This window comes from Heteronotia binoei, chromosome 5, assembly GCF_032191835.1.
Source record: "Heteronotia binoei isolate CCM8104 ecotype False Entrance Well chromosome 5, APGP_CSIRO_Hbin_v1, whole genome shotgun sequence".
Classification (NCBI taxonomy): domain Eukaryota; kingdom Metazoa; phylum Chordata; class Lepidosauria; order Squamata; family Gekkonidae; genus Heteronotia; species Heteronotia binoei.
The window spans coordinates 164,574,120-164,862,477 of record NC_083227.1 but is presented as its reverse complement, the minus strand read 5'-3'; the positions used below and the strand labels follow the sequence as shown (position 1 = coordinate 164,862,477).

Here is a 288,358-nt window from a genome sequence, read left to right as displayed (position 1 = left end):
GAGAAGTGGAAAGTTTATTCAACACCCACAAATGAATAATGGACCATTAAATTCTGAGGCCTTATTATAATGGGGAAAATTACTAATGAATCAAACCCAGTTGAATTCCATAGACAACAGAAATTTCTTACACTGTGGTTTCCAATTATTGAGGCTCAGAGGAGTTATTTAGTTCTCAGAGGAGAGAACTAAAGCCTTCCCTTGACTGGCTGAGGGTGGGAGGAGGACACAGAAAGCCTTCCCCCAATTGGCTGAGGGTTTCTGGGTCTTCCTGGTGAGTATGTAAAAAGAGGAGAAGTGAGCAGAGCCCCTCTGTTTGTTTGGAGCTGCTCTGCTTTCATTTTCCTGTTAGTCTTAAGAAGCTGGTTGAAATACAGCAGATGGTTACATTCAGCTGTTCAGGTGAGTGAATTGCTCCAGTGAGTAAATTGCCCCTGTGAGATCACAAAAGTGTGTGCTTGCAAACTGTGTTTATTTGGTTGCTTTGTGAGAGTTTGTGTGTGTTCACTTTCATGTAATGGAAGTGCCGTCGGCTGCTGGGGGATGAGGAAATGAAGACTGTATTCAGGGGAACGGTGATGTATTTTTATTTGGGCGGTGTTGTGGGAAAAATCAAAGCTGGTTCCCTTATGAAAGCCACCTACGTCAATGTCATTTTACATTGTTAGAAGCACTTGATAACTTATTTGATGCCTATAAGCTTAGCAGAGACTCTAGGTCAGAGATAGAGAGCGAATTCATTTCAGGAGAATTTAGAGTGAAAAAAATTACTTTGGCTGGGAAGATGTTTGCTAGATGGAGATGGGAAAATCCGATACGAGAGAGGTTCTCATAGGATCTCATCCAGATCTTATCTGGGCCTAGCATGAGACATTAGCCAGTGTGAGAGACAATCTGCGTTGCAGCTGGTGAGAAAAGTGTCAGAGTGACCTGGGAAGAGAGATATCTTTCAGAGATAAGTGATAAGTTCTCTGGCTAGAATCTATATAAGCTTCAGAAATTTCCCATAGACTTGCTGGCCTGGATCAGAAGGCTAAGATGCACCTCTGGGCAGGTTAAGCCATGAGATTGGTTAGAGATCTCTAACAAAGATTGGGCTGATAGAATCATAGCTGTTATGCTTAAGCAAACTTAGATTTTAGCAGATATAAAATTGTATGAGATTTGCAAACTGAGAAATAGAGTTTGTAAGCCTAACTACTAAAACTGGAGTGATACTGTATGAGACTATATGTTTTAACTGAGAGCATAATGTGAGCTTGCTATCTGTTTTGCTTTTTCTATATATAGCTTAAGCACACTGTCCTGAGAAAAAACTGGCGTACATAAAGCTTATTGGTTGTTTTGAAAAAGTTTTCTGGATCTCATGTATTAGATCCTGAGAGCATTAGGTTGTTTTGGGGAACAGTAGTAAGAGAAAGTACTTATGAATTATATAAAAAGAAAATTCCCTGACAGGGGGGAATGGGAAAGGCTGGGGGAGAAAGCCCTTTCCAGGCCTATTTTGGCCATTGAGGAAGAACTCATTGGGGCCAGCCCTGACTAGGGCTGCTAGTTCCAGATTGATGGGAAATTCCTGGAGATTTTGTGGTGGAGCCTATAGAAGCCAGACTTTGGGGAGGGGAAAGGCCCCAGCTAAAGATAATGCCATAGAGTCCACCCTCCAAAGTAGTTATTTTCTTCAAGGGGAAAGAGATTTGTTGTCTGGAGTTCTGCTGAAATACCAGATCTTCAGGCTCCATCTGGAGGTTGGCTACCCAAGGCCTGGCAGCATCCTCTGCGTGACTTGATGCCACCTGACTGGGATGACTTAAGTAGGCCTGGCTGCTTGCTCCTGCTCAGAAAATACAAAATGATGATGACAGCGACAACAACATCAAATCCACTGTGATATACTGGCTAACAATATTTAGTAAAACGTTTTTTTTTTTAAAAAAAATCATATAAATCCTTTTAAACACATTCTAAAGAAGTTCAACTTTACATGAGTGCAAAGAAAAATGCATCCAATGAGCACCCATATTCTTCCTCAGGAGCATTTCTATTTTCTTCAAAGTTATCAGCTTCTTATTACAATTTAGTGTTAATACTGGAAGCCAGCCAGGCCTTAACATCTTCTCTAAATCGATGCAAAAGCCTTCTGAATTTGGTTGGCAAAATGCTCTCTGTAACCTCTTTATTAGCTTCAGAATTTCTCATCCTGGAATAAACCATGGTGATTATAGCAAGATATAACACAAAGCTGGATGGAAGTAGATAATTTTTAAAGTTTTCAAATGAATCGTTTTTTAAATATATATATATATTCTTGATTATTCTCAAGAATTTACATCTCAATCCCACTTAAGTGTTTATATTTATACTAAGAGCAAGCCAGTTCTAAACCTCTTCCCTAACCAGATGCAAAAGCCTACTGGACTGGCTAGCCAACTGCTCTCTACATTACAATTATATTAGGAGTAAGACATTCCTAAACCCCTTTTCTAACCAGATGCAAAAGCCTTCTGAATTTTACTGGCAAAATGCTCTCTCCCAAAAGCTTGAAAAGTACCTCTACTTAAAGAAAACTATTCTAGGTAACTCCATGCAGCTGTGCCTTGGCTATCTCTTTCTTAAAGGTACAAGAGACAGTGCTATAGTATAGATTAATAAATGGTGTTCCATTAGATTCTCAGGGAAATAATAAGTTTCTGGTATGATTTTAAAATGTTTTAAAATACTTTTAGAATGTTTTAAATACTTAATTCATGTATCATTGGAGGGGATGGTGCTGCAGTTATTTAGTATATGTAAGAAATAGAGTCCATCTCTTAAAATTATCATATTTAAAGTACATTTAAGTGGAAATATTACATATGGTTTCAGCCCACAATAACTTTGACAGCCGCTGTGATATGACCCAAGTTCCTACTGGGGAGGCTGACTGGATGATTTCAGACCAGTCACAGATTTTCAGCCTAACCTATTTCACAGGGTTGTTTGGATCAAAAGGGGGAGAGGAAAATTATGTAAGCTGCTTTGGTTCCTACGGTGAAAAAAGACTGGGAGAGTGAGAGGAGATGGAAACCTGAAGTCAGAGGGGCAGATAAAGGTAGGTTGATGGTTAGCTGGGAAGAAGAGAGGTTTAAAGAAGATTGGGAACTCAGACAGGTAAAATGCCAGAGACTCCACCCCCAAACCAGCCATTTCCTCCTGGAGAATCATTGTTGCCAATCTCCAGGTGAGGCTTGGAGATCACTCAGAACTACAACTGCTCTCCAGATGGGCAGATATCAGTTCTCATTGAGAAAATAGTACACTCTGAGTCATTATACCCTGCTGAGGTCACCCCCCATGACAGCCAGTGCGACGTGGCAGTTGGCACTTCAGAGCAGGCTCTGCCAGACCCAGCTTCTTGTTGTGGAAGCTGACTGGGTGATTTCAGACCAGTCACACACTTTCAGTCTAACCTGCCTCACAGAATTGTTGTGCAGATGAAAAGGGGGAGGAGGAGAATGACGTACGTTGCTTTGGGTTCCCACTACGAAGAAAGGCTGCACTTTTCATAGAGTCTGCAGGGAGGGGGGAAATGGAAAGCAACCTACCCCCATCTCTTTTCCCCCCATCTCTTCTTTCTCAAGATATGCCCCTGTTCTGATAACCTCCTCCACATTTCCCCACTGACTCCATTTCCCTTCCCTACAGCTGCCTTCTCAACATACCTTTGTAGGGTTGCCAAGTCCAATTCAAGAAATATCTGGGGACTTTGGGGGTGGAGCCAGGAGACCTTAGGGGTGGAGCCAAGATCAAGGCTGTGACAAGCATAATTGAACTCCAAGAGAGTTCTGGCCATCACATTCAAAGGGACAGCACACCTTTTCAATGCCTTCCTTCCATAGGAAGTACTAATGAAGGATAGGGGCACCTTCTTTTGGGGCTCATAGAATTGCACCCCCTAATCCAATCTTTTTGAAACTTGGGGGGAATTTTGGGGAGAGGAACTAGATGCTATACTGAAAATTTGGTGCCTCTACCATAAAAAACAGCCCTCCCAGAGTCCCAGATACCTGCGGATCAATTCTTCATTATTTCCTATGGGAATAAGTCTCTATAGGGAATAACAGAGTTCCCAGCAGACATTTCCCTCCCCTCCGCCCGCTTTCTGACGACCCTGAAGTGGGGGGAGGGCCTCCAAACCGGGGGATCTCCTGCCCCCACCTGGGGATTGGCAACCCTATACCTTTGCCTTCCTCTATCTCCCCCCCCCACCCAGCCATGAAACTCACCCATAGCAAATTTCTAGCACCCATTGTATTTCTCATAATAGGCCTTATTACTAGAATAACAACAGCAATATAGACTTTATTAATTAGATGTTAATCACTCTACCTAGGCAACGTACAGCATACATCATAATAACAATACATAGTTAAAAATCAACATAGCAAATTATAATTCAAATATATAAAAATCACAGATGGCGCCCTATGGGTTTTCGTTTACATTCTGGACTGCCAGAGCATCATGGGAGGAGGAGAGAAACTCACAAAACATCTGGTGGAGTGGGAAAGGGTGCTTGCATGCCAAAGACAAACCATTGCTGTCCTCAACCAAAAGCCTGGTGGAACATCTCTTCCTCACAGGCCCTGCAGAATTTTATAAGATCCCACAGGGCCCTGATGTCAAATGGCAGGGTGTTCTACCAGGGCAGGGCCAGGACCAAAAAGGACCTGGTCCTGGTTGAGGACAGCTGGACTTCCCAAGGGCAGGAATCACCAGAGAGTTGTTAACAACTGAGTGCAATGCACTTCCAGGGACATACTGGAGGAGATGTTCCCACAGGGTTAAAGGGCATATGCTGCAATACAAACTGACCTACTTTCTGCAGGTCCTGCTCGGTATGTTCCTCTCAGAAGTCAGGTAGGTGGTGATGAGGGGCTGCAATGCTTTGACTCTGGAAATCACCTGGCACCTCTCTCTCGGCTTGACTTCGCGAACGAAGATTTAAGAAGGGTGCAGTAGTCCACGTCTGCTGCAGGCTCGCTGGTGGCTGACAAGACCAATGCGGGACAGGCAGATCCGGCCACAGTGGCTGCAGGGAAAAGTCTGATTTGGGGTTGGTGCTGTAGCAGTGCGATGCTTCCTCGATCTCCTTTTGTCCTCAAGACCAGCTATGCGTGTGTTCTCAAAGGAAGAGACAGCCTGGTGGATGGTGTGCCTCCATGCTTTGCGATCTGAGGCTAGGTCAGACCACTGGTGATGGTTGATGCAACAGGTACCAAGGGATTTCTTCAAGGAGTCCTTGTACCTCATCTTTGGTGCCCCTCTATTTCGATGGCCGGTGGAAAGTTTTCCATACAGAGCAATCTTGGGAAGGCGGTGGTTTTCCATCCTAGAAATATGCCCTGCCCAGCGCAGTTGCGTCTTCAACAGCAGTGCTTCGATGCTTGTAACCTCCGCCCTCTTGAGGACTTCAGTGTTGGTCACAAAGTCACTCCAGTGGATGTTGAGGATGGTGTGAAGGCAGCGCTGATGAAAGCGCTCAAGGAGTCGCAGGTGATGACGGTATAAAACCCACGATTTGGAGCCGTAGATGAGGGTTGTCATCACAACCACTTCGTAAACATTGATCTTTGTGCCTTTTTTTAGATGCTTGTTGCTCCACACTCTTTTGTGCAGTCGGCCAAATGCACGGTTTGCCTTTGCCAGCCTGTTGTCAATCTCCTTGTCGATCTTGGCATCTGAGGAGATGATGCACCCCAGGTAGCTGAACTGCTGGACTGTCTTCAGTACTGATTCACCCACAGTGATGCAGGGAGGGTGATAATCTTCCTGGGATGCAGACTGGTGGAGAACTTCTGTCTTCTTCAGACTAACTTCTAGGCCGAATAGCTTGGCAGCCTCTGCAAAGCAGGACGTCATATACTGCAGAGCTGATACCGAGTGGGAGACGAGTGCAGCATCATCAGCAAATAGTAGCTCTCGGATGAGTTTTTCCATTGTCTTGGAGTGAGCCTTTAGTCGCCTCAGGTTGAACAGGCTGCCATCAGTGCGATAGAGGATGTAGACACCATCGTCATCATCTAGATCTACTGCGGCTCTTTGAAGCATCATGCTAAAGAAGATCGTAAAGAGAGTTGGCGTGAGAACGCAGCCTTGCTTTACACCTGTGCCTATTGGGAAGGGCTCTGAGAGGTCGTTGCAGTGTCTGACTTGGCCTCGCTGGTCTTCATGTAGCTGGATGATCATGCTGAGGAACCTTGGGGGACATCCTAAACGTTTCAAGATTTGCCACAGGCCTCTCCTGCTAACGGTATCAAAAGCTTTGGTAAGGTCGACAAAAGTCACATATAGACCCTTGTTCTGTTCCCTGCATTTCTCTTGGAGCTGCCTGATAACAAATGGTGCTCCTATTAGCTCTGAAGCTGCACTGGCTCTCTGGGAGGAGTTCTTCTGCAATGGTGGGCACCAGTCTGTTCAGGAGTATTCTGGCAAGGATTTTGCCTGCTCTGACTTTTCCCCTTTGTTCTTGTGTAGAGTGATGATGATTGCATCGCGAAAGTCCTGTGGTAGTTTGCCTTGTTCCCAGCAGGTGACAAGTACTTTGTGAAGTGCGCTATGTAGTACTGTGCCCCCATGCTTCCAGATCTCTGGTGGGATTCCATCAACTCCCGCTGCCTTGCCACTTTTCAGTTGCTTCCTGGCACCTAAGTTGCTATGTTTTGAGCACCAGGTAAAAGCACTGTTATTTCCCAAGTTCTGGGAATGCTGAAATACATGGAGTCATTTCCGTTGCTTCCCTCACCCAAATGCTGCTATTCTATGTATTCTTCTGGCATATGAGTACTACTATGTTTTTAGACTCATTCTGGCATTTTGTTTTTTTAATGAAAAGGCTGAAATTTGTTATTTGTTTCCGTGTAAGTTTTTTTTTTTTGGTTGGGCTGAGGCTTTTAAATGTTTTTTGTTATTAATTTATGTTTTAATAACCATTACTTTTCAACAGAGAGAACATAGTTTAACTATTCTAAATCAAATAAGTTTAAATAAGCAATCACTAGAAGCGATCTCTCAGTGCATCTAGTCAATATAGACTTCTGCGCTCATTCAGGAAAGGGAGCCCTTAATCCAGTTGATGTCTAATCAAAACATTTAACCTGACATTTTTTGAAAGATTTATGCATTATAAACCATATGTACACATTATATACCATGATCTAAATAGCATAAGTATAGTGTTTTGGCTATAGTGACGTTTGGTCTAATGAACAGATGCATGGGTCACTTCAGGCCATGCATCATCAATGGAATTAGGAACACATTTGTCAAATTAATTACCTCAGAATATGAACCCTGAGGGCTCCACATAGGCTGATGATAGAAAACCCCAAAATGATGTCACTCTGCTCTAGGAATTGCTGGAAACCCTATTGTTTTACTATAGGACTGTGCTCCTATTTTCTTGCACAAAGCTTACAACTCCCCCGCCCCAAAGCTTGGATTTGGTATTTAAGTTTAAGTTTATTTCAATTTATATCCCACCCTTCCCACCGAAATGGCTCAGGGCGGCTCACAGCACATAAAATCTAACATAAAATTATTGAATTTAAAACATTTTACACAGTTAAAACAGTAAAAAACCCCATATAACAGTGGTCTATTAAAACTACACTCAGTTTCCAATGCCAGTTAGTTATAAGCCAGCCGGAAGAGGGCTGTCTTACAGGCCCTGTGGAACTGGGCAACGTCCCGCAGGGCCCTCACCTCTTCCAGCAGCTGGTTCCACCAGAAAGGGGCAGCTACAGAGAAAGCCCTGTCCCTGGTAGATATCAGGCGGGCTTCCTTTGGCCCAGGGATAACAAGCAGATTTTGAGATCCTGATCTCAGTACTCTCTGGGGAACATGTGGGGAGAGACGGTCCCTAAGGTAGACAGGTCCTAGGCCATATAGGGCTTTAAAGGTAATACCAGCACCTTGTACCGAACTCGGTATATTATTGGCAGCCAGTGCAGAATCCGGAGCCCCGGCTGAATGTGCTCCCATCTTGGGAGCCCCAATAACAACCGGGCAGCGGCATTCTGCACTAACTGCAACTTCCGGGTTCGGCACAAGGGCAGCCCCATGTAGAGGGCATTGCAGTAGTCCAAACTCAAGGTGACCGTTGCATGGATCACTGTTGCTAGATCGTCACGCTCCAGGAAAGGGGCCAACTGCCTCGCCCGCCTAAGATGAAAGAATGCGGACTTAGCAGTGGCTGCTATCTGAGCCTCCATCATTAAGGAAGGCTCCAATAGTACCCCCAGGCTCTTGACCTTGTGCGTCGCTGTCAACGGCGCACCATCAAAAACTGGTATTGGTGACACCAATAAATAAATGTTAATCTTGCAGTGCCACAGTGGTACTGAATTCTGCTGGGTGTTCTGTACCTGAACTGGTTTTGTTGGGCTTACAAAGTTCCCCCTCCCCAGCTTGGATTTTTTGTGAGAATGTGCTCTGAGATCATCAGTCCTTTTAAACTTGCATTGCCACGGTAGTACTGAATTTTGCTGGGCACTTTGTTCCGGAACTGGTTGTATTGTGTTTGAAAAAATGTGCCCCCTTCAGTTTGTATTGGAGGGATTCTGTGAATTGACATTAGCCTTCTTCTGCTTGCAGGAGTATGGCTCATGAGTATGGCTCATTAGCCTTCTTCTGCTTGCAGGAGTATGGCTCATGAACAAGCCAGTGACACCAAATTCAAGGGGAAACTTCACCCTCCTTTGCTTTGAAGTTGGATAACATCTTGATTGAATGGAGACAGTCTATCTGGAAACCTATCCATTCACAAATTGCAACAAACTTCCACAAGCAGCTTCAAAGTTTGTGGAATGCTCATGCTGGTTCACCTGTCATGAACTTGGCTTTTGCAAAGCATGAACTAGCCAAAATTCATAAAGAACTTTGGTTTGTGAGCTGGTTTGTGCCTATCACTATGGGCAAATGACAAGCCTGCACCAACTTAACTGCAGCTCTAACCAGCCATTCCCCAAGAAGTGAAGGAAGTCTTCTGCATTGCCAGACATGGAGGAAAGTCTAGCATCCAGTGCTAGACAGATACTTTCTAAAAGATCATGTATGTGATTCTTGTCAATCAGTGATCATACAGTGGCAAACAAAAGGCAATGTCTATTTTAAAAGTGAATATTTTCATTCCATGTTGCTCTCATCCTGAAATAACTATTGACGTGTGTGTGTATACTTCAGCAATATTTGAGATTTCCACCCTCTTTCAATTCAGCTCTAGAAGCAGTACATCACTTTTTTTTTTTCTCAAACTGCTGTGTCATATAACAAATGGTAAACACTCAAGAGTTAAATCATTATACTTTAAAAAATAGGCTAAGGACTGAGGCTATTGCGGATAACCTCATCAGACAGGATTCATGAAAAGGATATACCTTACTAGAATTATTTCTAAGTGCTCTTTGCTGCTCACACTTGAAGGGAAAGTCTCTGCTAATTCTATTACTGTAGCTACTGGAATGGTATTTTTCAAAAGGGATTCAAATTATGGTATTCCAATTATAAACAGCTTTAGGAAGATCTGATTAACTACATTTCAGGCCTTTATGTATTCACATAATTAGAGTGGCCTGTTTAATAATAAGTCTTCAGAAACAACTCCATGCCAAGACTTGCACTTAGCTAAATCAGGGGAAGTGGAAAATTCACTATATATATATAATATTATATATATATAATAGCTTTAATACTCTTTAAAACACCAATAAACTAACTGGAAGAGTAGAAGTGCATCCAGCATGCTGCCAAGAGATTCTGACTTTCACTCTTAAGACTTCTTGAGAGCCAGTGTGGTATAGTTGTTAAGTGTGCAGACTCTTATTTGGGAGAATAACTCCTCCACTTGCAGCTGGCGGAATGACCTTGAGTCAGCCATAGCTCTCACAGAGCTGTCCTTGAAAGGGCAACTTCTGTGAGAGCTCTCAGCCCCACCTACCTCACAGGGTGTCTGTTGTGGGGGAGGAAGACAAAGGAGATTGTAAACCAGGGTTTTGGAGAAAGATTTTCTAATAAACAAAGTTTATTACCTTATTACCTTATGACAAATTAGATTAAATAATAATACTGGGATGTTTGATAAGGGGGCATGCACCGCTGGAGGTCACAAAAGGGGGGGTGGGGTGGAGAAAATGTTATATATGTGTACTAACATTTAAGGACAAATGAAGATATGTTGTTACAATATATTACAATAAATTGGTTTAAACACAAAAAGAGAGAGAGATTGTAAGCTAGGGTTTCCCAAACATTCCCCCCGGTGGCCCGGTTATTTTTACAATTCTCCTTTGTGGCCCACTAAAATTTGTAGGTGGAGCCAGGAGACTTTGGGGGTGGAGTCGGGAGACAGGAAATAATGTACAAACATGCTTAAAACTCTTGCAATGTTTTGTTTAGGAAAGGTAGAAAAATAGTGGGATTTAGGGTTAGGGTTCTCAGCCTGGGAAAACATGAAATGGCAGCCTGGGAAAACATGAAATCGCACGGCATTTCAAGCTTCTCCCCCGCCCCCAGGTCTACTCAGGTTAGCAATGACAAGGAAGGAAGGAAGGAAGGAAGGAAGGAAGGAAGGAAGGAAGGAAGGAAGGAAGGAAGGAAGGAAGGAAGGAAGGAAGGAAGGAAGGAAGGAAGGAAGGAAGGAAGGAGAGAGACAGGGGGAAAGACAGAGAGAGAAAGAGTGAGAGTGAAAGAGAGAGAAAGAAAACAGGGGAAAAGACTGACTGGCAGAAAGAAAAAGAGGAATTTTAAAAGAAAAAATTCTGTCCTTCCACCAGCAGCTGGAGTGCTAGTGGGCAATGGGAATGAGTAATGTGAGATCTCCCTTGCCAAGAAGACAAATAGCGATGGGCACAAGCTGGAAAGGCAGCCTCAGAGCGTGGCAGAGGCACCGCGCTGCCTCTTTCGCTTGCCTGAGACCTGAGTGGATGAAAGAGGCGGCTTGGCCTCGTTCTGAGGCTGCCTTCCCTGTGAGGAAAGACAGCCTCAGAGCAAGGCAGAGGTGCTGTGCCACCTCTTTCACCTATCTGGGAGTGGGTGGAAGAAAGAGAGGGTGCCGCGGTGACCCCCCTCCCCACCATTCAAATACCCCTGCCAATCAGCTGATCAGTGGGGGTCTTTAAATGGGAGGGGGGAAGTGTCAAGCATGGTAGAATTCCAGTGGTAATTGATTGTTTTAGGGTCCTCCATAAAGCTGGCCTGTGAAATATCATGGAGGACCAAGCTCTATTAACTCTGATATTCTTTCCCCCTCCCCCTTCTTGCTTTATTGATTGCAAAGTAGAAGTAGAGAGAAACGAAACTAACTTGAGAAAGAGTAATCAGCACCTTCGCATACATTCCTGTTAGGGAGTGTGGCACATCTGGGGAAAGCAAGGATGGAGTCCTGATAACACTATGAGAATGTAGACATTTATGATAATTTATGTGTGAGAGCGCATCCCTCGCCCCTACCTTTTGGAATCCTTTTGAAGTATGTCTTAAAAGTATTGTATCAATGTATCTTTAGCATCACTCTCAAGAATCTGTTACACAGAAAGTATCGGTCTATCAATAAATGTAGTTTTGTATCAAACCTGACTCGTCATTGAAACCGCATGCTTGACAGGAAGCAGATCAACTGTTTCTGCTACTTCTCCACCTAGTGGGGAGGCGACAGAAGCAGCCTCACCTCCCCTCATTTAAAGACTCCCATGGAGGGTAGGGACTGGGGGTATGTGAGTGGGGTGGCTGCTTAGGGCAGCAAAAATACCAGCACTTCCCCTGCTTCTGGGGGTATACCAGGAGAGGCAGTCCCAAAGGTACTAGGTCCCTGACTATTCATCATCTTAAAGGACAATACCAAGACCTTGAATCTGATGCAGTACTCCACTGGAAGCCAATACAACTCGTGAAGCACAGGATGGATATGTGTTGGGCACAGTGTCCCAGTGAGGACTTGCGCCACTCCATTCTGTACCATTTGAAGTTTCTGAAGTCAGTGTCAAGGGTAAAGTGATTTACAGTAATCCAGTCTGGAGGGGACCATTACATGGATTACAGTGGCTAGATTGGGACAAGATAGGTAGGGGGCCAATAGCCAGACCTGGCACAGTTGAAAAAATGCTAATCTGACAACATTTTTAAGAAGGCATCTAGAGCCAGTTTGGTGTAGTGGTTAAGTGTACGGACTCTTATCTGGGAGAACCGGGTTTGATTCCCCGCTCCTCCACTTGCACCTGCTGGAATGGCCTTGGGGCAGCCATAGCTCTGGCAGAGGTTGTCCTTGAAAGGGCAGCTGCTGTGAGAGCCCTCTCCAGCCCCACCCACCTCACAGGGTGTCTGTTGTGGGGAAGGAAGGGAAAGGAGATTGTGAGCCGCTCTGAGACTCTTTGGAGTGGAGGGCGGGATATAAATCCAATATCTTCATCTACCTCACAGGGTGTCTGTTGTGGGGGAGGAAGGTAAAGGAGATTGTGAGCCGCTCTGAGACTCTTCGGAGTGGAGGGCGGGATATAAATCCAATATCATCATCATCATCATCATCATCATCATCATCAATCATATCCAGAGTCTTGACAGTGGATGCTGGTCTCAAAGGCACACCATCAAGAACAAGGAGTTGGCTCCTCAAGCCAGAATTTCCCCTTCCCAGCTCAGAACTCCATCTTAGAAGGATGTGGCAAAACTGAAACACAAACTACTATAGTTCTCTGTCAGATTTTTTGGGGTGGTATCTGGCTGGCTGCATATCAGCAGATAAAGGATTCAGTTTCAGCCAGTTCTGTTTTAGCCATCCCACCACAGTCTCCAACCTCTTTGCCAGATTTTTTTTTAAAAATAAAAACCCCTTTATTTAGGTTTGGTCAGTACAGGTGGGATAATATTAGAGTCATAGATCAATGTGAATTAACAGGATACAACAGTTCTTAAACTGAGTGACCATGGACACAAAATTCTTAAACATTTGGTCAGCTAAGGAGAACACACAGATGCATGTGGCAACACTGAAACACAGACTATTACAGCCCTCTGTCAGATTTTCTGGGGTAGTATCTGGCCACCTACATATCAGCAGATAAAACTGGATATCATCAGCATATTGTTGACATCCCAGCCCAAACCAGCATACCAGCTGGGCAAGAGGGCCCATATAGATGTTAAATAACATCAGGGAGAGAATTGCCCCTTGAGGAACCCCACATACTCCCAGCACCACCCTCTGTTCCCAACCTTAGAAAAACAAGGTAAGCCACTGTATGACTACCCCCAAACTCCTATGCCAGGAAGACAGTGGGTCGGAAGATAGTGATTGCTTGTGTCAAACTCTGCTTTGAGGTCCAACAACACCAGCAGTGCCAACCTGCCTTGATCCTTCTGTTCGCAGAGCTAATTTGTGAGGATGACCAAGGCTGTCTCTGTCGCGTGGCCAGGGTAGAAGCCAGACTGGAATGGGTTCAGGGCCAATGTGTCATCCAGGAAACTCTGGAGTTGTTCAGCACCCACTCTCTCAATTACCTTGGCCAGGAATAAAAGATTCAAAACTGGGCAATAATTGGAGGGATTCAAAGTTGGCTTTTTAAAGAGTGGTATGACCACAACCTCTTTCAATTTCCCAGGTCTAGAGACAGATTGATAATGTCTAACAGGGGGTCCCATATCCTCTCATCATTGGCTTTCACCAGCCATGATGGACACAGATCTAAGAGGCATGCAGCCTGACAGCACCCAGGATCCTGTCAACATTGGCCCAGGAGAGCCAGCTGGGGCTATCAAAGACTGACTCAAAAGACATTCAAGGGGCCTCCAGTTCATTTACTGTATCAATGTTGGTGGGGAGGTTGCAGCAGAGCGTCAAGACTTTCTTCACAAAAAAGCTTGCAAAGGCCTCACAGCTGATGGCTAAATTCCTAGTACCTTGGGTTCTCTCTGTGAGAAATGTTAACAACCAACCAAATTACCTTAAACAATTGTGATGAATGAGAGTTAGTGGGTGCAATGGAGGCTGTATGGAACTCTTTCTTCACAGCCTTCACTGCCATCTCATAGGATTTCACAAACACCCTATAACAGGAGTGGCCAACGGTAGTTCTCCGGATGTTTTTTGCCTACAACTCCCATCAGCCCCAGCCATTGGCAAAAAACATCTGGAGAGCTACCATATAAGCTGCCCTATAAGATGCTATCGCAGCTTGCAGCTCCATTGAATTCACTACCAAACTAGTCACCTCCCATTTCATCCCCCTGAGTTCTGGAGTATACCAGGAGAGCAGTTGAGACTGGGAGTGAAGAGAATGTTGGGGCAGGGGGGGGGGGCGCAATTCCACTGCATGGCTACCAATTGAGTACCGGATCCATTTCAAGATTTTAGTTCTGACATTTAAAGCCTTACACAGCCTGGGACCAACATATCTATGGGACTGCCTCTCCACATATGTGCCCTGAAGATCACCACAATCCAGCTTTCAACATCTACTGACCATCCCTGACCAGAAGGACGTCCAACTTGCTTCAACCAGGGCCCTGGTCCTGGCATGGTGGAATCAGCTTCCTATAGAGATTCAGGTCCTCACTGAATTACTACCTTTCTGTAGGGTCTTTACAAAAGAGCTGTTCCGCCAGACCTTTGGTTGAGGCAGTGGACGTCCTATTCCATCGGCTGGCCCTTTGCTGTGTTACCACCTCTGCTGTGATGCTATCTTTTATTTCTAACTACTGTTCTAGACCTTCAGTATGTTTAATATGTGCCAGACTTAGCCACCATTTATAAGTTATTTGCAATCCATCAAAATGTATTGTTTATAATGTTTAGTTATATCTTTTCTATCCCTAACCCATATGATATTTTCAATCCCCCCTCCCTCTGTTATTAGACTTACCCCGAAGTTATATATTTAAATCCAAATATAAAGGTATCCCAAACCCATCAAAACACACTGTCTTTTTCTTCTCATTCATATTAAAAGATTGTCCAATGTCTTTTTACGTTCCATTCTAACTCTATATATTTTTTAAATTTCTTCTACTCCTTTTTAAACACTTCCAGATCATAGTCTCTCAAAGTTCTTGTTAATTTATCCATCTCGCTCCACGATAAAACTTTCACAATCCAGTCCCATTTCTCTGGTATTTTTTCATGTTTCCACAGCTGCGCATACAATGTCCTAGCAGCTGAGAGCAGATACCAAATTAAGTCCTATCTTCTTTTGGAAATTTTTCTATTTGTAATCCTAGCAGAAAAGTCTCTGCCACTTTCTTGAAGTCATAACCCAAAATTTTAGAAATTTCTTGTTGTATCATCCGCCAAAAGTTTTTTGCTTTTTCACAGGTCCACCACATATGAAAAAAAGAACCTTCATGGTAACCGTAGGTTATTAATAAATTGTTAAAATACAACATTGGAGGGAGGGGGGATTGAAGTGTCATACGGATTAATATTGAGATAATTAAGAAATAACTATATGATATCAATATGTATAACCATATGATATCAATAAATTGTTAAAACGCAAAATGTATTGTTTATACTGGTCTGGTTTTAAATGTACATTTTAAATTGTTTTTATTATGTTATCTATCCTGAGCCTGTTTCTGGGAAAGGGAAAAATAGAAATTGCTAATAATAATAATAATAATAATAATAATAATAATAATAATAATAATAATAATAATAATAGAGGTGGCAGCATTAGCAGGGATGCTGAAATCCCTCAAGGCTACTAGTCACAGGAACTTCAAAGCTCACTGTCTCCAGCAGTCTCAGTAGGCTGTCTGCTGTGGCAGTAGGCTGTCAGTACACCAGACGGCCAGTCAAACTCTCCTCAGCTACCCACACCAGGCCATCAAAGTCAATATTGGCAATCTTTGGGACAGGGAATTCCCTGAAGGGGAAATCATCTTGGACAAGTGTACTGGATTGAAGCAGTTAGTCTGGGTGAGCAGGGAACAGCTCACTCTGATTGGCTGAACTGTAGCCTTGGATACCAAATGTATCAGTTGCAAGGAGTCTAGCAGTGGGAGAAATCGCCTCACAGTTGAGTTCAGTTTGAGTACTGGAGGAATTTGGTTGAAGATATCAACTGGGAAGGAGCTGAGAACAGCCTGTTGGCCAAGTTCCTTAAGACAGAACTGATTTTTGAATTTCTGTCTGAGAGAGAGAGTTATTTGGAAGAAGGGGCAAAACCAGGCACCTTCTGTGAGGAAATGGAAGCAGAGGAAAACTGAAGACTTTGCTGAGGAGATCTATTAGTACTTCAGGGCAGACCCCTGGTTCAATCAAGAACACAGAAACACACTGGAAGAGAGACTAGGTTCTTGTGACTGAGAAGAAATCCCAAGAGACAGACAGGGACACTAGCTGGATGGAACTGAGACACATAGGATCGAGGGGCTTGTGAGATAGCACTCAAGGGTGTGAGTCCTGAGGTATCACTCTAAGGTCTGCGGTGTGTCTGTATACTAGTGAGAGCGTCTGTGTGGGGGACATTCCTGTTTAGAGTTTGGTTGTTTTATAGATCTCAAACCTGCCAGTTGATCTTTTTATAGTACTTCAGTCAGCCAACATCTCTGGTGATTAGAGACTGTTTGATTAATTGAACTCCTGCCTGCCGACTGATTTGTTAATACTAACCAATAACTATTATTTCACTCTCTTCCTTACCTTTTTGCAAATCAATAAATATACTTTTTGGTTTGAATTTTTAAAACGTCTGATACTTAGTTATTTTCTGACAGGATTTTATATTGTGTGCCTGAGGTGCTGGGAATAGGTGACAGAAAAATTCAGTGGTCACTTTCCCCAAGCTGACCCTGACTGTCCTTCACAACAATATGGCCATCCCCTACCCTTGAGTTTGGAACTGATGGAGGATTGAGAAGCCTAGTAGGGTCAACTCTTTCAAGGCAAGTCTCAGTCATGCATGCCAGATGCATATCATGCACTGCAGAAAGGTTTTGCAGCATTGCGGTCTTATTGTTAATGGACCTGGCATTGCACAACACCAGTGCAGGCTCATAGCTAGGATTTATTGATTTGGGGGGGGCTTGGGAAAAGTTGGGTGGGAAAGACAGCAAAAAGAGGCAAAGACCAGACGGAGCCTCCAACAGTCACACCCACTTCTTCCTTAAATTCTCATAAGAAGAACCAATTTTGTCTCTTAGTGGTGGAAGAAACCAAGATAGTTCTCCTAAAACACTGTTGCTGACTGTTGGCTCATTCATCACCCCCCCCCCCCCACTTTCATATCCAAAATAGTCCTGACTGGGCTCTAGTCCCAACTCCACACCCCTCAGCACTGGGCCGGAAGAAGACTCAAGCTGGGCCAGAAGACGACTCCAGCCAGGCGGTGGGCAGCCACCACTCATGTTGGGGCCCAACATGCTGTGGGGCAAGGAGGAAAAGCCCACTGTTGCTGCAGGGTGAGCTGCACAGTGACAGGGAGCTGTTGTCACGACACAGCCTGGCCATACAAGCCCACCTGGCCAGTGAGTGGGCTCCCAGAACCTGCTGCTGTGGGGCAGCCTAGCCCTGTGAGCCCAGCCAGCAAGGTGAGCACTGAACAATGGCATCAGAGGCAGGCTCCCAGAAGTTGCTGCCACAGCACAGCCCAGCCCTGCGAGCCTGCATAGCCAGTGAGCACTGAACAGTGGCAGTGGGCTCCCAGAAGCTGCTGCTGTGGCACAGCCCAGCCCTGCGAGCCCAGCTGGTCAGAGAGCCCTCGATGGTAGCAGTGGTGGGTGGGCTCCAGGAAGCTCCAGGCAGCAGGTAGGCACCCTGAGTTGGGGGGCCTTGGGTAGAAGTCAGGGGCAGGGCCCCCAGAAGTCCCTCCTGTGGCTATGGGCCTGCACCATTGTCAAAGGAGGTTAATTTTCCTACCTCTCACACTGATGTATCTCGGAATGGGATGAAACTTGGAAGAGGACTGAGCATGGACATACCTCTGTCCCCTTCCCTTCCACAATTTTCTCCCACTGCCATACTCCCCTCTACCTTCAATTACTGGGATTCCCAGCCCATTTTAGGCACTCTCATTATCCATACATCTCAGCTTTCCCTCCCCACACCCATGACCCAGAAGCCTACAAAGGTATTATTATTACAAATTATACAGTTTATGCCGCAGTTTCAAAAATACTAATTATCAGCTAACTAAACATAATCCAAATAATTAAACCTAAAATCTAAACCCCATTGCCTACCTAATAATTGTACACCCAATCCTAAAACTAATGCCTAGTAATTTTTTAAACCAACCTATACCTCCCACACCATTCAAAATTCTAACTCCCTCTCAAAGCACACTAGTACAATTTAACCCTCTATGAACTGCAAGTAATACAACAAACTAATTAAGAAACCTATAAATCGCACTAATGATTTGGGGGTAAGGATCTGCCACCAGTGCATCCCCACACCAAGGATCTCTAGGGTCTAAAGGCCCCCTTGTTTTTCTTCTTCAGAGGTCCTAAGCCACATCTTGGGGTGAGGGATCTTGGCCAGCTATCATTGATCACCATCTAGCCTCCTTGCAGATCATACACATATAGCATTCACCAGGTGTTATCCACCATCTGTTCCCTTGAATTTTAATATGCTGGGCATGCCAAATCTCCATCCAGCACAGATCCATGGTTAAACAGGCCACTACCCGAACCACAAGACAAGGTGTGCTGACCCAAAGAGGAGCGCAGAACAACAAGCAGGGACTACTCGGAGAAACAGCTCAGCCAGCTCAGAGATGGTTAAAATCAGCCAAAATCAAAGGGACACCCAAGGATGCCCAGGATCAGTCAGTACCATCTGATTGTAGCTGAGGCTGCTTGAGCACAGTCGGGAAACCAGCCAAAGCCATCTGAAAGCCAGGGGCTGCACAAGCAGCTTCCTGGTAGCTCCCAATATTCCTGTCAACAGTCCCACAGTTGCCTCAGTGGCCCTTTCTTGCCAAGCACTCCTCAGCAGCCCCCGGTAGGTCATCCACAGTTGGACCTTGCAGTCCTTCAGCAGATCCAATGAGTCTTTGAAAGATGCATCAGTCTTCTCATAGAAACTCTCGGGGCCATGCCAGCTTTCCAGCAGCCACCAGAGCCCCAGCAAAGTCTTCTCAGGACAAAACACAGATCTTCTGGGTGGTCACTGCAGCCTCCAACCAGGTCCAAAAACAGAAGGGCCAGGCCCCAAAATCCACGGGCTCATGCCACTGGGGCTGCCAGGTCTGTGAGGTCCACCACCAGCCGCATTTTGGTAAGTTCTAGCCACAGCTATGAGTGCACAAGCAGGCATGAATTTTAAAGGAGGGAAGGAATCTCCTTTAAAAGTTGGTGTAGCAGCAGAGGAGGCAGACACCCCAGGGGTAATCAGTAGTAAGATCAGAAAACTACTAGTGGGGTTGAAAACCCTAAAATTAAGATGCTAAAAATGACTGTTAAAGAGGAGGGAGCTATACGTTTAGACATTTCATGGCTAGTTTTCATCAAAAAAAAATTTCAAACCAACTTACAAAATGTGACTTAAAAAAAAAAAAAGTCTAATATTTTAGAACCAAAACATTGGCGTCTGGTGTTTTTCACCTTTTCAGCAGGTACTATTTTAATTTCCTCAAGACAATTTGGAAACTTGTACAGTCTTGTATATCTTTAATGCATTAAGTTGCCAAGTAGTGGCAATTGCGTATTCATAATAAAAGTTTTTAATACTTCTTCCCATTTTAGGTTCTGCTGTCCTGCTCATAAATCACCTTCCTGGTGCTATCTGTCACTTGCTTTCGGAAAGGGCTGCAGTAAAATCCCTAACATCCAACCATATTTTCTAGCAAGTGCTGTCAAAAACATAATTGAACTTTTTTTCCACTTATAAGATATGGGAGGGACCAAAACTAAGATATAAGGCATATCCTTTGCTTGCAGAAGGGCCCTAATTCAATCCCTAGCAATTCTAGCAAATAGATCGGCAGGGCTGAGACTTTGGAAGGCTGCTAGCAGTAGCATTACCTAGTTTACAAAGACCAGGACTCTGACTCCGTATAAGATGGCTACATTTTCTTTTAAGAACCCAGGAGATACTATCTTAAAGTTCATTTCCATTTATTTCTCTAATTTCTTCTGTAGAAACAATTTATAACATTCCTACTTAATGTCATTACCCTCTTAGCCAGCCTGCTGAAACAGAAGTAATTTCCATCCATGGAAATTGCTTTCTTAAAGTTATTTAAGGAACCCACGGCTTGTGGGTTGTTGTTTTCTCTCTCTCCATTTTTTCAGCTTGCTAGATCACTTAATAGCAGAGTTACTCAAAGAAACTAGCAAAGCGTTTGATCTCCCATTGGTCTCCACACACGGTCTTGCAAGTTTATTTATATGACAGGATTATACAATCCTGTTTGTAATCCATGTTCCATTCAGGGAAAACTATCCACACACATACATCTTCATGCACTCACCTCTGTTTCAGGTGACTTTTAAAGATACCTCAAAATATACATTTTTGAAGATATTTTTGGCATATACACTGTCTGTGCATGTTGAGTGACTATTGTTATAAATTAGAGCTGGAGACAGACAAGAGGTTTTATAAAAGTGGGACATGTTTGAGAGAAGCATCTCTCCCCATGGAACACAAACACTTCATGTGGGACAGTGCCACCTCTGCTAGAGCAGAGGCGTTGTGCCTACAAAAGGGCAGAGCATACACACAGTACCAAGACGCTGCATCTAAGGCAGCTCTGACTCACAGAAGCTCATTGTTGCTGTTGTTGATGTATGAACATATGGACATATGAAGCTGCCTTATACTGAATCAGACCCTTGGTCCATCAAAGTCAGTATTGTCTTCTCAGACTGGCAGCGGCTCTCCAGGGTCTCAAGCTGAGGTTTTTCACACCTTTTTGCCTGGACCTTTTTTTGGAGATGCCAGGGATTGAACCTGGGACCTTCTGCTTCCCAAGCAGATGCTCTACCACTGAGCCACCATCCCTCCCTAGCCACCATCCCTTTGCATAGTGTTCGGGGCAATTAACAACAATTTATAAAGACATTCTGATAAATATTAGATGACGACGACGATGATGATGACAGACAGGCAGGCAGGCAGACAGACAGATAGATTGATAGATTTATGGATGGATGGATAGATGCTAGATGGATGGAAGATAGGTGGATGGATAGATAGATGGATGGATGGATAGATAGATGATATAGACAGAAAGATGATAGATAGATAGATAGATAGATAGGTAGGAATAAGGCCTGTTGTGAAGAAAAATACAATGGGCTCTAGAAAGAGGCTCTGGGTGAGTGCCCTCCCACCCTTATTGACTTGTCACCTACTCACACAAGTGAAGGCATTCATTCATTCATTCCCCTCACCCTTGATGTCTTCCCAGTCTCCAACTTCCCCCCCCACCCCCCAACCACTTCTTCCTGTCAACTACCCCACACCCTTGGCATGCCACAACTCCCCCCACCCATGACAATCACTCACCCCAGCCTTGCTATCTTTCCACCCACCCACCCACCAAACCATGGCCTTCACTAACCCCCCAACACTTGCTGTCTTCTCACTCCCCCTTGTCTTAGTTTTTAACCTTAGAAATATTTGCCTAAAGTGCTTTGGAATCAAATAGAGTGCCTTGTCTAAAATAATTACTTGAAAACTTGGGCTGGTTTCACACTGTGAAACTGAGACAATTTTATCCTGTTGCAAAAAAAAAATCCGTTTCAGTTTGAACCATTTCTGGGCTATCAGACAGCTCCTGCTGAAGCAGCAGGATCCCAGTAGCTGTCAGTGGTTGCTCATTCACTCTAGCCTGGCTCAACCATAGCCCCAATGCTGAAAGGGTTGTCTTTTTTTTTAAAAAAAAGGCCCCCATGTGTGCGCTCAATTGGAGAAGCACACAAGTGCACCTGAGAGGGGTTAGGGGGGGGGGGGAATCCCACCTTGCTGGAAATGGCTTGGCGTGATCACACAGCTCTTCCACCTATGAGTCGCCCTGGGGCATTCAGACAGCAGCTAATTATGCGACCTACATCCGATTCAGGGGGATGCTACTGGGAAAATCCAGGTAAGTTTTTGATGCGGATAGAAGGCATCTGGAGACGGGGTGAGAATGGGTACAGCTTGGAGGGCAGATGTGCTTGTGTGATCATGCACTTTTAATCCAAATGGGAGGCCGGGCTAGGTCATGGCAAATCTCCTTTGTTGGGGAAAGGAGGACAAGCAGAGTGAAGAGGGGCTGGAGAATCCTTGGACTTAATTATGCAATTAATCCATTGGACCCAGAAAATATACAGGGTGGACATAAAAAACTACTATGATGGCATAGTTTGGTACATGACATTAATATCTGGGGTTGAACATATGAACATATGAAGCTGCCTTATACTGAATCAGACCTTTGGTCCATCAAAATCAGTATTGTCTTCTCAGACTGGCAGCGGCTCTCCAGGGTCTCAAGCGGAGGTTTTTCACACCTGGACCCCTTTTTGGAGATGCCAGGGATTGGACCTGGGACTTTCTGCTTCCCAAGCAGATGCTCTGCCACTGAGCCACCGTCCCTCCCCCCACTGAGGAAGAAATCATCAGAATGAGGGATTATCTAGAATCCTCATGTGGACTAGGACTGCATATTGGACTTCTCATGGACTTGATGGTTTCCATTTGAGAGCTAATGAGTGTGAATTTATAACGAACTTTGTGAATTAATTTCTTTGTTTATTGGACTTTATGTACTCTGCCTGTTGCTTTAATGCTCCATGTTAAGAGGCAATAATATTGTGTAAAAATATAACAAGATTCTGTCATCATTGACATTAATGAAAATTGTTTTTTATTTGTGTGCTATTACAGCTAACAGCGTGTTGACTCCATTTGGTCCTTCATGCTGTAATCCTTAAATATTTTTCACCGGAGGGGTGGCCAGAGTTTTATACCCTCCCTAGAGTGTTATGCAGCCCACTAATTTCTACAGGGAAAAAGTCAGTGCAAAGCAATACAACTTAGTTCATACCAACTTCTCTCCCCTCCCAGACAATAAGCACTTCACACTGGCTCTGAGATGAGAAAGGTGGCCTTGAGAAGGCAACTCCAAACCTCTCCACAGAATAGAAACGTATACTTACAACTGTTACATAGACAGCGCAAAGCAGGCACAGTTCACACTCTCCCATATTTCCAAAACAAAGCAGCACTTCATTGTATAGACACTCAAAATAGCAAGGGCGCTTGACATAGGGGCTCTGAAAGAAGCCCAAGAAGGACCAGGAAACCAGGGTGAAGAATCCAGGGTCCTAGTCTGCTTGTGTTCCCAATAAAGTACATAGACTTTCCACAATGAGAGCTGCATAAATACATAGGGAATTTAAAGAAGAATTTTATATATATTTAACTATTTTAAAATAATTAAAAGCAATTATGAAGGCAGAATGCAAGCAGGGCGTTGGGGGCTTTCCAGTATTTTGCACTGAATGTCACATGTCTGACTATCTGTCCACTGGACAGAAGTCTTGGGTGTGTGCTCAGTGCAAGGAGCTCCTGGTTCTCAGGGAACAAGCTTGCACCCTTGAGGCTGAGTTTGCTAACCTGGAGAAGCAGAGAAAGTCAGACACATGGAGAAGACTCTCAGAGACTTGTTACAGATGACCAGGGGTGGGATTCTAGCAGGAGCTCCTTTGCATATTAGGCCACACACCCCTGATGTAGCCAATCCTCCAAGAGTTTATAAAAAACAGCCTTGTAAGCTCTTGGAGGATTGGCTACAGCAGGGGTATGTGGCCTAATATGCAAAGGAGCTCCTGCTAGAATTCCACCCCTACAGATGACAGACATCATGGAAGTCAGTCAAGTTTGCAGGATGGCTATCCTGGGTGGCTGAGAGGAGAAAGAAGCCAATAACTGTGGGTCGGGGGGGGGGGGGAAGCATAGTGAAGAGGGGCTGGAGAACCCGAAAGGGAAAAAGCAACCGGGGCAAGGAAGAAGATGACTCATTCCAGACTATGCGGTTCAAGATGCTAGATCTAGCCCGGACTGTGAGATAAGAGATGCACTCTACCACCCACTTTATGGTGCAAAAGGTCTGTCAACAAATCACCCAAGTCCTAGCCCAGCAAAACCCACCAGCTTGAGATGGCAGTGGAGTAGGCCAACCTCCTCCTCCACTGTGGCAACCTCCTGAACAAGTAGGATCCCAAGAATTATCGGCTACTTTCAACGTGGATCCTGAACAGATACATTCTGCATGTCGCTATAGAATTCAAATAAAAGAAAATTTCATCATACTGTTACACGCTTAGCCTCACACCACAGTAGTCATATAGAATTATATTGCAAATTCCCATTTAGGCTATTAATTTAGCTTGTATTTCAACCATATAAATTGAAGAATATTAACCACAGTTCACACCAAAGCAATTTAAGTGTCTAGTCATACATATACTTTCTCCCAGTATTCTCTTGCTTCTTTCTTGGATTTCCCAGCAAGCAATAACGATAAATAGTGCATCTCTGCTGCTTCCAGTATTTTCCTGATGAGTTCCTGTTTTGTGGGTAGTTCTTGGAGCTTCCATTTCTGAGCAAACAAAATCCTAGCTGCAATATTAATATGTGCCACTAAATGTCTTGTCTCTTTTGTATAGTCACTAGGATACATATTCAGCAAAAACAGTTCTGGTTTAAGAGGAATCTGCATCTTCAACATTTTCTGCAATAATTCATGTAAAATCTTCCAATAGTCTTTTGCCTTCTTACAAGTCCACCACATATGGAAAAACGATCCCACCTGTTTTGTACATTTCCAACATTTGTTAGTCATATTAGAATACATTTTAGAAAGCTTTTGAGGGGTTACATACCATCTGTAAAACATCTTATACAAATTTTCCTTAAAAGATACTGATTTGGTTAATTTAATATTGGATTTCCAAAGGGTTTCCCATTCATCTAGTGCAGGGGTAGGGAACGTTGGCTCTCCAGATGTTTTTGCCTACAACTCCCATCAGCCTTAGCCATTGGCCATGCTGGCTGCGGCTGATGGGAGTTGTAGGCAAAAACATCTGGAGAGCCAACGTTCCCTACCCCTGATCTAGTGTAATACTATGCCCTATATTCTTAGCCCATTGTACCATTCAGTCCTTCACAAGCTCATCTTGCATCTTCATCTGTAGTAGATAAGAGTATATTTTCGAGATCAGTTTTTCCTGAGGGCCCAGGAAAATTTTATCGAATGGATATTGATCAACATTAAACCCTACTATCTTATCTTTAACATATCTAGACACTATTTGCATTCTGAGCCACCAACTCATATTAATGTTCTTACTCTCTAGTTCTTCCTTGGTTTTCAATTGATTATCTTGTTGCAGTATTTCCTCATATTTATAACATTGATCTGGTTTTAAAAGATTTGGTGGGGTAAATGCTTCAGCTGGAGATACCCATCTCGGAATTCTTTTAAAGATTTTCGGTTTTACCCATATCCATGTATAATAGAGAGATTTCCGTAGCGAGTGGTTTTTAAAATAAGAATGTCTATAAGGACAAATACGCGTGCCAGCCCTGGGTAAGTTCATGGCCCTCCAGAGACAACTGTCTTCTATCTTACAATAAGACCCAATCTCTTAGCCATATCAATACCGAGGTTCTATAATGCAATTGCCAATTTATTTATTTATTTATATTAAGATTTATACCCCGCCCTTCTCACCTAGGTGTCTCAGGGCGGCTTACAACACAATAATTAAAACAATTTCAGTTTAAACAATTAAAATACCATTAAATCATAATTTAGTAAAAAAGATAGAATAAAAACCGGCGGCCTATAGATACATTTTTCATCCAGGATATTTTACATTGTCAGTTAATATCGTAGGCCTGCCGGAAGAGGACTGTCTTACAGGCCCTGCGGAATTGCCCTAGATCCCGCAGGGCCCGCACCTCCTCCGGCAGCTGGTTCCACCAATAAGGTGCCGTTATTGAATAGGCCCGGTCCCTGGTGGATTTTAGGCGGGCCTCCTTTGGCCCAGGGACTACCAACAGGTTTTGTGAACCTGAACGTAGTACTCTCTGGGGAACATGTGGGAAGAGACTGGAAGGCCTAGACCTGCTCTTTCTTTACAGGCTTGTAGCGCTTTTAGTTTAATTCTTGGCTTTTTTTTCTGCCAGATATATACAGATGTCATCTTGTTCAACTCTTGAAAAAAAGCATTAGTTAGGAGTACCGGAATAGTTTGAAATAAAAATAACAATCTTGGCAATATATTCATTTTTATTGAAGCTATTCTTCCCATTAATGATATATTGAAGTCCTGACATTCTTCCAAGTCTTTTTAAATCTCTTTAAGCAGTTTTTCACAATTATCCGCCTTTAAAGTACTACATTTGTTTGAAATATAAATACACAAATATTTCACTTTCTTCTAATAAGAAAATCTGGACTTTTCTTGAAAAGATTTAATTTGTTCTGTTGTCATATTTTTGGCCAAAAATTTTGTTTTCCCATAATTTATCTTCATTCGTGCCCAGTGACCAAATTGGTTAGTCTTATTTATCAGAGAATCAATTGAATCAAGTGGTTGTTCTAAAATGAAGACCAGGTCATCTGCAAATGCCCTCAATTTATGTTGTTCACCTTTGACCAGCGCACCCCTAATATTTGGATCATCTCTTATTTGTTTGTTCAAAATCTCCAAACATAAAATAAACAAAAGTGGTGATAATGGACAGCCTTGTCTTGTACCTTTCTGAATGTCACTTGATTCTGATAATTCACCATTCACCTTCACCTTTGCTCTTTGAGAAGAATATATCGACTGTATCATTTTCAAAAAGTTCTCACCACATTCCATGCTATTCAATTGTTGCATCATAACCTGCCAACGAACGTTATCAAAGGCCTTTTCTGCATCTAAGCAAATTAAGGCTAACTGCTTCTCAGAATGATTCTCATAATACTCCAATGTGTTACATACTGTATTGTCCTAACATTATCTTCTTGGCAAAAATTCTACTTGGTCTCAATGTATAATAGTGAGCAAAATTTTCTTCAGACATTGTGCCAGAGTTGACAAAGGTTTTGTAATCCACATTCAAGCGAGAAATTGGCCTAAAATTTTTTGCATCTTTCAAATCTGTACCCTTTTTTGGAATTAGAGATATTGCAGCTTCTTGCCATGAAAATGGCATTTCAGTCTCGCTTTGGATTATTTCTATAAACTGCTTAAATGGAACAGATAAGCAATCTTCAAAGGCTTTGTAAAATTCTGCAGGTAAACCATCTGGACCAGGTGGTTTGCCATTTTTTTTAAAAAGGTTATTGCTTCATACACTTCTCTTACCGTTATTGACTCATTTAAAAGCTTCCGTTGATCATCTGTGAATTTGTTAAGATTATTCTGTTTATCTTATCTATTCTGTTTATCTAGAAGACTATCTTATTCTAGATTATCTAGATTATTCTTTTTATCAAGAAGACTATCTTATTCTAGATCTTCCTTTGAAACCTGTTTATCTTCATATAGCTTTTTGGAAAATTGTTCCACAATTTGAAGTATCTCCTGTCTTTGAAATTTCTCTTTATTACTTTCATCTCTCAATGCTGTTATTACTCTCTTCACATTTTCTTTTCTCAGTCTGTATGCCAACCATCTCCTGGGTTTATTACCATGTTCAAAATAATTTTGTTTTGCAAATTTTAATTTTTTCTCTACTTCTTCCACCAATAATGTTAAGCTGATGCTGTGTCTTTTTTATTTTGTCCTTAAACTCTTGTTTTGTTGGATGTAATTTTAGATTCTTATGTGCTTCTTCTGCTTGAACCATTAGCCTTTGAAAGTTCTCAGATCTTTCCTTCTTCTTCTTGGCATTGAATCTAATTGCCAGCCCCCTAAAATATGCTTTAGCTGAATCCCATACTGCCTGGATCTTTACTTCCTGTGTTATATTTTGGTTTTTGGTTTTTTTTTAAAATCATTTTTCTTTTGCTTCTTGGAGGAAGTTTTTATCTTTTAAGATTTGAGTGTTCCAACTTCCAGATTCTTTTTTGTACTCCCTTAAGTTTTATAACTGGAGAGCCAGTTTGGTGTAGTGGTTAAGTGTGCGGACTCTTACCTGGGAGAACCAGGTTTGATTCCCCACGCCTCCACTTGCACCTGCTGGAATGGCCTTGGGTCAGCCATAGCCCTGGCAGAGGTTGTCCTTGAAAGGGCAGCTGCTGTGAGAGCCCTCTCCAGCCCCACCCACCTCACAGGGTGTCTGTTGTGGGGGAGGAAGGTAAAGGAGATTGCGAGCCGCTCTGAGACTCTGAGACTCTTTGGAGTGGAGGGTGGGATATAAATCCAATATCTTCTAAATATCTTCTTTTATAATTACTGGACTATGGTCAGATATCACTCTAGATTGAATCTCCACCTCTTGATGGTCATTTGGGGCATAAATGTTTGCTAACAGGATTTTTCTACCCTACATGGTAATTTCCACCAATAAGATTTTTCCATCTTCTGAGGCAAAGCAGAATTGTGGGATTAAATTTATCTTTTACATATGTTGCCACGCCCATCTTCTTTTTATTCAAATCCATTGCGACAAATAAATTGCCAAGTTTTTTGTTCTTCAACAAATGTTGAACTTTTGCCAATATATGAATTTTTTTGTAAACAAATAATATCAGCTTCCAATTTTGCTAAATATTTAAAGACTTTCCTTCTCTTTACAGGAGAATTAAGTCCATTCACATTTGTAGAAACTATTGGCGCCATTATGGATCTTTCTTATCACTATCTTTTTTATCTTTATCTTTTTTGATTCGTAGTCGTGTTTGGTATTTCTTTGCATCACTTGGATCTTCTTCCTCTGAGCTTTCTTCTTCCCCATTTTCCTTCCTTCTTCTCTCTTTTTTCTTTCCAAATTTCTCCAAAAAATTTTCCACTTTGAAGATTGAATTAATCCTATATCTTTTGCCTTGAAATGTGAAAAGCAAGCTTTCTGCCATCAACCATGTATATGGTATTTCTCCCTTAGAAAGTTTGTCAAGGTATAATATTCTCTTCTCTTCTGTCTAACTGGCCAAGGTACTGTAGCAGGAAAAGGTCTGCATTATGCAATTACTATCGGATCATACTTACAAACGAGGTCTGAGGTGAAGTTAGGAAAACAGCCAAGCTTTATTTGATACACACGTGCGGGCTCAGACCAGGATGGGCGTCTGAGCAACGATCATTGGGGCACACAGGCCTTATATATTATTTGCACATTTCCTACATTTGCATAGGCATATTTAAGGAACTGGAGGAACTGATGACACCGACGACACTGATGACACCGAAGACACTGAAGACCTTCAGTACTACACCCAACTATCCATTAGTTCCCTTTAGTGTGGAACCCTAATCACAAACCATCTGTGCTTCACCGCAAACCATTGCTGGTTCCGCCTGTGTTAACTTCTCTGTTCCTGCTTATTCTTTTTGCATCAAAGTTATCTTTGCACCTACTTTCCAGCTCCGCTTGAAGCTTAAGCTAAAGTATTTTACTATAGCAAGCTGTGATGAGCCAATAACTAGGCAAGTTCAGACATGTCTTTATAGGCCTATTTCTATTGATCCTTACATCCTAATACATTCTTTTCCATACATCTAAATACTCTTCCCAATATTTCCTTCTTGGCCTCCTGCCTCATTCCCCTCTTTCAGGCTGAGCCTGACCCTTCCGGCTGGGCCTGACCAGTAATAACTGATAGGCAACGAATACATCCACAAACCATCACACATACCAAGATCAATCCCAGGAAAACAAGGAATCCTTTCCGTAGCCAAGTCAAATCTGGGAGCCAACTCGTTAACCACGTGAGCAAGCCTGACCCAGAGCTGAAGGCTGTGCCTGCACCTTGCGCTTCCTTCACTAAGCTTCTCAGGGTTTTTACTCCTGAGAGGATTTTGCCAGATTTGTTAATATAAAAGCAACACACTTTTCCCAAATAAGCACAGGCTCCACCTTGCTCATGGGTGTGTGTGCACAGCCAACATTTAGAAAGATTTGCTATTTTAGAGACATACTCAATTGGTTGTTGGAAGGGGTGCACTGGGGTGCGCTCACGGAAAAACAGCTCTACTATCCTCACCGGGTTGGAGGGATTACCCTCCTGGAATAGGTCAGAGCTTGGGCTAGGTGTCTCCTCCGGCCTCGATGGAGGCGTCTGGGGCTGGGGCAGGGGTCGTATGCTCGCTGTCGTCCTCCTTGCCACTGAGCCCTTGGGGCGTCTCCGGCATGGGTACGGCATCACCCCTACTGCGACCCCATCCAGCACGTGCCCCTCACCCCTGGCCACTGAGGAGGGGCACCCCGCACCTTCCAGCTCATCTGGGCTGTTACCCACAAGAGAAACAAAACGATGCTCGTGGCGCGCAGCATTTTCCCTATTTCTTCTTGCCTCTGCTGCCTTTTTCCTTTTCTTTCTTTGCGTGCAAGACAGCACAGTGTAATGCAAGGAAAAAGTAGTAGAAAGAGGCTTATGCAAGCTCCTGCAATTATGGGTAAGAGGAAGGCATGCTCCCGGAAAGATTCTGCCTCGAATGGGGTGCTCCTAAAGAACCGGGCTGCCACTCTCCTCTGTTGCAGTCTCCAACCACAAAAGAACAAAGCGAGAAACAATGCTATTAGTAGACCTATACCACTTATGACCGTGAGGGCTTTGCCGGTGTAAAATCCGGCTCCCACCTCATACATTTTCCTCCCCCCTACGGCGAGGATTTTAATGCACACACATAGTATGATGTAACTACACCGAGACTTCAGCTACTCCTGGTCGTTGCTCCTTTGATGGCTTTCTTCTCCCTGAGCGTAGAGCGCGTCAGCTAGTGTGACGGCAGCTAGGGGTCGACTAAGTCATCTGTGAACCCTACCGTGCCGGTGGGCAAGGGTCCAGAGGGTCGTGGTCGGTGGAACTTCAGTCTTAACCTGGTCCCGGGGATCGGCTGCACGTGCCACTCAGGGGTTGCTCGCTTCGGATGGGTCCAATGGATCCACTTGGCTAGTCCTTGGACCTTAACTTCAGTCTGGATAATGGTAAACGGCCCTCTTCCCTTCAGCTGGAGCGGCTGGGTCCTCCAAACTCTGACCCACACCTCGTCCCCAGGCTGAAACGGGTGGACTGGGTTGTGAACCTGCAGCGGTAGAGTCTTTAGCACATATTTAGATGTCTCATGCATTGCCCTCCCCAATGATTGCACTTCTTGGACTGGGACATGATTAGTTCTTTCAGATACTTTCCACACATGGCACATGGCATTTCATGGCAGCATTAATTGCAGCCTAAAGACAAGCCAAACCATATCCCCCCCCCCCCCCCCCGCTCAAAGATGCTGTTTACTGAACAGGAAAACTATGGTTCAGCCCGTCCTCGGGCTTGTCTCAGGGAATCTCTCCCAGGGTGGCATCCCATAACCCCAGTGTAGCCCTCCTGGAAATGAGGCAGCATGCATTCCGGGGGGGGGGGGGGTGTTGCGACTGGGCACCTCCCATATTGTCTAACGTGGTGTTCCCGCTAGGGGATCAAATTCGTCCTCGAGCGGAGGACCGAGGCTCCAGGGATGCTGCTTTGGACCCAAAGGTTTGTGCCACCACTCAAGGGCGAACAGGGGCAGAGGGGGGAGTGGGGACAACGGGGCTAAAAAGGGCGAAGACGACGGGTCTCCCAAAGACAACAAGGGAGGCTCCTGGTCGGCCTGTGGGCCCAAGGGGGGGGGGCTCCCTTTCAGGACACCGAGTACAATGCAAAAAATGAAAAGCCTCCAAGGAAAATTTACTAGGGACGGTCCGGTGGACCCAATCTTCGACAATACTGATGGTCCCCGATGAGCCCTCGGGCCAAACAGGGGTGGCGGTCTTACTCTTAATTTTCCAAACAAGCAGGGGGTCCCTTTCTGTTTTCCTCAGGAGGTACCACCGTGCCCAATTAGGTCCCCAACCCCCTCTTGGATCTCTAGTCTGACCCTGCAACAACCAGGCCGCTGTCCCCTGGTGTTCCCCTTTCCACAATCGTATGTTGTGGTTGCGGCACAATGAGTCGTACCAACAGAGGGTCAGCGCACCCAGGGTGTAAACCCAGGGGCCAACCAACTTATGAAACCTTTGACCAGGGCTCCAATAGGGCCGATCCTCTGACTGAAAATCTGGGGGGGGGGGGGATTCATGCGTTTGTATTACCAAGGTACAAGTTGATGGCTGCTTGCGTATCAAAAGGGTCCCACCCCTGGCTCAAAGCGTCGACCCACCACTCACGGGCAGCAGTCACGTCCAAGGCAGGGAACGGACTGGTGGGTGAATTGGTGTCTTTTGCGCAGCGATCACAACACAGTGAGTGGAAGGTTGCCAGCACAGGGGGTTCTTGCTGGGCAATTTGCTGGGCCCAAATCTCTGTGTCGCCTGTAATAACTGGGGCGGCTGTCTGGCGTGCAACCTTCCAAACACAAATGGGGGCGCCTGGTCTTTCTCTCAGGAAATACCACCGGGCCCAATTACCGCCCTGCTTTCCAGTAGAAGTTGTGGTTCAGTGCTTTATTAACCAGGCTGTGGTGCCCTTACAAGCCCCTTTCCATAACTGAATGGAGTGGTTTTTACAAAGCGTTTGTTGCCAACAGAAAATTAGCCATTCCACCCAAGGGCTGATCACAAACTGAAAAGTGTCGCCCGGGCCCCACCAGCCCGGGTTTTCAAAATTACAACAATCAAAATCCCTAAGGCACCAGTCCCACCAGGCCGGGGAAAGTGAACACATATGAGACCCGTGTTTTAAACGCTTACACAATACATTCTCTTAGACAAACAAACAACTAAAACACATAGGCAGGGAGGGTAACACATGTAGGAGCCTAGGCACTTGTGTCCCTGCGTTCGCTGCCGACTGCACTCGCGTGAGCCGGAACCAAGCTAATAGCAGGTCCGTTTTCGCTTCGGTACCAGGTACCGTCTCATTCACACACCATACATTCCACACACAGTCCAGACAAATATTTCTTCTAAATATTTCTTTTTCTTTTTCCCTTTTTCCTCCCACAGAGCTTCTTTATTTCTTCCAAGCAATCACAGTTGGAATGCTGCAGTCAGAAGAGGCACTCCCTCTGTGCGGCCCCTCTCCTCCCTATTCTGCAGGTCCTTGGGTGCTGCTGCGAGGTGATCAGGCTCGCCTTCCCTCCGAGACGGGGCCTACGCCACGCAATCTCACATGGAGGGGCTACTACCACAACTTAAGATGGGCCCTCTCAGCCCAAACTATCTTATATGGAGGAATCTACTACGTTGTGCACAAGGTCCTATACTTGCCACTACCTTGTGCCCAAGGTCCTATACTTACACTCCGGAGTCTTCCCAATTAAAGCTGGTTCCTGTCGCCTCTTCTCTGGTTCGATTAGGCCTTCGGCCAAGGCCAGCCGGGGATGGGGTAGACAGAGGACGGACAGCCAAAAAGGGCCGGGAGCGCTCCTTCCGTAGTTCTAGTCTCCCCAGTCACCAGCTGCGGCCCGACCGGGCTAATGGCAGGGGCTAAAGGCCCCGATCCGAGTCCTGCCTCAGTACCTCTTTCAGAATTCTCAATGTGTTCCCTGCTATCACCACTGGTTTATCTCTTGTCTGTTTCAAGATATTATCTCTTGTTATTCTTCTTGTAAGCTTCATGTGTATCTCACTGGGTAACACATTCCGTTTAGTGAAACTTGATGGTACGCGCTTAACTTGATCAGTCTCTTCTTCCATTTTTTCCAGTGGCACTTGCAAAATTTCTGCGAAGGCCTTGCTTAGCATTTTCTGCAAGTCTTCAGACTTGTCTTCTGGAATATTTTGCAGTCTCAACATATAAACTGCTCTGTCCGTTTCTAACTTGAGAAATCTACTATCATACATCTTTTGATTGTTTTCCAACTGTTCAACCTTTTAAGTATTACTCACCACTTTATAATCTAGGGCTTTCAATGCCTTATTAGTTTCTGCTGTCTGTTTTCTGTTTTCTTGGAGTTCTTGATTGATTTCAGCCATTTGTTCTCCAATTTTGTCTACCTTGTCAGTCAGTCGTGAAATGGCTGTTAATAATGTATGTCGCATTTCTTTCATATCTTCCTGCATATTTGCAGTTGTAAATTTAGTTGGGCCAATATGAGGAAGGTTACGAGACGTAATTGTGGCCCTGTTTTCTCCTTTTGGGGGCCTCCTTGAACCCTGTTGCCATCTCTGTTGTTAAATTTCCTATAATATATATTCTCTCTCAAACTTAAAATTTTTGATGTTTACAATTCACTAGCTTATTTTGGAATACAGTGTTTCAGCTTTTATCAACTAACAGTACCAGGGAAGAAACGTCAATGTTTTGAGTAAATGTAAAATTGTTTAGGAACAGAGCTTTACCCTTGTAACAACAATCTAACAAACCCAAATAATGATAATCAAAACTATAAACAATACCACTTTGCCATAACAATGATTCAAATGGGCCAAGAATAAACAACAAAGAAGAAGGGGGTGGAATACACTCACGCCAGCAAAATTATAATATGCTCTTGACCAATGTAAATTAGTCCAGTCTAATCAGCAAGAAAGTAGTCCAGGTAGTCCAAATATTCCAAAATCAGAGTTTTATAAATTGCAATCCAAACAAGAATATCCAATTTACATGTCCACAGATCTTTATAATCCCAAGGAGAGTTTAAAAAAGAAAAAAACCATACAAAGTAGGGGGGGGGGAAGGCCATCAAAAATAAAAATAAAAATTCTGAAGGTAGAGAGTCTTAATTATAATCCAACAGCACAGTTAAGCATGGTTAAGGTCATCCACATCTCTATAACCCATTTATATGCTATAAATTCCATCAAGAATTTTATAATCCATTGGCAAAGGGAAAAATCCAAAAGTTCAGGTACTTGTATTCCAATATAAGATTGTATATTCTGTCAATGAACTTATAGTCCACCAAAAAAGAGCAGGATCAAAATCTCTGAAGCCTTCATAAATATTCTTTCTACAATCAATAATGCAACTCCCTCTTATAATTCAATATTCAAACAGCTACTGAAAGTCAGGATTTCCTTTCACATTGTCTTCCAAACTCTATTCCAAGTTTTATCTCTGCTCAAGTCCACCATCAAACCATTAAATCTCCATCAGTTCTTTTAACTGAACTCTCCTACTGGTATATCTTATATCTTGAGAGATTTTTCTTTCATACTCAGTTCAATATACTCCCACTAGAAACTTGTTAAAAGTTCCTGTGTATCAATAGTTTCCTGGACACAACTTCTTTTAAAAGTTAAAACCTTTGCCTTCTCAGTCGGTTTGAAGCCTTGGAGCAAGGGGGGCGGTTTAAGGCATCCTCCCCTTCTTCCCTCATGAATTGCTCCCGCCCAATTTATAACTTCGAAGCTTTAATCCCAACAATCAACAAAAGGAAAAGAGAATTTACAGTCACAGCATGAGTCCTTCAGCTTGCTTCAGTCATGAAGATTTCACTTCAAAAAGAAAAAAAGAAGTGCCGGTGTTCAACCCAAATGCCATTTACAAACGGTGATCGGGGCAACGGAGCTCTGCAGCGTCTGCGGGTCCAGGAACCGGCCGCCGTTGATATCCCACTCCCAGCAGAAAAGCTGCTGCCTGCCAAGACCCTTCCTGGATCCTGGACTTGGGCCCCTACACCCAGGTGAACCCCCCAGTTGCCTGATTAAAGACTGACCTTCAGGAGCAAGTCCAAGGTTGCTCTTCACAGTAGGTCGCCAGAAACCTCTGGTCAGTGATTTCCATGGACTTCATAACTGACCTACCCCCTTCTCAAGGGAAAACTGAAATATTGGTAGTTTCCAAACAAGCACATTTTATACCCTGTTCCAAACTGTCCCCCGCCAAAAGACTGGTGTACTTACTTTTCCAACATGTGGGTGATTACATTCATTCCCAGATAAGATAATAAGCAACAGAGGGGCCCAATTCATTGTAGCTTTTTTGGAAAACGCTTTGTGAATTAACCCAAATTGAATGGGCATTAAGCTCTGCCTATAACCCACAGATGGACGGACAGATGGAGAGGGTGAATTCAATTGCTGAACAATATCTGTGCTTCATTTGCTACCAGCAATCTAAATGGGTAGAATTACTCCCCTTTGCAGAATATGGATACAATAGCAGTGTGCATGGTTCCACACAAGCCTCCCCAATGTCTATTGCGAATGGGTACGAGGAAAAACTGTTCCTGCATTTACCAGGGGGGGACACAAACCTCCCCGCTGACTTTTCCCAATGGTGGACTAAGCTAAGTGATTATTGGAAAGTAATCCAACAGAACATCAAAACAACTAAAGAGACTTATATAAAAAAAAGTATGACAAGCACCACTCTCCAACATGGGATTTCAAAGTGGGAGACTCAGTGTTCCTGTCAACTAAAAATCTCCCACTGAACCAACCATCTAAAAAACTAGCATACAAATATCTGGGACCCTTTAAAAGAAAGAAAATAATAAATAAAGTGACTGTTGAGTTGGATTTACCCAAAATGTTTAACAAAATTCATCCTGTGTTTCATTCCAGCTTACTGAAAAGGGACCCTGGTGGATTACGGTGGCATCCACAACCCCCATTACCTGACCCAATCCCAGTCGGGGACAAGAACCACCGCAAAGTGCAAGAAATCTTGGATGCTAAACTCAAGAAGGGGACTCTATTTTTTAATCAATGGTTGCATCCCCCCCCCGCCCAGCACAATGAATGGGTCCCAGATTTCCACATGAAAGCTTCTCATTTGATTCGCAAATTTTATAAGAAATTTCACTTGAAACCCAATTCTAGGGGCACCCAAAGAGTTGGGTGATTCAGGCCATATAGAGCCAAATCAGATTCTCTGATCTAATTCGGGAGCCGTATACTGCAGCCCTGAATTGCCCCCCCAAATTCGGCCCCATTATACCCTATGGGCCATTGAAGTCAGTGGCAAAATAGGGTATAATGATGTGCAGCTGGGAGGCAGGGAGTTTGAGATAGAGACTCCAAATTTGCAGGGCTGCTGCAGGAGCCTCTCCCCCAAAGAACCCCCATGTTTCAAAAATATCGGACCAGGCGATCCAATTCTAGGGGCACTCAAATAGGGCCCTTCCCCCTATGATGGGAAATAAGCAGTCACTTTCCCCACTGCAATTAGAGTGGGAAAAGTGCCTCTGGGGGAGAGGGGGTTTGTGAGAGGCACCAAATTTGCCGGTTGCTTCTGGAACCTCTCTCTCACAGAACCCCCAACATCCAAAAGGATTGGACCAGGGGGTTCAACTGCCCAGGCGCCATCTACCCCAGGCAGCATTCAGAATCTCCTACAGAATCTCTGCAGTCAAATCAACTGCGATGAGGGTGCTAGCTTGCAAGGAGCATAGTTGCTCAGCAGAACAAGTGCTACTGTGGCAATGGTAGTGCAATGCACAGAACCTTAGTTCAAATTAGAGAATCCCTCAGATTTATAAATTGGGATGGGGGCTTTCTGTAGGGACTGCAGCACAGAACCAGTGCATTGAATACACACAACTGCCAAGCAGCAGAGATGGGGCATGGACTTTACGCATGCAAAGGAGTTGCATACCGAACCATAGCCCTACCTGTGGGGAATCCTGTAACACTACACTGTAAGAAAGAAAATTTTGGAAATTAGGACAGGACACTTGGGTTTTAAAAGAAGCTTCTGGAAAGTCAAGGCTGCTCAAGGGGAACCTTAATTTACATGGCAATAAGTTGCATGGATATCACCTCTAGTCTTTTAAAAGCTTGGAAACCTGACACTGCACTGTACATATTCTAGTACTTGGTTCTGGCATGGAACACACCTGAAGAAAGAAGCATTCCTATCTATGATAACTAAGCTGGGAGTCCAGTCACTGCAAAAAATACTCAAGGCTTAGGAACCCCCAGGACTTCATAGAAATATTGGCTTCCGATCTCAGTTGACATAATACTTTGCTCATCTCTGTTGGTTTTAAAAGAGTGTCTAATCTTATAAAGTGTCCCTGTTTAGGGTGAGTGCCTGCTTGGGGTGGGTTAGGGTTTTCTTTTTTTTGTGGTGGTGGTGGTGGGGGGGGGGTTTGGTCAAGTTTAACTATAAAGTATTCTTTCAGGCAATCAGGTTCCCTTTGGCTATGAAAGCAACAGTAAATAGAGTGAAGAGTGGATGTCAGACCCAAGCACTCTCGATTATACCAGGGATTATATTTGAATTTAAATTTGGGGTCTGAAGTGGAAGCCGGCTGTAAAAATGAATATATAAATTGAAATTAAAGTGTCATACAGAGAAATAACCTGCTGGATTTTGGGAAGATGTAAGTGAGGAGCTCAAGTCTTTTAGTGTTTGCTTGTTAGCTAATGACTGTTCTCTCTCTATTAAATTATGTGTCCAAATAAAACTGGGGAGAAATTCAAGTGGGAAGAATTAGCTGGAGGGACTTGTTCAGGCACAAAAAATGTGACTGAAGAGTGATTGAAATGACAAGAAGAAATTGGTCACTCTCTGTGTGAACATCAATATAGAAACATTCAATGCTTCCTTTAAAAGATAAAGGGATTAGAACATAATCCATGCTACAACCTCTGGAGGATGCAAAAGTAAATTCCCCAGGAATATCAACTGTGTGGGAACCATTTAGGATCACTTTATCAAATTGTATGCAAAATTTGATTAAAATGGTGCCTGCCTAATATAAAAATCTTTAGAAGACCTAAGGAAACTGAAGAAGTTTGGAAGGGAAACAATTGGCTCATGATCATTTTTACCAATTCTAGCATTAAAATCACCAAGTAAAATAATGTCTTCCATAGGAAAACAATGTTCTATGTGTTCAAGGTATGAGGCCAAATGATCTCAAAGGGAACGTAGCGACATTTTATCAGGTGAAGGAGGTAACATACATTGACAATTATTAGGGGAGCCTGTTAGGGGATATAAATTTGATAAATTTTATAAAATAAAATAAAAAAAATAAAAACACCTTGAAAACTGAAATGAAAGGCATGTGCAATAGAATTACATGCAGGTAATTCCAGCAGTTTATATTTAGACTGTCGGGAGAAAAAAGAGAGTTAAACCAGCTTGGAAACTGCCCCAGGGATTACCCTTGAACCCAGGCAGGGAATGTGCTGAGAAACCATCGAGGGAAATTATGAAATCTGTCCAGGTTTCTTGGACAAAGATAATCTCAAATTGTCTCAGGTAGGAACAAAAATCTTGATCCATTTTCTTATTGTTCCATCCAGCTATGTTCCATGATAACAGCTTCACAGATGGAGAATGGGATTTCTTGACTGTCAATCAATCTCTAATAGCTGATCCAGGGAATTGTTCATATCAAGATTAATTCAGCCACTAATAACGTTCAAGTCAGAGTTTGTACCAGGTGGAGGTTGGCTAGAATTAGGCACACTAGGTTGTAGACTCACCTGGGCTGCGGCCATGTGAGGGTGGATCTCAGCCTTAATCACAATCTCTTGATTGGTTTGATCAACTGGCTTCTGTGGGGAGAAAGGAAGAGGAGACTAGTAAACTGGGATTGGTGGAGGAGTTAAATATTATTATAAGAATATAAATATTATTATAAGACAAAATATTATAAGAAGCTGGGAGGTCTTCTTCCAAAGTAAGGTGACCTACTGAGTGCTCACCCAGTGAGCAGTAAATCTCAGTAGAGCCTATCCAATTGGACAGTTTATCCAACCTAGTTTTATTTGCTGTTCTGTCATTAACAGTAAGTGGCTACATGGCCTCGCTGGAGGGAATGGTTGAATTAACTGGAACTCCAATGGAAAGTAGAGGAAGTAGTGGGGCTACTGTGGTGTTCTGAAAGACTCTTGCAAGAAAAACTCCCTTGGTTCTAAGAAAGACCTTATTGGTCAGAAGCAGCTGTGGAATTTTTGAGCAACCAAAGCTTATTTTATGTGGTTGTAAAGTCAAATGCCCTCTCATGGATTGCTGCCTTGTCGTGGCGAGAGGGCTTGAACAGTGGGCAATGCCATGCAGGGCCACTCAAGATGGACAGGCCACAGCTGAGGATTCAGACTAAATGTGATCCACTGGAGAAGGAAATGGCAAACCACTCCAGTATCCTTGCCAAGAAAACCCCATGAACAGAAACAAAAGGCTAAAAGATATGGTGCTGGAAGATGAGCCCCTCAGGTCAGAAGGTGCCCAATATGCGACTGGAGAAGAGCGTTCAAGTAACCACAGAAACAGTGAAGCGGCTGGGCCAAAGCCGAAAGGACACTCAGCTGTGGATGTGTCTGACGGTGAAAGAACAGTCCGATGCTGCAAAGAACAATACTGCATCGGAGCGTGGAATGTAAGATCTATGAATCAAGGTAAGCTAGATGTGGTCAAACAAGAGATGGCAAGACTGAACATCGACATCTTGGGAATCAGTGAACTAAAATGAATGGGGATGGGTGAATTTAACGCAGAGGATCACTACATCTATTATTGTGGGCAAGAGTCCTGTAGAAGAAATGGTATGGCCTTTATAGTTAACAAGAGAGTGAGGAAGGCAGTAATGGGATACAATTTCAAAAAATGACAGAATGATCTCGGTTCAGGCAAACCGTTCAGTATCACAGTAATCTATGCCCCAACCACTGATGCAGAAGAGGTTGAAGTGGACTAGTTTTATGAAGATCTACAACACCTAAAGAATTAACACCAAAAAAAGATGTCCTCCTCATCATAGGGGATTGGAATGCCAAAGTAGGAAGTCAAAAGGTGACCGGAACAACTGACAAGTTTGGCCTTGGAGAACAAAATGAAGCCAGGCAAAGACTAATAAGAGTTTTGTCAAGACAACAAGCTGGTCATAGCAAACACCCTCTTCCAACAACCTAAAAGGCGACTCTACATGTGGACATCACCTGATGGGCAACACAGAAATCAGATTGATTATATACTCTGCAGTCAAAGATAGAGAAGTTCCTTCCAGTCAGCAAAAACTGGAGCAGACTGTGGTTCAGATCATGAGCTACTCATCGCAAAATTCAGGGTTAAACTGAAGAAAATTGGGGAAGCCATTAGGCCCTTCAGGTTTGACCTTGATCACATCCCTTCTGAATATACAGTGGAGGTGAAGAATAGGTTTAAGGAACTAGAGTTAATAGACAGAGTGCCTGAAGAACTATTGACGGAGGTTCGTGACATTGTACAGAAGGCAGCAATCATCACCATCCCAAAGAAAAAGAAATGCAAGAAAGCAAAGTGGCTATATGATGAGGCTCTACAAATAGCTGAGGAAAGAAGGAAAGCGAAAGGCAAAGGTGAAAAGGAAAGATTCATCCAACTGAATGCAGATTTCCAGAAAACAGTAAGGAGAGATAAGGAGACCTTCCTGAAAGAACAATGCAAAGCAATAGAGGAAAATAATAGAACGGGAAGGACAAGAGATCTCTTCAAAAAAATTGGAGAAATTAAGGGAACATTTCGTGCAAAGATGGCCATGATAAAGGACAAAAATGGTAGGGACCTAACAGAAGCAGAAGAGCTCAGGAAGAGTTGGCAAGAAAACACGGAATAATTATACAAGAAAGATCTCAATGTCCTGGACAACCATGACAGTGAAATTGATGACCTTGAGCCAGACATCCTGGAGTGTGAAGTCAAATGGGCTTTAGAAAGCATTGCTAACAACAAAGCGAGCGGAGATGATGGTATCCCAGTTGAGCTATTCAAAGTACTAAAAGATGATGCTGTTAAAGTGATGCACACATTATGTCAACAAATTTGGAAAACACAATAGTGGCCACAGGATTGGAAAAGATCGGTTCATATTCCAATCCCAAAGAAGGGTAATGCCAAGGAATGTTCAAGCTATTGCATCATTGCACTCATTTCACATGCCAGCTCTACAAGATCCTACAAGCTCGGCTTCAGCAGTATGTCAAGCAGGAACTACCAGAAGTTCAAGCTGGGTTTCGGAGAGGTAGAGGAACTAGAGATCAAATTGCCAACATTTGATGGATTATGGAGAAAGCACGTGTCAAGCATGCGGTTTCAATGACGAGTCAAGTTTGATACAAAACTACGTTTATTGATAGACCGATACTTTCTGTGTAACAGATTCTTGAGAGTGATGCTAAAGATACATTGATACAATACTTTTAAGGCATACTTCAAAAGGATTCCAAAAGGTGGGGGCGAGGGATGCGCTCTCACACATAAACTATCATAAATGTCTACATTCTCATAGTGTTATCAGGACTCCGTCCTTGCTTTCCCCAGATGTGCCACACTCCCTAACAGGAATGTATGGGAAGGTGCTGATTACTCTTTCTCAAGTTAGTTTCGTTTCTCTCTACTTCTATTTTGCAAGCAATAAAGCAAGAAGGGGGAGGGGGAAAGAATATCAGAGTTAATAGAGCTTGGTCCTCCATGATATTTCACAGGCCAGCTTTATGGAGGACCCTAAAACAATCAATTACCAGTGGAATTCTACCATGCTTGACAGCACGGGAGTATCAGAAAAACGTCTATTTCTGCTTCATTGACTATGCTAAAGCCTTTGTGTGGATAGCAACAAACTGTGGCAAGTCCTTAAAGAGATGGGAGTACCAGACCACCTCACATGTCTCCTGAGAAACCTGTATAAGGGTCAAGAAGCAGCTGTCAGAACGGGATATGGAACAACTGATTGGTTTAGAATAAGAAAAGGAGTTCAACAAGGATGTATATTGTCTCCCTGTTTATTTAATTTATATGCAGAGTACATCATGCAGAATGCTGGCCAGGATGAAGCAGAAGCCAGAATTAAGATTGCCAGGAAAAACATCAACAGCCTCAGATATGCAGATGACACTACTCTAATGGCAGAAAGTGAGGAGGACCTAAAGAACCTCTTGTTGAGGATGAAAGAGGAGAGCACAAAAGTAGGCTTGAAACTCAACATCAAAAAAACTAAGATCATGGCATCTGGCCCCATCACACCTTGGCAAATAGAAGGGGAAGACATGGAAGTCGTAACAGACTTCACATTTCTGGAATCCAAGATCACTGCAGATGGTGACTGTAGCCATGAAATTAAAAGATGTATGCTCCTTGGGAGGACAGCTATGGCAAACCTGAGCAGTATAATAAAAAGTAGAGACATCACTCTGCCAACAAAAGTCCATATTGTTAAAGTGATGGTACTCCCAGTAGTAATGTATGGCTATGAGAGCTGGACCATAAGGAAGGCTGTGCACTGAAGAATAGATGCTTTTGAGATGTGGTGCTGGAGAAGACTCTTGAGAGTCCCTTGAACTGCAAGAAGATCAAATCAGTCAGTCCTAAGGGAAATCAACCCTGACTGTTCCCTGGAAGGTCAGATGCTGAAACTGAAGCTCAAATACTTCGGCCATCAAATGAGAAGGGAGCACTCCCTGGAGAAGAGCCTGATGCTGGGAAAGGCAGAAGGCAAAAGAAGGAGGGGACGGCAAAAGATGAGATGGCTGGACAGTGTTACTGATGAAACAAACATGAATTTGAACAGACTTCAGAGGGTGGTGGAAGACAGGAGGGCCTGACGTGACTTTGTCCATGGGGTCACAAAGAGTTGAACTCGACTGTGCGACTGAACAACAAGAAGAGTCAAATGCCAGATAGAAGCTATCCTTGCATTAAGATCGGTGCTAACAGGGTGTCCTGTAATGCTAGAGTGCTAGAATATTTTTTTCTTCTCTATCTTTTTATGCCTCTGGCTTTGGCAAATTAAATCCAATTTAGGGTGCAAAGTGGATAGATTACTATGGATGTGGTCCATAGTTCTTGCCATTAGACCACAAAAATCTGCCAAAATATAGCTAGAGACTTTATCAGAGTCATTTGCATGATGGAGCTGGCGCTCTCTCAGACCCAGGGGAATTCAAGCTGTGATTAGAATCTCCACTGCAGCAATCGCTTCTGTGATTTCAGAGCTCCCCAGGATTATCCACCAGACAGCAGCAGATGCATCTCCGATCATAGTAGGAGGGTCAGAGAAATCCTCCATGGCAGAAAATCTGTTGCTAATAGATATTTGAATGGGAGAATAATCTCCTATCTTTGATTGCTTAGGCAGTGAGGGAGAAAGTTCTTCTGGCTTCCTTGGGCATTTAAGTGGCCCCATTGCAAGCAGGCCCATGATTTAGATTAATTACTAAAGCAGCAACAAGTTGAGTAAGAGCACCCAAAGCCGCATAATATTCCAAGTAGCAAGCCAGCAAGCTTGGGAACTTGTTAGATGTATCCCACTCTGAAAATAACAGCTCCACTGCTGTGAGGGAGCATGAGGGTTGAGAGGAAATGGGGCACTTTGCTGAGGATAAGGGGAATGTGCCCTCAGAAGGGACCTCTTCTTCAGTTGGTGAACAGGTATCCTTTTGCACCAAGAAACCATCCCTAGACAGGGATGGAGGGGGGCTCTTGGTAGTTGTTGCTCCTTAGGCAACAACTACCAAGCTGGGTGGCAAACTCACATATGGGTGGCAAACTCACATATGAACTGTGTGGTGGCTTGCCTGCCTGTTGCTAAAGTAGCAGACATTATGTGTGTTCCAGATAGGCTGGTAGACAGTGCTAGGGAGGAGCCAGTGGTTGTGGTACATGTTGGAGGTGGGCTGGGTCTGTATGTCAGAGAGGCTATACAGTCCAGTAAGTTTTAGAAGGTAATAGAATTAGATTCCCTTCTAGAAATGCTTTGGGTTGAAATAGTGGGCCCAAAAGGAAGCTTAACTCTGGGAGTTTGTTATCACTCACCAGATCGAAAGATAGAGGATGATTATAAAATGATGAAAGAATTAAAGACAGCAGCAAAACAAAATAAGTGTGTCACAATAGGTGATGATTTTAACTACCCACACCTTGATTGGGTCAATATGTGTTCAAGTCGGGAGAAAGAGATTGTGTTTCTATACACTCTCAATGACTGCACTATGGAGCAGATGATTACAGAACCTACCAGGGGAGAGGTGATCCTGGACTTGGTCCTAAGTAATGCTCAAGACCTGTAAAAGAGGTGTAAAAGTGATCATACCACTTGGGAACAGTGAGCATAAAGTTTAACATTTTGTATCAATAGGGAGTAGCCTAAAAAGAACAACACAACCACGTTGAACTTTAAAAGGGGTAACTTCTCTGAGTTGATGGGGCATGTGAAGAGGAAATTGAAAGGAAAGGTAAAAAGGGTCAAACCACTTGGGGAAGCTTGGAAACTATTTAAAACTACAATCCTGGAAGCTCAGATAAAATCAGGCCTCAGATTCATCAGGAGCTCACAGGAGCACAGCTCCTGAACCTTTCTGAGGGTTCCCCCTCTTCCTCCCCACCTACCTTGTCCATTGAATAGTAGTTGCAGCTGCATAACAATCCCTGGATTAGGAGAATGGGCAGTTAGCCAGCCATCAGGGGCCTTGCCATGCCCCAGCAGCCCTTATTAACCCCTGGAGAAGCCTATGTCACCCTTTCTCCACTTCTTATGTGGCTTGCTGGTCTTTTGACTGGGGAGGGGGTGGCCCAGGAGAGCCCCAGGCGAGTGAGGCCTGCATGGGCTGGCTGGACCTCTAGCCAGTCCAAGCAGGCCTCACTCACCTGGGTTCTCCTTTCTAGCATCCGGTTGCTTTTGGCTGGGCAGCATATGCGAATGAGCTCCACCACCTATTTTTCTACAAAACGACCCCTGGATAAAATATATACCACAGGTTAGGAAAGGCACAAATAGGTATAGAAAAAGGCCTGCATGGTTAATAAACATAATAATGGAAGTTGTAAAAGGCAAGAAGTATTCCTTTAAGTCAGGGGTGTCAAACTCATTTGTTATGAGGGCCAGATCTGACATAAATGAGATCTTGTCGGGCTGGGCCATTTGTATCCCTATTTAAGATTAGGTAGCAGAGATATAAACTTTTTAAAGGACACAGACAAACACGATTAAAGTTTTGTTTTGTTTTTTAAAAACCTTTAAATAAAACATGCTTAAAACATTAGCACTTGTTGGTCTTAAAGGTGCTTTCTTTGTATTTCTCCTGTGGGCTCCAGGGAACTGGGCAAAGGAAGCTCTGGCTTTTTCCCTCCCTTCCCAGGGGAGCAGGAGGGGGAGGAGCTTCAACCAATGGAGAAAATAAAGATTTTGTTCTGTAGTTCCTGTGCAATTGAGCAAGCCTTGCAAAACAAGCTGAGATGCAGAAGGAAGCAAGAGAGAGGGAGAAGGAAGCAGATGACAGCCAGTTGCTCGGGGGCCTGATAGGAGCCCTCCAGGGGCCTGATTTGGCCCCTGGGCCACATGTTTGACACCCCTGCTTTAAGTGGTGGAAGACTAATCCAAGTGAGGTTAACAAAAGGAAAAATAGGCTGTAGCAAATAAAATGCAAGTCTGTGATCAGGCAGGCAAAAGGAATATGAAGATGAGTATGTCAAGCTGGCTTATTTCTGTAACATGGTTGTTTCTTAGACATAGAGCAGGTCACCAGCTTTCGACTGCACCCCCTTATTTACAACCATTGGGCAAGTAATAAATCCATCTGGTTTATGCTATAGCCTAGCTAGTACCACTTTCAAGTCGCCTCTCCCACAGGTTCACCCAGACAACTCTTATCTTCTGCTAAAGAAGTGTGAGAAAGGGAGATGTTTTTAATAGCCTAAATGCCTTAGTAATAAAAAAGATAGTGTTTAGCAACCTTTGAACCTGTGACTCAAGTAAGCAATTGGGGGGGAGCTATCCCGTAGGTGCACACTCGATTGTGGTGTGCCCCAGGGGGCGGTTCTCTCCCCGATGTTATTTAACATCTATATGCGGCCTCTTGCCCAGATTGCCCGAAGGTATGGGCTAGGGTGTCACCAGTACGCTGATGACACCCAGCTCTATCTACTGATGGACGGCCAGCTGGTCTGTGCCCCGGAAAACCTAGATCGGGCACTACATGCCATGGCTGAGTGGCTCAGACTGAGTGGGCTGAGGCTAAATCCTGCGAAGACAGAGGTCCTTTGCTTGGGTCGCCGTGGCCCGGGAGGGGGAATCCCCCTACCAGTTTTTGATGGTGCGCTGCTGACAGCGGCGGACAGGGTCAGGAGCTTGGGGGTGCTATTTGAGCCTTCCCTAAAGATGGAGGCTCAGATAGCAGCCGCTGCCAAGTCCGCGTTTTTTCACCTTAGGCGGGCAAGGCAGCTGGCCTCTTTCCTGGAGCGCGACGACCTAGCAACAGTGATCCATGCTACGGTCACCTCGAGGTTGGACTACTGTAATGCCCTCTACATGGGGCTGCCCCGTCCCGAACTCGGAAATTGCAGCTGGTACAGAATGCCGCGGCCCGGCTGTTACTGGGTCTCCTAAAGTGGGAACACATTCGGCCGGGTCTTTGGACTCTGCACTGGCTTCCAGTGATATACCGAGTCCGGTACAAGGTGCTGGTTATTACCTTTAAAACCCTATATGGCCTGGGACCTGTCTATCTGAAGGACCGTCTCTCCCCACAGGTTCCCCAGAGAGTACTGAGGTCGGGAACACAAAATCTCCTTACTATCCCTGGGCCAAAAGAAGCCCGCTTGAAATCCACCAGAGAAAGGGCTTTCTCTGTTATGGCCCCTACATGGTGGAATCAGCTGCTGGAGTAGGTGAGGGCCCTGCGGGACCTTGTTCAGTTCCGCAGGGCCTGTAAGACGACCCTCTTCCGGCTAGCTTACACCTAGCTAAGATGAGAACTCAATGTAGCTTGCCAGACTTCTGTTTTATATATATTTGGATTGTTTATTAGTTTTTAAGGTTTTATCTGTTTTAAATGTTTAATTGTTTACATATTTAAATATTGTTCAATTTTTATGTTCGACTAATTGTTGGAAGCCGCCCTGAGCCCCTTGTGGGAAGGGCGGGATATAAATCCTAAATAAATAAATAAATAAATAAATAAATTATGCATCTGTAATGTAACCTTTGAAGATATCCTATATAGCAACTGTGTAACCCTGTATACGTCATTATTTATGCAGTAGCTCTCAACTTTAATGCCAGTAAGACATGGCTTTAATACCAGCAGCTCACAAAGTAGAATTTTTGCTCACAAGACTGTGTCAAGCCCTGATATTTTCAATAATGAAGTCCTTTGTTTTGTTTCAAATAGACTGCTTTATTTAAAAACTTCAAGGTGCCCAAAGGACATGGTCCTTGGAAAGACTGAGATACCAGAGGTTACAAGATGCTATATGGGGTATCATAAACCATTCAAAAAAAGTGCTCTATTCAAATCTAAGGTTCAAAGGGTACAGCAGTAAATTTCCTTTATTCTACAAAAGCATTCTATCACCAACCTGAGAACTGATAAGAGCCTGTGAATTCAAGGGAGCTTGTGCTTTAGACATAGCAGGCCAGTACTGTTACATAAACATCCTTGGACACATGGCAGAGTGTACATGAAGAGGGAGCTGTAAATAATGGTTTAGGTTAGAGCTTAGGTTTGACATTTGTGCAACCATTTTATACTGAAATAGCCAAACTTGACATACTGCCCTTAGGCCTGTCCCTAGGGTTTAAGTGGATATTTTGCATAGAACTGTTTCATCAGGGTTGGGGCCTCTACATCATGTTGTGCTACCTACTCGTCATGTGATTCTGGGAAATGTTTCCACCGAATTAGAAAGTATAACACCCTCCGTTTCATTTTGGCATCTAGAATTTCTTCCACTTTGTGATTATTTTGAATCCCAACTGGGATCAGATCTGGTGCGGCTGGACTAGGGTGCCAACGCTTTGCACCAGGGTCTTTCTGGAGTAAACTGGAATGGAAAACAGGGTGAACTTTACGAAACATTTTAGGCAAGTCCAACTCTATAGTCACTTTATTTATAATCGGAAAGGACTCACAAATTTGTACACCAGTTTCTTTTAAGGCTGTGAGATGACTAAGTTCTTGGTTGAGAGGAATACCGTGTCTCCTACTTTAAAATCCCAAGTCAGAGAGTGAGATTTGTCATAGTGTTTTTTATAGGAGTCTTTGGTGGCATCTAGGTTCTCTTGGATATTACCCCAAACCTGCCCCAAACCTGTCCACCACTGTTCAAATGATGAGAGGGTTTCTGGTGCCTCTCCTCCCGGTAATATCAGGAAAGGTTTCCCCTCATATCCATTTACTACTAGGAACGGTGTAGCTTTTGTGGAGCTGTGCATGCTATTGTTATATCCATATTCTGCAAATGGAATCTACTCAACCCAATTGGATTGTTGATGATTCACAAAGCACCATAAATATTGTTCTAGCACCGCATTGGTTCATTCCGTCTGCCCATCGGTCTGAGGGTGGTACGCTGAGCTGAGTCCTTGCTCAATGTGCGCTAATTTGCAGAACTCCCGCCAGAAGCTGGCAACAAACTGGGCCCCTCTGTCGCTAATTACCTTGCCAGGGGGAAAAGTGTAGTCATACCACATGCTGAAAAAATAGATGTGCCAGCTTTTGGGCTGTGGGCAGCTTCGAGTACGGGATGAAATGAGCCTGTTCGGAGAACGTGTCTACTACTACCAAAATTATGGTCTTCCCTTGGAAGTTTGACAATAAAGTCTAGGGATACCATTGAGCAGGGCCTTGTAGTTGATTCTAATGGTTGGAAGAGGCTGTGAGGTCCCCCCCCCCCACTCCACCTCCGCTTGGCCATAAGGCAAATCGGACAGGTGGCTACATACTCAGAAATATTTTTTTTTTCATGAAAGGCCACAAAAATTGTCTATTTGCTAGATACAGGGTTTTCACATAGCCGAAATGGCTGGCTGTCTTATTGTCGTGGCAACCTTATAGAATTTCTTTGTGCATGCTTTCCGGGACATACAGTTTGCTGTCTTTGTACCAAAACCCTCCTTCCCCTTGTTTCGATTTGGTAGCTGAGTTTCTCCCTCGTTGCCTTCTTATTTAATCTCATGAAGCACCACATACTTCTCACCCCTTTTGTGCCAATCAGTAATTGGACCTGGAATCTTCCTGATGAGCCATCATGCAAGCTGCCAAGATGGCTATCAGCAAAATTACACACAAAGAAGTGCTTTGGCTGTCTTCAGTTTTCAATCATCTTCATTCAATTTGATTGAGGACAGAGTAAAATCCTCTTTGTACAATTATAATTTCATAACCCTCTTTCACACCCCCCTCATGACATCTCCTTTCCGAACTAAGGAGTCTTAAATGGTTTCCTCATAGAGAATTTTTTCCATTCCCTTAGTAATCTTTTCCTACACCTTTTTCAATTCTATGGCAACATTTTGGAACTGGGGCAACTTGGACAGTCCACGGTGTTCCAAATGTGGCTCTTTCCTTGAGCTACACAAAAATAGGAAATTTCACTAAATCATGCAGTTTCAATCCACTTCAGCAACTGCTTGCAAGTGGATTTTACCATTTCAAACAGGTCATTTTCGCACTTACCTTATTCCGGAGCGACGTTCCTCTTCACCACGCAGCGTCTGCGCAGATTTCGCACTACTTGCTCCACAGAACCCAGAAGTTCCGCGGCTTTTGCATCGCAAATGTAAACTGGTTTTTGGCGGTTTACATTTGTGACGCAAATGCCGCGGGACTTCCGGGTTCTGCGGAGCAAGTAGTGCGAAATCCGCGCAGACGCTGCGCGGTGAAGAGGGATGTCGCTCCGAAATAAGGTGTGAAAATGACCACAGTAAAATTCAACTGCAAAGTGCATTGAAAATGGATTGAATGTGTGTTGTTTATAGTGTGTGTAAAAGCACCCTGTGTAATGAATCCTTGTCCTTTTATTCAATGTATGTCTCTTAATAATTCTGAATAATGAGTTAGGCTTTCCCCCTATTATTGCTACACACTGAGTTAATGTGTAGATAGTTTCCAGTAAACCATCCACAACATTTGCAAGGTCTCATTCACAGCCAGTTTAGACCCTACGTGAAGTTAGAATTTTTGCCCTAAGGTGTGTCGCGGAGTACTTTCTTAGATTGCATCTTGCCTTCTGTGTTGCTGACTAGAATGTGGTCTCAGGAGTCTGTGCTGAAAGAGTTTTCAAAGGAAAGGAAATTAAGAGGTAGACAACAACCGCAGAGCTGTTCAAACCTTCTATAATGTCATGCTGTCTCACATCTCAGCTGCGATTGTTCTCTTGAGCATCATTCTTTTCCATCAGTATTTTCCCACAACCACATTGGTCCTTTCATCAGAGTTTTGCGAAGAGTTCAATACAATGAATTAATGCATATCAGGGAATAAAATCCAATAGAAACACTCCAAGGAGGGGGGAATTGATAAGTCAACAACCAGAGTTAGGATAGCATATACAATTTATTCTAGGCTCCCATAGAAGTTGGCAAGCTGTAAGGAATACTTCCACAGATATATGTTAACTAGGAATAAGGCCTGTTTCATGAATAAATACAGTGGGCTCTAGAAAGAGGCTCTGGGTGAGTGCCCTGGCCTTGGGTACTCAGGGTCAATTTACTGTGGTGTCATAGCATGACAATGATCATGCAGATGCAGCTTTCCTTTTGTCTGTTGTGCATTGTTACCACCTTTTCCTGTTGTATTTGGCCATGTGGTGTTTAGCTTGTGCTTGTGGTGTTATCTGTTTTTTTTAGTCTGGCTTGGTTGTGTTATGGTATACCATAGAGTATGTGCCTCAAAGCAGCTGTTTTCTGTAGGATAAGTGATTTGACTCCAGCTTTATATCTCCTTCCCGTCTCTGCAGCCTCTATCTAGGAAAAGTACAGTCTTTCTCAGTGGGGACAAAAGCAGCTTATATGATTCTCCTTGTCCCTTTTTGAACTGCACAACAACCCTGTGAGGTAGGTTAGGCTGAAAGTTTGTGACTGGTCCAAAATCATCCAGCCAGCTTCCACAGCAAGAACCTGGGTCTGGCAGACCCTGCTCTGAAGCACTAACTGTTAACGCCATGCCAGCTGTCATAGGGAGGCTGCTGCTGAACAGGAGCAAGCAGCCAAGCCTAGTTAAGTCATGCCAGTCAGGTGGCATCAAGTCACTCAGAGAGTGCTGCCAGGCCTAGGGCAGCCAACCTCCAGGTGGAACCTGAAGATCTCCTGGTTCCACAACTGAACTCCAAATAGATGTCTCTCCCCCTGGGGAAGATAACTGCTCTGGATGTTGGACTCTATGGCATTATATTCAGCTGAGGCCCCTTCTCTCCCCAAACTCTGGCTTCCTTAAGCTCCACCACAAAGTCTCCAGGAATTTCCCAACCTGGAGCTGGCAACTTAGTCAGGACTGGCCTCAAAGGCCAAAATAGGCCTGAAAAGGCCCTCCTTCCCTCCCCTTTTATTGACAGAACCAAGCTTGCAATACTATGGTTGTCTAGCAACAACCACTAAGGGAAAATGGAGGACCTGGTAGGATGGGAGTTGGGAGTGAGCAGTGAAGTGGCCAAGTTTGCGGATGACACTAAATTGTTCAGGGTGGTGAGAACCAGAGAGGATTGTGAGGAACTCCAAAGGGATCTGTTGAGGCTGGGTGAGTGGGCGTCAACGTGGCAGATGCGGTTCAATGTGGCCAAGTGCAAAGTAATGCACATTGGGGCTAAGAATCCCAGCTACAAATACAAGTTGATGGGGTGTGAACTGGCAGAGACTGACCAAGAGAGAGATCTTGGGGTCATGATAGATAACTCACTGAAAGTGTCAAGACATTGTGCGTTTGCAATAAAAAAGGCCAACGCCATGCTGGGAATTATTAGGAAGGGAATTGAAAACAAATCAGCCAGTATCATAATGCCCCTGTATAAATCGATGGTGCGGTCTCATTTGGAGTACTGTGTGCAGTTCTGGTCGCCGCACCTCAAAAAGGATATTATAGCATTAGAGAAGGTGCAGAGAAGGGCAACTAGAATGATTAAAGGGCTGGAGCACTTTCCCTATGAAGAAAGGTTGAAACGCTTGGGACTCTTTAGCTTGGAGAAACGTCGACTGCGGGGTGACATGATAGAGGTTTACAAGATAATGCATGGAATGGAGAAAGTAGAGAAAGAAGTACTTTTCTCCCTTTTTCACAATACAAGAACTCGTGGGCATTCGATGAAATTGCTGAGCAGACAGGTTAAAACGGATAAAAGGAAGTACTTCTTCACCCAAAGGGTGATTAACATGTGGAATTCACTGCCACAGGAGGTGGTGGCGGCCACAAGTATAGCCACCTTCAAGAGGGGTTTAGATAAAAATATGGAGCACAGGTCCATCAGTGGCTATTAGCCACAGTGTATGTGTGTATATAACATTTTTTGCCACTGTGTGACACAGAGGGTTGGACTTGATGGGCCGTTGGCCTGATCCAACATGGCTTCTCTTATGTTCTTATGTTCTTATGGGCAATAGGACGTGAAGGCAGCTCCCTCAGTGCCCCAATCCTAGTCTGTCCTGGGGCTGGAGGGTGGGGTTGCTCTCCATGGAGACTGAGCGACACATGGTTCAGCCAATGGGAGAGTATGTGAGTTGTCTGCAAGACAGCTTGCCATTTGTATATATAGGATGATACAATCACCAGTGTATGGTAGCAATCTCCAAATATCCTTCAGATATCAGATATTCTAAATGAAGGATTTTAGCCCTATACCTCATAGATCTTTTACAAGAAGGCTGTGTGCAGAGTAAATGGCACATATAGTGTAGACTCATAAGGGGTTTATGATTGTGCCCATTAGCCTTCCCAACATCTGATCATTCTGCTGATGATCTATAGCAAGCTCTGTGTGTATAGGTGAATATATTTAGCATTTGTAATCTCTCTGATCACAAATACTGTATGGTGAGATGGCTGGTCAGCGTTACTGATGTAACAGACATGAATTTGAGCAGACTTCGGAGGATAGTGGAAGACAGGAGGGTCTGGCGTGAATTTGTCCATGGGGTCGCAAAGAGTCGGACCCGACTGTGCAACTGAACAACAACAACATGGTCTCTCCATCATTTCTTATGAGCTCTGCTTAAGTGTGTGTGTGTGTATTGCAATGCCACTAAAGACCAACTGTAATGTTCTGCTGTTAGAAGAATTATACGTTGTCACTTCATTCCATCATCCTATTGTGGATCAGATTTCATATATGGTTCCCTTTTATCATATAATCTAATTGTGCAACAAATGGAGGCAAGCCGTGTGTTTTACCATCCTCTCGAACTGACTGCTGAAGCACAGCATGAGTAACTTAATTGCAGTGACTGTGCAAAATAGTGAGCAACAAATTGGTATGTCTTAGAATGAACTGTGACAAATATATATTGGGCATCTCCTGTTGAGACCATTCCTTGAAGCAAGCCAGATCAAAGTGACCAGATCAAAGTGCACTTCTCCATACCATGACATATTATGTTATGGTGCGTAAGATTCTTCAGCCATGGTTACATCCCTTGATACATGAGAGGCCAAATGGCATATCTTGTTTTACCAAAGCCACCATCAAATGCACTTTCTGCTGAGTAAACATGCCTAGAATCATGTAAAAAGCGCAGCATGAATATGCATGTTCTATGCTTTAAGCACTACACATTCACAAAAGTGCTCTATTCTCATATAGGGAATGGTGGTGGGTGTGCCATGACCATGCTTCTCACAGCTGGCCCCTAGATATTTAGATAGACTTGATTTGCATGCTGGGTATCTGTATGGCTTGCTGTACGTTGATTGTTAGCACGTTCAATAATTTAAAGTGGCCTTCAGATGGCAGCCCTAAAGAAAGATGTTGCCACTGTGGTGGTAACATCTAGATTAGATTACTGCAATTTGCTCTATATGGAGCTGCACTTCAAGACTGCTCAGAAGCTAGAGTTGGTACAGAATGCTGTGATCATTGTTCCCTCTACGCTGAGTTAGCGTGAGCTAGCTCACAGATTTTTAGCCTCCAGCTCACACATTTTGTCTTCTCAGGAAGGATAAGAACATAAGAACATAAGAGAAGCCATGTTGGATCAGGCCAACGGCCCATCAAGTCCAACACTCTGTGTCACACAGTGGCAAAAAATTTTATATACACACATACACTGTGGCTAATAGCCACTGATGGACCTGTGCTCCATATATTTATCTAAACCCTTCTTGAAGGTGGCTATACTTGTGGCCGCCACCACCTCCTGTGGCAGTGAATTCCACATGTTAATCACCCTTTGGGTGAAGAAGTACTTCCTTTTATCCGTTTTAACCTTTCTGCTCAGCAATTTCATCGAATGCCCACGAGTTCTTGTATTGTGAGAAAGGGAGAAAAGTAATTCTTTCTCTACTTTCTCCATCCCATGCATTATCTTGTAAACCTCTATCATGTCACCCCGCAGTCGACGTTTCTCCAAGCTAAAGAGTCCCAAGCGTTTCAACCTTTCTTCATAGGGAAAGTGCTCCAGCCCTTTAATCATTCCAGTTGCCCTTCTCTGGACTTTCTCCAATGCTATAATATCCTTTTTGAGGTGCGGCGACCAGAACTGCACACAGTACTCCAAATGAGACCGCACCATCGATTTATACAGGGGCATTATGATACTGGCTGATTTGTTTTCAATTCCCTTCCTAATAATTCCCAGCATGGCGTTGGCCTTTTTTATTGCAGACACACACTGTCTTGACATTTTCAGTGAGTTATCTACCACGACCCCAAGATCTCTCTCTTGGTCAGTCTCCGCCAGTTCACACCCCATCAACTTGTATTTGTAGCTGGGATTCTTGGCCCCAATGTGCATTACTTTGCACTTGGCCACATTGAACCGCATCTGCCACGTTGACGCCCACTCACCCAGCCTCAACAGATCTCTTTGGAGTTCCTCACAATCCTCTCTGGTTCTCACCACCCTGAACAATTTAGTGTCATCCGCAAACTTGGCCACTTCACTGCTCACTCCCAACTCTAAATCATTTATGAACAAGTTAAAGAGCATGGGACCCAGTACCGAGCCCTGCGGCACCCCACTGCTTACCGTCCTCCACTGCGAAGACTGCCCATTTACACTGACTCTCTGCTTCCTATTACTAAGCCAGTTTTTGATCCACAAGAGGACCTGTCCTTTTACTCCATGACTCTCAAGCTTTCTAAGGAGCCTTTGATGAGGAACTTTATCAAAAGCTTTCTGGAAGTCAAGGTAAACAACATCAATCGGGTCTCCTTTGTCCACATGTTTGTTCACCCCCTCAAAGAAATGTAACAGGTTAGTGAGGCAAGATCTTCCCTTGCAGAACCCATGCTGAGTCTTCCTCAATAACCCGTGTTCATCAATGTGCCTACTCATTCTGTCCTTGATAATGGTTTCTACCAACTTTCCCGGTATTGAAGTCAGACTGACTGGCCTGTAATTTCCCGGATCTCCTCTGGAACCCTTTTTAAAGATGGGGGTGACATTTGCTACCTTCCAGTCCTCAGGAACGGAGGCAGATTTCAATGAAAGATTACAGATTTTTGTTAGAAGATCCACAAGTTCAACTTTGAGTTGATGACGCCAGAGCACAATAATTTATGCAATAGCTCACAATTTTAATGCCAGTAGCTCACAATTTTAATGCCAGTAGCTCACAATTTTAATGCCAGTAGCTCACAAAGTAGACTTTTTGCTCATAACACTCTGCAGCTCAGAGGGAACATTGTCTGTGGCTAGAATATTGACTTGAATGGGTTGTAGGTACCATATTGCTTTAATCTTGTCCCATCTGCACTTGCACCCAATTTGCTTCTGGGCCCAATTCAAGGTGCTGGTATTAACTTTTAAAGCCCAAAACAGCTTGAAGCCAGAATACCAGGAGGACTGCCTTCTCTCATATGAACCTACCCATTTGCTCTGCTTATCACTGAGGACCTTGCTTTGGCATCCCTGCCATCTGAAGCGAGGTAGATGGCAACTTGAGAAAGGGCTTTTTTAGTTGTGATGCCAAAACCCTGGAATTCACTCCCCAAGGAGAATTGTCTGTCTTTCTTTACATCGTTTTCTGCAGGGGGGGTGGGGAAAAAAAGTTTGTTTAGTAAACTCCCAGTAATTGTTATTGGCTGTCCCTCCTTTATTATGTTATGTTTGTATGTTTATACTGTTTTTTTTTTATTGAATAGTTTATTTGATCTATACTTTGTTGAAATGTTGCTTTAATGTTGAAATGTTTTAATGTTCTGATTTTTCCCCGAGCTGGGAACCATATTTGGGCCAAAGGGTGGCATCAAAATGTTTTAAACAAATAAATAATAAAATAAAGTAATCACTGTAGGCATGCAGCATTTGAAAGATGTTATCAGCAGTAATGTGCACCCCCATGCCTGCAAATGTAGCATTATGTGATGTTGCCACAGGGGTTGACATCTATTTCTTTCAGATAATTATAGCTATAGAACATTCTGGGTTTGTAATGCAATAAAAATAACTAAATATGGCTATTCATGATAGAACAAGTCCCTAGACAGATTGAGTGTCTGGCATTGACCCTTTAATAATTCCTTTGTGCAAATTTTTTTTGAGTGATAAAAGAAGGTGTCTTCCACGCCCTACATATACATCAGGCCTGGATAGCTTACAGATGTCTTTTCCACAAATGGAATAATGATTTCTGTCTCCTCTCGCCCTGCTTAGATTGATTTTTTTTTATTTAAAAAGTACTTTCCAGCAGTCGACTCTGACACACTGTGAGTGAAGTAGAATAGCTTCCATGCCCTTTCTTTATGCACACAGGTTTTGAAATAGAAGTCTGTGGGAAGAAATGCCCCGTACAGTTCACAGTTGTATTATTTACAGATAATGATGAAACATGTTCCCAACTTAATTTAAATTTGACAGTCTTAGCTATACTAAAATTAAAGATAATATTTGCAGTAGCAATCACAAAACAGCCTAATCTTTTACAAATCTTTAAGCAACTTTGAAGTTCATTAGAGTATCACCGGAAAAACTGTAATTGAAACCCTTAAAGGACCAAATGATAAACAAATACCTCTTGAAAAAAATTGAGGGAAAGGTAAAATACGAAAATAATACACATAATGTGCTGACTTGGACCAGATTCATTAATTTACAGTCCATGTTTTGTGATTAAAATTATATAGCAGGGGTGGCCAAACTGGTTCAGGAGACACATGTGACTCACACAGATTGTGTAGTTCTTGAAGCCTCCATCATAAAAGGAAGTACTTGATAAAAGGAAGTACTTCTTCACCCAAAGGGTGATTAACATGTGGAATTCACTGCCACAGGAGGTGGTGGTGGCCACAAGTATAGCCACCTTCAAGAGGGGTTTAGATAAAAATATGGAGCACAGGTCCATCAGTGGCTATTAGCCACAGTGTATGTGTGTATATAAAAATTTTTGCCACTGTGTGACACAGAGTGTTGGACTGGATGGGCCGTTGGCCTGATCCAACATGGCTTCTCTTATGTTCTTATCATCCCTTCAACTGCCTTGGAGACAGCTTTTGTCTCTTTAAATCAAGGAGAATGCATTTAAAGTTAAAGTTGCTTTCTTTCCACATCTTTCCCCCATCTAGTTGCTTTCCTTCCTTCCAGCTCTCAAACATCTGCCATTCATGTCTTAAAGCTCTCAAGCATCTGGTGCTTATTCTATGTGGCTCTTAGGTTAAGCGAGTTTAGACAACCCCATTATAAAGGAACTTCCTGCTAATTGTTATCTGGTAAGCCGAGAAACATATACATGACATGGGGTTTTTAAAAACAGGGGTGTATTAATCGTAGCAGAAGCAAAAAATAAATAAATAAAAAATCTAGAGGAATAAATAAGATTTAGTTGTATCACCTACAGAAGCCAGGGCTAAAAGATCCTGGTAGCAGAATAGCAAGATTGCTTGTATCTTTTGTGACCATTCACATTAAATTGCCTTATATGTAATTAGACCCGTGGCCCTTCATGGTCAATATTGTCTACTCAGACTGACAGCAGCTCTTCAGAGTTTCATGGAAATATCTTTCACATCACCTGCTGTATGACCTTTGAACTGGAAACACCAGGGATTAAACCTGAGACCTTTTGAATGAACTGCTTTACCACTGAGCTACAGCTCTTTCCTTCTGCTGAGCAAAATCATGGTTATTTATAATTATCAAGTATGACCAGTAACACTTTTATAGGAAACTATGTACCTGTGAATTGAATTCTAAACTATGTTTTCATCAGGTATGGATAAAGGGCTCTAGCCCCAATTAATGATTGAAGGAGGGGTTGGTGATCAGAAGCAGAGTTTATGGTTTGCATCAGGGCTTTTTTTGTAGAAAAAACCCAGCAGGAACTCATTTGCATATTAGGCCACACTCCCTGGTATCACCATTGTTTCACACAGGGCTTTTTTTGGGGGGGGGGGAGCCCAGTAGGAATTCATTTACATATCGGGCCACACCCCTGACACCAAGCCAGCCAGAATTGCATTCCTGCTCAAAAAAAGCACTGGTTTGCACGCAGATGTTCCCCAGCTGGCCTCTTCCGCTACGTGGCCAAAGACAAGTATTGAGGAAGACCTTTTTCTTCCTGAGACAATGCTTCTAATCATGTGTAGGAATTGGCACGAACCAAAGTTCGTCACAAATTTTTCCTTGTTCATGGTCTGTGAAGTCAAGTTTGTTGGTAGGGCACCCAGAGCGAACTTTCCATGAATTTTGATATTGCTTGTGAAGGTTCATTCAGTTTCATGAGCAGATACATTCCCAGACAGACTGTCAGACTGTCTCTGCTCAATCAAAATGTTTACAAAACTTCAAAACAACAACTTGGAATGCATGCAGATAAACATCCGGGGAAGGTCCCCTGTGACTTTGTTGTCTCTAGCTTACACAGGATCTGTTCTATTCACTCCTGAACCTTGGTCACTTTGACAGGTGCAGGTTCAGGAGTGCATAGAACGGACCTTGTGCCAAACTTGCAGCAGACCTCCCCTGGATGCTCCTCTACATGTCCCCCAAGTTTGGTGTCTCTAGCTTGCACAGGGTCCATTATCTACGCTCCTGAACCCACACCTGTCAAAATGACAGCTGACAGGTGGTAACTTTGAAATGCACAGGTTCAAGAGTATGGAGAATAGATCCTGTGCAAGCTAGATACGTCATACTTGGAGGGCAAGTAAAGGAGAGTCAGACTGAGGTCTTTTGTGAGTTGGTGTCCGTAGTTTGCATAGGATCCGTTCTATACACTCCTGAATCTCCTGAACCTGCACCTGTCCAAATGGTCATCAGTCATTTCCCCAGAAAGCACTTTCCTGGGGTACTTTATTTGGGGGGCTGTAGCTTGGACCCCATAAATCCAATCCTTACCAAGCTTGGATGGCATGTAGAGGAAAGCCAGATGGAGAACTCCTGCAAGTTTGGTGTCTCTAGTGCAACTGAAAGCTATTCCATTTGGACATAAACCAAACCAGTTCATAAGGTGGCTAAAAACTCATGACAGTCTGTGTGATCTGCAAGCAGGGCATGTCATGAACCAAAAACAAAATTGAGCCAAATTTCTTGGTTCATGGCCATCCCTAATCAGGAGAGCCAATATCTAGCTCAGTGAGCCAATGTTCTGACCTAGTATAATAGAACCATAGAGCTGGAAGGGACCTCCAGGATTATCTAATCCAGCCCCTGCACAATACAGTAAACTCACAAATGCTTCACCCCTCACCCCCAGTTATCCCTGCTCCATGCCCAGAAGATGGGGAGGGAACCCTCCAGGATCCCCGGCTAAACTGGCCTGGAAAAATTGCTTCCTGATACCGGGGGGGGGGGAATCATGAACAAGCAATACTCTAAATGGTCTATTATGATCACACACACACACAAAAAATGAGAGCCCACCACCTCCCAAGGAAGCCCGTTTCACTGAGGAACTGCTCTAACTGTCAGGAAGTTCTTCCTAATGCTTAGCCGAAAACTTTTTAAATTTGATTTCAATTCATTGGTTCTGGTATGGCCTTCTGGGGTAACAGAAAACAACTTCACACCATCCTCTCTGTGACAATCCTTCAGATACTTGAAGATGGCAATCAATGGATCCTCTCCAGGCCAAACATACAGAGTTCCTTCAACCTTTCCTAAACATACAGAGCTCCTTCAACCTTGATCTCTAGACCCCTCACCATCTTTGTTGCCCTCCTCTGGACATGTTCCTTCTTAAATTGTGGTGCCCAAAACTGAACACACTACTCTAGGTGAGATCTAAACAGAAGTCTAACCAAGGCAGAGTAAAATGATACAATCACTTCATGTGATATGGACACTAGATTTCTGTTTTTACAGCCAAGAATTGAATTTGCCTTTTTAGTTACCGCATCACATTGATGACTCATATTCAGTGTATCGTCTACTAAGACCTCTAGATCCTTTTCACACATACTACTGTGAAGACAAGTCTCCCCCTTCCTGTAATTATACATTTGATTTTTCTACCTAAATGCAGAACTTTTCATTTATCCCCATTAAAATTCATTTTATTTGTTTTAGCCCTGTTTTCCAGCCTGTCATGATCATCCTTTATCCTGTCTTTGTCTTCTACTGTATTTGCGACCTTCCAATTTAGTATTAACTACAAATTTAATAAGCATACATTCTATTCCTTCATTCAAATAATTTATTTTATGTTGAACAAAACAGGTCCCAGGACAGATCCTTGAGGTTCTCCACTTGTCTCTCCTCTCCAGGAGGATGAAGAACCACTCACAAGTACTCTTTTGGGTATAACCAGTCGCAGATCCACCTAACAGTAATAGGATCCAAACCAATTAATAGCAGCTCTGCTAATCTGCTTATCTAGAGAAATGAGTAAAACCTAGACTGGAACGCTAGTATCTTGGAACTAATATAAAGCATGAAATGAACTACTGAACATTACAGGTCAACATAGTTCTTGCAATCCTGATTGCAATCAGCTTTCCCTGGGGTCAGAAGAGACTGCAACGGGAGGGGAACAGAGGCAAGACTGATTAACCTTCTGCTAACCAGCCAATGGATCCTTTACTTTCCAGACTGGTGGCATGAATATCCAGGAAAAATACTAAATCATAATGGTAAGAAATAAAAATACCAATTGTATATTTTTCAAGCTATATATTTACCTCAAGTAGTCTTCCTCAAGTAAATATTAGCTATAAGTGCTAATTTTTAGTCATGGGGCAAGAAAAAATAAATTGACAAGCAGCTGATGGATGTGATACATTGATAACTTTTTATGGGATTTGAAAGGAAAATTGATTATCATAAAATGGTTATAAATAAGGACGTAGCTCCCAGCTCATAAAATGTGCTCATTTAATATCACAGCATTCTTATTACCATATAATACAGCTTTGCACCTGTAAGATACGTGTGTAACGTTCTGATTTCTTGTATAAGACTGATAACTTCCATGGAGATGAGGCAGTGAACTCCTTTGGATCCAATATTTATGAGATCACTTGTTCTCCATTACTTGGCTATAGCCCCGGGTGATTGGGACAGTATCTCAATAAATGCAACTGGCCAGATGATAATGAAATCTGTTTTTAAGTCAAGAAAGTAGTATGTGATCTAAATCTTCTGGATTAATCTAGAAACATAAGGAAGCAGGGTTAGACAACCGCTACTTGCCACTGTGGTTCCCTTGTTCTTTTCCATATTTATCTCCCAAGATAAAGGTTCCCTATTGCAAGGCATTCCTGGACAGGAGATGACAGTTGAAAACGTCCACATACCTGGCAGGAATACTTTCACTTTTCAATTAGTAGCTGAGCTGATGCCAACCAAGAGATGGGTCTGGAGATTACTTGCAAGTATACATTATAGTAATGAGATACAGCATTTCCCCTCAGAGAACTCCAAAAGCACAAGCAGACACTCTGCAGCGGCTGCAATTATTGAAGTGCAACCTCCACTTGACTCCCTACACCGCTTGTCAATACTTGATTAAAAACATAACACCACTTTATCATGTGACTTTTATGCTTCAGAAGCGATTGCATGAATTCACTATCAGAACCGGTATAGAAAACAGCAGGAAGAGAGCACTGCAGAGTAACAAAGTCTCTGCTTAGAAGAATCAATGTGTTGGGCAGTACTGTTGGCACTATGCAACCATACTTTGAGAAATCGTACAATAATTTTGTGGCAATTTGGTTCCCATTAATGCAGTTTCTGTCCGAACAGGATATCATTCCGAACAATCCAATTTACAAAGATACGGTCTTTTTCTAGTTCTTCCTTGACCACCTGTCTTTTTTTTCCCGTTGTTGAAGGTTGAATGCTTTGATGGTTTACCTGTACTTGGATGGGCTAGAATACTGATTTTCATGTATTGAACTCATATGTATTGTCTTGTTGTGCTTAGTAAATAAAATTAAAATTTTTTAAAAAGTGTCGAGCAGGCTGTGGGACTGCTGGCCTCGGAGTAAACATGAGACCGTGAGTTTGTGGTTATATAGTGCAACTGGAGAAAGAAAATAAAAGAACACCTCATAGACTACAGAAACATTTTAATGATACCAGAGTCAGAACTGGAAAGATGCAAGAAGCAGACAGCAGTAGTATTAGTCAGTAATGTCTGGGGAAACCCCCCCCCCAATTATCTCTCTCTCTCTCTCTTTCAGCTTGACTTCGCGAATGAAGATTTAAGAAGGGTGCCGTAGTCCACGTCTGCTGCAGGCTCGCTGGTGGCTGACAAGACCAATGCGGGACAGGCAGGTCCGGCCACAGTGGCTGCAGGGAAAAGTCTGATTTGGGGTTGGTGCTGTAGCAGTGCGATTCTTCCTCAATCTCCTTTTGTCCTCAAGACCAGCTATGCGTGTGTTCTCAAAGGAAGAGACAGCCTGGTGGATGGTGTGCCTCCATGCTTTGCGATCTGAGGCTAGGTCAGACCACTGGTGATGGTTGATGCGACAGGTGCCAAGGGATTTCTTCAAGGAGTCCTTGTACCTCTTCTTTGGTGCCCCTCTATTTCGATGGCTGGTGGAAAGTTCGCCATCCGCTATCGCACCGATGGCAGCCTGTTCAACCTGAGGCGACTAAAGGCTCACTCCAAGACAATGGAAAAACTTATCCGAGAGCTATTGTTTGCTGATGATGCTGCACTTGTCTCCCACTCGGTATCAGCTCTGCAGCATATGACGTCCTGCTTTGCAGAGGCTGCCAAGCTCTAGAAGTTAGTCTGAAGAAGACAGAAGTTCTCCACCAGCCTGCACCCCCAATTATCAGTGTTCATTCAACTGACGTAGCTGTCCATTGTCCTCTGCCTGTGATAGTCATAACTAATTTTTAAAATTCAAAGAGCTAGGATAACATTTGTTCTAATTATATTATATTTAATGACAATAACAGCTTCCATATGTATTATATAGCATGGTCAGTTGCAGGCTTTGTGGAATTAAATATATGTAGGAAAAAAACTACTGCTACCCATCTTGAATTAATTTTACATGTGGCATCATTACTGCTGGCGACCAGATGTTGCAGTATGAACAGATACAGTATAATCCAGGATCTGTTTTACAAAGGTCAGATATAGAAAGTTGGAAAAAAGAGCCTCCTGATATACATGTTACATTGATTTTCCCGCTTCTTATTTTTTAAACACAATGCCTTGGATGATGTGCAAATTTAGATAATAGTGTATATGATTTTAGTTCCTTGTATATTTTAAAATAAAAATATTGAAACACTTGTCAACAGGAATGCTTGATTATCAGCTGGTTCCACTCATTTCCTGGTTGTATGTAATGATCATTGGAGTCAAATGTTTAACACATTGTTCAGATATGTCAGAACACTTCAAAGATGTCCACAGGAAAAAAAAATTGCAAGTACATGATTATATGCTGATTCTCTGCACTTTGCATTCTCCTGACTGCCACCTCTAAGTGTTGAAGGATACATTGTTAAAGGAAAATGTGATACCTGGCATTTTTATATGAGCCTCCTTCTGCGTCTCTGTGTGGTGTATACTGGCATTGTTTGGTGTCCATCTATTGTTGCCAGGCTTTCCAGATCCATATCAGCTCGCTCATGGTCATTCTTTCATAATGGGGATTTGAGTTATTGGCTTGTTTTTCTTTTGAATTGATCCATTGATTGCTCCGTGAAGCATGACTTGCTTATGAATCTAGGTGGCATTCAGGTGCTCTGTGAGTCTTGCAGTCAGTTCTGGGTATGTACTCTCTGACCACAAAGGCACTAAAGTGCTCAGGCACAAAAAGGGGACAAACTGAGTTTAACACAGTGAACAACAGGAAAGTCACCAGTGACCTGCCCCATGACCCTGAGAGTATAAAGCACTTACCTGGTGATCAAGTTTAATAGTGTGTGGAGTATACAAAAGCAGCCATAAGTTGCAACAGGAAAATTACAAATATAACTGATTTACCAAGGCATAGCACATCATTGTCAAGAGTCTATCCCAGATTGTATTCTCTTGTCATATAACTGCTGCTATTGTTGTATGACTGACCATGAACACTTTTGTAACTGTTGAGTGAGACAGCCTGCATTCCATTCTGAAAGATGTAATTGCTGCTTAGCTTTTGCTTTAGCTATCCGGCACATCCCTTTTACTTATTTTAGCAGTTTAACGTGGCAACCAAGGTCGGGCTGGAAGAGATTGGGGAAACTGGTAGATATGGCACCTGGACTGTAGTAAGGGGGGGGGGGGAAATGAGATGTAGAATAACCGCCAAATGTGCCTGCCGCTTTTTGCCGCACTTTGCTCGAATTGCTAACAGCCCACCGAGGGTATAAAGGTGGTGCCTCTGAGCTGGAACCTCCATTTCAGCAAATCGTTGTATTGCTCTAAGACGCTTGGAATAAATGTCTGAGTCTACTGTTTGTGTGTTCCTTGACTCTGGGGTCTGACAACCATGACCTTGGAGCACAAATGTCTGTGCAGGTGCAAACTGTTTTGCATGGTATATGAGTCAAACATCACATTACAAAACTGAGGCTACCCATCTACTGTCTTCAAAGAAGAGAGATGGGAGTGTCTTAAATTTTCTGGTTGTAGAGAGAAACAGATTGAGGCTACAGTATATGGTAAGTAATGAGTAGCAATGGCAGTTAACTATATCCATAATATTTTACTATATTGTGGATATAGGAGATAAGGTTAAGAACTTGGGGATGCTCTTGTACCCAGCCTTGTTGACGGACTAATGTCAGTTCTATTCACTTCTTTCAGTTACGAGTTGGACACTTATTTAAATGATGGCGACCTAGCTACTGTAGCTTTCAGGCTGGACTGTTGTAATGCATTGTGCATTGGAGCTGCCTTTGAAGTCACCTTGGAATCCTCAATTGGCATACTGTGGCAACAAAGTTTCTATGTGGGGTCAGCTGCTCAGAGCATATAACAACTTTCCATGTGGTGCTGCCTCTTAGGCTTAACCATACAGCAACATCTGGATGACAGGGTCGTCCCCCTCCCCACCCCCCGTGGTCAGTTCAGCGCTCTGGAATGATTTATCAAAATGGGTGTGGTTGGCATCTTTACCTGTGGGATTCAAGAAGGTGTCTAGGATGATTTTATTTCAGAGGTCATTTGCTGGAGTGTAAACTGTTTTGGCAGGTGTGGCACTATTTTTATCTTGTCAATGGACTGTTATGTTCTTGTGTTCTTGGAACTTTCTGTTTCATTGGTAACTTCTTTGAGATGAGGGTGGGGTACAATCATGGCTTTTTTGTAGAAAAAGCCCGGCAGGAACTCATTTGCATATTAGACCACACCCCTGACATCACCCTGGTTTCACACAGGCTGTTTGGGTAGAAAAAGCCCAACGGGAACTCATTTGCATATTAGGCCACATCCCTGACACCAAGTCAGCTGGAACTGACACCAAGCCAGCCGGAACTGCATCCCTGTGCATTCCTGCTCAAAAAAAGCACTGGGTACAATATTTTAAATAAATAAATAGTTTGATTAGAGGTTCTACCCAACAAAAGAATGTTCATCACTGAATGGTATGTCAGTCCTGTGACTGTAGCCTTGGCATGGTGCCATTGCAATTCCCAGGGAAGTAGTAACAATAAATGTTTGGAAATGAAAGAAGAATGAGTATTAGATGCTCTGTCACACAGTTCTTAGCCAGAAGTCTCCTCTGAAGTTTATTTTATTTTCCATTTTAAAAACTTTATTGTAAATTCAGCGATGCAATACTTTGTTAGTAATTTCTGTCTTTTCTACATAGTCAACCATAGCAAAATAAAGCATGTTATAATTACAAAGTGGCTAATTACATAGCTTTATCAAACCAAAAAACATTTGTTTTACCAATAAATCAGTATATAAGATTTACTGCATTGAGAAAAGTTGCATAATCATTGTGTGGTGCCAAGCTTTCTAGAAAGGGGAACCAGATGGTTTCAAAACGAGAGTTATAATAAGCAGAGTCTGAATTTGAGTTCAAGTTTCTTAGTTTGTCTAATATACAGAATTCCTGGAGTATAGTAAGCCAATTTACTATTGATAATGGTTTAAGGTTTTTCCATGAGGAGGCTATGAGGAACCTGGCTGCTGCACAAAAATATGGATGTGGATATTTAGAGTTTGTTCTGTAAATTGCTGTATGGAGGACCAAAATTGGAAAACTGGAGGGCAAGTCCACCAGCAGTGGAGGTAAGTACCCTTTGTGTTGCAGCCTTTCCAGCAGTTGGAAGAAGTTAGATAATGCATGCAAAAAGATTGGATAGGAGTAAGGTACCACTGGGTGATGGTTTTAAAGAATTGACTTCTCAGTTTGGTATTAGAGGATTTAAAGTTTTTGGAACTCCACAGGTTTTGCCAAAGGCATCGAGAGACAGTGATTTTTAGGTCTTTAGACCAAGTTTTGGTGTAGTTTGGCGTAGTGGTATCTGATGTCTGCAACAGGCATTTGTGAAGTATTGAGATTGCTTTTCAGTTTGGGAGGTTTTGAGTTTTTTAAAGGTACAATTCAAACTGTGCCAATGGTTGCAAAAGTCTGCTTTTAAAAGAAGGGGATGAAAATGAATGGCTTAACTGAAAATATTGATACCAAGGGATTTTGAATTTGCCATTCCTTTCAAGGGTATTTTTGTCATAAAGTTTACCTTGTTTGGAGATGTCTATGATATGGGATAGGTCAGGGTTTCCCAAACTTTTCTTTCCCATGGCCGGGTTATTTTTACACTTCTCCTTTGTGGTCCACTGAAATTTGGGGGTGGAGCCATGAGACTTTGGGGGTGGAGTGACGGATAGCGAGAGATAACCGAGAACTGAGCCAAAGAGACTGATAATAGTAGACACGCCGACAAGGAGAGACTCCACACCAGTTCTTCCAGAACTATAAGTGTATTTACAGATATTAACAGAAGTGCAATTATATTTACAATACAGAGCTTCAAAGTGCTTTGCCAGACTATCAATCATACAAAGAGGAAAAAGTCTCTAGCACTCAGTTCCTTATATATTCCAGCCCACCAATCAGGTGAATTTGCTGACTCACTGTGACTTAGGTACTTTCCAGGCATTGCATCAGCCTGCCTTGTGATCCTTGTCACATGACTTCACTACTTTGACAGTAGATGATCTGACATGCTTCACTTGTAAGCTACCAGTCACTGACACACCTCCTTAGCTTATAAATTAATGCATGCCCAACAACAATGTTAGCTTAACATGTTTATCAGTGCACAAACATTTTGTATACAGGTCTGCAACATTATCGTCTGTGGAACATTTTACCAATGACATAATACCACGACTGATTGCCTCCTTTACATTATAATACCGTATTAGTATATGTTTGCTTCTCCCTTTTGCACAGAGATTCTCAGCCAACTGTTTGGCAGCAGAACTGTCGCTCATTACAGATATTGGCAATTTACATTGCAAGTTCATATCTTTCAATATTTGTACAATCCACTCTATACTGAGTACACAGTCATTCAGCGCACTAAATTCAGCCTCACAAGTGCTGCATGCAACAAGTGACTGTTTTATAGCTTTCCATTGAATGAGTTAAGTAACACATTGTTTTCACACAGGGAACAGTACTCCCTTCTTTTGGCTGCTAGCCAAGCTTCCTTCTCCTCCTGCGGCAGTGATAATACTGCATTATAACATTCAGGTTCTGTTATAAACACATGATTTACACCGTTGTTATATCCATATCGGATAGGAGGAACTCCCTTAGTGCTCCGAGAAGACACTCTCGGCATCTGATCAGCACTTTGCTCATGCTTAGACACGTCCTGTTTTACATTTACAGGCACTTGCACAGTTTCTGGCTCATTCTCCAGCTCAGAACTGTTATCAGTTAATGGCAACCACACTTGAGTCTTTCCCTCAGTTCCATGTATCCTTTGCCAATTACCATGTTCGTTGAAATTTGCTGATCTGCTCAGCATGATCTTTTTATCAGCATCACTAAATCGGTATGACTTCATGTGTGTCTAATACCCTAGAAATACTAGTTTCTTGGACCTTGCACCTCCTTTCCATCTTAGTGGTAAAGGGATGTTAACCCAAGCTTTAGATCCAAACACTTTTAGAAACTCTAAGCTTGGTTCCTTATTGTACAAAGCTATATAAGGAATATTATTTGTAGCTTTGGTCCACAGTCTGTTATGCAGAAATGTAGCCACCAATATTGCTTCAGCCCAATAGGCTATAGGTAAATCTGCATCAGACAACATGGCATACATCGCCTGTTGTAGTACGGCATTTGCCTTTTCTGCAATCCCATTTTCCGCGGGGGTTGCTGGGTTTGCTACTCTATGCACAACACCAAGGCCGTTTTCCCACTCACGTTTTACTGGCGCCACGACCATCCTGACGCCGGCGAATCTGCCTGGATTTCGCAACAGAAGCGCCGGCGCTCCCAGAAGCGCCGGCGCTTTCCGTCGCTAAGCCAGCGCAAACGTTTTCCTGCATCTTTGCGATTTCCGTTTGCGCTGGCTTAGCGACGGAAGTAGCCGGCGCTTCTGGGAGCGCCGGAGCTTCTGATGCGAAATCCAGGCAGATTCGCCGGCGTCAGGATGGTCGTGGCGCCAGTAAAACGTGAGTGGGAAAACGGCCCAAGTTTTTCCAGCCATGTATTAAACTGAGTAGACAAACTCTCCGCCTTTATCAGATTGTACAGCTTTCAGCTGCACCCCAAGTTGTTTTTGCACCTTTGTTGCCCACAACTTAAAACAGTTAAATACCTTAGATTTCTGCTTAAGTGCATATGACCAACAATATCTGCTATAGTCGTCTATAATCACTAACTGATATCTGTTGGATGAGTGGCTCTTTGGGAATCGTCCCACTATGTCGGAATGGACCAACTCTAGTGGCCCTTTAGACACTCTCAGACTTTCTTTAGCTACAGGGAACGTTTTACTTTTCACCTGTTTGCATATTTGGCAGTCTAAATATGCCTTGCAGTTCTTCACTGATGCATTCAGTAACAGTGACAAAGTTTTACTTATGGTGTGAAAGCTAGAATGACCAAGTCTGCGGTGCAGCAAATGAACACATGAATCATGTGGACATACATTAGACACCTGCTCTGTTTTTGCAGACATGCTTTCCACAACATACACACCATCTATCATTCTCCCCCGAGAATGAACCTTTCCATTTTTAGACACTTTGCAGTCTTTATCAGTGAAAGACACATCAAACCCTGCTTTTGCTAATGCACTCACATTTAGCAGATTTGACTTTAGCTCCGGTACACAGAGCACCTCCTCCAGCTCACACCCCAGAGCTGGAAAACTTACCCAGCCTTTACACACTACCTGTGACTCAGACCTATCTGTGAGGTTTACATGTGTTACATCAGGCTATCAGTACAAATATGACTGGTTGCACCAGAGTCCACCAGCCAAACAGTCTTTAGTCCAGTAGCTCCTGCAGTCACCAGTCTTGCTTGCTCACAGCTCCCAGATAACAACAACGATGTCTTCTTCTGCTGCTTTCCATCCTCCGTGCAGAACCGTCTGATGTGATTTGTAGATCCACATCGATAGCACTTTCAGACATGAAGAGCAATTGAGCCGACCTCCTGTTGCTGCCTCACAACCAGCTACAAACTTTGCCCAGAACTCTGCTCATTCCCACCGGCAGGTGCACTGGCTCCGTTCCCAGAATGGGATTCTGCAGTCATCCTGTCCTGATAGTCTTAGAGACGAGCGCAAACATAGTCCATGGTCAGCATTGTGCTATCTACAGCCTCTAATGAGGTAATTAGCTGCAGATATTCTTCCGGCAGCGACGAAAGTAAAATATACACTCGGTCATCAGCCGCAACAGCTTTTCCTCTTGTCTCCAGCTCCATGAAACAATCAGTCAAAGCCTTAATATGCTCTTTAACACAACTGCCTGGACTCATCAGCGTATGGTACATCCTCCGCATCAAGGCCATAAGCGAACCAGCAGTTGTGCACACGTACATACCATGCAGTGCATTCCAAGCCTCACTTGCGGTGGCTTTGCCTCTCACATAGATTAGTTGGTCATCACCCACACATAGAATAATGTGGGCAAGAGCTTTCTGCTCTTGAGCTGCCTCATTAGCTGTAGGATTCACAGGAGGGTTCGAAACAAACACCCACAGTCCCTCCGTAGAAAATATTCCATCCGGAGAGACCACACAGCATAATTACTCAAGGTTAGCTTCTCCACTGGCACAGCCTGTAGTTGAGCCATATCTCCGACCTCTTCTGATAGCTGGACTACGTCCTCCCCGTCGTCACTCACCGACAAGGATAACGAGACGTCCTCAGCACTTTCCTCAGACTCGCTCATACACTTCTGTTCTGCACGATTCTCCTCCACACGCACCTCCACAGCCAAACACCAGTCTCAGCAGTACAGCTCGTGGTCTGGGCCCATAACCCTGACGGATAGCGAGAGATAACCAAGAACTGAGCCAAAGAGACTGATAATAGTAGACATGCCGACAAGGAGAGACTCCACACCAGTTCTTCCAGAACTATAAGTGTATTTACAGATATTAACAGAAGTGCAATTATATTTACAATACAGAGCTTCAAAGTGCTTCGCCAGACTATCAATCATACAAAGAGGAAAAAGTCTCTAGCACTCAGCTCCTTATATATTCCAGCCCACTAATCAGGTGAATTTGCTGACTCACTGTGACTTAGGTACTTTCCAGGCATTGCATCAGCCTGCCTTGTGATCCTTGTCACATGACTTCACTACTTTGACAGTAGATGATCTGACATGCTTCACTTTTAAGCTACCAGTCACTGACATGGAGCTGGGAGACAGGAATTATGTCATTTCCTGTGGTGTCACTTCCAGGTCAAGGGTCAAGTGATGTCTCTTCTGGGACACACTGAACCAAAACTCCACCTTTCCCTGTGATGTCACTTCCAGGGCACTCCCTGAAACCTGTCTCTTCTTCTGAGTAACTTCATTTTCAGAAAAATTTCTCTGAAACTCATGCTGAGCCAAAATGGGGGTGGAAAGTGGGTGGTACTCTCTTTCCACCCCTGCGCCTGCATGCACCTATCTGTTTGTGTATTCTTCTCCAGCTTGCAAGCACTCCTAATGCCCATGTTCAATTGCCTGCACCACCTACACACCCCTTCCTCAACAGCACTGGCCAGTGTATGCAATTGGGAGTGCTGTTGCCATTGTCATCAGGAATGCCAGCACTCTGTACCACCCACACTGGGCCCTGGCAGCTGCTCTAACTCAAAAGATACTGACACATTTAGTAGGCCTTCCTTCTCCTGCTACTACTGGAACCCTGCCTCAAGCTACAAGTAAGCTTGAATGGTTTCAAGAAAATCTTTTGACAGCTATTTTTCATACTTTTCCGTGGCTGAAACACTGGTAAATTGCTGTGAAAGGTAGCAGAGAATTGTACTACAATTAATGAATTAATTTCAAGTTATATGAAGTTTATACAAGCTTTTCTGCAGTTATCCCAAAAAGGATATTTATGAGGGGCTTGCAGCTTTTTACTGGCTGTGTTTCCCATGCCTTTAAAAGCAACCTGTTGTACAGATATTTAGCCAGTAAACTTCTTTTATCCTTTTCAATATCTACAGGAGGCGTTTAATTTTGGTGTCAGACAGCTGTTAAAAGCAGGACCAGTAAAATGGTGCCAAGTTTATAGTACCATCACTTCCAGTGCTGTTGAGATATACAGCAGTAATCTCCAATAACCTCTTTCTGCCCCACACCTCTCACTCTCACTCACACAGAAATCTCATAGAAAAGCCAGCTGGCTCCAACTTGGTGTGCCAACTTTTCATTGGCAGAACTCCTATGTCTGCAACAACAGTATGATGAACAGAAAAGTTTCATCCAGTAAAAATGGAAGGAAAGAAAGAAAGGGAAAGAATGAAATGGAAGGAAAGGAAAGGAAAAGAAAAGAAAAGAAAAGAAAGACATGGAAAGAAAGAACATAAGAACATAAAAGAAGCCATGTTGGATCAGGTCAGTGGATCATCCCGTCCAAAATTCTCTCATACAATGCCCAAAAAGCACCAGAATGTCCACCAGTGGGGCCAGGGCACTAGAAGCCCTCCTACTGTTGCTTCCCCTCTCCCAGCACCAAGAATACAGACAGAGCATCAGTTGCAGGGAAAGAAAGAAGGGGGGACAAAGAAAAAAACTTACTCACCATCAGATGACCCCAGCAAGCAGTTCTGCTCAGGGGTCATTTGGTTAAAAAACAAAAATAACTACTGAAATGCTCTCACACCCTCTTTCCTGACTTCTTCCATGCATAAAGGTTGCAAATGAGGGTTGTCTGCTTCTCTAGATCAGCGGTCCCCAACCTTTTTGGCACCAGGGACCGGTTTTGTGGAAGACAATTTTTCCATGGACTGGGGCGGGGGATGGTTTCAGGATGATACGATATCTACTTTATTTCTAAAGTGTTTGGTGTTGTGGTTAAGTGTGCGGACTCTTATCTGGGAGAACAGGGTTTGATTCCCCACTCCTCCACTTGCAGCTGCTGGAATGACCATGGGTCAGCCATAGCTTCTCACAGTTGTCCTTGAAAGGGCAGCTGCTGTAAGAGCTCTCTCATCCCCACCCACCTTACAGGGTGTCTGTTTTGGGGGAGGAAAGTAAAGGAGATTGTGAGCTGCTCTGAGACTCTGAAATTTGGAGTGGAGGGCGGGATATAAATCCAATGTCAGCAATCTGCAAGAGATTCATCAAGAGTCAACTCAATGCACAGCAGCCAAGAAGGTCTGAGCACCTGCTCCGGCTGCAACGCCACTGAGGATATTCTCCGCAGCTGAGAACGAAATGTCTGGAAGGAAAACTTTCTCCAGTAGAACACGGCACTTGATCCCGAAAGATTCTACAAACCCTAATGATGTTACCAGCCGTGAAAACCTGAAATCTTTGATAAACAAAACCTTGATCAAAAGCATGAATATTATTAGCCAAATTTCTTGTTTTTTTCTGACCAGAGCTCCCCACCCACTTTCCCTAACCTTAAGACCTTATAGGCCACTATTTTAGCTAAAGAGGGTTTTAAACTAAATACATCTCACATCATGTCATCACATGTTGTACAACAGTCACAAACCAATTAGAAATATAGCATAGGGGTACAGAATGAGTCAATATGAGTGTTGCCATGGATAATCCATTAGGATTGTCTTGTTTCTGACTAGGTGCTTTTGTCTCCTTTCGTACTACTAGGGTTGCTAGGAAATGCCTGGCAGCCTGCAGGATGGTTGGGGACAGTGCAGCTCTGTGTGTGTGTGTGTGGGGGGGAATCTCCCCCCCTCTCAATGTCACTTCATGTACTAGTCTTACTGGAACAAGCATAGTTCAAGGAATCATGGGGAATCTGGTGAATCCTAGAGCTACCCCAAAAGGGTTCATCAGCCTTATCTGCTACTCCTCATATGTTTATGAGTAGTATTACAATTTTGCCAGTTTTGACAATTAATGACACATAAAGACTTGTGTAACCATTTTCTGTAGAGGAATTGATCTGACTTCAGTTTTCCATCTCTCTGCCCTGCAGACTCTACCTAGGAAAACTACAGTCTTTCTTCAGAGTGTGGACCAAAGTAGGAAGGAAGCAATCTTATCAGGTATAATGACACAGAGTCCAACCTGCAAAGCAGTCATTTTCTCCAAGGAAACTGATCTCTGCCATCTTGGTTGCCTAGCAACAGCCTCTGGCTAGCAGCTTCCCTAGTGGCCAATTGTTCAACATTTCTGTACCTGTAGTAGGTGAGGACAGGGGAGTCAGCCAATGGGAGGCCACAGACACTGACTGAGCTGTGATGGGCTCCATTTGGCCACCACCATAGGGGAATTATTATCTATGATACTTCCATGTCAAGCTCGAAATTGTTTTTCTATTTTCTAGCTGGTCTCATGCTCAGGTTCCTGCTCTGTGTTGCCTAGCCAGTGTTCCCTGATCCCCTATTTTCCATCTTCAGCTCTTTGGATAGGCTACTGGGTTCTTGACCTCTGTTCCTGAATCTGTTTCTTGAGTCATTCTGATCTTGGTTGCTGTATTTGGACTGCAACCTCTGCTTCTGCTGACCTTAGCTTTTGTTCTCCCAGTGCATCTGGCTCATTTTTGGTTGCTTACCTAGCTGCAGCTTGCAACAAACTGGCTCAACATACACCTGACATTCTACCCAGTTGTAATGGCAATCCTGTTGAAACTTGCATTTCCCCTTCCATGCATTTGCCTTTCTATGACCCAGCAAAATGGAGGTCAGTCAACCATTAATATTATGTGGCCCAAGAGAGGAATCAATATCAAATGTGACTGGATGAAACTGCTAGCAATGGGCCTGAACCAGTTCACAAACTAAAATTTGTGATGAATTTTGGCTGTTTTGTGGTTTATGAAGTGAGGTTTGTGGCAGGTCAACTGGCATGGACTTTCCATAAACTTTCAAACTGTTTGTGGTTGTTCATGAATGAATACATTTCCAAACAGATTGTCTCTGATCAATCTAAAACTTGGAGGTCATGTAGAGGAGAATCCAGGGGAGGTCCCCTGTTGCTTTGATGTCTCCAGATTGCGCAGGATCCGTTCTATACACTCCTGAGCCTTTCAAACCTGTGCTTGTCATTTCCCCAGAAAACACTTCCTGGGACATGTCCTTGGAAGGGCTATAACTCAGACCCCAGAAATCCAATCTTCACCAAACTTGGAGGGTCAGTTAGAGGAGAATCAGCTGGAGATACCCTGCAAGATTGGTGTCTCTAAGCTTGCCCAAGAGCCACTCTATGCACTCCTGAACCTGTGCCTATCATTTCCCCAGAAAGCACTTTCCTGGGGGCACCTTCTTTGTGGTGACGTAACTCAGCAGGGCAAGGCAGAAGAGAGTCAGCTGGAGATCCCCTGTGAGTTTGGTGTCTCTAGCACACCAGAGAGCTGTTCTACGGCATCATGAACCTCAGGCCTTTTTTTGAGCAGGAACGCACAGGACTGCAGTTCCAACTGGCTTGGTGGCAGGGGGTGTGGCCTAATGTGCAAATGAGTTCCTGCTAGGCTTTCTCTGCTGAACCTCATGAACTGAACCAGTTTGGTTAAAAGTTCATGACGGTTTGTGGTTCATGAACCAGGCATGCTACGAACCACAAACTGAACTGCATTTTCCTGGTTTGCGCCCATCCCTAGAAACTGCCCAACCTGACTCAGTCAGGTCACCAACGTGATAAGACTGACAGATGTTATTTGGCATGACTTGAAGCTACATGAAGAGGTATGTCAAAGGCTGCCTGGTTCCTCCACGGCTTGTCTGCAGCTTTCTCCAGCTTGCTTATATCAAGACCCTTGCAGCCCAATGTTATGTAAGCAGCGCTATTTATTTGGCATGCTACTGCTCATGGGCCAGTGCCAAATCTTGCCAATTAACCATGTAATGACCTGTGTGAATATCTAGGCAATTAGGAATTTAGCTTTCCATTGAAACCAGATAACGGGAAATTAGACTGAATAGCTATAAAGAAAAGAAATGCAGTTATTACAGACATCGCTGTGAATTAGGCTGCAACTTAAATAAATGCTTGAGATTGGCTATGCTTCATTTAGCAGCACAATATATGTTCTAAGGAAAGCACAAACTGTGGATTCCTGCCCTTATGTATTGTCATGTCTATTTATTTCTGATTTAAGGGTCATCTGCTATCTTTGCATTTGCCAATGACCATCTTTGTGTGATAGGATTTTAAAGCAGATTCTGTTTTGTATTCTTTTATATATAAAAATCAGACATTCTCCACTCCCTTAGCCCGCATTCACATGATCACTGATCTACACTTCCACAGTAAGCGTGATTCAGTTGTTATTGTTCTGTGCAGTTCACACTTGCGCACATTTTTCTTTTTCCCACTGACAATACCATGTTCAGTTAAGTCCTGTGAAGTTATCCCAGGGCTTCTTGATCTGATTTCTAGAGACAAAAGACGCTTTTGTCATAAAGAGTAGCACCGGGTCATGCCCACACGTACGTGTGGGGGGAAATCAATGCAGTCTTCTTTCACTAGTATTTCACATTTTCTCTATATTTACCCTTTACTCTTCTCTCAAGACTTTTGCCGTTTCTTCCCAATGATAACTATATTTTTATCTTCTCAGATGAGAACAGAAGTGGTCTGCTCCACAGCTGACTTCTGTCATGCCACAGAATTTCCTTTGCTCCTAAGGGCAGTCTCCTTTCCCTAGCATAGTGAAATTCTCCATGGCTTTTTTTTGGGGGGGCGGGCTACAGCTGACTTATGTCAACTTGAAGGCAAGAGGCATTCAGAAGTGGTTTGCCATTGCTTGCCTCTGGTATTCCTTGGAAGTCTCCCATCCAAATACTGACCAGGGTCTTCCAGATGCTAGTTCAACACTCTTAACCACTAGCCTCCCTTGACTCTCATAATGTAATAATTTTTTTAAAAAAACCTGACAAGTATTAGTAACAAAGTAATTAACAGTTCAAACTGTTCATTTTAATGTCATGTAAAAGAATAAATTACTTTTCAAGTGGTTTGTAGGAAAACCCAAAATGCTAGGAATTTGGAGATCTACTGTGAGGCTTTTGCAAACTTTTTCATGGATAAAGTCTTGTCATGCTGCCATGATCTCCTGGCCAATATTGATACAATACATGAACTGGAGAGACCCTTTGGCTATGTCTGGACTCTGACAGCTTCAGTCAACTCTCCCGGGTCAATGTTGACAGGATTTTGGGTGCTCTTAGGTTGACCACATGCCTGTTAGACCCATGTCCCTTGGAGCTGGTGAAGGCCAACAATGAGGAACATGGAGACCTCTGGTTGATATTATCAATCTACCCCTGGATTCAGGGAGTGATTAAAAGAGGCTATAGTTATACTGCTCTTAAAGAAGCCAACTTTGGACTATCTGGATCCATCCAATTACTGCCCAGTTTTGAATCTCTAATTTCTGAGAAAGGTAATTGAGACAGTGGTGGCAGAGCAACTCTAGAATTTTCTGGATGACACATCAGCACTGGATCCACCAGTCTGGTTTCTGTCCCAGGAATGGGACATAAAGGACACTTCACAGATTATCTCTGCAGGAGTTGGACCAAGGCAGATTGGCTCTGATGTTACGTCTTGATTTTACAGCAGTGTTTGACATGTTCATTCATGATCTAAGATGGAGGTTCTGTGGCTGGGTAGGGAGCAGGCCTCTGATTCAGCAGGAGCTCACAGGAGCACAGGGTTTCCCCTCTTCCTCCTCACCTACCTTGTCCATTGAATAGTAGGTGCAGCTGCATAACAATCCCTGGATTAGGAGAGTGGGCAGCCAGTCAGCCACCAGGGGATTTGCCATGTAGGCTTCCCAACCCTCCCGCCCTGGCAGGGGACCCCAGGATTTCCACCCTCTTCCCCCACTCCCCAAAAAAACGGAAGTGGGGGGAGGGGGGGAAACGGCGCCAAGGAGCATGGCGAGAAGCCCCATCCCGGAGCAGGCGAGGCCACCGCGCTGCACCGCTGCTGCCCCCTCCCCGCCCACCGCAGCTGCTCCTCCGAGATGGGCCCAGGCTGAGCCCATCTCGGAGGAGCAGCTAAGAGGCGGCAGGCAAAACCAGCGAGGCAAAACCAGAGAAGGGGAGGGCAGAGGCAGGCCAGGAGCATGGCGAGCCGCGAATCCGGGCCCTTCTAGGAAACAGACTCATGGCTCGCCACGCCCCCGGCCCGCCTCCACCCCCCCTCCGATTCCACCCCAGAGGCGGAGCGGGTGAGGCCGCCGCGCCGCTGCCGCCCCCCCCGCCCCACCGCAGCTGCTCCTCCGAGATGGGCTCAGCTTGAGCCCATCTCGGAGGAGCAGCCACGGTGAGTGGAGAAGAGGCAACAGCATGCTCCCCGGCGCCGTTTCCCCCCCTCCCCCCTTGCTCCACCCCAGTGTCTCCTGGCTCCACCCCCCAAAGTCTCCTGGCTCCACCCCCAAAGTCCCCAGATATTTCTGGGACTGGACTTGGCAACCCTATTGCCATGCCCCCAGCAACCCTCGTTAACCCCTGGAGAAGCCCACACCACCCTTTCTCCACTTCTTATGTGATTTTGGGCAACAGGTGGCTTGCTGGCCTTTTGACTGGAGGAGGGGGTGGCAGCCCAGGGGAGCCGCAGGCAAGTGAGGCCTGCTTGGGCTGGCTGGATTTCTAGCCAGCCCAAGAAGGTTCGTTTGCCCAGGGCTCTCCTTTCTTGCATTGGGTTGCTTTTGGCTGGGGGGTGGTGGTGCCATATGCTAATCAATTATGCTACTGAGCTCAGCCACCTATTTTCCTACAAAATGGCCCTGGTAGGGAGGATTCAGATTTGAGGTGCCAACTGCCAGCTCTTGATGGTGTGCCCTTAACATGGCATCAACTGTCAAGAGCTTGGGTGTGATTCTGGATGCCTCCTTATCAATGGAGGCCCAGATTACAAAAGTGGCCTTCTTCCAGCTACTCCAGCTCAGGCAAATGGCCTGCTCTATCCTGGCTTAGCCACAGTAATCCACACAACCATCACCCCAGATTGGACTACTGTAAATGGCTCTATGTGGGCCTGCCCTTGAGACTGATCTGGAAACTTCAGCTGGTCCAGAATGCAGCAGTGTGGGTCCTCACGGGGACCTCACCAATGGCACATATTTGACCACTGCTTTGCAAGCTGCACTGGTTGCCAGTTGAACAATGGATCAGATTCAAGATTTTGGTGCTTACCTTCAAGACCCTTAACAATCTGGGACCCATGTATCTTTGGGACCTCCTCTTCCGGTATACTCCCCTGCAGCTGATAAGAACTTGTTTATGGTTCCCAGCCAAGAGATACCCAGCTGTCCTCAACCAGGGCCAGGGCTTTCACCTCAACCTGGTGAAACTCTCTGCTGAGTAACATTCATGCCCTGTGGAACTGAATGCAGTTCCACAGGACCTGTAAGGCAGAGATGTTCTGCCAGGTGTTTGGTTGAAGACACTGATGGTGTCCAACCAGCTGGCACTCTCCCCCCTCCCCCCTAGAGCACAACTGGACAGTTTGACTGCCATCAGTTTAATTTTGAATTGATATTAGAATTGTATTGTAATTTTGAGTGGTTTTAACTGTATGATATGTTTGTTTTAGAATATTGTTGTACACCACCCTGAACACCACCCTATAGGGAATGGGAGGTATGAAAATTGGATCTAAATAATAAAAAAATAAAACAGGAGGGGGTTGGCCTTGGGGTGCGCGGGCAGTAAGTCTGCCTGTGGCGCCGTGCACTTTCGGGCTGACCCTGGTGTTGGCTCTTGTTTATGGTCCCAGTGCAACTGAGCAATTATGCAGACTCTAGAGGGTTTTTTTTAGAAGGAGGAAGAGGAGATTGGATTTATACGCTGCCCTTCACTACCTGAGGGAGAGTCTCAGAGACGCTTACAATGTCCTTTCCCTTCCTCTTATGACCGCCCTGCACCACTTAAGGCGACTTATGGCGACCCCAGCCCCTCCTGCAGCCTTTGTTTCTTCCTTCTGGTTTTACCTCACGACTACTGAGGAAAGGGGGCGGGTATAATAAGGATTTCTAGTCTCTTCGGGGTTCTCTTTTATTTTCAGATAGACGGATAACTATGTATGTAGGGGACCATTGCTGATTTGCTGCTGATTCCAAATACTCAGGCACCAGAGAACTTAACAGTTAACCACAGATTTTTATTCACACACAGTCTTCAACTGGGGGGAAGGGATGTATTTACATAGGCTATTTTGTATCTTGGATGAATAACAGTTGCTAAACAGTTCAGGCTTTACAATACAGAGGTTCACTGAGGTATCTCAGGGTCCACAGTTCTTATATTCTTCACTCTCCCAACTCTAATTAGGTTGGCCTCTTGGGCTTTATGTGCCTGGTCTCTTGAGTCGACTGGTGTGTCTGCTCCCAGCCCTCCTGACTCCCTCAGACCCACATCTCTCTCTCAGCAACCTTGTTTGTTCTTAAGAGTAGTGTAAATATTTCTGTGACCACTCAGGTCTTTCACTGTGACACTCGATTGTCACTCTCAGCCACCTGGCTGTCTCCATAGAGCTAACAGCGAGCTTCACTTCACCATAAGTCTCTTCACAGCTCTCTGCATCAGCTCTCTCTTCAGCTCTCCTGCTGACCATAAACTGCCCCCTTCAACTGTCTCCCTCTGACAGTTGCTGACAGTTGACTCTCCAGCTGTTATCTGTCACTCACTCATCCTGAGAGTTCTGAGCACTCCGGCCCCCACCCTCAGATCACATGACTCAGACTCCCTGAGTCCTTAGCTTTTCTATTAACCCTTCCAATTCCGTCACACCTCTCTCCACAGTAGATACCCTGTGAGGTAGGTGGAGCTGAGAGAGCTCTAACAGAAACTGCTCTTGAGAGGAACAGCTCTGTGAGAACTTGTGACTGACTCAAGGTCACATCAGCAGGTGCATGTGGAGGAGTGGGGAATCAAACCCAGTTCTCCCAGATAAGAGTCCATGTACTTAACCACTAAACGAAACTGGCTAACCCGTTTGTGCTAGTACTTACTTTTGTCTTTACAAATTCAAGACTCGGGGGAGGGGTAATGAGTGGTGTGATGGCCAGGGCTGGCGTGTGGGAGTCGACCAAGTAGGTGGTGGCCTGGGGCACCACCAGCCTAAGGGCACCATCATGTCAGCATTGCTTAGCTTCTGAGATCTGATGAGATCAGGGAATTCTAGGGCTATCCAGGTCAGGACTAGGCTGGGAATGGTGTAACTGACCCAAGGTCACCCAGCAAGCTTCCCTGGCATGAGTGGGGATTCAAACCTGGATTTTCCGGATCTTAGTTTGACACTTTAACCACTACGCCATGAAGGTTCTTGAGATGGAATAGTGTGTTGGAATTTGATTTTTTTTGTTATTAGCATGATTATATATATGAAGTTAAATACATTTTTCACTGGCTGCACTTCACTGGAGAGCAAGTTTGGTGTAGTGGTTAAGTGTGCGGACTCTTATCTGGGAGAACCGGGTTTGATTCCCCACTCCTCCACTTGCACCTGCTAGCATGGCCTTGGGTCAGCCATAGCTCTGGCAGAGGTTGTCCTTGAAAGGGCAGCTGCTATGAGAGCCCTCTCAAGCCCCACCCACCTCACAGGGTGTCTGTTGTGGGGGAGGAAGGGAAAGGAGATTGTGAGCCGCTCTGAGACTCTTCGGAGTGGAGGGCGGGATATAAATCCAATATCTTCTTCTTTTTCTTCTTCTCTTCTTTTTCTTCTTCTTCTTCTTTTCTGGCCATTGAAACAAAGTTCGGGCCTAGTGGCACTTTTAAGACCAAACTTTGTTCTGCTGCTTCAGACCACCATGCCAACCTTCCTGAATCTCTTTTCTGGCCATCATTATTATTCATTTTATTTCATGATTATTACTGAAAATAATGTTGTCATATAGAGAAGGTGCCCTGACTTGGATAACCCCAGCCTCACTGGATCTTGTCTGAGCTCAGAAGCTAAGGCGACACAGAGGCAGGCAACGGCAAACCACCTCTAAATGTCTCTTGCCCCTAAAGGGTCACCGTAAGTCAGCTGTGACTTGATGCCAAAAAATCAGAGGAGGCCTGATTCCCCTGCCTTCTGGGACCTTTCCTGGGCTCCAGAATCAAGTTGACATTCGAGGGGTGACCCCTCAATGAACCAATTTGAAAGTGGCTCAGGACGTGAAGGTCTAAGCCACTTTCAATCGCAAGCCGCCGAAACCGGTGGATCGGGAATGTCAGCGGAGGCGGCTGCTTCCTGATCCTGCTTTTTCCAAGCATCATTGTCCCAATCGCCATTTTTAAATGGCCAAAGAGTCAGCCACTGGTTTTCTTTCTTTTTTCTTTCTTTTTTTTTCCTTACACACTACATTCTGGATCTTCAAGCCTTATGTCTTCTAGACTAAGGATACTGATCTTCTCAACATTGTGTTTCCCCATATTTTTTTTTTGACTGCTAGCAAGTTGAATGGAAAAAAAAGAGAATCAGGAGCAGATTTCAAGTAAGGCAGGAGACTGAGAAGGGACGGGGGAACTTTCCCTTTTTCTTTTCCAAGGCTTGTAAAAGTCTGCCTAACCTGATATACTGAAAATACCTGCAGCAAGAGATTTCATCCATCTGTAATGGATGGTTGAATTTAACTGACTTGTCTTAAACTCCCTTTGGAAGATGAAAATGCTTTGCTTCTTGGGGAAGATGTTTGCTGACAAGTGCACTTGGATGTGAAAGTTGGTTGGTTTAAAAATATTTTGAAGTGCAAATTCAACTGCTTTGACTGAATTTATAAATATTTTAAGAAACTATTAAAAGCTGGTGGGTACCTGATATTGTTTATAAGACATAGCAGGATCTTTGGTTGTAAGAAGAGCATTTTGTAATTTTTTAAAGAAAACTGGATTTTTATCTATTTTAGTGGATATAATCATTTTAACTGGTATTTCATTTCTTTATTTTTGTTTTGTGTACACCTGTGGTTGGATTATTTTTTGGATATGGTTTTAAAGATTTTTGGTTTGGGATTTCTTTTTTTGTGCACCTATATGCTTTTATTTTTGGATTTGCTGGCTTTTTCCCCTTTTTGTCTGGATTACTGATTTTCTGTCTGTTTTGGGGGGTCATGTTTGGATTACAAATAGGGTAAGCAGCCCTGGATTGCAGATTTATATTTTGTAGCCTTTGCACCTGGATTATTCATCTTTTGTTTTATGCATTTGTTCTTTTTGCCTTTATTTTTGGGTCTGCTGGTTTTCTTTTATTTTTGTCTGGATTACTGGTTCATAGTTTGAATTTGGGTCACATTCCTGGATTACAAATAGGGTAATCAGCCCTGGATTACAGATTTATACTTTGCAGCTTTTATACCTGGAATTTAATGGGAAGACCTGGTGGTGATTTGGATTACAATTGAACAAGCTTTGCTTCATATAACTGACAATGGCTGCGGCTCCAGGGAACTGAACTGAATTGTTTTCTCTATTGACTATCTACTGTGGTGAACTGAAAAGGGGTGTTTATCATTATTTTTAGTATTGTTTTTACTATTACAAACTGTTGATAGAAGCCAGATTGTTTTCATTTTTGAACTGTTTTATAATAACAATATTCTTTGGTGGAGTTTAACTTGTCTGGTACAAACAGGAACACAGAATTTCAAAACAAACAGGGAAGAGGTGCTATTGGATTTTTGGTTGTGGGTGTCTTTATTTTAACAAGAATGAGTGGTCCCAAGGAAACTAAAAAAAAAGACAACAAAGAAGGAAAGCAAAATTTTCTTTCACCTAACCCTCCACCTGGACCAGGCAAATTTACGACTATGCAAGGAGACATGAAAGAGGTGCAAGCTGCTTTAATGACTGTTATAGTACAACTAACAAGCAAAGTAGATAACATTGGTGAACAGATGGCAGAGATTAAAAAAGAGCTTTCAGAGAACACCAGACAGACAGCTGAGACTAACAAGGCTCTAAAAGTATTAGAGGGTCAGGTGACAGAGAATAATCAAAAGGTGGAACATCTGAAAAAAAAAAAACAGAGTTTACAAGATTCGAGACTCTTACAACTGGAAGTAGATAGAGCTGCATATATGTTGAGGTTTCAAAACATACGAGAAGAGAAAAATGAAGATTTACAGAAAATTCTAAGTGAAGCCTTGGCTGAAATTTTGCAGGTGACTCCTGAGAGGATGGAGGAAGAATTTGACCAAGTTAGACAAGTACCTTCGAGCTATACAAGACAAAACAAACTGCCCAGTGAAGTTCATTTGGGATTCACAAGAAAGAGGACCAAAGATGACATTTTAAAACAAGTAAGAGATAGACCGATGATGATAGCTAGAAACATGGTGAAAATCTTGAGAGAGGTTCCCTGGCCTGTGAGACAAAAGAGGAGAGAATACCAAGACTTAACAGACTTTTTGAGAAGAAGAGAAATACCTTATATGTGGCTAATGCCAGAGGGCCTTCTTTTTATATATCAGGAGAACAGATACAGGATTAATTCCATCTTTAAAGCTCAGAATTTTTTTGAAAGAATGGAGAAAGAAGGTAACAAAAAGGAGGAACAGGGAGAAGGCTCTGGGGAAGAAAATCCAAATGAACCACGGAGATACCATACAAGGCAACACCTCAAAAAGGATTAAAAAGATAATGATAATCCAAATTCATAATGGCTTCAATAGTTTCAATTAATGTGAATGGACTTAATTCTCCTGTTAAAAGGTGGAAGACATTTAGATATTTGGCAAAATTGGAAATTTTACAAGAAACAAGAAACTCATATTCTAACGAAAGAAGACAAGAAACTCATATTCTAACGAAAGAAGACAAGAAACTCATATTCTAACGAAAGACCAACACTTTTTAAAAAACAAAAAATTGGGTAATTTATTCACAGCAATAGACAAGTATAAGAAGAAACGGGGTGTGGCAACATATATTAAAGATAAATTTAATCCACAATTGCAATTTGCCTCTGAAGATGGAAGAATTTTATTGGTGGAAATCACAATGGACAATAAAAAAAATTTACTTGCAAATATTTACGCCCCAAATGATCACCAAGAGAAATTTTTTCAAGACCTGCTTCTTAAATTATCAAATTTGGAATATGCAGAATATTGTTTAATAGGAGACTTTAATGCAGTCCCGGATAGACAACTGGATAAAAAAATGCACAAACAGATGAAAAGTAAAGGTTTTCAGTTACCAGTAAGTTTTTGGAAATTAGCAGAAGAAATGGATCTGGTAAATGTATGGAGAACAAGATATTCCAACTCTAAAGATTTTACTTACTATTCTCCCAGTCACCAAACCTGGTCAAGAATTGACATGTGTTGGCTTTCAGCAAGCCTGATTAAAGATCTAGCTGATGTAGAAATTCAAACAAGAGTTATCTCAGATCATAGCCCTGTAATGATAAAGCTAAAAGGTTTACGAAAGAGAAAATTATGGAATTTAAATACTTCAATTTTGAAAGATAAAGACTTTTTTAAAGAATCCAAGGCTGAAATGAAATACTTTTTCAAACAGAATATAACACAAGTAAAGATGCAAGTAGTTTGGGACACTGCTAAAGCTTATTATAGGGGCCTTGCAATTAGATATAGTAGCAAAAAAAAAGAAAGAGAGAACTGAAAACTTCCAAAATTTAACATCACAAGCTGGAGAAGCTGAAAATAATCTTTAAAAACAACCAACAAAATGTGAATTCCAAAAAAAGGTGAAAGAAATGCAACATAAATTGAATTTAATTCTTATGGAAGAGATGGAGATTAAACTGAGATATGCTAGACAAAATTTTTTTGAATATGCCAGCAAACCTGGAAGGTGGTTGGCTTATAGGATGAGAAAAGAGAAGGCCAAAAGAATAATTACAACATTGAAAGATGAGAGAAATAGAGAAAAATCAAAAGCAAGAAATACGTCAAATTGTGGAGCAGTTTTATAAAAAATTATATGAAGAGAAGCAAGTTCAGAAAACAGAGTTAGAAGAATATATTAATCAGAATAACCTGAACAAATTTACAGAGGAACAACAAAAAATTTTAAATGAGCCAATAACAATAAGGGAACTTGAAGAGGCAATGACATCTCAAAAGAATGGCAAAACTCCTGGACCAGATTCTATGCAGAATTCTATAAAGCTTATGAAGACTCTTTGCTTTTACCATTCAAATGTCTCATTGCAAAGATTCAATATAAAGGTCAAATACCAGCTTCATGACAAGAAGCCACAATATCATTGATCCCAAAAGAAAATAATGATTTGAAAGATATTAAAAATTATCGACCAATTTCCCTTTTAAATGTGGATTATAAAATCTTTGCTGCAATATTGGTGCAACAACTGAAGAAAGTTGTACAATCTATAATACACTATGATCAAGCAGGATTTCTTCCTAAAAGATATTTGAAAGACAATGTCAGAACGGTTTGTAACATCTTGGAATATTATGAGAGTCATTCAGAGAAGCAATTGGCCTTAATTTGTTTAGATGCTGAGAAAGCATTTGATAATGTTCGTTGGCACTTTATGTTACAACAATTGAAAGGCATGGAGTGTGGTGAAAATTTTTTGAGTAGTAGAAGCAATATACTCTTCACAAAATGCAAGGATGACAGTGAATTGCAAATTAATAGATGTTATTAAAATTCAAAAAGGTACAAGACAAGGTTGTCCATTGTCACCTCTACTTTTCATCTCATCTTTAGAGATGTTGAATAACTAAATAAGGGAAGATCCAAACATAAAGGGAGCTGTGATAAAAGATGAACAATATAAACTTAGAGCCTTTGTTGATGATTTAGTCTTTATATTAGAACAACCAATGGACTCAATTGACTGCCTTATAAATAAGATCAAACAATTTGGCCATAATGCAGGATTAAAGATTAATTATTATAAAACAAAATTTTTGACAAAGAATATGATGATGGAACAAATTCAATCCTTCCAGCAGAAATCAGGATTTTTTTTTAATGAAAAAAAATATTTAGGTGTGGTTATTTCAAATAGATCCAGCAACCTAAAAGAAGATAACTATGATAATAAATAAATTAAATAATAAATAATAAATTAAAAAAGACTTGGGAAAATGGCATGATTTAAATTTATCTTTAATGGGAAGAATAGCCCTAATAAAGATGAATATTTTACCAAGATTATTATTCCTGTTTCAAACTATTCCAATATTTTTAAATAGTGGCTTTTTTCAAGAACTGAACAGGATGGTTGCTAAATACGTTTGGCAAGGCAAAAAACCTAGAATCAAACTAAAGACATTGCAGGATTCTAAATTAAGAGCAGGCATGGGCCTTCCAGATTGGCAGTTATATTACAAAGCATCTGCACTTTTATGGGTAAGAGACTGGATACTTCTGAATGACAAGAGACAAATGCTATTAGAAGGACATGATTTAACTATGGGATGGCATGCATATTTGTGGTATCAAAGATTTGAAGGCTACTCCTATTTTAAGAATAATTGGTTTCGAAAATCTTTGTATTATACGTTAAAGATGAAAATCTATCAAAAATTCCAAAATGGGTTTCTCCAGTAGAAGCATTTACTCATCCAAACCTCCTAAAACCAAATCAGAATTATAGATATGATGACTTGTTGGGAAAAGATAATAAACTGAAAACCAAAGAAGAATTGGAAAATGTGGATATTAAATGAATTGGTGGTTGAGAATGCAAATTGAATCTAGATATGCCAAAGACAAGGTGACAGGTTTTAATACAGAGCAATATGTATTTGACAAAATTTTGTTGGGCCCACAAGAAAAGTTAATCTCTTAAAATATATGCATATCTACTTCAAATGAAGACACAAAATGAAGGACTGTATGGTTCAATTGTCAAAAAAATGGCTACAATATTGCATTAAAAGACTGGGAGAGACTGTGGAAACTTAATGTTAACTAGGTCAGTAACTTTCAAAGAAAATCTGTATACGATGTTTTATAGATGGTACCTGACCCCACAGAAATTCTGTAAGATTTATACTAATATGTCCAACAAGTGTTGGAAATATAGTAAACAGATTGGTTACTTTTACCATATGTGGTGGACATGTGAGAGTGTGAAAGTCTATTGGAAAATGGTGCATGAAAGGTTACAGAAGATCATGAAGACACAGATTCATTTCAAACCAGAACTATTTTTATTGAACATATTTCCTGAGGACTATTCCAAAGAAATGAACATATGAATCTATGAAACTGCCTTATACTGAATCAGACCTTTGGTCCATCAAAGTCAGTCTTGTCTTCTCAGACTGGCAGCGGCTCTCCAGGGTCTCAAGCTGAGGTTTTCCACACCTATTTGCCTGGACCCTTTTTGGGAGATGCCAGGGATTGAACCTGGGACCTTCTGCTTCCCAAGCAGATGCTCTACCACTGAGCCACCGTCCCTCCCCAAATGAGACACTTGTTGGCTCACTTTAACACAGCAGCTAGGATTCTTTTGGCACAGAGATGGAAATTGCAGGAAACCCCCACGAAAATGGATCTGGTGGGGACAGTTCTGGAAACAGCAGAGTTGGATTTCTTATCCCGGCGGTTAGCTGAGAAATCTAAAAATGAAGCAAGAAAATATTGGATGAAATTCTATGCCTGGTTAGACAACCAAGACTCTTAAGATTCTCTGATGTGAACTTATTTTTTTCTTTTTTTCCCTCTCTCCTGTATTTTATATTATAAAAATTTATCTTTACTGGAATTGTCAAAATTATGAGATAACCTTAACAAAAAGTCTATACTATAAAATTTGACAATGGATTCCGTGCAGTTGAGACAAAATAATAGGGGAACAACGTATGTAAAGAAATCATTGCAGGATTAAGCTTTTTGAAAGCATCCCTATACAAAATAATACCGGAATGTATCGTAGTGGTTTTTTCCCCCCCATTCCCCATCCCTTTCTTTTTCTGCAACTAATAAAACGTTTTGACAATCCAAAAAAGAGAGGAGGCCTGTCTTACTCTGACATCCCTCCTCAAATGCTCCTTATTCAGATATCCCGGCCTCTTCTCTCAATTAGCCGCCCTGAGCCTGCCCTGGCGGGGAGGGCGGGATATAAATAAAAAAGTATTATTGTTATTATTATTATTATTATTATTATTATTATTATTATTATTATTATTATTATTATACTTTACTTTACTTACTTTACTTTATTCGATTTATATCCCGCCCTACCCCACCGAGGCTCAAAATTATTATTATTATTATTATTATTATTATGGGAGTTGCTTAGCAACCATCACCATTCAAAGAGTATTTCTTGGGTTGCCAAACCACTTCTCTGGGGGAGGGGGGGGGGAACAGATCAGATACCTGTGAAGGTGAAAGGCCTTCCTCTCTCCCCCGCAGCGTTGCAATCGCCCCTGAAACCAGCTCACTTCCCCAAATGCAGCCCCGCGCGTGTGTCATAACATATTTAAAAACCTAAACCACCCCCCCCCCCCCATAGAGCTGGCTGGCACCACGCATGTGTTGAGCCGCTGCCGCTGCTGCAGCCCCGCGCGCGTCGTTTCCACTTTGACCTCCCGCTTAAACCTGCAGGGAAGCGAGGCAACTCTCTCCCTCTGCCTTTCTCCGCCGCCGCGCAGCGCCCCTCGGTCCCTGCCTACCTCCCGCGCGGCTCGATCTCGCGGGGGTCCTTCTTCCCCTGCCCTGCTTAGGCAGCGCCCGGGTGTGCGCGGGGGAGCGGCTGGGGGGGGGGGGGCTGGCTCGGTCACCCCCGCCGCGGCTCCGAAGCGCCCAGCGGAAGCCAAAGGGAAGGCTCCGTCTGCAGCTGAAGAAGAAGGGAGGCGAGGGGCGCGCGGGGCCGAGAGAGAGAGAGGCGGGAGGCAGCGATGACTCCTCCAAATCCACCCCTCCTGCATGCAGCATCTCTCAAAATGACGGTGCGGGCGCTGCTGCTCCTCTCGCTCATCCAGGGGTAAGCCGAGCTTTCCTGCGTCGCTACGAAGGGCTGGGGCAGCTTGGGGTGTGTGTGTGTGTGTGTGAAGGCAGCGGTGTGTGTGTCGGGGGAGGGAGAGGGGCTGCCGCTTGGCAAGGCATTGCACTGGAAGGAGGAGGGCGGAGGGCTGCAGAGAAGCCCTTTCGACCCCCCAAAAAACCACACACACAACGCCCCCCCCTCCCCCGCTCTAACTGCATGAGCTGCTCCTGGTAATAACGACTAGATGATGCTCGTGATGTCCATCTAGAGCCTGGCAGCGGGTGGTCGGCGGGAGGGGGGGGGGAAGGTGCTTTTGCAAGGAAGGCTCCCCCCCCCCCGCCCTTCCTCCTCGGCAGTTTTCGGTGGAAGGAACTGCAAGCTCGGATGCCAGAACGCGGTGCCGGAGCAGCAGCCATAGCTGTCCGCGGAGGGCTCCCCGCACCTTCTGCCCGCGCCGAGTGCCCTGGATTCTGCTGGGCCAAAGGCGAGGAGAAGCCAGCAAACGGGGGAAAGGGATGCTTTCCGTGGCGCCGAGTGCCCAGTGATGGCACGCCGAGCCCCGGGAGGAGGTCCCGGCGTCTCTCTGGAGGGGAGCCTCTCCCTCTCTCTCCATGGCGTTGCATTAGGCAAATGGGCACGCTGACGTTGCAATGGCCTGCGCTTAAGCTTTTTACACGATGCTTAGGAGCACCGTGCTGGCTCTGTGTGTGTGTGTGTGTGTGTGTAACAGAGCAATGTGCACCGCCTAAGAACAAATAAGAAAACAGGAATTGTACTGCAAGGGGGGGTGGTGGTATTGCAAGTGTTTATTACTGCAGTGCCAAGCGGCCCCATGCTGCTGAACTAGGCATTTTTTTTTGGGGGGGGGGGGGTATACAAATTGCCAACTGTGCATTTGCCACACCGGGAGTCCAAAGTAGCAAAGCGTTTGCCAACACAACTCGGTTCTTCATGTTCCCCCCCCTGCCTCCTCCACGGTGACGCCACCTTTCTTTCTCTGGGTTCAAGAGGGCAGGAGGTGCCCTCCTTCCTTTGGTGGGCTTTGGGGGAGCAAACGGGCAAATGGGGAAGCATCACACCTGCTCGATGGTTAGCGAGCATTATAACCCAATAGGTGATCACAATAAAGCGGGTGTGATGCTTCCCCTATTTGCCTGTTTCCTTCGCTTCTCCTTTTCCTGCCATATTGAAGAACTCCCGGGATTGTTTGGGAAATGAAAAGCACAGCATGCCCTTCCGGGCTTAGAATATAACATTATCATGACTCCCTAGCTCAAGGGGAGGGGAGGGAAAGAAAGAAAGAAAAATATCTATTTTCTTTCCCACGCAGACATGCAAGTATCCTTATATTCATGTCTGTGGGACAGCTATAGGGAGGGACGGTGGCTCAGTGGTAGAGCATCTGCTTGGGAAGCAGAAGGTCCCAGGTTCAATCCCCGGCATCTCCAAAAAAAAGAGTCCAGGCAAATAGGTGTGAACAACCTCAGCTTGAGACCCTGGAGAGCGGCTGCCAGTCTGAGAAGACAATACTGACTTTGATGGACCAAAGGTCTGATTCAGTAGAAGGCAGCTTCATATGTTCATATAGTCAAAGTACTTTCTTTTTTTCTGTTTTTCTCATATGCACTCTACCCTAGAGTAGGAAGCTCTGGCATAGAAGGAGAGCACTGCTTAATGATAATTTTTTAAAAAAAAAAAATCAAGAAAATGGGGAATTTTTACGTCTTTGGGTCTGAGGAGCATCTGAGATCTGTTTGGTTTCCTAAAGAATCAAATATTAATCAAATATTGTAGTTAAACTTCCAGCAGAAGTGCCTGAAGCAGACATGTGGGCTGGCCTTTGGGCACCTCCGCTGAAGCTATTTTTTGACTTGCTACTTCTGTTATATCTCTTCCCACCCACCCCTAAAAGGAAGGTTTTGCACACAAGAGTTCCAGCTAAAAGAAAGATGTGTAAATGAAGAGCATGTCTGCTGGCTTGCTTCTGTTGCTATTTCCAACCCTTTCCATTAGTCTTGATCATAAATCTTCTGAAACTGGTCGTATCAGAGAGCTATAGGCCACAGGTTGCGATCATCGTCAATTTAGATTTATGGAAAATTTGCTGAAGGTTTTCATTTTTTTTTTCTTTTAGAGATTGCAGCCGTTCATTTCCAATACATATCTGTGAAAGGAAGATCTAATTACACTTTTCTCAGCCATTGTTCACAACATGATATTATTTGGAAATGATTTCCCCAGCTCTTTGACCTTATTTACCTCATTGTATCTGAGACAAGGAAGAGGTAATAGATGGGCATCCTCAAACTTTATTGCACTTTCAGCAAAGCAGTGTCTGTGGATTCAAAACAAAGCATGCTAGTCGTTCAGAGGTGGAACCAGCTGCCTAGGAAGGTGGTGAGCTCCCCTTCATTATGAACATATGAAGCTGCCTTCTACTGAATCAGACCTTTTGGTCCATCAAAGTCAGTATTGTCTTCTCAGACTGGCAGCGGCTCTCCAGGGTCTCAAGCTGAGGTTTTCCACACCTATTTGCCTGGACCCTTTTTTGGAGATGTCGGGGATTGAACCTGGGACCTTCTGCTTCCCAAGCAGATGCTCTACCACTGAGCCACCATCCCTCCCCTAACTGGCAATGGCTCTCCAGGGTCTCAAGCTGAGGTTCTTCACACCTATTTGCCTGGACCCTTTTTTGGAGATGCCGGGGATGGAACCTGGGACCTTCTGCTTCCCAAGCAGATGCTCTACCACTGAGCCACCGTCCCTCCCTCAAATTCATTAAGAGCAAAAAAAAATCAGCATAAAACTTTCATTATATTATATTATGTTATTATTCCTCATTTGTATTTTCTTGTTAATCAGTTAAGCACTCAAACCCTATTGATTTCTCAGCAAGGCATCTGAATATATGCTATAAAGTACATAACCTTGGCTCAATCATGATTATTTGTAATAATTCATGGAGACACTGAACCTGCTCAGAGCACAAAATGCCAGATCTGATCCCTCCCAAGTGAACAACTGTCACGTTCCATTGCCAGCAAGACCTCAGTGTAGAGAACCTCACTCATCTGCCCTATCCTTTGTTTATGCAGTCGTTTAATAAACCGCTTCAGCTGAGAAATCTCACTGCCCTCTAAACTGCTGACAACGTCCCTCTAGGCCCTTCTTGGTTGGAGCCTCTCAGCCACATACGTTCTCCCGCCAGCATTTAATCACAGGTGAGGCTGTGTGAGTCTGTCCACTTGAAGGCCTCAGAGTACCAACATGGTGTAGTAGTTAGCATGCTAGACTACAATCTGGGAAAGTCAGGTTTGAATATCCACTCTGCCATGAAAGCTCACTGGGTGACCTTGGGTCAGTCACATTATCCTAGTTTAATCTCAAAAGGTGACTTTTGTAAGACTGAAACAGAGGAGAAGAAGAATTATGTAAGCTATTTTGGATCCCCATTGGGAAGAAAAGCAGGGTATTTATAAATAAGCACAAAATGGCTGCAAGAGGTTGTGTGTGGGGAATGCACAAGGGAGAGTCATTCCCCCTCCTGTTTTCACCAGTGGACATCAATTTCCATCACTTATTAAAAGCCCTGACAGTGTGGTATCAAGAAAAAAGGAACAACTGCTGGCACAATATAATTACATTCTGGTGTTAGGGCTAGGTTTCTGAATGTGTATGAATCCTGCAATTTAATCCCACAGAAGCTTTTGGGACTGGGTCATCGGTATAATGACTTCATTGGACTAACAATCTGACCCTCGGAATATTGATTATAAATGAACTTTATGAAGTTTGAACAGAACTGACTTCAAAGAAAATATTTCCCCAGAAATGGTACCCCAAATTTAGTAGCTCTATAGTGCTATTTTAACCATAGTTACACCCTTTGAAGCCCATTGACTGTTATTGTCACATATGTAATATCTTATTACAGCTTTCTGGGGAAGGGAACGTATAATGGGCTTGCTCCCCAATGTACTTCCTTTAGCTCTGAAGTAATCTTTGTTTTTACGGAAAAAATGGGTAATTCCTCCTTCTGAGGTCAGGCAGTTGGTAACCACTGACACGGTCTTTTCTGTGGTGGTACTCCTTTTGTGAATAGGCTATCCAAATGCTCATAGAGTTTCCACTTTATTTTCAGTTCTGGTGACACTTAAATGTTAATTTTTTCCAGCTTTGGTTTTACTGTTTCTGAGATAGTTGTTATCACAGGTGTGTTTTATGCTATTGCTTGTTATTTTACTACTATTTTATTCTTGTTGTGACCTGCCTGAAGTGTGTACTGTGCATATACATTTTCTAATTAAGCACAAAGCACAATATATATATATATTTTTTTGTCTCAAGCTAGTCCTTCAGTTGCGACAAACTGGCATTTTCTTGACTCTCAGAATGTATGATTTTGTTACTAGGTGAATGCCATCCTTCACAGTATTCTTGGTGCAATGCTGAGTGGACTCTAGTGGCATGAATGCCAGGGGCACCTGTCGTTTTTATGACACACTAATAATGAATAGCATCACTTATTTCCTGAACCCCACGCTATTTAATAGGGATGGTCATAGACCTGAACCTGAGCCAAAATTACAGTAATAGAGACGTCTCAGCAAGTGTGCACTGCAGATCCACCCAGTGAAAAATGCTGAGTTATGCCCCCATCAATTGTATCACTCAAAGACATTCTAATCATTGAAACAGCCTCAAAAGTGGCAGACGCCAACAAAACTCTCTCCTGCTCCTAAACCGATGCTCTTGCTATCCACTGATTTTACTTTTCTTTATATTTAATTTTTTAAACTAGTTCTTAAGGCTTTCCTGTGCATTATTGACCTCTCCTGCCACAGACATCTCCTGCTGGTGAAAAGGAGAGCTATTTCACTTCCCTGTTCAAATGAAACAGACAAGACTCTGCACAAAATCGTTCCCCTCCCCATATTCTGTTTTGTAGGAATTGTGAAATTTTGCATTGTGACTCGATGGAAGATCACGCAGAAATAGGGTTGTCAGGTCCCTCCTGGCCATTGGCGAGCGATTAGGCTTCCCAATCCCCAGGTCCCAGAGGGGGATCCCCCGGTTTTACAGGCTTCCCCCCTCCCCCAGCCAGCTGGCCGGCGGGGGAAGCCCCACCCCCACAGCCATCATGCACCTCCATGAACGATTCCCAGAGGGAATGATGGGGAATTGATCTGTGGGTATTGGGGGCTCTGGAGGTCTGTTTTTTGAGATAGAGGCACCAAATTTTCAGTAAAGCATCTAGTGCCTCCCCCCAAAATACCTTCCAAGTTTCAAAAAGATTGGACGAGGGGGTCCAATTCTATGAGCCCCGAAAGAAGGTGCCCCGATCCTCCATTATTTCCTATGGAAGGAAGGCATTTAAAAGGTGTTCAATCCCTTGAAATGTGATGGCTAGAACTCTCTTGGAGTTCAATTGTGCTTGTCACAACCTTGCTCCTGGCTCCACCCCCAAAGTCTCCTGGCTCCACCCCCAAAGTCCCCAGATATTTCTTGAATTGGACTTGGCAACCCTACGAGTGATGGAGGTATGGGCTTGCCAGTTCCAGGTTGGGAAACTCCTGGAGATTTGGGAATGGAACCCAGGGAGGACACAGACCTCAGTGGAGTACGATGCCATAGAGTCTACCCTCCAAAGCACTGGTTTTCTTCAGAGGAACTGTAGTCTGGAGATGAGCTGTAATTCTGGGGGAGGAGTGGCATTCCTATAGGAAATCATTTTTAGATTTGTGTGGATGATATCTGAGGGCGATTGTACGTTGATGGTACAAGCTGTGTGTTGTTTCCATTTGCTCTGGTCTCATGTCCAGGTACCTAAAATTTTGGACTTAAATATTTAATACAGATACTTAATACAGTCATTATCTGTAGTTGACATAGATACCTCCTCGTTCATGGCAAATTCATTTTATGTGTGTGGCACTTTCTTCTCCCCTCTGCCATTTTCCCTCACAACAGCCTTGTGAGGTAAGGATAACCCCTTGTCACAGTCACTACCACCCACTGCAGCCTCTGTCACAGATTTAGGGATACGGGTAGGTCACACAGTCACAGTTCTCCACCAATTTTGTCTCTTTTTAATATGTAGAAAGCCACGACCCTTTCACACACCAGGTCCCTTCTTTTATTCTCAAAGACACTATTGGACAGGGCAACTCAGTACCCTTATCAACTACCCTTCACTCAGATACTTCGCAGAACTATTGGGGTTAGGAACCAAACACTTCTTTCCTTTAACATTGTCACCTTTTGATATATCCTGATAGATGGATAGATTATTTAGATAGATATAGATAGACAGACAGACAGAGGCCATGACCTTGCGTGTTTGTGTGTGTGTCTTTCCTCAGACTGTACTCATTCAGTCAGTAGGGTTAAGTATAAAAATGAATTAACTGTTATTGAACGTTTCAAATAACATTGGTGCAATTCATGAAAATGCTGTACATATACAACTTTTCTTATTTGAATTGTATTCATTCTTTGCAGCTTTTGACATGAATTCTTCATCTCTCAGCCAGAGTTAGGCTACTGTTCTCTCCCTTCTGACCCAAGTTGTTCTCGCTTCTCAACAACTTCAAACTCTTCCTCAACTCACATATGGTTTTAACTGCCAGTTCTCCTTCCAAATTCTGTCCATTCTCATTGGCTGTTCTTATAGAGAGGTGGAACTGTTTTTGTCACAGTAAGTTGGATGGAGAGAAAATGACTTACCCAAAGTCAATCAATAAACTTCATCGCCAACTAGGGGTTTAAACCTGGGGCTCCCAGATGCTAGTGTCATGATCTAACCAGTACACCAGGTTGACTACAAAGATGAACATTTTTAATTTCATGACACCTTTTGGAAACTATCAGGAGCAGTAAAGTCACAGAGGAGGGAAGAACGGTGGAGTAAAAATGCACTAAATAAATCAATCCAATGCAAAACCAGTTCTGTATATTCAAGAGAACTTAAAAAGGGGCATTTGCCCCCCCAAGGTCGGAATAATGAGTCGGACACAATGCATTGGAATGAAATTGGGCCACTTTATTAACTTACAACATGAACAGCAAGGGCACCCCACCAGCGGCCTGGCCAGGGCTAGGGGTCACCGCGACCGCTCCCCTGCCATTAACGGGCGAGGACCCAGCCCCCCAGCCGGAGCTGAGCCGCTCAGCTCCCTCCAGGCAGGCCCAGCAGGGAGGCCAGCACCAGAGGGCCCAAACCCAGACACACGTCTCGGCAGAAAGGCACCCTCTAGCCGAGCCTCCTGGACAGTCTGCATTCTCCAACCCGGGTCTCCAAACCCCAAGGCCGATCATGCCAGACCCCAAAATTCCCCAAAAGGGGGATGCTTCACAGTCCTCCCCTAGCCGCATAGTGTCCTAAACCCCTAAAACCTGCCAACTAAAGTGACCACCTATTTAAAGGCACCTTCCCAAAGCCAATTCCACAATCCACTGCACTGCTATGCAGGGTAGGCAAAAAACACACCCCAGCACCAGCCAATCAGCCGGGGCGTAAAAAATTCCTACCCGGCTCCCCAAATGAGGCAACCAGCAATGCTTACATAGCAGACAGGGCGGGTGGGGGGGCCGATCGCCAAGGGACTGACAAAGGGGACGGGGAGCTAGCCGTTGACGCGGCTAAACCCCGCCCCCAGCAAAGCGCGCCCGAACGGGGCGAACACCGACTCTTCCCGCCCTGGAGGGCAAACAGCTCCAAGCAGCCTAGCAGCTATGCTGCAGGCTGCAAGATCATGAATCTTTCTCTCCCACCCAGCACACAGTAACACACCTGTGTTGCCTCTGCGATATTTGAATTCAGGGAAATAGCACAGTTTCTCACCATGTGAGGAAGACAGAGACGGTTGGATGCCAGGGGGGAAATGTGACAATAGAAGTTCCTCAGTGAATATATTTGTGGAACTCTGTCCTGTGTAACACAACATATGTTGTGCAGGAATCGTGCCGTACCGGCAGATGATGCAGCTGTTCTCTGTCCCAGAACTGCAGCCCTCTGCATCATACATCTGCCTCTAGATCACGTTGCATGAGGCCAACTGCTCATATATGGCTATTGGGTTGCAAGGATGGCAAATGAATTTGGTCTAAACATAGTCAGGATAGCAACCAAATTGGCTTCTGACTCTGATATGCAGGATTGTAGATCATGCTATAAGTATCCCGCCTCCAGTTTTGTATACTGGATAGATTTTTGTGGCACTTATGATCTTGTAAACAAACCGTACAGAACATTAGAGTATTCCTCAAGAACTTATATTGAGATGAACAAAATCCTCTGGCAGACAAGTAGCTTAATATAGTAGTATAGACCAAGTTACATATCTTATCAAGCAGATTACCATCTAAAGATCGATAAAGCACTTGAAATGTTTTGAGATTTTTATGATTTTATGGGGGTTTTTTTCCTTAATGTATTTTTATATTTCATGTATGTACATGAACATGTAAGCTGTTCTGAGCCTGCCTTGGCGGGGAGGGCGGGATATAAATTGAACAAACAAACAAACAAACAAACAAACATGAAGCTGAATATTCTCATGCAATTTAAGTAAGGTTAAATATGAACAGTATTCAAAATTTAAAATAAGCCAGTTACTAGTCATAATGACTACTGATTTGATGTGCCCTAAAAGATATTCTGCAAATTGTTTCTCAAAAGAATTAAGAACCTAGTCTTTTAATGATATCTCTATAAAGTAGCCAACTACTGTTTTATTCATTGCTCTAGTTCCTGCCATACCCTTAGGGTTTTAACCAGCTCTAAATTGCAACGAGACTTTTGTAAATCATTTTGATGTGCTTCTAACAGCTGGTTAATATGCAAACCCTGGAATATATGTTCTGGATGCAACGGGGACTGGAAGAAAGCGTCAAGCTGCTCCTGAGCATGGGGGAGCCCTTGGGAATAGCATGGACTGCAATGTGGGGCAGCAGATCAAGAAAGAGTGCCACAGATCTGCCCCCTTCTGCAAGTACAAGCATGAACATAAAGTATACTTTGGACCTAATCCACAGAATCTATGTGCACAGAGGCCTTCTTTTGAGAAATTCTTTTAAGAGCCAGTTTGGTGTAGTGGTTAAGAGTGGCAGACTCTAATCTGGAGAACTGGGTCTGATTCCCCACTCCTCCACACGCAGCAGCTGGGTGACCTTGGGCCAGTCACATCTTTCTCCGAGCTGTTCTCTCAAGATCAGTTCTTGAAAGAACTCTCTCAACCAGCAGCAGCTCCATGAGGAAGAGTGCCCTAGGCAGGGCGCCCTGCCCCCGTCCCACCCTCAGTGAAAGCGACGGAGAGCAGCATGCCTTTGCCTCAGAGCACGCGCTGTGAGGCTACTGTAGCTCTGCCCCCACATCTGGTACAACAGCAGAGTGACAGGCCGCCTCACAGCGCGCTCTGCAGTGCACGGCCCACTGCTGCTGCTGTTCCTCATAGTTTTCACCGGTATTTCCCTCGCCACAGAGGTGAGGGCAGGTGGGAGGGCAACACCGGTGTCCTTGCCAGAGCCATGCCCCAGGCAGCCAGCTAGTCTGCCTAGTGAAAGGGCTGGCCTTGCTCTCAGCCCCTCCTACCTCACAGGGTGTCTGTTGTGGGAAGAAGAAATTAAGGAGATTGTAAGCCGCTCTGCGACTCTTGAGTAAAGGGCAGGGTGTAAACTCAGTCTCTTCTCTGTTCATGTATAGATTAATATACAAAAATAGCAATGTACCTGCAATCTACTGCAAAAATAATGGATGGATCACATCTCTTTAGCTTGGAGAAACGTCGACTGCGGGGTGACATGATAGAGGTTTACAAGATAATGCATGGGATGGAGAAAGTAGGGAAAGAGGTACTTTTCTCCCTTTCTCACAATACAAGAACTCGTGGGCATTCGATGAAATTGCTGAGCAGACAGGTTAAAACGGATAAAAGGAAGTACTTCTTCACCCAAAGGGTGATTAACATGTGGAATTCACTGCCACAGGAGGTGGTGGTGGCCACAAGCATGGCCACCTTCAAGAGGGGTTTAGATAAAAATGTGGAGCAGAGGTCCATCAGTGGCTATTAGCCACAGTGTGTGTGTGTATGTGTGTGTGTGTGTCACTGTGTGACACAGAGTGTTGGACTGGATGGGCCATTGGCCTGATCCAACATGGCTTCTCTTATGTTCTTATGTTCTTATCTGTATGACATGCTTGCATATGAAGCTATATTTATGGAAGACGCCAAGACCATGTGTGGTGCAACCATCATATCACCTTTTCATGATCTGAAATTTAGCACCTGAAACTCAAATTCGTAGATAATACTTGCAAAGGACAACATAAGATTTGAGAAGATATAACCGCTCTGAAGCCTTCTTATTCTAGTAAAAAAATGACACCTCTTTATATGGATATAGAGTCTTTATTCTGGAATACAATTATTAAAAGCTCTGAACATAACTATCCTGTTATAGTTTCAATTCTAGCTTCTGTTGTGCTCATTCGTCTGTTTATAAATTGGGAAGCAATGTGAGATCTGCTACCACACATCAGCAGAAAGATTATATGTACATGAATTATATCCCGTAACGCCTTAGAATTCATTGTAAGGCAATGTTTTGAAAAACTAAAAGTATAACATTGAACTCTGAAACAATAAAACATTTACATTAACAATGCACCAAACCCCAGACTACTTACATGACAACTGAACTACCAAGATCGGAATTATGTTATTTATCACCCTTACATCGTTAAAGTTATGCACTGGCCCCATATTCTCTGTCTGTAGTACAGTATAGGTGGCAAGACTGTCTAGTGGTTGGTGTGTCAGAGTATGATCTGGGAGGCTAGCGCTCAGTTGCCCACTCTGCTATGATACTTGCTGACTGATCTTGAGACTCTCCCTTCCTCTCTCAGACTCACCTACTCAAAGAACTGTTGGGAGAATAAAACCGGGAACGGAGAGTCATATATACTGTCCTGAGATCCTTGGAGGAAGGGTGGAACAAAATTATACCATATAGATAATTGAATTAGGTTATAGGAAGTCCATCATGGTGAACAGTGGTAAAGCTGCAGTACTGCAGTCCAAATGGCATAGACTTTTCAGTTTCCTGGGTAGAGGGGCTGAGGCTCGGCCAGAGGCCTTGGGATCCAGTGACATCATAGGGAGAAACCAATGACATCACAGGGAGGGGCCTCCATTATCGCTACCTATTGATTTATGGAGAAGCTCCCTCCCCATAAATTTAGGGAGCAACCCCCCCCCTCCCAAACAATGTCCATGGTCTGGGTCAGACCCAGTGGTTATAGTGGTATCTCAGAGGTCTCCTGCTGTTTCCTGTTTTTGAAATTCACTTTTAGAATACACTTTAAGATCTGCAAATATACATATCATGTGCATAGGACAAACCAGTGGTCACAAATTTGACAATAAAAGGCAATATAGAAAAGCTTTAGGTGAACATTTTATAAGTTTCCCTGGTCATTCACTTACAGGTGTCTTGTTTCTGCCTCATTAATAAGGGTACCACTGTACTGAAATTTACAAAACTATGGCATTACAAATACCTTTGTTTGATAAATTCATGGGTCTCTGACCTGGGGCAGAATACAAAACAGTTTCTGGGCACTCAATTGCTGAGCAATGTACAAAGTTTATAGTAGTGGAAATGTTCTTGTCACTTCAAACTCATATCCTACAAGTGAGTACAAGTACATTTTGAGGCAATTCAGAACAGTGCCCATGTTCTTATACCACCTATGATTTCATATACCTTGCCCTCTTAGAATATTGCTTAGAAATTCCACCTTAAAAACACAGACTTTCAGAACAAATCATTAATGAAAATCACATGATTCAATTTATGGGCAATGACTGCATTCCTGTGCATGGTAAATTTCTGCTCTTTAGGTTCAACTTGCAGAACGCATTTGGCTTCAACAAATGATCTTCAGACAGCTGAAGTACAACTTTAACTTTTAATTAACAATGCAAACTGTTTCTTTAGAAAGTTCTTTTAGAAATTACAGTACAATCAAATATTATCCCAATCAGTGTTCCCTCTAAGCTGAGTTAGCATGAGCTAGCTCAGTTTTTTAGCCTCCAGATCGCACATTTCTGTCTTAGCTCAGGAAGGATGACCCCAGAGCACACTAATTTATGCAGGAGCTCACAACTTTAATGCCAGTGGCTCACAAAGTCGAATTTTTGCTCACAAGACTCTGCAGTTTAGAGGGAACCCTGCTCCCAATCCCCTGTTACCCCTTCTGTTCCCACAAGCATCCTCTCCTGCCGTATCCTACCTCCCCACCCCTATAGCTGCTTGAAGAAGGCACAAAATATCTCTCTAACAAAAAGAACCCCCCACATCAAAAGCAATATGTATGCAATACAGTGCTACTCTTCCCCCCGATTTCTTCTCCAATCACTAACTAGTTTTTTTTTTTTAACCATTTGGAATGCTTTATTGAGTTAAGAAGTGCGATACAGATATAACAAACGAAAACCATGAGTATGCATCAAATATCAAAACATGACACCATGAAACATTACAGAGTGCAGTTACGAAAGTAATTGACAGGACATCAATATAGCGTGGTATGAGGCATTGGGGATTCTATTATCAGCATAAACTTTATCAATGAAGGGTCGCCATTTTTCTATAAAATTCGAGGAAGCAGTTTGTTGGGAACGATGAGGGCCTAAGTCATAAGTGAGCTTATCCAGTGCAAAATAATCCCACAATTTTAACCACCAAGTTTGTCGTGAGGGGGGAGAGTGTTGTTTCCAAACTAGAGCTATTGCAAATTTAGCAGCCACAAACATGAGTGAGATCAATTCCTCTGCAAATTTGGGGATATTTGAGTTATCTAGAAGATTTAAAAGGGCAAATTTGGGCGTAAATGGAGGAGAGTATGATGTGAGTTCTTGTACTTCTTGATAGATTTGTCTCCAAAAGCTATTTATGATTGGGCAATGCCACCAGGAGTGGAGAAAAGTACCCCCCCAATCACTAACTAGTTTAACAAAATTTGAGTCTAGTGACACCTTTAAGACCAACCAAGTTTTATTCTGGGTATAAGCTACCCTATGCAAGCACACTTCGTCAGATACATTGAAAACAGTTTCCTCAGCCCTTACTTACAGGGGTTGGGTGGTTGTCAGGAAAGCCAAGATTCATAAATACTGGGTGATTATAGCTGAGACTGGATGTGAGAAAGTTCTGTGAATGGCATAAAATTACCATACAAATACAAGAGTTAATAGACAGATATGGGAATGAGGTTTGAGTTCAGTGGCACCTACAAGTCAAATAACGTTCTATTATGGGTACAAGTGAGAACTGAGACGCTTAGTATGGCTACTCCTTAAGATTCACAGATTTCCTCAAGTATTGCATATAGGTAAGGGGGGGGGAGGAACAACTGAGCAATAAATCCAGCTAAGATTGGAATAACACATGGGGTAAGATGTGTAAATCAGAGTAAATTGGTATACAGATAATAAGGCAATTAACAGATGTGAGAACTGAGCCCAGTGGCGCCTTTAACACCAACAAAGTGGTGTCTATAGCCCCTTCCCAGTGCCTTCCTACCTTTTGATATTTTTCAGACACTAGAGTTTCTGGGGTCACACACACACACACACAAATATTGAACTTACATGAGGCATGGGTTTGTTTGGGTTTTTTTGCTATTAATCATTGATCCTATTCGTAGTTTTACATTTATTTATTTTGATTTTTAGCCTGCCCTTCCCAAAGGACAGGCTCAGGGTGGGTTACATCATAAAAACAATCAACAGGAAAAACAATAAAAGACCAATTTAAATATATATAAAATCTAAAACTACAGAGTGACAATAGAGACTAAAATGGCAGGTTCTGTCTAGATTCATAGAATCATAGAGTCGGAAGGGACCTCCAGGGTCATCTAGTCCAACCCCCTGCACAATGCAGGAAACCCACAAATACCTCCCCCTAAATTAACAGGATCTTCATTGCTGTCAGATGGCCATCTAGCCTCTGTTTAAAAACCTCCAAGGAAGGAGAGCCCACCACCTCCCGAGGAAGCCTGTTAGACTGAGGAACCACTCTAACGGTCAGGAAGTTCTTCCTAATGTTAAGCCAGAAACTCTTTTGATTTAATTTCAACCCATTGGTTCTGATCCTACTTTCTGGGGCCACAGAAAACAATTCTGCACCATCCTCTCTCTGACAGCCCTTCAAGTACCTGAAGATGGTGATCATATCACCTCTCAGCCGCCTCCTCTCCAGGTTAAACATCCCCAGCTTCTTCAACCTTACCTCATAGGACTTGGTCTCCAGACCCCTCACCATCTTTGTTGCCCTCCTCTGGACCCATTCCAGCTTGTCTATATCCTTCTTAAAATGTGGTGCCCAAAACTGAACACAACACTCCATATAAGGTTTTACCAGAACAGAGTAAAGCGATACCATCACTTCACGTGATCTGGACACTATACTTCTATTGATACAGCCCAAAATTGCATTTGCCTTTTTAGCCACCACATCACACTGTTGACTCATGTTCAGTGTATGGTCCACTAAGACCCATAGATCCTTTTCACACATACTACTGCTAAGACAAGTCTCCCCCATACTATAACCATGCATTGGATTTTTCCTACCTAAATGCAGAACCTTACATTTATCCCTGTTAAAATTCATTATATTGGTTTTAGCCCAGTTTTCCAGCCTGTCAAGGTCATCCTGTATCCTGCTTCTGTCTTCTACTGTATTTGCAACCCCTCCCAATTTAGTATCATCTGCAGATTTAATAAGCATTCCCTCTATTCCTTCATCCAAATCTTTATAAAGATGTTAAACAAAACAGGCCCCAGGACAGATCCTTGAGACACTCCACTTGTCACTTCTCTCCAAGAGGATGAGGAACCATTCACAAGCACTCTTTGGGTGGAATCTGTCAACCAATTACAGATTTATCTAACAGTAACAGGATCCAAACCACATTTTACCAACTTATCAACTAGGATAGTATGTGGAACCTTATCAACAGCCTTACTGAAATCAAGACAAACGATGTCTACAGCATTCCCCTGATCCAGCAAGGTAGTCACTTTCTCAAGAAAAGAGATCAGGTTAGTCTGACATGACTTGTTCTTGAGAAACCCATGCTGGCTCTTAGTAATTACAGCCATCCTTTCTAAAGGTTCCAGGACTGTTGATGATTTGTTCTAAAAGAGTTTGTCACTATGCCTGGCACTGGCTGCCTGGGGGAGGCCTGAGCCCCTGAACCTCCAAGTCCTTGTTGGTTGCCTGGAGGAGGCTCGAGTCCTCCCCCCCCCCGTAGTTTATGTCTATGCTGCAGTCTGAGCTCTCTGCTCATGATCTGAGTTCAATCCTGATGGAAGCTGGTTTCAGGTAGCCAGCTCAAGACTGACACAGCCTTCCATCCTTCCGAGGTCGGTAAAATGAGTACCCAGCTTGCTGGGCGGAAAGTGTAGGTGACTGAGGAAGGCAACGGCAAATGACCCCATAAAAAGTCTGCTGTGAAAACGTCGTGATGCGATGTCACCCCAGAGTCAGAAACCACTGGTGCTTGCACAGAGGACTGCCTTTACTTTTCATAGGAAGTTCACAGTCCAAATACAGCTTCGCCAGATTGGTACCTTCTAACGTTTTAAAAGCAAAAGTGTGTTTCTGAGAAAGGCAAAAAGTACCAATATCTTCTTCTACCGTGAAAATCCTATTCTTTATTTTTTTTCACCCTGATTTCTCTCCCCTGTCCCATTTCTATGGAGATTGCTTTTTTGGTCTGCCACTGCATCTACGCATCTTAAACACTTAACAGGACTTCTAGGTCATTCAGTGCGTGATCTAAAGCCAATCACGGATCGCATCATGGATGTGATAACATCGCAGAACAACGGAACTAATCAGCTGAGGTGACAGCAGTGAATAAAGCAACAGTGCTTTCACTCTCAAGTCCCAAGTCCAGCTCTAGGCGCAGTAGAATATGCATTAGAGAGCAACGGCTGCATTCAGACGCACATGCTGATGTGCATTTCATTGCATGAATATGTCGAGTAGCATGTAAACTGATGCTACTCTTTCCCCCTCCCCCATCGCCTCCCACGGGACTCTTTTGAGCTCTTCAGAGTCTCTGTCAATGAACACCGGAAATGTTACAGAATTTGACAAAATCTGGCTGGGTTGGCTCAGCTGTTCTTCGACATCAAGATGGCCCTGGACAAATTCCTCTGTCTTAGCTGTGTCATCCTTCCAGATATGTCTGGATAAAATGAGAAGACACCACTATGTACGCCTTCAGTGCTTCTAGGGAATGGATAGGATAGAAATATCACTCTAAGGCTTTCTCACAGTTCTCATTCTTTCTCCTTTCCCTACTCTGGTGCTGCAAGTGGACACAAATCATGTCATATTTCTCACTCTTTCCTCAGTGACTCGAAGAGAGGAAGCGGTAAAAGGATTCATTATAAAGTTCAGTGTTTCTTAAACAAGAAGATCCTTTGCCTCAGGGCAATATTCTGGTAAGAGGTGATGTGGGAATGAGAAGGCATTCCTGGAGGAGAAGATCACCTTGATTAAGAAATCCTCTTGTATACACCTGTGCCTGCCCCCCCGCCCCGCCCCTCTTTTCCAAAAGGATCAGAGAGAGGAGACCGAACACAATAGCTGTGAATTTTTTGAGAATATAGCAAGCAAACAGGCACAAATTGGTTGTTTTAGATATTGTCTACACATGTCTGCCATACTATAGTTTCGTCATATAAATAGTATATTCTGGTCATATGAGGCTTTTGCTAAGCTGCATGAGGTTATCTTCAGATATAAGCAAAAATCTGCACTAGCTGGCAGATTGAGGATTAACAATTGAATTGCATTTCCAGTTCCCCAGTCGTTTAGCATAACTTGAAAAGTCTCACTAAATATAAAAGTGTCTGGTAGGTGAATGAATGAGAATGACCTATTCCGTCTCAGGAACTGCTTCTCCTTTATAACAACTTGGATTGTTTATGAAAGCATAACAGAATGAGATTATGTGAAACTACACATGCATGTTTTCTGTTCTTTTTGTCTCATTTTAAAACCAAAATAGTTCTGATGGCTACATCATCCACTATTTTCCAGGGGTATCCTCCACAATCAACTGCCTAGCCGAAGCTGAATAGTTCCTTAATGAAATAGCAAGTGACATCACAAGTGAATTCAATTGTTCAGCTGCTCAAGTCAATTAAGAGATCAGAGCAAATCTAAGTTAATATACCTGATGGCAACATGAGAGCAAAGCTGTTGAGAGAGGGGGAGCTTGGCAGAGATGACTGTGGGGGGCCCAGTATACGAAGAAGAAGAAGATATTGGATTTATATCCCGCCCTCCACTCCGAAGAGTCTCAGAGCGGCTCACCATCTCCTTTCCCTTCCTCCCCCACAACAGACACCCTGTGAGGTGGGTGGGGCTGGAGAGGGCTCTCACAGCAGCTGCCTTTTCAAGGACAACCTCTGCCAGAGCTATGGCTGACCCAAGGCCATGCTAGCAGGTGCAAGTGGAGGAGTGGGGAATCAAACCTGGTTCTCCCAGATAAGAGTCCGCACACTTAACCACTACACCAAACTGGCTCTCCACACCAAACTGGCTATATGGTGTTTGGCTCCTCTGTAAAGTGTATTCACCGTGGAGGTGTGTAAATGTTCTGCCCTTCATTAATGAAGGAATAGAGGGAGAGCCAGTTTGGTGTAGTGGTTAAGTGTGCGGACTCTTATCTGGGAGAACCGGGTTTGATTCCCCACTCCTCCACTTGCACCTGCTGGAATGGCCTTGGGTCAGCCATAGCCCTGGCAGAGGTTGTCCTTGAAAGGGCAGCTGCTGTGAGAGCCCTCTCCAGCCTCACCCACCTCACAGGGTGTCTGTTGTGCGGGAGGAAGGTAAAGGAGATTGTGAGCCGCTCTGAGACTCTTCAGAGTGGAGGGCAAGATATGAATCCAATATCTTCATCTACCTCACAGGGTGTCCGTTGTGGGGGAGGAAGGTAAAGGAGATTGTGAGCCGCTCTGAGACTCTTCAGAATGGAGGGTGAAATATGAATCCAATATCTTCATCTACCTCACAGGGTGTCTGTTGTGGGGGAGGAAGGTAAAGGAGATTGTGAGCCGCTCTGAGACTCTTCGGAGTGGAGGGCAGGATATAAATCCAATATCATCTTCTTCTTCTTCTTCTTCTTCTTCTTCTTCTTCTTCTTCTTCTTCTTCTTCTTCTTCTTCTTCTTCTTCTTCTTCTTCTTCTTCTTCTTCTTCTTCTTCTTCTTCTTCTTCTTCTTCTTCTTCAATATGCAGATGATACTGAATTGAGAGGGGTAGTAAAAATGGTAGAAGACAGAGTCAGGAAACAGGATGATCTTGACAGACTGGAAAACTGGGCCAAAACAAAATGAACCTTAATGGGGATAAATGTAAAGTTCTGCATAAAGAAAGAAAACTCAAATGCATAATTATAGGATGGGGGAGACTAATCTTGGCAGTAGTATGTGCGAAAAGGATCCAAGGGTCTTAGACCATACACTGAATATGAGTCAGCAGTGTGATGCAGTAACTAAAAAGGCAAATGCAATTTTGGGCTGTCTCAACGGAAGTATAGTATCCAGATCATGCAAAGTGATTGTATTGCTCTACTCTCCTTTGGTCAGGGCTCACCTAGAGTACTGTGTTCAGTTTTGGGCACCACAGTTTAAGGATATAGACAAGCTGGAACATGTCCACAGGAGGGCAATAAAGATGGAGACCAAGTCCTATGAGGAAAGGTTGAAGGAACTCTGTATGTTTAGCCTGGAGAGGAGTGATAGGATCACCATCTTCAAGTATTTGAAGGGCTGTCATAGAGATAACGGTGTGGAGTTGTTTTCTGTCGCCGCAGAAGGCCATACCAGAACCAAATGGGTTGAAATCAAATCAAAAGAGTTTTCGGGTAAGCATTAGGAAGAACTTCCTGACGGAACAGTTCCTCAGTGGAATGGGCTTCCTTGGGAGGTGGTGGGCTCTCCTTTTTGGGTGTGTGTGATTGTAACAGACCACTTAGAGTATTGCTTGTTTGTGATTTTTTTCCACTGACAGCAATGCTGATTCTGTGAACTCAGGCAGGTCACGAGAAGGAGGGCAGGAAGGGCTGCATCAGTGCTTCCGTACCTGCCCAGGGAAATGTTGATTACCACTTGGAGGTCAGGAAGCAATTTTTCTTCAGGCCAGTTTGGCCAGAGACCCTGGAGGTTTTTTGCCATCTTCTGGTCATGCAACGGGGGTCACTGGGATGTGGGGGGTATTTTAATTCCCTGCATTGTGGAAGGAGTTGGACTAGATGACCTTGGAGGTGCCTTCCAACTCTATGATTCTATGTGAAGGACAACAAGGCAGGGAACAACTTAGACTTAACAATGGCTGGAGTCCTATATACCAACAGCCCCCTTCTAACTAGTATATCTCAGAAGACACGTCCATTCGTGTGAAGAGAGGGAGTTCCACGTAGGGCCTTATCCTGTCTCTCAAAGAGACACTTTCCATATACTGCAATGATATTTCCTAGTGTGACATGTCCCCAAATGAAATACCTATTGCAAGCTTGGGGGTCAGAGGAATATTTTTCACTTTTGCAGGAAGGAGAATGTTTCACTTCTGCATAACAAAGTCAGCGTATTTACTGACCTACCCACTCCTAGTCTGGGTGAATGTTTGTCGCAGATTTGATGACAGTTCTAGAGGCTTTGAGAATGAACGGTGTCGCTGGGCAAGGACTCAATGTCGTGTGCTGGAGCAACCTCTGGGGGCTTACACGTTGTGTCTCATGCCTTACTTTTTCATCTCATGCCTTAGGGCATGACGCTCCTTGGGTCAAACCATTAATAAATCATTTTGAACATGAATCTGGTCCTTCAGACGCCAGTGAGCTCTAATTTCTGGTTAGACTTGTTTCTGCTTAAGGGGCCACCCTTAAGGTGTTGAGACCTGAGGCTCTGTAGGACAAGGTCAGTGCGGATGGACTCTTGCAATTGGCACAGCAAATGAGTGCTGATTGGAGCCGTTTGCATGAATTGCTTTTTCATCTAGGAGAACCTCTACATCTTCTTGAGATGTGGTTCTCGTGGCCCTAGGCAATAAGCATGACCTTGCCTTTTCTACAGATATTCTTATGTCATACCATTGTAAGTTGCAAGAGCATTCTCTGTAGGGTTTGTAGAATCTTTCGGGCTCAAGTGCCGTGTTCTACTGGAGAAAGTTTTTCTTCCAGACGTTTCGTTCTCAGCTGCGGAGAACATCCTCAGTGGCGTTTCGTTCTCCACAGCGGAGAACGAAACGTCTGTAAGAAAAACTTTCTCCAGTAGAACACGGCACTTGAACCCGAAAGATTCTACAAAACCTAACGATGTTACCAGCCGTGAAAACCTGAAATCTTTTGATAACGTTCTCTGTAGCTTGGCAGAAGCCTGGCCAATAGGCTTACTGAAGATGGCTTCCAGTGGCTTGTGATCTGACTGGACCACCACCGGTACTGCAAACACATATTGATGAAACTTCCCCATGGTGAACACAATGGTCAGAAGCTCTTTTTCAGTCTGTGCATGCGTTTGCTCAACCTATATAATCGCTCAAAAGGCACAGGCAATGGGCTGCACCTTTTGGAGCAGGAAAGCACCCAAGCCATCAGCTTGAGCTACCAGCTGCTCTGTCAAATCAAAGAATCTGAGTACAGGAGCTGCGTCTTAAGAGTGCCTTAAGAGCATACAGTGCATCTTGCTGAGCCAAGCCCCACTACCAGGCTGCCTCCTTCTGCAGGAGCACACATGGAGGTGCTGCCAGAGATGTATCTGGAGAGATACTGTAAGGCAGTGGTGGTGAACTATGGCACAGGTGCCAGAGGTGGCACTTGGAGCCCTTTCTGTGGGCACTAGTGCTCCCTCGCCCCCCATCCCACCCCACCCCGCGCACGAGGCTCTGGAGTCATATCTCATTGAAGCTCCTCCTCTCCCCAAACTCAAGCTCCTTCCCCCAAATCTCCAGGTATTTCCCAACCCAAACCTGGCAGCCCTAACTGGGCGTCCTTCAGAGAGACAACAGGGTACTCCAACCTTTTTGAGCTCGTGGGCACCTTTGGAATTCTGATGTAGGGGGTGCAACCACAATGCAGCCCCCAAGATGAAGATGAAGATGAAAAAGATATTGGATTTATATCCCGCCCTCCACTCCGAGGAGTCTCAGAGCGGCTCACAATCTCCTTTACCTTCCTCCCCCACAACAGACACCCTGTGAGGTGGGTGGGGCTGGAGAGGGCTCTCACAGCAGCTGCCCTTTTAAGGACAACCTCTGCCAGAGCTATGGCTGACCCAAGGCCATTCCAGCAGGTGCAAGTGGAGGAGTGGGGAATCAAACCCGGTTCTCCCAGATAAGAATCCGCACACTTAACCACTACACCAAACTGGCTCTCCCCAAGCACAACACACAGAGGGAAATTCCTTGCAGGTGTTCCTGCAGTTTTAGGGAGTGGGTTAGATGGGACCCACTAGGGCAGGGGTGGCCAAACCTGCTTAACATAAGAGCCGCATAGAATAAATGTCAGATGTGTGAGAGCCACCAGACACGAACGTCAGATGGAAGGAAGGAAGGGAAATAGGTGGGGAGGGAGAGAGAGAGGTGGAAAGAAAGCAACTTGGACTTTAAATGGATTCTCCAAGCCACTGGCTTGAAGCAGTGGTTTAAAGAGACAAATGCCTTCTCTGGTGGGGGCTTCAAGAGCCACACAATGTGTGTGAAAGAGCCACATGTGGCTCCTGAGCCACAGTTTGGCCACCCCTGCACTAGAGAGATGGGAGGAGAGATAGGAACCTTGAATCAAGCATGTATTTTTGAAGGGATGTGGGTTTATTACAGGAAATGTTGGATCCCACTAATCTGGCAGAAACAGTGGCCAGGATCGCTTCTGGTTTAGGAATGGAAAGGGAGGAACTGCAGGCTTCCTTGCTTTCAAATACGATGCTTCTGGTAGCAGTATCTGAGCAGAGCTCTTTCAAGCTACAGGGACCATAAGGCAAGTTATTGATAAGCTTCTTTTTAAACTGTTACACTGCTGCTCTGGTTTTCCAGAGCATCCCTGACAAGTGTTTGTCGAGCCGCTGCTTAAAGATTGCCAGTGAGGGGGTTGATTACACTGTTGAACAACTCTTACTGTTAAAAAGTTTTCCCTATGCCAGTCCTCTCCTCTGCTGCCAGCAGGAACAGCTCCCTGCCCTCCTCTAAGTGGCAGCCCTTCGAATACTTCAAAAGAGCAATCATGTCTCCCCCCTCAACCTCCTCTTCTCCAGACTGAATATCCCCAAGTCTCTTAGCCTTTCCTCATTGGGCTTGCTCTCCAAGGTTACTTGGAAGTAATCTACAGTGAGCACTGTGTCACCTACTCTCTACACATGCACAGGAATTCAGTTTTAGTTTAAAGAAAGAAGAAGATATTGGATTTACATCCCGCCCTTCACTCTGAATCTCAGGGTCTCAGAGCAGCTCACAATCTCCTTTATCTTCCTCCCCCACAACAGACACCCTATGAGGTAGGTGGGGCTGAGAGAAGCTCTCCCAGAAGCTGCCCTTACAAGGACAGCTCAGTGATAGCTATGGCTGATCCAAGGCCATTCTAGCTGAAAGTGGAGGAGTGAGGAATCAAACCCGGTTCTCCCAGATAAGAGTCCACGCACTTAACCTCTACACCAAACTGACCCTCCTTTCTCACATCAGACTTTCTAGTTAATACAGTTCAGACTATCCCTGAAGTTTCCAAGGGTAGCCATGCTGGTCCATAGTAGAACAACTAGATTCAAGCCCAGGAGCACCTTAGAGACCAACAAGATTTGGGAGAGGGGGCACAAGCTTTCCAACATTAGAGCTCCCTCAGTTAGATAAAAGGAGCTTTGACTCTCAAAAATCTTGTCCTCTAAGGTACTGCTGGACTCAGATTTAGCCATATAAATCAGTGGACTCTTTTCATCAACTTAATTTATTAACTAACATCATGTATCCCCTACCTTCCTCCCCCAAAAGGACACTGAAGTGGTTTGACACACTCTCCCCTTCTCTTTTATCCTCACAATGAACTTATGAGGTGCGTTAACTCAGGGCGTTTTCGCATTGACCTTACTCCGGAGCGACGTCCCTCTTCACCGTGCAGCGTCTGTGTGGATTTCGCACCCATTGCTCCGCAGAACCCGGAAGAGCCGCAAAGTCCCGCGGCTTTTGCATCACAAATGTAAACCGCCAAAGACCAGTTTACATTTGCGACACAAAAGCCGCGGGACTTTGCGGCTCTTCCGGGTTCTGCGGAGCAATTGGTGCGAAATCCGCGCAGACGCTGTGCGGTGAAGAGGGACGTCGCTCCGGAGTAAGGTCAGTGCGAAAACGCCCTCAGAGTATATTACTGGTCCAAGGTTTCCCAGCAAGCTGCCAGGGCAGAGTGGGCATATGAATCAGGACCTCCTAGATCTGATTTGGACACCCTAACCACCAGCTCCTACTAAACACACTATATTTTAATGTATTCTTTTTTCCTAATGGCAAACTAGAATGATGTTTATAACGTATGTTACATGTTCAAAAGTAAATTAGGTGGACAGGAACACCTCTGGGAAAGGCACGTTCTCAGTTTAACCCAGACCTGCAAGCAACAGGCCAATGAACAGCCTCCGTTTATTGCCTTATGACACTCTCACCATCATTCTCCCATTCTGACATGTTACTATTTTGTTGATTTCCTAAGCAAATGCTATCCAGACCAAATGTTCTTTCAGTTTGTTAATTTCACTATGAGTTGTTTTTTTCTAAACTAAAACCTCAGTATTCAGGTTAAATTGCCGTGTTGGCACTTTGTGATAAATAAGTGGGTTTTGGGTTGCAGTTTGAGCACGCGGTCTCTAAAAGGTTCGCCATCACTGCTGTAAGGTATCCAAGAGACATAGTATATCATTTTTGCCTGTTGGTAGGGACATCTGAGTTGTGGCTAGTAATTTGGTGTTGTCGAGTTAAAGACCATCTTTAGAGATGATGTGCTCCATGTACTTGACTTTGTCAGCCATGAACTGAACTTTGTTGGGGCTGAACTTCACAGCTTTTCTGGTGAGCCCTCTTAGGAACTTGTTCAAGGATCTAATGGTGTTCTACTTCCATGGAGGCTGCAGTGATCGTATCATCTGTGCCATCGGATGTGCCAACCAGGTGCCATCAGGAGGTCTACCAGTGGGGCCAGGACACTAGAAGCCCTCCCACAGTTGCCCCCCCCCCAGCACCAAGAATACAGAGCATCACTGCCCCAGACAGAGAGTTCCATCAATATCCCATGGCTAATAGCCACTGATGGACCTCTGCTCCATATGTTTATCTAATCCCCTCTTGAAGCTGTCTATACTTGTAGCTGCCACTATCTCCTGTGGCAGTGAATTCCACGTGTTAATCACCCTTTTGGTGAAGAAGTTCTTCCTTTTATCCATTCTAGCCCAACTGCTCAGCAATTTCATTGAATGTCCATGAGTTCTTGTTGTTGCTCCAAGCTAAAGAGCCTCAAGCATTTCAACCTTCTTCATAGGGAAAGTGTTGCAACCCTTTAATCATTCTAGTTGCCTTTTTCTGCACTTTTTCCAATGCTATAATACCTTTTTTGAGGTGTGATGACCAGAATTGTGCACAGTACTCCAAATGAGGCCGCAGCATCAATTTATACAGGGGCATTATGATACTGGCTGATTTGTTTTCAATTCCCTTCCTAATAATTCCCAGCATAGCATTGGCCCCTTTTTTTTTTAATTGCAGTTGCACACATTTTTTTAATTGCAGTTGCACACATTTTCAGTGAGTTATCTACCATGACCCCAAGATATCTCTCTTAGGCTGATTCTCCACTCAGGTTTGACGAACACTGAATCTGCCTGCTAGAGATCCACATCATTTGAAATGCATCCGCATTTAAAAATTTGCTCCTCACCTTTTGCAGAGTTCTACATCTATATTTGCAAAAGAAGGAAGGAAGCCTGCAGGCCCTCCCCAAGGCTGGAGGTTCGATTCAGCTGTCTCTCAAGATTGCCCAGTTATAGGTGTGTGTGTGTGTGGGGGGGGGGGGGTTTGAAACCCCAGTGGGGTTGCTGTTGCACACATACTCTTAACCACCCCAAAATGGGTTTTGCTTTCGCTCTGGTTGGAACTGGGCTTTTATTCCAGGAGGGGGAAGGAGAAGTGGGTAGAGCCGCCAATAACCTGGAGCAGGAGAGAGATGCCACCCCCCCCCCCCCCAGCAAGGACTCCAGCCCTCCAAGCAGCAGTGTGCACATTGCTGCCAAACACCACCTCTTTCTTCTGATGAAAGTTCCAGCTCCTGGGGCTCTACGAAGGCCCCTCCACAAAGAGCCAGTTTGGTGTAGTGGTTAAGTGTGTGGACTCTTATCTGGGAGAACCGGGTTTGATTCCCCACTCCTCCACTTGCACCTGCTGGAATGGCCTAGGGTCAGCCATAGCTCTGGCAGAGGTTGTCCTTGAAAGGGCAGCTGCTGTGAGAGCCCTCTCCAGCCCCACCCACCTCACAGGGTGTCTGTTGTGGGGGAGGAAGGTAAAGGAGATTGTGAGCCGCTCTGAGACTCTTCGGAGTGGAAGGTGGGATATAAATCCAATATCTTCATCTACCTCACAGGGTGTCTGTTGTGGGGGAGGAAGGGAAAGGAGATTGTGAGCCGCTCTGAGACTCTTCGGAGTGGAGGGCGGGATATAAAGCCAATATCTTCATCTACCTCACAGGGTGTCTGTTGTGGGGGAGGAAGGCAAAGGAGATTGTGAGCCGCTCTGAGACTCTTCGGAGTGGAGGGCGGGATATAAATCCAATATCTTCTTCTTTTTCTTCTTGCAAGGGAAGTCAAGCTCAGAGGAGGAGAAGGCACCCTGCTCGCCTGCTCTTGCCTGAAGGCGAGAGCAGCCGGGTGGAGCTGGGCGCGCTCTTCTCTGAGCTTGGAGGAGAAGAATGCATCCTACTCGGCTGCTCTTGCTTTCAAAGTGAGAGCAGCCGGGTGGAGGGCGTTAGCCTCCGAGCTCAGCTTCCCTTCTGAGGGAAGCCAAGCTTGGTGGAGAGCGCCGCCAACGGGCTGTCCAGCTGCTTTCAACCAAGAGTGGCAGGGAGGGGGCATCCCGTAGGCAAGGGGGTGGCAGGGAGGGGGCACCCCACAGGCACCCCAGGCCACCGCCTCCCTTGCCTAATCTGATGCACCAACCGTGGGTCCTGCCAAACCAGGCAAGGACCCCTGCTCCTTGCAGCAGTGTGCACACCTCTTTTGCCTGCCCAGGACTCAGGCAGGTGAAGGGGATGGCGAGGCACCTCTCCACCACTTGGAGGCTGCCTTCCTTTGCAAACGGAGGCAACCTCTGAGTGGCACACATGTTGCTAGGGCTTCAGGTACCCCAGCCTGGCACCTGCCCTGCACCTCCCCAGTCATGCTTGCCCCTCTGCTGCACTCCCACCCATTGGGAGAGCAGGCTGTGTGGCGTGGAAGGGGGGTTGGGTGGGCTCCGGCTGAGCCAGGCCTGCACAGTGCCCTATTGGAGGCATGGAGCACCTCTGAGAGTGCACTGTGGAGACGTTCTCCTCTGAGTCGCCTTGCCTGGCTGCTGGTGGGGCACATTCTTGCCAAGCTCGGAGGAGAGCACACACTGAAATGCGTCTGAGTATCACACCTAGCAACTTCCTGAACCAGTGCTCTCACAAGGACGGGGCTTTGGGGAGGAGTTCGAAAACTCAGAGTAAAACTTTGGTATGTAGAATATATACACTGCAAGCCTCAATAGAAACTGGAGAGAGAGAAATAAATGTAGAACGCAGGCACAGCATTTGAAGTAAACCCCCACCAGCTTGACTTCAGTGCAGGCCCCTTAGCCAGAAAATTTTAGGTGTGGGGGCCCACGGAATAAAATTTCCGATGGAGGGACTCCCTGCTCTGGTGGCCCCCGCTCTCTCCGCCACCGCTGCTCTGGTCCATGCCCCTGTCCATGGTGCCTCCCTCCCACCCACCCACCTGATGAAGTTCCAGCTCCTGGGGCTCTACGAAGGCCCCTCCACAATCAGCTGATTGGCAGGAAAAGCGGCGCTGAGGCTGGTGCTGCTATGCCGGCCTTCAGATGCTCTCCGGACCAGCAAGCTGCTGAAAAAGTGCCTGCCGCCTCCGCTGCTTTCTCCCCACTTCCTTCCCCGAGAGGGATCAGAGGTGGAGGGCACTTTTCCAGTGGCTTATTGGTCCAGAGATTGCCCAAGGGCCGGCATAGGAACGCCGGCCTTGGAGCCGTTTTTCCCACCGATCAGCTGATCGACAAGGGGGCCTTGAAAGAGCCCCAGGAGCCGGCGCTTCACCAGGTGGGTGGGTGAGAGGGAGGTGCCATGGAGGGGGGGCAGGGGTCACCAGAGTGGTGGGGAGATCAGGGCCGCCAGAGCAGCGGCGGCTGAGAGAACGGGGGCCACAAGAGCAGTGGGGAGAGCGGGGCTGCCAGGAGGGGTCATACAGGTTGAAGGGGGGGTTGGTGGGGAGGCTGGGCCCCCCCGTGGCTATGGGCCTGCTTCAGTGAAAATCAGAATTAAGCTGTGTATGCAGAATGGACCAAAGTGAATGTGAGCTACTATGAAAAATCCAAAGAAAGACAGAAGTGATGGGTGTATGCAATGTAAACTAACACTTTTTAAAGCTCACTGAAAGAGAATCTTCTACCCAGTGTAAAATCAGTTCACACTGTTAGGATTTTTGGCCCCAGTGTGCATTACTTTGCACTTGGCCATGTTGTATGGGGGGGGGGAGCAGTTTGGGAAAGGGAGAGAGCTCATCAGGATTGAGATACCATAGAGCAGGGGTGGCCAACGGTAGCTCTCCAGATGTTTTTGCCTACAACTCCCATCAGCCCCAGCCATCAGCCATGCTGGCTGGGGCTGATGGGAGTTGTAGGCAAAAAAAACATCTGGAGAGCTACCATAGAGTCTTGCCTCCAATACTCCATTTTCTCCAGGTGAACAGTTCTCTGTAGTCTAGACTAGAGATCAGTTGTAATTGTGGGAGAATCTTGCTTGGAGGTTGGCAACACTAGTTGCATGGGAAAGGCAAACTGCCAAAATCTTATGAGGGGCATTAAATTAAATAAAAATTATTAGTTGATGATTAATGGACATACATAAAACTGACATGATGAAATGAATTGTAAAGTCACTCTACAGACATGCTTTGTCACATACCTAAACAATAAAGAGACAGAAAATAGTGGCCATAGCTCTTCTATTCAAACATTTTGTGTCATTAGCAATATGAGAGGGATCCTAGAGAGAATTTTGTTGGGGGTCCATGATGCCAAAGAAGGTTCAAACTATCGCACCATTGCACTCATTTAACATGCCAGCAAGGTCATTAACTCTGAGGGAGCAAAAGAACGGAGTGGGGAGAGCAAATCACTTGGGAAGGTAATCTAGTGACATTCATGATCCTGGGCATGTTGAAACATCTGTTTGATCAAAGTGTCAGAGTTGTATAACAGGAAGCCCACAACAAAAATGCTCAAGTACCCCTGTCCGGTTCTGTGTAGTTCTTATCAACTCAGCCTCTTTGATTTGAACCAAAGAAGGACTTTATTGAAAAGATACAGTGAAATATTCTTTGTTAGAAGAACTGACCTCATAGGGTAAGGCCAGACACTTATACTCTTAAGTATGACAGTTAATGACATCAGCAACACCAGGTGCTCAAAAGTGGTGGTTCAATTCTCTCCCCCCCCAGTCACTCAGTGGGCGTTTTCGCACTCACCTTCAGCCGGCGCGACCCCCCTCTTCACCGCGCAGGATCTGCGCGGATTTCGCACTAAATGCCGCGGAGCAGCCTTTTGCGCCGGAAACTCCCGGCGCAAAAGCCGCTCAAACGTAAACCGCCAAAAAGCAGTTTCTGTTTGCGCGGCTTTTGCGACAGGAGTTTCTGGCTCTTCCGGCTGCTCCACGGCATTTAGTGCGAAATCCGCGCAGATCCTGCGCGGTGAAGAGTGGGGTCGCGCCGGCTGAACGTGAGTGTGAAAATGCCCAGTGTCTTTCTGTGAGGATAAAACTCCAAGCCATTATTTCAAGCAATTCAGATAACCACCTATGTTTCAAGGTCAAATGAAAAGGGAGGCTGTGGCTTTCCCATGAGCACATTCCCGTTCACTCTAAAATTGCCTGGGCTAAATAATGAGCAATGCAAAGCCAAGCCAAGCATAGCTATTCAGCAGATACAATATAAAAGATAAAATGTGAACGACATACATGAAAGATATATGTTGTATGAAATGAAGATTTTAACAATCACAGTACTGGTAATCAACATTGCCGATTGGCTGACATAAATTCAATGGCATGAAATCAATGGCAAGAAGCCTGTTCTTGACACCCCCAAATTATCATTAAATATTATTTCTTAGCAAACATTTCAGGCTGCCTTCTTTGTGGATTTTAAAACGCCTATGAAGAGAGATACAAAATAAAGATTGCAAATTGCCTTTTGCTAATGGTCAATTTAATCCCTGTTCCCACCAGCAACTATTAAATGCCAACGTTTAACAAGCCACAATGGACCTGTAGATTTCTCAATCGATCTTTTAGGCCATCACAATTAATGTAAAAACATTTTCATTTAAAACAAAAATATTAATCAGATTTGTTCTCAAAATTGTTGTCAAACCTTGCCTGCCCCTCTCCCTGGGAGAGGCTGGCTCCCAACAGAGAGGCTGGCTCCCAACGCTGCACTCTCCCCACGTAGGAATGCTTCCGAGGCCTCAAAATGGAAGAGGAGGGTTTTTTCCCTCACCCTGGTCCTCCCCACTGGTGTGACTCTCACTCTCAGAGCTCTAGCTGGCTTCTTCTCCAGCCTGTTTGCAAGAGCCTCCTTTATACCCCTCCAGCCATCACCTCCCTTCACCCCCAGGAGAGCTGGTCCCTGTCTATCAAGGTCAGGCCTAGGCCATTGGTCCACTGCCTTTCTTCATTGCTTGGGAGTCCCGCCCCCTGGTCCATCCTCCCTCTGCTCTGGCCGAGCTCACCGCAGCCTCCGCTCTTCTCCAGCTGGGCTTGGCAGGGCTGTACATGCCCCCACTGCTCTGCCAGCTCTGTATAGCAGTGCTGCCACCGCTTCCCAGTGTTCTGGACTCCCAGCCGTCCCCTTGGTCCCCACCTGCTTGGGAGCTGGGTGGACTGATATCATTCCCACTGCCTTCCATTCTCTCTGGCTTGCTCTGGGTGTCTCCGTGTCAGCCTCATTTGCTACCGAGGGCATGGGTAACCTTGCCAGCTCCTTCTGCCATTGCCCAGGTGAGTTGGCTCTGCTGCATCCCAGTCCATAGCAGGGATGTGAATTTTGGGCATCCAGACTGGGGAGTTTGCTTTTGCTGCCTCAGCCTGACGAACTTTTATTTTTGCCTTCTCGTGCCCATGACTCCAGACCTGGACAATTGTTAATTCCATTCATTCATTTTAGTTTTCATTTCCATTGGCTGAGAGCCAGTTTGGTGTAGTGATTAAGTACACAGACTCTTATCAGGGAGAATCGGGTTTGATTCCCCACTCCTCCACTTGCAGTTGCTGGAATGGTCTTGGGTCAGCCATAGTTCTCACAGAGCTGTCCTTGAAAAGGCAGCTTCTGGGAGAGCTCTCTCAGCCCCACCTACCTCACAGGGAGTCTGTTATGTGTGAGTGGGGGGGGAGGTAAAGGAGGCTGTAAGCTACTTTGAGACTTTGAGATTCAGAGTGTAGGGCGGCGTATAAATCCAATATCTCCTCCTCCTGAAAAGCACATGTCCAACTGCAGCTTTCCCCACTATTAAATTTGGATGAAATTTTCAGGCATTGTACCCACTCCCCAAAGGATTCTTCACAATTCAGGGATAGGCTTCCCAGTCCGCAGGTCTTGGTGGGGGATCCCTCAGTTTTGCAGACTCCTCCCTGCTGCCAGCCAGCTGATGGGTGGGGGGAAGCCCTGCCCCAACAGCCACCAGGGGTCTTTCCACCTGGGAAGGCTTAGAAGAAGCTTGGAAACTTGGAAAATGTGTGTGCCTTTAAATCTCAATAGGAGCAAGGCTGAATGGGGGTGGGGTGAGCCGGCTGAGCCATGTGGCTGTTCCCTCTAAGTCTGTGAAGCTGTGGAAAAGAGAGTCCAGTCCCTCAATTTGTTGTACAGTCCTTTCAGAAGTCGTTTGCATAGCGAAGAGTAAACTAGAACTTTTCATTTCCTGTGTTAGTCTGAAGAAGTTGGTGGAAATACAGCAGATGGGTACATTCAGGGCTATTTTTGAGCAGGAATGCAGTTCCTGCTGGCTTTGCATCAGGGGGTGTGGCCTAATATGCAAATGATTTCCTGCTGGGCTTTTTTTGTGTGAAACAATGGTTACACCAGGTGTTGTGACCTAAGATGCAAATGAATTCCTGCTGGGTTTTTTCTACAAAAAAGAGAGCCCTGGTTACATTTAGCAACTCTGGTGAGTAAATTGCCCCAGTGAGATCACAAAAGTGTGGGCTTGCAAACTGCATTTATTTTGGCTGCTTTGTGAGTATGTATGGATGTGTTCACTTTCATTTAGTGGAAGTGCAGCTAGCTGCTGGGAGGATGAGGAAATGAAGACTGTATTCAGGGAAACTGCACTGCTGTATTTTTTTATTTATTTTAGGGAATGGGGAAGTCTCCTGATTCCATCCCCAAAGTCTCCTGGCTCCACCCCATAGTCCCCAGGTATTTTCTGAGTTGGACCTGGCAATCCTATTTAGGGACTCTAGGAAGTGACAGATGAATGAAGGTGATTCATTTACCATATGACAGTGCTTTCTGCTACATGGTTGCAGTTTGGTGTAGTGGTTAAGTGTGCGGACTCTTATCTGGGAGAACCGGGTTTGATTCCCCACTCCTCCGCTTGCACCTGCTGGAATGGCCTTGGGTCAGCCATAGCTCTGGCAGAGGTTGTCCTTGAAAGGGCAGCTGCTGTGAGAGCTCTCTTAGCCCCACCCACCTCACAGGGTGTCTGTTGTGTGGGAGGAAGGTAAAGGAGATTGTGAGCCGCTCTGAGACTCTTCAGAGTGGAGGGCAAGATATGAATCCAATATCTTCATCTACCTCACAGGGTGTCCGTTGTGGGGGAGGAAGGTAAAGGAGATTGTGAGCCGCTCTGAGACTCTTCAGAATGGAGGGCGAAATATGAATCCAATATCTTCATCTACCTCACAGGGTGTCTGTTGTGGGGGAGGAAGGTAAAGGAGATTGTGAGCCGCTCTGAGACTCTTCGGAGTGGAGGGCAGGATATAAATCCAATATCTTCTTGGTCACCTGTATCACAATAAATGTATTTTTTTCCCTTGAAATTAATTCATTCGTGTCATAAAAGATACAATGGCATGGCTTCCCCGCATTTCCAACATGGTTGTGTGTGTGTAAAGTGCCATCGAGTTGCAGCTGACTTGTGGCAGCCCCACAGGGTTTTCAAGGCAAGAGATGAACGGAATGGTTTCCATCGCCTGCCTCCGCATACTAACTCTGGTATTCCTTGTTCATCTCCCATTCAAGCACTAACCAGGATTGACCCTGCTTTGCTTCCAATGAGATAGGGCGAGCGTGGCCCATCCAGGTCAGGACTTCCTTCATGGTTAAGGTTGTATTTGCTATAAATCCAGTGCTGATGATGTTAAGTGGAGAAGAAGGCATTCCCTTAAAATGTTGAGTGTGATTTGATTTCATTTCTTCCGATATTTTACTTACCGAATTTTTTGGACCATAAGACGCACCCCCCCCCCAAAAAAAAAGTGTGTGGGGGGGGAAGTGTGTGCGTCTTATGGAGCGAAGGTACCTTCCTCGGGAGGGGGGCGATCCGCTGCCTCCGCCTCTGCTCCCGACGCTTCCCCCGCGCCTGCCTGCCTGGCTCCAGCTTCTTCCAGCAAGCGATGGGATCGCTCCATGCTGCCCCCACCGCAAACCCAGCGCTTCGCGAGCACCGGCTGTGGAGAGGGCAGTGTGCTTCCTTCGTGCCTGTCTGCCTGGCTCCAGCTCTGATGCTTAAAGCAAGCGCTGGGATCGGAGGGCGGAGGGAGCGATCCTGGCGCTTTCTGTAAGCGTCAGAGCTGGAGCCAGGCAGACAGGCACCGAGGAAGCACTCTGCCCCCTCCGCAGCTGGCGCTCACGAAGCGCTGGGTTTGCGGCGGGGGCAGCGTGGAGCGATCCCAGTGCTTGCTGGAAGAAGCTGGAGCCAGGCAGGCAGGCGCGGGGGAAGCGCCGGGATCGGAGGCGGAGGCAGCGGATCGCCCCCCAGGAGGAAGGTGCGTCCTCTGGTCCCGAGTGCCTTATGGACCGAAAAATACGGTAATTTTTCTATTCTCCGGGTACTCAGGTCCCAAATGTTCCCTTGGAGCAGGTGAGAAGTCACAAGGTTATCCCTGGATGGGGCTAGTTCTGGCACCATGATACAGAATGCCAGGCGGCAACCCTTGTGGTTGCTTTCGAATGGAGGGCCCCTGTTGCCTCCACGGAAGGAGCAAGAGACTTGTTGGGGAATTCTTGCTCATACAGGTATCTTTGGGGACAAAGCTTAGGTTTAATTGCTCTGCCTGTCTCTGTAATGGGCACTCTTCACATTTTGATTGGCCCACCCACCCTCTCTGATTTAGTGTAGACTTACGTTGGTTGCCAACTTTGGGCCTGGGTAGGAATTTTTCTCTCAGTTTGGCCTGGAGAGGGGGTGTTTTTACCTATCTCACACTGTATGCTGTGGTTTGGGTAATTAGCTGAGGGTTGGTGCCACTAAATATGGTTCCCTTGGCAGGAATCTGGCTGGGTGGTTAGGGTGGTGAGCACCAACGGCCAGACTCGCCTCATTTGATTGGGAAGTTGGACCTTGGGCAGGAACCATCAATTGGCAGGAACCTTGAAATGGAATGGAGACATAAGAACATAACAGAAGCCATGTTGGATCAGGCCGATGGCCCCTCCAGTCCAACACTCTGCGTCACATAAGAACAGAAGAGAAGCCCTGTTGGATCAGGCCGATGGCCCATCCAGTCCAACACTCTGTGTCACAGAAGAACAGAAGAGAAGCCCTGTTGGATCAGGCCGATGGCCCATCCAGTCCAACACTCTGTGTCACATAAGAACATAAGAGAAGCCATGTTGGACCAGGCCAGTGGCCCCTCCAGTCCAACACTCTGGGTCACATAAGAACATAAGAGAAGCCATGTTGGATCAGGCCGATGGCCCATCCAGTCCAACACTCTGTGTCACATGAGAACATAAGAGAAGCCCTGTTGGATCAGGCCAGTGGCCCATTCAGTCCAACACTCTGTGTCACATAAGAACATAAGAGAAGCCATGTTGGATCAGGCCGATGGCCCATCCAGTCCAACACTCTGTGTTACATGAGAACATAAGAGAAGCCCTGTTGGATCAGGCCAGTGGCCCATCCAGTCCAACACTCTGTGTCACATGAGAACATAAGAGAAGCCCTGTTGGATCAGGCCAATGGCCCATCCAGTCCAACACTCTGTGTCACATAAGAACATAAGAGAAGCCATGTTGGATCAGGCCAATGGTCCATCCAGTCCAACACCCTGTGTCACACAGTGGCCAAAAATATATATATATACACACACACACACATACAAACACACACACATATATATATATATACACACACATATATATACACACTGTGGCTAATAGCCACTGATGGACCTCTGCTCCATATTTTTATCTAACCCCCTCTTGAAGCTGGCTATGCTTGTAGCCGCCGCCACCTCCTGTGGCAGTGAATTCCACATGTTAATCACCCTTTGGGTGAAAAAGTACTTCCTTTTTTCTGTTTTTACCTGACTGCTCAGCAATTTCATCGAATGCCCACGAGTTCTTGTATTGTGAGAAAGGGAGAAAAGGACTTCTTTCTCTACTTTCTCCATCCCATGCATTATCTTGTAAACCTCTATCATGTCACCCCGCAGTCAACGTTTCTCCAAGCTAAAGAGCCCCCAGCGTTTTAACCTTTCTTCATAGGGAAAGTGTTCCAGCCCTTTAATCATTCTAGTTGCCCTTCTCTGGACTTTTTCCAATGCTGTAATAACATTTTTGAGGTGCGGTGACCAGACAGCCTGTGAGGCCCTTTGGATGAGGCCTCCTCTCAAGTTCTGTGGCTTGAGCTGGCTGGTCACCATTCTTAGGGTTACTCACATGCTTTGCCACTTGGCAACAGCCATGCTGTCTTTGGCTTGTGCCAGGGGTTTGGTAGCTCTCCCATTTCTGGCCAGGAAAGGGACTGGGGTATATCCCTTAACCTCAGCTTATATATATAGTTGGCCCTTGCCAAATTGCACTTCATTCACTTAAATTTAATAATGGTGCCCTTCATTTATATGAACACATCAGTGTGAGTCTCTTTATTCCGGCTATGGGGGCAATCACATACCAGACTATAAACAAAAAAGTCAGGAATTGCTTGGCTTGTGCCAAAGGCTCCTGCTTCTAACTATGCCAAGGCTGTAAATTACCCAAAGAAAGGGAGGGGCAAATGCTCAAGCCGGAACTTATTCATCTGGCTGTGATAAATCTAGTTTCTCCAAGTGCTGGTAACCAGCCAGTTTCACATCAAATAAGGTGGGCTATTGATTTGGTCTTGCAGACTTCTGATTCCCATATGGCTTCCCATTGTGTGTTAGTAAGTGTGAGTTTGCATTCTTTGTGCCATTTTTCGCAGTAGGATGGTAGACTGTTACAGACCTGCTGCAGTAGGATACGATAGATTTTAGAAATAAGGCCCTTGGAATTTAAAGAGGAACGAGAAATCAAATTTTCAAAATCCGTTTTGGGCCTAGTGGTAGCCAATTTTGAGAAAGAGCTATTAAGGAAGTGGCAGATTTGTAAGTATTCAAACCAAGGCAGCTAATGATTTCTATGCAAAGTGGTATCCAGTTCTGGATAGGATAGAGGTTGACACCACTCTTTCTTCCTCACTTAACCAACGGGTTATCCACAAGAGTATTCTTCTCTCGTAATCACTCTATAGCTGTACAACTTTATATAACGGTATGTATGTGTAATGAAAATTAAGGCATTACTGTATCAATGTTATTCTCTGTTTACAAACATTATATTTAAAATAAAAATTGTTTTGGGAAAAAAAAAAAGGTGGGCTGAGAACTCCGCAGGGTCCTTCTTTTCTCCCTCTTCATCTGCTTCTTCTTCCTTATTTGGCTGAGACGGAAGTTTATACGACTAGAGATTTCTTCCCTCCAAGGAATGGCTGCCTTCTCACCATAATTTTAGTTTTTAACATCAGTATCTGTGTTTATGTCCTGGAATGGAGATCATATCCAACAGCAAAGCATGGATCCATTGAAATATTCCTGTGGCTCCAAATAAGAGTTCTGTGGAACTTAAAACATCGAGGAAGTAGCATTAAAACCGCCCGTCTATAACCGGAAGGTGTGGATGTTTCTTTCTCTTTGATGCTTATTTCAGTCTTCATGTGTGCATGTGGAAGTGACTTTACCTGTTGAATGAATGTTATCGGCACCTATGGGATCATTCACTTCTTGAGGCTGCTTGAACTGTAGAAGTGATCAAGCACCGCATCAGTGAAACTCTGAAACAGTGGATGTTAACAGGGATTGGCACCCAATTTCATTTCTCCAGGAGGAGGAAGAGGGCACGTGTATGGGACTGCTTTCTATCATTATTGCATATCGATGTCATAATAAATATCCTTGTTCTTCTACTGAAGGATTTAAGAAGCATGTAAGACTTACATGTCCTATTGTGCTCCCAGTATTTCTGCAGTTTGTCAGTTTCACTTTTGTCCTAAAACCCTACTTTGTATCCAGTCCCCAGTTAGGGGCAGTTAGGGGCAGGGGATCCCCTGGTCTGAAGGCCCTTCCCCACTTCAAGGTTATCAGAAAGTGTGGTGGGGGGGACAGGAAATGTCTGCTAGGCACTCCATTATGCTCTAGGAAGACTGGTCCGCATATGGTATAATGGAGAATCAATCCATGGGATCTGGGGCTTGGGGGAGATTTTTTTTAAGGTAGAGGCACCAAATTTTCAGCATAGTGTCTGGTCCCTCTCCTCAACCCCCCCTCCAAGTTTCCAAAAGGTTGGACCAGGGGTTCCAATTCTATGAGCCCCCCAAAAAGGTGCCCCATCCTCCATTTTTCAAAAGGAGGGAAGTCATTTAAAAGGAATGCAGTCCCCTTAAATGTGACAGCCAGAACTCCCTTTTGAGTTCAGTCCTGCTTGTCACAACCTTGATCCTGACTCCACTCCCAAAGTCCCCAGATATTTCCTGAGTTGTATATGGAAACCCTTTCATTAAGACTAATTTTTTTCCATTGACTATGAGGTTAGTTCTTCATACTTTTATGCATTGTGTTTTGTTTTAGGTCTCTAGTTTTTGACTGCTTTTACTTGCTTGCAGTTTGCAGAGTTGAATTCTAGATCAACTGTTTTGGTGATGTCCTCTTAAAAACACACACACATACACATAAACACAGAGAGTAATCACTCAAGTCCTTGAGCATGTAATTTTCCATTATTTTCTTACACATAGTTTCTTATTTTAATTATTTATTCTTGCAGTACATCACAGCATTTCTTAACTCCTCCACTTAGCAGCCTGCTGTGGTTTTTGATGCTGTTAATAATTTTGTCAGGTTAGGGATCATTCAAAATCAGTTTTGTTAGTGCAAAAGTGCCAGCATAGTTATTCAAGGTGTAAAAGAAATTTCTGCTGCAAAGGTGATTGGATAAAAGAAACAGTAAAATTGAAAAAACAGTTTCAATACTTAACTACCAACCTTTGATAGCATTTTAATTTTAATGTGATGTCAGACAACACATGGCTTAATTCTTGGTTTCTCCTTTTTTACGGGGTTGAAAAAGTAATTGGTGTCGGTGGTGGAAAACGCTGTTAGGTCACAAGTGGCTTTTCCTGATGTTTATATATCTTATTGAACTTTTGAAAAGTGGAAGGGTAAGGAGATACAGAAGTGGGAAGGGGAAAGGAGTAAAAGTAAAATAAAGTCAATATCAATTTTTCTCTGCATCATTAAAATACATAATAATATACAAAATCAAGTTCATGCATTAAGCCATTCATAAAAAAGGTTTCCAAAGATTTTCTCCATCTTTTGATAACCTGCTCTTAAGACGAAGTGCAAGTATGTCCATTTTTGCTGTCCCTAGTATTTTGTCGATCAAATCTTGTTTCTTTCAAGCATCGTGACGTTTCAGTGTTGTGCTATCAAAAGTCTTGTTGACGTTATAACATGTACAATCAAATGTTTACCCTGCCTTGGAAGGTCTTTTGGCAATATGATCAATAACAATATTTCTAGTTTAAAATGGATATGTATTTTCAGTATTTTTGTAGCATTTCATGCACCACAATCCAATATTTTTTTCATAGCTCCACAAGTCCACCACATATGGGAAAATGTACCCACAAGAAATACTCTTCCAACAAGATGGCAGTGTACATTTAGATAATTTATCAGGTGTTATATATAATCTATAAAACATTTTATAAATATTTTCCTCAAAGGTAACCACTCTAGAAAGTTTTATGTGTGATTTCCATAGAATTTCCCAACCCCCCATTTCAATATTATACCCCAAATTTCCCCCCCCCCCCCATTTTATCATACATTCTTTCACTTCCTCATCTTGAAGTTTCATTTGTGGAAGCATTGAGTAGAATTTTTTTATTAGATATTGATGCGGTCTCTAGCTAGCCCAACAAGTGGCTTTTCCAATAAGGATTAGGAGAAGTTTTAAACACAGTTTAGCGAACTGAGCTCACTGTAAGCTACTATGAGCTGTTTTGAAAACAACTCACTTTTAATGGCTTCCAGCCATGACACTGGAGTATCTGGAGCGGGCCTCAGATTCAGCAGGAGCTCACAGGAGCACAGCTCCTGAAATTTTCTGATAGTTCCTCCTCTTCCTCCCCACCTACCTTGCCCATTGAATAGTAGCTGCAGCTGTATAACAATCCCTAGATTAGGAGAGCGGGCAGCCAGCCAGACACCAGGGGTTTTGCCACAACCCCAGCAGCTTTCATTAACCCCTGGAGAAGTCCTATGCCACCCTTTCTCCACTTCTTATGTGATTTTGGGCAGCAGGTGGCTTGCTGGCCTTTTCACTGTGGGGGGGGGGGGGCAGCCCAGGAGAGCTCCAGGCGAGTGAGGCCTGCTTGGGCTGGCTCGATCTCCAGCCAGCCCAAGCAGGCCTCGCTCACCTGGGGCTCTCCTTTCTTGCATCGGGTTGCTTTTGGCTGGGGGGCAGCATATGCTAATGAGTTATGCTAATGAACTCTGCTACCTATTTTTCTACAAAATGACCTCTGGTCTGAAGATAACATCTGGAAGGGACAAAGTTGAATTATAGAACCTCATTACCTTCAAGACGTGAGACTCTGCTGGATTATTTAGGTGAAACAAGCCAAGGGCTCACGGCTATAAATTATCGGCAAACAACAGTTATACAAAAGTGTAAATATTGTATTCAAAAAGTTAATTATGAACAATTCTAAGTGCATAAACAAACAACTTAATGCATGTTTTCTTCTTCTTTTCTCTTCACTTTTGGAATACAAGTCACGGGTTCATTTGGCTATGCCCGATGCCCTGCTTGTCAGTCGTTTTTCAGATATGGGACATGGAGCAGAGGACTTTCAGTTCTTTGTTTTATTCAAGTTTGAAGGGAAAGCTGGTCTAGAACAAGATGTGTGACAAATACTACCCATGAAAGAGACTTTCTGGTCATTTAAATTGGGCACCCTGGTCCCCAATGGTTTGAACCTTTGGTGTCTTCCTACCCCCAACTTCCCACCCCCAATCCTCATCCTAATACCACCCACCCCCCAACCACCTCTTCCTCTCAACTATGCCCACCTATGACATTCAGTCACCCGCAACCTTGCTGTCTTCCCACTCCTCCCCACTTATGACATTCATTCACCCCCCTTTGCTGTCTTCCCACCCACCCCACAGCTGCAAATTGCAACAGATGCTGGCTTCCCTACCCCCACATGCGTGTGTGTGTCCTGTGTCTGAGGAGGCTTATAGCCCTGAAAGAGGCCCAGAATGTAGATAAAGAATTATTATTATTATTAGTTTATTTCTATTCCGCCCCTTCCCCTTTTTGGGGGGCTCAGAGCAGAGTACAACAGTTTAAATTAAAATCACAATAAAATCATAACAAAAGACAAATTCAACATTCAGTAAGTGCAGTAAGTTAGTTCAGCATGGTGATATGGAGCAAGATGGTATAGCTCCACAATACAGTGATGCAGCGGGCCGTAAGGGCGCAGGAGGAGGCCAACCAATCTAATAGATGGATGCACGCTGCCTCATCCAAAGACCTGGCAGAACAGCTCCGTTTTACAGGCCTTACGAAAGGCCAGTAGGCCAGGTAGGGCCCAGAACTCCATTGGGAGCTGATTCCACCAGATCAGGGCCAGGACTGAAAAAGTTGTGGCCCTGGTAGAGGCGAGACAGGCATCCCTTGGGCCTGGGCCTGTCAGAAGATCCTGGGAGGCTGAACGAAGCGACCTCCAGAGCGTATATGGAAGGAGACGGTCCCATAGGTATGTTGGTCCCAGGCCGCGTAAGGCTTTAGAAGTCAAAACTAACACCTTGAAATGGATCCGGTACTCTATAGGCAGCCAGTGCAGGTTGCGGAACGCCGGCCGTATGCTCACCCATATAGGTGATACAGTCAGCCTGTGAGCTGCCGCATTCTGCACCCGCTGCAGTTTCCGGATCAGTTTCAGGGGCAAGCCAGCGTAGAGTGAGTTACAGTAATCCAGCCTGGAAGTGACCATTGCATGGATCATTGTAGCCAAATCTTTGGAGGATAGGTATGGTGCTAGCTGCATGATCTGCCGTAGGTGGAAGAAGGCAGACCGCGCAGCTGTTGTGACCTGGACCTCCATGGAAAGGGAGGCATCCAGAATCACTCCCAGACTCTTCACCTGCTGGGCTGGTACCAAGGTGGCCCCGCCCAGGGCTGGGAGCTGGATGCATGGACCCCCCCCCTCAATTCAGGTACAGGACATCCGTCTTAGTTGGATTTAACTTCAGTTGACTCTGCTGTAGCCATCCAGCCACGGCTCCTAACGCCCCCGACAGCTGTTCAGGGGTAGAAGACAGTCTGCTGTCCATCAACAGATATTATGGGGGGGGGGGAATGATGACAGTCACACAGATGCTGAAGTTTAGCACTCCTTTTATTTGCAGTGAATTATTCAGTCTTGTGGCATTTAACATCATGAGCTTGTGGCATGATCTGAGTTTTTTTTTATGTGGCTTGGTTGTATGTGCCTCAAGGTAGCTGTTCTCTGTAGGCTGTTCTCTGACTTTAGCTTTCCATCCCCTCACCTCTCCCTGCAGCCTTTACATAGGAAAAGAACAATCCTTCTCCACAGTGGAGACCAAAGCAGAAGGGAAGCAGCCTCAGCAGGTTATAATAACACAGAGTCCACCCTGCAAAGCAGCCGTTTTCACCAGGGGAGCTGATCTCTGTCATCTGGATGATCTCTAGCCCTCTGAATGATCTCTAGCCCTCACCTGGATACTGGCCACAGTGGTTCCCTATGAGGAAATGGCATTGTACCTGTCTGAGGTCTCCCCCTCCAGGTTCCACTCCTTAAATCTCCAGGAATTTCCTAGCCTGGAGTTGGCAACCCTACCTCCTCCCATTTACTTTCTCCTTTGACTTCAGCTGATCATTGCCTTCCCCTTCCCTGCAGCCTCTACATAAGAAGAGGACAGTCTTTCTCCACAGTGGGAGGGGGGACCAAAGCAGCTTACATTATTCTCCTCTCACAACCCTGCGCAGTCATTTATGCTGGAAGCCTGTGACTGGTCCGAAATCACACAGTCAGGTTCCACAGCAAGAATCTGGGTCTGGTAGGCCCAGCTCTGAAGCCCTGACTCCTATACCATTCTCATACGTTACCACAGAATGTCCACCAACCTGGAACTGGCAGCTGTAGTCAGGAATGGCCCCAATGAGTGCTCCCTCAGAGGTCTGTACTGATACCTTTCAGACCATGACTCTCTTTCTGATAACATTTTCTCCTTCCAGAGGAAGATAGGGAGTTCTAAGCCAATCAAAAACAGTGTCTCTCTGGCTGTTTCCCCTCTTTCAGCAAATCTAGGTCAGGGTTCCTTTCTCTGTTCTGTGAATCAATGCAACTGGAAGCTCAGCCTATGGGAAAGTAGGGAGAGCCAGTAACTGCCAGAACTAAGGTTGATTGTGTTTCACTGAGAGAATCAGTATTGCTAGCTAGCAAAAGCCACTCGGGCAGGAGAGAGGAGCAGACTGAACCATTGGCATGCAGGTACTGTTGAGTTTGACAGGTCAGTGCTTGTTGCCCCACAGTCCCTACCAGTCCCAACCAACAAGAAAGCTTGATTTTGCCACCTTGGGGAGGCTTTTATTATATGTATAAATGGGGGATTCTTAGCTTCTATCTGTTACACCTAGAATACCCTTTATAATTTGGGTGGGTAGCAGTTATGGGGACTCCAGTGGCTTGGAAGTGCCAATATGGGTCATTGGCTTTATTATCATCCTCCTGTCCTTCAAAGAGAGTAAAATTGACTCACTTTTTGCTCCTGTAAACACTTTGGGAACTAAAGACCACCAGCTAGATGGTCCTTTTAATGCTGTTTTCAATCATTCTAACATAACATAACCATTTTATTTCTATCCCGCCCTCCCCGCCGAAGCAGGCTCAGGTCGGCTCACAACAAAATTCCATACATTAGTTATACAAAATTTTTAAACAACTACATTAACAGTTTAATTAAAATTCTGATTAAAATTCTAAAATTAATAAAATAGTATAATGTGCTAGTGCTATTTTCCGATGGCAAGTCCCCTAGCAGCTTCCCTCTTAGTTAGTGAAGGCCAGTCGGAAGAGGATAGTCTTGCAGGCCCTGCGGAACTGTTCAAGGTCCTGCAGGGCCCGCGTTTCCTCTGGAAGTTGGTTCCATAGGCGTGGAGCCATAGTGGAGAAGGCCCGGTCGCGGGTGCTTTGCAGCTTCACCTCTTTCGGCCCGGGAATGGTCAACAGGTTTTTCCCGGCTGACCTCAGTGCTCTCTGGGGTTCATATGGGGAGAGACGGTCCCTAAGGTAGGCAGGTCCTCGGCCATATAGGGCTTTAAAGGTGATAACCAGCACTTTGTAACGAATCCGGTATACAACTGGCAGCCAGTGCAGTTCGCGCAGCCCAGGCTGTATGTGCTCCCACTTTGGGTCCCCCAACAGCAATCTGGTCGCCACGTTCTGCACCAGCTGCAGTTTCCGGGTTCGGTACAAAGGCAGCCTCATGTAGAGGGCATTACAGTAGTCCAGTCTCGAGGTGACCGTTGCATGAATCACCGTTGCCAGATCTTGGCACTCCAGGAAGGGAGCCAGCTGCCTTGCCCGCCTCAGATGGAAGAAGGCTGACTTGGCAGTGGCTGCAATCTGGGCCTCCATTGATAATGAAGGCTCCAGTAAAACTCCCAGGCTCCTGACCCAGCACGCCACTTTCAGCGGCGCCCCGTCGAACACCGGGAGAGGTATTTCCCTTCCCTGGGCGCCCCGACCTAGGCAAAGGACTTCTGTCTTCGCTGGATTCAGTTTCAGCCCACTCTGCCTTAACCAGGTTGCCATAGCCTGCAGAGCCCGGTCCAAGTTCTCTGGGACGCAGTCAGGCCAGCCGCCCATTAGTAAATAGAACTGGGTGTCATTCTACAAATGCCCTCCCCAATAAGTCCTCGATTGCTGGTCACATAGATTTCTGCAGGAGTCCTTTTCATTTAGACAAATCTGAGGCAGAGAAGACCAATATCTCTTTCAGAGGTCTGAACTCCATGAGCTCCACCTTCAGAGGTTAGGTGAATCGTTACTGAAGACAGGGCTTTCTTGGCAGTGTCATCCTGATTGTGGAAAGGCTCCTTTTCAGATACCGTTTGGGCTGAAATCAGTACATGGCAGTTTTGACCGTTATAATATAGTGGGTTCTATGCAATGATGAGGCGAAGTGGGAGTGAACATAGCTCTTTTATTGACTACAGCATAGTATAGGGCTGCCTCAAAAGACTGAAGACTGAGCCAACAGGCCCAAGTATATATACCCACAAAGTTCCTGTGCTAGCATGCTATTGGACCATTCAAACCAGCAGGGGCCTCATGATTGGAGCAGGGCAGCAGGGATTTGGATCCTACTGCCTATTGTTCCTGACACCCCAAGCTCAGTCCTACAGGCTCCAGTGAGCCAGGCAAGAACTCCATATCATTGATACAGTTCCAACCACATATACAACAACCACGTTACACTGAGGTCCTGGAGTAAAAACTGTTACAACACAGAGGCCTTTTGGGTGACCTGTCATTTTCTGCTAAGAGGAATGCATGCAAGAAAAAGCATCCCTAGCTGTTGGATTGTAGTTTTAATGGCTAAAGGATCGAGTGACTATCTTCATTACTTGTGTAGAATTGCTGATATTTTGGCTGCATTCAGCCTTTCACAGAAGATCTGACAGGCACTGAGAGAGGAAAAATGGGACTCTGGAACTATCCCTTATCCAATGGACTGACAACAAGTAACAAAGAATTTGCAGAGACTGGAGGGAGAGAATGCCTGCATAATATCTCTGCTATGATTCTTTCGTCTGTAGTACTGAACAGTGAGCAATGCAAAATCAAGAAACCAAATGGATGGGAGCAGGACCTTTTTTTGAGCAGGAACACAGTTCTGGCTGGTTTGGCAGCAGGGGTGTGGGGCTTAATATGTAAATGAGTTCCTACTGGGGTTTTTCTACATATGTGCTAGACTTAGTAAAGAATTAGCAAACATATTACACAGCTCCTGTTCTGGAAGTAGTATGGAGGGAGAGAAAGAACAAGTCCCAGCAGTGCAGTCCTAAGCACAGTTATACCTTTCAAAGTGCATTGATGTGAGTTGGTTTAGAAGGGTGTAATTCGGGTTATGATTTCACTCTAAATATCCGTGTATGCATTTGTGCTATGATCCTGGAAAATTAATCTCTCTCTTTGCGATGGGAAAAGGGACATGTTCACATTCAGCTATTAACACCTTTTCCGATGAATTGTATAAGCCTCCATTTCCAGCAGAAACGCAACTGATTGCACTATTGTGAATTAGTAAATATCACGCAAACTCTTGCCCACATTTTTAAAGTGTATTTCTTACTCAGAAGGCACGGTGCCATATAATGTGCTTTTAATCCTTTTTTGTAGTGTCTGATGAACCTTGAAACAAAGAGAGTAAAAAAAAAAATCCCCTCCATATCCACCCATGCACATTCTGCTCTGTTAAGCATGAGTACAAGTTGTAACTTCATCTTTGATTATGTAAACTGTAGATTACACAGGCACTTACAATTTACTATGGTCCATATGTTAAGATTTATGCAATACCAAATGACTTTTAGAAAGATGGGGCAGTCTTGCAGTGTTTCTTTTCTGCTTGCTTGAAATGTCTTAACATAGTTAGCATTATCATCAAATTCTAGTCAAGGATGTCTTGTGACCTGGGCAAAAAATTGGCAAAAAGTCAAACAACAATGTATTTTATATCCCTATCTGTTCAGTCTATATGCAGAACATACCACAAGGAAAGCTGGATTAGATTTAGATGAAGGTGGAATGAAAATGAGTGGAAGGAACGTTAATAATTTGAGATATGCAGGATGCCCATGTTGCTGGCAGAAGACAACGAAGACCTGAAACAACTCCTGATGAAGGTTAAAGCAGAAAGCACCAAAGCAGGATTATAGCTGAATAGCAAGGAGACAAAAGTAATGACTGCTGAGGAATTATACAACTTTTAAGGCTTGAGATGAAGAAATTGGAATGATTCAAGGTTTTCTATTCTATCCCTTGGTTCCATGATCAACCGAAAGTGAGACTGCAAACAAGAAATCAGAAGGATATTCAGATCGATTCTTCACTAACTGCTGCCCTACTCCCAGGCTTCCGTTTTCCCCGGCTCAAGCGATCAGTTCCCCACCAGTTGCTACGCAGGCACATTTTGATCTGCGGCTCCCTCCAATTTCCTTCACAGTTTCTTGCTCTTTTTTTTTTTTTGAGATCTGGAAGCTGTGAGGGAAATTAGAGGGAGCTGCGGGTCAAAATCGCCCACACAGCGACTGATGGGGAACGGATCACTTGAGCCAGGGAAAGCAGAAGCCCGAGGAATTGGTCTGAGATTGGAAAGGGCAGCCATGAAGTAGCTAGAAATTTTTCTTAAGTGTGAGGATGTCTTGCCAGTGACCAAGACCAAGATAACTCATACCATAGTATTCTCCATTACTATGTTTGGGTGTGAAAGCTGGGCAATGAAAAAAGCGGGCAGGAAGAAAGTTTATTCCTTTGAAATGTGGTGTTAGAGGAGAGTTTTATGCAGGGCTTTTTTCGTAGCAGGAATTCCTTTGCATATTAGGCCACACACCCCTGATGCAGCCAATCCTCCAAGAGTTTACAGTAAGCCCTGTAAGAAGAGCCCTCTAAGCTCTTGGAGGATTGGCTACATCAAGGGTGTGTGGCCTTGTAGTGTATTGCGTTAGTACACTATCACATCATTGCGTTATTACGCCATATTGTATCACAAGCACCGCGCAGCCATGCAGCGGAGACGACTGGGGGGGCAGTCCCCAGGCGAGTCTGTGCAGCGTGCGAAAGGCTCCGCCTATGACCATCAGTGGCGGGAAGTTTGACTGGCCAGGATTGGACTGGCCACCCTGGGAGGTTGTTCCAGGTTATGTATATAAGCGGGACCCGGCCCGCGTGTTCGCTCTCTTGTGATGTGCCTCTATTAAAGCATGTTGCCCTATCACCGTCTCCAGTCTCGGTACATTACAGGCCTAATATGCAAAGGAGTTCCTGCTACAAAAAAAGAAAAGCCCTGGTTTTATGGATACCATGGACTGCCAAAAAGACAAAAAAGTGGATTCTAGATCAAATCATAAGAACATAAGAACATAAGAGAAGCCATGTTAGATCAGGCCAATGGCCCATCCAGTCCAACATTCTGTGTCACACAGCGGCCAAATATATATATATATATATATATATATATATATATATATATATATATACACACACACACACACACACACTGTGGCTAATAGCCACTGATGGACCTCTGCTCCATATTTTTATCTAACCCCTTCTTGAAGGTGGCTATGCTTGTGGACGCCACCACCTCCTGTGGCAGTGAATTCCACATGTTAATCACCCTTTGGGTGAAGAAGTACTTCCTTTTATCCGTTTTAACCTGTCTGCTCAGCAATTTCATCGAATGCCCACGAGTTCTTGTATTGTGAGAAAGGGAGAAAAGTACTTCTTTCTCTACTTTCTCCATCCCATGCATTATCTTGTAAACTTCTATCATGTCACCCCTCAGTCGACGTTTCTCCAAGCTAAAGAACCCTAAGCGTTTCAACCTTTCTTCATAGGGAAGGTGTTCCAGCCCTTTAATCATTTTAGTTGCCCTTTTCTGAACTTTCTCCAATGCTATAATATCCTTTTTGAGGTGCGGCGACCAGAACTGCACACAGTACTCCAAATGAGACCGCACCATCGATTTATACAGAGGCATTATGATACTGGCTGATTTGTTTTCAATTCCCTTCCTAATAATTCCCAGCATGGCGTTGGCCTGAATTCAAGCCTGAATTCTCCCGAGAAACTAAAAAGACAAAACTGAGGCTATCATACTTTGGCCACATCAAGCCTGAATTCTCCCGAGAAACTAAAAAGACAAAACTGAGGCTATCATACTTTGGCCACATCAAGAGAAGACAAGACTCACTGGAAAAGACAATGCTAGGAAAAGTTGAATGCTGCAGGAGCAGAGGAAGACCTAACATAAAGTGGACTGATGCAATCAAGTAAGCCATGGCCCTCAGTTTGCAAGACCTGAGCAAGGCTGTTAACAATAGGATGTTTTGGATGTTATTATTTCATAGGTTTCCCTTAAGTCAGAACTGACTTGATAGCACTTAACAGACACACATACGCTGGTGGATCGTTATATGAAGGTGTCAAGCATACACATTCTTGCTAGCATAAAGCTGTATTATTTATCCTTTCCCTCTGCTGGTGCATATCAAGGGACGGTGAGGGACGGTGGCTCAGTGGTAGAGCACCTGCTTGGGAAGCAGAAGGTCCCAGGTTCAATCCCTGGCATCTCCAAAAAAGGGTCCAGGCAAATAGGTGTGAAAAACCTCAGCTTGAGACCCTGGAGAGCCGCTGCCAGTCTGAGAAGACAATGCTGACTTTGATGGACCAAAGGTCTGATTCAGTATAAGGCAGCTTCATATGTTCATCAAAGCTGTGTAACCCATTCTCTAGTTCGCACCTCTTGTAACAAATGTAGGAATGCCAGCTTTGAAGATAGTGCCTCCCAGGGAAGATTCCCAGGCTTGAGCCTGGGACCCAGGATGTTGCTAACCACAAAAGATAACCGAACCTGTGATTGTAGCTTTTCATATGCCTGTGTTAGAATTCCTAGCGATCTCTAGTATCTCTTTGATGTATCCCTTAAAGCCAGCTACTGTACGTTATACTGTATCACTTTCAATCTGGTCCTTCCACGGACAACATGGATTATCAATAAACCAATACTTTGTTTCTAAATCATCGCTAGGTTCTTTTGAAATTCCTATGCTTGACAGAAAGAGCATACTGGTTTGTCATTGTAAATTCTATATGCCTGTGGTTTTTTTTTTTTAAAAAAGTACAGCAAGAAGGCATTAAGCCCTATGTCAGGTCCCTCCAACAGACATTGCGGGGGGGGGGCAGGAAATGCTGAGTCTCAAAGAGCAATGTTAGGAGTTACTGTGGCATCTGGCACTGAAAATATGTTTTGGAACCAATAGATTTGAGCATCCATAACTGGGTACAAAATTGCAACCTAAAAGAAGCACTAGCAGGCCATTGGGTGTATGCTCCAATAAATAATGAAATAAATAAAATAATGAAATAAATATTTCAAAACATTTATAAAACTTTTTCATCCCAAACAAAATATAGATTCAGAAGCTGCCTATTTGCTCACTGTGTCAAGTCGGTGGATTCAATAACGAGGCTTTGTTGATAACAAAGTAACTAGTTTATTGATATCATGGTTCTCGACTACAAGGAGATTGAAAAACTAAAGATCATACAGTAGAATGCAATCATATAAGGTACACTTCAAAGGGATTCTTGAGGGAGGGGTACTATGCAGGGCACATTCACACATTGATGTTACAATTTCGTTCTCAGGCCTGCTTTGGCCTTGAGCGTCTCCTCGGCTCCAACCTCCCCCGATGCCCAGCCTGAGAAGGCTCCACAATCTCTTTCACATATTCCCATTTCAAAGCACAACTACATAACAAAGGAAAGGAGGGGGGTGAGGAGAGTTCAAGCTAGCAGCATTGGCATACAGTATGGCTTTTACCCAGGATGCTTTTCTCCTGAACCAAAGATTGAGTGCAGGCTTGACCAGAGTTAAAGCAGACTTGACACACTGATTGTTTTACTAAATTTGCTTAATAGCTTGAAAAGGACATTGAAGATAGGACAGCTTGGTGTTGGGTCTTAGTAAGTTAAGATGATATGAGTCAACTGCAGTCACATAACTTCCTTTGGCTTAAATGACACTTTCACATAGACAATACCATGCATCTATACATTTGCAGATGGGAATGTGATAAACACTGTAAAAAAAGTCTTGCAAAACATCTGTTTAGAAAATAAAATTGCAAGTCTATGAGTCCGTGAGCATTTTGAAGAACTGCTCAGCTGCTTCCCTTTGCAATCTAGATTCCCTAGAGTGATAGCAAAGATTGATAGGTTTTTTTAAAGGGTTAAAACACGATTCTTTAGAACAAAAATGGTCCCTATATCATGGCTGCTTAGTCTATTCGATTGTTCGTATTTTATTGACTTTTTAAGTGTTGCCTCACTCCTTAATTTGGGTACCAAAAGCACATTTGATTCTTGCAGACCACACATAAGCTTTAACTATGTCATTTTAAACTATATAGAGAGTAATAATTTCAAGGGGAAAAATGCGTTTTGGTGGTATTGCCGAGAAGCAGAAATTTGCCTTAGGAGGCTTCCATAGCTGGAATTCAAATCTTTATTGATTTACTGCATTTGAATTCAATGTAGAATGGGGGTTTGTAGGCAACGAGTAGAGCTACCTTCAGATATGACAAAAACAATCTTAGTGAAATAACCTTAATGAAATTTCAGCCTTGGCTGAAGGGACAAAGACTTCATAGTTAGAAACTGTTGAGGAACCAAATATAAAAAATCAAGGGACACAAATAGGAAGGTTTAAGCTCCCTCACAGTGTATATATAATTACTTATAGTCTAAAGATTACGGGGCTGATGCAAGACTGATACAATACAAAACCAAGGATTGAGATTTTCATAAACAGCTAATGAATTATCAGATGACAAACGAGTCCAGGAAGAATATGATTTTTCTCCTAGGAGTTCAGTGATAAGCTGCTGAGAGAAATTGTGTTGGATTGAACCAGAGAACTAGTTTCTGCCTGTCCACCTTTCTGGGCTAGCCAGCAATTGCTTCTTGAATCAAATTCTGCTGTTATTGAGGGTGAACTTTGACTGGAAAGTTCCTTCAAGCTGCTTTAGAATCCCTGTGGAAGAGCCTGTAAGGGCTTGGAACATGTCGGAGGCTTGCAAATAAATTAAAGGTATATTTATAAGCACCTTTTGGACTTCATGTAAAGCTTCTCCGCTCTTTCTGTTTGTTTAACTATCATTAGGACAAAGTCACTGGAGGTAGGCTATAAACCACAACAGCTAAATGGAATTTCCATGCCGAAAGAGTGCATAATCTTGACTCAGAACGGGTGGGCATTCTGGGGCGGTTTAGAGGCAGCTGAAAGTGGGAGCCTCCTCCTGGGGCCTCCACGCGGTCCCTGGCGAGGCAGCCCCATCCCGTCTGTGAGGATCTTTCTTGGTGAACAACTTCTTCAAAATTTAATCCACAAAATCCAGAAGCACGAATACCTTAATTTAAACCTACTTCAGTCCTATTGGGTCTAATCCATCATATACATGCCTATTGATTCCCACACTTTCAAAATACCAGATTTTAGCTTAATTGAATTTTTAAAATATGTGAATTAAAACGTTATTTATTTTTAGGGGGGTTTTTTTTACCTTCTGGTTATAAATTGCCTGGAAATTGTTCATGCTGGTAGCCTCTTGTATGGCACTAACAGGACAGGAGAAAGGCTTTTCTCAAAGTGGTTGCTAAACAGCATATGACATATTGTTATTGGAAGGAGACACTGATGTCACAATTGTGTTGGATCTGTCATAATTACTTAATAATCATTGTTTGACCTTAACTGCTATAAGACCTATAATAAGAAACAGCCGCAACTGTGGCTATTATATTCTTTTTTTTTCTTTTCACATTTTGGGGGCATGAAGTCATTTTGTTGGACATATTGTATAAGGTATTACAGTCAATATCAAAATGAACCAGATCTGGTACCTTATCTTTTTTAATATACAGATGTTGATAGCCCTTTTCTATTTGTTACCTTCTGCAGTTAATTGCTATGTATAAATATTGATATTTATGCTTTTTCTCATTCACTATGTGGTGTCCTATTATTTATTTGATATTATATTGGATGATTTTGTTTTGCATACATCCTTCCATGTGATACTTATGTTGCTACACAATTGCTTGCCATGCTGTTTAGAGTTCTTATTTTGTTTCCCCCCCCCCTTCTTTTTATCTCATGTGTGCCACTGCCAGGAAACTTTCTATAAAATAGCAGCAATCTGCAGTATATGTTATGTGCTGCATTTTCCTGTAATGATTGTTCTTATTTCTATTGAAACCACGAATAGGTTGCATATGCCTTTTGTAATTTATATCAGAGGGAGGCTAATAAATAATTTCTGCATTTTATTTCTGCATTTTATTAGCAATGTGAGGATACATATTTTGTTATCAGTAGCATGCACCACTATTGTAGCAAAATGAATATCACAAACCAAACCGACGATTGTTGAGTGGCAACAACGCCTATGGGAACATTTTGTTATGGCTAAGATCTCTAGTTCGATGGTTATATTTTCTGTAGATAAACATGAGGCACAATTCATATCTATTTGGGTTTCTAAATAGATATAGAGCCTAAATAGAGCCAGTTTGTGTAGAGCCAGTTTGGCTAAATAGAGCCAGTTTGGTGTAGTGGTTAAGTGTGCGAACTCCCCTGCCTCGGCGGGGAGGGCGAGGTATAAATAAAACTTCTTCTTCTTCTTCTTCTTCTTCTTCTTCTTCTTCTTCTTCTTCTTCTTCTTCTTCTTCTTCTTCTTCTTCTTCTTCTTCTTATTATTATTATTATTATTATTATTATTATTATTATTATTATTATTATTATTATTATTATTATTATCTGGGAGAACCGGGTCTGATTCCCCACTCCTCCACTTGCACCTGCTGAAATGGCATTGGGTCAGCCATAGCTCTGGCAGAGGTTGTCCTTGAAAGGGCAGCCGCTGTGAGAGCCCTCTCAGCCCCACCCACCTCACAGGGTGTCTGTTGTGGGGAAGGAAGATAAAGGAGATTGTGAGCCACTCTGAGACTCTGAGTGGAGGGTGGAATATAAATCCAATGTCGTCGTCTTCTTCTATAGTAGAATATTTAGCAACAAATGGAACAATTCCTCATAACCCTTTATATGCTCAAATGTTATATTTCTAAATATTAGTGAGTTACTATGGTTAATTGTTAACCGTAGGCGCTATTTTTGTCTTGTTCTTAACTGACATACTGTGTACCTACCTACTTCTATATATGTTTACCCAATAACTATAAATAAATTTTAATATAATTTCTGGGAAAACAGACAACTGACATTTTAAAGAGATTTTTTCTGAACATTTCTTATTGTGTCCAAATATAAAATTCTGCCCAACTATGCTCTATGTTGTAGCTGACAGGAGGACTAGAGCTTCAGGGGCAGTGAGAAATTTGTCCCTTTGAAATGCAATTAGTTTGCTGAAATTGCAGACAGCTTCATCAACCTGCTTACCTCGCTGGTTTAATTATCTGTGTCCTCTTTTTTCTGGACCTAGCAGTATACTATGTAGCACAATGTCAATTAAAAACCTTCCTTTTTGATAGTCAATAAAAGAAGACTCCTGAGCGATGGGAGCTGGGGAAAACATGATAGCTAAATAACAAAGGAGCTGGGCAATGGTCTCAAAGATAGGGCTCGGTGTATGATAGCTGCTAAGCAATTTTTAATGACACACCGTTTTTAACTCAGAAGGCCAGCTTTTTAGTGCACAGTATGATGCCAGGTGATGACCTTATTATACCAGCCTATGGAGAGCTTCCTTTGAACTCCTCATGAGTAAACCCGAATGCCAGGTGGCCTTGTTTGGGGCTTGAACTACACCTTGCATGGAGTTCCATGATTCTTTTCTACGTGTTCTTTTAACGCCAAGCCTGGGGCGAGCTGTCTGAGTGGGATAAAGAAGCATGAAAAGAGGGTTCTTAGCCTTTCCCCATGCCGTCATTTTCTAGCTCCAAATCACACACCCAAAGCTGTTTTCATGCCCATGAGGAGAAGAATACACTATCTTAAATCTGTCTCATCCCTTTTGTTCATGGCCGAAAAAACAGCTTAGAGAATGTGATTAAGCAGCCTCTCTTTATCCACTCTTTTTCTTCTCCTCAGATTTGTTTAATTCAAGGTGCTCTGAGTTAAAACAAAATTGTGGAACCTTATATTTTCTCAGGCATAGCTTAATGTAGCATTTCATTTGCCACTTGCCACGCTTATAGTGCTATTTCTCTATGTAGCTGTAGAAACTCCTCGTGAGGTCCCAGCGTGAGCAGATTTATAGTTGATAGCTACCAACCACATCAATACGGTGTTCGTCAAATCACCCTCTTTTTTCTTTTCTTTTTGTTACGCATTGTACAGAAACGTATCTGCTACTTATTTTGAAGGAATATGAGTAAGGGGTGATGGTTTGAAACTGTAAATCATTTGATGTAGTCAAGTCCATATCTGGCAATCTTATCCTGTCATTTTTACATGGGAGGGGGAATGTTTGTGTGAATCATTCCTTACATAAGAAACAAAAAAAAAAATGTACCACACAGGATGGAACATAAGGAATAACAAGGCACTCTGTGCAGGCAATGCCATCAAAATGCAAACATGTCAGAAAGAGACAGAGACCAATTTCACACTAGAGCTTTAATCCTGGTTTAATTCTGTCCCTAAACTGACTTTCTACACTAAAACCATAGAATCATAGAGTCATAAAGTTGGTTTCTCTGATTCTATGATTCTAGTGTAGAAAGTAAGTTTAGGGATAGAGTTAAACCAGGATTAAAGCTCTAGTGCGAAATTGGTCAGAGAAATTATGGGCTGGATCCAGACTAAGCTGGCAATTCCCACCATTTACTCTCTTCATGCTTCATGTTATTCCTAAAGGTTCCCTCTTCTCCAGGAGCAACATCTATGGAGATCAGCGAGCTGCAGTTTGTGGAGGGGGTTGGGTGGGTAGGAAAATTCCATTCTACTGAAAAAAAATTTTTAGAACGGATCCAACCTCATATTCAATATAGAACTTGCATACTGCACAACAGGTTATGGTTAAATTCACTTCGGTTTTCTGCAAAAGGACATTTGTGTGTGAATATAGGGATTATTTAACTGTATAGTCAATTAATTCTTTCTAAGGCAGGGTTTGTAGCATGGCTGATTCTGTTGATATACATTGATGTCCTGCTTTTTTTCCTGAAATCTTTCATCTGAGCTAGCAAAAGAAATAACTACATTGAAAAGACTCACTGACCCTAGAACAGAAGAGAGAAAATATGTCTGTTCTAGTACCATGAAAATTCACTGAAACCGAGTTGTAAATTCAATAAATTCTATCCCCTCCGCCATTCCTGTCACTAAAACAGAAGTATTATTTAAAAGGGACACACTCATCATGGTGTCTAATGGAGCTGTCAATGAGGTAATTGCTATAGTCACCCCTTATGTGTCTCCAGTGTTCTCTCCCTTTTTCAAACAGTTCTAGCCAAAAAAGTGATGACGACTATGAAGATTACCCAACCAACAAAACCTGGGTTTTGTCTTCCAAAGTCCATGAGAGTGATGTGACACTCATTTTAAATGGCCTGCTGGAGGGATATGACAACAAGCTGAGGCCAGATATAGGAGGTGAGTGACATTTTCTTTTCTTTTTAATAGTAATGAAGTGGAAGAGGAAAAGAAACAGGGTTATTTTACTTGACGGGCAATGTAACGGAAGAAATGAACATGAACAAAATTCAGTATGTGACTCACAGCTGACTATCAGGATTTATATCCAAGAGGCTGTAAACAAAACTTTCTGAAACAAGTAGATCGTTTTTAGGCTTCTAACTAGCACTCACGGTGATATTTGAAAAATAACATCATAGGATCTCCTCACTTTCATGGATGAGAGTGAAGAGTTTCTTCCTGCAGACCCTTATACCAAGCCTCCTCCTGAACAATATTTATACTGCTTTTACACAAATGATGCAAATCTTATTGAACAGAGCTTCAAATAAAATAATGGAAAACGTATTTTCTTCTCTTGCGTAAAAAAAGTAATAAAAACAACCAGGGCTTTTTTTGTAGCAGGAACTCCTTTGCATATTAGGCCACACACCCCTGATATAGCCAATCCTCTAACAGCTTACAGGGCTCTTAGTACAGGGCCTACTGTAAGTTCCAGGAGGACTGGCTATAGCAGGGGTGTGTGGCCTATTATGCAAAGGAGTTTATGTATTGGGCCTGGAGTTTGGCCTTAGGGCCAGCAGAGACTTGGCTAAGCTTGAGACCCCAGAACAAGAGCCACCAGGATGCTAGAAGGTGACCTATCATGGATTGTTGGGCCAGCTGTTAGCCTATAGTTGTTTGTAATGGTTTTTTGGGTGGGGTTATTTGCATGCATATAAGCAGGGCCGTTGACCCTGCAAGACAGTTCTGTTTCTACCTTACTATGCTGATTCACTGAATAAAGAGCTGAATTTATCTCCTGGTGCGTCCTCATGCTTTGAACCCAGTGCATTTTACTTGCGATGAAGGTGGGATCCTGGTGAGCGAGGAGTCCCAGCTATTGGCACCGCACCATGCATCGCTGCACTCTGCATCCAGTGCCGCGCAATGCATTGTCACCGCCGGACGACATGGCTGCCGCTCTAGGACACTTCGATGAGTTCGACGCCACCACAGAGGACTGGGAATCCTATGCCTCCCGCTTTATTTTCTTCCTAGAGTTTTCAGACCTCATGGATGATGCTAAGAAGCAGGCAACCTTCTTCCATGTCTTCAGTCGCTCGATATTCGAAATCACCCGTTCCCTGCTGGCTCTGGCTGACCTCAAAGACATGCCATATCAGACCATCTTGAACCAGCTTCAAGAGCACTTCATGCCCAAACCCTCCATCATAGTGGCCTGCCATGCGTTCTACAGATGGAAACAGGCAATGGGTGAGTCGATTATGGCATTCATTATGGCTCTCCAAAGGGTGGCCCGCCACTGCAATTTCAGCAACCTGGAGGAAACCCTCCGGGACTGGCTAGCGTGCAGCCTCCAGGATGAAAGAATACAACAGAGGCTCCTCACCAAGAAGGACCCCACATTCCAGGTTGTGGTGGAAGAGGCCCTTGCCACCAAAGCAACTGACCAGTTTACCATGGAGGTCTGCCTGCCGCCAAGTCCACCAGTTTCTAGGAGGCCTGCCACTGCAGCTCACCATGTGGAATTGACTGATGAAGTGGAAGAGGTCCTACAGTTGCCCTGACCTACTCGCTGCACCTCACGCCCGACTACAACGCCACCTCATGCTGCAATCTCAACTCCCTGCACCAGCTGCAGACAGCGAGTGGAGGACCTGCCAGTTCCGAGATGCCCAATGCCAGAACTGTGGAAAGGTTGGCCACATCACCCAAGTCTGCCTCCAAAGGGACTCGGAGGTGATAAACCGCACACCAAGAGTCCACGCACGAGATGGAGCTCCACACCATATCACTCCAACCATTACAGGTACTGCATCTGCCTTTGGACACCCCAGATAAAATCAAGGTGACTGTTAAGTTAGAGGGGGCCCCTTGCCTGATGGAATTGGACACAGGATCCTCCATTTCAATTATTTCGGAGGAGACTCTCAGGGAAATCTGCCTCAACGGATGGCCGTGACTCTGGTCTGTGGGGTTCATCCTCAGAGACTTTTCACAGAACGATGTAGAAATAAGGGGGTGGGGAAAGTTCCAAATACAGTACAGGAATTTTGATGGACATTTGGACTTGCTGGTGGTAGGCAGCCAATGCACTAGTTTTCTGAGGCTGGCATGCTTTGCGCCTTTGGGGTTTGCTGTCATGGGAGTGCATAGCTTAACTTCTAAAGACTTGGGGAGGGTTTGCGATGAATTCCCATCTGTCTTTGATGGTACCTTGGGCTGTTACAAAGGGCCACCAGAGTACCTAGATCTAGACCCTCAAGTGTGGCCGATCAGAATGAAGGCCAGGAGCATCCCATTCGTGCTCAAACCTAAAATCAAGGTGGAACTAGATCCCCTAGTGGTCCAAGGGGTGTTAGAACCAGTGTCCAATGCAACCTGGGAAACCCCAATTGTCACCCTCATAAAACCTAATGGAGACATCTGCATCTGTGTGGACTTCAAGTGTACACTGAACAAGGCACTACAAGACCATGCCTACCCAGTGCCAGTGGTCAGCCATGTTTTAGCTTCCCTTGCAGGTGCAAAAATCTTAGGCAAATTGGATCTAGCACAGACATACTAACAACTGCCAGTCGAAGCCACCACTGAGGCGCAAAGGATTGTTACTCACAGGGGGGCATTCAAGATTAAGAGAATGCAGTTTGGGGTCAGTGTAGCCCCGGGGATCTTTCAAAACCTGATGGCCTCTCTCTTAAAAGGCATCCCCGGGGTCCAGCCCTTCTTTGATGATGTTCTGATTGCCACCCCGATGGAAGAGGATTTCATCACCCATCTTCACGCCATCCTACATCGTTTTGACTCAGCTGGGCTAAAAGTGAAGTGGGAAAAGTGCCTCCTGAGAGTTCCGCAGGTTGAGTTTCTGGGATTCTTAGTCGATGCAGAGGGCATCTATCCGGCTCCCAGCAAAGTCAGCACCATAGTCGATGTCCCAGAACCCAAATCCAAACAGGAGCGACAAGCATTTTTGGGGCTCCTGAACTTTTATCATCCCTTCCTGCCCCTCAAAGCCACATTCATGGAGCCCCCTCACCATCTCCTCAACAAGAACATTCCATGGGTCTGGGGTAAGAAGCAAGCCTCTTCATTCCGGGCCATCAAAGACCTGCTGACCTCAAACAAGGTCCTGGTGCACTTCGTCGAATCCTTGCTGGTTGTCCTCGTCTTCAACGCATCCCCATATTGCGTCGGGGTGGTCCTCGGCCATCACCTCTCAGACGGCAGGGAGGTGCCAGTGGCTTATTACTTCTGCATCCTGAATTCAACCGAACCAACTACGTGCAAATCAACAAAGAGGTGCTGGCCATCATTGCGGGAGTAAAAAAGTTCCACAACTACCTCTACAGGTGACTGCACACCATTGCTATGGACCACAAGCTCTTGCTGGGTCTACTCGCTCCCGGCTGGCAAACCCCTTCCCCACAGATGCTCTCCAGTACATTTTAGAGTTCCTGCTGAAAAAAAAGCCCTGAAAATAAATAAGAAATCATGTTGTACAATGTCTTTACCAGAGTCAGCAAATTGAAATTGAAAGGGAATGGCTGGGGGGTGGGGGAGGGACCAAATGGAAATGGTATGGTTAGAGGCAAAGAGGAAAGGGAACACAGTTATATTCTGTCATCCAGGATCTATGCAAACCAGCAACCAAGCTTGTTCAAACCTGGATGTAAAAAAAATGTGAAGAGATATTAGGCTCCTCCATGTGCTGCAGCAGCAACTAGAGGGCTGATGATAGTGCTGCTCAAAATCAAATGTCCCCTTCCCTAGCACTCTTGGCCTCACAAGCCAGTGATAGATTGGCTTGGAAACCACCTTTCATTCGTAGATTCCCTTGAGTCCTTGTCAATTGACTCTAACCATGCTCTAGCACCCTCAGCTATACCCATGATCCCTAGATATATGTTCAATCATCACAAAGACCAGGGATAATCACAATTACTCCAGCCTAGGATTGCCATCCTCCAGGTGTGGATGGAGGACGGAGAACATGGCTGCTTTGGAAGGTGAGCTCTATGACATACCCAAATGAGTTCACTCCCCAAGCTCAACCTTTCTCAGGTTACACCCCTAAATCTCCAGGAGTTTTTCCAAACCTATTCCAACCCCATGTACCAAGAGGCACAGGTAAAAATTGATTTGCATCTGTACTGTTGTGAAGGTAATGCAGAAATTTATCCTTGGTGGCCAATGACTGGGGCTGATGAGAGTTGTAGGCAAAAAAGCATCTGGAGAGCTACCGTTGGCCACCCCTGCCATAAAGCAAGCGGCTAATTTCACATTATTAAAAAGGGGGTGGCTTGTGGCAAAATGCCTTGACTTGCAAGGAATCTCATGCATGGTTCTGACATAGGGACGTTGGGCAATGGTGCCACTCTGCTCAAGGAGTAGGAAATGGACCAAATGAATGAAGCAAATTCAAACTGAGAGGAAAATGAGTTATTGCTTAGTGGAATATTTATTTTCTATGGCGGAATCATTAGTACTCAGTCACAAGAACAAGCGAGGTGTGTAGAGCCACTTGACTGCCCAAATGACTTGAAGAAACCCTTAGGAATCTGTGTTTGTATTAGCAGGAGATTGTTCAAAGAATGCCTGTTAAAGAATATCTACACTCTTGCTATCAAACACCTATTCATGAGTGTTGTTTTGTGTAGCATGCTGTTTTAAAACCAATTAAACTAACAATGACATCACAATTTTCCAAATGTTGTTCTTGTGAGAGCCTCGTATTATTATATGTTCAGTTCCCTCTTTGGACTGTCAGTCATTTTGCACAAATCCTTTGAATGTGAAATATCTGATGTGACGTATCATAAGTGACTTCAGAAACACAGTGACCTTTCAAACAAATGAAGCTAGCTTTATATACATACAAAAACTTGCTGACTGATAGTCTGATAAATGGGAACACAGCCCCTCGTTTTGGATGATAGCTGGAACTCTTTCTTTCTCATGCACATATCTATATCATATCAAAGCTTACAAAGATTATTTTCTACACTTAGAGGTCAATTCTGCCTTTGTGTGTTTAGAAGTATCACATGTGTCAATTGGGAAACAGAACATAGGCCTTCTTTCTTTAAACATCTGTTTAGCATATGTAATTACATTTCATTAATGGATTTTTTTCTCCTGCAAGTATATTAGTTACTCATGTTTTTTTTCTTACAGTGCAACCAACTGTTATTCGCACTGATATGTATGTCAATAGCATTGGCCCAGTGAATGCTATCAATATGGTAAGTAATATTTGTTTATACATTTTATAGTACTGTATTGTGTGGTATTATCTCTTTGTTGAATGACAGAAGATATTTTAGAATAAAATATATATACATCCTCTTTAGCCACATTATCGTTTCAAAAATATTGTGATGCCTTAACAAGTAGAGATAATGCTTAGTTTTATGAGAAAATGAAGGCAAGGCAATGCATTGAAGGAGGTGCTTAGTATCTCTTGTTTTGCGAACATGAGATTTCCATCTACACAAGGGAACCCCGTTCAAATGATTTAGCATAGAACAATCTGGCCAGTACCTTCAATGTGTAATTCCAGCAGCTAACATTTCAGGAACATTTCTGTATCTAACATTAATGCTCATCTGAGTGGGGCCTTCTGCAAGTGCCAACCTGCAAATGGACATGCATGTGCTTTCTCCACTGTGCCCTCCACTTGATGGAATGGCCTGCTGATGAGGTCAGGAAGGCTCCCACTCTCTTGGCTTTCTGCAAATGATGCAAAACTGAATGATTCAAGAGGGCTTTCCTTCAAAGGTAATAGAATGGTTAGAAAGATACTTGGGTAAAGGTTTTGGGACGGTGGTCTACACTACTGTGTATAGCTTGGGCTGCCTGTTGCTTTAATAGGATCTGATTGTGTAATTCTTGTACCGTTTAATGCTTCATATTAGTACTTATGTTTTGCATCAATTCTGTTTTCAGATTTCTGGTTTGTTCCAGATTTCTACAATACAAATCACATTGTTCATTGGATGTTCCATCTTGTTGACTTGGCCTGTGTAATCTGGTTTGAGTCCCAGTGGGAAAGGCAGGCCATAAATTAAATGAATAAATAACAAAATTTAATTCCTAGTTTGCTACAATGGGTGTCCACACACCAAATTTTTTTAGCATTTTTCAAGTTTGGGTATACCAAACCTTAAAAATATTGGTAAATATTGATATTCCCAGATCCCAATATCAGTATGAATAATTAGTATTACCAACTTTATTCAGCTCCATACTTTTCCTTTTCTCCCTGAGACATACCCTGGTGGCATGCCTCAGCAAGGGAAGTGAAGGTATGTCTCTTTAAATATTTTCTGTTCCTTTGCTGAGTGTCAAGCATGAAATTTCAAAATAACCAGTCCTTGGATTTTGAAACAAAGTTTGGTTTATTGATAATCCATGTGGCTCAGCTGAGTGAGGTATTGGAACTGATACCTTGTAACATCAGAATACATGCTTTAAAACGGCACATCAAAGGTTCTATAAACAATTCTACATTCACGTGTGAAATTCACACTCTAAACTCCTTATCTATATTACGGCTAGCACATCCTGGGTTCAGGCCTGGCTGGGCCTGGGAACAAGTCCCAGGAGGTCTTATCTTCAAAGAGGACATTCCTGCATTTGTTAGTAAAAGCGAAAGAAGCAAAGGAGAGGGTTTGCTACTTTGATGTGACTGAGCTTAATTCATGGTTAGTAACAATTCTATGATCTGGCAACTACAATACAGAATGAACATACAATGCTTGACACTGAGGTGTGTCACCACTTTGGGGCAACTCAGGGAGGGAAGGGAAGGTATTTAAAGAGACATAGCTTCCCTTCCCTCACTGAGCTGTATCACCGCTGTGATGTGACTTGCGGCATGCCTTGACCTCAGCAAAGGGAGGGAAGGCTTTAAATGCCTTCTTTTCACTCACTGATGTGTGCCGATGCTGCAAGGCAACTTGGGAAGAGAACACAGGCCAGCAGCTTGGCTTTGCAAGTCATTTAAAGGGAATTTTCCTTTTTAAATGGATTTTGTAAAGCCAAGCCACTCTCAAGGAGCCTGGAATCAGCGCGAGTTCACCTGGAAGTTCATTTGGGCAGTCAAGTCACTCACTTTGGTGAGTGGGGCTGAGCCTGAATACAAGCTAAATAATATCAGTTTTTATTGGAGCTCAGCTAGATCAGTAGTTGAATCAGATTAGAAAACCTGATTCAGCTGAATAAATACCCGCAATATACTGATAAGGTATTTCTTGAGTATTTATTTGGTTCGATATATACCAAACACATACCCCTGTTCACTATTGAAGATCTGCCCTCAATACTGTTCTTTTAAACATTAATGTATGTTGTATATCTTCACCCGTGTTTCAACAGCTGTTGGCTAGAGTTATGGAAACCCCACAAAGGCATCTTAATCTAAAATCCAGTTAAAGTAAAATATTTTGCCTAGTAGTCCAATATTTGCTACACTGAAACACGGCACTTAAGGAAAGCACATTCTAACAGCTGTCATTAGATATAATGTTACATCAGCATTGCAAGAAAGTGACAACAGTAGCACATGCAATCAGCTGCCCAGTACTATTGTGGATTGAGTTACTGATATGACTTTGTCCGTGTCTGTGAAAGAGTTAGGAAAGTCTGGGCAACCAAAGTGTTGTATATGTGACTAGAATTGTATCTATGACATGGAGTTCTTGCTTGGCTCATTGGACTGAGCTTGGGGACTCGGGAACAATAGGGAGTAGGATCCAAATTATGGTCCAATAGCATGCTAGTGTGGGAACTTTGTGTGTATATATAGTTGGCCGTGTGGGTCCATTTCTCAGTCTTTTAAGGCAGCACTATACCACGCTGTATTCAATAAAAGAGCTATGTTCACTACCACCTCACCTCATCATCGCATAGAACTCCCTATATTATAGTGGCAATGAAGGTGGGACCCTGGTAAGCAAGGCCAGCAGCCACCGCACCGCTGCATCCGCATCCAGCCCTGTGCACTGCAGCACTCACGCTGACGATGGCCGCGACACCAGAAACAATGCCAGAGTTTGATGTGACCAGCTTTGAGCAATGGGAGTCATAGTTGGAACGACTAGAAAACTTCATCCACTATCACGGGGTTGAGGGGGTGAAGAAGAAATCGCTACTATTCGGCTCATGTGGAATGAACACCCAGGAGCTGGCAGAGGGTCTAATGGTGCCTGCCACCCTCAAGAACGCCTCCTTCGAGGACATCACCACCACCCTGACGACCCATTTCACACTACAGCTAATGGGGTCAGGCGTGGGTTCATTGAAGCTCACAAGAACGCAGACTTAGTAGTTTAAAACAAAGTTGCATTTATTGGATACTTCAGAGTTACTGCTTTTGCATGTGAAATATTCCCAGCGCTTCCCCCTTATCTCTTCCGTTGGTGGTTACATTGCCCAGAGGTGCTGGCCTTGGAGCCTCCAGAGAGGAGGTGAGAAGCTGGCACCTACGGGTGGCTTCAAAGACTTTTGGCAACCTTTCATAGTCCTGGGAAACGGCTCTCTACTCTTCCCCCCTCCCTCCTAGCTGACCCCGTTTCTGGTTAGTAGGAATCCCCCCTGCATATTTGATTATGGTTAGTAGCAATGATTAATAGCACAATAAATGAACAGAGCCTGACAAATGGTCCTGGCCTGCCACTTTGATTTTTCTGTGTGCCACCAGTATCCCAACGAGTCCACAGGGGACTTCATCATAGCCCTCCGCCGCCTGTCGCTCCACTGTGATTTCACCCGGCTGGACAAAGCCCTGAGGCACCGGTTTATTTTCAAGCTGTGGGACGAGAAGCTTCGGAGGAAGCTGCTTGGGAAAGATGACATGGACCTCACCAAGGCAATTAAAGAGGCCATCGCCTATGAGAAGTCATGGAAAGAGCGCAAGAAGGCCGTGGCCTACCAAGCTGCCTCATCATCTTCAGAATTGGATGACTCGGGGGGAAGATGGCGTTCTCAAACTCCACCACACAGCCGCGAAGCACCAGCTGCCACGTGTGACCAAGACTGTGCCTGCCCGAGAGTGTGCCAGCTGTGGGGATCATCATGAGTGCCATTCCTGCCATTTCCGGGACACCGTCTGCCACCAGTGCAGGAAGACAGGACACCTCGCCTGAGTCTGCCACTCTAAATCAACCCAAGAGAGCGCCACCTGAAGGAGGAGTAGAAATAATGGCCACCACCCCAAGGTTGTCATCATGGAAGACATCAATGCCATCCATGCATCAGTTGGGCAGGTATGCAACATCACCATGCCGTCCCTTGATAAACTCAAAACAATGGTGTTCATTGAGGGTGCTCCATGTAGAATTGAGATTGACTCTCGGGCCACCCACACCATTATATTGGCCCAGACTTTTAAGGAGCTGTGCCCAAGGGGGGGACCCAAGCTGCGCCAGTCCCCTGTAGTCGTCCAGGACTTTCAGAAAAGGGCAATTGGCATCCATGGGGCCGAGGTAGTCAAAGTACAGTATGGAAAATTCTAAGGAAATCTTCCCTTGCTGGTAGTCAAGGGGAACCTGAGCAGCATACTAGACCAGGCTTGGTTCACAGCCCTGGGGATCTGGGTAGAGGGAATCCACCATGCCCCAGCAAGCATGGATTTCCAGGACATATGCTAGGAGTTTCTGTCCATTTTCAATGGAACTCTGGGAACATATACGGGCCCCTCCATGTCGCTACAGATCAACCCCATTGTGCAGCTCATATGGCTGAAAGCCCGGCGGGTACCCTTTGCTCTAAAACCCAAAATCAAGGAGGAACTAGACCGCCTCATGGCACAGGAGGTCCTGGAGCTGATGGCCAATGCACGTTGGGAAACTCCAATGGTCACCCCTGTAAAGCCCAACGGGAGTGTCCACATCTGCGCGGACTACAAATGTATGATCAACAAAGCACTGCAGGACTACGCCTACCCAGTCCCAGTGGTCAGCCATGTGTTAGCATCCCTAGCAGGTGCTAAAATTTTTGGAAAGCTGGATCTTTCCATGGACACCGCTGGATCTTTCCATGGACACCGCTACGGCCAAACTATAGTCACACATCGGGGCACTTTCCGGGTAAAGTGCCTCCAGTTCGGGGTCAGTGTGGCCCCGGGGATCTTTCAGAACTTAATGGACTCCCTCTTAAAAGGCATACCTGGGGTCCAGCCATTTTTTGAGGATGTGCTGATCGCTGCAGCAACAGAAGAGGAATTCGCCTTCTGCCTCCGCACTGTACTCCAGCGCTTCAACAAAGCGGGGCTCAAGGTAAAGAGGGAAAAATGCCTGCTGGGGGTCCCTATGATAGACTTTTTGGGATACACGGTGGATACAAGGGGAATCCACCCGGCTAAGGACAAAATCACAGCCATTTGTGACGCACCAACCCCCACTAACAAGGCCGAATTCCAAGCGTTCCTCAGCCTGCTCAACTGTTACAATGCCCTCCTTCCCCACAAGGCGACGGTAGCAGAGCCCTTGCATAGGTTCTTGGACAAATGGGCTTCGTGGGTTTGGGTTTGGCGGCAAGCTGTTGCCTTCCAGGCGGTTAAGGACCTTTTAACTTTGAACAGTTTGCTGGTGCACTTCGATGAGCGGCTGCCCGTCATCTTGGCTTGCGACACCTCCCTCTACGGGGTGGACGCCGTGCTGGCACACGTGCTGCCAGATGGCTAAGAGGTTCCAGTAGCCTATTATTCTACGACATTGCAGAAACCAGAGCACAACTATGCACAAATAGATAAGGAGGGCCCGGCAATTGTGGTGGGAATTAAAAAATTCCACGATTACCTGTATGGCCGGCCCTTCACCATCCTAACGGACCATAAGGCTTTACTCAGCCTCTTTGCCCTTGACCACCAAACGCCCCAGATGTTGTCACCCAGGGTACTGCGGTGGTCCGTTTTCTTGGCTGGGTACCAGTACAGCCTTCAGTACTGGCTGGGGAAAGCCATGGGCCATGTGGATGCCCTCAGTTGCCTGCTACTGCCATCGGACAATCTGGATCCTGCCCTGGCACACCAGATCCTGCTTCGAGAGTCCCTTCTAGACTGCCCAGTTCACGCTAAGTACATTGCACATTGTTCGGCTAAGGACAAAATACTCTCCCAAGTTTTGAACTGGGTGTGAAGGGGATGGCCCACAGGCTGGGTGGGTCTAGAATTTGCTGCGTTCACATCCCACAGGGACAAACTATCTGTCCATAAGATAGTTTGTCTTATGTTATGGGGGAGCAGGGTGGTGGTGCCCCCAGCTTTGCGACATCAAGTCCTCATGGTGCTGCACGAAACCCACCCAGGGATCGTGTGCATGAAGGCAGTCACCCACAGTTATGTATGGTGGCCCAAGATGGATGATGCGATCAAGTCTTAGGTCGCCCTGCCAGGAGAAATGCCCAGCACCTCCCCAGGCTCTGGTGCAGTACTGGGAGTCCACACAAAATCCCTGGTCCCACCTTCACCTGGATTTTGTGTGGCCCTTCCAGGGACAAACATTCTTTTTAATTGTGGACTCACACTCAAAATGGGTGGAGGTGTTTCCTGTGGCTTCCACCTCCTCCCGGGCTGCCATGATCGGCCTCCGCCGAGTGTTTACCAAGCATGGCCTCCCGGACACACTGGTTTCGGATAATGAAATGGCCTTCACTTTGGGGGAGTTCCAGGACTTCTGTGCCCAGAACCTCATTAGGCATATCAGGTTAGCCCCCTTCCACCTGGCCACCAACAGCCAGGCTGAAAGGATGATGTGGACAACTAAAGAATCGCTCTGCTGCATCATCCATGGGGACTGGGAGGCCCGCCTTGCAGAGTTCTTACTATTCCAGCACATTATCCCCTCCACAGCCACGGGCCACAGCTGAGCTGAACTCCTCATGGGGCGGTGGTTAACCACCTACTGGACTGGTTACACCCAGACAGGAGGTTCCAGAGGTGGTTAGGGCACCCTGGGGGTTAGACATAGGAGACTTGGTTATGGCTAAGAACTTTGGGGGGGGGCACTTGGATTCTGGCAAGGGTTGCTTGGGTGTTGGGGTCCATGATGTATGAGGTAACGATGGGGGGGGGGGTCCATTCTAAGGCAGCACATAGATCATCTGAGGTCCCGCGAGGTCCCCAAGGAGGAGGTTGAGAACTACAGTCCTGATGACCCACCGACCATTCCCATTCCTTTCCTGACTATTTTGTCTGAGCCAGAAATACAGGGCCCCACCCTTCTGGCGGAGCTGACAGTCACGGAGACCAGGGAACCACCGGCTAAAAGCAATGCAGTGCTGGCTCTCCCACTCACCGCGACTGCAACTGCTCCACCATCCACTCCCGTGCTCAGGCGGTCAACGCAGGAACATCTCAAGCCAGCCTGCCTCAGGGACTATGTCAGCTAGGCCTGTGAACTTGGTGGGCAGGGATGTTGTATATGTGACTAGAATTGTATCTATGATATGGAGTTCTTGTCTGGCTCATTGGAGCCTGTAGGACTGAGCTTGGGGACTCAGGAACAATAGGGAGTAGAATCCAAATTCCTACTGCCCTGCTCCAATCACGAGCCCCCTGCTGGTTTGAATGGTCCAATAGCATGCTAGCGCAGGAACTTTGTGTGTATATATAGTTGGCCCCGTGGGCCCAGTTCTCAGTCTTTTAAGGCAGTGCTATACGATGCCGTATTCAATAAAAGAGCTATCTTCACTACCACCTCGCCTCATCATTGCATAGAACCCATTATATTATACAAAGCTATAGAGATTTTTAAAGTGATATCTTGTTCACAACTTACAGGATTTTGTTTGATATCTTCCATTAACTCTGCAGGAATATACCATAGACATTTTTTTTGCCCAAACCTGGTATGACAGGCGATTAAGATTCAACAGCACTATAAAGGTCCTGAGGTTGAACAGCAATATGGTTGGGAAGATCTGGATACCTGATACATTTTTCCGAAATTCCAAAAAAGCTGATGCTCACTGGATAACAACACCCAATCGGATGCTAAGGATCTGGAACGATGGCAGAGTGCTATATACATTAAGGTATTTACACTGTTAAAATTGTGTTCATTATAAAGTGTCTGTGCCCAATATGAATGAGAAAAGATATTTCCTATAGTTATGAAGTATATATATTGTTGAGTTTTCAGTAGCAAAATTAAACAAGAGTAGAACCACATGTTATACTCTGTGGCAGGAAGCTGCTCTTCTCTCAATTTTTTTATCACAGAGGGTATTCCCAGTGCATGAAAATAAAATGTTCCGCCTCCATGATAAAATAAAGGCAACCATATTTACTCCAGAATGACCTTTATCTCAGTAGGCAAAAGGCGTCCTTATTCTATCTGCTTTGGCCTCCCTTGCTGGGATATTATCCTATTATCACCATCCTATTACTGTGTTGAGCCTATAGCTGTATTGATCTGTAGAATGTTTTCAATTGAAATTGTCGCCTATGGTATATATTACTGTTCTGTGGTTTTGTTGTTTTATTGTATGGTTTTAATTTGTAGGATTTTAACTGTTGTCTAATCTATGTTGTTATCCACCCTGAACCCACTTGAGGGAAAGGGCAGAATATAAGCCAACTGCAATAAAAATTTAAAAATAATAATTTGCCAACCTTCAGATGGTGACTGAAGATTTCCTGCTGTTGTAACTGATCTACAGGTGACTGAGATCAGTTCACCTGGAGAAAATGGCTACTTTGGAAGGTGAATTCTATGGCATCATGCCCCAGTGAAGTCCCTCCCCTCACCAAAACCCACCCTCTTCAGGATCCACCCCCAAAATCTCCAGGTATTTCCCAATCCAAACCTGGCAACCCTGCCTTAAGGAAGCTGAACCTACTGGAGAGCTCATAGACCAGATGATATTCAATATTTGCTGTGTACTAGAAACTCTTGCTGGTCCATGTAGTCTCTCAGCATCAGGTAGGATTAGAGTTTGCAGTGGGTGAGGAGATTGAGGACCAAAGTGTGGCTTTCTCCACTGCTGCATGACCCAGCACAGTTGTGGATCAAGACTGTGTTCTATATCATTTCAAACCGTTTTAACTGTTGTGGTTTTCCTGTCAATTTTCAAGGAAATTTATTATCCTATGAGGGTTCCTCTGATAATTCAATTCCCAGAATGATCTCAGTAGAAAACCAAGGCAGTTTGTGATTTAGACGAAATGGAAGGGAACCTTTCTGATGCAGCTGATGCACCAGAAGAGGGCACATCAAGGCAGGGTGAAGGCTCATGCAAGGTTGTGGCATGTTTTAGATACTCAAAGAGAAAGATTCCAGAAATGGTTCTGGATGTGTCCATTTCTGTCTTTAAGAAGGCATAGGCTGGATTTTACCTCATGGTCAGATCAAGATATATATTATGACACAAGCTGAAAAGAAAAGGTACTCTGTAGACTGGAAGTTCTCTGAGCAGTACTTTTAGAGCAATGAAAACTATGATTGATAGTGGATGTATTATTATTTTTTTCTTGGTAGATTGACAATAGATGCTGAATGTCAGCTTCAGCTACACAATTTCCCCATGGATGAACATTCTTGTCCACTGGAATTTTCAAGCTGTAAGTAGTCAACTCAAAAGCAATGTTGATGCATTAAAATGAAATAACAATATATAGTTAAGGCCATGTGGTGTAATTACTTAATTAGGATCTGGGAGGCCAGTTTCAAATCCTCACTCTGCCATGAAAGCTGAATGGAGGCCAATGACTCTCTCTTATGTTCTTGTGAGGATAAAAGGGATGGCAGGAATGCCATTATAAGCTGCTTTGGGTCCTCACTGGAGAGAAGCGTGGAATAAATAAATAAAATAGATCAGTAATTGCGCAGAACTCAGCCAAAATAAGTTTATCAGTTTTGGATATAATTCATTTCTAGGTAATGGTCACTCATAGCTTCACATTTTGGACAATTGATAATCTGCAGTAATATTATCAGGTATTGGCAGCTTCTTCATATCAGTTATCAGGTATGGCCAAATGCAGACTGCTGTACAACAGACGCTTTCAGATGATGAACAGTGTGTTGCAGAAACTGTCAAATGTTGAATACAACTGCAGAATCTTCAGACATAAATTGCAGATACCGCGTATCATATATTCAGATATCCACAGAGTTCTCAGCATCAAAATCTATATTACTCACATCCATCACCCACATCCATATTTCTACTTTTGTGTCCTATTTCCTTTCTCAACAGTTTTCTTTTAGATATCTTTGCCTGAGAACTATTTTCATTTGCAGCTGAAAGCCTGTGGAGGCAAGACGGAGTTTCACTATGTTTTCTGTGGGAAACTGAACATCTGGAACTTCACAGTGTGAAAGAATCCAGCCCTCATTTTAGTCTCCTAATGATGCTTCTGCTTGTGAAGTCTTGTGAACAAAAATTCTACTCCATGAGTTATTGGCATTAAAGTAGAGAATGAGTGATTTGGCTACTGCATAAATTAGTTTCCTCTGGGGCCATCCTTCCTGAACTAAGACAAAATGTATGAGTCAGAGGCTAAAAAACTGTGAGCTAGCTCACACTAACTCAGCTCAGAGGGAACATTGACTATTAATGTTTTTTAATTGTTTAACTGCTTTACTGTTTTATTGTAATAGTGTAATTATTGGTTTTACTGTTTGATATGTTGGAATCCGCCCTGAGCCCAATTTGGAAAAAGGCGGAATATAAATCCACAGAAAAAAAATAAAATAGTATCACCACAACCACCACCAGTAGTATTTATTATGGCCATTTATAGCCAGTGCATTCCCTGTAGAGCAGTATCGCCCAAACCTTTTGGCACCAGGGATTGGTTTTGTGGAAGACAATTTTTCCATGGACCATTGGGGTGGTGGTGTTGGGGTTTTTGCTGCCCCAGGCTGCCCCTCCGCCTGTGCCCCATCCCTGCCCCCCATGGGGGTCTTTAAATGGGGTGGGAGACTGGGGCTGTTTCTGCCTCCTCCCTTCCCAAGGGGCCAGGTGGCAGAAGGTCAATCTGCCTCCTCCTCCTCCACTTTAAAGCCCCCGCACCAACCAGCTGATTGGCAGAGATCTATACATGAGGGGTAGGGTAAGATTGCAGCAGTGCTGCCCCTTCCACTGGCCCGGGACCAGGGCAGATGAAAGAGGCATCATGGCTGCTCTGCCCCGCTCTGAGGCAGTCTCCCTGCCTTGGAGCGAGGCGATTCTGTTTGTTTTGTCCACCTGGGTGAAGCACCTCTGCCTCACTCCACAACCTGGACAGAGTAACTTTCATATATTCCTCTGGCTGCCTTCTATCCAGGTACTATAAAATCAACAGTGTAATCCTAAATGGAATTATACTTTTCTAAACCCATTAACTTCAATAGAGGGGTTTAATGCCCTTTAAGGCTTCACTGCAGATCTTCTAAGCTTCACTAGTAGTAATATGGGCCAAAGCTTCAAGTGCTGTATTCTTTGTACACAGCAGCCATGTGAGGGTCGAAACTAGATTAGCATGATGGATGGTTAAACTTGCTCCTCTGCCATTTTCTTGACCTGAGGGGGGTCCACAAAAACTGCTGTTTGCCCTCTGGAGGAAAGATGTTGGTATTTCTGAATGTTGCCTGTATCTTTGTTCCAACATGGCAAATCCAATTTCTGTGGTGCTAGTTGAGGTCAAGGTAGAAAGAATTAACCTTTTCTTCCCTCTAATTAATGTTTGTAATTCCAGAGACTAAAATAGTCAGGAACTCCAAACATGGACTGCTCAGTATGCTGTCAAGTCTGACACTGTGTCATCTGGCTTCAGATCACTATTTGAACCAATGAATAAAAGGCAACCTTAAATAAGAATTAGCATGCTTTTAACACAGCACCGTAGGGCTGCAAGATTCATTTCAGAACACTTTATTCCATGTAGAGTTCACTGCAGAGTAACTAGTGGTCAACTATATAATGGAAACTAGCAATTATATGAATGCCTGTTGTTATATAATTCATAACATTTGTTCTGCTGTTTCTCTTCTTTCATCTCCTAGGCCAAACTATGTGGGACTTTTAAAATACATTCTCACAACAGCCACACTATAGCTGTGGAGAACAACAGTTTAAAACTCTGTAAGGAGCTCAGCTTAGGATCACAACAAAGGAGCAGGATGGGCTCCTGCCTCCCTCATGCTATTTTCCCATGTGCTCCTCTGTGGATTTGCAGCTGCAAAAATGGCGGGTGGGGGGAATAACTCTTTCTGGGGTCATTTTTGTTCAGGGCAATGGCATGGTGGGGGGAGGGGAGACAGGAACTTTCTTTCACTTACATGATTGTATTATGGTGTACCATAGAGTATGCACCTCAAAGTGGCCATTTTCTGTAGGGGAACTGATCTGACTTCAGCTTTCCATCTCCTCCCCCCCCCTGCAGCCTCTACCTAGGAAAAGGACAGTCATTCTCTACGGTGTCCTCTACAAAGCAGGATGCAGCCTAAGCAGGGTATAATGACACAGAGTCCACCCTGAAAAGCAGCCGTTTTCTCCAGGGAAAGTGCTCTCTGCCATCTGGAAAGCAGTTGTAATCCTGAATGATCTTCAGCCCTCACATGGAGATTGGCAAGAATGGTCCCCCTGGAGGTACTGGCTGGTTTGGAGGGTAGAGTCTATGACATTGTACCTATCTGAGGTCCCACTGCTCCTCAAACACCATCCTCTCCAGGCTCCACCCCTCAAATATCCAGGAATTTCCCAATCTGGAGTTGGCAATCGTGTCTCCTTCCTAGCAGCAGTAGCAAGCAGCCAGGTCTAGGGTAGCTAACCTCCAGGCGGAGCCTTAAGATCTCCTGGTATCACAGCTGACCTCCAGATAACACATCTTTCTCCCTTTGGAGAAAATAACTGCTTTGGAGGGTGGACTCTATGGCATTCTCTTCAGCTGAGGCCTTTCACTTTACTGACAGAAGCAACCTTGGTTGCCTAGCAACAGTCTTTGGCTGGCAGCTTCCCCAGTGGGCCAATCCTTGTCTGCCCTGGGGCAAGGCTGAGGGGAGGAGGGAGGGAAGGAATAACAGGAAAGTGGTGGCTGCCATGGTCTTTGAGGAAATGCTCCTGCTGGGGCCAGGCCTTGCCGCCTAGTTGCATTACAACCTTTGTTCCCTGTCTCTTCACTGTTTTTCCACCGCCACTGCCTACTTTCTCTTACGAATGCTACAGAGGGTGGGTAGGCAACAGTGGATGGGAGAGAGGAGTGGACCCAGCCAATGCCATGCAAGTTCTCTTGAGCGGTGGTTGATGTACCAATCACAGATGGAGTGCACACCACAGCCAATGGGAATGCTGGATTTGGCCAATTCCATTAGGGAATTATTATCTATGATGAGGCCACTAAATGAGATCTTTGGGTTTGGGTATAATCAACATGCAGATGACATCCAGCTCTATATTTCATGATCCAAGCCTCCCAATGTGTCTGTCTTAGTTCTGAACTGGTGTTTTAAGGCTGTGGTCAGGTAGTTAAAGCAGAACAAACTTAAGCAGCATCCAGACAAGACATAGGTAATGTTTGTCAGGAAAGCTAATATGCTAGAGGGACTGAAACCACTTCCCTGAGATGGAATGATGCTGGGTTTTTTTTTCTTCCTGAGCTGGATAAATGCTAAGGCTGCTCATGTACCCTGCCTTGCTGTTTGAAAAACAGGTTGGTATGGTGTCCAGGAGCACCTTCTATTAGGTGCATCCTGATTGGCCAAGTTTTTCATTACCTGGACTCAACTGATCTGGCCAAGCTGATCTATGTTTCTGCAAAATCATAGTTGAATTACAGCATTAAGATTACATAGGTTGCCCTTGAGGATAATTCAGAAGCTACAACTGGTCCAGAATGTGGCAGCCTGACTACTGTCAGGGGCTAGGTGCTAAGAATGTGTGTTGCCTATTTTGAAACACCTACATTGGCTGCCAGTCTGTTTCTGGGTTCAATTCAAAGTGCTGGTAATGGCATTTAAACACCTGGACCTCACACATTTGAAGGATTGTCTCCTATGTGTCCCTATGTGCCAACTACAGTCATTAGTCAGCCATCTGTTAGAGTGGCCCATCCAGCATTGTCTAGAGCCCAAGCCTTTTCGTAATGCCTTCAGCATTCATAATGCCTTTAGGGGAGGGACAGTGGCTCAGTGGTAGAGCATCTGCTTGGGAAGCAGAAGGTCCCAGGTTCAATCCCTGGCATCTCCAAAAAAGGGTCCAGGCAAGTAGGCGTGAAAAACCTCAGCTTGAGACCCTGGAGAGCCGCTGCCAGTTTGAGAAGACAATACTGACTTTGATGGACCAAGGGTCTGATTCAGTATAAGGCAGGTTCATATGTTCAGCTTTGTGGAATGGGCTCTCTGAAGAGGTGAGAGGGACCTCCTCCCTGAGATTTTCAGAAGCTTTTGAGAAGGTTTCAATGGCAGGCATCTTTTAAGGACAGGAAGGAATCTGGGCATGTTATTTTGTCTTCGGATTTAGCTGGGGATGTTTTAACTATTATTGTATGCCACCTTGGACCAAGAGGATGTGCAGGATAGAAATGTTTTAATAAATGGCTAAATAAGCCAGACTGAGCACACACAGAGTATGACTGCGGGGAATGTGAGTGGAATCTAGGAAAACTGAGCCTAGCTAATTTTAAAAAGTCACGCGAAGCTTGGCCTTCACATGCACCTCTGTGCATTCTTAAGAAATTCTTTATATAAACTGGAGTTAGTTATACAGCTGTAGGAAAGTAACAGTGCATTGACGAAACTATTGATGGACTTGTGATCTTTACCTGTTTTAAAGATGGCTATCCAAAGGAAGAAATTGTTTACCAATGGAAGCGCAGTTCTGTAGAAGTGGGAGACACAAGATCCTGGAGATTGTATCAGTTTTCATTTGTGGGGCTCAGAAATGCAACTAATGTGGTGGGAACGACTTCAGGTAAGTGCAGCTACTTACCTATTCAATTACCTATTTTGTGAAGGCTTCTGCAAAACATATGATCAGTGTGTTGATTATGCAGTTGAAATGCTCTATTGAAAGCCTCATGGAATATTTCTGTTGCTGAACTATACATTTCAGACTTTAAGTGTGGGGATGCTTTGAGATGCTCCCTTGTATAAAAATCCCCGCACATGTAAGAATAGCATGACTGAGAAAATTGTCTAGCCTAATCCATCCCTGACATTCAACATTTGTACATGTGGATAGCATGCCTAGACATATACATTCAGGCATTTGATAGCCCATCTACAGTCTAAAATTGTATAGTTCAACATTAGATACATCATGTGAAGTTGTTGATTTCCCATTCAATTATAAACAAGGTTACCCCCTTCTAAGTCCAGAGAAGTCAACAGGCTTAGAAGGATGAAACTGTGCTTCACTGTGTATAACTGGATTCTTAGATTCTGATAATGTCTTCTGGGTTCCAACCTGGGTTAAATCAAGACCGTTCTATGTAGAAAGGATAGTCTCTTGAACACAGGCTTTGATTTAGAGCCTGGGTGAACAGGATTACTGGATTTTTGGTTGTACCTGTGATGTCATCAGATGTGCTGCAGGATAAAGAGATATTCAGGGGGAAGTTTTTGTGGCATTATCTCAGCACCTTTTGTGATACGCTTTCTGAAGCAGCAATGCCTCATTCTGTCATTCCCTTAGGGTCAACAGTAAATCAGACAATCTAATACTAAATTAGGGATAATTTCTGTGTGCCTGATGGGACTATATCTTTTATCTTTACCCCTCCCCCCTTCTGTCTATTTGTATCACCCTCGGTGTACATACATAACAGAAATTGTAGTGACAAAAAGAAGTGAGAGCAGCATATTATCAGATTACTTAATTTGGCAACACACCCACAAATTAGGATTTAAGAAAGGATTGCCTGGTGGAAATGAACAATTTATGCTTTAAACCAATGCATACTGACGTGGGAGTAAGTCCCATTGAATCTATTGGGACTTACTTCTGAGTAAACTTGCATATGATTTAAATCCCAGAAGGTATACAGGGATCGTCAAACTTGCTTAACATACAAACCACATAGAATAAGTGTCAGATGCTTGAGAGCTTCAAGACATGAACAAATATTGCAAACGTGTCTTTATTACTCTTAATACTTTCTTTGCACAAGATAAAATATATACGTATGCACTTTACGATATTACTATGCTAAAAGGAGATTTTTTTTAAAAAATACAAAAGCTGGGAATAACAGTCCCCATAAAACCAGCATAAGGAAAGGTTAGGGAATTATTTTTTGGCACCAGTGGGAGAAGGAAACACACATGTACCATATAAATCATTGACCACCATTTGCATTGCTATGCATCTCTCTTTTCCATGACATCAAGGTTACTAAATACAGCTCCTACAAGAGCTATGAAACTAAGCGGGAACCCTGTGCAGCCCTCTTTAATTCCGTTCCTCCTTCCAGTGGCTCCCTCAGCTCTTGTGATCTCGTTCCCTGCTCTAGGTCACCAGGTGACCTCTGTGGCGGAGGAGAGGAGCTTGCAAGTCTACCTATTTCTCCTTGCTTCACACATGGTGGAAGTAGTCACCTACCTATGGGTCAGCATTCAGAGGCTGACTGAGGTCTCGATACTATGCATGCTTACTTGAGAGTAAGCCTGCATTAAGTTCCTACTTGACATCTGGGAGCCACACAATATGTGTGAAAGAGCCACATGTGGCTCCTGAGCTACAGTTTGACCACCCCTGCTATATAATAAGGTCAGCGGTGGTGATCAGACCAATGCTCCATCCAGTCTAGCATCCTGTTTGCAATAGTGGCCAATCAGTGCCATAGGGAAGAGCACAAGTATAAGTGCCAAGATATTGTTCCTCTTCATCTTTGTGGCACACAGCTAGATTCACATATAGAAATAGCAAGAAAATGTCCTGAGGTAGCCTTTGCAATGGAGCTCTTTGCCATGGCACAAGAGTACAAGCACAGGTGCCACTGGGAAGAGGACAAGTAGGGCCCATTGGCAGTAGCCCTCACCTGTTGACTGTTCCTGAACATGTGACTATCAGAGCTATTAAGCCTATGAAATGAATCCCTATTCAACTGTCATGGGCTCATAGCCAACAGTAGATTATTCTCCATAAATCTATACAGTCACCTTTTATATACATCTAAACTTGGGGTTATCTCATGGCAGTGAATCCAGCAAGTCAATTATCAGTTGTATGAAGTAGTACTTATTTTGGTCTGTCTTGAATCTAATGACAATCAGTTTCATAGGGTGACCCATAAGAACATAAGAACATAAGAGAAGCCATGTTAGATCAGGCCAATGGCCCATCCAGTCCAACATTCTGTGTCACACAGCGGCCAAATATATATATATATATATATATATATATATATATATATATATATATATATATATATATATACACACACACACACACTGTGGCTAATAGCCACTGATGGACCTCTGCTCCATATTTTTATCTAACCCCTTCTTGAAGGTGGCTATGCTTGTGGACGCCACCACCTCCTGTGGCAGTGAATTCCACATGTTAATCACCCTTTGGGTGAAGAAGTACTTCCTTTTATCCGTTTTAACCTGTCTGCTCAGCAATTTCATCGAATGCCCACGAGTTCTTGTATTGTGAGAAAGGGAGAAAAGTACTTCTTTCTCTACTTTCTCCATCCCATGCATTATCTTGTAAACTTCTATCATGTCACCCCTCAGTCGACGTTTCTCCAAGCTAAAGAGCCCTAAGCGTTTCAACCTTTCTTCATAGGGAAGGTGTTCCAGCCCTTTAATCATTTTAGTTGCCCTTTTCTGAACTTTCTCCAATGCTATAATATCCTTTTTGAGGTGCGGCGACCAGAACTGCACACAGTACTCCAAATGAGACCGCACCATCGATTTATACAGGGGCATTATGATACTGGCTGATTTGTTTTCAATTCCCTTCCTAATAATTCCCAGCATGGCGTTGGCCTTTTTTATTGCAAACACACACTGTCTTGACATTTTCAGTGAATTATCTACCATGACCCCAAGATCTCTCTCTTGGTCTGTCTCTGCCAGTTCACACCCCATCAACTTGTATTTGTAGCTGGGATTCTTGGCCCCAATGTGCATTACTTTGCACTTGGCCACATTGAACCGCATCTGCCACGTTGACGCCCACTCACCCAGCCTCAACAGAACCCTTTGGAGTTCCTCACAATCCTCTCTGGTTCTCACCACCCTGAACAATTTAGTGTCATCCGCAAATTTGGACACTTCACTGCTCGCTCCCAACTCTAAATCATTTATGAACAAGTTAAAGAGGATGGGACCCAGTACCGAGCCCTGCGGCACCCCACTGCTTACCGTCCTCCACTGCGAAGACTGCCCATTTATACTCACTCTCTGCTTCCTATTACTCAGCCAGTTTTTGATCCACAAGAGGACCTGTCCTTTTACTCCATGACTCTCAAGCTTTCTAAGGAGCCTTTGATGAGGAACTTTATCAAAAGCTTTCTGGAAGTCAAGGTAAACAACATCTATCGGGTCTCCTTTGTCCACATGTTTGTTCACCCCCTCAAAGAAATGTAACAGGTTAGTGAGGCAAGATCTTCCCTTGCAGAACCCATGCTGAGTCTTCCTCAATAACCCATGTTCATCAATGTGCCTACTCATTCTGTCCTTGATAATGGTTTCTACCAACTTTCCCGGTATTGAAGTCAGACTGACTGGCCTGTAATTTCCCGGATCTCCTCTGGAACCCTTTTTAAAGATGGGGGTGACATTTGCTACCTTCCAGTCCTCAGGAACGGAGGCAGATTTCTTATGTGAACTGAGAAGAAGAAAAATTAAATGCCATCCACTTTTGTGGATCATATTACCTATCATATTGCCTCTCAGTTGCTCCCCCCACCCCCTCAAAAAACCAACTCCAGGAACTTTAGCCTTGTCACACAATGCAATTTAATCCCATGATAATTTTGGTTGTCCTTTTCTGCAGTTTTCAAACTATTTGATATCTATTAGATATGTGGTAACCATAACTGTACACAGCAATGTTCCCTGTAAGCTGCAGAGTGTGGTGAACAAAAATTCTGCTTTTTGAGCCAAAGAACTACTAGCATTAATGTTGTGAACAAGACTATATTTTGCTATCATATAAATTAGTTTATCAGGTTCCAGGGACCATCATTTGAGGCAAAGAGATGTTTATTTATTCCCAGGGACTCTTATATCACTCTGGGGGCTGTCATTCCAATGCCAGATGAGTTTCCCCAGTTCCAAGAACCATCTTTGAGGCTATTCTCAGTCCATTCTCAAAGTAGACTTTCTGCTCGCAGGCACCCTCTTTCCACTAGAGTGTGTGTCATTCCAGTCTCAGAACCACTCATGCTACTTCACAATGGGCATTCTTGTCATGCGTTTTCGAACATCCCAAATGAAGCCCTGAATCCAAATTAGTTGGAGGTGCCACTTTCCTTTATATGGAAAATATAGAGAAAGCCAGTGTATTGTGAGTCTTAGCCTAGTATCTGGGAGATCTAGGTTTAAATTCTTACTAGTGCCATAGAAGCTCACTGCGCAACCATGGGCCACTCTCAGCCTAGCCTACCTCACAGGGTTGTTGTAAAGATAAAATTGAGAAGAAAAGAATTATGTGAGCCACTTTGGGCTACCAACCTATCTACCTCATAGGGTTGTTCTAAAGGTAAAAGTAGTCCCCTGTGCAAGCACTGAGTTGTTACCATGGGGTGACGTCACATGACAACATTTTCTTGGCAGACTTTTCATTATGGAGTGGTTTGCCATTGCCTTCCCCAGTCATCTACACTCTGCCCTCAGCAAGCTGGGTAATCATTTTACCGACTTTGGAAGGATGGAAGGCTGAGTCAACCTTGAGCTGGCTACCTGAATAGAATAATCAGCAAAGGGCAACTTCCAATGAGTGCAACTATTTGTAAAGGCTTTACAAATAGCTGAAGAAAGGAGGAAAGCAAAAGGCAAAGGTGAAAAGGAAAGATTCAGCCAACTGAATGCAGATTTCCAGAGAACAGCAAGAAGAGATAAGAAGGCCTTCCTGAAGGAACAATGCAAAGCAGTAGAAGAAAATAACAGAATGGGAAGGACAAGAGATCTCTTCAAGAAAATTGGAGAAATCAAGGGTACGTTTTGTGCAAAGATGGCCATGATAAAGGACAAAAACAGTAGGGACCTAACAGAAGCAAAAGAGATTAGGAAAAGATGGCAGGAATACACAGAAGAATTATACAAGAAGAATCTCAATGTCCTTGACAACCATGACAGTGAAATCGCTGACCTCGAGCCAGACATCCTGGCGTGTGAAGTCAAATGAACCTTAGAAAGCATTACTGACAACAAAGGGAGCAGAGATGACAGTATCCCAGTTGAGCTATTCAAGGTCCTAAAAGACGATGCTGTTAAAGTGATGCACACATTATGTCAGCAAATTTGGAAAATGCAACAGTGGCCAAAGGATTGGAAAAGGTTAGTTTATATTCCAGTCCCAAAGAAGGGTAATGCCAAGAAATGTTCAAACTATCGCACCATTGCACTCATTTCACATGGCAGCAAGGTCACGTTAAAGATCCTACCAGCTAGGCTTCAGCAGTATGTAGATTGGGAACTACCAGAAGTTCAAGCTGGGTGTCAGATTCCTCCTCAGCAAAGAGTGTTAGGAAATGCTGGTGTTTGGGCAGTGCAAACAACTCTGTTGTCTCTGTGGAGAGCACCAGGAACAGATCAGGGGCAAAAGGCTCCAAGTCCCTTACTGATTCCATGCTTGATTCCAGGCTACAGTGGGCTGGCAAGATGGGTTTGGTGCTCAGGAATGGAGTCCTGTGGTATGCAGCCGGTGAAGGACGTCTTCCCCCCATGATGAACACCCTTTGCACCCACTTTGGCACAGAGGGGAGAGTTCATAATCAGGAGGGTATAAATGTGGGTCCTCAGCTGAGGCGCTTAGTAGCTAAACTCCTCTGCTCCGTATGAGCAGAGAGATAGACTGCTCAAAGATCCGAGTCCATCTAATACCCAAATCCTAGCACGGGAGAGATGTTCACAGGAATAATGGAATGTGCTCTGCTTTCTGTCTAACAGCGAACAGCAAACAGACAAGAGGGTGCAGAGCTGAGCCGAGGATATATATACTATTCTGGTCTTACAGAGCAGAATGGGAACTGTTATTGGCAGCTAGTACTGCCTGTTAAGCTTTGGAGGGCCCATATTGGTGTTTCCAAGGCTGAAGAATTCTGTTCCCTGCACCCACACATTGATCTGAAAGTCTGTAAACATTTTAATTGTCTGCAAATGTATCCATTTACAAACTACCATGAACTACCACAAATAGCATGAAGGCTCATAAAACGTTTGTGCCGGTCACCCCGACACAAACGTTACTTTATGAACTTCATCCTAACTTATATGAACATATGAACTTCACTCCTTCATTCTAACCTCTCTCACGGGGTTGTTGTTTTGAGGATAAAATGAAGCAGGGGAGAAGGAATTCATAAGCTGCTTTGTGTCCCACACTACCTGGCAAGGATATGAGATCTATGTCCTTTGCCCCAGGCTAACAAGTCACCATGCCATCATCACATTGATCACATATTCATCCCTCTCAGTTTCTATTGATTGAATGCCTCTCGTTAGAGGTATATATTCAGTGTAAGAGGACTTTTGTTCATCAGCCAAAAAGCGATACCCTTCCGCAGGGTTTCAATTCAGCAGGAGCTCACAGGAGCACAGCTCCTGAACCTCCAGCCAGGGTCCGCATGCAGTGGGGAGTTCTCTCCCCCATTGCACACAGATTCTGGGGCATATGCAAATGAGATATGCTACTGAGCTCCTGCACCTTTTCCCCATGAAACTACCCCTGCCCTTCTGAGGGATCATCTCCCATTGGCTCAGAATGGTGTACTCTTTTAACGAAATCTTCATTCTCTACTGCTGTAGCAGTTCAATTCAATGTGATGGCTGTTGTATTTACAAGTTCTTGAGCTGCAGGACTGCCTCTCCCAGGATCAACCAGAGAGCCAGTTCTCTGACCAATACCCTGCTGCCTTCAGAAGTGTCGTTAGGCAGGCGACCTACGGCTAAAACTAGAACTTTTTCAATTACTGTTCCTGTTCTATAGAACAGATTTTCTGAAGTTGTTAGAAAGATTTCTACTTTCCAGAAATTATGTAAGGCAGAATTATTCAAGACCATTTGTTTTTCTTATAATTATAATTGTTTTTAAATCATCATCACCTGACTTAAAGGAGCCTAGTTTCGCAGAAAGATGGATTAAAAATGCTCCGAATCACCTAATTGACTGATGTAGAGTTATTCTTTTTTATCTGTGAGAGAATGAAACCCCCACACCCTGCTTGCCAAACTCTGACAACTGACATTGGATGTCTCTTCCTAACCATGGGAAATGCCAGCTGCCCATTAAGGTTACATCCCCAGTCTCAACCCAGAGATGGATGCTATGTGAAATCCTATAAATCCCAGGAACACCAGTGTTCTGAATACATTTCATGACTTCCCACAAGCACCTAATGCAGCTTGTGTAGGCTTCCCAAATCCCCCGCCTGGGCGGGGGACCCCCGATTTGGAGCCTCCTCCCCCCGCTTGGCAAAAATCCAGAAAGCGGGGGGGAATGGCGGCCCTTCCCATGCAGCCTGGAACCCAGCAGCTTCTCCTCTCCCCTTCCCACCGATCCCTGATGCTTCTCTTCCTCCCTTCCCTTCCCTTCTTACCTCCGGTCGCAGCAGCTTCTCCTTGCCCCTCCCCTTCCCACCCAGCTCCATCGCAGCAGCCGGAGCTTTCCCAGGCTGCTTCCTGCCCCGCCCCAAAGGACCATGTGCCTTTGCACCTCCAGAGGTGGTGAAAGGCTTCAACTTTCTGTGTCTGTGTCTGTGTCTTTGTTACTGTGAAGAAGCTGGCTGGTGAGTAGAGAGCCAATCCCCTATATCAGATTTGCGAGAAGGGGGTGTGTGGAGGAGAGGGAAACGTCGTCATTATTCCGTATGTGAAATATTTCTCATAGGGTATAATGGGGAATTGATCTGGAGGTTTCGGGGGCTCTGGGGGAGCTATTTTTTGAGGTAGAGGCACCAAATTTTCAGTATAGTATCTCGTGCCTCTCCCCAAAATACCCTCCAAGTTTCAAAATGATCGGACCAGGGGGTCCAGTTCTATGAGCCCCAAAAGAAGGTGCCCCTATCCTTCATTATTTCCTATGGAAGAAAGACATTTAAAAAGGTGTGCTGTCCCTTTAAATGTGATGACCAGAACTCCCTTGGAGTTCAATTATGCTTGTCACATCCTTGTTCCTGGCTCCACCCCAATGTCTCCTGGCTCCACCCCCAAAGTCTCCTGGCTCCACCCCCAAAGTCCCCAGATATTTCTTGAATTGGACTTGGCAACCCTAAGCTTGTGAGATATGTCATGCTGCAGTGCAGATATAAAAAAGATGATCCACAAGGATCTTTGGAGATGCAAAATCTACTAGGAAATTATGTGTTTAAATACATGCATTTAAATCAGGGGTGGGGAACCTTTTTTCTGCCAAGGACCATATGGATTATTTATAACATCATTTGCGGGCCATAAAAATTATCAACTTAAAAAATAGTGCTTCACTGAGGGAGAATGATTCAGGCCAGCAAAATTAATGCAAATAATTGTTTTTCTATTTGAAGTCATGTGGGGAGAGCCTAATCTGGCGCGCACACACACACACGGCCCGCTGCCCTAGGCAAATGTATAGGTCCAGGACTTTTTTGTAGAAAAAGCCCAGCAGGAACTCAGTAGCATATTAGACCACACCCCCTAATATTAGCATATTAGGCCACACCATCTGGGATAATCCAGTGCAAACTGAATGGTGACAGTAACTTTTCCAGGCCCTGCAGCAATTCTGGCCGGCCAGCCAGGCCCCGGGGAGGCTGCCGCACAGTACATCTGGGCCCTGTGATCCCGGCCTGGCCCTGGGGAGGCTGCTGCACAGCGCAGCTGGGTTCCATAATCCTTGCTGGCCAACGAGGCCCCAGGGAGGCTGCCACATGGCTCGGTTCAGTCCAGCAATCCCCGAGGGCCACATCAAGTGACCTCAAGGGCTGTATATGGCCCTCGGGATGGAGGTTCCTCACCCCTGATTTAAATACATACTAAGTTTTGTTTTGTCAATATCCTTCCCTTGTCCAGTCTCATTCCTTCTTTTGGTGCTGCCTTTCATTTACCCCCCTTCAGCCTTTCCATTATGTGTATGCTGTGCACATCGTCTGTATTTTACAGTATCACTGTGTCCATATTTTGTTAGCATCCCCCTTAAAAGGCCTTCTGCATCCTGTTTCTTGTTTTAATAAAAATCTTCTTCGATCTTCTTTACGTTCTCCATTGAGTCTCCCTCAGTAAATAGCCACATCTCTGACTTGTTCATTTTGTTCTTCATTCATTATAAAGGATGCAGTGACAAGGGAAAGCAATGGGTTTGTCTAGTGGCCCTTTAAAGAAAATGCCTTCTCCATCACCAGGCACTGGACTGATGGCAGCTATACCAGCTTTTCTCTTTTGAATAAACAGACACTGGGGGAGTGGGGAGAAAAGAAGGAGGGAGAAAGTGAAACGTACAAGAAAAGTGAGTGCTGATCATTCAGTTACATTGCTCTTTCTTTGGCAGGGAAGACAATTTTATTTATCTTCCATTTATCCCTAAAATTGCCAACAAAAGAAATATATATTTTTTAAAAATAGTCAGTCTAGTTTTTCAGGCTTGGACCAATACGGGACAGAAAAAAATAAAAAATAAAAAGCCTTGCCTACAAGATTGCTTGGTTCACTGTTCATTCGAGTGGGATTAATAGAAATTATTGCAATGGCTTCAATGAAAACTGTATTCCATTTTGTACAGAATTAGCATTTTGTTTGTTTACAGACTTCTGTCATCTCTTTTTTTCCTGTTTTATTTAATTACTTTTTTTCCTAAATAGCAAAAATCAGTAAATTTTGTAAGTGTATATATTTTGTATCCTTTGCTCCGTGCTTTAGCTATTGGGGGTGAATGCATTTTATAGAGAATGATTGTTGAAGGAAATGATCCTTTCACATTAAGCAAGCGCAGCCTTCCTAAGGGACCATTAATCTCATTTCAGAAACCATAGCAGTAGTCCAACGGTGCCAATGTAATTGAAATATTTGCCATTAATGTACTTATGCAAACTAGTCATGTCTACTTACTTAAACAAAGAAGGGATCAGTATTAAGCGTGCATTTGTATACAGTAAAGACTCAATGTGCTGATATTTTTTATTAGGCATAAAAGATGCTTTCCAAAGATTATTTAGCCCTGTTAGAATTTTACTTACTAGATCTACACTGTAAACCTTTGAAGAACAGACATCATCTTTTCCCTGTAAGCATCTTTTCTTCTTTTATGAAAGCAGGCATTTCCAATTACTATCTATAATGTGAACTGGGGTGGGGGGACCTGGGAGTCTCTGCTACTCTTTCCTCAATTCAAAATAAGAGAGAGAAGTGTTTGGTTATCATGTTTGGAACTATCTTCAGGAAGCAAGTGTGTGTGTCCAGGATGTTTGGAATTAACTCCGTTTGGTCCTATTGATTTTGGTGGGCCATTGTGTTCTAAAATGGGTAACTCTTCGGACTTAAATGCAAACATTCCAGCTTCACTGATTTATGAACTAGACAGGCAATCTGTGTCTCTCCCAGATACCATCTGCCATTTTATCGAACCGCTAACTGGAGAGAATTTGTTCATCTAAATGCAATTTCTCTGCGTTTATAATCTTAGCTATCCCCTTGCCCCTGTGCCCCAGAATAATGATGCCAGACACAATAAAATAGGTTCAGCTAAGGTTATCTATTTAAGACTGAAATGTGCACTTAATAAACTCGCAGACATTTTAGTGCAGGTTCCCTAAAGTGCTGTACAATGTTGGTGCTTATGTGTGGGCCATCTGACTCTTAGTTAAAGTTCAGTATGAACCAAAAGTCTCCCCTCACTTTTCTTTGTGTGCACAGAAATCTGTACCGAGATGTGTTGAGCATGAACAGCTCCCCATTGGTCAGCCTATGGGTTCAAGTGATAATACCAATTTCCAATAGGCCTCTCATTACCTGGACCAGATCTACATGTTTTTTGAGGAGGGGGGGGTGTGTTAAAAAATGATGCCCGCTTATGGGCCTATAGAATAGAATTGACTCCATGCCCAATTTGGTGCCCCCCCTCTGGCAGCGCTTGGGGCAAGTGCCCCCTCCAGCCCTGCTCATTACCCACAGAAGTGGGGAATTACCAATCTCAAATTGTTGTTTCTTAAATGTGCCTTAAAGTACTCTAATACACATTACTGTATACAGTACTGTAATACAGGTTAAAAAGGTAAAAATAGTCCCCTGTGCAAGCACCCGTCATTTTCAACTCTGAGGTGACATCGCATCACAACATTTTCAAGGCAGACTTTTTACGGGGTGGTTCGCCTTCCCCAATCATCTACACTTCCCCCCCCAGCAAGCTGGGTACTCAATTTACAGACCTCAGAAGGATGGAAGGCTGAGTCAACCTTGAGCTAGCCAACTGAACCCAGCTTCCACCGAGATTGAACTCAGGTCGTGAGCAGAGAGCTCGGACTGCAGTACTGCAGCTTTACCACTCTGCACCATGGGGTTGAATGGATGCAATTACATAGATGCCTTATTTCACGGATGCCATTGCTCCATTCCTGACTAGCCCATTGACTTCGCTGTGATTGAAAACGATGGCTCTGTTTTCCCCTCCACACGTTGCTTAAGCATTTTGTCACTACTCCCTGGTTCTTTAATTACAGATATAGATGGTTAGATGGAAGGTTAAAACAAACTCCTAATGTGGATCATTTAAATTAATGAGGCACATTCTGTACACATTCAAGTAGATTTTGCTATATGTTTAATGTTGTCTTCATTGTACAGTTTTACTGCAAAGGGGAAAATCAGTAACAAACAACAATTAAACCAAGAAACCAAAATTACCTAGTAAAAAGTGCTAGTTAAATCTTTCAGATTTAAATAACACTCAGCACCAGAATATCGGAGAATTATAGAGGGAAAAAGTGGGGAAGACATGCTGATTGCTCCTTGGAAGAAATCTACAGCCATTAAATTCTACAGTTTGAAGTACTACCTTCTCCATTCAGTACCGCAGCTATAGATTGGTGATATAACTAATCATTCAAAAAATGTGGGATATGTGGGGGACTCTTGCACTTTGTAAAGATCCCAGCCATTGCCACACATAAGAATTCATGGTAGGAAAAAAAAATGATACTAATTCAGGTGACCAAGCAATCATATGGCAACAAACCCATCTAATGAGAAACTGATTATCTGTATTGATTTAGTATATAAATGGTAATGCCAGTGCCTGTCAGAAGCATACATTCTGACTGGGTTATATTAATCTTATTACAGATTGGTTACCCAAATTTAGATATTTATGAAACATACCTGAGAAGTCCCAAGGAGCTCCAGAATGCATCTGCGCTATTTAATCCAAAACAGATTCCTATTTGAGGTGCAGTGAAAATGACTATATTGCCATATTAGCTCAAGTAAGTTGGCCCCCTTCCTAGAGCGTCACGACTTGGCAACAGTGATTCATGCAACGGCCACCTCGAGAATGGATTACTGTAATGCCCTCTACATGGGGCTGCCCTTGTGCCGAACCCGGAAGTTGCAGCTGGTGCAGAATGCGGCGGCTAGGCTGTTATTAGGGCTCCCGAAGTGGGAGCACATACAGCCGGGGCTGCACAAGCTGCACTGGCTGCCAGTTGTATACCAAATTTGTTACAAAGTGCTGGTTCATTACCTTTAAAGCCCTATATGGCCGAGGACCTGTCTACCTTAGGGACAGTCTCTCCCCATATGTGCCCCAGAGAGTACTGAGATCAGGTGTACAAAATCGGTTGAAAATCCCTGGGCCGAAGGAGGCCAAACCGAAGAGCATGCATGAAAGGGCCTTTTCGATCGCAGCTCCACACTGGTGGAACCAACTACCGGATGAAGTGCAGGTCCTGCGGAGTCTCGATCAATTCCGTAGGGCCTGCAAGACTACCCTTTTCCAAATGACCTTCACTTGATGTGGATTGGCCTACTATATCCGGCCATCATAAACTACTGAGGAGAACATCGAGAATATAGCACTGTAAATGTCAGTTTTAATTGTAATTTTATGGTTTTAATTATAATAGTTTTAATTAGTAAATTATAGATATCATTTTGAGATGTTTTTATATTGTAATTTGTAATTCTTATATGTTGTGAGCCGCCCTGAGCCTGCTTCGGCGGGGAGGGTGGGATATAAATAAAATATATTATTTTGATTATTAAGAATACTGTTATACAAATATTCTTTCTCAGAAAAGGGAGTAAATTTTTCAAATATACCAGTTTTATGACCCTTTCTCCAGTAAGTGACCACCTTTATTATTACTATTGTTCTTACCCTGTCTCATAAACAGGTCAGTTGCTGGACTCAGAGAGATTTGCTTACTGATGTGGTTATGTGCTTTACTATGTGGTTATGTAGCATTCTGAATGCAACATATCCTAGCTTGATAGCATGAGATGACGAGTGTTATCTGTGGACTGTTTTTAGACGAGATTATCACTTTTGTCCACCACTATGATTCTATGGTCTGATAAAAGCATGTAGAGTATAAATCAGGGGTGTCTAACTCATTTGTTATGAGGGCGAGATCTGACATAAATATGAGACCTTGTTGGGCCAGGTCATATGTGTACCTATCTAAGATTAAGTAGCAGAGATATAAACTTTATAAAGGACACAGACACAATTTTATATATATATATATAAAAACTTAACATGCTTAAAACGTTAGCACTCATTGGTTTTAAAGGTGCTTTCTTTGCATTTCTCCCATGGATCCAGGGAACTGGGCAAAGGAAGTTCTGGCTCTTTCCTTCCTCCCTCAGGGGGACAAAGAGGGGGAGCAGCCTCAGTCAATAAAAGGAAGAGAGGCTTGGCTCAGTATCTCTGCTGTGTGATTGAAAGAGCCTGGAAAAACAATCTCTGCCTCCCCTCCTCCCCACTTCCTCCCCAAGGGAGAAGCCTCAGCCAATGGAGAAAATAGAGATTTTGCTCTGTAGCTCCCGTGAAATTGAGCAAGCCTTGCAAAGCAAGCTGAGATGCAGAAGGAAGCAAGAGAGAGGGAGAAGGAAGCAGACAAGAGCCAGTTGCTCGGGGGAGGGGGGGCTGATAGGAGCCCTCTGGAAGCTTGATTTGGTCCCCAGGCTGCATGCTTGACACCCCTGGTATAAATCCATTGCAATATGAATAACCTCTCTACAAATACTGTTCTTTCACACCCACTTCATCTGCCCCTCTTTTTCTTCTGTTCTTATCCTCCCCCACCCTTGCAAACTGTGTGTGCTATCTTGATATTACTGTTGCCTAAGAATTCATTATACTTGTTGTAAAAGCTTACCAGCTTGTTCAGATGATTAGAGCATTAGAATTAATCCTATAATCCAACAGTTAGAGACTACTCTTATTTTTCAGCACGTTTTCAAACGTATACCTGAATAGACTTTCTCCTAGGCTCTTTGGATCTTGCAGATAAAAATTGTGCATCTGAAATTGGTACAAAAATTTACTCAGATCATGCCTGGGTTAGTTCCATAATAAAATGGTCAGATGTCCCACAACATCCAAAGCAATGGACTTTAAATCCAGCTATAGTTGGTAACGATCAGATCAAATCAAGCATTGAAAAAGCCCTGCAAAACTATTTCAAAAAAAAATGATAAGGAGGAAATCTCTAATTTTACACTATGGGATGCAATGAAACCTGTTATAAGGGGACACATAATATCAACCATATCATTTTGCAACAAACAGAGCAACACCTTAAAAACAAAAATCCTAGCAGAAATTAGTAGATTGGAATCTCTGCATAAGCAAACATGCAACCCTAGAATCCTTCAACAATTGGAAATTCAGTGTAAAACTATAGAATCATTGGAAATTGCAGATTTAAAAAGAACATCCTATAAATTAAAATTCAAAAATTTAATCAGAAGCCCCCAATCTATTAGAAATTTAGCTCAAATAATTAAGAGAAGGAAACCTTTAAAACCAATCCAATTAATTTAGGATAATTTAGGAAATAAATACAGACAATTTTCAGATTTTAAATCAATTTTTAATTACTACTACTCATTATACAAATCAACCTCACCAAATCATGAACTAATTAACAAATTTATTCATTCTATTAATGACTTCCTGCATCTGAAAATAGACCACCACGAATTCCTTGATGCACCAATCAATGAAAAAGAAGTCATGGAGATAATTAAACATCTTAAAAATGGAAAATCTCCAGGGACGGATGGACTGACCAGTGAATTTTATAAGGCCTATCCTCAAATCTTTTCAAAGTACCTTACAAGAGTCTGTAACAATATTTTTGAAAAAGGCAATCTTCCCCTCTCCTGGCTAGAATCCATGACAGTGGTTATACCAAAACCTGGCCATGATCCAGCCAATGTGAAGGCATATAGGCCAATTAGTCTTTTAAATCAGAATTTCAAAATCTTTTCATCACACATTTGAATCTATTTATATCTCAATGCATTCACACCAATCAGGCAGAATTCATACCTGCAAGAAATATAACAGATAACATCCGTAAGACCTTAAACATAATCACTCACTGTCGCAAACACAAAATAGAATCAACCCTACTCTCATTAGACTTGGGAAAAGCCTTTGATTCTATAGAAATTAATTATTAAGAATTCTGCAAGCAATGGGATTTGGCGAGAAATTTATTATAGCAATCAAGTGAATTTATAATTTTCTGAAAGTTAAACTAAAAATTAATGGCATGATGTCTGATTTTTTTTTTTACCCCACTGGAGGCACCTGTCAGGGAAGTCCCCTCTCTCCCCTTCTTTTTAATATTGTAATAGAGCCACTAGAAATCTTGATTCGGTTACACCCTAAAATCACAGGAGTTAAAATTGCCAGCACCACTTTTAAACTGTCCCTATTCACATACGACATTGTCCTCTATCTTACTAACCCCAAAACTTCTATACAGGAATTGGAATCAATGTTCACTAATTTCAGCCAGATCTCAGGACTCTATCTAAACAATGACAAAATGGAACTATACCCCTTTTGTACAAGATTCAACATGTGATGCCCTTTGAACCCATTTTAAATTTAAATGGATTACAAAAACTTGGAAATATCTAGGCGTTTTAATCACCCTTCTGTTACAAGACCTATGTGTCATAAACTTGATGCCAATTCAAGAATCAATATATACTAAACTAAAATTCTGGAAAAAACTAAAACTATCATGGCAAGAGAAGCATGATTTAATTCATTCTTTTATTTTACCTAAATATATGTTCTTATTTAGATCTCTACCACTAGAAATTCCCTGGAAAATACTCCAGCAAAGCCAGTGCGCACACTTAATTTTTTTTTTTTTAATTATAAGCAATTAAGAATTAGCTACTTAACACTAGGCTAGACTCCAAAAAATGGAGGCTTAGGTTTCCCAGACTTAATCTTATATCATGACGCAACTCATCTAGCCTCCTTTGTACAGCTACAAAAGAAAACAACACTCCCTGACTGGGCAATTATAGAAGGACACACTCTGGAGTCACCTTTAGGAAACATTATTTGGAACAAAGCAAAATTTAGACCCACCTCCACTCAAAATAATCCATTCTTGTCTACTACTTTAAGAATATGAGACAAGTATAAAGAAAAATTGGCACCAGAAATATCCCTTGTAGCTTCTTTTCTAGACCAACATTGGTTTCAACCAGCCTATCAAAATGCATCTTTAAAAAAAGATATTATGGAGTATTAATTCTCTGAAACAGGATCTTGGTTCATTGATGCAGTTGATTAGAAAGCAAATGGGAGCTTTTATGCTGAAAGCTAGTGAAATTTCAAATCAACATGAGATGTGCTAAAGAGATTTTGGTAATGTCTGTGGAATTAAAATGGAAAAGTGATCCGTTCAGAAACGAACAAAAGAAAACCAAAATAAATAAATAAATATGCTCCTTTCGAGAAACTGCTTATACTGAGATAGACAAATTATTATGTTGGTTTTCTCTAATTTGCTAAGGATAAAGATATGATTTTTATGTGCTTATCTTAATAAGGATATTGTTAAATTAACAGAATAGTCTGTGCTTTTAACATGGTTAAGCTAAATCAGCCAGTTTTGTGTAGTGATTGCTCTGATTTTTTTTATACTCATTTGTGTTGAAGAAGAATTGTTTAGACTTATACTGCTAGTAACAGCTTAGTAAAAAAAATTTATAATGAAAGACAAAGATGGTAAAATATATGGAGAACTTCATACTTGCAGGTAGAGTGATTTGGGTATTTTATTTGGAGGTAAAATTATAACTGATATAGTGGTATTTTTCTTTGTTCTTCTTTTTCCCACTCTGTACATGCCCTTTCCCCTCTTTGATGTATCTATGCTTTTGCTTCTTCCTTTTGAAGTTAAAATGAATAAAAAAATTATAAAATCTTAACTGAGTTTAAATAAAGTTCAATTTTAATTAAAAAAAAAAAAGAATTAAGAGAATACGGGAGGAAGGAAAAAAGAGAAAACATAGTTGTAAGGTGCTGCAGTAGAGAGAGAAATAGATTTCGGCTTACATAGTCATTCATACTTTATCCTATTCATGAACTACAGTGGTCTACACAAACGAAGATGGTGATAGGAAAGTTACTAATATTTCTTTTGGGAGAAAGAATAAAGACTACGGCAGAGCCGAAGGTTCCAATCAGCAGCAGTTCCATTGACAAAGTAGAAAAGGCTTTGTAGGCTCACATTTTTCTTCCCATTCTGTTCCTTCAAGCCTATCCATCTACAGGAGCACAATCTCAGGAGGCACAGAAGGCTGCAGTGAGGGAGGGGCAGTGAAAAGGTGGTCTTTCTTTAGGGCCACCACTTGTGCTGATTAGGATTCAAGCCTATGGTTCATCATTTCTCCCCTCCCTGGCTGCCAAGTTGGCAGCTGCCAAGGGCCTGACACCCCCTCTCCTCACATGCAGCGTGTGTTCTCCTTAGAGCCTGCCTTCTCAAATGGAAAGCAGGCTCCGTGGAGCCCACGTGCCGCCTGGCTGCTTTCACATTCCCCGGGTCTGTGCTACAGACTCAGTGAACACAAAAGCAGGCAGCGCCTGCACAGTGTGCTCCTTGGAGCCTGGCAGGCTCCATAGACCACACCGTGCAGGTGCTGCCCAGTGCTTTTGTATTCCTCGAGTCTGTAGCACAGACCTGGGGAATGCAAAGGCAACTGTCACCCAACCCTGCCCAGTCTTCCCGGGCCCCAGGAAGGCTGAGTGGGGTCAGAGGGGTACCTCAGCAGCAAGTGTGCTTAGAGCCTGACTCCAAGCATGCCTGCTGCCACCCCAACCCCACTCAGGCTTCCCAGGTCCTGGGAAGACTGGGTAGGGTCAGGGGTGGTGTGGCATCAGATGCATTTGGACCCAGGCTCCAATCGTGCTCGCTGCCTCCATGACCCCACTCAGCCCTCCCAGGACCCAAGAAGGCTGGGTGAGGTTGGGGGGTGGTGTGGCAGTGGGCATGCTCAGAGCCAAGCTCCACACTTCCCCCCATCCCACTTGAAGTTGGGGGCAGGGCTCTGCCTGGAGTGGCAGAACCCCCAGTGCTGGCCCTGCTGGCAGCTGCTTTGTTATGTTATGGGAGATAGAATGCTAGGCATCCAACTCCTCCACTTGCAGCTGCTGAAATGGCCTTGGGTCAGCCATAGCTATCACAGAGTTGTCTTTAACGGGGCCGCTTCTGTGAGAGCTCTCTCAGCCCCACCTACATCACAAGGGGTTTGTTGTGGGGGAGGAAGGTAAAGGAGATTGCAAGCTGCTCTGAGACTCTGAGATTTTGAGTGAAGGGCAGGATATAAATCCAGTATCATCATCATCATCATCATCATCATCATCATCATCATCATCCTTCTCATAATCATAATAATCATCATCATCATCATCATCATCATCATCATCATCATCATCATCATCTTCTTTTTCTTCCTCTTCCTCCTCCTCCAAATAAAGAAGCGGCATAGTTTCAAACAGAAGCACAGTTTAATAAATCCAATTCTTTCTAATTTTTGAGCTGCATGACAACTTTATTTTTTTTGGCTGTTGTATTTGTTGTATTGATTGATGGACATGCCCAGTGGTCAGAATGCAAAACTGAAATAATTTCTAAAATATATATTTTAAAACAGAGTCTCAGAGCTGCTTGCAAAACTTTATTTTCCCCTGTACTTGCCCACACAAAGTCAAGAAGTGGACTATGGCAGTCTAAAACACTGGTCCAGATTAAAGGAGCACCGTCATCCAAACACACAGAAGCCATAATTAGTGTTTAAATATATATGAAATAGGGGTATAATCTGAGAATGCTCTCATAATGCATAGGATGATGTTATACCTAGAAAGGTGCTTCCCATTAATACTATTATATGCATTATATATAGTTTATATTATACTAATAATACTGCTTCCCATTAATCTCGGCTTGGCTTCGCGAACGAAGATTTAAGAAGGGTGCAATAGTCCACGTTTGCTGCAGGCTCGCTGGTGGCTGACAAGACCAATGTGGGACAGGCAGGTCCGGCCACAGCGGCTGCAGGGAAAAGTCTGATTTAGGGTTGGTCCTGTAGCAGTGCGATTCTTCCTCAATCTCCTTTTGTCCTCAAGACCAGCTATGCGTGCGTTCTCAAAGGAAGAGACAGCCTGGTGGATGGTGTGCCTCCATGCTTTGCGATCTGAGGCTAGGTCAGACCACTGGTGATGGTTGATGTGACAGGTGCTAAGGGATTTCTTCAAGGAGTCCTTGTACCTCTTCTTTGGTGCCCCTCTATTTCGATGGCCGGTGGAGAGTTCGCCATATGGGCAATCTTGGGAAGGCGGTGGTTTTCCATCCTAGAAATATGCCCTGCCCAGCGCAGCTGCGTCTTCAAAAGCAGTGTCTCGATGCTGGTAACCTCTGCCCGCTTGAGGACTTCAGTGTTGGTCACAAAGTCACTCCAGTGGATGTTGAGGATGGTGCGGATGGTGCGCACCATCCGCACCATCCTCTGGCTCTGTGAAGCTTCCCATTAATACTATTAGAGATAACCAAGGGATTGATTACCTAATTAATTAGCTTCAGTTCTGATATTAAAGAACCTGATTCAAGTTTTTAAATTGGTACATGAAGCCTACTTTGAATCCATTTTTTTATAAGACAGTATATGTGGAAATATTTAATTTTATTAAGCCTGACTTGACCGATGGACATGCCCAGTGGTCAGAATGCAAAACTGAAATAATTTCTAAAATATATATTTTTAAAGCAAACAAGAATAATGTCAATAAAACCAGTTTATTATTTTCCCTATGAAGACAAGATGTCTTCAATTGTAACCTGGTTTCTGTGAATACTGAACTTTTCAACTGAATTGCACAGCAATTTCAATGCACAGCAGCCAAGAAGGTCTGAGCGCCTACTCCGGCTGCAACGCCACTGAGGATGTTCTCCGCAGCTGAGAACGAAACGTCTGGAAGGAAAACTTTCTCCAGTAGAACACGGCACTTGATCCCGAAAGATTATACAAACCCTAAATTTGAATTGATTGGATTATGTTCTCTTTCAGCTACTGAAGATTTTTTTTCTTGATAGTAATATTGACCTGAAATGTTATCAGCTGTTTAATATTGGTTCCAAAATTCCCTCTCTTTCCATCACTTGCATATAAATGTCATAAAAATGGTAAAAAATCAAACAAACATGGAAAATTTGCCAAAAAAAAAAATACACAAGAGGAATTTTTTGAAAGAAAGAAAGAAAGAAAACATGTATTCTGCCCCCTGACTATGAGTTTGATTCTGCATTCTATTTGCTGATATTACTTATTCATTCCAGAACCTTTGTATACCTGGGATGTTTGGTGCTTTCAAAGAATTAATATACTGCTCAAAGGATGCAATTGCACTGCGGCAACCTGCAATTCAACATTTGAGTCTGAAATAAAAATAATCCAGTTAAAGCTGTGAATATTTTCCCCTGTGGTTTTAGCTGACTGTAATGACTTCTTCTCTTTAGAAAATAGATCCAAATAGGCAGCCGTGTTGGTCTGAAGTAGTAGAACACAATAGGAGTCAATTGCACCTTTAAGACCGACTTAGTTTTATTCAGAACGTAAGCTTTCGTGTGCATGCACACTTCTTCAGACGAGGATTTTCTAACCCAGAAAAGATTTTGTTCATATCTCTTGGTTAGGAGGGTGTGAAGTAATGTTTTGAATGCTGCTCAAATATCTTGCATCCATGCCCCACTCATTCAGCCATTTTGATTGGCTCAAAGAGGCTTGCTCCAATGGAAAAGGCTCTTCCTGCAGTGAAAGAGCCTATTCCATTGAAAGAATGCCTCAAACTTGACTAAGCAGAGTAGTAGGATACAGGTCAGGGGATTTAATTTGTTGTCTGATTGCGCTATAGCACTTTTCTTCCATGGAGGAAGGGTTTGTGAGAATATATGTTAAAAATATCACAGTGGAATGTAAATTTATGTGGACTTTTCAAGGAGATTAATGGGCAGGAGTGAGTAGAGCCGGGTTAGCTCATTTTACTTTAGTAAATTAATACCCTGACCGTCAGGATATGAACTTCTGAAGAGTTTAATAATTAAGCAATTGACTTTCATGAATTTTCAAGGCAGGAGAAGAGCAGAACTTGTCTTCTCTGGTAGCAAGTAGTAACCATGGCCAATCTGCTTAGCTTCCAAACTCTGGAATCAGGGCTAATCAGTGATATTTAGGGCTATTCATGCTGCTTCAAAGCAGCTTACATTATTAAAAAAGTGAAAAACAGTCAAGTATGGTTTTTAAGACAGTCTGAAATTATGCAAGTGAATCCAAAATGTGCAAATACAAATAACCTACCTTAAAAAACAAGCAAACAAAACCACTATCTGCCTGAAAGTTAGCACTGAGTGATCCTGGCAGGCTTCCCCGGGAAAGGACACCCAAATAAAAAAGCCCTGCTCCCTGCAACTTCTGATGGCTGTCATTCCCAGAACAAAAGCTCCCAAGATGATTTACATGGAGGGAGACAGAGAAGGCACATGGCTGACATCTGATATCATGTTTGTCTCATTCATGCTATTGCGAATGCATTCACAGCAAGAAGCCTTTGGATTGGATCAACTCAGTTTATAAGATTATTTATCTAAGATTTATTTATCTAAGATTTATAAGATTATTTATCTAAGATTTATTTATCTAAGATTTATAAGATTATTTATCTAAGATTTATTTATCTAAGATTTTGTGCTCTCCTCTTTTACCCTCAACAAGAGGTTCTTTAGGTCCTCCTCACTTTCTGCCATTAGAGTGGTATCATCTGCATATCTGAGATTGTTGATGTTTTTCCTGGCAATCTTAATTCCGGTTTCTGCTTCATCCAGACCAGCATTGCACATGATGTATTCTGCATATAAATTAAATAAGCAGGGAGACAATATATATATCCTTGTTGAACTCCTTTTCCTATTCTAAACCCATCAGTTGTTCCATATCCCATTCTGACAGTTGCTTCTTGACCTTTATACAGGTTTCTCAGGAGACATATGAGGTGGTCTGGTACTCCCATCTCTTTAAGGACTTGCCACAGTTTGTTGTGATCCACACAATCAAAGGCTTTAGCGTAGTCAAAGAAACAGAAATAGACATTTTTCTGATACTCCCATGCTTTCTCCATAATCCAACAAATGTTGGCAATTTGATTTCTAGTTCCTCTATCTCTCTGAAACCCAGCTTGAACTTCTGGTAGTTCCCGATCTACATACTGCTGAAGCCTAGCTTGTAGAATCTTTAACATGACCTTGCTGGCATGTGAAATGCGTGCAATGGTGCAACAGTTTGAACATTCTTTGGCATTACCCTTCTTTGGGATTGGAATATAAACTGACCTTTTCTAATCCTGTGAGCCACTGTTGCGTTTTCCAAATTTGTTGACATAATGTGTGCATCACTTTAGCAGCAGCATCTTTTAGGACTTTGAATAGCTCAACTGGGATACCATCATCTTTGCTCACTTTGTTGTAAGTAATGTTCTCTAAGGCCCATTTGACTTCACACTCCACGATGTCTGGCTCAAGGTCAGTGATTGCACTGTCATGATTGTCAAGGACATTGAGATCTTTCTTGTATAATTCTTCTGTGTATTCTTGCCACTTTCAAGCATCGGTATTTCAAATAAACAAGCAGTTGTTTGATACAAAGACTCATTTTATTGATAATCTGTTGTTGGCTCAAGGTAGGATACCTTGAGAGTGATACAGTGTGTCACACAGCATAGTGTTTTAAGAGCTACTTCAAAGGCAATAGAAAAGATAGCTTCAAGTCATAACATACCATTGTGAATTGCTACAGATATTCAAAATACTACCCATTGCTGTTATACGGTTATAACTTCCCTGGTTCCCATACATTCCTGCGTCTCTTGATAAGCAGTATGAATGGGAACAATTCGGAGGAGGCACCTCCTTTCTTTCTATCATCAAAATTACTTGCATTCCTACGTTTTCTACCCAGAGGTGAGAAAAGAAAAGAAAGGCGAGAAAAGCGGAGGGGTGGGGGGAAGCCAGCTTTGAAATGCAATTGTGGGAAAGAGAAGCTTCTAACACAGAGTGAGTGGAATTGGGTGCCAATAAATGTTATTGATATAACATACAGAAATAGCGTTCTTGACAGCCACCTCTTCCTGATCTCTTCTGCTTCTGTTAGGTCTCTACCATTTTTTTCCTTTATCATGACCATCTTTGCACAAAATGTTCCCTTGATTTCTCCTTGATTAGTTATAAGCTAATGAAAATGCTTCATCTTTAACTTAACTTTGGCAAGACATAGACCGAATAGGAAAAGATTCCACAAAATGTGGGATGTTAGCAGCTCAGAAGCATAAACAGCTAAAACTGAGACTACATTTTTGGATTTGGCTTTCTTCAACTAATCCAAATCTTCAGCTCTTAGTACCTTAAATACACACTCTTTTTCAATGGAAAGAAATTGGTCCTTGGCAGGTGGTAATAACTTTGGATGTGAAAAGACTATTCATGCTTGAAAACACAGTAAAAACTCCAATAATTCTTCTTTATAGCCTCTTTGGTGAACACCTGTGCAGGGGAAAGTTATTTTCTTATATAAATTCCACAAAGGCAGGGGTGGGGGAGAGAGAGAGACTCAATTAGAAGCACAGGAATATTTTGAGGTGTATATCGCTTCTCAGCCTTTTGTTTAAGATCAAGTGTAGGAGCATTTGAGGTATGGAAGGACTAGTGATCAATGTAATCTTTTAAACTATTTTAACAGTAAGGGCTGCAAGAAATGTCTTTAGACATGTGTAGATTGTACAGCATTATTTGGCAGAATTATGTATAACAGGTTGTGATAAGAACTCTGGAATGTCATCAGTTGTATTTACTCCATTTGTATCCTTTTTTAATATAGGCTACAATCACTCACACTAAATAATGCATTTTCAATTGACTTTCAATGCACTTTCCAACTGGATTTTTCTGTGTGAACGGATAAAATTCAGTTGGAAAGTGCATTGAACATAAATTGAAAGTGCATTATTTAGTGTATGTGATTGCAGCCTTTGTGCGTAAACAATGACATATTTATTTTTATTTATTAGAATATTTTATTTATTAAAATGTTTCTCTCTTGCTATTCCCACTGTCAAATGGCATTTTGAGAACTAAAATGATAAATGCGTTTTTCGGTCTCTCTGTTATTCCATGAACTATCTATAAAGTTATATGCAGATGTTGAGGTCTTGCTCTCATGTATGTCAGCTAGAATTAACCATATGCTAAAAGACTGAGGTAATATGTTATATATAACAGCTTAATGAAAATGGTACCCAAACCATTTATGTCATCTCTTCAGAGGCTCAGAGGCTCCCTGAATAGATGAATAATAGAGTCAGTGAGACTTTTTGATTATCTTGGCAGATGGTTTATAGATAAGGGCACTTATATCTATCAGTTAGCTGCTTCTGCACTAAGGGTAATCAAAGTCAGTATTGTATCCAGAAGATCGGTTGTGAACATGAGGGGGCAGCAGAGTTTTAAACAGATGCAAACCTTAAAAAGTAGATTCCATCTCTGCACAGAGTTACACAAACAACAAACTTCATTTATTTCAACAAAATCCTTTTTTTGTCTTTCTAGTCCACTGTAAATTCTGGAGTGGATTAGCATATGATTAAACCATGATGGACAGAAACACAGTCCTGGATCAATAATTTCAAACACAACAAGCATTCCTGTGCTTTACTTAGAACCAGGCCCGTAGCCTTGGGGGAGGCCCGGGGGGCTCGGCTGCTCCACCCAACCCCCCCTTCAACCTGTATGCCCCCTCCTGGTGGCCTGGCTCTCCCAGCCGCTTTCGTGGCCCCCGCGCTCTCAGCAGAAAAAGCAGAGAAAAGCTGGTGCTTCGGTCAGTGGGTGGATGGGAGCTAAGTCTGCTTAGCTTCCAAGATCTGATGAGATCAGGTTTGCTTGGTATGACAAACTCCTGTATCTCTCCAACTCTCAGGTGGACTTTTTCCCCACCAAAACTTCAGTTCTTCTCAGTGACGAAGACATCCTACAGTATTGTCTATGTATTCTCTTTTGAAATAAAATTAAACTGCCCCACCCTTTGTTTAGATATTGGTTTAGGCTTTTACTCAGCACAGGAACTCTAGGAAAATACAGAAGCTGTCTTGTCTTATATTTAAACCTTTATTGAAAATGATGCTTGAGGCAGTTTACCTTTCAAAAACAGAATAAAGTTTTTTTTTTTTAGCAGGCAAATAATATATACTTAATAGAAAGAGACAAGATTTAGAGATTGCTGAGGTAAAAACCTCCTAGTAATATACAGATTTGGATTCTTAGAACATTCAAGAGAGTGTATTTGTAGCTGTTTCAAGGTTTTTTTTTAATTTTTTTAAGGTACTTTGCTTAGTATAATTCTGGTCTAATACAGTTCTTAATAATGCTTCTTCTGGAGAACAGTGTATGCTTTTTGTTCCTAGATTTCTTCCCTTTGAAATTTGGGGAGATTCCTCACTAACCTTGCTTTGCGCCAGGCTTCCATTTCTCGCCAGAACAAGCTAGCTATTTTGCACCAGCTGCTCCATGCTGCCATTTTGCACCAGAGCAACTTGCAGTTTGGTGCGCAGCAATGTAAACCTGTTTTTTCAGGTTTATGCTGCTGCACAGGTTGCCCTGGTGCAAAATGGCAGTGTGGAAAAGCTGGTGCAAAAGCTCTAGCTTGCTCCGGAGAGAAATGGAAGCCTGCCACGGAGCAAGGTTAGTGCAGAATCTCCCCTGGTTTCTTCCTTCAGATGTTACAGCTTCCAAGTGTCACTTGAGGTTGTCCAAAGCTTAATCTCTCTCTACTCCAGACCCAGGTTCTCCTCAGAGCAACCCCTATTCACTGGCAGGAATTTGTCTTCTTTTCCTTAAGAAGCAATAATAACCCTTTCCAGGGCTTTTTTTTTTAAGAAGGAACACACAGGAATGCAGTTCCAGCTGGCTTAGCATCAGGAGTGTGGCCTAATATGCAAATGAGCTTCTGCTGGGCTTTTTCTACAAAAAACCCCCTGACCTTTCCTGTTTGGCTTGATTGGGAGTTTCTGCCTAACTGCCCAGTCAACTCTTGCCAAACCTATTTTCAGTTATATTGTCTGAATAAAGCAGACAAATTATCTTGGCTGAGGATTTGAATTCTCCCTTAGAGGCATTTAACATATAGTAAAGACAAAGGAATCTCTCTTCTCTCTTCAGAAGGATCTTTCTCACTATCCCCTATCAAAAAACATTTACTCCAAATGTCTCCTCCCTCAAAAACCAACTCTTTGGCTACTGAGCCAAGCAAAAGACCAAATGTGAAAGACCTTTTCCCCTCAAGAACAGCTGTTTTTATTTCTCTAGCAGCTGATGTTGGCCAATCAGAGAGTGTGTAGAGCAACCAATCATGTTAGGTCTCCAATCAAGGGAACATCAACTCTCTGAGACTAAGGCTTTTTCCGCACTAACTTTGGTCCATGGCAGGCTTCTGTTTCTGTCCGGAGTAAGCTAGGAATTTCGCACCAGCTGCTCTGCACCGCCATTTTGCTCCAGAGCAACCTGCAATTTGAAAAAACAGGTTTCCATTGCTGCGTGCCAAATTTGCTGAAGGTAATTCAAAAGTGCGCAGATTCCTTCGGATTCCCCTGTCCCTCAAAAGTCACTCCCCTGCCCAAATTGAGGTCATTCCGCCCACTCTGCACCTTCCACCATCCTTCCACCATCATTGGTGTAGAATTTTTATTTCTCCTACATTTAAAAAATTTTAAACTAATATCATTTCCTGAAAAAGGGTTTAATCCTGAAATGTTGAACTTATCTGGAAGTTATGTTGTGTACTATGTTGTTAAATATTGATCTACAACTTGCTTTAATGTTTTTGTTTGCTGACTTGGGGACCCTAAATTGGGTAGAAATGTGGCCTGAAAATGTTTTAAATAAATAAATAAAAATGGAAATTTGGCAAGCAGTAGAATTTGTCTTAAAACCTCTCAGTTCCTTACTATGAGTTGATAGCTATCTCTTCTAGGAAGGCATTTTTGTACTGCGGTTCAGCCCATGCCTTCACAATGCTTAGGGTTATGCTCATTAATTACAGGCAGAACAGCACCTCTGTGTTCGCAGGGCCCATAAGGTAGAAGATCTGTGCCAGTATTAATAGAGATGGGTTTCATTAGACAAACAGTGTTCCAAAATTTATGGCAAACAAGGAATAATTTTTTCACCACTCTTACCCAATTTAAGTGCTAATAACTATAAATTTTTATGCATTTCTATCTCTCTCAGGGAGTTAGTATAAAGACCTGGCATGTTTTCTATTAATTGTTGTACCAGTTAATTATTCTATATTAAACTGTAAATACAGGTGCTATATAATAAATATCACTCATGCTTCTTAAAAATTTTAAAGAAATGTTTTAAAAAAAGATGGGCATTAACTGGCTGACAAACTAAAGTTTGTCACGAATTTTGGTTGGTTTGTAGTTTGTGAAGCAATATTCATGAACTGAAGAACTGCCATGATCTTTTATGAATTTTGATACAGTTCATGGCAGTTAATGACGAGCAGAAAGCAAGGTTTTCTGTTCTTCATGAAAAGCCACTCAGCTGTTTGGTTTAAATGGCTGGGAGCAAAAAGCTGTGGGGAGCAGAAAGCAGGGGTTTAAACTTTAAATGGCTCACGAGCTGATATGAACTGGTTTGGTTTGCAAACGGACATATTGATTTGTGGTTTGGTTTGTGGTTCGGTCATGAACTATGAACCAAACCGCAAACATGTGATTCAAGGCCATCATTCATTAAACTATTCTTTGTATTATATTATTTATTCTGAGTCTGGTGAGGGGTTATGGCCAATGCTAATGATCAAGCCAAAGTAATAATTTGATTGTCTAACCATGGTAAGCTTGTGACAGAGTAGATAGATTTGCAGTGGCTGCTCAAACGCTTACAGAACAGTTTATTGTGGTTAAAGGTGAACTGCAAAATGCAATAGGAGGCAACACGGGCTTCCTATACAGTCTTTTCCAACAAAGTTTTGTGGAAAGCATACTGATTCCAGTTTCCGGATGTCTGTTGATAAGGTGTAAAATATTCTGTTGACAATGTGGGTGGTTTTTTTCACTGTCTTGTTTTTAGTTGCTATGACCACAGCACATGGAACAATAAATTATATTGATTAGAGTAACAGCTGTTTCTATGTTGTATCTGTTATTCCCAAATGATCTGTTCCCGGTATAATTTATACTAGGAACTTCCATTTATATCTGTTTATATAAACCGTTACTTGCACTGATTTGGTGACCCTTTCACCTGTAAACCCTGTCCTAGTTAGGGTTGTGTCTTTCCTTAGGGAAGTGACAGGAATCATAGGTGAATTTTAACAATAGGCTTAGCACAATAGACTTCCTCCTGTCTACCAAATATTTAGATTTTCTGATCATGTCTATTAAAGCTGATACCGAGAGTGGTGTGAAGAAAAAAAATTGCGGCACTTAAGTTGTCCAGTGGCAATATAGTATCATCTTGGATTGTACTATTTATGTACAGTTTGTATAGGGGTCCCAACCCTCCCGCCCTGGCGGGGGACCCCAGGATTTCCCCCCTCTTCCCCCGCTCCCCCCAAAAATGGAAGCGGGGGGAGAGGGGGGAAATGGCGAGCCGCCCCATCCCGCAGCGTGCGAGGCCGCCGCGCCGCACCGCTGCCGCCCCCTTCCCGTCCAGTGAGACCGCAGGCGGCGGGCCCGCCGGCACCCAGCAGCAGGAGGAGGCGGCGGCGGTGGTGGAGGAGCTGTCGGCCAAGGGCCTCGCTGGCTGGCGGCGTTGGCAGCACAGCCCCGCCAGCACCAGCGCGGCAGCGCCGGAAGCAGTACCTCGGCAGCGCCGGAGGCAGCTCCTCGGCCTCCGGCGTTGGCAGCACAGCCCTGCCAGCACCAGCGCGGCAGCGCCGGAGGCTGAGGAGGAGGCCCCGAGCCCCCGGCCCCGCTCTCCATGCCCGCGCCACCGCCCTGCTTCACCCAGGCTTCCAGCCTCAGGCAGGGCCGAGGGGCGGGGAGGACGAGCGGGAGGAGGAGGAAGGGACAGCTTCCTCCTCAGGCGGCGGCTGCGGCGCGGGAACCTGCGGCTGCGGCGCTTGTCACAGCCTTGATCTTGGCTCCACCCCTAACATCTCCTGGCTCCACCCCCAAAGTCTCCTGGCTCCACCCCCAAAGTTCCCAGGTATTTTTTCAATTGGACTTGGCAACCCTAAGTTTTTACAACATTGAACTAACCACACATTTGTAATATAACATTATAAAAAGTCAGGCCTCATTCAGTAGAAGCTCACAGGAGCACAGCTCCTGAACCTTTCTGAGGGTTCCCCCTCTTCCTCCCCACCTACGTTTTCCATTGAATAGTAGGTTTAGCTGCATAACAATCCCTGGATTAGGAGAGCGGGCAGCCAGCCAGCCACCAGGGGCTTTGCCATGCCCTCAGCAACCTCCATTAACTCTTGGAGAAAGCCGCACCTCCCTTTCTCCAGTTAATGTGATTTTGGGTAGCAGGTAGTTTGCTGACCTTTTGACTGGGGGGGGGGGGCAGCCCAAGAGAGTGTCAGGCAAGCGAGATCTGCTTGGGCTGGATCTCTAGCCAGCCCAAGCATGCCTCGCTCGCTTCGGGCTCTCCTTTCTTGCATCAGGTTGCTTTTGACTGGGGGGTGGTGGCGGCATATGTTAATGAGTTATGCTAATGAGCTCCACCACCTATTTTTCTACAAAACGACCCCTGTGAATAGCAATTGCTGAACTATATTCCCCAAATGGGGTTGCCAGTCTCCAGGTAAGAGAATACAGTCTGAGAGGTCACTATAATGGATTACACAACAAAAAATGCAAGCTAGTGACCAATTTACTAAGTATATAGAAATCAGTCCAAATGTCCAAAACATGTAGATTCAAGTCCCAAAGCAGTGTGGTGACAAGCCAATCGATTAAGTACTTTCTTCTTTCCAGTCTTCATCAGACCTGGGACCAATATTGATTCAATTATATAGATTCTTTACACAATTTTCAAAAAAGAGGGACGCAGAGTGTCTCCAGCAGCAATTTCACATCGATCCGAATATATTTGGGATTCCCAAGTATTCTCAAATACCAATATTAGTATAGCACTCAAATTTGGTAAATATTCAGGAATGCAGAATATATCAGGTCCAATATATCCTATGGGGCAATTATAGTCAATGGCAAATCTCCTAGGGTATATTAACTGGTCTGAGAGGAGGGGGTTTGGGGTAGAGGTGCCAAATTTGCAGCATAGCTGCTGGAGCCTTTCCTGAAAAGAACCCCCATATTTACATTATGGTTGCAACCAAAAGAACAGTTTCTGGGGGAAAAGCTCCATGTGATAAAATGGGATTTACTTCTAAGTAGATCTGCTTACATATGTTATAATATTAACATTTACATTTCTTAGAAATACAGCACACATCATTTCCTAGTGAAGACAAAGACAAAACAACTTGCATCTAACAATAGTTGTAACCACATATTGTAATGCGCAACGCAACATGCAGTTTGCAGCTAGTAGCTGGAGACTGCTACAAATGAGGGTTGCATCCTTGTCTATATTTGCACAGTGGGTACAAAGGCACAATCTCATCCAGGTAGTGCACTGTAGCTGGAAATTGTGTTAAACATCTCACATCCTCCTAATACAGATGTCCACCAACTTAGGCATCCATGACTTTGTGTTCTTTGCTCCTAACTCCTAGTTCCTGTCAGACTATAACATTATACCACACTGACATCTCTCCATTCCCCAAACCCTGCTTTCCCTAAACTCTACCTCCAAATCTCCAGGAATTTCCTAATCCAGAGTGGACAAACTAACCCCCCAGGTAATAAGGGGGAAACAGAAAGGGGGTTATGTAAGGAAGAGGTTGGACTTTATACCTCTGAAATAAGAAATATTATGAAAACCAAGACGCAGAAAACAAATACAGGAATTTTTGTTCCAATAGTCTCATACTTTTTCATCAACAACTATAAGCATGTTTAATAGAAAGAGAGAAACCCTCCCAAGAGGAGTAGAATTACAGTACAGAAAGGAAAAACACCATCCCCAAAGCAAGAGTCAGAACAGAACAACAAACAAATTCAAACTCAATCCCTTTGAAATCCTTTCATTCTGTTTTAGCTTCTGTTTTCATGTCCACAGAATATGTCAAACATAACCAAATTGTATATGCTTCTCTTCTCAATCACTGTTTCCTTCCAGCTTTGCTTTTAAACCAATTTACGAGAGCATGGTTCCATGATAAGTATGCATTATGGTACACACTATTTTCCACATGATAAACTGTGCTTATCACTTGATATCACTTAGGAGGAGGGACGGTGGCTCAGTGGTAGAGCATCTGCTTGGGAAGCAGAAGGTCCCAAGTTCAATCCCCGGCATCTCCAAAAAAGGGTCCAGGCAAATAGGTGTGAAAAACCTCAGCTTGAGACCCTGGGGAGCCACTGCCAGTCTGAGAAGACAATACTGATTTTGATGGACCGAGGGTCTGATTCAGTATAAGGCAGCTTCTTACGTAGGAGGGACGGTGGCTCAGTGGTAGAGCATCTGCTTGGGAAGCAGAAGGTCCCAGGTTCAATCCCTGGCATCTCCAAAAAAGGGTCCAGGCAAATAGGTGTGGAAAACCTCAGCTTGAGACCCTGGAGAGCCGCTGCCAGTCTGAGTAGACAATACTGACTTTGATGGACCCAGGGTCTGATTCAGTAGAAGGCAGCTTCATATGTTCATATGCTTAGAGGTTTCCGTGCATGGCATTCCTGCCAGTGTCTGTGCTATCTCAGTGGCTGCACTGCACCTTTAAGGGGAGGGACGGTGTCTCAGTGGTAGAGCATCTGCTTGGGAAGCAGAAGGTCCCAGATTCAATCCCTGGCATCTCCAAAAAATGGGCCAGGCAAACAGGTGTGAAAAACCTCAGCTTGAGACTAGGGATGTGCAAAAAAAAAAAATTCGGAAATGCACGGATTCGGAAGTACACGGGGAAAAGAAATTCGGATTCCCCCTGTGCTTCTGAATGCCGTATTCGGAATAGCCGCATATACGGTAATGCGCGGCTATTTCCGAATATACGGCCCTATTATACCCTATGGGCCATTGAAATCAATGGCAAATAGGGTATATTTGAAGCCGCCTGGAGGGGGGGGGGGGTTGAGGGAGAGCCTCCAAATTTGCAGGGGACCTGCAGGGGACTCTCCCCTCCAAACCCCCCAAGTCCCAAAAAGATTGGGCCAGGGGGTCCCATTCCAGGGGCACCCAAAGAGGGTGCCCCTATTCCATCATTATACCCTATGGGCCATTGAAATCAATGGCAAATAGGGTATAATTGAAGCCGCCTGGAGGGGAGGGGGTTTGAGGGAGAGCCCCCAAATTTGCAGGGGACCTGCAGGGGACTCTCCCCTACAACCCCCCCCCCCCAAGTCCCAAAAAGATTGGGCCAGGGGGTCCCTGTCTTTGGGCTCCCCAAAAGGCCCATTGCCAACAATGATGGGGAAAGCCCAATTAGCCACTTCCTCCACTACAATTGTCGTGGGAAAAGTGGCTCTGGGGAGCAGGAGGTTTTGAGGAGAGCCCCCCAAACTGCTGTGCAGCTTCAGGGGACTGTCCCACACAAAACCCACAAGGCCAAAAAAAAATTGGACCAGGGGGTCCAATTCCTGGGGCACCCAAAGCCAAACCTAACTCACACCAGAGAATCTCTATAGGCCCCAAATGCACTACATCCCTCTATCTAATCTATGAACCCTGCAGGCCTGGCAGGCACCAATAAAAACCCAGTTGCCAACGTCGTGGCAGTACAAAACACAATCTGCTCAAGGTCTGCTCTGCAGACCTGGCTGCAGCAAACCCAGATGCCAGCTCTCCAGCCCTGCCCCAAACAACACGGGGAGAGCTGGCAAACCACAAAAAGCCTGCTGCCTCTGGGTCTCTCACCCAGGTGCCAGCTTCCCTGCCCCAAACAACACAATCTACAGGTGCCAGCTCTCCAGCCCTGCCCCAAACAACACGGGGAGAGCTGGCAAACCACAAAAAAGCCTGCTGCCTCTGGGTCTCTCACCCAGGTGCCAGCTTCCCTGCCCCAAACAACACAATCTACAGGTGCCAGCTCTCCAGCCCTGCCCCAAACAACACGAGGAGAGCTGGCAAACCACAAAAAGCCTGCTGCCTCTGGGTCTCTCACCCAGGTGCCAGCTTCCCTGCCCCAAACAACACAATCTACAGGTGCCAGCTCTCCAGCCCTGCCCCAAACAACACGGGGAGAGCTGGCAAACCACAAAAAAGCCTGCTGCCTCTGGGTCTCTCACCCAGGTGCCAGCTTCCCTGCCCCAAACAACACAATCTACAGGTGCCAGCTCTCCAGCCCTGCCCCAAACAACACGGGGAGAGCTGGCAAACCACAAAAAGCCTGCTGCCTCTGGGTCTCTCACCCAGGTGCCAGCTTCCCTGCCCCAAACAACACAACTCTAGTCTCTCAAACACCTAGCTCAACATCATTCTGCAACACAAAGCAAGAAGCATTTTGACTTACCTTGAGTGATGGATGGTTGGCTGGTCCCGGCCCTTTCGCGTTACCCAGGGTGCACCACGAGGAGGCGAGCCAGAATTGCACCCCAAATGAGGAAGATCACTGGGAGGGCCTCAGATTATGTGAGAGGAAGGCAACCATTCCTTCTCTTTCAGCTCAGCAGTAACACACCAGCATCACTGTCCCATTAGAGGGACCTCAGCATTGGTATGGCTGCTGGCTGCCTGTCATCATCACTGGCACCTCCCTCTTTCTTCCTCCTGTCCCTGAAAAAAAACTGGGTGGGTTATGCCTGTGGGTGCTGTCGGTTACAGTTGGGGGCTGCAACGGCCCTTTCAGTATTATTAGGCATGTGTGGGTGGAGGACTGGAGAAATTTGGATCGCTTTGCAGTTTTTAAACCAGCATTCACTTTTGGTTTGGGGAGGGATGAGGGGTGGGGGATGCACTGCCAATCAATTTGTGAGTGAGTTTTTGGGCTGTCTTTGGACTCTAGTCAGTTTTTATTGGAGGAGCGTTTTACAACCATCTTCCAAGCGCGGGCCAAGAGAGGATGCAGGCACAAGTAGGTGCTCACTTCATTCAATCTCAAAGTCCATGTTTGGGGAGCCGAACAGAGGCAAGTTGACCTTCAGGAAGATCAACTTCTGAACTGTCCAGGGTTGCAGGCGATTGCGATGTGGGCAGACAATGTCGCCCATATGTGAAAAGACGCGCTCGCTCTTCACGCTCGTCGGTGGGCAGGAGAGGAACGCCTTGGCCACGGCGGAGAGGGCCGGCCAGACCCCCTCCTTCGTGACCCAGTAGTCCAAAGGAGACGCTTCCTGCGGCTCGAGGGGCTCAAAAAGATAGTCCCTCACCATCGCAGCACCCGTCTCCGCTCTCGGTGCCCTACCGCTCCTAGAGGGGCCAACGACCCGCCCGATGAATGTCACCTCAGCACTCCTCGTGGCGTGAGTCTGGTGGGAAACACTGCCTAGCTGGGGAGGCTGGGGATGAACAACAGCAGCGGAAGTCGCACTCGCAGATGAGCTGCTTCCACCCCCCTCCTCCTCAACTATCGACACTGGGCCCCCCATGACTCTGGAACGCTCGACCTTCTGGGAGAGCTCGTCTCGCCAGCGATCGAGCTCGTTGGCCCGCTCGGCGATTGTGCCCTTAAGGCGCGGGTCTAACATGGCCGCCATCATGTAGACCTTATCCTGGGTGAAAGGCTGAAAGCGGGCCTCTAGCCCAATCTGCAGCCTAACAACCAGGGCGCGCACCGCTGGAAGAATGTCTGCACGGCCTTGAGCTGGCACTAGAAACGAGGCCAGGTCCTCATGGGCCATCTGGACCATGGGGACGACCAGTGCGATGCTCGCCGTGTCAGACGAGAGCATTTCTGTGTAGGTCTTGAAGGGCCCAAGAACCTCCACAGTCTGAGAAATGACCACCCAATCCTCTTGGGTGAGACGGTTCTCATCCCGAAAGACCCTGGTCTCAGAGACAAAGGCATCCAGGGCTGCTCTCTGCTCCACCATGCGCTCCAGCATGGCGCAGGTGGAGTTCCAGCGTGTGCTGACGTCACCAAACAGGCGGTGCCATGGCACGCCTGTCTGTGTCTGTTTCTCACGCAGCCGATACGAGTCCGTATTGCTGCGTGAGAAGTGACCCGTGATGTACCGACATTTCTGGAGCAGAAGTTGGTACTCATGGGTCGCGGCCTGATACACACGATCATTGTTTTTCGTCTGCCCCAATGCGTCCTTGACCACGAGGTGGAGAAGGTGGGCCACGCAAGGAAGGCGTTTTCGGCCCGCACGCTGGGCGGCCGCCTTGATGTTTGAGCCACCATCAGTCACCATGAAGCCCCTGGCGACGTCCCCCCCGCTGCCTACCCAGGCCTCTACGTGCTGTGAGAGGATGGCTCTGAGAGTGTCCGCCGTGTGCGGCGCGTCGACTGCTTCGGCGTGCAGCAAGGCACAGCGATAGCCGGCCCGGCGGCCCTGACCCTGCCTGTCACTACTGCCACCCCCAACCACCTCACTGGGTTGCCACCAATGCGCAGTCAGGGAGAGATACCCCTCGAACGCATGTTTGGAGGTCCAGATATCTGAGGTGAAATGAACAGTCCCCCCGGCAGCACGGGACAAATGCTCCTTCACCACAGATCTGGTCGCCCTGAAAAGAGCTGGCACAATGGTCCTGCTAAGGGTGGTTCTAGCAGGAATTTTGTACCAGGGCGCCAGGTACTCCAGCAACCCCCGCACCCCAGGATTCTCGACAACTGAAAATGGAAGCCCATGGGCGACCGACCTGGCAAGGTGCCAGGCGATCACCCTCCTGCCGTGCCTGATTCCCCCTCTTGGCACAGAGGTGCCCCTACCAAACATCTCAGGCAGAGATGCCTGGCGTCCCTTTTCTCCCACGGAATGCTCCTGGAGAGCGGGGGTAGTCGCGATGGGACGGACCCCCTGGCTGGGTGGTGTTGTCCGCTGGGACAACACAGCACCAGCCTGCTTCTCCCCCTTAAGAAGCACCCCTGGGTGGTGCTTCCGCAGGTGATTCCGCATCCCCCCCGGAGTCAGGTGGGCAAGGTCCCGCCCACGACTGATCCGGGCCCTACACAGCTTGCACTGCGCATAACGTGGATCCTCCATAAGTTGGAAATGCTTCCATACTTCGGAGGTGAACGGATGCCCAAACTGACTGGCAGGTTGGGTGTCCGGAGCCACCTCCTTTGAGGTGCTCGGGGGAGACACATCGTGCCTCGGGGTGGCAGGAGGGGCTGGCCGCCGGGGGGAAGTGGGCGGAGATGGAGGCACCTCGTGTGTCTCCATCTCTTCCCCCTCCACCCCATGCGGCCTCCCCTCCTGGCCATCCCCTGAAGGTCTGCTGGTGCCCGAAGGAACCGAAGAAGGGGGCTGGTCCTCCTCAACCAGCTTCTCCTCCAGCTCCTGCACGACACTCTGCACCCTCCTTGGGGTGATCTTTTTGGACAGAAAACTGTCCCCAAAGCTCATCTCCAAGGAGGGCTGCTCTTGCTGCCCCTCCTCCGGCTGCTGAGGCCGAGCGACATCAGCTGGAGGAGAGACTGCCCGAGCAGCAGACCCCTGCGCAGTGCCAGCACCTAATGGCACCTTTGCTGGGGGCGCCCCAGCAGCAGCCTCGATGAAGGGCCCAAGGCGGGCCTTCTTCTTCATCACACTCCGGCCAGAGGTCGGAGTGCTGGAAAGCGGCTGTGGAGTGGCCCCACGCACAGGTGGGGGGGAGACCTGGGTCCTCCCCCTCCCCCTCCCCTCCACCCCTCTAGTCTTCTCCTTGGCCTTGCCCCCAGGGCCCCTCTTCTGCTGCCTGTCACTCATGTCACCCTTGGCCAGTCTCACAGAACCTGAACTGAGAGTGGGGTTTTTTACAAACCTAACTCACTGCACTGTACCCTGAACCAACAGGAGCCCTGACTTCTTTTTAAAAACCCTCCCACCAAAGCTTGTTTATTTGTTTTTTGGTCCCTAACCTGTCCTTCTTTGGGTTGGGGTAGTAGTAGTAGTCTGGTAAAGTTTAGGAGACTAGGTGATCCTGCCTCTACCTGGCTGCAGTTTTTAAAAGGCTACCTCGAGATGAAGGCAATCCTTGTTATATCCTCCTAGTTAAACTTCTCCTAACTAGATCCTGGTACACCTGATTTCCTTGCAAACTAGAAATCAGGTGTCCCCTATAACGTGAGAGAAGCTGTGGTTTACCCTGTGGAAATCTAAGGATGCACCAGCTTTCAGTGGCTGAAAGCCAGATGCACCACTGCTGCAACCCTAGTCTCTTTAAAAGGGAGCCTGATGTGGCCTAGTAGTCACGCTGCCTTTTATGAGAAACCTAGAAACTTTTTAAAGCACCCCTATCTGGCCTACTTGAATTGTGAAAGGAGATAAAGCCCTAAACTGGATTAATTTTTTTTTTAATTTCAAAAAAACACAATCCCTAAAAACACCCTTATTAGTGGGGCAGCCTATTTAGTGGCCCTAGCCAAACCGAGAGCACACTCAGATTCCAAAAATCACTCTATAACAACAAGAAAGTGACCCAGCCCACACACACCCTCGCCAACCCCCACACCAACCAGAGGTAATTTTAAAAAACCAAAACAAATCCAGAGAATCACAAGAGGCCAAGCAAACCAACTCAAGATTTTAAAAAGTGGCCTTTCACCAATAATAAAACTCAGGCCAAATCAGTCAACAACAACACCCCCACCCCTAAAACCAGAACCAGAAAAGAGGGACAAAACAATGAAAATTAGGCCAAACAGCACCCCCCCCCCCAATAACCTGAAGATAAAAGTAACACAGCAGCAACACAACACAGCAGCAGCAAATCAAACAATGAAACAGTAAAAAACTCAACTTTTAATAATACAGGAACTCCCCCCCCCCAAAAAAAACCCTTCACCCTAACCCCAAGAAATCCAAGACACCCAAAGTAGGAGAAGTAAAAGGACACTGCACTTTAAAAAGTCCTCTCACTAAATTAAGATATGGGCAAATTAGCAAAACCACCCTATCCCAGGCCCCCCCCAGCTGCAGAACCTAACCTCAACCCCAAATAGGCTACCCTACCCACCCAGCACTCACCCACCCAAATCTGAACAAGTAAAGGGACTCTAGTCCTTTTACCAACAAAAACTAAAACAAGAACCCCAAAACTGTCTTACCTTGTCTTCTCTGAGTCCAGGGAGGTTGGTAAGGCAGTGAGAGAGCATCAGGCAGGAGCTTAAGCCAAGGAAGGGCCAGCCACCACCAGCAGCACAATCTCTCTCACACCAACCCACACCACATACACCAACACAGCAATGAGGACTGGAGTCCAGCAGGAAGACTCCTTAAAAAGGTTCTCTGGCCCTACAGAGAGCAATTTCAAAAAATAGCACTGCTCTCTCAGATTGGCCAGAGAACATTGCTTACTTGGATACCCAAGTAAGCAAAAGATAAAAATAACAATGTAGCTGATGGCTGGGCCATCAGCTACACAGCACACAACAACAGCCCTGCAAAGCATGCATTTGCATTGCATTTTGCAAATGCATGCTTTGGATTGGCTGCTGGGGCTCCTCTTCCCCCTCCCCCCCCTCCCTGTTCCCAGGGAGGCTATAGGAGAGGCGGGAAGCTAAGCAAGCAGCTCCATTGAGGCTGCAAAAGCCACTTCCCGCCTTTTCTATTGAAGCACAGTACAAGCTGCCTTTTGACAGCCGTACCGTATTCTTCCGAATAGAGGTTCGGAAGAATACGGTGGCCGCGTTCGGGAGCCGCATAATGGGCGGCAATGGCTTTCGGCTGCAGGCAATGCCGAATACAGCCGAATCAGCGTTGATTCGGCTGTATTTTCGGCTCGGCCGAGCCGAATGCACTACCCTACTTGAGACCCTGGAGAGCCGCTGCCAGTCTGAGAAGACAATACTGATTTTGATGGACCAAGGGTCTGATTCAGTATAAGGCAGCTTCATAGGTTCATATGATTGCTTTGATATTTCATAAATCTGGAATGATGGGTCAGTACTCTTTAAAAAAAAAAAAAGCTCCAAACTTCCTTGCTTTTCTTCAGTAAGCTGAAGGGATAAGTGAGAACAACCCGTGAGAGCAATTTGTTCCCTACATAAGCAAGCAATGGTTGCTCATTTGGAAAAGTGAGCTTGTGGACCAGCTCTTGGGGAGGACGGGGGGCGTAAAAGCATTTGTTGAGGATACAGTAATAGTGAGACTGGAGCAAGCATGATCAAGACCTCTGTCTGGCTGCAGGTACAGGCTTTTAAAGCTGCATAAGAGTGGGATGCAGAGTATCGCAAGAAGGTTAATATATTAGAAAAGGCAAAGTTAGCGGCGGCCTGATCTCCTTAGCTCTTAGAATCTAAGCAAGACTGACGGTGGTTAATTCTTGGATGGGAAGTCCACGGTTGCCACACAGGGAGGCGATGCCAAACCTGTCAGCACGGGCTCGCCAGTAAGACTTCAGACTGGAGTCTAATGCAAATGACAGTTCATGATCTGTGACAGTTCCTGACAGCTTCCCTTTACAGGTGCAAACCGGTTCTTTGGATGGGAAGGAAGTGGGGAGGAGGGAGCAGCTGCGGTGCCCTTTCAGGACACCGTTCCTTCATGCCCCAGCACTCACGGACAGTGAGCGCCAAGCGGTTTTACCCATTGATCAGCTGGGGGGGACACCTTTAGATAGCCCGGGAGCGGCGCTCGACTGCCCTTCTGGACATTGAAATAGACCTGGGGTGGGGAAGGGAGGGAGGAGGAGGAGGCATGGTGGGGAGGCACAGGGGCTCTGTGGAGGGGGGCAGTGGGCTGCCAATCTGCCTCGGTGCCATGCACCCTTGGGTCGGTGCTGGACCTGGAGAATCCCCTAGGGTTGCCAGGTCTTACCTGGCTTCCAGTGGGGAATCTTCTTCATGTGTGTGGTGCAATGACATAACCCATAAATGACATTATCACACCAGACATGCCATGGAGGAGCACTCTAGCACTTTGGAAAAACTCTATGATTATTATAGAGTTTTTCCTCAAATGCTTGAGCATCCCCCCCCCCCAATGTGCCCGGCACAATAACATCATTTCTAAGTGATGTCATCACGTGGGCACGTTGCAGCATGCTGGTGTTCTTCAGGGGTGAGCTGGGAACCCTAGGATCCCCTGGAATTGCAGCTCCTGTCAGATCCTCTAGGGGGAAATGAATGTTTTAAAGGGTGGACTCTATGGCACTGTTCCCCACCTCCAAATTTCTAGGGGCTTCCCAACCCCCATCCCCTGCCGGTGGCCAGGGAGGACCATGTTGTTTGCTTAGGGGGAAACAGAAAAGAACAGCCGTATACCTTCTATCTCTCTCTCTCGGCTTGACTTCCCGAACGAAGATTTAAGAAAGGTGCAGTATGTTGTGGGTTGTGGATGTGGATACCCTTCAGGCCTGTGCAGAGGAATTTTTAGGTGAAGCGCAGTGTGCACAGTACTGGCTCCACCCTTTCACCTTGGGGTCATCTGCCATGGCCCAGTAAGCCGGGACGCCGGCAGCGAGTCCTCCAGGTGGTAGGTGTTACATTAACGAGCTCTGTCTGCCCGGGCTTGATGTTAGAGTTTCCCTTCTCTTGGCTGGCGAGGTTGGTGAGCCCAGCCTGCCCATCCGGTTATACCGCCGGACATTCGGTCGCACCATGACGTACACAAATGTTACAATGTAGTGAATAAGCTTTATGAGTTCCTCAACAATGTCCATTAGGATGTTCAGTATCAAAAGGGGGATGATTTTTTAAATTTAATTTTTTTTTAAAATGGTTCTCAGCTTCTAAATTGCTTTAAATGGAGCAGAATTATTTTTTGTTTTTGCTATTTTAATGTTAGCATTGGGAGCAGAAGAGTTTTCAAGTTGCACAAAAAGCTACAGGAACTAATATAAAGAAATCTTCCTTTTAAAAGTAGGTATATTTTCATAGTGCAGTAGCCATTGTCCTTGCTTATTTTACTTCTTTATAAATGGTAATTGCATACTCTCTCCCTGCATGATTGAGGACTCTGCATTTTGCAAGTTTTTGTATCATACTTACAGAGGCTACATGTTTACCAGTCGTACACATGTAGGGCTCTGTGCAGAAGGGTGGATCAATGAAAGGAGGATAGGGTAGTGCTTGCAGTTGGGTTGTTAGTCGAGTACTGGCAACCAGTGTATGAGTCTGGAGGGTGAGAGACTCATAATTGGTGTCTTGCCATTGTCATTCCTAGAGCAAACGTGGAAGTGATGTCATTGCATTGGGACAATGAGATCTTAACATGTCATCCCAACATGATGACGTCACTTCTGAGTTCATGCCAGAGGTAATGGTGTTAGTGCAATGCTGATTTCACCTTTTTTCCCTTTATTTATTCTCTCCCGCTGCCCTACTGAGTGGTGGTGAGGACCTGGGGGCTGTCAGCAGAAGGTCTCCCATTGCAGCAGGAGACCTGGCAGCTCTAACATGCCGGCGTATGTGTCCACATATTGAGTACCCACTGTTTTGTTTAAATAAATAGTCATATACTTTTAATCATCAAATGTACTTTTGTCACTTACAGTATATTCCACAAAATGCTTCAATAAATGCACATTAAGAGTATGGTGACACATTTATTTCCTGGAGTACATATGCATTTTCTTTCTCTTGCAGTGTTTGCTTGCGTGATGCTTATTCTTATGTACATGCCTGGTTCTGAAACAGGCCCTTTATTAAAAATGAAAAGAGAAGACACAGCTGCTCCATGCTTTGTTTAGGCATCTAAATACAGCAATAAAGTGGTGCCAGCTGAGTGCCTCATGTACAGTTCTTAGGATTTGTTCAAGTCAAGCATGTGTCAGGTCATTCCAAAAGATCCTTCTCAGTTTTTTAAGAAGATGAAGATATTGGATTTATATCCCGCTCTCCACTCCGAAGAGTCTCAGAGCGGCTCACAATCTCCTTTACCTTCCTCCCCCACAACAGACACCCTGTGAGGTAGATGAAGATATTGGATTTATATCCCGCCCTCCACTCCGAAGAGTCTCAGAGCGGCTCACAATCTCCTTTACCTTCCTCCCCCACAACAGACACCCTGTGAGGTAGATGATGATATTGGATTTATATCCCGCCCTCCACGCCGAAGAGTCTCAGCGGCTCACAATCTCCTTTACCTTCCTCCCCCACAACAGACACCCTGTGAGGTGGGTGGGGCTGGAGAGGGCTCTCACAGCAGCTGCCCTTTCAAGGACAACCTCTGCCAGAGCTATGGCTGACCCAAGGCCATGCTAGCAGGTGCAAGTGGAGGAGTGGGGAATCAAAACCTGGTTCTCCCAGATAAGAGTCCGCACACTTAACCACTACACCAAACTGGCTGGATTAAAATATATAGGCAGGAAGAAGAGGAAGATAATCCGGTGAATATTGTGACAAAAATAAATTTGCAGGATTGAGTGGACCACTCCTTTATTAATAAAAATGTAGGCATTAATATCAAGAGGGAAGGTACTGAAGAATTTAATGGTAGCATTACTTTTGTTTGTATGTACAAAGCAGCAGCACTTTGGAAATCAGAAATAAGAAGACAGTGCCTTGGTCCTGCAAATCGCTATGCTTTGGGTAAAGCTGCCTCCAAATTTCCACCAAATGTTATGGGTATCAACTAAAATGACAAATGCAAAAATGGAGGCTAGTCTTTCCTGAATTATAGAAAAGGCCTATTAAAAGAAAGTTCTTTGAAACTATCCATTTCAGAACACTGCACTTATTGTAGAGGATAAATCATTGTCTTTTATATTTCGCTGACATGCTAAAGAAGGTGACTCTATAGATGTTCTTAATACAGTTTAACTTCACAGAGTCAGAGTGTGGTAGGAGAACTATTATTATCTTCATTTGTCATAGCGAAGGGAATCTGAGGCACAACGAAACTTGTTATCAAGGGTTACATAGGAAGCCACAAGTGGAACAGAAGCTGACGCCAAGTAGTCCTAACTGTTCTTCCATCCGTGAAAGAATAATTCATTGGTGACCATACAAACTTCCACATTTCCTGCACCAGTCTAGCCTGTTGAATATATTCGTCATCTTCTTAGTCTCACATGGATTATTTAGCTTATATTTTTTTTACTTAAAGTTCTTAGACTATCTAATGTATTTTATTTAAATATATTACAAAAAGAAACTGTGGCATAAAGGACTCTGTGCCAGGGCTTCTGCCAAGTTCAGAAATGTCCACTAACTGGTGATATATTTAACCCTCTGACCAATAAGAAATATTGGTCAACTGAATTATCTCCCAGTTGTCTGTACAGTGCACGGGTACTGGGATTTTTTTAGAAGGTCAATGATACAGGGATCATAGTGATAGTACACTGGAGGTTTGCTAAAGTTCTCCAGGGACTGCCATGCATGGACTCAAGGAAAATGCACAAACATGATGGTCCTAATAAAAACTGAAGTGTACGCACACATACACAAAGCACTCCAAAATATTTTGGCTTTTCTCTCGGCTTGACTTCGCGAACGAAGATTTAAGAAAGGTGCAGTAGTCCACGTCTGCTGCAGGCTCGCTGGTGGCTGACAAGCCCAATGTGGGACAGGCAGGTCCGGCCACAGTGGCTGCAGGGAAAAGTCTGATTTGGGGTTGGTGCTGTAGCAGTGTGATTCTTCCTCAAATTTTGGCTTAAATGCTATTAAATAGCTTAAGTGGGTCGTGGATCCAGCTGTTATTCTGACAACATTACTACCACCAGTGCTAATATATGTGAATGAACAAAACAACATGCTGTGAAAATCTATAGTCAAGTGGATATAAAATGTGGAAGGACCCAGATTGCCAATGTCTCCAAATTACTAAAGCCTAAATGGGCCTGGATCCCCTCTTATTTTGAAAGGAAAATAGAAGTTTCAATTTAATCAGAAATGGGTACATTATGTGCACTCTGCTATATTCCCAACAGTTTACCTTCCCAATAGGTATGCATTGCACATGCTGTTACCTTCCATTAAGAGAAGATAGCTGTGAAATTCCACATAATGGCTCGCTTTGCTTTTGAAACATTTTAATTTCCAGGCCTTGCAAGAGGCACTGCCTTCACCATGTTTTTTTGTGTGTTCTGTTCTCCCTTTACATTTTAAAAAGATGCTTACTGTCAGTCTCCTACTTTGGTTAACTATATTATTATTTGTTGCATGTAGGAACTTCCCTTCTCTGATCATAAAAAAAGTCCTTTTCTGATTTTCAAATGTTTAATACTGCTTTGTAAGATGTGAGGCATTACATGAATTTCCTACAATTCCAGACAAGGTGCGTAAGTGATTATAAAGCCACTCCTCTCAAACCCCACCTACCACAGGCTGCACCCTCAAATCTCCAGGAATTTCCCAACCTGGAGTTGGTAATGCTAAATGGAAGGCATGTCAAGTTTTTCTGTGTTCCTCTCCATTCCTTCAGCCTCTTCCAACCTCCAGAAGGCTCTCCCCTCAGGGTCATAGGATCCATGCAAAGGAACATAAGAACATAAGAGAAGCCATGTTGGATCAGACCAACGGCCCATCAAGTCCAACACTCTGTGTCACACAGTGGCCAAAAATTTTTATATACACACATACACTGTGGCTAATAGCCACTGATGGACCTGTGCTCCATATTTTTATCTAAACCCCTCTTGAAGGTGGCTATACTTGTGGCCGCCACCACCTCCTGTGGCAGTGAATTCCACATGTTAATCACCCTTTGGGTGAAGAAGTACTTCCTTTTATCCATTTTAACCTGACTGCTCAGCAAATTCAATTTCATTGAATGCCCACGAGTTCTTGTATTGTGAGAAAGGGAGAAAAGTACTTCTTTCTCTACTTTCTCCATTCCATGCATTATCTTGTAAACCTATATCATGTCACCCCGCAGTCGACGTTTCTCCAAGCTAAAGAGTCCCAAGCGTTTCAACCTTTCTTCATAGGGAAAGTGCTCCAGCCCTTTAATCATTCTAGTTGCCCTTCTCTGGACCATATGGGTCAGTGGGCTAGAGGAACAAGGAGAGAAATCATATCCTTTCCTTAGTGCATCAGTGCTTGCAGAAAAGAAAAGAGATACAGTTTCTTCCCTTGTCCCTCCTCATTCCAGCCCCACAAATCATGCAGGGACAATGTCAAGCATCGATATTTCAAAATAATCAAGCTTTTGTTTTAAATCAAAGACTTGTTTTTATTGAAATTCCACGACTTGCTCCAAGGACTGAAACCTTGGAAGTAATACAGATCTTTGCATTGCATACTATCTTAAAGGTTACTTCAAAGGCAGGGTTACAGATAACTTCAAAGGAATAACATAAAGATGCAAATTACATTGAGGGTTCAAAGGCTATTATCAACTATCTCTTTGGTCACAAAGGAATGGCAACATCTCCTTTTCTCACACATTCTCTACTTGCTAATAAGACCTGTTGGTGAGAAACTGTGGGAGAGGCATTTTACATTACTATTACAAGGTTACTTACACATCCTGAAATGGTGAGATTTATTATGCAGGGTAGAGTTACTACCAAAAGAAAGAGTACAGGAAGAGAGGGTGGGAAGGGAGGATGAGAGAAGTATTTCCAATTCAATATTCAGAAACAGCATGTTTGACAGACAGGTCATTCTGGGGATGAAATAGGGCTGCAGGAACAAAAAAGAATGAAGGAAAACTCTGTCTTCTGTGCATGAAATAGTTGATTTTATGCCATAGACTCTAAGTGAAGCTCACAAAGTTTCATATATCTCACAGTATTCTTAAGACTCCAGGGAACTGTCAATTAGCTAATTTCACACTTAAATGTGTTGCTATTGTTTTTATATTTGGCACATCATATGTTAGAAGTGGGAAGAAAATAGAAGTTTGGCAACAGTGAATAGGGATCTGCAAATAAAGATTTATATGTTAGTTTAAAAAACTGAACTGGATTATTTAATAATGGAATTAGAGCAATTTATATTAAGTAAGCAGTCCTTCAGTCATTTACATCTTTTTACTGAGGGGGGGGGGAGGACATTACCAGCAATAGCTTTCCCCCCTGAGTATGGGATGAAATCCTCAGGGATTTCTTCTGTAACCAAAGAGAGACTTTCAGTCTTCAAATAAATAAGATAAAGTATAACCTTTTTATTGGGAATTACAATTGCAGAGCAGGTAACAACAGGTAACTGAGGGCGTCGCCATGCCCCATCGCTTTTCCTAGCCTGTGCTGCAGGGAGTATTGATAGCCTACAAGAAAAATAGACCAGTGCAGGACCCGGGGTGAAAACATCTGGGGGGTTTTCCGGTCGGGAGCAAGTAGACCCAGCAAGGGGTTGTGGTCTGTGGCACTGGTGTATGGCCACCCATAGAGGTAGTTGTGGAACTTTTTTACTCCCGCAACAATGGCCAGCGCTTCTTTGTCAATTTGCGTGTAGTTGCATTTGGCTGAATTCAGGGTGCGGGAGTAATAAGCCACTGGCACCTCTCTGCCATCTGGGAGGCGATGGCCGAGGACTGCTCCGACACCATACGGGAAAGTGTCGCAGGCGAGGATGACCGGCAAGGATTCATCGAAGTGTGCCAGGACCTTTGGAGGTCAGCAGGTCTTTGATGGCCCGGAATACAGAGGCTTGCTTCTTACCCCAGATCCAAGGAGCATTCTTGTCAAGGAGATAGTGAAGGGTTTCCGCAAATGTGACTTTGAGGGGCAGGAAGGAATGATAAAAGTTCAGAAGCCCCAAAAATGCTTGTAGCTCCTGTTTGGATTTGGGTTCTGGGGCATCGACTATGGCACTGACTTTGCTAGGAGCCGGATGGATGCCCCTCTGCGTCAACTAAGAATCCCAGGAACTCGACCCACGGGGCTCCCAGGAGACACTTTTCCTGCTTCACTTTTAGCCCAGCCGTGTCAAAACATTGTAGGACGGCACAGAGACGGTTGATGAAGTCCTCTTCCATCAGGGTGGCAATCAGAACATCATCAAAGAAGGACTGGACCCCAGGGATATCTTTTAAGAGGGAGTCAATTAAGTTTTGGGACCACGTTGACCCCAAATTGCATTCTCTTAACCTTAAATGTCCCCCCTGGGAGTAACAATCATTTGTGCCTCGGCGGTGGCTTCATCGACTGGTAGTTGTTGGTATGCCTGTGCCAGATCCAATTTGCCAAAGATTTTCGCACCAGCAAGGGAAGCTAGAACATGGCTGACCACCAGCACTGGGTAATCATGGTCTTGTAGTGCCTTGTTCAGTGTACACTTGTAGTCCGCACAGATGCAAACATCTCCATTAGGCTTTATGGGGGTGACAATACGGGTTTCCCAGGTTGCATTGGGCACTGGTTCTAGCACCCCTTGAGCCACTAGGCGGTCTAGTTCCACCTCAATTTTAGGTTTGAGTGCAAAAGAGATGCTCCTGGCCTTCATTCTGATCAGTCGTACTTGGGAGTCTAGATCTAGGGACATTGGTATCCCTTTGTAAAAGCCAAAGGTACCGTTAAAAATGGACAATTTCATCGCAAACCCTCCCCAAGACTGTGTGGGTTAAGCTATGCACTCCTGTGACTGCAAACCCCAAAGACACGAACCATGCCAGACCCAGTAAACTTGTGCGTCAGCCACCCACCACCAGCAAGTCCAAAAGTCCGTCTGTACTGCACCCGGAACTTTCCCCACCCCCTTATTTCTACATTGTTCTGTGAAAAGTCTCTGAGGATGAACCCCGTGGGCCGGAGGCGAGGCCATCTGTTGGCCCTCTTGGAAACTGGTGGGCTTGGCGACAGATGGACCTCTGCTGTGAACTGGTCTGCTGCCTCTGTGGTGAGGGCCTCTTCCATCGCGACCTGGAACAGGGAGTCCTTCTTGGTAAGGAGTCTCTGTTGGATTCTTTCTTTCTTGAGGCCGCACACTAGTCAGTCCCAGAGGGCCTCCTCCAGGTTGCTGAAATTGCAGTGGCAGGCCGCCCTTCGGAGAGCTGTAACAAAAGCCGTAATCGACTCACCAACTGCCTGGTTCCTACCGTAGAATGCGTGGCGGGCCACTATGATGGAGGGTTTAGGCGCGAAGTGCTCTTGAAGCCAGTTCAAGATGGTCCGGTACGGCATGTCTTTGAGGTCAGCTGGAGCCAGCAAAGAATGGGCGATCGCGAATGTCGAGCAACCACAGACATGGAAGAAACTGGCCCACTTCTTTGCCTCATCTGTGATGTACGAAGACTCCAGGAAGAAAGTTAAGCGGGAGGCATAGGATTCCCAGTCCTCAGTGGTGGCATTGAACTCATCAAAGTGTCGTAGAGCGGCAGCCATGTTGTCTGGCGGCGGCGATGTATTGTGTGGTGCTGGATGCAGAGTGCAGTAATGCATGGTGCAGTGCCGATGGCTGGGGCTTCTCACTCACCAGGATCCCATCCTTGTCGCCAGTAAAATGTATTGGGTTCAAAGCATGAGGACTCCCAAGAGATAGTGAGTTCAGCTCTTTATTCAGCGATTCAGCATAGTGAGATAGGAACAGAACTGTCAGGCAGGACCAACGGCCCTGCTTATATGCATGCAAACCTCCCCATCCAAAAACCCATTACCATCATCCCATTACCCACAAGTATAGGTTAATAGCTGGCCTAATGATCCCTGATGGGCCTCTTTCCTGAATCCAGGTGGCTATTGTTTTAAGGTCTCCAGCTCAGCCAAGTCTCTGCTGGCCCTAAGGCCAAACTCCAGTTCCAATACATAACATATTACTTATTCATGAATACAACCCAAAACACTGAGGAGAGTCTGAAATTTCTGAACCTGCCTAGTGGGCTCCACACACCTCCCCCCATCATCCTGGATGGTCCTGGGGGAGGCTCCAGGCATGTCACCATCAGGAGCTGCTCCAGGCTTGGAGCACCTCCCAGCCACTACTGCTAGCTAAAAGGTAGGGAAGAAAAAGACAGAAAGGGAAAGATAGGGGGCCATGTTGTGTAAATGGTGGGAGGTAGATGGGGACAGCAAGGGTTTGGAATGAGTGAATGCCAAGGGTGGGGGTGAGTGAATGCCAAGAGAGAGATAGGTAGGAAGATCAGCAAAAGTGCTGGGTGAGTGGATTGCTTAAGGGTGGTGGGGAGAGTTGCAAAGGTGAGGGTGATTGAAGTACCAGAGGTGGGTGGGTGGTAGGTGGGGAGAGTAGGAAGTGCTGGGAAGACTGATGGAGAAAATGTGTGAGGGGGGAAATTGACAGAGAAGGGGGGGTGGAAGAAAGGAGGGAATGGGGGAAGTTTATCCGAGAAGGGGGTAGATTGACAGAAAAGGGATAGGGCCAAAACGTATGAGGGTAGGTAGACAGATAAAGGAAAGGGTAGAAAGTGGGAGAAGATTGATAGAGGAAGAGGGAAGGAAGCAAAGAGGGGAAGGGATTCACTGTCTCCACAAGTTTCTTGTTGGTTCCCACTTGTATATTCTAATAGCGAAGCTGGCTTCATCTTTGGTTGCTTAAATCTGGTGACTGGAACTGTGGAGGAGCAAAACATACCTTTCTACAAACCTGAAAAGGGGGCCATATTTGCAGAAACATGTGAAATCTAAAACAAAAAAATGGATGGTTTAAAAAAAATCCAAACACAATAAAAGGAGTGCCTGTAGCATTAAGCAATGGATTCCCTCAGTAGTTGTTGCTAAGCAACCACAGTATTCTAGGCTCCAGTTTCTCTAGGTAAAAAGGCAGAGGGGAGGGGAAGGGTCCTTTTCAGGCCTATTTTTGCCTTTGAAGGAGAATTAATTGGGGCCAGGTAGGGGAAGTCAGTTGGGATGTGGGGATTCCCCAGAATTAAAGATCATCTTCAGATTATAGAGATCAGTTCCCCTGGAGAAAATGAATACTTAGCAGAGTAGACTCTATGGCATTGTACCCTACTGAGGCTCTTGTTCTCCCCAGAATCCATCCCTAAATCTCCAGAAGTTTCCCAATCTGGATCTGGCAACCTTACCCCCAGCCCCTGCCAGTGGCCAGGGGGGACCTGGCAACCATAGCGGGTGGGGAAATTCCTAGAGAATTTTTGATAAAATCTGAAGAATGCAGGGTTTGGGGAAGGGAGGGGCCTCAGCATGGTATAATGCCACAGAGTCCATCTTCCAAAGCAGCCAAAGCACTCCTTCCAGGGGGGCACATCTCTGTTGTCTGGAAATCAGTTGTAATTTTAGGGAAATTTTTAGTTCCACTTGGAGAGTGGTAACCCTAGGCCTGGCAGCTATCTCTGGGTGATTTGATGCCACCTGACTTGTATGACTCAAGTAGGCCTGACTGCTTGCTACTGTTCAACAGAAGCCATCCTATGAAAGCCAGTGTAGTGTTGCAGTTAGAGCTTCGGAGTAGGGCCTGCGAGACCCAAGTTCAGAACCCCATCTTGTTGTGGAAACTCTGGACCTGAATATACTCTGGTTTGAATATACTTTCAGCCTAACCTACCTTCCAGAGTTGTTGTGCAGATAAAAAGGAGGAAAAGAGAATAATGGAAGTTGCTTTGAGCCCCACTGTAGGAAAAGACCATAGTTTTCCTAGGTAGAGGCTGCAGAGGGAGGAGAAAGAAAGTTAAAGACAGAAGACTAAAGATAAAGGTAGGTTGGCTATTGTGTGGGAAGGAAATAGGTTTGCCAACTCCACTTTGGGAAATTCCTGGAGATTTGAGGTGTAAACCCTGAGATTGTGGATTTTGAGAAGGGGAGGGACCTCAAATAGGTATAATGCCATAAACTCCATCCTCAAAAGCAGTCATTTCCTTCAGGGGAACTAGAATTGCCAACCTCCAGGTGAGGACTGAGGATCACCCAGAAATCAGTTCCCCTGGAGAAAATGGCTGTTCTTGGAGGGTGGAGGTTATGGCATTATACCCTGCTAAGATCTCTTCCCTTTCCAAATGTCACCATCGCAAAACACCAGCCTGGAGATGGCAGCTCTAAGGGGAACTGATCTCTGTAGATGGGAAATACATTGTGATTCCTTGAGAGCTGCCACACTACAGTTGCTGTGGGGAGGGAAGCAGCTGCAAGAGTGATGGGGTAGGAGGCAAAAAGAGAGAGGAAGTGACAGGCATTAAATGCTGGCTTAGGCAGTGAATAAATAATTTATTTATTAAGGGAAGAAACAAAGAGGTCTAGATAGATAGATAGATAGATGAATTTATTGTCATTGTTCTCAACAAAAAGAGAGCAACGAAATGAGGTGCTCTTCCACAAACATACCAACACATCAAACACACATATTCATAAACCATTTAAATACATCTGAAACCATTAAACCATTTAAACCATTAAAACCATTTAAATACATCTAAAACGGATAAACATTCATAAAACCATTAAAACCATTTAAACCATTAAATAAACATTCATAAAACCATTAAACATTCATAAAACCATTAAAACCATTTAAACCATTAAATACATCTAAAACAGATAATCCTTCATAACCCTGCATTTAACCTAACCACAGCACTTGGATAGAAACTGTCCTTAAATCTGTTTGTCCTAGCCTTCAACACTCTATATCGTCTACCTGACGGTAAGATCTCAAAAAGCAAATGGCCCAGATGTGTATGGTCCCTTAGGATCATTTGTATCTTCCTTTTACATGCCATATTATACAGATCCACCAATGAGGGGAGAGAACATCCACAAATCTTTTGTGCTCTTCTCGTCACTCTTTGGAGCACCCTTCTCTCTGCTTCCGTGCAGCTCCCAAACCATGCGCAGAGGCAATAAGATAAAATGCTCTCAATGGAACTACGATAAAAGGCAACCAGCAGACTCCCTGACAGTTGTAGTGATCTTAAGAGTCTTAAGTAGTATAGTCGTTGCTGGGCCTTTTTCTCTAGAGCTAAAGTATTTGCCCCCCATGTTAGATCCTGTTTCATGGTAATTCCCAGAAACTTCCATTCTGTCACCTGTTCTACCATAACACCATCAATAAACAACGGCTGGGTGTCCAAACTAGACAGGGTTTTTAGACAGGGTTTTTAGTTTATCCATGGTTTTAACGCTAATTTTAGACAGGGTTTTTAGTTTATCCATGGTTTTTACGCTAATTTTACATCTTCAGTGTCAGTGTCTTAAAGTCTGTATTCGTATTTTATGTATATTTTAGGTGATATCATATTTTAATGTAAAATAATTATTGTATTTATGAATTGTTTGCTGGTCTGTGACCATTATAAATAAATATAGGCATGGGGGGAAGAAAAAGTAAGGTGGGGAAGCAGAAGTGTGAGGGGATAAAATAGCTGTTCCTGCAAGTTTCTTGTGAGTCCCCACTTGGTTCCTGGCCTGTCACCTCATGGACCTTATGGTCTGCTTCCCTCCTTGTCTAATTTTCATATTCTCCCTAGGTGCCTCAGTTTCACTTGCTGTAGGGTCTGGTGACATCATCATGCCGGGCACTCAGTGCTTCCCCTTCCCAGTGCTCTCCGAGTTTGAGGAAAGGAAGCGCCATTCTTTCTGGGTGCTGAGGGGCTGGGGGAGCTTCTCCGACCCCTGAGTGCCCAGAAAGAACATGCGGTGCTTCCCATCCCCAGTGGTCTCTGAGTTCGGAGGGCACTGAGGATGAGAAGCACCATTCTTTCTCGGGGCTGAGGGGCCAGGGGAGTCTGCTTGCAGAGGGGATGGATAGAAATCTAAAGTAATAAATATATAAATAAATCAGAGCCCAGTCAGAGGCTCAGGGATGATGCGAGCGGGGAGGGGACACTCACCCCCGCCCCTGCTGGGATCTGGTGCCCTAGGCAATCGCCTAGTTCACCAACTCCCATGCGCCGGCCCTGGCGATCAGACAGCACTCGCCTGGCTACCAGGAGAGGCACACCACTCCTGCATGTGTGCAGCATGTACATGGCATGCCCCAGCTGTTCAGATGGCTGGAAATGCACCACCGAGGTGTGACAAGGAGTTCGTCACCAGGAAGTACCCAGTGGCTATTAAATGTGGCACTGAGGCATTGGAACACAAGGGCGGCTTGTGGGGGGGGGCAAATGTGCCTTTGTTAATGCACCTATTTACTCCAGTGGTGAGGGTGGCTATGGTGAGCAAAACTCCCATCTGATCGCACACTTAGGCTGGATTCAGATGGCCAATTTGAGCTGACATAGACACTTCCCCCAGGCAGATTAGAAAGTCAAGGCCAGATAGGCACAGCTGCTGCCCACTCCACTCTTGCACTCACCCTGTCTTCTGAAGTCTCTGAGATTAATCAAATAGCTACCAGTAGGGAAGTTGTAGCAAAATCTTCTGCTGCACCCTACTCCCCCCCCCCAATTTCCTGGCATCTGACCAAGGAAGCACACAAGGCGGACTGGCAGTGTGAATCCACCAGTCCTCTCTAGGTGTTCACTGGTATTCTAAGGGGATGACGTACAACAACTATGTGACTACGCCAAAGCTCCCCCTGCGCAATATAAGGATGCCTCACACAGGAGTGTGTGAACGGGATTTGCCCACTCCATTTTGAAGCGGCATGATTTGAGATGCCTCCCAGTAGCACAGAGCTTCCCGTCTGTACCCAGCCTCTGCGTCCCAGGCCACTGGCAGAATTAGAAACATTAGCACATACTTGATCCTATTCTTAAACCAGACATCTGCTCACAGGACTTTTCATAAGGCAGGCTAGGGAGAGTTGTCATTGTTGATTGCTCCTGCATTCTCTGAACCTGTTAATGCCTGTTAATGGAAGGTATGGTAATTAATGCAGTTGTACTTCTTCAGAGCTTAGGCACTGAGAACTCAAAGGGATCTCTGTACTAGTTCTCTATGATGACTATCAGTGCAATCTTAAGGCAATCCTAAACAAAGTCACACAATGGTAAGGCCATTGACTTCAGTGGATTTAGAATATTATAACTTTGTTTAGGATTGCACTGAATAGATAAGCCCCTTCTTTCTCACAAATCCACATATTCCCCTCCCCCTCTTTCTGAATGTTCAGTTCACATAGGTGTGATCCGCAGTTCAGCTTTTTTTTTCAAGCCAAATGGCCTCACAAGGCTTGATATTTGCCTGGCTGATCATACTGAGCTTCCAAGAAAGCGGTTTTTGATCCACGGTGTTTTTGTCTCGGCCGCCGGAATCTTGTATCAAGAGAAGCCCCTCCCCCCCCCAATGGCTTACTTGCTTAGATTGTTTTCCCGGAGGGATTTAAAATGAAATGCTCCAGCAGAAACAAAGATGCAGCCTTCTGAAATATTTAAACTAGTGGAAGTAAAAACAAAACAAAACATGGTATTTAGATTGTGGGGAAATATGACAGGAACTTGAACAATAAAACAGCTTTTCATCTTGTCTGTATCCCAGAACCCCTCTGGCCTTCTGCTTATGAAGCCATCTGACTTGCTTGATGCTGCTGTGCTTTCGAACGGCACTTCCTTGTATAAGTATTCCTTCTTCTGAGTTCAGGCAGGATGAATCCGTTAAGATCTAATGTCTCTCTGTCAAGCAGCTCCTTGAACGAGAAGGGAAATTTCTAGTTTTATTATATAATAGCATTCCTCGACTTTGAAAGAAACTGGACATTTAAACTTCAAAGATATCGAGCAATGCTATGATTCCCTGCTGTCTGGGAACAGAAGGCTTTTAGAAGAGTGTTCAGATAGTTCTTTATCTGACCTCAGGCAATCTAGAGAGAGCTGGAAAAGTTTTGACAAAGCACAGTTCTGAGCATTAACCTCCTTGTCTTCTGTCTAGGTCTCTGGTGATGACGTGAGTTTCCTTACTTAGTGGTGGCATTGATTCTAGAGAACTCAGCTGCCATAAACATAGTCAATGGTTGTATGGTGAGCTGTCAGTAATGAGTTTCCTAACCTATGTAAGCCCAAGTGTTATTCGGGATCTTCTTTTGAGATCTTCAGTAAATTTGAATTGATTCTGTATCTCGCCGCTGAGTTCAAAAACAGATTCCATCTAGAGAGTTTGTGGTAATATGTTTTCTTCAGAATCCATAGCACTTGCACCAATTCAGCAATTAGCAGTTTGTTGGGGAAAGTGGAAATAGGACCCTTTTTGGAGCAGCTACGCTTGTGCAAAAAGCAGGCCCTCGCTGTCTCCTCAGAAGTGAGTAGAGAAACTTTTCTGAAGATCCACACTTCCTCCTTTCTTCTAACGGTCTTGTTGATCCGCCCCACCCCTGCAGCCCAACAATCCCCCTCACACCAACAACTGAGAGCCACGGCTTAAGTTGAGACTTAGCTGAAGTTCTTTTTAAAAGTTTTATTGAAAGGCTGGGGTGGGGGGGAAGGATGCAAGCAGTTAGCCCTTTTGAAGGTGGTGCTAAACTCTGCCCTGCCCCTAGATTGGCTGCAGGTAGAGCTTTCACATGGAGACTCTGCCTGTAGCTGGCATGCTGTTAACCCTTAAAATGGGGGGGGGGGGTGGAATTCCCATGTGGAAGCAGCTTTTGTGGGTAGATGCAAGGTTACTTTTTCATTGTAGGTATCTAATTGCTTCCTTGATCTGGATGGCCCAGGGAAGCCAAATTTCATCAGAACTCAGAAGCTAAGCATGGTTGGCCCTGCTTAGTATTTAGATGGGAGACCACCAAGGAATTTCAGGGTAACTATGCAGAGGAAGCAGTGCCAAACCATCTCCAAAGGCTTATTGACTTGAAAATCCTACAGGGTCATCATAAATCGGCTGTGTCTTGATGGCACTTTCTTCACACACACATCTAGCTGCCAGCATTTCTTGTAAAATATGGTTATGGATAAATGTTGGGAAAAATATAAGGAAACCTGGAGCTCCAAGTCCCCTTCCAGTTTCCAAGTCCCCAGCCAGTTGGTGTAGTGTTAAGTGTACGGACTCTTATCTGGGAGAACCGGGTTTGATTCCCCACTCCTCCACTTGCACCTGCTGGAATGGCCTTGGTCAGCCGTAGCTCTGGCAGAGGTTGTCCTTGAAGGGGCAGCTGCTGTGAGAGCTCTCTCCAGCCCCACCCACCTCACAGGTGTCTGTTGTAGGGGAGGAAGGTAAAGGAGATTGTGAGCCGCTCTGAGACTCTTCGGAGTGGAGGGCGGGATATAAATCCAATATCTTCTTCTTCTTCTTCTTCTTCTTCTTCTTCTTCTTCTTCTTCTTCTTCTTCTTCTTCTTCTTCTTCTTCTTCTTCTTCTTCTTCTTCTTCTTCTTCTTCTTCTTCTTCTTCTTCTTTCCAAGTTCAGATTTGGTGGATAGGCTGGCTGGGCACTTCTTTTGAGATAAAGACAGAGAGAGTCACAGACCGAAGCTTCATTCTAAGTTCAGTTTAGAATACAAAGTACAATACAGAAACACAGAATCCACAATGTGCACCCATTCAAGCAACACATCAAGGCCCCTTGGCATTGATGAGCACTCCAGCCATTAGTAAACCAGAGTGTACAGGGCTCCCTCTAAGCTGAGTTAGCGTGAGCTAGCTCACAGATTTTAGCCTCCAGCTCACACATTTTTGTCTTCGCTCAGGAAAATTGACCCCAGAGCACAATGTTATGCAGTAGCTCACAACTTTAATGCCTGCAACTCACAACTTTAAAACCAATAATTCACAAAGTAGAATTTTTGCTCACAAGACTCTGCAGCTCAGAGGAACATTGGAGGTATATATCTTTTTGGATCTAGAGCTGCTGATGTACCTACTGACGTATAGCTGCACTAAATGTGATGCAGGAGAAACTGGAACTGACAAGAACTGACCTGATGTACCAACCCAAATCCCTCCCCTTCTTTTTATCTCTGTAGTCAAGAAACTCGCAGAAAGTCAAGGCAGCTAGGTTTGGATAGCCTATCTATTTTAACTTTGATAGTGACACCACTAACTCTTGGAAAGTATAAACATCCTTTAAGGCAAAAATCTTGTACAGGGTTGTTACCAGAAGGCTGCAGAACCAGTGGGGTCTGGTAGCCTGCTAGCCTCCTGGGAAACAGAACCAAAGATTCAACTATGGAGGCTAATTTACTACAGAAATTAAAGTAACAGTTTAGCTGGGGACTGAGGCGCAATCCAGGCCCTAATTCTGCAACAATAAATTACAGTCAATTGGCGATGACTGCAACACAATATGGGAACAGATTTCCTTTCTGAACAAAATGTTCATTTATTTCTTGCTCTTTCCCTCCTTCTTTCTCTAAAAGAATTTCACAATATGTTGGGATAAATCTTTATAATATAGTTAGAAAACCAAGCTCATGAACAGTTGCATCCCAAAATTTACATTATACAAATGCATTCTGATTTAAATGCTGTCAAAGATACAGTGCTAGGTTTCTGCCTTCATAACAAAATGAAACTCTAGTAATACATTAGAAATAGCTATTTTCAAACACATGTAACACTACTAATAGTGCACAACTTTCTCTGTTACGTAACTGACAGACATACTGTGCACAACTGTGCATTGTGCACTACTCATTAGTTGTGTTAAGTAAGAGTTTATGTAAAGGTACACAGCATATTCAAATGCTAGGCATTTGATTTACTTAATTTCTATAGATAATGTCAGGAAAATGTCTATGGGTTGTTTGTCATTCTGCATTGATTTTTCTCCCTTCAGTATTCGGTTCACTTCTAGTTGCTGTTTCCTGGGTTCTCTGAGAGTGTTTTTGTGCCAATTTTTCCTTTGTTTTGCTTCCACTTTGGAGAGCCAGTTTGGTGTAGTGGTTAAGTGCACGGACTCTTATCTGGGAGAACCGGGTTTGATTCCCCACTCCTCCACTTACACCTGCTGGAATGGCCTTGGGTCAGCCATAGCTCTGGCAGAGGTTGTCCTTGAAAGGACAGCTGCTGTGAGAGCCCTCTCCAGCCCCACCCACCTCACAGGGTGTCTGTTGTGGGGGAGGAAGGTAAAGGAGATTGTGAGCCGCTCTGAGACTCTTCGGAGTGAGGGCGGGATATAAATCCAATATCTTCTTCTTCTTCCAAGCTGAAGGTAATTCAAAAGTGCAGATTCCCTTGGATTCCCCCATCCCTCAAAAGTCACTCCCCTGCCAAATGGAGGTCATTCTGCCCACTCTGCACCTTCCACATCCTTCCACATCATTGGTGTAGAATTTCCATTTCCCTGCATTTAAAATTTTTAAAACTAGAATTTAGATTGATATTATTTCCTGAAAAAGGGTTTAATTCTGAAATGTTGAACTTATCTGGAAGTCGCGTTGTGTACTGTATTGTTACATATTGATCTACAACTTTCTTCCTGGAACTGACCCTCCATTTCACAAGCTATTTTGCTTGGACTTTCATTTTCAAGGCCGTATTTTTCATAAACAGAGGAGTCATAGTAGATTTCCATTTAGCCATCTAATCAGGAATGTGGTAATGTGGAATGTAATTATGCATACAGTCAACTGTACTTACCTTCCATTGGTTGAGTCTGTTCGTCTCTCCCACCTGCTGGGCCACTGGGGAAGCTGCTAGGCAGTGGCTGCTTCCAGGCCTTTTTTTTTGAGCAGGAACACACAGGAACAGAGTCCAGCTGGCTTGGCCAGCACTTCAGCTCAAAAATAGCCCTGGAAGCAACCACAGGCTCCTCCTTTCTCCAGCGTCTCCATTCAAAGCAGGTGCAAAGTGCCAGCAAGGAAGGCAATAAGGAAGAGAAAGAGTTCTGTCCCAAGAAAGTGTATTGCTAGTGAACATCTGTGTTGGGATGGGGGTGGAGACTGTTGATGCAAAATACCCATCTGTTCACAAAGTTACTTACACTCACCTTATTCTGCTTGTTTTTTCTACTGCTATTAATAATCAGTGGCAGGATGACCACACTTCCTGTGATGCCAGGAGGTGTGGCCTAATATACTAATGAGTTCCTGCTGAGCTTTTTGTACAAAAAAAGCCCTGGCTGCTGCTATATAACCAACCTTGGTTCTGTCAGTAATAGGCATGGAGAGGAGACCCTTTTCAAGACTATTTTGGTCTTTGAGGGAGAACTCATTGGGCCCAGTTCTGACTACAGTTGCTACCTCCAGGTTGGTTGGAAATTCCTGGAGATTTTTTGGTGGACCCTAAGAAAGATAGAGTTTAGGGAGGGGAGAACCCTCAGCTGAATATAATGCCATAGAGTCCACCCTCCAAAACAGTTATATTCTCCAGGGGGAGACAGGTCTGTTGTCTGGAGTTCAGTTGTGATACCAGGTGATCTTCAGGCTCCACCTGGAGGTTAAGATACACAATAGGCTACACAGAGGAATGGTTGCAACCAAATAAATCAAAACCACTCTGTGAAAAAATATATTTACAAAATGTGATTCATACAAGAAAAAAGTGCCATTCAGCAACCTCATCATTTTACATCTTGCAGAACTTGCAGTATATGTGTAGAGAATTTCACAATGTTCAGGTCTTTCACAAATTTATGCACAAAATTGGAACGCTGCTGCCTCCATCTGGTCAGCAAGTTAATTGCTGACCAGATGCAATTAACTTGCTGACCAGCTCCTTTGGAGAAAATGGCTGCTTTGCAGGGTGGACTGTGCTGAGAATGCTTCCTTCCTGCTTTTGTTTACACTGCAGAGAAAGATTGTACTTTTCCAAGGTAGAGGGTGCAGGGAGGGGGAGGAGATGGAAAGCTGAATTCCCATATAGAAAATGGCTGTCTTGAAGCACATACTCTATGGTATACCATAACACAACCATGACAGGCCAAAAAACACAGATCATGCTCAGACTGATGCTAAATGCCAGAAGGTGAATGTGACAGGAAAAGGCACTGCAAACAAAAGGAATGCTGAGCTTCAGCATCTATGTGACCGCCTCATGCTCCCCTGCACCCCTCCAATTATTCCTCCTTCTTTCCATTTTGGACCTCTTTCAGGGCTTTGGGCCACCATAGACATGGGGCCACACACATATGTGGAGGAGGGGAGGAGTGGGAAGCCAGCATCTATTTCAGCTGTGGGGTGGGTGGGAAGACAGCGAGGGTTGGGGGTTGAGTGAAGGCCAAGGGTTGTGGTGGGGGAAAAACAGCAAGCATGGGGGTGAGTGAATGTCATGGATGGGGGGGGGGGAGTAGTGGAGTGCCAAGAGTATGGGGGTAGTTGAGAGAGAGAGGTGGTTGGGGGTGGCTGGTAGTTGGAGGGGGTGAGAAGTTGGGAGTGGGTGGGTGGGAAGACACCAAGGGGGGGTTGAGTGAATGCCTTCACTTGGGTGGGTGGGAAGACAACAAGGGTGGAGGGGGCATTTGCCTGCAGCATCTTTCTAAAGCCTGTTGCATTTTCCCCCCACAATGTATCCCGCTAGAACTTTTGTGTAAGTAGAAACGCAAGAAAAAGATCATGGTAGCTGCTTGCACTGTCACACTTATTGTATCACACTTGTGTTTCTGCTTGGGTAAGATTTTGTGCAGCTGATTTCTGGGCAATATAATGTATAGAGAGGAAGGTCTTAGGTGTTGCAGAAGATGTTGTGCACGTGAAACTGTACTGTTTGTTTAGGTTTCCACTTGAACAGTGCTGGTGCAAGGCCTTGAACAACATTAACTGGTTTCTATGTACCATCATGATAAATTAATGAATGTTTCTCCCAGGGCTCATGATACCCTCAGAGAAATCTGGGGAAATTGTCCAAAAATGAACAGTTGTGCCCTGACAAGGACCCCAGAGGAGAAAATTCTTCTGCAAATGAAGGTCTGTAGCTTCTGGAAAAGGATGAAAACCATGAAAATATTAATAGACCTCATTCAGCTGAACTTGAATTTAATAGTATATCTGTATTCAATATCACCCTTTTTTCCTCCCATCCTTTCCATCCCAGCTTGCTGCTTAAATTAGACGAATAAAAAATTATAAGCCATTTGTTAGGACAGCTGGTATATATTTGGATTTCTGCATACCATGTGGGTATTTTCAACTGTGCCAACGAAATTGTGCATAGTAGTAATCAAATAGTTACAGTGACCCATGTTTACTCCAGCTGTTAACCATTTGATCAGTCCTGAAAGATAAGTTGATAATCCACGTGGAAAAAACTTTGAACCTATATCACTCATTCATCATAGACTTGTCTTCATTTCTTTCCCCATCCATCTGGTGTTCTGGCATTATTCATTACTGAAATGACTATGTAGAATGCTGAAACCATGAAAAGTAAAGTAAAGCACTTTGCACACTGATCAAGGTAGCTGCTTGCACTGATTATAATGGCATCTCCTATTGTATTTAATGAAGTCTCTAATTTGGTTCACTACATACACACACACACACACACACACACACACACACACACACACACACATATATATATATATATATATATATAAAATAAATGTATTGATTAATTGTAATTCATTATTTTTATTTAAAGGTGAAGATTATAATAAAAAAAAAATCCATGTTTAGTAAAATCTGACAAGTGTATTTCCCCTCTTCCCTCCCAGTCTGTGTTAGAGGTATTCTTCTTGGACCGCTGTGTAATAACCTATTAAGGAAAGGTCCAGCCATCCTATTCTCACCTGATCGTCCTTCAAAGTACCCTCCTTCAAATAGTGGCAGCTTCCCTGAATAGTGGTCTGTTCTTTGAAGTTGCTTCTCCCTGGGTGCTGAGGCCAGCTTAGGGAATCCCTAGGAAAGCTATGAATCCTTGATTCTTTAGTTATGTAGAGTGTTCTAGTTTTCCCTGTGACCATGGTATGATTACTCCATATTGCCAACTTTATATATCATAAAAGAGATCTCCACAATTTTAGAAAAAATGTTGTGCCTTCCATAGTTGTACACAATAAAATTAGGTCTAAGGCAATGTGTATGGGTGTATGGAAGTATTCACTGTTCTATTTAGAGGATCAGGAGGTTACTTCAGTAAAAGTAGCGAATGACTTTGGTCTGCTGCACTCCTATGATCCATTGAGTCACATTAATGATTTATAGTAAATTATCACTCTATTGCACAAAGACTGCAGTCTCCAAGGTACATTTTTCTTGTATTGGCTTTAGCCTGTATTAGAGAACCAAATCAAGAGATCCAGGAATTACTAGCGAAAAAGAGATCTGCCTACCAAGCACATCTTGCTCAGCCCTCCTGTCCCGGGAAAAAAGCAATCTTTCGTGCTGCATGTAGCAACCTCCAGCGCAAGCTTCGAGACATTCAGAACGAGTGGTGGACCAAGCTTGCAGAGAGAACCCAGCTGTGTGCAGACACTGGTGATTTAAGAGGGTTCTACGAAGCCCTGAAGGCAGTATATGGTCCATCATATCAGGCTCAGAGTCCCTTGTGTAGTGCAGACGGCCAAGTGCTCCTCACAGACAAGGCATCCATACTGAACCGGTGGTCAGAGTATTTTCAGGTTCTCTTCAGTGCCAACCACGTAGTTCAAGATTCAGCAATCCACCTCACCCCACTTCAACCAGTGAAAACAGAGTTGGATGAGATCCCCACCCTAGAAGAGACTGTTAAAGCCATCAAGCAACTGAAAAGTGGCAAGGCAGCAGGAGTTGATGGAATCCCACCAGAGATCTGGAAGCATGGGGGCACAGTACTACATAGCACACTTCACAAAGTACTTGTCACCTGCTGGGAACAAGGCAAACTACCACAGGACTTTCACGATGCAATCATCATCACTCTACACAAGAACAAAGGGGAAAAGTCAGACTGCTCCAACTACCGGGGGATAACCCTGCTCTCCATCGCAGGCAAAATCCTTGCCAGAATACTCCTGAACAGACTGGTGCCCACCATTGCAGAAGAACTCCTCCCAGAGAGCCAGTGCGGCTTCAGAGCTAACAGGAGCACCACTGACATGGTATTTGTTCTCAGGCAGCTCCAAGAGAAATGCAGGGAACAGAACAAGGGTCTATATATGACTTTTGTCGACCTTACCAAAGCTTTCGATACCGTTAGCAGGAAAGGCCTGTGGCAAATCTTGGAACGTTTAGGATGTCCCCCAAGGTTCCTCAGCATGATCATCCAGCTACATGAAAACCAGCGAGGCCAAGTCAGACACTGCAACGACCTCTCGGAGCCCTTCCCAATAGGCACAGGTGTAAAGCAAGGCTGCGTTCTCGCGCCAACTCTCTTTACGATCTTCTTTAGCATGATGCTTCAAAGAGCCGCAGTAGATCTAGATGATGACGATGGTGTCTACATCCGCTATCGCACCGATGGCAGCCTGTTCAACCTGAGGCGACTAAAGGCTCACTCCAAGACAATGGAAAAACTTATCCGAGAGCTACTATTTGCTGATGATGCTGCACTCGTCTCCCACTCGGTATCAGCTCTGCAGCATATGACGTCCTGCTTTGCAGAGGCTGCCAAGCTATTCGGCCTAGAAGTTAGTCTGAAGAAGACAGAAGTTCTCCACCAGCCTGCACCCCAGGAAGATTATCACCCTCCCTGCATCACTGTGGGTGAATCAGTTCTGAAGACAGTCCAGCAGTTCAGCTACCTGGGGTGCATCATCTCCTCAGATGCCAAGATCGACAAGGAGATTGACAACAGGCTGGCAAAGGCAAACCGTGCATTTGGCCGACTGCACAAAAGAGTGTGGAGCAGCAAGCATCTGAAAAAAGGCACAAAGATCAATGTTTACAAAGCGGTTGTGATGACAACCCTCATCTACGGCTCCGAATCGTGGGTTTTATACCGTCATCACCTGCGACTCCTTGAGCGCTTTCATCAGCGCTGCCTTCGCACCATCCTCAACATCCGCTGGAGTGACTTTGTGACCAACACTGAAGTCCTCAAGAGGGCGGAGGTTACAAGCATCGAGGCACTGCTGTTGAAGACGCAGCTGCGCTGGGCAGGGCATATTTCTAGGATGGAAAACCACCGCCTTCCCAAGATTGCTCTGTATGGCGAACTTTCCACCGGCCATCAAAATAGAGGGGCACCAAAGAAGAGGTACAAGGACTCCTTGAAGAAATCCCTTGGCACCTGTCGCATCAACCATCACCAGTGGTCTGACCTAGCCTCAGATCGCAAAGCATGGAGGCACACCATCCACCAGGCTGTCTCTTCCTTTGAGAACGCACACATAGCTGGTCTTGAGGACAAAAGGAGATTGAGAAAGAATCGCACTGCTACAGCACCAACCCCAAATCAGACTTTTCCCTGCAGCCACTGTGGCCGGATCTGCCTGTCCCGCATTGGTCTTGTCAGCCACCAGCGAGCCTGCAGCAGACGTGGACTACTGCACCCTTCTTAAATCTTCGTTCGCGAAGTCAAGCCAAGAGAGAGAGAGAGAACCAAATCAACAAGGCACAAATTAAACATCATTCACATGTTGTTCAGTCGCATAGTCGACTCTGACTCTTTGTGACCCCATGGACCAAGTCATGGCAGGCCCTCCTGTCTTCCACCATCGTCTGAAGTCTGCACAAATTCATGGGAGGGATCGTGGCTCAGGGGTAGAGCATCTGTTTGGTAAGCAGAAGGTCCCAGGTTCAATCCCCAGCATCTCCAACTAAAAAGGGTCCAGGCAAGTAGGCGTGAAAAACCTCTGTTGGGAGACCCTGGAGAACCGCTGCCAGTCTGAGTAGACAAGACTGACTTTGATGGGCTGAGGGTCTGATTCAGTAGAAGGCAGCTTCATATTTGGGGAGGAACAGTGGCTCAGTGGTAGAGCATTTGCTTGGGAAGCAGAAGGTCCCAGGTTCAGTCCCTGGCATCTCCAACTAAAGAGTCCAGGCAAGAAGGTGTGAGAAACCTCAGCTGGAGACCCTGGAGAGCCATGAATGGGGCTGTGGCTCAGTGGCAGAGCATCTGCTTGGTAAGCAGAAGGTCCCAGGTTCAGTCCCCGGCATCTCCAACTAAAAAAGGTCCAGGCAAGTAGGCGTGAAAAACCTCAGCTGGAGACCCTGGAGAGCCGCTGCCAGTCTGAGTAGACAAGACTGACTTTGATGGACTGAGGGTCTGATTCAGTAGAAGGCAGCTTCATATGTTCATGTTAGTTATATTAGTAAACAGAGTTTTGTTGTAGAAAATGCATATTAGGTCACACCCCCTGATGTCACCATTGTTTCACATAGGACTTTTTTGCAGAAAAAGCTCAGCAGGAACTCATTTGCATGTTAGGCCACACCCCCTGGCACAAAGCTAGGCAGAACTCTGTTCCTGTGTGCTTCTGCTCAAAAAAAGCCTTGTCAGTAATGCTGTCCAGCCATCTCATCTTTTACCATCCCCTTCTTTTGCCTTCAGTCTTTCCCAGCATCAGGGTCCTCTCCATTCACATAAATATGGCCGAAACTCAGTCATGAAGTTTCCACTACTGCTACCTCTTGAAAAGATATTAATGACAAGGGGAATCACAATAATCCGATAGACAATGTCAAGCAAAAAATACAGTGACAATTGACTCTTAGCTAAATATATAAGCCATGAGTGGGGACTCACAACAAAATGTGTGATGTGTTGAAGTTTGTTTTATGTTACAAACACATTTTTTAAAACTGCAGTGTAGGATTTGTAGTTACTAAATATATATATTCCTTGTTATGAGACTTAATACAATACACAGAATGTATGCAAAGCATGTTTCTTCATTGGTTTTGTGTGTTTCTGTATGTGTTAATTCTAAATGTCACAGTTCTTTTTATTTCTGTATTTTTCTGTGGTTTGTAGAATTTGTTACTGTTGCTTTCAATTAAAATCTTTCTTTGAATACCACATTAGATGCAAATATTTCTCAGTTGACATTTGATTGGGTTGGTCTTGTGAAAAAAAAAACTACACACACACAGCAGATTCTCAGTACAGAGTGTCAGCAGTGAGATGGGGAAGTCCTCGGTGTGAAACTTTCTTCAGCCACTCATTCTGAGGTAGCCTCTGGGCGTTTTCGCACTGACCTTACTCCGGAGCGACGTCTCTCTTCACCGCGCAGCGTCTGCGCAGATTTCGCACCAATTGCTCCGCAGAACCCGGAAGAGCCGCAAAGTCCCGTGGCTTTTGCGTCGCAAATGTAAACCGCCAAAAACCAGTTTACATTTGCGACGCAAAAGCCGCGGGGCTTTGCGGCTCTTCCGGGTTCTGCGGAGCAATTGGTGCGAAATCCGCGCAGGCGCTGCGCGGTGAAGAGGGACGTCGCTCCGGATTAAGGTCAGTGCGAAAACGCCCTCTCTCCCTCTCTGATTTCAACTGCAACGCGGGAGAAATAATACTGGCCTTTTTATAAGAATAGTTGAAGGCTTGTTGAGATAATACACAGAAGAGCGTTCCAGAGTCATGAGCCCAGTACAATACCGCCTTTTAAGTATAAGACATTTTAAGTGTATATCTGCATCAGAGTTGGAGTATGAACCCCCCTTGCACATGTTTACAAACACATGTAGCATGCAGGCATGCTCCTCAGGAAGACCGGACCGGCTCATGTAGAGGCAAATCTGAGTCTGCCTTAGTGTAACGTGTGGAACAGTGCTAGTGTCCTTTAATGTACTAAAAGCTCCAATGCTCCAAAAAACATTTGTCTATGTAGCTGGATCCTAGGAAAGAACCATTCACCCTCACCTCGAAGTTCAAATGCACACATACATGTGAGAGGGCTAGGAAATTAAACACTCCAGCACTGATGTTGTGCAGTGCTAGGTTCTAGGGTTGCCAAGTCCAACTCAAGAAATATCTGGGGACTTTGGGGGTGGAGCCAGGAGACTTTGGGGGTGGAGCCAGGAGCAAGGGCGTGACAAACGTGACTGAACTCCAAAAGGAGTTCTGGCCATCGTATTTAAAGGGATCGTGCTCTTTTAAATGCCTTCCTTCCATAGGAAATAATGGATGGCAGGGGCACTTTCTTTGGAGGCTTATAGAATGGGACCCCCTGGTCCAATATTTTTGAAACTTGGGAATTGTTTTGAAGAGAGACGCTAGATGCTATGCGGAAAATTTGGTGCCTCTACCTCAAAAAACAGCTCCCCTGAAGCCCCAGATAGCCACAGATCAATTCTCAATTATACCTGAATTGATCTCCATAGGGAATCATGGCATTCCCAGCAGACATTTCCCTCCCCCTCCTGCTTTCTGATGACCCTGAAGCGGGGGAGGGCCTCCAAACCGGGGGATCCCCTGCCCCCATCTGGGGATTGGCAACCCTGCTAGGTTCATTAATAATAAGACTGCCATAATGCAAACTTATTTTGCAGTGCATGAAGTGGACCTGACATATGTGGCTGAGAGCTGGACATGGGAAGGCAAAACTGTTACTTTGAAAGAGTTCAAGCCACCAGGCTTCTTGGACCTTCATCAGTCTCAAAATGAAGGGGAGGGGGTGGGGGCGGCTATAATCGGAGAGGATTTTTCCTTCAGAGCACTACCCATCGCAAAGATGGCAAGCATTGATTTTGTTGGCCTGATATGGGACATTGAGGAGAGTTTGGCTGTCTGCCTGGTGTACTAACCACCTAGCCTACTGAGCCTGCTGGAGGCGGTATCTAGGTACTGCCTATGGAGCCTGCTGGAGGTGGTAGCAAGCTGGTCCTTGGAGTTCCCAAAACTGATAGTATTGGGGGATTTTAACATCCATGCCAATGCTGCTGTCTCCTCATAGGCCTCAGACCTGGTGTCTTCCATGGCAGCACTAGGATTCTCTTAGATTGTTTCAGATCCTACACATCAAGCAGACCACACACTGGACTTGTTCTTTGGTATGGGGAGGAATACAGATATGATTGCTAAAGAAGAAGTACCATGGTCAGATCACTATGTTCTGGAGACCCATCTGAGTACCCTAATCCTCTCCTGTCTAGGTGGTAAGCAGATTTATGCAGAGACTAATGGACCCAACTGGGTTTCAGAATGCTCTGCATGATCTGATGCTCCCAGTGATTCACTGGATGAGCTGATAGAGGATTGGAACTCCCAGCTGTCTGAAGCCATGGATGAAATTGCCCCCTGATGTTCTCTTCACTCCCAGTCTAAATTGTCTCCCTGGTGTACTTTGGAACTTAGGGAGATGAAATGTGACTAGAGCAAGTTTGGCAGCAAACTCATGAAAAAGCTGCAAGAGCATCTCATAGAACATTTATGAAGTCCTATGAGATGGCAGTGAAGGCTGTTAAGAAGGAGTTCTATAAAGCCTCCATTGCATCCACCAGCTCTTGCCCAGCACAATTATTTAGGGTAATTAGGTCTTTAATGTCTCTCACAGAGAGGACCTAAAACAGAAATCCAGCCATTAGCTGTGAGGTTTCTACAAGCATTTTTTACAGAAAAAGTCTCCTTGCTCTGCTGTGACCTCCCAGACATCACTGATACAGTAAGTGAGCTGGAGGCCCCTTGGCTGTCTTTAGATTCTGCGTTTGATAGCTTCAGCTGACTCTCCTAGGCCAATGTTGACAGGATCCTGAGTGCTGTTAGGTTGACCACATGCCTCTTAAACCTCTGTCCCTCGTGGCTGGCGAAAGCTGGTGGCAAGGGAACCTGGGGTCTCCTGATAGTCATCATGAATCTGTCCCAGGCCTTGAGGGTCTACCCAGATGGATTAAAAGTGGCTGTGGCCATACCACCCTTTAAAAAGCCAACCTTTGAACCTTTAAATCCATCCAATTACCACTCAGTCTTGATCTGGAAAAGTTTTATTTTGCTGCTACAGAGTACTTTAAATTGGGGAAATAGTGATGTATGGAAGTGCTAGATTTCCCTTCTCCAGGGAATCCCATATACTGATTTTGTTTTTTTCCCCCCCTCAAAAACTGCCTTGTGGAAATATTGATTGATGGATTGATTAAATTTATGGATCACCCAATCCCTGGCATAGCAGGGTTCTGGGCAATGTATAACATATTCAAAACAGTTACAATAGTACAGTTACAGTAAAAACTATAATTAAAAGCGTACAAGAGATTAGAACAGTATAAGAACAGATGGCCAATGATATGTCTATTTGAAATGCAGACTGTTAACTACTTCATGGATGGAGGGAAGGGGGAAGGATGTGAGTGAGCTGAAGTGAACAAACAGGGCACCAATTTGAGACGAAACCATTGCTGTCCTCAAGTCAAAATATATTGATGGTTTTGTTTTGACCACAAGACATTGCAAGAGCCAGCCAATGATCTCCTACGTCCAATGCTCCCTCTAAGCTATGGAGTCTTGTGAGCAAAAATTCTACTTCATGAGCTACTGGCATTAAAATTGTGAGTGAGCAATTTTGCTACTGCATAAATTAGTTTGCTCTGGGGCCATCCTTTCTGAGCTAAGACAAAAAATGTGTGATCTGGGGGCTAAAAAACTGTGAGCTAGCTCACACGGACTCATCTTAGAGGGAGCACTGCCTGCATGATAGTTCACATGCTTATTGTTCCGTAATCTGTCTGGCAATGGAAAATCCTGACAATACTTGTGGGATTCGCTTGCTACATCACAGTTACTAATATTAGGCACTGATTTCCAGCACAGAAAATCCAGAAGGTGACTTCTTGGCTTATCTTTCATCCAGGATTAATGATGCAAAACAACTTCCTTGATGCAACAGACAACTAGCTCTAAGCAGGCTGCGACAAACTGTAGTTCTTCTGAGACTTCTGGATGTACAATAAGAAAATAAGATCTGCTATACTGCAGTAGGCCTAGTTAGAGCAATAATCTGACATTGAAGTATAGCGTGCCTATAGGGAAAAGTAACAGGAGCTGGGCAGCTATAGAATGACCATCCGCCGTTGTTCCTTTCCAGCCTGTGGTGGACAGAAGGTTAATTGTACCCAAATTAACTTGGATCATTGCAATTAATGGGCCAAAGCACTTGCATTTATGCATCTCACTCAGGGGGGTGCAATTAGCTAGCAAAGACCTAGTGAAGCAAAAGAAAAGAAAAAAAAAAGGAGCATCCTCTGCTGGCCAAAACTATTAATGCTTCTCTGCTCCACAATTTGTCAACCTTGCATTGTAATAGATGGTGAATGCACTGGATTATCATGTTGCCTTGTACAGCCATATTACATTGTGCAAAATATGTTTTCCAGGAGATTACGTGGTCATGGCAGTCTACTTCCAGCTGAGCAGAAGGATGGGCTACTTCACTATACAGACTTATATCCCCTGCACACTCATTGTAGTGCTGTCCTGGGTCTCATTCTGGATCAATAAGGATGCTGTTCCAGCTAGGACATCTTTGGGTAGGTTTATTTATTGCATTAAAATATTTCTCTCCTGCTTTTCCTTGTAGCTCGAGATCGTTGGCACTTCGTAGTTAAAACACTGCAATTTTAAACTAATCAAAGAAAGCCACAGCTCCCACCCTCCGCAAAAGATGTCTGTGGTTTATACCCCATTAATAAGCTGTAGTAAATGAAATGTCCTTGCAGATTTCTAACAACGACGCTCCCCCTCGTCTCCTCGAGGAGACCATTTCACAGAGTGGGAACTAGAATGAAAAAAAGAACAGGTTCGTGACAGGTGGACTGTCTTAAATGGGGGGATAGCCAATAGGTAGCAGCCTGAAAATTATCATTGGTGCATGGGGGACATATAGAAGGAGAACACTGAACAAGACCTAGAAATAAACTGCATCCAGTGTATCCTTTTTAAGATGGACAATGTATATTTCCTTCAGCAAGCTCATGACAATGTTACGCTGCCACATTTTGAAACAGCTGAGGTCATCATGATGTCTTCAAGAGCAGCCAAGTGTAGAGTGCATAACACTACAACAGTGGTGAAATCAACTGCCTCATGGAGAGAGAACCATATGCATCTGATCTAGGATGCCAGCCTCCAGGTATTACCTGGGGATCCCCCAAAATTACAGCTCGTCTCCAGACTACAAAGAGCAGTTCCCCTGGAGAAAATGGATGCTTTGGAGGGTGTACTATATGGCATTGTATCCCACTGAGTTTCCTCTCTTCCCCAGGATCCATCCCCAAATTTCCAAGAGTTTCCAAACCTGGAGCTAGCAAACTGGAGAGCCAGTTTGGTGTAGTGGTTAAGTGTGCGGACTCTTATCTGGGAGAACTGGGTTTGATTCCCCACTCCTCCACTTGCACCTGCTAGCATGGCCTTGGGTCAGCCATAGCTCTGGCAGAGGTTGTCCTTGAAAGGGCAGCTGCTGTGAGAGCCCTCTCCAGCCCCACCCACCTCACAGGGTGCCTGTTGTGGGGGAGGAAGGTAAAGGAGATTGTGAGCCGCTCTGAGACTCTTCGGAGTGGAGGGCGGGATAGAAATCCAATATCTTCATCTACCTCACAGGGTGCCTGTTGTGGGGGAGGAAGGTAAAGGAGATTGTGAGCCGCTCTGAGACTCTTCGGAGTGGAGGGCGGGATATAAATCCAATATCATCATCTTCTTCTTCTTCTTCTTCTTCTTCTTCTTCTTCTTCTTCTTCTTCTTCTTCTTCTTCTTCTTCTTCTTCTTCTTCTTCTTCTTCTTCTTCTTCTTCTTCTTCTATTCTACCCCCCTCCCCATCCCTCATCAGTGGCCAAGGGGGACCTGGCAACATTATATCTGATAGTGGGCACTCTTAGCTACTACACTAATTAGCTTTTGAAATAGCAAAATAGGGTTCATGATTACCCCCAAGCTCTTAACCTGCTCTGAAAAAGTCAACTAGGCTCCATCCATGGCAAGTGGATCTAATCTTTCTAAAACATCACTGTGTTGAACTAGCAGGGCTTTTTGAAAACAGGAATGCATCAGAACGTAGTTCCAGCTGGCATTGGAAGCGTTCTGGCTGCCTGTGTTAGCATACCAGCTCCACCCTGGCTTCTGTTGCCTGCTGCGCTCGAGGTGGAGCTGAGCTCATGGAGCAGCCTCCCAGTGCCTGGGTCGCTTATCACCTTTGGAAGGCCCAGCCACACTCAAGGGCTGCCTCCTGGCACACGGGTTGCTTGCCACCTTGGGGGGCCCAGCCACATTCGAGCGGCTGCTCCCCGGTGCCTGGGTCACTTGCCACCTTTGAAGGTTCCAGCCCTGCTTCAGTGGCTGCCTCCCGGTGCCCGGGTCGCTTGCTGCCTTCAGGGGACCCAGACTCACTTCAGCAGCTGCCTCCCAGCACCCAGGTCGCTTTGGGTATTTAACCCTTTGTTAAATACTGGGTTTAATGCATTGGAGTTCAAACAGGAATAGGCTTTACTGGCAACCTCTTTACTAAGACAAAACGGTGGTGTCAAGACCCCGCTTATATTCATGTGAAAGACACCCCCCCCCCCAATTTTCATACCCAATCATGGCAGTCAAGTTTTGCACCAAGACCACTCATTGGTTGCTGCTCCAAGTTCAAATCAATCAGAGTCTCTAGCATTCCCACGGCTGCCTGGGTGCACGTGAAAGCTTTCCCTGAAACATTAAATTCAGTACATAACACCAAAGTACTCAACACACATAGTCCTCAGGGTACTCTGGTCGATGGCATTCCCTCTGCAAGTGTTGGGACTCAGCAAGAGGAGGAGGTGTTGTAGGAGCTGAGCTCAGTGTAATAATAATAATAATAATAATAAATTTTATTTGTACCCCGCCCTCCCCCGCCGAAGCAGGCTCAGGGCGGCTAACAACACAGTGACCAATGGTACATTAATAAATAAAACATTAATAAACAACATAGTAACCAATGGTGCATTAATTAAAACCATTACATTAAGAACATTAAATTAAGCATTAACTTAACCTTAAAAACCAGTAGAACATTAATTAAAACAAACTATAACATTATCATTGACGCTATTCTAGTTAGTGCTAATGGCGGATTTTCTTCGTTGTAAAATTGTACTTCAGCTGTTCATAAAAGCTAATTTAAAAAGAGTGGTCTTGCAGGCCCTGCGGAATCACAGCCTCATGTGGCTGTGGTGTGGAAACAGGAATGCTTGGCAGTGGCCGGGAATCAGGAACTTCAGTGACTGGGGGCAGAGAGTCCACTTCTCTGGAGTCTCCGGTGCTGGGCTGCATGGTGCTGGCTCATCCCCCATCTCTAGCAGTGCTGGCTCCTCCCAGTCTCTGTCTTCCTCAGTTGTTCCCAAGCTTTCAGGCTCCTCCAGAAGCATCCTCTGGCGCAGCTGGTTGATGTGCCGGTGGAGCAGTTGGCCCCCTTCAGTCTAAGCTTCATAGGAATGGAGGCCAGTGACTCAGATCTCCCTGGCCGGAACCCATCCCGGCCCACTGGTGAAGTTCCAGGCATATACAGGGTAACTTGGAAAGAATCCTCTGGGCGCTTCTTGACTCACTGAGTTTGGGCGCTGTTCTGGAGCCCAGTCGGGGTGCAGCCAGTTCAAACATGTCGTGAGGCGCTGTCCCATGAAAAGTTCTGCTGGGCTGTAGCTGGAGGTTGTGCTTGGAGTTATTCAGTGGCTGAACAAGAAAGTGGCAAGCCTATGGTTCGAGTCCCCGTAGATGATTCTGCTTAGGAACTTCTTGTTCATGCACACGATTCTCTTGGCCTGCCTATTAGTGGCAGGGTGGAAAGGAGCAGCCTGAATGTGGTGAATCAGATAGCGTCCCAAAAACTCCTGGAACTCCCCAGATGTGAAAGCAGTTCCATTGTCTGTGACGACTGCATCGGGCAGGCCATGAGTGCTAAAGACCCATATAAGGGCCCAGATGGTGGCTCGTGCTGAAGTGGAGGCAGCAGGTATCACCTCCAACCATTTGGTGTAGGAGTCCATCAATATGAAAAATATCTGGCCGTGGAAGGGGCCGGCAAAGTCTAAGTGTAACCTTGCACAGGGGTTGTGTGTGGACTCCCACCTCTGTATGGCGGTGCTTGGGGGATCCTGTTGCATTACCTGGCAGGGCTGGCACCTCTTCACCCATGTCTTAATCTCCTTGTCCAGGCTGGGCCACCACACATAGCTCCTTGCGAAGGCCTTCATTCGCACAATCCCCAGGTGTGTCTCATGTAGGCCCTCTAAGACTGGTTTCTGCAGTGGTGGGGGAACAACTACACGGCTTCCCCAGAGTAGGCATCCCTTGTGGGCCAACAGTTCATCCTTTTGTGAAGCGAAGGCTTTAAAGTCCAGGCCCACCCGGCTGGTGGGCTATCCCCTCCCCACCCAGTCCAGAACTCGAGAGAGGATACAATCCTGAGCCATGTGTTTTGCAACATCCGAAGTATGCAGGGGTCAGTCTGGCAGGGTCTGGGTTGATGGAGCTGAGCGGAAGGTGGCTGAGTGTGTCTGCATGATCCATCAACTTCCTAGGGCAATAGACTAGGTCGTACCTATAGGCGCCGAGAAAGATATGCCAGCATAGGACCCGCGGTGAAAGGATCTGCAGGGTTTGCCTGTCTGGGGCGAGCAGTCCAAGTAGCGGCTTGTGGTAGGGTTGCCAAGTCCAATTCAAGAAATATCTGGGGACTTTGGGGGCGGAGCCAGGAGACTTTGGGGGTGGAGCCAGGAAACATTAGGGGTGGAGCCAAGATCAAGGCTGTGACAAGCATAATTGAACTCCTAAGGGAGTTCTGGCCATCACATTTAAAGGGATGGCACACCTTTTCAATTCCTTCCTTCCATAGGAAATAATGAAAGATAGGGGCACCTTCTTTTGGGGCTCATAGAATTGGACCCCCTGGTCCAATCTTTTTGAAACTTGGGGGGTATTTTGAGGAGAGGCACTAGATGCTATATTGAAAATTTGGTGCCTCTACCCCCAAAAACAGCCCCCCCACCAGAGCCCCAGATCAATTCTCCATGATTTTCTATGGGAATAAATCTCCCTAGGGAATAATAGAGTTCCCAGCAGACATTTCCCTCCCCTCCCCCCGCTTTCTGATGACCCTGAAGCGGGGGGAGAGTCTCCAAACCGGGGGATCCCCTGCCCCCACCTGGGGATTGGCAACCCTAGCTTGTGGTCAGTGGCAATGGTGAAGGTCCACCCATACAAGTAATCATGAAATTTCTTCCCCCCTGCTACGATGGCAAGCGCTTCCTTGTTGATTTGGGAGCAGTTACACTCCGCTGGTGACAAGGTGCATGAGTAATAGGCGACTGATGACCCAGGACAGGCCCAACACCATAGGGAGAAGTGCTGCATGCAAGGACCACGGGCAATGTTTCATCAAAATGGTGCAGGACCTTGTTAGAAGCAAGAATGTCCTTGATGGCCTGAAAAGAGGCTGCCTCTTTCTTTCCCCAGACCCATGGAGCCTTCTTGTCCAGCAGACGGTGGAGTGGCTCTGCGAGGGTAGCTTTGTGGGATGAAGGAATGATAGACATTCAGGAGGCCCCCAAAATGCTTGTAGTTCTGTCTTTGAAGTTGGAGCGGGGGCCTGTACTGTGGCACAGATCTTCTCTGGAGTTGGGTGGTTGCCGGCAGAATCCATTGCAAAACCCAGGAACTCCATGCGCAGAATGACCAGGGAACACTTTTTCTCTCTTCACCTTTAAACCAGCTGCCTTGAAATGTTGCGAAACAGAGCAGAGGTGGCAGCAGAACTCTTGCGGTGGGGGCGGCGATCAGTACATCGTCGAATAATGTCTGTCCTCTGGGGATTCCTTTAAAAATGGAGTTCATGAGATTCTGGGAAATCCCCAGGCCACGCTCACCCCAAATTGCAGCCGCTTCACTCTAAAGGCCCCCTGGTGTGTGATGATTGTTTGTGCCTCAGTTGTTCTGTAATCTACAGGGATTTGCTGGTATGCCTGTGCTACGTCCAGCTTCCCAAAGATCTTTGAGCCAGCCAGGGAAGCCAGAACATGGCTGGCAACTGGGACCGGGCATGCGTGGTCCTGCAGTGCTTTATTAATTGTGCACTTGTAGTCTGCGCAGATGCGGACGTCCCCATTGGGTTTGATAGGTGTCACTATTGGGGTCTCCCAGCGGGCGTGTGGGACTGGTTCCAGTACCCGCTGGGCTATGAGGTGATCTAGTGCAGCCTCTATTTTGGGCTTGAGTGTGAACGTGACACACCTGGCCTTCAGCCTTATGGGCCGCACAGCTGGATTAAGTTGCAGGGATACTGGGGGACTCGAGTAACAGCCCAGAGCGCCGTCAGAAACCTCAAGGAACTCTTCCCAGATGTGTGTAAAACTGTGAGGCTGAGGCTGATTTACCCCTATTGTTTCTATCCTGAAGGACTTGAACCAGGCTAGTTCAAGTAAACTTGTGAGCTTGCTTCTCACCATCAGCATGTCCAACATGCTGCCAAAATGTTTGAACTGCACTCGGAAATGGCCCCACCCCTTTATGTGCACTGGGTTCTTTTGAAAGTCTCTCAGGATGAACCCCGCGGGCCACAGCAGAGGACCTCCCTTTGGGCAGAGTGTCTTAAAGGTGTCCTCTGAAATAATGAAAATAGAGGACCCAGAGTCTATTTCCATTAAGCAGGGGGCCCTGTTGATCCATATTGTGACCTTTATTTTGTCAGGGGTATCCTGGGGCGAACACAGTACCTGGAGGCAGTTTGTGGAGGTGGTGTGCAGCTGCGCTGATTCCTGGTGGGTCATCGGGCATCTACGGTTCCTAGGGTTGCCAATCCCCAGGTGGGGGCAGGGGATCCCCCGGTTTGGAGCCCCTCCCCCCGCTTCAGGGTCGTCAGAAAGCGGGGGGAGGGAAGGGAAATGTCTGCTGGGAACTCTATTATTCCCTATGGAGATTTATTCCCATAGAAAATCATGGAGAATTGATCCGCGGGTATCTGGGGCTCTGGGGGGGCTGTTTTTGGGGGTAGAGGCACCAAATTTTCAGTATAGCATCTAGTGCCTCTCCCCAAAATACCCCCCAAGTTTCAAAAAGATTGGACCAGGGGGTCCAATTCTATGAGCCCCAAAAGGAGGTGCCCCTATCCTTCATCATTTCCTATGGAAGGAAGGCATTGAAAAGGTGTGCTGTCCCTTTAAATGTGATGGCCAGAACTCCCTTTGGAGTTCAATGATGCTTGTCAAAGCCTTGATCTTGGCTCCACCCCTAATGTCTCCTGGCTCCACCCCCAAAGTCTCCTGACTCCACCCCCAAAGTCCCCAGATATTTCTTGAATTCGACTTGGCAACCCTAACGGTTCCCCTTGGCCTGCCACAGTTCTGACATATGGCATTCTGGAACAGGAAGGAACGGTGCTTGTGTGGATCTCTGCAGCTAGTGCAGAAAGCTGGGGCTGGCTTGCCCACAGGGTGTGCCGTAGCCACCAGGCGGCTTTTGCATGGAGGCAGATGATGTAGCTGGTGGGTCTTCTTACTGTCAGACGCTTCAGAGGCAGATGATGCAGTGGCCTGATGTGCTGCTGTCATGGGGCTGTCTCTTTGGGACTTCTCGAATGCAGTGGCCTGTCAGAGCACTTTCGTCAGAGTGAGGTCATCCTAGACACTCCTCCACTTGCAGCTGCTGGAATGGCCTTGGGTCAGCCGTAGCTATCGCAGAGCTGTCTTTGAAAAGGCAGCTTCTGTGAGAGTTCTCTCCGCTCCATCTACCTCACAGGGTGTCTGTTGTGGGGAAAGAAGGTAAAGGAGATTGTAAGCCACTCTGCGACTCTGAGATTCAGAGTGAAGGGCGGGGTATAAATCCAATACCACCACCACCTCCTCCTCCTTCATTTTCATCTTCTGAATCTTATTTTTTTAATTAAATAAAAACAATTCTTAAAATCTGCACAATTCTCTTAGAATGCTGCTAGCGGTTACTTTTGTATTAAAATCTCCAGAAGTCCCTGTTACAGAATTGTGGTATCCCATTGTAGTCCTAGAAAGGGTCTTTTTTGTAGCAGGAACTCCTTTGCATATTAGGCCCTACTCCAATGATGTAGCCAGTCCTCCTGGAACTTACAGTAGGCCCTGTACTAAGAGCCCTGTAAGCTCTTGGAGGATTGGCTACATCAGGGGTGTGTGGTCTAATATGCAAAGGAGTTCCTGCTCCCAAAAAAGCTCTGGTCCTAGACATTACCAAGATGTTTCAGCAGAATTAACATGCACTTTGGAAAATACCCTAGCATCTTTGTGCCTGGATTGCCTCACTCATGAAATTATATGGTCAAGGACCTGTTTACCTTAGGGACCGCCTCTCTCCATATGTTCCCCAGAGAGCACTGCGATCCAGCTCACAAAACCTTCTGGAAGTACCTGGGCCAAAGGAGGCCAAACTAAAAATAACTAGTGAACAGGCCTTCTCTATAAAAGCACCCCAATGGTGGAACCAGCTGCCGGAAGAGGTGCGGGCCCTACGGGACATTAGCCAATTCCTTAGGGCGTGCAAAACCGCCCCCTTCCGGCTAGTTCCAAGATGGAACCTGAAATAAACATCACGCCATCACTAACATCAATATAACTGAGATAGCAATGAGATGAGATTATTTTAGATTGATTTTAGACTTTTTTTTATTATGCAAAACTTAATGGTAAATTTTAAATGGTATAGAAATGTATAATTGTTTTATTGTTCAACATGGCTTTTGCCACACCCTGTAAGCCGCCCTGAGCCTGCCCCGGCAGGGAGGGCGGGGTATAAATAAAATATTATTATTATTATTATTATTATTATTATTATTATTATTATTATTATTATTATTATTATTATTATTATTATTATTATTATTATTATTATTATTATGTCACTTTGCCTGCTGGTGCATTAGTTCTGTGGCATGAAGGGAGGGGTAAAGCCGACACTTGACATAGCAGTGAAACAGTGGAAACTGATATGCTACAAGCTTATCTTTAAAATGAAATGCAATAGTGGGCTCTTTAATCCAAACACTGCAGTGTTTAAATGCTGCCCGGCGTGCATCGACATCACCCCACTTACAATATTGTGACATTTCTTATACGTCGGCGCTAACTTGAGTGAGATGTTTACACGGGCCAGTGGGCATGCATAGATCTTAAGTGAAAGAGAACTATTTAGAAGCTCAGTTAATCAATAATTGTAAATGCTGTGGAGAGGCTGGGCGCGAGGGAGAGGGAGGCAGCGCTCTCTGAGACCCAAGGGCATTATTATGATGCATTGCTTTACTTTGTTCATAAGCACTGAGACCTCTGTGTGTGATTCTCACAGGGATTTCATAGATATATCATGCTTTATACGAGGCCACCTGTGCCAGCTTCAGTCAGCTTGACTATATCACTCTTCATTATGACTCCTGTACTTCTCAAGCACATTTCATTGAAATGAAGTCATTAGTTCTTATGTGTTAAAATGGTGACTATTGGCAATTAATTTTGCGTTGTTATACTTGTGTCTGTGGTAATTATAATATGTCTTTATTGGCATATATACACACAGGGCTTTTTTTGAGCAGGAACGTACAGGAATGCAGGGTGGTTTTTTTTGAGCAGGAATGCACAGGAACGCAGTTCCAGCTGGCTTGGCACCAGGGGGTGTGGCCTAATATGCAAATGATTTACCACTGGGCTTTTTCTACATAAAGCCCTGTGTGAAACAATGGTGACATCAGAGGGTGTGGCCTAATATGCAAATGAGCTCTAGCTGGGCTTTTTCTACAAAAAAGGCCAGATAGATAGATAGATAGATAGATAGATAGATAGATAGATAGATAGATAGATAGATAGATAGATAGATAGATAGATAGATAGGTAGGTAGGTAGGTAGGTAGGTAGGTAAAGGTAATCCCCTGTGCAAGCACTAGTCGTTTTCAGCTCTGGGGTGACGTTACTTTCACGTTTTCACAGCAGACTTCTTACGGGGTGGTTTGCCATTGCCTTCCCCAGTCATCTACACTTTCCCCCCAGCAAGCTGGGGACTCTTTTTACCAACCTCGGAAGGATGGAAGGCTGAGTCAAACTGGAGCTGGCTACCTGAACCAGTTTCCGCTAGGATTGAACTCAGGTCATGAGCAGAGTGCAGTATTGCAGCTTTACCACATATTTATATACCCAGAACAGTTGCAGGAAGGAATCAGTAAGTGAAAGGTGTTTCCCCCATTTGCTCATTTCCCCCTGCAAATGCCTTTCAACCATTCTACATATTTCTCCCTCAATCCAACATATCTCCATTTTTTTTCAGTTGAAAGGAATTAAGTTTTCCAGCAATCTCATTATGGTAATTAATAACCTGGCTTGTAGAAGAAGAAGAAGATATTGGATTTATATCCCGCCCTCCACTCCGAAGAGTCTCAGAGCGGCTCACTATCTCCTTTATCTTCCTCCCCCATAACTGACACCCTGTGAGGTGGGTGGGGCTGGAGAGGGCTCTCACAGCAGCTGCCCTTTCAAGGACAACCTCTGCCAGAGCTATGGCTGACCCAAGGCCGTTCCAGCAGCTGCAAGTGGAGGAGTGGGGGATCAAACCCGGTTCTCCCAGATAAGAGTCCGCACACTTAACCACTACACCAAACTGGCTCTTTGTAGACGTATTTATGTAGACGTAAGTCCTGCTATGATGCCCCCCTGACCACTTCCATCCATAAAGCCAGTTAGGTGTAGTGGTTAAAAGCACAGATTCCAATATGGAAGAACCAGGTTTGATTCCCCTCTCCTCCACATGCAGCTGCTGGGTGACCTTTGGTTAGTCACAGTTCTCTCAGAGTTCTCAAGAAAGAGCTCTCTCAGACCCACCTACCTCACAGGGTATACGCTGGGGGGAGATGAAGGGAAGGAGAATGTAAACCACTCTGATACTCTGAGTGAAAGGCACGTATAAATCGAATCTCTTCTTCTCTTTCAGAGACAAGATTTTCCCTCTTTTTCTATTTCCCTTTTCTGACTGAGCTGCCTTAGTTAGGTGTTTTTTTCTTTGCTGAAGAACTCTGTCCCACCCCATCATAGATTTTGGTTATTAGTTCAGCCGAGGAGCCTGAGAGAAGGATCAGAAGCCCCCTTTATCTTAAACAACTTAAATAGCACCCAAGGTATTTTTTAATTCAAAAATAACAAAATATGTTATTTAATAGAGAGGGGGAAGTCAGGTGAAATCAGGAGTTGAAATTTCTGGGGTAAAGCCAGTACATGCACAGACTATAGTTATCTTTCAGGCTAATGAGAGTTTCTTAAGCTTTTCACAGTGACTTACATCTTTATGTTGTGAAGCTTTTGCTTCAGAGTTTCCCGCAAACTCTTAAGTATACTTTTTTTGAGTATTCTCTTACTCTTTTTGTTTCCAGAAGGCCCAGACACTCTTTCCAGTATCCAAACCATTTATCTTGAGATGCCAGTACTCGTCTTGAGATTTTAACTGACTGTTAAGGTCTCCAAAGGCAGTTTTTAACCACATCAGACCAGGGATCCATGCACTCTTTAGAGCTAACATCCTGTTCAACTGGGTAGGGAAATTCTCCTATCACTAGAAAATCTATCCCCTTTCTTTGGCCTGAATGGGGGTCTATCTAACTACCCACTAGTCCTTGCCGATTTCCCCCTGTACTCCTGTTTGTGTTAAACTGCTGTCAGTCAGGGCTGAATTTCAAAATTATCAGTACTCGATTCTTCTCAGTTAGGGCTGAAATCAGACTGAATCTTGCTCAGCATCCAGTTCAGGTTTTTCTTTGCTCAGCTGATGCTAGCCAATCTTGAAACAGCCTGTCATTCAAGGCTCTCTGGCTCTATTAAGAATTAACCCTTCACAATCCTTTACCTGTTTGTACAGCCCTTCTAACCTTTTAAAAACACAGTCCATCACATCCACCAATCCCAAATGGCCATATTCCCTGTTGCATGGGGCTGGGCTACATGATATAATTCTGAATCACCATGAAGGTCATAATGGTAGATTTTAAAAAGGTAGAGGTAGTCCCCTGTGCAAGCACCAGTCATTTCTGACTCAAGGGTGACATTGCATCACGACGTTTTCTCAGCAGACTTTTTATGGGGTGCTTTGCCATTGCCTTCCCCGGTCATCTACATTTCCCCCCCAGCAAGCTGGTTACTCATTTTACAGACCTCGGAAGGATGGAAGGCTGAGTCAACCTTGAGTTGGCTACCTGAACCCAACTTCAGCCAGGATCAAACTCAGGTCATGAGTAGAGAGTTCGGACTGCAGTACTGCAACTTTACCACTCTGCGCCACGGGGCTGCTAATGGTAGATTATAATTGTATAAAATTTAGTGTATTAAGAAAAAATGCAACACGTTGTTAAAACAAAATCTAATGTAACGAAACCACACAAAAGTTATATTTATACACATGGCCCCTCTACTTACATCTGAAACCGGAGAGGAAGTTGACTCCACAACGGGTAGAACAAGAATGTTCACATTAAGCAAGTAATATTTTCCTTAACTTTCTGTCTTGTTACTAGGTATTACAACTGTCTTGACAATGACCACTCTCAGTACGATCGCTCGCAAGTCTCTTCCCAAGGTGTCTTATGTGACTGCAATGGATCTCTTTGTCTCTGTTTGCTTCATTTTTGTTTTTTCGGCCCTGGTGGAGTATGGGACTCTTCATTACTTTGTCAGTAACAGAAAGCCAAGCAAGGATAAAGACAAAAAGAAGAAAAATCCTGTATGTATTTCGTTACTATGCTAGTTAAAACCTTAACTGAATCATGTTCTTTTTTTCTTTTTTATTGAGTTTATGACAGTGTATGTTTGTGTGCACACACAAACAAACACACAAAACAAGAACATAGCAGTATTGTATAGCCTTGTGATAAGTAAGCTATTGAACAGATAAGATGCATGGCATGTCTTACAAAAATATTTCTCAAGTTGCATTAAAGAAGCTTTCAAGAATCATGGTGTTCTGAAGGAATTTTTTTTGTTATGTTAATTGTAAAATACATCGAAACCCTGGGAGGTTTGTGTGGGGACCATGTAAGGGAACAGAATTGAAGCACTGGTGTCTTCTCTATTCTTATGTTCCTGGTGAATAGATCTGGGAAGTCTTTTTTTTTAAAAAAAAAAATCATGGAGTTAGTTTTGGGAACTTCATTATATGATTCATGTGGAGTTCACTATACTGATTATATTTCACCATTGAAGTGCAGCAAATTTCTGTTGCCTCTGTATAACGATGATTACTGCTATGTTAGTACAGCAGGATCCAAAGGGCTATGTGTGATGTTCCAATGCACAAACCAGGGCTTTTCAGAAGTACCCAAAGACACTCCTGGGGAAATTAATCCCCTTAAATAGTGCACAAGGAAGTGCCTTAAGTACATGCAAGTTGCTCTTTGGATTCTATCCATTGTAATTATGTAATCATATAGCAATGGTAAGAAGAGTGATGGATATTTAGTTGAACCACACCGGTCACCTTAGTTAGAGAATCAATCATCTAAACAAATTCTCTGAAGAAGCCCCAACAAAAATCTTTAAAAAAAAAATGATGTATATAAAATTATTGTTAACAAGAACAGAGTTTTTCTGTGGTCCGTATCCTGTTTATATAGAATGTTCTGCTCTACATTATCACAGTAAAAATAATTAGCTAGGGAATATTCAAAATTCTACATTAAATTATAGTCCCTCCACCCCAGAAACCTATTTGCTGTAACCAGCTGATGTGATCAGCATTTAAACTATGTGACAGATGTGGTACTGCTCCGAACCAAAGAAATTAATTCTGGTTGGTTGGACTAAGTGGATCTAGTCAAGAGTACTGATGTGTGTTCATTACGCTGCCAGCTTCAGTTCACATAGTGCATATATAGAGAAAGGGATAACATTTGGAATTAGCAGGCTAAACCATGCTATCACGAATGCCTTCCTCCCAAGTTCAGCCCAAGTTTTCTTCTGTTTTTGAACGCATTGATTTTTTACAGGGCTTTTATTGTAGAAAAAGCCCAGCAGGAACTCATTTGCATATTAGGCCACACCCCCTGACATCACCTTTGTTTCACAAAGGGCTTTTTGTAGAAAAACCTCAGCAGGAGCTCATTTGCATATTAAGATACACCGCCTGACACCAAGCCAGCCGGAACTGCATTCCTGTGCGTTCCTGCTCAAAAAAAAAGCCCTGCTTTTTTACACAGGACAGCCTTTCACATGAGGTTGCAAGCAAATGAGACTAGGGCTGCCAATCCCCAGGTGGGGGCAGGGGAACCCCTGGTTTGGAGGCCCTTCCCCCACTTCAGGGTCATCAGAAAGCGGGGGGAGGGGAGGGAAATGTCTGCTGGGAACTCTATTATTCCCTATGGAGATTTATTCCCATAGAAAATCATGGAGAATTGATCTGGGGCTCTGTGGGGACTGTTTTTTGGGGTAGAGGCACCAAATTTTCAGTACAGCATCTAGTGCCTCTCCCCAAAATACCCCCCCAAGTTTCAAAAAAGATTGGACCAGGGAGTCCAGTTCTATGAGCCCCAAAAGAAGGTGCCCCTATCCTTCATTATTTCCTATGGAAGGAAGGCATTGAAAAGGTGTGCCGTCCCTTGAAATGTGATGGCCAGAACTCCCTTTGGAGTTCAACGATGCTTGTCACAGCCTTGCTCTTGGCTCCGCCCCTAATGTCTCCTGGCTCCACCCCCAAAGTCTCCTGGCTCCACCCCCCAAAGTCCCCAGATATTTCTTGAATTGGACTTGGCAACCCTAAATGAGACTCAAGCCCTTTACGGGTTTCCCTGAACATCTATCTAAAAGAGAGGAGTAGGGAGATTGCCTCAAGGGCAACCTCTAATCTGGAGCACCTCCGTATTCACAACAGTCCTTGCTTAATTTGAAATATGTGTTACTGTTTGCCTTTTTTTCTCCTGTATTCCCCTCCCCCTATATGTTCTTGAAAATATAGTCTCCCTTCTTTCTTTTCTTCTTCTGCTGTTTTCTTGTATAAGGTGTTGCCTTGTCACAGATTTCCCATCTACATGAATCTCTACTACCTGCTCTAGGATCTTTTTGCAGGTCACTAATAAGTATTGATCAAACACTAAACAACTAAAGGAGATAAATTAGTAGAAGAACCTTGAGTATGTTCCAGCCTCTGCAATTCAAGTGCAACATCTACTTCATGAACCTGGGTGGAACAGGAGCAAGGGCAGGAGTGAAGCATGGAGAACACTGCAATGGTAGAAAAATGTCAGCCGTAGACTACAGGGATCTTGTAAAACGAATGGGTTTCTCCCCCAAATAGATGAAGAGCCACAAAATTCAGTATTTCACTGAGGATGTCGTTTCTCTAAGAAATATCTCAGAACTAACATAACTCTCAACATATATTGAATCAGAATTCCAAATCTGGCAACTTTGATCTTTCTTTACTTGCTAATCTCTTTTAAAGTTCTTATTTAAATTCTATGCTCTTTTTTCTATCTGTTTTTTTACTTGCTATAGTTTGGAAAAGTGTCTTTAATTTGTGCTACTTTTGTCTCCTTCTTCCCTTTTCTTCCTTTCTTTAATTAAAAAAAAAACCCTTTGATTCTTTTTTTTCCCCCCTGTCTACAAAACCAAAGCTTCTTCGGATGTTTTCATTCAAGGTATAATATTTTTGGTATGGAAATCCACTGCATGTGACTGCTGAATTTAACAATTAGCGCTTCGAGTCTTGTGAAGTAGAATGGTTGATAATTATAAATTAACTCACAAAGTTGATTCAGCAGCCCAAACACCAATTCACAAATGTTTTGAACTTATCATAAGTTCAAATGATCATAATATGCTTGGATCGCATGCAAGAAGAGAGCTTAGTAGTATATAAAAAACATCTGTGTTGCTCTCTTCATTCAGTTATTCATGGGATCCAGTTCAATGCCACCAGCTACACCAAGAATCCACAACAAACCCTTTTAGAACTCAGTTCTGATCCTCTGGGTGTTCACATTTGAAGAAATAACAAACTGCAAATCTGTCAAAGATCTGTACCAAACAGTTAGATGCCATTGGAATGATCTCAATATTTGTTCTTATACAAACTGTCCAAGTTTTGAAAGGGTATGCAATGCTTATATTTTAAAGTTATTGCTCTTTTTAATTAATTTTAAGCAGTTTTCTATTCCCAGACTGAATCTTGAGCAATCCATTTCCTTCAATGTTCCGGCTGCTAACAAAAGCAGAATATTCACTAAAGGGTCAAAATAATTTGTTTGGCAAAACACATTTCAAGTATTTGTACATGTACAGCTACTGTGTGCAGTGTTGGCATTACAAAGCTTTTAGATAGCAAATAGTTGTGAATCCAGAGCTGCATGTTGTCAAGAAAGGCTAATACTTGAAATCATTATAAAACTTCACCAAACTTATGTTTCAGTAACTCATCCAATATCCTTGTACCCTTAAAAACGTTAGGTGTCGATCTAAGAAGAAACATAAGCTAACACTTTTAACTACCGCACTTACAATTCCATTTTTCACTTAAACAGTTCAAGGGGAAACATGATTATCATATGCCAAGCATTCATTTAACATCTAAGAAGGATATATCAGTTACAGTGTTCTTGAATTTGCATTCTTGAGCAAACTATCTGGAATTAAACCTTGTACAGTTCATGCTATTAAATAAAAAATGGCAGTTGTACTTACCTATAAACGTGAAGTGTAAGTTAAAATGTTGGATTGTTGCTTTGAACAAGTTTATTACCACATTAACGATTTATTATTATGCTTCAGGACCATAGGGATTCCTTCATTTCATTATGAGGGAATCACTGTCCCACAGACCAAATGGTAGTTGAAATAGAAAGTGGCTACAAAGAATAAACCATTCATTCTGTTCTTTTCCTTCTTGCCACTCATTTGTCCTAGGCGCCTACAATTGATATCCGCCCAAGGTCTGCTACTATTCAAATGAACAATGCCACACACCTCCAAGAAAGGGATGAAGAATATGGATATGAATGTCTTGATGGCAAGGACTGCGCAAGTTTTTTCTGTTGCTTCGAGGATTGCCGAACAGGAGCATGGCGGCATGGAAGAATACATATCCGTGTTGCCAAAATGGACTCATATGCTCGCATATTCTTTCCGACTGCCTTTTGTTTGTTTAATTTGGTCTACTGGGTATCATATCTTTACCTTTAAGCAAGCAGACAGGAAACAGGTGATATTGGCCTTATTTTTTTGGAATTTATTAGAAAGATGGTTTCCTGTATATGTCTGCTTAAACTCCATGATCTAGTGACTGGAGTGCCCATGAGGGAACTCCAACACGCACATGGAGTTCCTGAAAGCAAGAGCCCTCCCGTTTTATTCAGTGTTAGGGAATGCTCTGCATAGGTGTCTTTATGCACACAGAACATTCCTTCAGATGTGCGGGGAGTGGGTCAACCCTTGCTCCCCTAGGCTTCCCTGAACATCAGAGCTTCATGGAATTTTGGTCTTTACAAACACCACAACAGTACGACTTCTTTAGTGCCATAACACAGTAAATATCAACCATCATATCATTTGTACAAGACCACTGTAAAATTATTGTGATTTGAATGTTATCATTCTATATTTAAAGAAGAGGAAAGAAATTCAGTATCATGTAGAAAATTACTAATGACAAGGAGAGGACCCACAAACTATCCTTAAGGTTTGGGTATTATCTTTACAACTGTGAATGATGGCTGCTCAAATACTACATAGTTGGTTAGTATTAATAAATATGTGATATCTTTGTCCTCTATGGACTTTTCTTTTTGGAAGAGTCATTCTCCCTTAAGAGCAATGTAGCTAGCCCAGGGGGAAAAGTAGCTTTTCTTCACACCTAGCTAAAAACCAAGCATTTTGGTGGCCTCCCTTAAAGAGTACATGTACAAATGCTGTAAATATTTCACTACCTTGTAGTATTTTGGTCTAGTGCATGAAGATGGGGGGGATGGCAAAATAAATGAAGCAAATGTACCATATACAACTTTGTCTTTTATTTTGTATCCCTGTGTTTGTTGTTGTAACAGAAAAAAATGTGGATTAAAAACCATCCCCTTTTTTTCTGGCTGAACTTGGACTCGTGCATGGATGACAGCATGTACTGTAAGACAAGCCTTAAGAAACTGAACAAAACAGCATATGTAGAACAAAACAGGAAGACCAATGAATAATACCTTAGTCTATATGAATTATCTCCAGGTGTTTGCTTCTGTTTTATGCCCTCTTCTGAAGCAATTAAAATTGTGAGTCAGATGCCTTGCGAGGACTGGCTGCAGTCTTTGGAAGCATTTGTTTGTCCACTCTGAACATGGATCATCATGGATCATCATTTGCACCTAGAATACTTTTGCTGATATGCACTATCTGTCTGAATGAAACAGAAACTGACCATATCTCTTGCTTTTAACAAATGTTAGTATCATTTGTTTTCTTCTGGGATAATGTTGAGCAATTTTAATTTGTGCCAATACACAGATCTACTGTTCACCATACATTCATGTAATATCAGTGCTGCTTTTTTTTCTCTCCATAGCCCTTGACTATTATATAGACTCTACCTATAGCTAGAGGCAACACTGAAACACACAATTTTTAAAAAGGGAAGAGTGTCTTTGCTAATTAATCATATTTGTGTAGTAAGTGTGTTACAAACATCAAGAAATAGTTGAGTAAATCATGAAATCCATTTAGCTACTGGTTTTAAAACACCTGTAAAATGCTCAGTTATGCAACCTAAGCACATGTAAATATTATTAACTTTTTTATTGTCACAAACTGAAAACAACAATTCGTGTCAAGTAGGCTTGCAGCTGAAAATACATATATGTATATTATCATTGAAGAATTAATGATAGCCAATACAGAGACCTAAGGACAGTTTTCCAGTGTCTGTATAGTTTTGGAAATAAACATGTATAGAAAGGTATAACTAATTCCTGATCATCAATTGCTTCTTGTGTAATGTATTTTAAAGAAGGAAATGCACACACCCATAGATTTTTTCAATAAAATTGCTGGCTTCTTTAAAATTAGTGGGTTTTTTGTGTGTGCGCGTCTGTGTCTGTTTACACTTGAATGCAAAGTCCTTTTAAAGATCTTCATTTTATGTTAAAGAACTTGTAAGATCGATTTCCTGCGCTTGTCATCACCTGATTGAAAATTTGTGTTATAAACAGGATGTTTATAGATGCAGGTAGTGTTGGTAATGGAAATGACTGAAGGAATAATTCAGCCAAGATGTAATAGAGAGTGAAGAGGACACATATGGAGGGAATGGGTATGTAGATTTACTTTCCATCCTCCAACTTGCATGCACACACTGAAGAGTCTGACTTCTCACCATATCCCTCATTCATCCCTGAGTCCTTTCTCTAAAGTTCTTCTGTTACAATACACAATACTCATTACAGCATCAGTATACCTTGGATCAGCTGTTATGTCTACCAATCTCTCCAGTACAGAAACACAGAGACTATTCTGCCTTTAAAACTTTCAGCCACTGATATGTGAACTTGCCTCTGCTCAAATAACAGCTTGATTATGAATGGGTAACAGTATCTTGGAATAATAGACATTTTCATCTGAATTGTACTGCAAGTAGTTTGTGCATGCTTTCCCTATCCCCTTCCCCTCTCTGCTAAATTCATCTGACAGGAAAAAAATATTAACAAAATAGGTATATCTCTAGTATTTTGTGTATGTGTGTGTGTGTGTGTGTATGCACATGAGTTTGCTATCAAGTCACAACTGACTCATGACAACCCCATGAAGTTCCACCTCATGGAGTTTCAAGACAAGAAGTGAGCAGAGGAGGCTTGCCATTGCCTTCCTCTGTGTAGCAGACACTGTCTTTCTTGGTGGTCATGACAACCCCATGAAGTTTCACCTCATGGAGTTTCAAGGCAAGAAGTGAGCAGAGGAGGCTTGCCATTGCCTTCCTCTGTGTAGCAGACACTGTCTTTCTTGGTGGTCATGACAATCCCATGAAGTTCTACCTCATGGAGTTTCAAGACAAGAAGTGAGCAGAGGAGGCTTGCCATTGCCTTCCTCTGTGTAGCAGACACTGTCTTTCTTGGTGGTCATGACAACCCCATGAAGTTCCACCTCATGGAGTTTCAAGGCAAGAAGTGAGCAGAGGAGGCTTGCCATTGCCTTCGTCTCTGTAGCAGCCACTGTCTTTCTTGGTGGTCTTCCATCCAAGTACTGACTGCTTAGCTTCTAAACTCTGACAAGATTGGGCTAGACTGAGCTATTAGCATTGTAGCCTTGCCCATTTTGCCTGCCTGTTCACGCTCACTGTTTCTAAAATGGATTATTAAATACTTCATAAATTCCAACTCCTGAGAAGCGGAAGAAAGTCTGCAAATGCTGTACAAATGGTGAGTGCCATAAACTGACAAGCACCTCTGCAGGTGCAGAAGCAGCACATGCATTCAAAAGGTAGCTATTCAAATGATGCACATCCTACCCTTTAGGGTCCCATTCTGCATATAAAGTCTACGCAAATCAATAAAGTGTGCTCGCATCAGGCCTGCTACCATGCTGGATGCCGCCTACAGCAGAAATGTTTTTTGCTGCTTGCATTTTATTGGGAAAGAATGATCAGTGTGATCATACAAGAGGTTCAGCTTAAGAGCAACATGCATTTAATTCAATTTGCTGTACAATGCATAGGTCTACAATTCCAACAAGTCCATGGGGAGAAGGATGGAGGTGAAAGTCTGACCCTCCACTCAGATATTCCCCTTAATTTTTTTTAAAAATTAATCTTTTCAAGGTTTCTTCAAAAGTTCTCAGTGTGTTCCATGAAAAAACACCCTTACAGGAGGAAAAAGACAAAAAGTTACTGTGTACTCTGGATGGGAAAGCCGAAGGACATATGAACATATATGAACATATGAAGCTGCCTTATACTGAATCAGACCCTTGGTCCATCAAAGTCAGTATTGTCTTCTCAGACTGGCAGCGGCTCTCCAGGGTCTCAAGCTGAGGTTTTCCACACCTATTTGCCTGGACCCTTTTTTGGAGATGCCGGGGATTGAACCTGGGACCTTCTGCTTCCCAAGCAGATGCTCTACCACTGAGCCACCGTCCCTCCCTCCATCGTCACCGTCCCTCCATCCACTGCATGCAAGACTGTGGGCAGAAAGAAACCTGTGAAAGGTGGACTTGCCAGGGTAGCAACTCTTTGAGCTTCTCTGTTTTTCTTTCCCCTCTATAGAATTTCCTGTTAGGAATGTCTCTATCAAGAAAGTGAGCATAACCATTAGACAGTGGCTTAATTGACCTATGCAGCAATCTAACCAGTCACAAAGATGCAATAAAGAGTTTGAATTCTTACAAAGGAATCAAACATGGACATTTACTGAATTATCCCTCAGAAGAAAAGCTATTGGATGCAAATGAGTATTCAAGTAAACCAAATACTGATGAAAGTGCGGAGAAATACAAAGGATGTTTGGTACAAAAGGATTTGCACAAAGACCTGGGGCTGACTTTTCTGAAACTTTTGCACCTGTTGTCAAATACACCTCCATCAGGACTCTCCTAAGTGTGGCAGCATCAAGGGGAATGCACGTTGAACACCTGGACGTTAAAAAAGCATTCCTCAATGGAGATTTGTCTGATCTACATGGAGCAACCAGGTGGTTTTCAAGAGAAAGGAAAAGAGGATGCCATGTGTAAATTTTAAAATATCATTTATGGACCTAAACAAATGGCCAGAGCATGGAATGAAAAATTAACTATGCTGCTAAAAAAAGGTAAAGATAGTCCCCTGTGCAAGCACCAGTCATTTCTGACTCTGGGGTGACATTGCTTTTACAACATTTTCACGGCAGACTTTTTATGGGGTGGTTTGCCATTGCCTTCCCCAGTCATTTACACTTTCCCCCCAGTAAGCTTGGTACTCATTTTACTGACCTCAGAAGGGTGGAAGGCTGAATCAACCTCGAGCCGGCTACCTGAACACAGCTTCCGCTGAGATTGAACTCAGGTCGTGAGCAGAGCTTAGGACTGCAGTACTGCAGTTTTACCACTCTGCACCACAGAGCAGAATTTTCAACCTGGAAATTTTCAACATGGAAAGGCAGGGCTCTGCCTATTTGCAAGACTGAAAGATGGACAGCATCAGTATGTGCTAACGTATGTGGATGATCTGATATTATGCTGTCAAAGCAAAGAGGATGCACAAGAAATTGCTGAGGATGTGAACAAAAGTAGAAGTGAAACAGCTGGGAGACATGAATAATTACAATGAGAACTAAGAACAGAAGTTTCCTCTTAAACCAAAAGCACAAAAGTATGGACCTTGCTGAGTCTCTAGGCATGAAACATGCTAAAGGAGTAAGTACTCCACTTGAACCAGCTTACTTCAAATTTAGGGGTGGAGCATTACTCAGGAGCAATTGATAATATAGAAAGGCAATTGGCAAGCTTCTCTATCTGAGTACAGTGTCTAGACCTGATATTTCTGCAGTTGTTGGGATCTTGAACCAACCTGAAACTAAGGATCTCAGCTTGTGACAGAGCCAGTTTGGTGTAGTGGTTAAGTGTGCGGACTCTTATCTGGGAGAACCGGGTTTGATTCCCCACTTCTCAACTTGCACCTGCTGGAGTGGCCTTGGGTTAGCCCTAGCTCTGGCAGAGGTTGTCCTTGAAAGGGCAGCTGCTGTGAGAGTCCTCTCAGCCCCACCCACCTCACAGGGTGTCTGTTGTCGGGGAGGAAGATAAAGGAGATTGTGAGCCACTCTGAAACTCTGAGTGGAGGGCAGGATATAAATCCAATATCATTATCATCATCATCAACACAGGCTGGATATCTGGACTCTGATTGAAGTGAAAACAAAACTGACTGTAGGTCAGCCAGTGGCTCCCCGTTTTTCTATGGAGACCGTCTGATCAGCTGGACTAACCAAAAGCAAACACTAGTTGCCAAATCAACAACTGAGGATGAATACATATCTGCTTCAAATGCATGCAATTAACTTGAGTGGGTCATTTATCTACTGAAGAACTCTGGTGTCAATGAGTCTAAGCCAATAATCTTGTTTGAAGACTCTCACGCATGCATGGCTCTACCTAAGAGTGAAAGAATCAAAGCAAGAAGCAAGCATATTGCTGTCAGATATCATTCTGTGAGAGAGATGCAGCAACAAGGACTGCTTGAACTCAAATATGTCATTCACAGGCAATGGTTGCTGACATACAAAGCCACATGCCAGATGGAAGTTGGGGTATCTGCACAAAAAACTGAACCTTCATGACTTCAGTATATGACACTTAAGAAGGGGGGTGGGGTTTTGCAAGTATCATCCCCTGCAGTCAGGAAAAGGTATCGTTTATCTAGCAGATTTGGCACTTAATAGTAGAATAAGAACAAAGTCTTGTTTTGACAGACACATAGGACATAATGTTCCTTGGTTTCGATATTTACAACTGAAAAATATGATTGATCATCTGGCAAGTAATGGTGTTTTTCACAGACCGCTAATGAGCTTTGAATCAGCTTTACCTACCTTCTCTTCCATCAAAGGATCATTGGCTAAAATGTACAACATTTTGTTAGCTACTGATAGCACTCATCTGTTACAGCACCAAAGAGCATGGGAAGAAGATCTTAATAAAAACATCTCCCTTAATACTTGGCAGAATGTTTGGAACTCTTCTGTAAATTCTTCTCCTTTATTCAATATCCAATTTCATTTTTTTTTAAAAAAAATATGGCACATTGATATTATTCCCCCAGAAAACTTCATCTGATTAACCCACAACTAAGCCCACTTTGCAGGAAGAACTGTGGTTTTATAGGTATTTACCTTCACGGCTGGTGGGAAAGCCCTGTCATTCAGCATTTTTGGCAAGATTTAATACCATAAATTTTTATAATTACCTCACAAACTTTACCAATGTCTCCTGGCCTTCTTTTTTAAAACATATGGGAAGACCTACCTTCAAATGTCCTCCACAGGGTGTTAACCGAGATTCTTTTAGCTACAGCATGTTTAGCTATTGCTTCATCTTGGAAATCATCATCTGCCCCTACACGACAAAACTGGTTTGATAAAATTTGGGATCAGTTTGTAATGTGGAAGGTTTCAATGGTTGTAAATTATGCTCATTTTTGTTCTAATAAGTCTTACAATAGGTTTGCAGCCATCTGGGCCCCAGTGTTGGAATTTATGTCAAATTATAACCTTCTTCTCTCTAATCATACATATCACTCCTGGTTACATTTTTGAATTCTTTTTTCCTCTCTCTTCCTATTATCACGTCCTTATTTCTAACCTCCAAGTGCAAGAATTATTGGTAGATGATGATGATGATGATGATAATTGGAGTTTTATTAAATTTATTCACACAGTTTCTAAAGTAATAATCTACTTTGATTGGATATAGAAATATCCTCTTTACAGCGGGATTTCCCTCACTGAAATATTTTCTTTCAATTGTATGTTAATATCTCTTTAAAATCACATTTGAAACGTGTTAAACTTAAGTATAAATATTACTTCCCTTGTTCTTGATATTGTATGATGATATTTTATATGTTTATAATTTGTATTATATATGAAATTTTAATAAAAGTTATTTATTGTTAAAAAGAAAAGGCTAAGCTGAAGTTTCTGTCAGCTAATAATGTCAAGTTTATTATAGAACCAATTAGGTGTAGAGCAGATTCTTCCCACCACAAAGGGAGAGACTGCATTCTTAATAAGGGAACAAAGAAACAAGATGGAGTAGATCAGAGCTAGAAAGATGAGTTAGATGGTTGTTGCTTTCTTTCCATGTAATCCTTTCCCTAATTCTGAAGCAATTTTTTCCTTAGGAGTTAAACACACATGTATCTGTGTTGTATTATTCCACTGCCCTTCATTTACTCTGCTAAACAGCCAACCTAACTCCATCCACCATGAAAAGTGCATTTCATGGAAATGTTAATTGGAGCACTCTAAGGCATTTACAATGCCATTCATGATCTATGTTAAATGGAAAATGTAATCTATAACATTTCTTGGTACTTCTTTGCTCAAATAGTGATTCACTGGTGGAATTTGCTGCTGTGATGGTTACTAGTTAGACAACTTCATGGAGGACAGACCCAAAATGAGTATTCAGAAGCAAGAACCCTCTGAATACCAGTTCCGGGTGGCAACAACAGAGTAAAGATTTGGCCTCAGTCCCATGCATGTAGGTCCTCAAGAGGCATTTAGTTATCCATTACATGTAAAAGTATACTTGACTAGATGGGCCATTGGTCTGCTCTGCATAGCTGTTTTTACATTTTCTTATGTTTATTGCCATTTTTTCTTTGCTAGTTTTTAAGTATAAAGGACTGGCAAATTAATTTTATTTAGCACCTGACAAAACATATGTACCTTTACAGGACACAGCTTGCTGCCAGACCTGACCTAATTTGCAATCTTCCCTATGGCAACTGAACTTTCATTTTTTTTCAGTTTCTCCCGTCTTTTGTTCACGCCTATTATCCAGCTCTGTGCATTGTCCAGCTACATGTGCATATGTGTGTTTGTGTGTACACATCTGATAACCCTTTCTATTCCCACACAGTTGCAGCAGAGCTTTAGAAAATCTTTACCAGAATTCACATCTTTTTTTTTTAACTTTCTCACTCTTAAACAAAGTGTGAAGTGATTTAAAGAAATAACAGCTGGACTTTCAAACTCATAAGTTTCTATAATGGGATTCCCTTTGTAGGAATAAATACAGCTTGATGCTAACATAAATGGAAGACGCTAAGATTTCAGGCACCAGTGTCCCATAAAATCTCACTTCCTTTCCAAGTTTACAAATAAAACTGAACAGAGAAGCTATTGAGATTTACAAACACCAGCACAATTTTAACAGAAAGGAAGAAGGCATTTTCATCCACCAATCTTGGTACCCAGCTCTGCAAAATACCCTACAGACTATAAATTGCAGAAAGTCTCAGAACAACCAGCAAATTCCACAGAACAATCAGCACAGTCAACAACCATCTTCCTTATCTTCAAACCCCTTCCAACCCTCCCAGCAATTAACACAGAACAATGGTCACATTCAACAGCCAGTTTCCTTATCACTACCCTTCCAGGAAGCCCCACCAAACAATGGGCACATCCACAAACCAATTGCCCTTTCATCACACCCCCTCCAGCCTAGAAATAGCAGCTCTCCAGCAGCCCTGGCCCCACTCAATGCACAGCAGCCAAGAAGGTCAGAGCGCCTGCTCCAGCTGCAACGCCAGTGAGGATGTTCTCCACAGCTGAGAACGAAACGTCTGGAAGGAAAACTTTCTCCAGTAGAACACGGCACTTGAGCCCAAAAGATTCTACAAACCCTAATGATGTTACCAGCCGTGAAAACCTGAAATCTTTGATTACAAATAAAAGTTCTGATCTTGCAAGGGACCAAATTCTGCAACTTTCCACATTGGTGGAAAAGTCTCATTGTTTTTACTCCCCCCCCCCCCCCATGCCATTATCTGTTTCCTTCTACCATTTTCTCTGCGCATTGGCAAGCTGCATGAGCATTTTTGTTGTTTTTGCACCAATTGCATAGAAATGGTGGTTTTTTTTAAAAAAATGAAAGAAACATATGTATTGGGAAAGGCAGCAATGATAACGGGTAAACAAACTGACTCATGATGGCAACACAAATATATACACACACAAAAAGAAAAAAAAAAGAACTTATTTGTACATTGTGCATCATACTGTTTCTTACGGCTGAAGTCGATCTGTTACTGCCTTATATCAAGTCAGAAATTGGCCCATGATTCTTAGTACTGTGTCCTCTGACTGGAAACAGTTCCTCAGCATCTCTGGTAGAGAAAGATCTTTCCCAGCACCTACTATCTGAATTCATTTTAGAAGAAGAAGAAGATATTGGATTTATATCCCGCCCTCCACTCCGAAGAGTCTCAGAGCGGCTCACAATCTCCTTTACTTTCCTCCCCCACAACAGACACCCTGTGAGGTAGATGAAGATATTGGATTTATATCCCGCCCTCCACTCTGAAGAGTCTCAGAGCGGCTCACAATCTCCTTTACCTTCCTCCCCCACAACAGTCACCCTGTGAGGTAGATGAAGATATTGGATTTATATCCTGCCCTCTACTCCGAAGAGTCTCAGAGCGGCTCACAATCTCCTTTACCTTCCTCCCCCCCCCCCCACAGACACCCTGTGAGGTAGATGAAGATATTGGATTTATATCCCGCCCTCCACTCCGAAGAGTCTCAGAGCGGCTCACAATCTCCTTTCCCTTCCTCCCCCACAACAGACACCCTGTGAGGTAGATGAAGATATTGGATTTATATCCCGCCCTCCACTCCGAAGAGTCTCAGAGCGGCCTACAATCTCCTTTCCCTTCCTCCCTCACAACAGACACCCTGTGAGGTGGGTGGGGCTGGAGAGGGCTCTCACAGCAGCTGCCCTTTCAAGGACAACCTCTGCCAGAGCTATGGCTGACCCAAGGCCATTCCAGCAGGTGCAAGTGGAGGAGTGGGGAATCAAACCCGGTTCTCCCAGATAAGAGTCCGCACACTTAACCACTACACCAAACTGGCTCTCCATTTTAAATGGAGGTGCAAGGGATGAAACTTGTATGCAATACATGTGATTCGCTACTGAGCCACAGCCTCTTTGAGCACTTCCAGTATTTACAAAAGAAGGGGAAGAACTCTTCTTGCTTCATTCTCTGTTCTCCCACAAACATTTCTTGGGTGGATGGTTGTGTAATGCCCCAAAAAAACCCAACTATTTACTAGCAGGAAAAATAAAGCAAAAAACCCCCAAATATATTTGGAGCCATTATATAAAGGACTATTGAATTAAGAATATATGAATGGTCCTGTTGGATCAGCCCAGTGGTCCATCCAGTCCAGCATCCTGTCTCACACAGTGGCCAACCAGTTCTTCTGAAGGGCTAACAACAGGCATTTTTTTCCAGCTCTGTGATGTCTTGTTCGAGATGTGAATCGAGCATATCTAGAAGCAAACTTAAAAAAAAAAAAAAAACAGAACCAGTGGTATCTAGTGTGACAAATAAATCGACCATACAGCACCACCTTCCTGTAGGGTTGCCAGCTCTGGGTTATGGAGTCTTTAATTTGCAAGGCTCCTCCTTGCAAGAGGCAGAAGTGGCTCAGATGCAGTAAAAGAAGGTGCTTTCTAGAGTTAGAACAGAGCTGCTGGTAAGGTGAGTGAGTGTGATTTGCTTTTCTAAAACTGCTGTTGAGTCAGAGGTGGATGGGGGCTTGAGCCTTTAATTTGCGAGGCTCCTCCTTGCCAAAGGGCTCTTGGCCTGTGGCTTTTAGCCTGGGGGTTTTGCAGAAAGGTGGGTACTTATTCACAAGTAGTTTCAAGTGGCAGCTGGTAGTGGGATTGAAAGAGAAGTCAAGATACAGAAAGTTTTGAAATGGATTACAGCAGCATGGCTGGTGAGGGAGCAGAGGCAGTGACATGTAATGACTGTGGGATGTTTGTATTTCTACCTGCGAGTAGCAGCAATTACACTTACAGCAAGTGTAAGTTAGTGACCCTGATGGAGGAGAAGATATGAGGACTGGAGGCACGATTGTCCACACTGCAGTGTATAAAGGAAGGTGAAGATTTTCTTGACAGAACGCATGAGGTGCTCTTGAAAGGACAAGAGGAGGGAGAGGAAGTGGTATCTCAGCAATTGGAAGAGAACCCAACACAGGAGGAGGATTCCAGGAAAAATGTAACCTGAAGGAGAAAGAAAATCAGGAGATGTTCTGAGCCTCTGCTGTTCAGCAATAGGTTCCAGAATCTTCCCACAGTAATTGATTCTGAACCATTAGAAGTAGGGCTACTTCTCCAGTCTCCACGAAGGTTGAAGAAAGTTTCTCAGGATCCTGTGGATAAGAAGCCTTGAGCTTCTGCTCCTCAATATAGGAAGAGGAAGGTGGTGGTGATTGGAGACTCCTTGCTCAGAGGGGTGGAGCCCAAAGTGTGCTGACCAAACTTGTCATTCCAAGAGGTCTGCTGTCTGCTGGGTGCACGCATCCAGCATGCAATAGAAAGCCCACGGATTTCTTGCTGATCCACATGGGAATGAACGATACTGCCTGTCATAGCCCTGAACATATTAGAAAAGACTATGTGGCTCTGGGTCAGAAGGTGAAGGAGCTGGGCGCACAGGTTATGTTCTCGTCAGTTCTTCCTGTTGAAGGCCGTGGCTTAGGACAAGAAAGAAGAATACTTCAAACAAACGACTGGCTATGTTAATGGTGTCGTAATGAAAGATGTGGATTTCTGGACCATGGCTTACGCTTTCAAGATGGTGGTCTTCTATCAGGAGATGGTTTGCACTTTACGGCGGTAGGGAAAAGGGTGTTTGGTAACAGCCTTGCTAACCTAATAAGGAGGGCTTTAAAGTAAATTGTATGGGGAAGCGAGAAAATAATTCAAAGCCTTGTATGATGCCAGAAACTGGGGATAAGAACATTAAAGATTTGCAGAGAGTGGCGCATACGATAGGTAATATGAATGTGCAGGTTTGTATGGAAACTAAACCCTTGGAATGCATAAAACAGGGATTCCGATGTCTCTACACTAATGCACAGAGTATGGGAAACAAACAGGAGGAACTGGAAGTCCTAATATGGAAAGAAGACTATGACATAATAGACCTTACTGAAAATTGGTGGGATGACACTCACAACTGGAATATTAGGATTCAGGGGTACAACTTATTTAAAAGGTACAGGCAAATGAGAAAGGGCGGAGGCATAGCAGTATATATGAAGGAGGTATATACTTGTGAGGAAATATGTGAATCTGAATATGGTAACTCAGTTGAGAGTCTCTGGGTAAAAATAAAAGGAGTAAGAAAAAACAGTTATATTATTGTGGGGGTCTGCTATAGACCAAGCTAGGCAGAGGACTTGGATGAGACACTCCTACAACAGATTGCAAAGTTTTCCAAAAGAAGCGATACAGTGGTCATGGGAGATTTCAGTTACCTGGACATCTTTTGGAAGTCCAACTCTACAAAAAACGAAAAGTCAAATAGATTCCTGACTTGTCTTGCTGACAACTTCCTTTTCCAGAAAGTGAAGAAGGAAGCAAGGGGATCTGCTATCTTGGATTTGATTCTCACCAACAAGGAAGAATTGATTGAAGGAGTGAAAATAGTGGGCACCCTGGGCAGTAGTGACCATGTGATTTTGGAATTTACAGTCTTAGGGAAGGGAAAAGCTATACATAGCCAGACATATAGGTTGGAATTCAGAAAGGCAAATTTCGATAAACTTAGAACTATGCTGGGTAAAATTATAAACTTAGAACTATGCTGGGTCAGAAATACTTAAGAAGAAGGGGAGGGGAGTTTCTTAAAAGCGAAATACTGATAGCGCAATCACAGATGATTCCTATGAGAAGAAAAAATGAAAAAAGCCTAAAGAAGCTGAGTTGGCTCCATGAACAGCTCTCTAAAGACTTAAGACTCCTTTAGGAATTGGAAGGAGGGCCTTATAACCAAGGATGAATATAAACAAATCACCAGTGCTTGTAGAGAAAAAGTTAGGAAAGCTAAAGCTCAGTATGAGCTTAGGCTGGCCAAAGATGCTAAAAACAACAAAAAAGGGCTCTTTTCTTATGTTCAGAGTAAGAAAAAGAGCAAGGACATGGTAGGCCCATTGTGAGGGCAGGAAAGTGAAATTGTAACGGGTAATGAAGAGAGGGTGGAACGGCTCAATTCCTACTTTTCCTCAGTCTTCTCTTCTGAGGGAAATGGTGCTCAACATGGAAAAACAGAACATATAAGGAGGGTATGAAGTTCCAACCGAGGATCAGCATAGGGGTAGTACATAAACACCTAGTTTCTTTAAATGAAACTAAGTTCTCAGGGCCAGATGACTTGCACCCAAAGGTTCTAAAAGAGCTTGCGAATGTAATTTCTGAGCCTCTGGCTATTATTTTTGAGAATTCTTGGAGAACAGGAAAGGTGCTGGAAGATTGAGTGAATGTTGTCTCTACCTGCAAGAAGTGGAAAAAAGAGGATCCAGGTAACTATCGACCCGTCAGCTTGACGTTTATACTTGGAAAATTTTTAGAACAAATCATCAAACAGTCAGTCCTGGAACATTTAGAAAGTCCTTTTTATCAAAACATAAAAAATTAAGGGTTACCAGGACCACTGCAACACATATAAATGGCATGTATATATATGTTCTGTTATTCTTCAGGGCAAGACAGCAGAAACACAAAGGTTAAAGGTTAAGTGGCCATCTTGTTGTGAATGTGTGGTATACCTGTAAACTGGTCTCACATTTCTGCCAAGGAACCTGAGTTTTAACAAAATTTCTATTTTTCTTTTAATTACTGCTAAGGCTATCAAAGTCAGCCAGTCTCCTGAACATTTGATGGATGCCTATTCACGTTTGACATTAAGGGAGAAATCTATCACTTTTGGGGAGCTTCAAAGGAATCAGTTTGGAAAAACAGGGCCATAAAAAGTAATTTGGCCAGTGTAATTAAAATTCCTCTATTGGTGGTATGGGTCTATGACACAATGATCTCTGATTGGATATTCCACATATGACACTCTGATTTTCCATTGGTGTGACACTCTGCTTCCTCATTGGGTAATTGAATCGCTTGATGTGACGTAATTTGCCCTAGAAAACAGGCAATCCTACCTGTCAGGATTGGGGATTCCTCCATCCTCTCCTCCCTCCATCCCTTCCTGCTTTCACCTCCCTACCTTCTCAAGAGAAATCTCCCTCCAGAGTCATTGTGTTTCCTCTGACTGAGCCTACTCTGCAAGATCTAAGTATTGTATCACCTCTCCCCCCCATCCATATTTATTCAGCTAACCACTGTATTCCTCTTGTATGCTTGAAATTGTTTGATTGGAATATAACTATTTGAAAATCAATACCTATAATAAAATCCATTATTAACCAAAGGATTTTCAGTGGTCTATCTCCGTAAACATTGACAGAGATGCTTGCTCACTTCGCCTCTCGTAGACTCATCATTTTGAGCTAAGAAATATTAATATTCCCCAATAAAAGGTTAGTTGAGGTGTAAAAACCCTTGGTATATAGACTCGATGAATGAAATGGAAAAGTACTTCTGTGCTGTCTTGCTCCATTTCCTCAGCAGTCATATGATTGTGTGCTTTTATTAATAAAGCATTTCAGAGCTGTTTTAAACTCCAAGGATATTGTCATGGGCCAACCTTCATTGACTGTCAAAGCTGGTATACTGTTGCATTAAAAGTCGGGGGGGGGGTGTTACTTATTATTTTTTTACAAGTTATTTCTTGACTGTCAGATAGATGAACTTTTACCATTTAAAGATGTTTTTTTATTAGACTGTTTATTAGATTTTTAGATCGCCCTCCCCTAAACCGCAATGCTCAGGGTGGGTTACAACATTTAAAATACAATTAACAGCTACAATTCGATTCATCAATTAATTTACAAAAGCTTTCAGCATCCACAATTTCTCAGAAAGATGGCACAGTAATAGGCAGGATAAGGGCACAGTCGATGATTACAACTTATGTTGGAACATCTCTATCTTTCAGGCTCTTTAGAAATAGGGTTGCCAAGTCCAAGTCCAATTCAAGAAATATCTGGGGACCTTCGGGATGGAGTCAAGAGACCTTCAGGGGTGGAGTCAGGAAACATGGGGGAGGTTGAGCTCTGCCCACTATGTGTCCCTCTCTGGGTCTGGAGTTCTTCATTTCCAGGAGCAGAAAGATGGATGCTCCTTAGCCTTTCAGCATGGCCACCACATCTGTCCAGCCTGTGAACCAGACTTGACATCATTCCAGCCTGCCTGGGGCCTAGAAGGAACTGGATTTTTCTCCCTTATGCGCAAGAAAGACCATTCCAATTCAAATGGGCATTGTTGTGTCATATTAATATTCTAGGGTTACATTGCAATATCACATTCCAGGGGTGCATGGCTTGGGAATCAGTACAGGGGTGTCTTTCTGGATATCAGGGTGGCCAAACTTTGTTAACATAAGAGCCACATAGAAAAACAGCGTTACTGATGTAACAAACATGAATTTGAGCAGACTTCGGAGGATGGTGGAAGAGAGGAGGGCCTGGCGTGACTTGGTCCATGGGGTCACAAAGAGTCAGACTCAACCGTGCGACTGAACAACAAAAAAGAAACATTTCAGATGTTTGAGAGCCACAAGACATGGATGTCAGATGTTTGAGGGAAGGAAGGAAGGCAAAGAGATGGAGGGTGGAGGAGGGAGAGGTGGGAAAAAAGCAATGCATTCTAAATGCATTCTCCAACTGGAGCTGTTCAGCCACCACCCTCTCAACTACCTTAACCAGAAATAGATTTGAAACTGGATGATAGTTGGCCAGGACCATTGGGTCCCGAGTTGGTTTCTTTAAGAGTGGATGAACTACTGCCTCCTTTAGTCCCACTGGGAAAATCTCAGATTAAAGGGACAAGATTTAAACAAATCAAAAGAACAACTATAGAGAAAATTAAAAACAGGAGTAGTAACAACTATAAGATAGCAAGATGTTTGGATCAAGTACTTTACCAAGTTTGCCAGCTCAGTAAAATCGCAATTACACATACAGTAATTTCAGTGCTTTTTTTGTAGCAGAAAATCATTTGCATATTAGGCCACACACCCCTGATGTAGTCAATCCTTCTGGAGCTTACAGTAGGCCCTGTACTGAGAGTCCTGCAAGCTCTTGGAGGATTCGCTACATCAGGGGTATGTGGCCTAACTCCTTTTTTTGTAGGAGTTCCTGCTACAAAAAAAGTCCTGAGAAATGTTACTTAAGAAATAAGTAAACCTCCTGAACATTTCATAGAACCAATACAAGCCCTTATTGTCATGTCAAGTTTTAAAAAGTATTCATTTTATAAGACCATTTTCTAGTTTATGGGGCAATTCTACCAGCTCATGATAATTATTCAGTTATAAGAATAAATCAGAAATCACAGTTACGTGTTTTGTGCAAATTTAAAAATAAGAATGCCCAAAATAGCTGTGCTATATGCCTAAGGCACACAGCATACTGAAGATAGTACAGATTGAATTTATTAGCTATTTTGTTGTCCATTAACCCACTTTGGAGAGCTCCTTTTTGAAGCATTTTTACATTTTGCTTCAGTTGTCACCTTCTCAGTTGTCTATAGGATCATGAACAAGCAGGATTTAGTGTTCCTGGCTACAGGGACGGGACCTAAGCATACATAGCTTGCGCATGTGTAGATGCTGTCCCCATGCGAGTAGATTTATGTGAGTAGATTTATTCGCATGAATGCGAGTAGATTTATTCGCATGAATGCGAGTAGATTTATTTATTTGTTTGTTTATGTTAATTTGTATTGCACCCTTTCCTGCAAGAGGGCTCAGGGCAAATAACAACAAAAGTTAAAACAATTAAAAACGACAAGCTAAAACCATAAAATACAATAAAACAAATAGCATATATGTCACAGACAGTGGTTTCCATTGAGCGCATTCTATATATCAGTACAGCAGTGGGCCCAGAGATGGAATAACAGATTAACCACTTTCTTCCCAACCTTGTGGAGGCTTTGCAAATCTTCGCAAGGTTGGGAAGTTAGTGGTGCTGGACCCATCAGGAGAGGGAGTGCTTCTTGGTGTCCCTAGGCCTGTGGCACCCTAGGTGGCCCCTAGTTGGCCTATTCCTGTGTGCCAGCTCTGCCCCCAGAACTCACCCACCCAGGGCTTTAATCTGGCCCATGGCTCTTTTCTCCCCACTTTGCTGTCTGTCCTCATCCTTTGAAGCTCTAAAGCTGCCCAAGCTCTCAGGTCCTTATGCTTTGTCTTTGGTGGCTGCAACAGGAAGCTATTCCGAACTTCCAAAGCTGCAAAGAAATCGAGGAATGGATTTTTCATTAAGAAATTTGCATCCAAGTCCAGAGACCTAAATGGAAAATCCATTCCATGTTTTCCTTGCAACTTTGTCTGTGCTGCAATGTGTTTCAATGAAGAGGAGCTCAGTTTCACTTTCCAGCATTTCTATGACCAGCTGAAGCTGTTGCTTCCTGGAGTTGTGTCCTTGCAAATAAAGGGTTGATGCTTGGAGCTAGCTTGTCTCTGCTGAATGGACCTGAGAACTAGCGCCTAATGAGTACTCCAGCCTTGGGACCAGCAGCCAAAGGGGATATTACACAGGAGAGCCATTGCCAATCTGAGTAGAGTGGGGTGGGGGGGAAGAGAAGCTTATGTCAGAGGGAGAAGCTATATATCTTTTTGTATTTTTAATTTTTGTTCATTTTAATTTTGAAGGCTGGCACTCCTAGGCATTCTACAGCCAGGACCCACTCCGATTGGCCTTGGGACCCATTGGGAGATGAGACCTTTTGTCATTGCTCCCACTGCAGCTTTTGATATGGTACTTAGTACATTGTGGTTGGGAGACCATGAGCCCTATATCAGATGGAAAAGTGGAGCAGTGTATTTTGTGGATGAAGGCTGCAATGCCCATAGTTGGAAATTAGAGTGGGGACCCCATCCCACCCGCCTATAGTGGAGTGACTATGCCTAACCAGAGAGGAAGTAGCAAGTATCCCAAAAGAATACAAGAGACCTGCAGAAGGTCTTTGAGGAAGTGGAGGCAGATGAGCTACCACCCCATAGGCAGACAGACTGTGCCATTGAATTAAAGCTGGGGGTGAAGTTGCCCAAAGCCAAACTATATTCTATGAGTCAGGCTGAGCGGGAGGAGCTACAGATTATTTCTAGATACTAACCTGGCTAGAGGGTTCATCTGCCCAGCCTCTTCCCTGCACACAGCCCCAGTTCTTTTCGGGAAGAAGAAAGATGGGACTTTGAGACTGTAGGCGTTTTCGCACTGACCTTACTCCGGAGCGACGTCCCTCTTCACCGCGCAGCGTCTGTGCGGATTTCGCACCAACTGCTCCGCAGAACCTGGAAGAGCTGCAAAGTCCCGCGGCTTTTGCGTCGCAAATGTAAACTGGCTTTTGCCGGTTTACATTTGCGACGCAAAAGCCGCGGGACTTTGCGGCTCTTCTGGGTTCTGCGGAGCAGTTGGTGCGAAATCCGCGCAGACGCTGCACGGTGAAGAGGGACGTCGCTCCGGAGTAAGGTCAGTGCGAAAACGCCCTGTGTACTGTCTTCAGAGGGATGAATGTGGTGTCTATGACAAACACTTACCCAATTCCGTCTATTACGGATTTATTAAGCACTGCCTCCCAGGGGAAGATTTTTACCAAGCTGGACCTAAGGGAGGCGTACTACCAGGCCAGGATTAAAAAAGGAGACGAGTGGAAAACTGCATTCAATACTCCAATGGGCCAGTTTGAGTACAGAATGATGCCTTTTGGATTTCAAGGGGCCCCAGAGTCTTTAAATGGAACCTTTTGAAAAAAAAAAACTGGACTGTTTATTGAGTAACCAGGGGGAACGCCTGACATAGAGTCAGAACTGAGGCAAAGTACCGTTACATACAATAATATAGTTTCAGCAACAGTTCAGTTATTTCAAAAGGTTCCATTTATTAAAAGATTCAGGTAGGTCTATGCTCAGACAGCATCTGAGTCAGAACTGAGGCATACAATAGTATAGTTTCAGCAACATGCAATAGCTAGCACTGATAAGCCCCCTCCCCTTCTTCCCACCATGGCATACATTAGAACTTGGGTTTCATTTCCCACAAGTTCCAAGGCTGTGTTTTGATATAATGTGTTACTACGCAAAGGCCACTAGACATAACATTCCAGCCAAATAGCAGGTGTGCAGTAAGCTGTTTTGGGAAAGCAGCAACAGACAGTAGCATGAGGAAATCACAGCGTAGGCACAAGCACAGAGTTAACCCTTCGATGGCAATGCACTTGACAGCTTGCAATGTTCAGCCATTTAATACTTTCCTATGCTCAGAGCATTTTATATTTTTATTTTCTGCTATGATCCTTGTGCTTTTTCTTGATGTTTTATTTTAAAAACTGCATCGCCAAATTCCACTATTCCCCCACCCTTCTATTTTAAACAAAATACGGCAAGAGTTTTAAGCATTTTTGTATTTTAAGTTAAAAATAACATTTTAATTGTGTTATATCTCTGTTACCTGGCGTTACGTTTTATGACACACGTGGTTCAGCCCCACATTTCTGTGCATGTTAGGTTGATATCTGATCATAACTAATCTCTCCTGTTCCTATATATGTCAAAAAATGAGATTGCCCCCCCTCCCCGAGTTAGAGGAATGAGTCAGACACAAAAGGCTGGGTAAACTAAGGGCCATTTTATTTAACTTTAACACATTTAAACATTAACCAGCAATGGTCAACAAGCTAACCAATGGCACAGTCAAGGCCAGGGGTCACTCAGCCCCTGCCTTGCCACATAATGGTTGAACCACCCTGCCCCTAGGTAGAGCCAGCTTGATGTGGTTCACACTTGACTGGCACAGCATTTAACCAGGGCTATGCCTAGGAATTCCAACCCCCAAGCAGCAAAACTTCAGGAGAGGATTAATCCAAGGCAATCCCCAAAGGCAGTCTACATGCCTCACCCTGTGCCACATAACCCAAGGACTGATCCTGCAAGATTCCTAAGCCCCAAACTGGGGTGCTGAAAGGTGTTCAACAAGCCACGTAGCAATCTCCAAAGCACATTCCTGCCAATCTATAAAGTGACTAGCCTATTTAACAGTCCCACCCTTAACCAGTTCCACAGTTCACTGAACAACAGTGCAGGGTAGGTAAAAACACCTCCTCCATGTAGCCAGTCAGGAAAGGGGGGGGGGGAATCTTACCCAGTCCCCGAAAGGGGTGACCAGCCAAAGCCTACATTGCATCCAGGGTGGGCTGAGCATGATCAAAAACTGAAGAGGGTGCGAGCAGAGCTGGCCATTTTAAGGTGCCAGCTCTGCCCCCCCACCCAATAACTCAAAAGCCTAGGCAAGCTCTGCTCTTCCTCTTTCTTCGGACAGATGGGGGCCATATTCTCTGCCAAGCCTGGTAAAAGAACTCCATGTGAAAGCTGCATCTTTTGCTGAAAACAGCCTCTCCAACTTTGCTGTGATTCCCTTTTGCCAGTCAGCTGGGCAGGAAACCAGCTCTCCTTATCTGTGTGACTTACAGCAATCCGGTGCCATGAGAGTCTCCCTATATCTGACTCAGGAAAATACCGAATGTGGACTGAACTTGAAGTTAGCTGTGTGCCAGAGGTTGAAATGGATCTGTTTAAATACTGTTCTAGAGGAATCTTCTTTAGGTTAACGAAATGGCAGGCCAAAGGGTTCCATTTCAGAACTCAGATTTTTCTATCAGGATCCTTTGTTGCAGGCTGTTTATTATACCTGGTAGTGGCAAAGGAGCTGCTGCTCCGCGCCTGCGTCATTGAAAAATATTACCGATGCCAGATTCTCCCTCTTAAGAAAATCTGTTTGGATAAGAAAGAAAGAAAGAAAGAAAGAAAGAAAGAAAGAAAGAAAGAAAGAAAGAAAGAAAGAAAGAAAGAAAGAAAGAAAGAAAGAAAGAAAGAAATATTGGATGTAGGGGTGGACTAATAATAATAATAATAATAATAATAATAATAATAATAAATTTTATTTATATCCCACCCTCCCCATCTAGGCGGCTCAGGGCGGCTAAAAACATTTCACACAATTAACATAAATAGATAAAACTTTAAATTTAACAATTAAAAAGAAATTAAACATAAAAACCAGTTAATTAAGTTAAAATACATAATTCAAATTACATTAAATATATCTGGCAGCAATAAAATTGTTTGGCGCTGGTTCTGCCAGTTTAGAAAGTTCCGTGATCGTATTATAGATGGCGGTTCTTTATTCTTAGCAACTCAGCAGTCGATATCAGCATAGGCTTGTCTGAAAAGGGCGGTCTTGCAGGCCCTGCGGAACTGGTCAAGGTTCCACAGGGCCCGCACTTCCTCCGGAAGTTGGTTCCACAGTGCCGGAGCCGTGGCTGAAAAGGCCCGTGTTCTGGTGTTTTGAAGTTTGACCTCTCTCGGCCCAGGGATGGTCACTTTATTTACCCATTGACCTCAGTGCCCTCTGGGGTTCATATGGGGAGAGATGGTCCCTTAGGTAGGCTGGTCCTCGGCCATATAGGGCTTTAAAGGTAATAACCAACACTTTGTACTGGACTCGGTAGGTAATTGGTAATTGACTGTTTAAGAACATAAGAGAAGCCATGTTGGATCAGGCCAATGGCCCATCCAGTCCAACACTCTGTGTCACACAGTGGCCAAATACACACACACACACACACACACACTGTGGCTAATAGCTACTGATGCACCTCTGTGCTCCATATTTTTATCTAACCCCCTCTTGAAGGTGGCTATGCTTGTGGCCGCCACCACCTCCTGTGGCAGTGAATTCCACATGTTAATCACCCTTTGGGTGAAGAAGTACTTCCTTTTTTCCATTTTAACCTGATTGCTCAGCAATTTCATCGAATGCCCACGAGTTCTTGTATTGTGAGAAAGGGAGAAAAGTACTTCTTTCTCTACTTTCTCTATCCCATGCATTATCTTGTAAACCTCTATCATGTCACCTCACAGTCGACGTTTCTCCAAGCTAAAGAGCCCCAAGCATTTTAACCTCTCTTCATAGGGAAAGTGTTCCAAACCTTTAATCATTCTAGTTGCCCTTTTCTGGACTTAGTTGTCATAGATACAAATAAATCTATTTATTTGTTCGAAACAATCTATGCTGCCTTTTCGCTAAATCCACTTGGAGCGATGACTTTGGCAAATGACAGTGAAATGAGGAGATTGCATTGCCATTTTCATGCAATGGTATTTGCAAAACTGTACGTGTTTCCTTTTTTCTTCCCTTATACTTCAGTCAGTTTTTAACATGATCATCTTATTTCTCAGGGCAGCAGAGTTCATTAATGGGCATCCAACACGCTGGCTTAAATTATTCTGACACTATGAATAAGGACTCTCTTCCTCAGCTGTTCTCTGTTGTTTGATTTATTAAAAAATGGGGGATATCAAGCGACTGTCCTTTTTCTCAGGAAGAATAGGCTCTGCACTGATACAGAGACAAAAAGGTCTGGTAGTAATAAAATAATGAGGCAATGCAAAAGATGTGATTACACAGAGCAAATGAAACCTTTGTTCAGCTGTGAGGGATGAATAATGAGAACAAAAAAGGAACTACTTCTGGCTGTTTTATATTCTACCCATCTGAATTTCAGAACACAATCCCACAATAATAGATGCTCAAATTCAGATTTTGGAATAAGCAGATCTCCATGACTATATTTAATTCCCCCCCCCTTTGTCATAGAAGGTCATTGAAAGGGGGGGGTTGTTTTTGTATATGGCCATTGAAAGTTTGACTAGCCTGTAGCATTATTCGTACAACAAATTTGTTTACGGTGTAAAGAGGGATTGCAATCACTAGCTAGATAGCAGAGGAAGCCCTGCCCCAGCAGCCACCATGTGTCTTTAAATCTGAGCAATCTTTTAAACCTGCAAACTGCCTGTGTTTTGGACTCTGTGTATGCCTTTAAATCTGAGCAAGAGGAAAGTTGAATGAGCAAGGCAAGCAAGCAGACCAATGTGGGTTTCCTGGTGAGTTTGTGAAGCATATGAGAAAGGAAGAGAAGCGAGCAGAGTCCCTCTGTTTGTTGGAGGAAAACTCCACCCCTTGGCTGGTCTGTTTTTGTTTTCCTGTTAGTCTAAATAAGTTGGTTGAGAAATACAGCAGATGGTTACATTCAGCAACTCCCATGAGTCAATTGCCACAGTGAGATCACAAAAGTGTGTGTGTGCTGTGTTTATTTTGGCTGCTTTGTGTGTGTTCATATTCACTTTCATTTGGTGGAACTGCAGCTGCTGGGGGATGAGAAAATGAAGACTGTATTCAGGGAACTGCACTCCTGTATTTTTATTGATTTATTTTAGGGAATGGGAAAGTCTCCTCACTCCACCCCAGAGTCTCCTGGCTCTACCCCCAAAGTCCTCAGATATTTTCTGACATAGCACCCTATTATATGTTAATAGGCTCTGTTCAGAAGTTATGATCAATACATAGATCACAGCACACAGGACACCTTCTCTGATGATGCCAACTCTCCAGCCCTGCCTCAAACAACACAAGGAGAGTTAGCCAACCACATAAACCATATCAGTTCTGGACTTTGCTCCTCCCTGGACACCGCATCAGAAAACTAACCATTAGGAGGAAAACATTCAGCTTCCAGGAGACACAAAGAAGATGCAATTACACTTACCTTGAGATGGATGGACAGTCAGTCTAGCTCCTTGGCATTACCCAGGGTGCACCATGAGGAGGTGAGCCAGTGTTGCACCTCAAATGAGGGAGACCTCTGGGAGCATCTCAGAGACTGAGAGGGAGGGAACCGTTCCCACTCTCTCACCAGCAACACACACCAGCCATCACTGTCCTATTAGAGGAACTTTAGCCAAGGTGTGGCTGCCTCACCATCTTCCAAAAGGCCCAAACAAACCTGTGACCAGGAGAAAGGAGCCAGATGCCCACCCCCCCCCCAAAAAAAAGCCACACACACACACACACACACCACAACCAGGTGCTCAGGTCACACAAAAATGGCCTGTGGCAGAAGCAACCAGAGGTCCAAATAAATCAGGCCAGGAAGGAACCAGATGCCCAACCCCCACACACACCACAATCATGTGCTCAGGCCACACAAAGATGGTCTGTGAGCAACCAGAGGCCCAACAAACCAGACCAGGAGGAAGGAGCCAGATGCCCAAAACTCCAACAGGATCAGGGCAAAAAAAGCAACACCAGGGGCACAGGCACCAGCAATCACAAACAGCCTAGCCTAGGGAAAATAGGAAGGAAGGAAGGAAGAAGAAGAAGAAGATATTGGATTTATATCCCGCCCTCCACTCCGAAGAGTCTCAGAGCGGCTCACGATCTCCTTCCCCTTCCTCCCCCACAACAGACACCCTGTGAGGTAGATGAAGATATTGGATTTCTATCCCGCCCTCCACTCCGAAGAGTCTCAGAGCGGCTCACGATCTCCTTTCCCTTCCTCCCCCACAACAGACACCCTGTGAGGTAGATGAAGATATTGGATTTCTATCCCGCCCTCCACTCCGAAGAGTCTCAGAGCAGCTCACAATCTCCTTTCCCTTCCTCCCCCACAACAGACACCCTGTGAGGTGGGTGGGGCTGGAGAGGGCTCTCATAGCAGCTGCCCTTTCAAGGACAACTTCTGCCAGGGCTATGGCTGACCCAAGGCCATGCTAGCAGGTGCAAGTGGAGGAGTGGGGAATCAAACCCGGTTCTCCCAGATAAGAGTCTGCACACTTAACCACTACACCAAACTGCAGCACACACACACAACCAGGTCAACCAAAGAAATTTAACAGGCAGTTCCAAAAGAATTGTAAGTAATCAGAAAATATTATAAAATTATAAAATAAAACACTCCAGACCAGAGCCATCCCGACCCCCCCGGCAACCCACTCCCCAAACAGAAAACCAACCAGACACCTACACCTAAAGCAGGAGGGAAACCCAAGGTTTTCAAAAAGTTAAAAAAGAAAAACCTGCTTCTAAAAAATCCCCAATCCCCACAATAAGCACAAAAAAGGAGGGATGAAGTGAAGTTCAGGTCCAGGATTCAGGAACACCACCAACCAGGCCACAGAGAGCAGAGCAGCAGAGCACTGCCAAAACCAGAAGTTCACACAGTCTCTCTACGGCAACAGCAGCAGCAATGGAGTCAAGGGGGCAAAAGATGGTTCATAAATACCCTCTCTCTGCCCATGGATGGAGCAGAACAGTTTGAAAATAAATCATTCTGTTCTCTGATGGGATTGAGGGGGGAAACATGCAATTCCATTGGAGAATTGCAGTTTCTTCCTTCCCCCTACCTTGCACAACAAAAACAGCCAAACGCATGGTTTTGATTGGTCAGGAGCCTCCCCTTCACCCCAGTCAGAGGTGGGAAAAGCCATTTTTTTTTAATTTACGTTATATTTATATCCCGCCCATTCCACACAGACTCAAGGTGGCTAACAGCATAAAATAGGCAGTAAACAAAGCAATATTAAAACAGTAAAACAATAGAGGAAAAGGAAAGGAAAGATCCCCTGTGCAAGCACCAGCCTTTTCCAACTCTGAGGTGACGTTGCTTTCACAACGTTTTCATGGCAGACTTTTTACAGGGTGGTTTGCCATTGCCTTCCCCAGTCTTTTACACTCCCCCCCCCCCAGCAAGCTGGGTACTCATTTTACTGACCTCGGAAGGATGGAAGGCTGAGTCAAACTTGGGCCAGCTACCTGAATCCAGCTTCCACCGGAATAAAACTCAGGTTGTGAGCAGAGTTCACAGTACTTCAGTACTGCTGCTTTACCACTCTGCACTACGGTATTTATCAGATAAATAACAATGGTGCTACTTCAGGCAGATCATATAATATTTTCTTTCTCACGCGCACAGATCCTGGGCAGTTAGTAATAAAAACAATATGGATCCAGATGTGGTGGCAGCCATCTCCCATTAGATGTTACATGCAATCTGAAACAATTCAATCTTACAGGCCCTACAGAACTGCAATAAATCCCGCAGGACCCTGATGGCTTCTGGAAGGGTGTTCCAAAGTATCGGGGCCGCAACCGAGAAGGCTCTTGCTCTGGTGGAGTTGAAGGATGGGAAGGATGGGAAAGGCAATCAAAGAATGCCTTTTGCCTTTCCCCATTGTTTTCTATGGATGGCCAGGGTTTACCGAATATTTCCGAATATCACTGGTGATATTTGGAATTCAGCTATTTGGAATTCCAGAAATAGGCTTAGATACCTTTCCAGAATTCCCTAATTTCGAATATCACTGAAAAGGCTGATATTCATTAAATATTCAGTAAACTCTTTACGGAATGCACAGTCCTACCAATAACTACAACCATATTCGCTTTATTAAAAATATACTCCTAAACAATTCCATTTTACACATTCAATAGAATTACTGATGCATGCAAGCCTTTTTGATTTCAACTGGCCGGGGCACTCTACCAAGTATTACACACAATTGAATACACTTGAGTATTGGCAGCAATTGATCTTACCCATGGGCATCATTTGCTCAGATGAATGAACCTGCCGTAGTGGAACATATGAGGAAAGCTGACCGTGCAGATTTGAAGCTGCCATTAAGGGCTTTGTAGTGATGACAAATACCTTGAATCGAATCTGGAAACAGATTAGTAACCTATGGAGTGACTGCAGAACAGGTGTAAAATGCATAGTGGAAGTAGCTCCTGATAGCAGCAGTCTTCTACACCAGACAGAGTTTCTAAGCCAGGGATGTCAAATGTCTGACCCACAGGCCAGAACCAGCCCACCCAGGGCTTTAAATAGAGCCATGGGGCTCTTTTCTCTCCCCCCCTTCTGTCTTCACCCTTTGAAACTCTGAGGCTGCCCAAGTTTCCTGCTCTTTCTGTCTTGTCTGCAACTGTAGCAGGAAGCAAAACTGCAAGGAAAACATGGAATGGATTTCCCATTGTCTCTGTGCCCAGATAGATAGAGCCCAGAAACCTTAATGGAAAATTCATTCTATGTTCTCCATGCAACTTTGTCTGTGCTGCAGTGTGCTTCAGTGGAGTAGAGATCAGCTTCATTTTCGGTATTCCTATGGCTAGCTGAAGCTCTTGCTTCCTGGAGTTGTGTCCTTGAAAATAAATGGTTGATGCTTTGGGCCAGCTTGTTTCTGCTGAGTAGACCTGACCTAGTGAGTATTCCAACCTGGGAACCCACAGCCAAAGAGGGTATTACGCTGGAGAGCCATTGCCAATCTAAGCAGACCATGAGGGGAGGAAAGAGAGAAGATTGCAATGCCATTTCACTGTTTTTCCAGGCTCAGAGCATTTTATTTTTATTTTTTTTAGTTTCTGCTGTGATCCTTGTGCTTTTGCATGATGTTTTATTTTAAAAATTGCATTGCTGGATCCCACTATTCCCCCACCTTTCCATTTTAAACAAACTATTGCAAGAGTTTTAAGCATGTTCGTATTTTAAGTTAAAAAATAATATATCTAATGGTGTTTGTTTGTGTCCTTTATAAACTTTATATCTCTGGTACCTCGCATTACATTTTATGACACACATGACCCGGCCCCACAAAATCCCATTTGGGTCAGATCTGGCCCTTTTAACAAATGAGTTTGGCACCCCTGTTCTGAGTTGTCCTCAAGGACAGAGCCATGTAGAGTGGGTTAGAATACTCTAGACTTGTGGTTACCATGGCAGGATCCACACAGAAGAAAGCATTTTCCATAGGTCAATTAACTTGGTTCTCCAGCAATAGCGCTGTGTCCACTATATCACTGTGACCCGACAGTCGTTTGGTAGCTCCTCTGTTCTGAAACACTTTGAAGGAAACCAAACCAGGAGATTTTTAAAGATTATTTTTGGGTCACTATTAATATTTTGAATCCCAATTCAACTTGGTGTAAAGCCCTACCCTTAGTCAAAAAAATTTTTATTGCCACATGATTCCACTGTACCGGATTGCCGTATGTTTGGTTATTAACAACTGAATGGGAGAAGTGACTTCACAGAAGAGCAAGTCAGTTTCATTGGTCAATACAGTTTTATAAAGACAAAGAAAGTAATCAACTTCTGTGTATACACCACAAGGAATATTGGCCTTGTGTGCTTAGTCTGGTGAATGCTGATTGTATGGAGGCAAACCTGCACTTAAACTCAAAAAACTTTTTCTAGCTGGTTGTTTAAACTATATGGCATCACTATGTGAATAGATTTTTTTAGTCATTGAGAAAAGAACAGTCTTATCAGTACTTTATAACAAGTCCTACCCAAGTAGCTCACTCACTATCAATGACATAAGTTGTTGATATTAGTCTTCATATTCTTTCACTGATAAGGTTTAACTAAATGCAACACACAAGTTGCTTTCTTTGGTTGTGTATGTTGTATTTTTATATTTCCCCCATCATTGACTCCTAAATAAGAGCACTAGAGAGGATTGATGAAGCCTCATTGAGAAGAATAACACCTGGCTGTATTTGATACTTAATCAGAAGTTGTGGTAAGTTGAGAGAAAATAAGATATATGGTATATTTCGACTTACAATAGAGCAGTCCTAGCATTTTCCACCTCTGTCAGAAGAGATTCCTTTCTCTTTATCTAACAAGAGATGGCAAGTGTAGCAGTCACATAAATATGTAACTAGGAAAAAAGAAATCAAAATAACCTGCAATGAGGACAAGAAAGGAGGAAGGGGAAGTAAGATTAAAAAGAATTTCAGCTGAATTCCACCCTGGCAATAGAATCTCACATCTTTCCCTCATTTCTGTTCCATAGAACATCAACTATTAGGGAATTACTGAAGGAATATTTTTTTTTTTATGATCAAGACCAGCATAAAAATAGATGCAGAACCAGAAATCCTTGTATTAAACATTTTAAATGGATGTAGGGTTGTCAGATCTTCCCTGACCACTGCTGGGGGATGGGGGAGTAGGGTTGTCAGGTACAGGTTGGGTAACTCCTGGAGATTTGGGAATGGAGACTAGGGAGGACAGGGACTTCAGTGGGGTGCAATCTCATAGAGTCCATCCTCCAAAACATCCATTTTCTCCAGGGAAACTGACCTCTGAAGTCTGGAGATATTTCCCAAGGATCCCCAGGTTCCACCTGGAGGCTGGCATCCCTAGCAAATATAATTCATTATGTTAGTACAGAACTATTTTATCAGCCAGACAATATACAGAGACTCTATCTGTAATCGAAGACACATTTTCTGAGACAAGAAGGGAAATATCCAATCCCTCTATTCTACCAGGAGTGTTTGGAGGACAGGAATATTGAAATAGGAAAGTAATGTATAGGTGTGCACCTCTACCTTTCTAAAAAGCACTTCTTGTACAGAAAGAATGAGAGAGAGCTGGAACTTCCAAATTCCTCTCCCTGTCCTTCTTTCCCATCGCTTTGGAAAAGAGGGATTTTAGAATTTATATAATAAAGAATTAATTAGGAAAGTACTTGATGACTTTAGTGAGAAGAACCAGATGGGCATCAAGTCGAAATTGGAAACCGTTCAGTCTCGCAAGAACATTCCCCAGCCTAATGGGAGTAGAAGAATGTTTTAGACCAGAGTTGTCAAACTCATTTGTTATCAGTGCTGGATCTGACATGTGTGGAAATAGTAGGATTTGGCAATGCAATTTTTAAAATAAAACGTTAAGAAAAAGTACAAGGATCACAGCAGAAACTAAAAATAAAAAAATGCCCTGAGCCTAGGCAAACATAAAACGACTGGGAATTTCAAGCTTCCCCCTCCCCTGGTCTAAGCAAAATGGCAGGGATTTTTCATGGTCTCAGGTTTCTTTACAGGTTAGTTTGAGATATAATTTTAGTTGTCCTCTTCAGCATTTGTTCTACGTTGGAGCCCGACTGTAAAGTACTGGGGTTGGTGCAGTAAGAGACCAGAGTCGGAGAGTGATTTCAGCAAGCTTTACTTCAGGAACACCAACACAGACTGAGCTCTATTCAAACCTCCCGCTCCTTTATACAATTCTTGCCCCCTTCTGATTGGACCTTAACTATGTACATGGATTGGCTATTTACAGAGGCCTAAGGGCCTATCAGGGTACAGTATGAGCCTAGATGTTGATTGGCTACTTATGTTTCAATCCTTCCCCTGATTGGGCACGCTTAGGCCTTCTCTGGAACCCTGGTGTGGAGTACAAGCTTGGCTTGCTCAGCTTCCCTCCAAAAGTAACAGTTCCCTCCAAAGTAACAGTTTTCCATTTGAACCTAGGACACAACACCGACATTAAGAGGGTGTGTGTGCTAAAACTAATATTCCTCTGGAAACTGGAATTCCTCGAGTTTGTGGAGATCTATATTTTAACTGTGGTTGGTCCCAAACCTTCCCCCTTTGCCCATAAAAAGAGGTCTGTCTAAAATGGAGAGATGGAGGGAAAGTGGAATTTGGCAATGCAATTTTTAAAATAAATATTGAGAAAAAGCACAAGGATCACAGTAGAAACTAAAAAAATATATAACCTAAAAATATAAAATGCTCTGAGCATAAGAAAACTTAAAATGGTTGGACATTGCAAGCTTCTCCCTTCCCCTGGTCTACACAGAGTGGCAGTGGCTCTCCAGGTCTTTTTTACAGGATGGTTTGAGATGGGAGTGGCTTGAAGGCCTATTGGAGATAATGGAAGCCAAGAAATACAATTGACTTGCATGGGTTCCATTGAAATACCACTGCAGCACAAAAAAGTTGAAAAGAAAATGCAGAATGGATTTTGCATTAAGGTCTCTGGGCTCCAACGGACTATACCACATTTCTTTGCTTTTTTGTTTGTTTGTGTTTGTGTGTGTGCTGTAGTATATTTCAGTGGAGCCCAGGGGAACTTCCAGCTGGAGAAGAAGCTGGTGAAGACAAGCTGGGAAGTTTGGCAACTCTGCCCTCTGCTCCCTGTGCTCAGCAGAAGTTCGAGCTTGATCTCAGAAGTATTAGAACAGGCAAAGGAAGGGGATGTGGGAAGAAGAGAGTGATGGGACAAATTAAATCCCTGGGTGAGCTGGTTCTGGCCCACGGCCATAGGTTTAATACACCTGGTTTAGATGGCCAAATCACTTTTGCCTTGTGCTGCTTCTTATCTGCCCTGTATATTGCCGGACCACAACTCTAGAAGATGAAGAAGAAGATATTGGATTTATATCCCGCCCTCCACTCCGAAGAGTCTCAGAGCAGCTTACAATCTCCTTTACCTTCCTCCCCCACAACAGACACCCTGTGAGGTGGGTAGGGCTGAGAGAGCTCTCACAGCAGCTGCCCTTTTAAGGACAACCTCTGCCAGAGCTATGGCTGACCTAAGGCCATGCTAGCAGCTGCAAGTGGAGGAGTGGGGAATCAAACCCGGTTCTCCCAGATAAGAGTCCGCACACTTAACCACTACACCAAACTGGCTCTATCTCTCTCTGTAAAGTACTGGGGTCGGCGCAGTAAGAGACCAGAGTCGGAGAGTGATTTCAGCAAGCTTTACTTCAGGAACACCAACACAGACTGAGCTCTATTCAAACCTCCCGCTGCTTTATACAATTCTTGCCCCCTTCTGATTGGACCTTAACTATGTACATGGATTGGCTATTTACAGAGGCCTAAGGGCCTATCAGGGTACAGTATGAGCCTAGATGTTGATTGGCTACTTATGTTTCAATCCTTCCCCTGATTGGGCACGCTTAGGCCTTCTCTGGAACCCTGGTGTGGAGTACAAGCTTGGCTTGTTCAGCTTCCCTCCAAAAGTAACAGTTCCCTCCAAAAGTAACAGTTCTCCATTTGAACCTAGGACACAACACTCTCTCTCTAGTTTGTTATGTTATCAGGAGAAGTTTCAAAAGACAACATGGTTGTTGGTTTGTTTGGGTTTTTTTGCCATTACAAGGTTAAAATAAACAAATTAGTGAGAACTGAAAACATAAGCAATATTGTAGGTCACAATTTAAAATAGCAAGCTGAAGCAGGAGAGGAAATATTACCTCATTCAATGACATAGATCACTCACACAGAGAGGGAAATCAAGGTAAATTATTGTTTTTTATTTATGCATTTCAGTAGAATATGTCACATATATGCTTAAATTACAATGATGTATTATACCTGTAAACACAATATAATTGTAATTTAAGCGTATATATGACAGAAGGAATGTGCCATAGTCTTCATTTTGAATGCAACAGTCAGCCACAGCTTGTTTCTTTTTCATTTGACACACTGTGAGATTTAACCTGGAAGAGTTCACAAAGAAATGAAAAAGAGCATTTCCCCCCCCCTAAGATAAAAGGTGGATATCTATAAATTACATTGCTCAATTATAAGAATATAATAGGAATAAGGTCTGTCGTGAGAATAAATACAGCTGGCTCTAGAAAGTAGCTCAGCCTTGGGCAGCTTCAATTTACTGTGGCATAATAGCATGGCAACAATCATGCAGACACTGAAGCTCAGCATTCCTTTTGTCTTCAATGTGTTGTTGGCACCTTTTCCTGTCATATTCAGCCTTGTGGCATTTAGCATCAGTGTGTGCTTGTGGTGTGATCTGTTGTTGTTTTTGGCCTGGTGTGTGTTATGGTATACCATAGAGTACGTGCCTCAAAGCAGCCATTTTCTGTATGGGAATTGATCTGACTTTGGCTTTCCATCTCCTCCCTACAGCCTCTACTTAGGAAAAGTACAGTCTTTTTCCACAGTGTGGGCCAAAGCAGGAAGGAAGCAACCATAGCATGGTATAATGATAATCTTCAGAGTCCACCCTGCAAAGCAGCGATTTTCTCCAGGGGAAATCTCTGCCATCTAGAGTTGTAATTCCAAGTGATCTCTAGGCCTCACCTGGAGATTGGCAACAATGGTTCCCCAAGAGGAAATGACTGGCTTGGAGGGTGGAGTCTATGGCATTGTACCTGTCTGAGGTCCCAGCCCTCCTCAAACCTCACCTTTTCCAGGCTCCACCACTCATATCTCTAGGAATTTCCCAACCTGAAGTTGACAACCATATCTCCTTCCCAGTCAACCATCAACCTACTTTTTTCTGCTCTTCTGATTTTATCTTTCCATCTCCTTCCCCCTTCCTGCAGCCTTTACCTAGGAACAGGATAGTCTTTCTCCACCATGAGACCCAAAGCAGCTTACATCATTCTCCACTCCACTATGTTCTGCAAAACAACTCTGTGAGGTAGGTTAGGTTGAAAGTCTGTGACTCGTCCAAATTCACCCAGTCAGCTTCCACAGCAAGAACCTGGGTCTGACAAACCCTGTTTTGAAGCACTGCTATGCCATAATGGCTGTCATGGGGGGCTGTTGTTGAGCAGTAGCAAGCAGGCAGGCCTAGTTAAGTCATGCCAGTCAGGAGGCATCAAGACACCCAAAGGATTCTGCCAGGCCTAGGGTAGCCAACCTCCAGGTGGAGCCTGAAGACCTCTTGGTATCACAACTGAACTCCATACAACAGATCTCTCTCCCCCTGGAGAAAATAACTGCTTTGGAGGGTGGACTCCGTGGCATTATATTATGGTGAGGACACTCACCTCACCAAACTCTGGCTTCCATAGACTCAACCAACCTGGAGCTGGCAACCTGAATTTTCCACCAATCTGGAGCTGGCAGCCCTAGTCAGGACTGGCCCCTATGAGTTCTCAAAGGCCAAAATAAACCTTGAAAGGCCCAATTCTCCCAGATAAGAGTCTGCTCATTTAACCACTACACCAAACTGGCTCTCTGCTAGTGTGTTTGAACACCTTGCAATTGGCAGTGTTTTTAGGAAGGTTTAATGGTATTTCATACTCTAATAGATTCTGCAGATATGGTATTGACCAAGTTGACACTATAGGTCATATTCTTTTGGATTGCTCCAAAGTTTCACATTAGAGAACTGGATTGATTTTTGCTTTACTTAAGCAGGACTCTGTTGCTAGAAGCTAAATCTTCTTGGTTACTAAGAGATGAAGACAAACAAGTAACTTTTCATGTAGCCACAATTTTGATAGCTGTATTAAATCATGTTGTAATTCAGGTAGTAAACATTAGGCTTCCCTTTTTTGTTTGTGATGGCTTGTTGCTTGACTAGTCATGAAAACAGTAATTAAGAAGAAGAAGAATTTGCATTGCCATTTCTCATATTAAGCTGCTTTATACAGTCCATCAATATCAGTATTGTCTACTCAGACCAGCAGCAGCTTTCCAGGATCTCAGGCAGAGAGTAGTATTTCACATCACCTACTGCCTGGTCCTTTTAACTGAAGCTGCTAGGAATTTGTTTCTAGGACTCTGTGGGCGTTTTCGCACTTACCTTTTACTGGCGCGAACACCCTACTCACGCCGGCGGATCTGCAGGGATTTCCCACCAGAAGCGCCGGCGCAGCCAAAAGAGCCGGCAACTTCCGTCGCGGAGCCAGCTCAAACGTTTTCCTGCTTCTTGGCGGTTTCCGTTTGAGCTGGCTCCGCGACGGAAGTTGCCGGCTCTTTTGGCTGCGCCGGCGCTTCTGGTGGGAAATCCCTGCAGATCCGCCGGCGTGAGGAGGGTGTTCGCGCCAGTAAAAGGTA

The 288,358-nt window shown here is 44.1% G+C and overlaps 1 protein-coding gene across 2 annotated transcripts; it reads left to right on the top strand.

Annotated features, from left to right (window-relative positions):
- Positions 1–90,680: 90,680 nt before the first annotated feature.
- Positions 90,681–254,102, top strand: GABRG2 (gamma-aminobutyric acid type A receptor subunit gamma2). 2 transcript variants are annotated; one of them, XM_060240632.1, is made up of 10 exons: positions 90,681–90,730; positions 145,902–146,050; positions 151,271–151,338; positions 158,910–159,130; positions 160,576–160,658; positions 165,854–165,991; positions 236,664–236,816; positions 248,804–249,009; positions 251,894–251,917; positions 253,182–254,102. In XM_060240632.1, the coding sequence occupies exons 1-10, from the start codon at positions 90,690–90,692 to the stop codon at positions 253,455–253,457; spliced, it is 1,359 nt and encodes a 452-aa protein (XP_060096615.1). In that variant the 5' UTR covers positions 90,681–90,689; the 3' UTR covers positions 253,458–254,102. The 2 variants fall into 2 exon arrangements, with proteins under 2 accessions (XP_060096615.1, XP_060096616.1); XM_060240633.1 differs by lacking the exon at positions 251,894–251,917.
- The last annotated feature ends 34,256 nt before the right edge of the window (positions 254,103–288,358 follow it).

Bases quoted from the DNA above. Each gene is read 5' to 3' on its own strand.
- GABRG2 (XM_060240632.1), top strand. From the start codon at position 90,690: ATGACGGTGCGGGCGCTGCTGCTCCTCTCGCTCATCCAGGG. The intron at 160,659-165,853 runs GTAAGTAGTCAA...CCTGTTTTAAAG, and splicing joins TCCACTGGAATTTTCAAGCT to ATGGCTATCCAAAGGAAGAA. The intron at 236,817-248,803 runs GTAGGTTTATTT...TCTTGTTACTAG, and splicing joins TCCAGCTAGGACATCTTTGG to GTATTACAACTGTCTTGACA.